General features: G+C 32.8%; 1 protein-coding gene across 5 annotated transcripts; it reads right to left on the bottom strand.

Moving 5' to 3' along the window:
• Window positions 1–34594: 34594 nt before the first annotated feature.
• On the bottom strand, window positions 34595–233343 carry LOC140452056 (centrosomin-like). Of its 5 annotated transcripts, none has more exons than XM_072546102.1 (19): window positions 233141–233343; window positions 162111–162166; window positions 108722–108912; window positions 105086–105256; window positions 100562–100684; window positions 82144–82453; window positions 81282–81457; window positions 81009–81215; window positions 75713–75937; window positions 61754–61840; window positions 58694–59205; window positions 57185–57582; window positions 54438–54732; window positions 51235–51487; window positions 50348–50677; window positions 48500–49011; window positions 42417–42734; window positions 38999–39228; window positions 34595–38292 (listed from the first exon to the last, which is right to left on the bottom strand). In XM_072546102.1, the coding sequence occupies exons 1-19, from the start codon at window positions 233197–233199 to the stop codon at window positions 38048–38050; spliced, it is 4698 nt and encodes a 1565-aa protein (XP_072402203.1). In that variant the 5' UTR covers window positions 233200–233343; the 3' UTR covers window positions 34595–38047. The 5 variants fall into 5 exon arrangements, with proteins under 5 accessions (XP_072402203.1, XP_072402195.1, XP_072402218.1 ...); XM_072546094.1 differs by lacking the exon at window positions 233141–233343 and adding an exon at window positions 218292–218611; XM_072546117.1 differs by lacking the exons at window positions 100562–100684; window positions 233141–233343 and adding an exon at window positions 218292–218611.
• Between the last annotated feature and the right edge of the window lie 20240 nt (window positions 233344–253583).

Genomic DNA, 253583 nt, shown 5'->3' with positions numbered 1-253583 from the left:
TTGCAAACCATTTGCCTCTTGCCAATATGCAAGACGAGGTTGAAACTCTTGCAAAACATTATTGAGGATATCAGTATTAATTGCTGAAATTTAAAATCGACCTGTCTGAGCTTTTTTGCCCAATGGCTAAATCAATCGTTTAACGAATTTATTCCATCCTTTACGTGGTCACTGTATATATATATATATATATATATATATATATATATATATATATATATATATGTATATATATATATATATATATGTGTGTGTGTGTGTGTGTGTGTGCGAAAACTTGTAAAAGATTTGAAGATCACTGTTAGGAATTATTTAAAAAGCAGTAGTTACCATGTACAAACAGTGGCCCTATACGTAAGTTAAATAGCAGGATTCATGTTCCCAGATTTATTCTGAATGTTTAAATTGAAAACCCAAATTCTCCAAATATTGTATGGTACTTTCGTTGGTCAAATAAATAAAGGCTATTAACCACACGAATAAAAATATACATTCTCTCTATCTCCTGATAATAGTAATAGTAATCTGGTTAACATTACTACAAAGTGTTGGGAAAAAAGATGAGATACAAAAACATTTTTAAAATATATCTTTGTTTGCAAAATATTAAATTGAATGCAGAATATCGCATTGTTTTTAAGCGCCTCAATCATTTGGTTTATCTTAAATATACTTATCTCATTATTATCAATTATTTCGTACCACATCCAGATATTTTCAAAAGGATTACAAATTTTGAGAAAGACTGATACCTTTAATAGAAAACTCAAGAAATAGTTTGTTGATTTAAATAATCCAGGGCTTTCTTTAAAATTCCTATACTGGATGTGCTACTTAAAAACTTACGTAAAATATCTTAGATGATATATTTTGCTGCGCTTTATGGCCTTAATAATTCTTAGATCAAAATATGTGTATAATACATTTCATTAGCCGAAGTCAAGACAAAAATATAAAATAGGTTTTATATGTACATATAAAATGAGAGAAACTGGTAGTAACAAAATTCAAAAGGGCTGTTTTTTACAAATTGATACCATTTCGACTCTATGGAATATATTTCAATAAATGAATACATTTTATTTGTATAGTATATATTTTAGCCTTTTCCCCAGTCTTCAGCTCGTTCGTTTTTAGTTCTTCACCTTCCGTGTATATCCACGGACTGTAAAGAGTTTTGTTATCTTTTTTCAGTTTTTTGTTGTCATTTTAATACATATTGTATCTGAAATTCTATGTAAACATTCTACACAGTCTTGCGACAATTTTTCTGTTTTTTTTTTTAATTCCAAAATGTTTATTCTTATACCCGACTCTTATGATGTTTTATATCTTAATTATTGTTCTTACTTAAATTAAATAATTCATTACATTTGCAAATGCGACAAAATATAATTCTTTTAGTTATATTTAAATCGATATTCTGTTTAACATTTTGATGTCATTACAGATAAAGTAATGATTTGCTCTATGATTGAATTAAGATTTTGGCTGTAAATCACTAGTACTGATAAAATATTTCATATTCAAGTGTGAATATTCATAAATAAGTATATTTGTCTACATTTTCAAATTCATTTTTTTATCTCCCGTTTTTAGCATATATACACCTACTAATATTAGTTTTTACATCAAACATATTTTAGATTGTATTTAAAGGGGCGATCTCCTTTGTGTACCAGTTTTTTGGTTTCCATTTGTTGTTAACTTTTTGTTTGTTTATTTTTGTAACGCAGAATCTATCTTGTATTAGTTGCTCGTTTTCTTAATGCATAAGATATTCATCGCTTTTTTCATTTTCTATTTGTAATTTCTATTTTTTTTTATCGCTTAAACTCCACAGTTCTTCAGGCGCCATTCCATTTTCCAGAATATTCTACACATAAAACGTAAACATTTGTTTATTAAAGATTTTATTCTAAAAAAAAGTGTTTGTGATATTTATATGATTCGGACCATACAGCAAAACTGATTTCGCTTTGATTTTGAAGAGAGACAGTTTTGTTCTCCTACTGATATTTTTCGGTGGTCAGATCTTCCGTCACGTCACAATATTTCTTTTTAACATGTATTAATTTAAGAAAAAAGCACAATAGTTAATAAATATTAATACACAATCCATAGAAGAATAATTTGCATATGTTTTGTTACTATCAGATCATTCTCTGTTTAATAACTGTCCCACAAATTTTTAACTGCATTGAGAGTAGTTTTAAGATAACTATAGTTATTAGTATAATTTCACATTTTGACATGAAGTGAAATGATTTTATTTTTGTGATAATTTTTTAGTTTATTTGTATAAAATGTGTGTGAATCTGTATGAATATGCAGAAGGTTGAATTGTGCCGCAAGAATTAGGAAAATGGAAAATATTTGTTTTTTCCAGCCGTAGATATGATATAACTTGGGGGGGAGGGGGGAGTCTAACATCTAGACGTCACATTGGGTAGGTGAAAATTTCTAAGTTCTTAAGATATATTTGTGACTGTAATATTAATTTTTGTAATATTTCATTTTTGTGTAGCGATATTATAAAGCACAGTTTTCTTGTTTGTTGATTTTAAAGAAATAAAAATTCATTTAGGTCAGTTTAGTTTAAAAAAGAAGTTTACTTTTTAATTAAACTTCAGTGGGCTGGCAGTCACTACGTTGAGCAACACGCTAGTCAAAAAACTATTTTAAGTCAGTAATTAAAATACAAAGTTCTGCGGCTTTGAATAATCATTTTATCAATGCTTGATTGATAAAATGCTTTTGATTTATTTATCAATAATTCATTTGTTGGTTCAGTTATAATATAATATAAATATAAATTAAATTATAAATCTTTATAGCGATCTTCTAAGTCCTCTAATACATAACGGAAAATAAAAAAATTTAATTTATCCTATGAACTTTTTTTGTGTTATTAGAAACCTTATTATTTATATTAGTAATATGTCAGGTGCAGAAACATAAGAAGAGTTCATGAGTACTAGTTCTTGCGGTATTTATTATAATTTGAGGTGAATCGTGACAACGATATGGTTTTAAGAAATGGCTAAATTTTTGAAACAAACTACACACAGTACCCAATGAACTACAGGATTTGTTTAAGTATTTATATTATATTATGCTCCATGCGAATTTGTTGTCTCTTGTTTCGTTTATTGAATACTTGGAATTTATTAATGTTATAAATTGACAAGAAGAACAGATTAGACAAAGCTGATTCTCAGAGCGTACCTACATCCAAATATTGCTTTTAACTTTATATATGATAAAAAATATATTTTCTATACTTAATTCAAAGTAGTATTGTATCAAAGGCAAAGAAATCTGAGCTGGTGTAGATCATTATACACCCAATAATTTTCCAATAATATGACATTCTGTGTTATTTATACAATTTTTATAGATTCTATGTTCCACATCTTACAAAAAGAAAGGCCTGAACGCTGTAAGGCCGTTTGAGAATGTTATTATCGTGTCTAATCGCAATACATTGGTTTTCATTTATATTTTATGGTCTGCATTATTTATCAGTCAGCGATTGACATCGCTGAACATCAGATAGTGGAGCGCCTGGGGGTTTTCACCTCGGATTAGAGTTACAGTGAATGAATTAATATGATCGATGTGGGATATTGTTTTTAAAACTATAAATTGCAATGTTTACCCAAAAATTTTTTGTTCACTCTATTTTTTTATTGTTTAAACAAATTATTATAAAAAATTAATGTTTGACATTATATTTTCACTTTAAACAGTATTTTTTTTATTTATATGTTAAATCTTACCTGAGTAGACATATAGGAAAATTTTTCAAAGATACCTGTATAAAAATAGCAGTAGGGATCTCGAACAGGTAGGAAAACCTGGAGGGGAGAGCGGAGCGACAGCTGCTATGTACAACGGAATTTCTCGGCCAGTTTATAGTTTAATTATAAATGAAACGTACTCTATTGTGTACATTTAAAAAAATAAGGTAATTAATTACGAATAATGAAAAGAAAAAAAAAATTATTAGTACAAAATCTGTTTATTTAAATATACAACATTGTTGTCTACATCAAATAATATTTTCTTCTACTTCATCTATCTGTATAATAGGTGAAGAGTTGGGACAACTATTTCCGCTGCACTGTAAACATGATACACTGCAGTATAAACCACTTTTCGGCATCCACACTCAGCTCCACATCCCTTTTTGCAATTACAAAATAACATTTGCAATAAATTATCCGGAGCTGGTAATTGATTCATTGTTATTGGGATGTACATGCTATTGGAATACTTCCATCCCCAATTTTCAATAACTACGTCATTTCCTAGCCATATCTGAATTTGTAGGTACACTCTTTTAAGGTGCTCAAACGCTGCATCAGTTGTTGGAGGCAGTGATGACAAAAGAAGACTCGTATTTTTGGCTGTTGCTTTTATAAAAGAATTGAACCTCAATGTATTTAAATCATGAGTTTTAAACGGAGCGCCATATAAACTCAGAATACATGCTACACCTGCTTGCAATATATTGTTTGCATATTACCAAAGTAATATGAAGTGGCGATAAAAAAGATCTTGGTCGTACAGCTGATATAATTGCATGAGCTATCGATTTACATTTCTTTTTATATCTCGGAATTGTTTCTGCATTATTTTTCTTATCTTTTAATATCATTTCAGATAGTAACAAATTTAAAGATGTTGGAATTGATTCATCAACATTTTGAAACATTTTGTCACTTGGCGTATAATTTTCATTATCGTACACTTGGACTCTTATATCTCTCCGAATAATTTCGCTCGCCGCTTTCAGAATATGAAATTCTTCTTCTTCTTCTTTACTAATATATTTTTGATTGTACCAATTTTCTGCTAATACATCATGGTTAATTTTTTTAAAGCATATAATGGTATTGGACCCAAATTTAGTTGAAATGATAATATCATCGTAAAATCGATCTATTAGTCGTTTTTTAATAGTTTTTTCATCCGGGATATGCTCTGTAGTGATGACGTTTTTCAACTCTTGCATGGTAAATTGGCAATCATCATTCTCTTCTATGTACTTGTATATTTGCTCCATTGCTGCATCTACCATCGAAATTTTTGGATTAATTTTCTTTTGAACATTACTGAGGTGAATTGAATTTTTCAGCAAATTATAACAATCCGAATGATATTTTGCTGCAAGTGTCTGTAAGTTGGTTATACCAGAAATCCTTTTATGGATATCTCGATAATAATCAGTTTTCTGGACGGCTATAAAATTCGTGAAGGATTCATTTAAAGTTGGAGTGTTGATGTATGAAATCTGCCTACGCCGAGCTTTATTTAATTTTGCTTCTTTTTTTTTATCAGCTTCTTGTCCGCAAATAAAACAATTTTTTTCCCAATTGAAGTTATTGAAATTCATGCTACTTCGAAGTTTTTTTTTTCGGATGCGTTAATGAGAGATTTTCACGGGCCTTATTTTTAGACACTCCAATATACTTTTTATTAATATATTTTTGTCGACAACTTGAATGAGCATAAACAAATTCAGTTTGTAGGTGAGGTAACAATCCATCTTGCCGTTCGGTTGAAGCAGCTTTTAAAGAGGTTACTCCTCATTTTTATAATTTCACCTAAATTTGAATATGTTTTGGAAGATGAACCCAGGTGTATACATATTATGCAGCTATTTTCATCAGCCATGCTGCTAGCCATTGGTTTATCCATTGTTCGAAATCTAAAAAAAAAATAACATCTAATTAATTGCATTTGATTCATGATTCATGATCATATATTTTTTTTTTTTATTGAAACTGATCTTTAATTTTCGATTTATTTATTATTTAATTAATTCAATAATGAACTGTAGTTATCAATCTAATCACTTACCAAATTAAGCAATACGAAATAATTTGTAATAGTTCAATATAAAAACGTCGTCTTCAATACACCTTCCAGTACAAAAATATACAAGAATTTTTCACTAAAAAACCAAATTTTCACTGTTATAAAAGCACAATATTCACAGAACACGTGTTACTTGCAACTAAACTAGCTGAGACATTCCATTGTACATAGCAGCTGTCGCTTCGCTCTCCCCTCCACGTTTTTCTATCTGTTCGACATCCCTACTGCTATTTTTATACACAGGTATCTTTGAAAAATATTCCTATATGTCTACTCAGGTAAGATTTAACACATAAATAAAAAAAATGTTTTAAGTGAAAATATATGGTCAAACATTTATTTTTTATAATAATTTGTTTTAACAATAAAAAAATAGAGTGCACAAAAAAATTTTGGGTAAACATTGCAATTTATAGTTTTAAAAACAATATCCAACATCGATTATATTAATTAGTTCACTGTAACTCTAATCCGAGGTTTTACTGTTTTGAATGCTCCAGGAACTCCACTAAGAAGATATAATTCCAGATAACAACTTGTCCCCAGAAACTAATGTATCATTGTAATACATCTTTAACTAATGTATCATTAAGTTATTCTTAATGCTATTATTGAACCAATATATAAAAGTAAAATCAATAAAAACAAGTTTATAAGTAATCACGATCACATATCTCAAAAATTTGCAATACATAATATACCTATGAGGATTGAGTTGGAACATAAAACAAATAAATTGATTGAAAAGTAAAGAATATAGTAATTCATCGCTACATAATATGTAATATACAAACTACATCCTTTTCTGGATTTTAGTTAAGTCTGGTCTGGTTAGGTATGCATGTAGATTAGGGCACTTCGGTCGATAACAAATATATTTCCGACCATACTACTTAAACAGTTGGAAATTGTTGACAGATGAATAACATAGTAGTGTTAATCAAAAAGGAAGTAAAATAATTCACAAACAGGTCGAGGCTCAGAGTGAGGTAAACCAATTGTAGAACCCCTTGAAGAAGAATGAAAAGTAATCGGACAGCAAGGCACGACAATGTAAACGATATATTAATAGTATCAGAAATGAAACAATAGTACATGTCGCACGAATGGCAAAATAGATAAAGCAGATTCATTAGACGTGTATGTATAAGAAAAAAAAGAAGGAGGTCAATATAATTGTTGAAAATTGTTCCCCAATTGAAAGATTCGACTCACAATGACATTTTGGGAAAGTTTCTCCCAGACTTTTCAAAATGATGAATTATGGCAATGAGATATTTTAAGTTAATAGATATTGTCATCAAATAGATGGCAGCCAGTATTTGTAAATAAATTACAACCTCAGCATAAATGCAATATAATGGAATTTCATAATTAGAACAAATGGAATAAATCTTACCAATACGGAGATCCATTTTTATTTATTTTTTTAACGCATGCATGCAATGATCAAGAAAGCTTTCGGATTACTTTTTACCAAATAAATAAAAAAAATAAGATACTATGCTATGCTCCAAATACAGCAGTAATAGAATAATACTAGAAGGGTCTACAGGACAACTATACACTAAAGTCGTCAACATAACATAGCAATATATACCGAAATTTTAATGATTGTCAACAATGATACAAACACCACAAACTTTTAAAATAAATATTAAATATTTGAGCAATTGTATAAATAAATTTACAATCGAGTTCCGAATGATTTATATAGGGCTAACAGATTGCTGCGATAACCCCCTAGTAATTATATTAGGCAAAATATGAAGAAGTGGAGTAAGAAACGAAGAAGTGGAAAAACAATGACATGTACAAATTTAATGTAATCTAATGGGAAATATTAAGATTATGTCATCAAATATTTCATATTTATTTTCGTTATATAAAGAGAAAAAGGTCCTGCCGGAACACCGTCCAAAAAATTAGGACAGCTGGATATGTACCTCTTAAAAAGTTCTGCGATGTTAGAATTGACAGATTAAAGAACTTCAATAAATAAAACGAGACGAAAAGGAAATAGAAATAGAAAAATTAAATAGTAGGAATCATGTTAGATACATACAAAGAACAAAGTTGGGTAAAATCTTGAATATTAATTTAAACTCTACTGCAACCTTGTAAAGTTCTTAAATTTTGTAATATAAGTACGTCTTTATATAACAACTGTAAGTCTTTTCTAGTCAAATAAAGTTTCATTTACAGGTTCTACGATGAAAATCGTCTGTTAGGGTAATATTATATATTTCTTGTCCTTGTATGATAATATACAGCTTATACAAAGCCTTATTCTAATAGAAGAATTTCTAACGAAACAATTATAATGGAGTTAATTTCAAAATATGTGATCTGAAAATGTACGTTGAATATTTTCTATACCATTGGGTAGCCATAACTCTATATTAAATAAAACCATAATGTCGACGTTTCATCGTGATTATCCCTTTATACACCGTGTACCTAAACAGATGTGTTAATTTTTGTTTTATAAAATTGTATAGGGTATGATATTTTCCACAGCAGAATGTGTTTGTATCGATATAATTTAATTTAGACTGTATTATCGAGATGTTCTACGAATTTTTTATAACAATGCCAAGTGCAATAATAAAAATTGAAAAACCGTAAACTATTTATTTTATTTTAACTTCCTTTTTACTCCTTCTTTTTCTTTCACCTTTTTAAACTTAGTGTATTTACACTGTCTAAAAGTCTGTGTCCTTAAAATGATCTGCTTTGCAGACGACGCAATGCTACTCTCTCAAAGTGAAGATGATTTACAACGTATGCTGCCTCAATTCAATATAACCGCCAGAAAATTTAAATGTTAATTTCTCCAAAAAAGACAAAATGCATGGTTATAACAGCAAATTTACTAAGATGTAAATTAGAGCTGGAAGGACAGATAATATAATCAGTGGTAGAATAAATATCTAGCTACGGAAAGCTCGGAACAGAAGTGGAAGATCAAGCGAATAAAGCAAACAGAGCCGCAGCTGGTCTGTATGAAACAATATAGATAAATAAAAATATCGGGAAAAAAATGAAAGACAGAATTTACAAAACAGTCATCAGAATGTTAGAAACAATTGGAGAGCATCAAGAACTGCTTAAGAAATAGAAGAGCAGAATATAAGCCGAATGACAACAAATAGATTAGTAAAGATGGTTCCCCAATAGGAAGACCACGAAAACGATGGAAAGACAACTTACTGGAGGCACAAAGAAAAACAGGTAGAGTCATGTCTACATAAAAAGAAGAAGAAAAATCTGTGTAGCAATTGATAACGAAGAACCGAAAATCGAACTCAATAATGGCTTGAAAACAAACATTTCTGGTATTCTGATGCCTATCAGGATGTAGAAATGGTCTGCACAAACATCAAAAAGGATTTTGATTGTTGAAAGCTGTTTAATGTGCAAGGGTGCACCGAGCATAAAAATGGTTGCAGGTTGTAAATACAGTGTCATAACCGAAACCAAGAAAAAATTACTTACTTACTTAGTCCTAAGCCTTTCTACCGTTAGGTGTAAGGCTGGTGGGGTTAAGATTTGCACTGTTGTCTCCATGCTATCCGGTCTTGTGTTAGATTTCGTGCACTTTCCCATGTCAATCCTTTCTTCTCAACTTCTTTTCTGATTTCGTCTACCCACCTAACTCTTGGTCTTCCTCGTTTATTTTTCCCTTGCATTCTCGTTTCAAACACTCGTTTTGTTAATCTTTCATTCGACATTCTACACACGTGCCCGAACCATCTTAGTTGCCCCTCTACTATTTTTTCGTTTATTGGTTCTAGTTTTAGGTTTTGTCTGATTGTTTCGTTTCGTATTTTGTCTGTCCTCTTTCTGTTTGCTATTTTCCTCAGGAACCTCATTTCCATAGCATTGACTCGAGATTTTTGTCTTCCTGTCAATGTCCATGACTCGCTATTATAGATGATTGTAGGTCTAACTACTGATTTAACGACTGCCGTTTTTACCTTCTCCGGTATTTCTTTTTTCCCCAAAAATGTTGTTTTCATAGTGTTAAATAAGCTTCCTGTTCGTCCATTCTCTCATTTATTTCCATGTCTTGTTTACCGTTTGATTCAATTATTGCTCCTAGGTATTTAAAATGTTCCACTTGTTCTAGTTGTTTTCCGTTTAATTGTATTGCGTGTGTCTTTCTCTTATTTGAAATTATCATTGTTTTTGTTTTCTCTGTATTTATTTTCATATTTATGTTTGTCAGTTCTTCTTCTAGGATTTCAAGGTTGTTCTGTAGGTCTTCTCTGTTTTCTGCTATCAAAACCATGTCGTCTGCAAATAGAAGCTCTGATAGTTGAGTCTGTTTCATTTGCCAGTATCCTAATGTTAGTTTTCTCATTCTTCTCTTGGCTTTCTTTATTGCTTCATCCAGTACCACTGAGAACAGCAGTGGGCTCAACACGCATCCCTGTTTGACGCCTTGACTTGTAGTAAATTCTTCGGATTCCTCGTTGTTGGTTCTCACCGTATTTGTATTATTATTGTACATATCCTTTATTACATCAATTGTTATCCTATCAACTCCTCTTTCCTTTAATGTCCTCCATACGTCCTTTCTTTGTATTCTGTCAAACGCCTTTTCCAGATCAATAAAGCATATATGAGGAGCAGACTTTCTATATGCATTTTGTCCATTTTTTGTAATTTTGGCAAATAGAGAAAAACTGCTATGCGTTTGGCAAGAAATTGAACGAAAAACTGATATACCTAAAATATGGATGAAAAATCATTCAAATATTATACCTATATGCTAAAAATCTAGTATTGATAATATCCCAAAAAACTTGAAAAAACTGTTGGACAAACTGCATTTAGATTGTCATCCTTGAACAAAACGCATTTTGATTGTCGACACCAAGCGGTATGACAGACTTTTGGTAGTAACGATGTAAAAAAACTCAAGTAGCTTCATAAAAATAGTATTTTATTTTTAAATACAAAATAATGTTTAAAAATGAATGGAACAATTAAGGCATTTTACATATCATAAAGGTCCCCATGGTCATCATCATTGCAATCACAGTACTCAGCTCCTTCGATAACGTTATCATCCTCAGTTTCACCAAGGTTAACTTGATTGTCATTTTGCTCACCAGTGTCAGAAAGAATTGGTTGTAACCATGTTAGCTCAGGATCGTTGACCCAATTCACCCCTGACAGTTCCACTAATAGTTTCAAGAGGCTCTGGAGTTTTTTTGGTTTAATTTCGTTTTGGAGTTCTACAGCAGGTAAGTGTAAAGTAGAAAGCTTCTTTCCACGTTTCAATAATGTTTGGAATTGTTTGGATGGATCATCATTTCTGTAGAACAGTTCGGTCTTAAGCAAAATATTGTTGTTGTTTTGTGATCTCTTAATAATAATTCGTTTGGCTGCACTGATTCCTTCAATTTTTTTTAAACAGGTTAACGCAGTTTTTATATCATAAACAGTCCAGTCTCTACCAAGTTGTTTAACTTCTCCCTTCTTGGAGTAAATGTCATAATATTGTGTAGGGGTTTTTATTGTACTGTAGGATCGTGTAACTTTTTCTATTTGCCCGAAAACACGGTCCGCTGGCAAATATGAATGTCCGCGTACCGGAAAAATAAGTACCACAGATTTAATATTTTGTGGGGCATCTCTGTATAACCATAGCATGAGCATATGCATCATGTGTGCATTTTTATTCTGCCCCGCACAACCATCTGCGAATAGTCTTAACTGTTTTATACCTGATTTAAATTCAGATTTATTAAGAAAATCACGTAGAGCAGAACTTGTTTCTGCAGATCCCCTTTTTGCTTGATGTTCCATCCAAGTGTAGAAAACTGGCTTTTTAATATCCACGTCGGTTACACAAAAACAATAAAAAGACAACTGCTGGGCGTAAAATGCATCTTGAATGGGCGCTTTCGGTAAGACTTGAACCTGCTGAAGGTCAAAACAGTAGGAAATAGTGTGTTCCGGTTTTTCCTTCATTAGTTTAAAAAATTGTTTGGCCCGTATTTTATGTACACGTAGAGAAGTTCTTAGTTTCTCTATTTCAGTTTTGTCTTTACAAAGGCTAATAGAAGTTTGGGTCCTGACACAAAAGCCACATACGTCAGTAGCAGGGCTTCCAAATGCAATATTAAAATGACTATTAAAGATCCTACTAAAATACTTGTAATTTACTTTCAAAGTCTCAGCATTACTTTGATTGTACAGATTCCATAAAATAGTACCTAATATTATTTTTAGATGATAGATAAATGCGCCGAGATTTAGCACGCCCGTAATGACTTTCATGTCCTTTTAAACTGGCTATAAATTTTTTAACAGCTTCAAATTTTTTAACATTTTTGAAAGACCGTTTGTCCCCTCCACGGTTCTCAACAATACCACTGCCAGATTGCATTTTTTGAGCAATAGTATTTACGCGTCTCTGACTGACACTAAATATGGATAAGAATAATTTCTGGCAAATGCAAATTTTTTTTCCATTCTTCCAAACCTAAAATAAAGAATATTACCTTCATATTGTGTTTTTCACCGTTTTTAAAATATCTAAACAAAACCTTTTAATACTAAATAAGATTTTATTGTAAGTAAAACTTACATGATATCTTATAAAGAAATTGTGGGATTTTCTTTCTATTTTTCGGTTTCTACTTCTATCTGGTTTTTCAACATCCATAAAATGCCCCAAATGATTATCCTGTACATTTTTGTTTATTGTTTCATAAAACATACTTCTAATTGTCCTAATATCGTCTTCAGATACATCATTACAGCAAAAATCTTTTCGATTAGGGTGATTACAGGAAAAATCAACAAAATGTTCCAAATTAGGATAATGATTTGAATGCCTTGAAAAGAGAATGATATTAAAATATTAACGACAACAACATAAAAACTTAAGATGATATTGTGTAAACAATACCAAAATACAAAAGTAACCTATAAATCATTAAAGCTTACCTAACATTGCTTTTACGCTCTTTAGAAGTTAGATGTCTTTTTCTGCTACCGCGGTCCGTATCACCAACTACATGATCTCCTGTCACAACGACATCCATTATTTTATATTGTTTTGTTGAAAATCGAAAAACCAAACGCACATAAAACAAACTTAACAGTATAGACGCCAAAACTATACAACGACAACGACCGCCAACGACAAACAAATCGCAATTAGTCCATATCGCACGGACAAACTTCGTTTAGTTCGTCTACCGTCAATGGACATACAGCACATAGAAAGTCCAAGGTATTTTTTTCATTTAATTTGCAGACAACAGAATGCATTTAGAACGTCTTTCGTTACACAAAATGGTGGCTATATACATATAGTTTACGATGCCATCTTTGGTTGAAAATTTGAAAAAATGGACAAAATGCATATAGAAAGTCTGCTCCTCATATGTATTTCTCTATTTTTATTGATTACTTTCTCACTTATTTGTCTTATTGTGAATATGTGGTCTTGCGTGCTTCTGTCCTTCCTGAATCCACATTGTGTATCTTCCATAGTTGGTTCTATTTGGGTTTTTATTCTTGTTTCTATTATTCTTGCGAATACCTTCCCAGGAATACTTGATATAGTAATACCTCGGTAATTATTACAGTTTCTCTTGTCGCCCTTTTTGTGTATTGGCAGTATAATGTCTTTCTTCCAGTCCTGTGGTATTTCTGCTCTCTTTATGATATCATTCATTAGTTCTTTCATGCTGTCCACTCCCTCTATTCCCATGAATTTTATCATTTCCGGGGTGATATCATCCTTGCCTGGTGCTTTGCCCAATTTAACTCTTTCAATTGCCTTTTCTAGTTCCTCTGTTGTTATGGGTTCTACTTTTTGTTCTTCATTAATTTCTTGTATCTCCACTATGTTGTCTACGTCTGTATGAGTTAGCTCTTTGACGTGTGAAAAGAAAAAATTAAAGTGAACAAAACGTTTAGATGATTTTATAATGATTTACAGCGGATTAGAATTAACAACAAGAGCTAGAAATGGAAGAACAAAGTTACATCAACGCAAGAGGATAGACACAAACTAGAGGGTACTTGACAATAATAGGCGTATACGCTCCTGAAGAAGAGAAAAAGGAAGAAACTAAAAAATTCTACGAACTGCTACTGAAACAAATAAATTATTTTGTAGTAAGACATTATTAAGACAGTTCGCTACATATAACAGACTAAAAATTACAAATAGATTTTATAGAAAAAAAGATATACATAAAAATACAAATATACATGGTGTGCAATAGGTCTCAGATCTATAATAAAATATGTCATTGTAAATAAAAAACTGAGCCCACTAGTGCAACATGCGGGAACTCACAGAGGGAACGATATTACCTCGGATCAGTTCTTAGTCATATTAAAAATAACCCTATTATCTAGATGGAAAAAGCAAACAAAAAATATGGCGAACCAAGTTACGAGGTATTTAAAGTATATCTCTTAAAGAAAGATAGCAAAGACATTTATACAGTGCTAGTAAAAAGTCCGCCCGATTACATAAAAACAATTTGTTTTAGAAGTACTTTTTCTCTCAAAGGAACTGTTAACACACACAATGTGAGGTATTGGAGTGACAAAAATCCTCACATCTTTCGTGAAACACATACTCATTTTCCAAAAAAAAAAAAAATGAGCAGGTATTTTGGGAAACCACATAGTTGTGCCTGTTTTTCTGAATACTAACTTAACCGGTGAAGTGTATCTGGAGATATTGCAAAATGCAATTGAGCCGTTAATACTTGAAATTCTGGAGGATAATCCAGATGAATTCGGCAACTTGGAAATAACGTTTCAACAAGATGCCTGTACACCATTATGGTGCAGTAAGACGTTACCTAGATGAGGAATATCGTGGTAGATGGATTTGACGACAAGGTACGATAGAATGGCCAGCTCGGTCACCGGACCTCATACCATTAGATTTTTTCTGTGGGGATACTTGAAATCTAAAGTTTACGCTACAGCACCCGACAATATTGACATTTTGAAACAACGAATTGTTGAAAAATGTAGGGCAATTTCCCCAGACACGTTTCAACGAGTACGGCAAGAGTTTAGAAATAGGATGCATTACTGTTAGAAAGTAGATAGGGCACATTTTGAACACTTACTATAAGAACTGGTTGTTAAATATTTATTAATTAAATAAGAAGCTACAATTTTAGTATTTATTTAATTTATTCATCAAAACTCAAACAAAATTATTATGACTGAATAGGTATTTTCAATACCTTTCAAACGAGGTTAAACTTGCCATAAGGTCCCATTTAAAATTATCTGTCACAGTGGCGCTGTAACGTCATGTCACTATTTAGTCACCTGTTATGACTAGTTGAGAAGCCTACGTCTGTTTATTACCTCCCTCCAAATTTCACTATTATAATAATAACGTTTAAAAGATATGAGGGGGAGGGGAACCAACTTTTGACTAGCACTGTGTAAACAAAGACTGCAACAACATCTTCAAAAATATATAAGTGAATATAAATTTAGAATGGTCCAACATAAAATAATGCATTAAAGAAGTAATAGGAAAGATAAGTGGTTTAATAATCTGGTATATGGAAATAGAAACTGCAGTATAAGAAAAACAACAGGCATATTTAAACTCTCTCCAAAACACACAAGAAACAAGACCAAAATATACAGAAAAGCACAATAAAGCCAAAGCTACCATAAGAAGAACACATCAAGAATCATGGGATAAGAAATAACAAATATTGAAAATGATACATATGGGAGGCAAGATGTAGCTTATAAAAGAAACAAGAAAGAGACACTCAACACCTACGATCCTCTTCCCGTATGAGTTGGCCCAACTTTATATTGAAAAGAAAATTAAATTTTTAAGAATAAAAACAAAAGTCCAGCATAAACTTTAAAAGTTTTAATGCATCGAACATTTTTAAATTTCTACAATTATAGAAAATACTTTTTACATTTATAAAAACATTTATTTAAACAGAATAAGGACAAATAAAAAAACGGATAGATATATAATAATAATGAAAAAGTGTGAAAGTTTACGACTGAGTGATATCCCCATTATTTTTAATTACATCCAAAATTCTTCGATGCATAGTTTTTACCAAGTTCTGACAAAATTCTAGTGTAAATTAATCTTGCAATCTAGCAGGATGTTTCGTCAATGCTTTTTTCATTTCGCGCCACAAAATTTCTCTCGGAGACAAGTCGGAACTTATAGAAACCCATTGCAAAAGTGGCATACCATGGTCTTCAATCCATTTTAAGCTCTTTTTAAAGTATGGCAACCTGCGCCGTCCTGTTGGAAGGCAAAATCTTCCGCTAATGTTAAACTTTGTTCCATAAACAGTAAAATAGATTATTCTAATATCTTTAAATATTTGTCCGTATTTGCAATCCCTTCCATAAAATGCAAGTTTCCCACACCTTTAGATGGCATGCTGCCCCAGATCGTGACAAACGCAGGAAATTTAGACAGTCGGGAATGAAATCTTTAATTTTTCCTGTGAATAACGCGACTCCTACTGTATCCAACACACACTTCAAATCTGGACTCATCACTCCATTGCATTTCATCCCATCGTGCTGTTTTTATGCTGTTTTGACCATTTTAACCTTTCTTTTGTTGTAATGTTAAAAGTGGGTTTTCCTCAGCCTGAAACAAAATTAAATTTTTCAAAAACAATTCCTACTGATTTTTTCACCTATATACTATATATTTTGTGAGTACCAAATTCTAATTTGTAGACCTCGCGGTGACAAATTGATCTAGAAACATATATTCCAAACGTCACTCCACAAAACACACTCCATATAAGTTGCACGGCGATTTTTCACTATAATGCGTCTTAATTCGATTTGCTTCAGTTATTTTACATTTTCGTACATTTCAAGGTTTTGTGAGGATCGAACTTATAGTTTTATATCTTGTGACTATATTTCTTACACTATGTCGTGACAATTACAACATATTGGCGATTTCCGAATTAGATTTTCCAGAATTAAAAATTCTAACGATGATTGAACAAATTTTCTCATCGATAACTTTACCTCGATCCATTTTAAAATCTACCAATGGCAAGAAAGCTTTACAATATTACAAAATACATTTAACATTTAAAGTAGTAGTTTTAAGCCACATTTTAGTGAAAATATTTTTTCTTATTGTGGAACATTAATAAAAAACCATGATGGTAATGTTTTTAATATATATTAATCAAAACGTCACATTAATAATTAATACGGGAACTTATAAAAGCATGTAGAGTAAGATTTGTTTATGGTACTCACCCACTGAGCCAACTAATACGGGAAAGGGCTCGTACACATATGTAATAGACGAAGATCCCTGGAAGGCACACTATCGTGAATTATGGACAGAACAAGAAGCAAGCGAAAAATACGAAAAGATAAACAAAGTTCAGTTATAACAACAGACTTAAATTATAGAGAAGGTTCCTACACAGGCGTTCTGATAACATTAAAAGAACTACAAGAGGCCCTAAAACAAATGAAAAACCAGAAGCTAGCGGGCTTCTGGTTTTTCATCTGGTATCAGATTCGATAATAAAATATGGGGGCTTAACACTAGATTTTAGAATCTTATAATTATTGAACAAATCTTGGAAACAGAAAAATGTACCAGATTAATGAAAAACTGCATTAGGTCATTTCTTTATTTAAAAACGAAACCACATGTCCAATAACTAGAGGGGCATCAGCTTATTAAACAATGCATATAAAATATATGCTCGAATCATAAATAATAGTTTAAAAACGCTGACATTTTGCTACTGGAAGAACATACAAATTAAACTATTTTGTTTTTTTACTTGGGAGACAGAGCTTACAGTAGGGATCATGGCCTGAACAGAAAAATTTAAGTGGATTAAGGGTAACACTGCATTTTGGTTGTATTGCTAGTGTGTTGGCTGGAACATAATGCTGATAGAAACGGCATCACCATCATCTGTGACCACTGACACCCCATGGAGGGCATGCTAGCCACAAGCATAACTCCTCAAAAAGTTCAACGTTTTATATCTAAAATCGCTACTTCCTAGTTTGACTTTTTTGAGATCATTTCAGTATTATGTATATTTTGCTTCCTTGGCTATAATTGACCATGTTTTTCTTTCCTTTGCTTGTATTTCCCATTCTCGTATTGGTAGTTCTTTTAAATCCTGGTTAATACTATCAATACATCTCTTTCTGGGCATATCTCTCGGTCTCTTCCCGTTTAATTCTTTCCTAAGAACTGTTTTTGTATTTCTTTTATTATCGTTTACTTCGTATTTCTTTTGTGATAGTCGCTCTATTAAATATTCTATTTATTTCGTGGTTCATTCTTATACGCCATTCCCCATTCTCATGAATATGTTTTTAGTAATGTCTTCTTTAATTGCTGTTTCCATTTTATTTTCTTTTTCTTGTTTCTCCATCCAACTTGCTTTCGTTACTTCCTAGCGGTGGGAGACAGGGCAATTCTTACAGTAGGGATCATGACATGAACAGAAAAATGTAAGTGGATTTGGGATAATACTGCATTTTGGTTGCAATGCTACTGGCTAGAACATAATGCTGATAGAAACGGCATGCAGACATCATATGTCGAAAATATTTTATATTAATAAAAAGACATCCAATATAAATAATAAGAATTATACTGAGTTGCATTAATCTTCTGAGGAAAACTGTTCCGAAATCCAACAGAGCATGCGTTCGGATTTCTGAGTGAGGACTATTTCAGGGTAAGAATGATTAGATTTAGTAGATTATTAAAAATTATAATATAGTCGAATATAAAGGAGGAAGGGTGAAAGACTAGGTCAAGGATGTAAACCGTGGTATGCAGGGAAAAGTAACACTAAAAATAGAGTTGATATCGCCCAAGGTACCGCAGTCTTTCAGATATAATAAGCCATTCTTTGTAAAGAGAATAAAGCCGACTTTAGTTAGTAATAAGGCAATTGCTCAACATGCACAATGTACAATGAGGCAATTGGCTGCAGTACGACCGGTTTATACCCAGTACAGTAAAAAAATAGAGTTGGTATAATTGCTGATGAAGAAGTGAAAGAACGTAGAAGTTATAAGAACGTGTGACAGAATAGCGTCAGTAAAATGTTTAATTGATAAAAAATGGTTGAAGTCTATCTTATATATTCCATCAGAAAAAATATTCAATCCAATAGAGCATATAAAGTGATACATGGAATAGAGGAATAGACTTTGGAACCAGAAATGAAATGACGCTGAAGATGAGATGTTGAAATTGGCAATAGAATTAGCTATGACGGTTCTTAACATCAAATTTTTTGAAAGGGAGAAAGTGAACTTATATATAAAAGTGGAGGACAGAATCATTGTTATGTAGACTATTTTATGACAAGAAAATGCTTTACATTTTATCCGGGCTTGGGACCGGCTGTGGTCACCGCAGAGCTAGTCGATCCACCAAACATTACCCCAGGCAGTGTTATGCCTTGAGTTCTCTATGGTTTAACCTGATCATGGATGAAATAATAAAAAAAGTAAGACCTACAGAAGGATACCAGATGTGAGAAAAACAACTTAATGCATGATTATTACAGCAAATCTACTAAGACGTAAATTAGAGCTGGAGGGTCAGATAATAGAACAAGTGATGCAGTTTTAATATCTACGCATCACACTCTATAGCTACGAAAAGCTCGAAACAGAAGTGGAAGATCAAGTGAATAGAGCAAACAGAGTCGCAGGCTGCCTAAATGAAACGATATGGAGAAATAAAAATTTTGGGAAAGAAATAAAAAAAACAGAATTTACAAATCAGTTATCGGACCAATAATGACATATGTGGCAGAAACAAGACCTGACACAGAGAGAACAAAAATAATTCCAGAGACAGTATGAAAACCTTTAGAAAAATCGATGCTAAGACACTATGGGATAGAGTTAGAACTACAGACATACGACGTAGATGCAAGGTGGAGAACATCAAGGACTGGATAAGAAATAGAAGAATAGAATGGAATGAATAGAAGCCGAATGACAACAAATAGAGTGCTAAAGACGGCGAGAGACGGTTCATTACATTAAATACGTGTAGGACTTTGAGGGTGTCCAAACTGAGGATGTTGCTTCTTGTCTGTCTTAAGTCGCTCTGTCGCTTAAACGGCTCTGCCTGGTTTTTGGGAGGTCTTTTTGGTTTTAGATGTATATGCGGCACTTTAAACACTAACGCCGTTGTCATTTATATGTTTTGCGACATAGGCAAATTTGTTTGAAAGGCGAAAAACTTTTATTCCCAAATAAAAATATTTTTTTATAGTTTTATGGGTTCGAATGGATTTATTTGATGGCTGAAAAGTCTTCAAATCTTTACTTGACGCCTATATAAGGTCCGGTTAATAAACAGGGTGTTTCTAAATTCATGCGACAAAATTCAGGAGATGATTGCTCGTATGAAATTAAGATGGGTCTTTATTATAACAAAATTTCCGCAGCTCACCCTTAAGAGTAATATCACCCTTAAAAGGTGATGACTAAAATTGAGACTTTTTTTTTAATTTAAGTAAGCTAGAAACTTGAAATTCTGTATTTTTCGTGCACTCGCAAAGGACTAGCTACGGGTATTTTTTTAATATTCCTGTTACATAATACGGGGGTGAAATAAGCAACTATTACTTGATTTAATATAAAAAAAAATTCGGGATAAAGTTGTAAATTTAACTTAAAATTCTTTTTTTTTAATGTATACAGACGCTGAAATGGCCGACATGAATTTTGTATATGGTATGACAAATGGTAATTCTCTACAAGCTAATTATAACTTTGTGTTTTGAAAGGGAGTTTTTAAAAATTATTTTATTTACAAATTTACAAAAATTAACAAACAAAAGTTATGAAACAAAAACTATGAAGCAAAAGTTAAGTAGCAAAAGTTTACTAGCAAAATATATGAAGCAAAAGTTTACCAGACAAAAGTTATATTAATTGAAAAGTCCCTCTATTTATAATATTGTATTGCGTCGTTTCTTTTCTCCTATAATGTGCAGATTCTGTGGAATCCAGTGGCGTAACTCCTCCTTCACTGAGTCCGAAAAATAACGGAGTTATTTTTGGGATGCTGGTTTGTGGAATCTTCTTCAATGCCGGAATCTTCTTGTAATTCTATATCATGCTCGTTCCGTTGCTTTGATCTTCTTTGTTTAACTCAGGAAGATAAAAGTCATTTGGATCAAACAATTGATCTGTAATTTCTTGATTTGTAACTGATAAATTTTCTATTTCTTTTTGTATTACATCATCTATATCATCAAGATTTACACACAAAGATTCAGATTCTAGTACATTTATTTCATTATCGGTGTCTATTCGTGAAAGACAATCCGCAACTTTATTAAGGGCTCCTTTTTGGTATTTAATTTTATAATCAAATTCTTCGAGTTGTAACCGCCATCTCACTAGTCGTGAATTAGGTTCTTTTAATGAAAACAACCATTGTAGTGGTTTATGATCTGTAAAAATTATAAATTCTCTTCCAAATAAGTATGGTCTAAAGTATTTGCAGCTCCATACTATAGCTAATAATTCTTTTTCTATAGTAGAATAGTTTATCTCTGCTGAATTTAGGGTCCTTGACGCATATGAAATAGGATGTCCATCCTGTGATAATACTGCCCCAATGGCATATTTGGATGCGTCTGTCATTATTTCAAATTTTTTGTTAAAATCTGGGTAGGCCAGAATTGGTTCTGATATTAACAAATTTTTGCAAGTATTAAAGCAATCGATAAATTCTTTTGTGTGTTCTATTTTATGGTCTTTCTTCAGGCAAACTGTTAACGGTTTTGTTATTTTAGCGAAGTTCTTTATAAATTTGCGATAATATCCTAAAAGACCTAGAAAAGATTTAATTTGTTTTTGTGTTCTTGGAATGGGAAAATTCTGTATAGCTAATATTTTGTTTTTATTGGGTTTAATTCCTTCTGGTGTAACAACGTGACCAAGAAATTCAACTTCTTTCTGTAGAAACTCACATTTATCTAGTTGAATTTTTAAACGTGCTTCTCGTAGTTTATGAAATACTAGTTTTAAATTTTGAATATGTTCTTGTAAGCTAGTACTAAATATAATTATATCATCCATGTGTGATGGGTAGCTCTTTCGGGGCAACAGACTCAGTAAAACACAGGTTTGAAATAAAAATAAATATATTAAGTATATATATACAATAAATAAAAACTAAAAAAAAGAATTCTACGTTGTATACTTATAAAACAAAAATAAAATGAATTCTACGTTTCCGTCTGGGTCCCGCGATGAATGAATTCCCCGGCAAACGTCTATAAAAGAAAAGAAATTAATTAGTACTACTAATATACTCGCTTTCGCTTCAATTCAGCGAAAGCTCCGAATATGCTCGCAAACAAAATATTTAGCTGTGCAGACCCGCGGCAATGTTCAATACACAATGCCGACGGGTTCCGCTTGGCTAAGGACAGAGTATGATCCTCAATACGGAAATCTCTGTCCCGGTTGGTTCTGTGCAGATCCACGGTAATGCTCAATACGCAATACCGATGGGTTCCGCTTGGTTAGGGACAGAGTACGATCCTCAATACGGAACTATCTCTGTCCAGAATGGCTCGCTGGTTCACTACACCGGCGAGTCAGGGAGCCTAGAGCGCTAGCTACAAGACTGTCTAATTCCGCTATTCACACGCCTTAAATAGCCGTTTGAATCCCACTACGCCTTCACGTTGTAGAAGTGGATGCGCAAATATTGACACTCCCACTTTTCGAACTGTTAAACGATCATAGCATCGTTACACCCCCTTCTCTTTGAAAAAAAAAAAAAAAGTAACATACCTTTTTTTTTGTGTATATGGTGTCTACAGCCTCGTGATGCCATCTATCCCTCTCGGTATCTTTATTATAATCTTCCTCCCATTGTTACAGCATATCCTGTATCTTTTGGCCCCCCTCTCGATTAGGTGTTTTGGGACGATCTCTATAAGATCGGCGTGTTTCCCGGGTTCCGGTTCTCCTGGAGTGGACGCGGATTGGGCTTCTTGTCCCGTTTTAGTATCAGGTACGCTCTTCTTCCTCGGTGGGGTTGGTGGTGTCCCAAAAAGTTCGTGGAACCTTTTCATGATCCTCTCCGCGTCTTTTCCTGGTGTCACGGGTAGTTCGGGTCTCTCTGGCGTTCCCAGAGGGGTCATCTCTTCCGGTATCTCTAATATGTCTTCCATGTTTGATGTTGATGAACTGAATTCTGCTTGCTAGCATTGCCACTTAAATACCGTTTGGCTGTGGTGGGGATTGGATTTCTGTAGTAACATTTCCCCCCTCCCATGGTTTTAAATCTTTTACATGCGCCGTCATCTGCTTGCGACTACTACTATCGGCCAATTTCAGTTTTACTATTACTGGTGATATTACTGACGTTACTATGTATGGTCCTGAGTACTTCGGCGCTAGTTTTCTGGTGAAAGCTGCACTAGCTGATGATAGATGGTGTTCCTTTTTCATGACTCGATCTCCTGGATGTGGCTGCCAGTCTCTTCGTCTTAGATCGTAATGTTTCTTTTGGTCCTCGAAAGCGTGTTCCATGTGCACTTTCGCTAGTTCTCTTAACGCTTCTAACTTGTTTAAGTTTTCTGCATACCCTTGTATATCTTGTCCATTTGTTGCCTCTGTTATGTCTAATTCCCTTCCGAAATTAAGAAGCGCTGGTGAAAATCCTGTTGAATCGTGTCTTGACGAATTTATGGCGTAGCAGAATTCTGGTATGAATTTGTCCCAGTCTTTATGGTTATCCTCCACGTAAGTAGCTATCATCGTTTTCAGTACTTTGTTCATTCGTTCTACTGGATTGCATTGAGGTGAGTACGGCGGTGTTAGAATGTGATTTATGTTATAGGACTTTAGGAACGCCTTAAAATTTCCGCTTGTAAATTGCGCGCCGTTGTCCGAGATGATTTTCTTCGGGATACCGAATTGCATGACTACTTTAGATCGTAGAGTGTCGATGATTGAGTTCGTAGATGCTGCTCTTATTGGCTGGGCGACGTCGCATTTGGTAAACCGGTCTTGCACGACTATTAAGAAAATGTTTCCTTTTGCAGATCTGAATGGGAATGGTCCCATTAAATCAACTGAGACAGTATGCCAAGGCTTTTCTACAGTGGACGGTTGCATTTTCCCGGCTGGTTGCATTTGAGACGGTTTATATTGGAGGCACTTCGTACAGGCTCTAACGTAGTCTGCAATTTGTTTAAACATCTTAGGCCAATAGTACTTTTGCGCTATTCGGCAAATTGTTTTTGCAATTCCTAAGTGGCCTGCTGTGGTCGAGTCATGATTTTCCTCCAAAATATCTTTCCTTTTATATCTTGGTACGCATAATTTCCATGGGTTATTAAACTCTGGGTCGGCTAAATTACGGCTGCTCCAAACGTGTTTATATAACTTCCCGTTTGATATTTGTAAATCCGGGAAATCGTCTGGGTTCTGGAGTACATTCCTATATAAATTATCGTACCAACTGCATGATTCCAGTTCTGATGCTAATAATTCCGACTCTGGTTCTTCGCTCTGGTTTTCTTGTGGTTGTCGTGACAAAGCATCTGCTACCTTGTTGAGGACTCCTTTTCTATATATTACCTAGAAATCGTACTGTTGCAGTTCTAAACTCCACCTGGCTAACCGACCTGACGGGTTTTTAAGGTTCTTCAGCCATTTGAGGGACTGATGGTCTGATATGACCTTAAAATTGTATCCTTCTATATACGGCCTCATTTGCTTTATCCCGTACACGATGGATAGACATTCTTTTTCCGTTGTGGAATATTTTGTCTCGACTGGTGTGAGGGTTCGACTAGCATATGCAATTACTTTATCCTGGCCGTCGTATTTCTGTGTTAGTGCAACTCCAAGTCCACAGTTCGACGCATCTGTTTGCAGGTAAAATGTTTTCGAAAAATCGGGGCATGCTAATACTGGGGCCGATGTAAGTTTTGATTTTAGCTCTTCAAACGCGTTTTCCTGCTTATTGGTCCATTTCCATCTTATCTTCTTCTTCAGAAGCATGTTTAGCGGTCCTGCTATTGTCGAATAGTTCTCTATGAATCGGCGGTACCATGATGTTATTCCTAGGAACCGGCGGAGTTGACGCACGTTTCTCGGTGCTGTAAGTCCGGTTATAGCGTTGGTTTTCTCCGGGTCAGTTTTTATTCCTTCTGCTCCAACCACATGTCCTAAGTATCTGAGTTCTGACTGGCAAAACGTGCATTTCTCGAAGTTCAGCTGTAATCTGGCTTCTTTCAGTCTCTAAAAAACTTCATGTAGGTGATTTAAATGCTCTTGGAGCGTTTTAGATATTACTACGATATCATCCAAGTAGGCAAACGCGAATTCCATATCGGGAGGTATTACCTTATCCAGTAGGCGTTGGAAAGTGGCTCCTGCGGAATGCAGTCCGAATGGGGTGGTTTTGAACTGAAAATGGCCTTTTCCGGGTACGCTGAATGCTGTCACTGGGCGGCTTGCTTCTTCTAGGGGTATTTGAAAATATCCCTGTTTCAAATCGAGGGTCGATATAAAATTTGCTTCCTTAAGTCTATCCAGAATTTCCGATATTCTGGGTAACGGATATGCGTCCTTATCTGATAGTTCGTTGACTTTTCTAAAGTCAATGCAAAATCTGTACGAGTTATCCTTTTTCCTAACTAGTACAATCGGTGAACTCCAACCACTTGTGGAGGGTTCGATGGTTCCTTCTTTTAACAACTTGTCCACTTCTTGGTTGATGATCTGTAGCATTGCGGGATTGTGCCGCCTGTAAGGCTGCTTGACTGGATCGCACTTTTTCTTCAATTTTATTTCGTGTCTTATTAAGTTGGTGGGTCCTGTTATGTTCTCAAACTCCCTTAGTTCTTTTCTTAGGAACCTTTCTAACTCCGTATTTTGAGTGGAGTCTTTTAAAGTGTTACAAGTCTCTTCTTGATGTTGTATGTATTGTTTGGTCGTATTTTTATCGAATTTAAGTTCGATAGAATGGTTCCTGAGGAATTCCACTCCTATTAATGCATCTTCCGTCAACCCTGGCATTACTATGAATGTTTGTCGGGTTTGTAACTTATCGATCTCGCATTCAATTGTCAACTTCTGGTTAAGCTCAATTGACGCTCCATTTGCTAGTCTTGTTCTCCCGCTGTAGCTATCTAGAGAGTCCTTGTATATCTGAGCTATTCTATCCCCGACGTAATTTTTAGTAGTTCCTGTGTCTATGAGCGCTCTGTATGTTCTTTGCCCTATTTTTAGTGATGCGAACAGTCGAATGTCATTGCTTGCTGGCTGTGTAACGGCGAAAACGAATGGAGTCGAATCTTGTTTTACAGACTGGGACGACTCCTTGTTTCTCCAATCTGTAATTCGTTTCCCTGACGCCTGAAACAGCAGTCGCTGCTGTAAACCCCTTCTCTGCCGCAACGCGAACAAAACTTTTTCCATGGGTTTTTGCAGTTTTTACGGCTGTGACCTGGCATCTTGCATCTAAAGCATGCCGTTTTCGCATCGTACTCTGCTTGCTCCGTGCGTCTCCAGTTTCTACGGCAAATCTGATTTGCTCGGGTCTTTTCGTCTTCTAGAGCTTCGTATTCTTGGGCTAAATCCTGTAATTCGGTTAAATTTCCGAAATCCCGGCGGCGAGCATAAAGCTTATATTCTGGTAACAAATTTTTGTATATCCTTTCGAGTTCTTGGTTTTTAGAAAAAGATCCTTCTCGTCTGATTAATGTTTGAATCTCCGTGATATATCTATCTACTGGTTCGTTCTGTCTCTGTTTTCTGTTTCGGATTTCCTCTTCTAGTTGTAGCAAATATCCCCTGGGATAGAAAGCTTTTTTAAAATCTTCGCTGAAATCTGTCCATGACTTCCAATTTTTGTTATTGTTTCTGTACCATAACAAGGCGTGGTCTCCTAATAATTCTGGTAATGCTCTTAGTAGATCTTGTTTATCGATCTCGTAGGCCAAGCTTAATTCGTCTATCCTCTCTAAGAATTCTATTGCATCCGAATGTTTCTTGTCGAAGTGTGTGTTCCACTTTCGTACTTGATTTAGCAATTCTGGTTGCCCCATTTGTTTCGTTATTGCTAATTCCTGTAATTGTCTTCGGATGCCCGAAATTTCCTGGGCCAGTGTGTCGGATTCTGTTCCCTTGGAAGTTTTTTCTTTTGGGATTGTTCCTGTAGCTTCCTCACGATTTTTAAAATAGGTTCTGAGTCGTTCTCTCAATTCGTCGACGGCTCCCTTGGGATCTAAGCCGTATTTTTCGGCCTCGCTCTGCAATTCCTCTTTGCAAAGTCGGTTTATCCACGACTTACCTGTTACTGAGTCTGTGTCTTTATTTGTCGGCATGTTATTAATTTTTGCTCGGGCGCCAGTTTGTGATGGGTAGCTCTTTCGGGGCAACAGACTCAGTAAAACACAGGTTTGAAATAAAAATAAATCTATTAAGTATATATATACAATAAATAAAAACTAAAAAAAAGAATTCTACGTTGTATACTTATAAAACAAAAATAAAATGAATTCTACGTTTCCGTCTGGGTCCCGCGATGAATGAATTCCCCGGCAAACGTCTATAAAAGAAAAGAAATTAATTAGTACTACTAATATACTCGCTTTCGCTTCAATTCAGCGAAAGCTCCGAATATGCTCGCAAACAAAATACTTAGCTGTGCAGACCCGCGGCAATGTTCAATACACAATGCCGACGGCGACGGGTTCCGCTTGGCTAAGGACAGAGTATGATCCTCAATACGGAAATCTCTGTCCCGGTTGGTTCTGTGCAGATCCACGGTAATGCTCAATACGCAATACCGATGGGTTCCGCTTGGTTAGGGACAGAGTATGATCCTCAATACGGAACTATCTCTGTCCAGAATGGCTCGCTGGTTCACTACACCGGCGAGTCAGGGAGCCTAGAGCGCTAGCTACAAGACTGTCTAATTCCGCTATTCACACGCCTTAAATAGCCGTTTGAATCCCACTACGCCTTCACGTTGTAGAAGTGGATGCGCAAATATTGACACTCCCACGGTTCGAACTGTTAAACGATCAGAGCATCGTTACACATGTATACCATGCATATTTTGTTTTGCAAATCTTTTAGTACTTCGTCCATTACCCGTTGGAATGTTGACGGCGAATTTTTGAGACCAAAAGGCATTCTTAGAAATTCATAATGACCGTTGTCTACGCTGAATGCTGTTTTCTCTACAGATTTTGGATCCATTTCGATTTGGTGAAATCCGCTGGCCAAATCTAATGTGCTAAAATATTGTGCTCTTCCTAATTTATCCAAAATTTCTGTAATATGTGGAATTGGATATATATCAGAAATTGTTTTTTCATTAAGCTTTCGATAATCTATGACTAGACGGTATTTTTTCTTGCCTGATGCATCTAATTTCTTATTCACTATCCATATGGGTGAACTCCAAGGAAAACATGATGACCTTATGATTCCTTTATCTAAAATTTCTTGAATTTGCCTTCGAACTTCTTCTTTGTGGCAGTAAGGATATCTATAAGATCTACAATGTATAGGAACTTCGTCTGTAGTTTTTATGATGTGTCTGACATTGGAAGTAAATGTCAAGGGATCTCCTGCTTTTAGGAATATATCTGAAAATTCTCTACATAGCTTAATTATATTTTCTCTTTCTTCTGAATTCATGTGGTCTGTCCTTATAAGGTTTCCTAAGTCTATTTTGTTTCTCTTATTACATTTCTCATTAGGTTTTTTGTTAAAATAATTGAAGTTGTATAATTCATAATTTGCGTTTTCAAAGGGGTATACGTCTATTGGTCTTAGTAAAGTTATCTTCAAAGGTTTGTCTGTTGTGTTTATTATTTCCATTATAGCATAGCCATTTTTTGCTACTGTTAATGTTTCAGGTACATAAACTTCTAAATATGTTTCTTCAATCATTATTTCTCCATTAGGTATACTGACAGGAAGAGGATAAAGCATTCTTTCCTGTGCACCTATAGTAAATTCAAATTTAATATCCATTGGTCCTCTAAATTTTATCGGTATCGTTACATTGTTATTATACAGTTGTTTATTAGTAAAATCTATAACTAAGTTCATTCTCATCATATCTTCTAATCCTAAGATTCCATCAAAATATTCGTGAAAATCATATAAGATATAATGAATATAAAAGTTACTTCTGAATTCTGGAAATGCTGGTATTTCAGCTTGATATTTAATAGTCTTAGTATAAAGAGCTGTTATAATATCTACATTTGACTGGTATATGCAATTAGGAAAATATTTTTCGGCGATACTTGGTCGTAGCAAAGACCTGGCACTACCGGTATCAATTAGCAATTTTATTTTTGAATTTCCTACTTCAATATATGGTAGGAGATTATTCGAATTTATTTCTATATTGACTGTTTCCTTTCCGAGGCATCTATCTGAAAATTTTGGTCACCTTGACCGTTTTGTGGTAAATCGTACTCCGAATTTCTAAAATAGCTATTTACTTGTTCATGTTGTGGTTCTCTTGGATTATTATTTTCGTTTTGATAATTATTTGTGTATAGCTCCTCAGCTATAGTATCAGGAATTCGTCTAGGGAAATAATTTCTCCGATAATTATTGTATTTATTGGGATTTGATGTAGCGTTTGAATTTAATGTATTTCTGGATGCTATTGACATAGGTTGTGGCTTAGGTAACCGATCATTAGGAATTCGGTTGGGTCTGAATACATTACTTTCTGGTCGGAAGTTTGTGGAGCGATTCTGAGATGTGAAATGATTCTGAGAATGTTGGGGTGCTAAAGAATTTTGGTTTTGATAACCTTGATTTCTATATAAAAAGTTAGAATTGAAAGGGTTTTGATTTTGATATCTAAAATTTGGATTTGTTTGATATTGATGTGTGGGATTAGAATTTTGGGGACGATAATGGTTGCTAGGTTGATTTGGCCTGTAAGATGGATTAAAGGAATTGTGTGACTTAAAATTATGATTGTTTTTTGGAAAATTATTACTAGAATGTCCATATAAATTTTCAAAATTATGAAACTCGTCGACATATGCAATGGCATCTTCAAGAGAACTCGGTTTCTTAAGGTGCATATTATTTTTAAGAACACCTGTACATCCTGCAATAAAAGTGTTCAGTGCGATTTTATCACAATTGTTAAGTTGGCATAGTTTATCTGCATGCTCTATACTAGTATCGTTACTTATTCTTTGGGCTACATTGCTTTTTAATAATTGTATTCTTGTTCCAAAATTATGGAGTGTTTCATTTTTAAATGGTTTAGTTCGTGTTAGTTCTTGCATTAAGCAGTCTAAATCACGTCTATCTGCGAAGCATTGTTCTAATGCTCTCTTTATACTACTCTATGTCGTTAGTTCCATACGATTTCCTACTAGTGCTTCTGCTTTTCCAACTAGTTTATCTTGTATGCACTCCAAAATGTGTTTATTTAAATCTGGATCATTATGTGTAGAATATGTTTGTATTAGTTCGTTGCATCTAAAGATAAATTTGTTGAGAGTATTGGAATCTCCGTTGTAGGGTTTAATATTTTTTAATTTTGATTTGAGAAAATCCCAGTTAAGGGGAGTTTGAGTTTGAGTTGCAGTAGCCATGTTTTCAGATAAAATTATTTGTCAAAATATCTCACAAAATTGTATAGAATTATGTATTATAAAAAAAAATATATATACGCAATATAAATATGTTTCAAAGATTTTAAATATTTCAAAAAATTATTCAATAAAAATAAATATTTTCAATAACATAAATATGGATTAAAATGGATAAAAAATATCAGTATTCTTATTCAAAAAATTCAAATTCGTATTCAAAAATTCAAAAATTAATCTATCTATCCTCACAAATGTATGAAAGGAAAGGCGAAAAGGAAAGGCACTTACAGTTATCTGGAGCACCTGCTTCTCTTCTCCGAACTTTTGCTTCCTCTGGAACTCTGCTTCTTCTCGTTGATACCACTGTAGGGTAGAGGTTCGATTTGGATACGCACTACGATGTTGAAACACCAAAAACCGAAAAAGTACTATCACTTGATGTGTAAAATGTTCTTTTCCGATCCGCACGTATCCTACTGACTGCGCCAATTATAACTTTGTGTTTTGAAAGGGAGTTTTTAAAAATTATTTTATTTACAAATTTACAAAAATTAACAAACAAAAGTTATGAAACAAAAACTATGAAGCAAAAGTTAAGTAGCAAAAGTTTACTAGCAAAATATATGAAGCAAAAGTTTACCAGACAAAAGTTATATTAATTGAAAAGTCCCTCTATTTATAATATTGTATTACGTCGTTTCTTTTCTCCTATAATGTGCAGATTCTGTGGAATCCAGTGGCGTAACTAGCTAGACGTTTTTATGCTGAAAAATATCCGCAACGAATGACGCCTCATCATTCCCGATTTGGAAGTATTCACAACCGCTTATCCGAAACTGGAATGTTAAAAAGAAATTCAAACAACACTGGTCGTTTCCGGACAGTTAGAAATGTAATGGTAGAACAAGCAATTTTAGATGAAATAGATATACCTACACCCCGAAACAAGCACTAGAAAAATTGCCAACAACCTAAATATCAGCCATTCATCTATTTGGCGAGTTTTAAAAAAGCATCAGTTATATTCTTACCACATTCAACCGGTTCAAGCTCTTTTACCTAGAGATTTTCCTCAATGAGCTAGATTTTGTGAATGGTTAACACACGAAATGCGACAAAATCCCCAATTTTTAAATAATGTATTGTTACAGACGAGGCACATTTTTCAAGAGTAGCTATCATAAATTTTCACAATAATTATCCCTTATATTATAAGTATGGGCAGACGAGAATCCCCATGAGCTTATTATTGGAATACCATTTTCAAAATACACTCGCGATCATAAAATCCGGGTCATCTTGAAAATCACCGTTATTTCATTTTTAACGAGCTTTATCGTAAATAATAATAACACAAATACACACTAATACATGTTTCTGAGAATTGTTGTCGCCTTAGTGGTTTCCTTTGTAACAAAGAATTCCAATAATTCCGATTTCGCGGAAAACTATACAGTTCCCAAAATGAACGGTACCTGTAACTGCCGCTTGTTTTAAATGTCTCAATCTCAATTGTGCTTCGACTTTCTGTTCAAACGCAACGAGCAAACGTTTATTATTGCCACCATTAGTGTGTATTAGTGCCATTATTGTTTATTTTTTGCCAAAAATGCCTTTGACTGTTGTTGAAACGGCACGCATTGTTGCGCTTGTGGAAGACAGTCATACTCAACGGCAAGTTGCAAGAACTGTTGGCGTAAGCCTTTCTACTGTTCAACGAGTGCTTCAACGCTTTCAGGAGACGGGTTTGCTAACCAGACGACCTGGATCTGGACGAAGAAGAACGACCACGGCACGAGATGACCGTTTCCTTATGTTTCAGGCTTTACGAAACCGGACCTCAACTGCGGTTATGCATCGAAATCGTCTACAGGAAGTACGAAATTGCAATGTTAGCGTTGCAATAGTCAGGAGAAGACTTTGTTCTTCTGGACTATCTTCTCGGGTAATGGCTACAGGACCGCCACTTCGCCGGGCGCGTGAGTTGCACGACTAGCTTTTGCTCGACAATACGCGCATTGGGGAATTAATGATTGGAGCAAAGTGTTATTCTCAGATGAATCACGTTTCTGCCTAACTGGATCCGATGGACGTATAAGAGTTTGGAGGAGAACCGGTGAACGATTTTCACAAGCTTGCATTGCTCCAAGAATGTGATTTGGTGGAGGCTCGGTGATGGCTTGGGGAGGTGTATCTTCCGACTTCCGCACAGAATTACCCTTCATCGAAAATGGGTCCTTAACTGCACGAAGGTACATTGCGGAGATTCTGGAAGAACATGTTGTGCCCACCATGGCAGGGCTTGGAGAAGACGCCGTTTTTATGCAGGACAAAGCGCGACCGCACGTTGCCAGGATCAGTATGCAATACTTAGACGAGGTTGGAATTACGAGGTTACCCCGGCCAGCTAGGTCTCCGGACCTGAACCCCATCCAACATGTCTGGGACGATTTGAAAAAACGTATTCAAACGCATACACCACCTCCTAACAACGCACAGGAGCTTAAGGATTTGTAAGTGAGAAAGTGGAATAACATACCACAACATGTAATCCGGAGAAAAATTGAGAGTATGCCCCGTCGTCTGCAAGAGGTTATTAGAGCAAGGGGAGGCAATACACGATATTAGTCATTGAAATTCCACTGTTTTACCACGTTCTGTATTTTTCATTTTTTTTTTTTTTTCGTATGTCTGTTTTATCAACAATTTGGTTTGTTTTCTGCTTTTTCAATAAAAACAATAAAAAAAACCGTTTTAAATACATTGGCCTAAAAAAAGGTTATTACTGCACCAGATGCAAAAATATTCAATAAACTTGAAATTGAAAGGTGACCCGGATTTTATGATCGCGAGTGTATTTTTTCAGTAAACGTATGGATTGGTATTGCAGGGGATAACTTAATTGGGCCACATTTAATGCCTCAACCATTAAATGGAATTTCTTTCACCAGATTTCTACAAAATAATCCCCCTGAACTACTTGAAAACATCACACTCAATATCAGACAAAATATCTGGTTCATGCACGATGGTGCACCAGTACTCTTCAGTCGGACTACTAGACAACATTTAGATGCAACATATCCCAACCGTTGGATTGGCCGAGGAGGGCCCCAACATTTTCATCCTCGATCACCAGAGTTAAATCCTTGAGATTTCTTTTTTTGGGGTTACCTTAAATCGTTAGCCTACACGACACCCATAGTTGATATCAACCATTTGAAGAATCGCATTCAAATAAGAAATACATGTCAAATCTTTGAACGTGTACGGTAATCCATGACACGAAGGTTACGTTCATGTATTTTGGCTAGAGGTGGTCATTTGCAGCATCTATTATGAATCGTATTACATTTTATATCTTTACAGTTTTCTACCCAATTTATTTAAAAAATTATAAATGTTTTTTTTTTCTCCGCAGCTATTGGTTTTGGGAAGAAAATTTAAGAATACAAAACAGTTTTAAATAAAACAATGATTTTAAGTTAAATTTTTTCATACAACTTCATCTCGTAAAAAAGTTTTGATATAAAATAAAGTAAAGATTGCTAATTTCACCTCCGTATAATGTAACAGGAATATTTAAAAAATACCCGCAGTTAGTCCTTTGCGAGTGCACGAAAATTACAGAATTTCAAGTTTCTAGCTTTACTGAAATTAAAAAAAAAATACTCAAGTTTCGTCACCACTTTTAAAGGGTAATATCACCACCCTTAAGGGGTGGGCTAAGAAAATTTTATAGGAAAAAGCCATGTCATACGAGCAATCACCTCCTGAATTTTGTCGCATAAATTTAGAAGCACCCTGTATATGTCCATTCCACCAAGAGTATTTGAAGTCGATGGAAGTTTAGTCTTGTTGCATGTTGCAGCGTGCCAGAAATTCCTGAGAAGAGCCAAACTATTGACATATAAAATGCTTTTTGTTCGAGTTCGGTTATTATAAGTTTACCTGCTGTTATTATATTTCAATGTCATCCCAATTTATCATCCAATATAATCGAAAGTATTAGGTACGGACAGGAGTGAATAAATACATTTATTACAAAAATCAAAAAGGATTTATTCAATAGTTGCGATATATACACAGTGTTTAAAAATATATACATATATAACAAAATACTGTTGATTTCTTTAACAACTAATGATTTAACTTCTACTTTTTACATTAAGTAACCTTAACAGACTACGTCCAAATAACGAACAAACATTGGCACAAAAATTCAGGAACTATCACATTGTAAACGTAGGTATATTTAAAAATATGTATATAATACAAAATACAAGTAATTCTACTATTAATACTTATAATTTAAAAGGAAAGGGTGGTACTATGTAAGTACCTAAATGGCAGGAATTTTCATTGTATGTTGAAATATGCCACAGATCCATTAATTTTATGTATTATTTCTTTCTGCAACATTTAATGCCTTTCTTTGATTTTTATTACAAAGGAAAATTAACAATGTACCAAAGATAAAAATTAAGTAGAATTTTATGCCATAAAGAGGTAATAACAAATATTTAAAACGTAAAGAAGTCCAATCGGAAATCAAAAGATAAAATTTTAATTTACAAACTTTACATGAGTGGTAATATAATTATTAAATGGCAAAACAAGAAGAATATTCCAAGTAGAAGAACAATGTAGACGCTAACTAGGTGTAGTACAAAAATCACGAAAAATAATGAACAGGAAATTTTCCAAAACTATGTAAATTATAATGTAGGCTTTTACGACCAGTGTTTTGTAGTCATGCCTTATTATGCGGGTTTATAGAGAATTATCAGGAATTATTTCTTACTGACGTTTCTTCTGTAACTACGGTGAGCATTATCAAAAGCGATGCTGAACTGTCTCAATTAATGGGAGGGCAGTTACGGCTGTCGCATAATAATTCTAGGCAACGTATAAATCCTGAACACGATATATTATAGAAATATAGTGTGCAAAATCTATAATCTATCTAAAGAATAAAACATGTAAAATGTGACCAATGTAAAAAATAAGCTCAGGGAAATGTAACTGACGAAATATGCTATCGCAGATGTTAGAAGTGGTATATTCGCATAGTAAAATATCCAGAAACGAATAATAGAACAGAATTTTAGAAACTAATGATAAATATATGATAGAAAACAATTATTATGGCAACACAAATTCGAATGTACTCATATTATTTATAAATGTAAGATATGAAAAAAATGAGCTCAACTTTAAAAGCCAAAGGATCAAAATTCATTTTAAAACTCACGGTAGGAGACGATAAAGAAAACAATGGTTCTAGCATAAAAGAAAAATAAAAAATCATAAAAATAATGTATATGAAAGAAAAGAGAATACATTAAATGGAAAAAAATTACAGGAAAAGACATTCTATTTCCTTCTTTCAAGAGATTAAAGATACTGAGAGAGAGAGAGAGAGCAGGATTAAAATAAACTTTAAGAATACTAAACTTATGACAAATCTCGTAATGAGCGGAAATATAACCATTGACAATAATACCATACAACAAACAGACACTTACAAATATCTGGGACATGAGATCAAAATACGCAGAGACAATCAAACACATGAAATACAGAGGCGAAAAGGCGTGAGATGCGCAGCATTTGGCAAACTAAGCCATACTCTAAAAAGTGCAATTCCCATGTGTCTCAAGCGAAAGGTTTATAACCAATGTGTTTTGCCCGTATAAGTTTGTGGAGCAGAGACTTTAACACTGAAGAAAAAATCCGCAAATAAACTCACGAGTTACACAACGAACCATGGAACGTGCAATGCTAGACGTGGGCCTTCGAGGATACATAATAAACCAACAAATCGGACAAAGAACAGGAGTTTAAGACGTCATCGAAAAAATCAAGACGCTTAAGTGGAACTGGGCTAGACACTTAGAACACAAGATGGACGGTGGATAAGACGAATCATGGAATGGAGGCCCAGAAACTGGCTACAAGTTACCCAGTGTAGAGAATATTAAAAAGAACTGAGGGAGGCCTATGTCCCAACAGTGGACGCGATTGACTGATTGATAATCGCTTTGTTGGATACCTGTTTTAAGATACTGTCAAGGATGCAAAGAGGGATATTAAATAAATTTGCGTGAGATAAGCTAGGTGAATTTAGATTTAATAGATCAGTTATTAATATATCAGATTTTTCCACTAAAAGAAATCGAGACCACCTACCACAAGCGTAAGATAATCCTCCACGCGTAGTTCGTAGATTTTAAACAAGCGTATAATAGAATCAAAAAGAATAAAACGTATAAGCCAATGAACTAATTGAACATATCCACTAAAAAGGTTATATAAGAATGACACTGCATAACACACGAAATCATGCAGTATTGAGATACTTCTCATCGGATGAATTTGAAGTGAACAGACAAGGAGCTTTTATCAGAAAAAGCAGATCAGAATCCTATTGTAGCCTAGATATTGTAACCTAGAAATAAACCAGCATAAATTGTGATACTCGGAAATACAGAGCAAAAAAGAAGATGCTCAGTTTATTTTCACATGCTAACGAAGCAAGAGAATATAAATTTGACATCGTGAACCACTTAAGTTATCTGTGAGTTATTATAGATGGAGAAGGACTTAAATAATTAGATCTAAAAACCAGATTGGCAAAGGAAAAAAAAATTAGGATTACTTTTGAAATCCAAATAGGTATCGAGAAAAACAACGATAAGAATATGGTCGACATATTATGGTCATGAAGTAGGGACAATGATATCATATGTGGAGAAATTACAAATATGGGAAAGAAAAATGCCCAAAGCTATATACGGAGGCAAAAATACGGTGGAAGATTGGGTACAACGAACAAATAAGGAGATAGAAGTACTGTTTGATGAGATGTGATGATAATGGATGACATGATGCTAAATATGATTCTAAAATGGTGTCCAATCACGAAAAGAAGGGACGTACAAGACAGACAGATGGTTTGATATCATCAACAGAAATAAATGGAGGTGAGTAGTACCAATTTGGTAGACAAGGAACATGATTAGACTAGAAGTTACCTAAATGGACATTGTGTGTATTTTTGAAATATGTAACGATGTATTTGTATTTTAGCCTAGACCTCTTAAGCCTCATAATCATTAAAAATAAATAAATAACATTTAGTTACTTGATAAGAGTTGATTATTTCAGATGACCGCACGACACTGTGAAGAAGAATAAATTAACATCACAAAACAGTGTCAAAAAGAAATTGCATGCTTCAATATTCAGATTTGGGACCAACTGATAAAAGTTTCAACTTCTCTTTTAAAAGTATCCCACTAAACTCAGACGCTTAGCCATCTATAGTTCAGATTGCGATAACATTTTTTAATAGACAAATGACATGGAATATAAAACTTTTCTTAGAAAGGCAACATGTTTTTCAAACAAGAGATACATACATTTCACTAATAACTTAACATCAACATTTTTGTGGCATAAACGTAACCACTGATGTAAAGTACTTTTCACATCCTCAAAAGATCACTTTCCGAACCGGAATCGAGATTAGCCTTTGCCTGTCGCAACACTTGACTTGTTTTATGGATCTGACTACAAATTGTTTTTTCCACTTGTCGCTTGCGTTGATTGGCTAAATGAAGTTGATTGGCCGTTTCTTCGAGTGCTTTTTTCATTCGAAACAGTTTACGTTTCAGATCGTTGTTCTCGTTGGCTATTTCGATAGTACGTTGGCAGCAATGCTGGCGGTCTTCTAAAAAAAAAATAAAATGTTACAATGCATAAACTTATTATATCATGCTAATTTCATCTCATGAAATCATCAACAATTAAAATAGTTTGGATATGTTATGAGAACAGACAAAGAAATAATGGAGAGACTTATTATCCAAGGAACGGTAGAAGGATGAAGATCACGAGAAAGATCCCCAACAAGATGGATTGATCAAATTACGGGAATATGCAAAAGACCTGTCAGGATTAGAGAGAGAGGAGAGAGAGGAGAGAGAGAGGAGAGAGAGGAGAGAGAGGAGAGAGAGGAGAGAGAGAGAGAGAGAGAGAGAGAGAGAGAGAGAGAGAGAGAGAGAGAGAGAGAGAGAGAGAGAGAGAGAGAGAGAGAGGAGAGAGAGAGGAGAGAGAGTGAGTGAGAGACAGAAGAGAGAAGAGAGAGAGGGGGGGAGAGGGAGAGAGGGATAGGAAGACTTCAAAGATTAGTTAATCGAGGGACTACACTTAAGGATAGATTAGAATGTTCACCCACACCCAGCATAATGCTTAAACATTAAACAACTTAAAAATTGTTTTCATCAAAACGTATGGATATTTTATGTCAATAAAAAATCATTTATTGGGTTTGTTTAATTTTACTTAATGTTTTATTTAAATTAGTTGCAATATTCTTTTGACGAGCAGTTGATTTTTATAGAAACATATTAATATTAAGAAAAACATTCCCTTACCGCAATTAGTTTTTTCAATTTGATTATTATCTCCATCCAGCAAATTGTTCATAGATTCTGTGAGCTCTATGGTCTGTAATAATGGTCTACTGATACTATTTTGGTGTATTTCTAAACTAGAGAACCTTCCTTGGTCACTTTCGATTCCTAAATCAGGAGATGCACTGGCTTCTTGTCTATCCATTTCTCCCGGTTGTCTATTTCTTGCTACAGAATTGTTCAAATTGTATCTGTAAGAAAGGAATATAAATCAGTTTAATTTTACTCAGTATTTAATGAATATGTATTATTAGAAGTATAAAAACCACCCGGTAGCGCAGGTCACTTTCAGAGCTTACGAGTTGATAGTGGTGACATTCTGATAAGGACAATCAAGCTGACTTTACTTAGTAATGACATTTACTCAACACACACCACATAGAATACAAAATAATTACACCAAAAAAGAAGTCCCCGTCGTGTAAAGAGGTTGTTAGGTAGCCTTACAGTATTTGCTACAACTTACTATTCACAATACATAAGTATAAAAAAGGTATTAGGTTTGGAAAAAGAAATTATATTGGAGATAATCTGGTAAGTTGGTTGTAACATTAGATATATTTGTTATCAAAAGATTGGAAGATGTAAGGACTACAAAGGAAGTGCTTTTAGATTAAAAGTAAAAAAAATTCAACAATTTTTAGAAAGAAATTTAAATACTAAAAAAAGACAAGATACAAATTTGGAGAACAACTAATGTAATATTCTTATTCTTATAGTGTCTATCAATTTCACATGTTGATGATCATAATTGACTTTATAGCCGCTCGAAACAGGCCGACGCTAGTCGCGTCGTATTGAATCAAGTTCTTAGGTTATGGAGCCAGAAAATACGTCGTCTCAAAGGGGGCCTCTCTTACCAAACATCAATAACCAACTTAAGTAAAAAATATTTCATATTATTTCTTATATGTGCAAAGTCGGTCTGGAAAACCTATTTCCAAACTCTATTAGGGATGCAAGAAAATGAAGAGCATATGGACATGCATCACATCACAGGGAGACACAGAAAATATAGAACTCCCGACGATGGAAGAGGTAAAACAAACAATATGAGCAAGAATAACAAGGCTCCAGGTATTGACAACGTCCCCTCTGAGCTATATAAATTAGGTGACGAACACCTAGTAAGACAAATGCATATGCTTATGAGGAGATTTGGAATGATGAAAAGATTCCTAGCGACTGTAAAACAGGGATTATAAAAAGGGAATAAACTGAAATGCGAAAATTATCGCATCAAAACCCTCTTGTGCACAGCGTACAAAGGTTTTACTTATATACTAAATAAATGACTCCAACCACTAGCTGAAAATATTGTCGGGGAATATCAAACCGGTTTCCGACAAGAAAGATCTACAACTAATCAGCTATTGATGATGAGCCACAGTGAAACAAATTCTAAACAAATCGTGGGAATACGACATTGACGTCCACAACATATTCATAGATTTCACAGGCCTACGACTCAATTAATAGACAAAAGTTATATCAAATACGGCATAGCTTTAACATGCTCCAAAAATACATCCGATTATTAAAAGCAACAATGGACTCGTCAGCAGCAACTGTCAGAGTACAAAATGAGCTCACTGAGAAATTTTCAATAGTCAAAGGATTAAAACAAGGAGACAGGCTGGCACCGACACTATTCAATGTCAGTCTTGAATATGTGATAAGACAGCTGAATATAGGAAGAGGTAAATCTCCTAACAAATAAATCAATACAGATTGCCGCCCATGCCGATGACATTAGCATTATGTCTCGCAGAACAGAAGAGGCGGCAGAAATATATTCACAATTGAAAACAGGGACCAAATAGACTGGACTAGAAATAAATATTGAAAAGACAAAAAAAAAATAACACAGGCAAGAGCTAGGGGAAACAGACGCACAGTTGAATTAGAGGACGATATTGAAACTGTAAAAAGTTTCACATATTTGGGAGTTACATTAAACACGGATGGAATAGAAGAACCAGAAATTCAAAGAAGAATAGTAAAGGGAAACAAAGCTTACTTTTAACTCACCCATATGTTAGCCTCCAAAAACACACACACTGATCGAAAATCAGGGTCTACAAGACTATTATCAGACCAATAGTATGTTATGGATGCGAGACACCGGTGATAACAGAAGACACAAAACGAAAGCTGGAAGTCTTTGAACGAAAAGTCCTAAAGAAGGTATTTGGGCCTATTAATGAAAACAGAGTATGGAGATCCAGGTAATACCTGGACTCTACCAACTGTTCAAAGAGGCACCAATCTCAGAATTCGTTAAACTTCAGAGACTTCGATGGGCTAGTCATGTAGTGAGAATGGAGACCGGAAGATTGCCAAAAAGAGCCCTAGATAGTAAAATGCAAGGCGCAAGACCAAAAGAAAGGACAAGGAGAAGGTGGGAGGATGAAGTGGCAGCGGACGCGCAAAATTTGCTAGACGTGAGAACCTAGAGAAGATCGGCGCGGGATCGGCAAGGTTGGAGGCATAGTTCGGAGGAGGCCAAGGCTCGATTTGGGCTGTAGCGCCATTGGAGAGAGAGAGATGTGCAAAGTACTCACATTTCCGACTTTTTTTATCGTGATGAGCACTTTACATTATTTTCTGATTCTACGGAGAATTCCAGAATTCGTTAGTCGATCAGCCAATGAGATTCGCAGTATTAGTCTGTACACTAATCTAAAAACCGTCCAGCTTCTTCACCGATGGCTCCGAAAGCTACAAGCTTTAACTCCGTATAGCAAATCCGGAATTATGTAGAATTTAAGTAGCAACATTTTTTTGGAAAAAATAGGTCTCGACTTTTGAATATTGGGTTTATCTTAATAAAATTTTAACCTGGCCTTTGCTATCTGTTGTTTACCTCTATAAGTAGTATAATAGCTCATAAATATAACTCACATGACTACTTATTGGTATTCACATGAAGTTCAATAAAAAATAAAAGAAAAATAATGACCATACCTGACCATTACCTTTAATCGAAGTAGAATGGGCTAAATTGAAAGATAATAAAACGAATGATGAACATGAAACACCTATGAAATATAAGTACAAAGCAAAGAAAGGAACACATTTTCAGGATTGAATGTACAGGACACACTGTAAGGTATTCGTGCATGAAGAGCACCTATAAAAAAACACCTGAAAATAAATCGTTTTTATGTGTCTTGTTACACAAAACAAAAGAAAAAAAAAGAAAGGAAGACAACGAGAAAGCCGTGGGGAAATTAGTAAAGTCGTGTTAGAGCAGAAAATTAACATTGATATATATTAAAATAAACACTACCTCCGAAGACATGCAATTTAAGAGGCTAGTTCTGCTTAGTAGACCAAAAAATAATGAATACGAATTATCTTTAAATAAATTACCTACCCTATACATTCTTCTATATTATCCTCCGAACTATAACTGGGATGCGAGAATTGCCTCTGAAATCCGCCACTTTGTTGATATCTCCCACCGACAGTACTTAAATTGGGCATTGTCGCTGAAAGTTCAACACGGTTGGTTCGTACAAATCGGTTGTGTAATTCTGCGTTGTTTGATTCCAAAACGCTTATTTTCACTTGTAGCTCTGATTTTTGTTTTTGTAGCGTAGAAATCTGAGCTTGGTAATTTTGTGATACACTCTCGAACTCCGAACGAATTTCTGCCAATTGTTTTTTGAGTTCCATGTCTCTTGCGCTGTATCTGAAACAAAGTAATATTAATATATGTTCTATATATGTATTAATATCTATATACATCTTATATACCTACTGTATACTGCTTAAATAGCTATTTTAAGAGCTAACAAATCTGATATTTTATCTTATATCGTAAATATACTATGTACTAGGTGGTCTGATAAGTAAGATCTTTTGAAATGAAAAACATATTTTTCAGAAAATTCTTTTATTTTATTCGATATCCTTTCGCCTTTTGTATTGAGCTAAAATCCTTTTAGCTCAATACAAAAATTCCAGCGATTTTCCAATTTCTTTATGTTATCCGAATAATACGAATCTGGATGGGCGTTTGTTTATCAATTGTTTCTTCGTTCGAGCTGATTTTTTTATTTACGAGCCATCTGTTAAGATTTATGAACACATAATAATCGGAGGGGTCAAATCAGGAGGATAAACTGGATGAGAAAGCAATTTCAAGCCAAACTCAAGAATTGTTGCCATTGTCTATTGGCTATTGATAGTTTTATCTTTTTCAAGATAATCAATTAAAATTATGCCTTTGTAATTCCAAAATACAGTGGCCATAACCTTTCCGACCGATGAGCCACTCTTGGCCGTTTCAGAGCACTTTTGCTGGCTTCAGTCCACTGCAAGTCCACTGCCGTTCATTCTATTCTCTGGTGTATAGTAGTCCATCCAGGTTTCATCAAATGTTACCAATCGACGCGAAAAGTCCAAATGATTACGCTTCTTATCATTACGAACCTTCACTTTACGATCAGCTAAAACCATTTCCTGCAGTTGCTTCACATTTTCAGCTGTAACCGCATCGGAGGGCCGTCTAGTACTTACGTGGTCCATCCAATGTAGACATACGGCCTCTACAAAATTCACGGAACCAAAATTTGACAGTGTAGTCTGAAAGATACTTCCATGATACTTTCTTCCTATTCTTCGCCGTTTTTCAAATAATAATGTTTAATGAGATATCTAAAATTATTTTTTTCCATATGCGCTATTTTTTCAAACACGTCAACTTTATGCAGCTGCCAAAAATATGCGTACCTAAAAAGGTTAAACTTTCTGGAACTAATATTTTTTTGATATCGCAGCGCCTTAATCGGCGAAGGATGTAATTTATCAGACCAGCAGATGGTTGAATTTAGTGTTGTGACAAAAGTAAACAAGGTTACGGTATATGGATAGACAATATTAACTAAAAAACAAACCTAGTGCGGTTATTTAATGGAACACTTTTGGAAGCTGTAATATATTTTTGTTTCAACAAATTCAAAAGAAATCTCCATTAACGTCCAGACATAATAAGTACCATTGTTTAACCAATCTATACATTTCTGCTGAACCAACTGAACTAACGCCAAATAGTGACAATTTAAATGAATCAAATACATAAAGTGGGTGTTCTAAAATATCCTACTTCACACGTACAACTAGATCTTGAACTATATGAATTGCATAAATTCCAACATTATTATGCAGACGGCTCATATAAGTTGTGAGATTAACAGCGCTACTGTTGAGACCAGGTTCTTTAAAAGTCAAGAGGAGGACACAATGGTATTAATAAAAAAAAATAAAATTGCCACTAAGTTTAGTAGTTCTGATCAGTAAACATTCGTGGTAACGCAGAGTAACAAATATGTGATAACTAAAACTATGAATTATGAAATAAACGGTTAATTCCCACGCTTATATTTAACAGTTTCATATGCATAATTTGCGAGTAAGTCAGTTTTCTCTTCCTTCTCTTCTTCGAAATTTTCTGACCACTCAACCATTGTCATATGATAATAACTTTAGTTATTCAAAGAATTACCGTACCGAAGTGGAAAATGATGCGTCACGCCAAAGACTAAGAAATAACACCCACATAGAACCTCCTTCAATATTCGAAGTGAGAGACGCAATCACACTCCTTAAAAATAATATGCCCCGGAAGTGGACTGCATCCTCGCAGAGCTCATAAAACATGGAGATAACAGCATTATACATCAAATTCACAGCGTATTAGTCAAAGTCTGGGACGAAGAATAAACGCCAGAGGTATGATCTGGCATATGAGATATGCCAGAGGAATCATACAATGTCCATTACACAAAAATTGAGATTGGGTTTGAACGTAAAAATTATAGGGGTATAACTCTGCTGAACCCAATATACAAAATATTCTTCAACACCCTGTACAGCCGTTTAAGTACGTACGTGGAAGAACTCCTTCTTCTTCTTTAGGTACCGTCTCCTCTAAGAAGGTTGGTAATCATCACAGCTATTTTCACCTTTGAGATTGCAGCTCTAAACAAGTCGACGGAACTGCAATTATACCACTTTCTCAGATTGTTGAGCCAGGAGATGCGTCTTCTTCCAATACTTCGTGTTCCCTGTATTTTTCCCTGCATTATGGAGACAATAACGGATCACAAGAAATAAACAACAGAAGAACTCCTTGGTGAATATTAAAGCTGTTTTTGGTACGTAGATCAATAATTGACCAGATTTTTGAGCTACGTCAAATCTTAGAAAAAAACCAATGAATTTAATATTGGTACGTTTATACGAAATACGAAATGAACAATATTAAACACTTGTTTTTTGGTTTTTCATTTAACAGTGTATTTATCGAGATATTAGAGACCATTTCCATAATTTTCCTATGGTATCAGCATAAATAGTTTTTCCGATTATAGCGCCATCTAACAATTCGAAAAAATGTCTCGAATAAAAGTTATTTATTTTTGCATAAAAAAGTTCAAAGCTGCAATAAAAAAAAAGAGGTTTTTTTATTTAGAATTTCAAAGTTGTCCCCAGTCCCATGCCTAGCGAGTAGGTCATGTTTGATGTTGTTCGATAGATTTTTAAAAAATATTGAACACTTGTATTTAAAAAAAAAATTGTTAAAATCCTCTATAAAAGGTATATAATAAAAAAACCCAATTAGGCTATGTCATGAAGACAAATCGTTTTCGAAATCCATATTCCAACATCAGTGTCCTAAAAAGTATATAGGTACTTAACCACTTTAATTAAAAAGATCGTGAAGTTTAAATTTTGACCAAGGTTAATACAAAATGTGGTTAATACTTTACTAGGAGTACATGTTTTGAGCCACTAAATATCTGGGTAAAAACCCGTTAAAAGGTATAGGTTACAATTTAGTTTACATTATTCAATCTTATATATTAGGATGTTAAAGTTACCAGTGGATTTGATAACATGGCAACGTACGACTCCACATGAAGTTGCTGGTCCTGAAACAAAGTGTCTACGAGGACTTGATGATAGCAACTGATTGTTGCAACACACTTTGACGTCACGGCGAAGCAACTTGAATGTAATATCACATAATATATATTGGTTTATGAGTTTAATTGGCCTAAAATAAGATAAAGAAAGCATTTAAATTATTAAGATTAATTAATATAATGTAATGCTAATTTAAATTGTATCAAGAGCTACATAAACATAATTCCACTAAACACATAATAAAAATGAATAAATAAAAGATTAATGACTAAACGCGAACTGAAAAGATGGTTTTCGTCTAAAGCAAATGTGATAATTTTTGAAAATATTTAGTTTATAATATGTTGTGAATAAAAAAAATAAAAACAAATGTGTATCATTATAAATTACAAACTCAACCAATATTACAGATATTAAAATTTTACAGGTTTTGTTTAAAAAATAGGGAAGTTACAATGAAAAACGCACAATGCATAATATTTGCCCATTTCAAACGGATTCTCGCCATGAATTTATTACTTACTTATAAATTATTTGATCTACAATAACTATTATGGCCAGTTCAATGAGTTGTAAAAAAAATAAATAAAGCTCAAGTTGATTGTGACTAACTGAATGTCCAAGCCAAGAGGAAAAAAAGGTTTTCTTTAGTTCGCACTTTAGGCCTGTCTACTGGCTTGTGAGTTACGCTTCCCAATGCTCTATAAACATCTACAACGTGACGAATATTCTGCAACAGACGTCATATGGAACCGCAACATTGGTAAATTCTTCAACAAAATCTTGAAAAGCATCTCGGTTGGTGTAAAACGTTAATTCTTTGGCTATTTCTAAAGTACATGACAACCATAAATGGCTTTTATTCATTCGTGAAAATCAGTTATATAATAATATAATATAACTTATTTCTTCAAATCTTGCAATTTGTAAATGTTGATATTTTTTTTCTAATTTTCTCTTGCAGTTTTCAAAGCTAATTTTTTGATTAAGATGTCTTAATCTAATATATGTACGTGTTTTGCTTAAACAATAGACTACTTCATACGGTATGGCATTATTATTTTCTTCTAATTTTGCCATGGTCCTAGCAGTTAAAGTTTTAAATAAATTGGTGTCATGTGATAATGAAGACCCATGCCTTGGATAAAATTCATGATCCAATATTTGTGCAGCAAAAAGTAAGTCGTCATTAGGATTTAATAAACCACCTCTTGAAATAAATTGTATCCAATCCGGCCTGCTAGTAATGCTTATGTTATCCGCTTTACATCCTAAGTTGGAATTTATAGGCAACGTATCCATCTATTATATTTCAAATCATATTGGTTAATTTTTTCTCCGCATTCAATAAGATTTACATAATTATCTCCTTACATGTTTAAGCGTTATTGAGAAATTATTTTGGTACAAACTTTTCCTCTTTATGCAAATTTTTACGCACTATTAATATAGACATTTATCATTTTTTAAATTTATTTTATCTTGTCGTATATCAGTCCCTTTTGTTTTTCTATTATAATTGCCACATACAAAAACGGCACACCCAGGCATAACTATAATTATTTAGTTTTATACCCAAACATTAATTTCAAATAAATCACCGGCGAATTAATATATCTAAACGTTAACAAAAGCTACGAATAGCTATCTAATGTGTTTCGCGCGTTATTCTTGCTTCGCCGTGACGTCACTGCGCCAAGCCGACGCGTTTAGGATTTTGATTTAGCATACCGGTGTAAGTGTATCGTGATTGAAATGACAATATTGACATGTTAGGACGGAAGTCCGAACAAAGCAGTCAGTGTAACTTAATGTCTGTGTCTAAATATGACAGAAGCCAGCAATATTTAAAAATTGAATAAGTTAAAATTAAAATAATATAACAGTAGCAACCATCAATGTTGTGGTTTTAAATTGTGAATTTGTCCCGAATTTATGTTAAGAAAGTGGAGAAAAGTGTTTTATTAATTAATGTATATGGAATGAATTATGGTGAAGAATTGTGTGGGTACTGATAGGCAACCAACTATACATAGGTCTAAATAAAGTGGTGTGAAATAAGGATTCTAATAAAAGGCCCTTTATGTTGTGCAACATTTGGTACCTGGAAAATGCAAAATAGACAAATGTGGAAAGTTGGATTCTTAAAACTTTATTATTGATGGGTGAAATAGGAAATAATATTTTTGAAAGTGCTATTAAGTTAATACAATAAAATACTTTTGTATTGTTTTTATTTAACATTTTGCGAAATATTTGACCGTCTCGCTTCTTTTGGTCCCTTAAACAGTGTTGGTTAAAGATACAAATTTGTCTGACTCCCTTTTTAATGGGTACTAGGTTTGATTTTTTTCTCCTATTCTTAGTAACGATTATTGATTCTAGTATAATTGTTTGATAAATTCTATACTTATATTGTCTATCTATAGAAGAAAATTTCTTCATTTAATGTAATAAAATTCGTGAATGATGCCATACATGTGTAAAGACCAGCACCGCATTGACCTATATTAATTTTAATATTACCTGCTGAGTTCTTGCTCTAACCATGTTTTTTCATTGGCTAACTTGGTTTTCTCCATAACGGCTTCGGAATATTGCAAAGTAGTGGAATCTAGTTCTTTCCTCAAACCAATAACTTTTTCTTGGCTTTCCGAGACCTTATTATTAAATTCTTGCTCTTTTGTTTTGTACGATTTAATGGTGGATTCATAGCCTGTAACAACATCATTAAGGTTGTCTAATTCGTGTATTAATCTGTCCACTTCGGCTAATTTTTCTTCGGCGTCTGATCTTCTGATATAATTTCTAGAATAATTATCTTGAACTTCTTTAATTTTTTGGAGGAATATTTGAGAAAACTCATTCTCAATTTTATTTATTTTCTCAGCTGCCTTGTCTTCAACCTCACTAAGTGACTTAGCCTGTTCTGTTTCTACTTTTTTCACAAACTCTTCCATTTCTTTCTTTAGCACTATTCTCAGTTCTTCACATTCTTTTTGTTTTGCTTCAACGTCTTCTTGGGTTTTTTCTATAATCTGAAAATAGACAAATAATATAAATAAACTAGAAAATAATAAAATTAATAAATAAAACTGACTTCACTCGTTACCGAAAATATATCGGATATATCAAATATGGTAAACCAGTGTAAAAGAAAAGGATGGCAAATACAATAAACAATCAAGTCTTACCGATAGTTATATCAATATGAGTTCAAAATTTAACAAAATGTAAAAACAAAATAATAATTTAAGCTTAGAAATGGCCTCAGTTTTGTATTTGTTGTGTAACATAGAAACGAAATAAAAAAAATGAAAACATCAAGTAATCGCGTTCTTTTACGGATGTCATCGAATACATACTTTTGTTTAGACCAGGAGTCAACGATGTGATTTTACATTTAGTAATAATAAATTACTTGTATACAATTTTCAGCGATCAGCTAATGGGTGGAGATACAGAATTTTCATTGCTCGCAGAAAATTAAGCACGTTTTAATCCACATAAAAGGTGCTAAAGTACAATTAATTTTCATATGTTATTATGAGGGTCTTTTATTAGTTAAGTTAAACAACCATATCTTTACTGCACCAAACTTTTACGAAAATTGACAAAATAGTTTCGTATTAAGTAGTGTAGGCTTTTGTAATGTTGCTGCAATATTGTAATAGGTGTTTAGGACACGCGCTGAAATTGTTTCTGTCTAATGTTTCGTCTATTATAGATGCAGACATTATCAAAGGAGGTGCGGAGGAAGACGTTACATTCTTTTGCTGCTGTCTCACTAACCAATGACAGGAGATTGTGCCCGTCAGCATCACCTTTGATGTGTTTGTAATAGAAACAATTCCCGACTACGACATAAACCCGATATCAACGCACATATTGACATCAATTATATTGCCATTATTTAGCCACTCCAAAACTTTTTAACGGATATGTTAATTCTTTAATTTATAAAACCTTAAAACTTTTCTTTTGTCATTCCTAAAAAGTTATTAGCCTTGCGTGGTTTTTATACTTTGGGAATCTTTTATGTATTAATTATTATACTATGAGTTACTTCCTAGTATTCTTAACAATCTATATTAAAAATTTTGATTTAGCACAATTTTAAACCAACGTATGACTTGATATGTGTTTAATGCCACAATAAACAAAAAGTCATTACTTAATGAAGCCTAGATGTTGAATATTTGGCTTTTAAGAATTATAAGAGCTGATGGTTAACCAAATAATCAGTTTAATAATAAGGTACTAAAAATGAAATTCCGTAGATAAAGAATTTATGATGTAAATTGATAGAAGAAAATACTTTAATGCATAGAATATTTCGTTGTTCTAAAATTTCTTAAGGATATTTTTACAAACCTTTTCTAAGTTATTAGCCATACGAAGCTTCTCCATTGTTTCAACTTCAAGAAGATTCATCAAGTTTTGTACTTCCTTATCTTTAATAACTGAATTTTCCTTCAATTCTTCCTTGGACTTCGTTAGTTCTTCTACTTGTTCTTTGAGATCAGTTACTTGGCTTTCCAATTCATTTTTGAGAGATTCGATTTGCAGTATCTTTCTCTCATTTTCTTCTAAACTGCTCGTTACTTGTTCGTATAATTCTCTAGCTACCATTTGTTTTAATTGTTCTGAACGCTGCTCACATTCAACCCGAAGCTCACTTACTTGCTGCTGAAGTTCAGCAACCTGTAAACAAATTATAAAGAGTTTAAATTGATATTTAATTAATTAACAATTATCAAAAAGTACCACAATTTGGTGTTGGCCAAAAAATTCCGTAATGTTCGTCCTAATTTCCATGACTACTAAAGAAACTATGACCAACAAATCTGATTAACTTTATGAATTGTTAAAATTATAAAAGGAGAATTATCAATGTCACGTATATTCAACACTAAAACTATTTGTTCACATTTTTCTGAAGAATATTTTAATTTCAACGTAAAAAACGATCAACTTAAATAATGTTCCTCTCCACATATAAACCTAATTTTTTTCGTAAGTCTAGTTGCCGTGTCTACTCAAATATAGTCTCTATAGTCTTCAATGTGTATCTTATTTTATGTGTGTATCTTTTTTGGTACTAATTTGATCTATTACTGTACGTATAAATAAGAATTCATCTCTGAACAATAGCAATTGGAGCAAGACGATAGATTTGTCAAGTTGTTAATAAAAAAAGCTAAATAGATATTATGAGGGTAGCCCAAGATGCATAATAAATATTGAGTATAATGTCTTACCTGTTGTTTTTCATAATACAACTTTAACTTTGGACTAACACTGCATGCAGAATCATCTTCAGTACTTTCACTCAGACGTGTCACTTTGGTAAAACTTGTATTTGGAAGCGACTGATTTAAACCCATTCGGGCCCTGGAAACTGTCCTGTCAGGCTCTGACCACCCTTCTGATTCCGAATGGCATTCACTTTGGTATTTCAACGTCGTTGATGTGGTATTACTTTTAGTTGGAGTAACGTATTTCGATAGTTCCCTACAAAAAAAAACATACAATTTTATACAGAGGGCAAAAAAATACTGATACCTAAGCTAAAAGATACAAGAAACAACGTCTTGCTTGTTTCTTGCGTCGACAAGTACTTAATGGTAAAACGTGGGTATGCGTTTTTAACAGGAGGAAGTGAGAACGGCATATTTAAAACGGCGTAGAATTATAAGGTCACCGAAACAACTTGTACAGTGGAACTAACTCCAGAGGAGAGGTTCAACATTGTTACCAAACTTATTGTGTCTATTTGACCTATTGTCTTTTTAGCATTTGAAAAAGTGCTAAGACAAGTGCTAATCAAATTTGGGCGAATTGATTTAAATAGCAGCTTACTATTTTTATTGAGCACAAGCCACAATTTTCCTTTAAAGTAAGTTGATTTTAAAGTTTTGGTTTGTCCTTCAAAAATCAGTTTCAACATACAAAACATTAATAAAAAATATTTATTAATGCTTTGTATTTTGAGAAATACTTTCTATTTAAATGGAAATCGAAAAGTAAAAAAAACTTATTTTAAAGTCAAATTGTGGCTTATTTTAAAATCAAATTGTGGTTTACTCCCAATAAAAATAGTAAGTTGTATTAAGATGCGACAAGAAAAATGGCATCGTCGCTGTAGAGATCACTTTGTAGGCGTGGCTAGGTTTTTAAAAGTAAATATTATTTGGCATTGTCCAAATAATATATATGAGATCATATTTTTGTTTAGCTTTTTAGAAGTAGAGGGTGTGAATATAAAATTAGTTCTATAAAAATTAATTCCAACACTACTGCTTAAATTAAAAATTATTCCAAACAATTAGAAATTCTAAACCAAATAAAATTCTTAGCTAATTGCATGTTCAAACAGACCACCACCTTCTGTCAAACAGAAACCAAATCTATTATACAACGCTTTTCTCATGGCATTGAGTTCATGTGCCTAGATGTTTTGGCTAAGTTTGATAATTTTTTATTTTGTCTCAGTTGCTCTAAGTCGGTGGCTCGCTCCAAGAGTAATTGGATTGGAAACAATCGGTTTTATCGTTCGGTGTAACGCTATGATCGGTGTTCATGTACAATGTGGAGGGGAGACTAGGGGGAAATACGATTGTGATCTTTGTCTATTAAGTGAGAACATAATTTGGGTCATCTTTGTAAGATATCTTGCTAATTTTGTAATACCCACCATAAATTTTTTCCGTAGCCGTATAATATATATATATATATATATATATATATATATATATATATATATATATATATATATATATATATATATATTATAAGGTATAATAAACTTATCGTTAACGAAGTATATTTCTTTTCATTTTACTCTGTCTAAAGCTTGCTTAAAGTCGATAAATAGGGCCTCTGTAGATTTGCTATATTCGTATCTTTGTTTGTACGTCGCGCAGCAGAAAAATTTGAATTACTACTATTTCAGCTATTACTTCATCCTTTCCTGGACTCTGATTTTTCTTTAGTTTCTTTTTTTTTTCTTTAGTTTTCTTTTTCTCTACAGTGTACAGGATTTCTTTGGTAACCTTTTTTCTCATTTTTCATCCCTTGATATCAAATTTCTCGATTTTTAAAGCTTTCTTCTATGCATTTCAATTTACTTCATTGTATTTTCTTTACTTTGATCTTATGATTCTTTTGTTCATTGTATTTTCTCTCTATTAATAATCACCTTACAGGAAACAAAACTTAGATAACAGAATGCTCAGAACAGATTTATTGGTTAGAAAAAGAATTAAACCGGCAATAATTGAATATAGATTAATAAAAAAGATAATGTGCACTTGTTTATGGAGTTCTTAAGTATGCAAATACAGTTTTTTCCCATATTCATTCTATAATCAAATAATCATTATTGTATATTACAAACACACATTATTTTTTTATGTTAAGGATAGACTTGGACAAGGCGGCCCGTTATAAAAAGTAACGGTATTTAACCTCGTTTTACAAAAAGTAATGAGAGATCCAGCTTAACATTTCCCAAAAGACTACAATGTCTACCTTATTTAGAAGATTTTGTTATAGTATTAAAAATTAAGAAAGAACCAGATCAAGTGGTTATACAGTTACCAAATATGGCACAAAAATATCGACTTACATGTTTCGAAAGAAAATTTGGATTCTAAGGAAAGCTGATATTAAAGCTTTAAAACAATTGGGAACAAAGAATAAACCATAAACTTGGAGAGCTGTACAAAGAAAATAGTATAACCGGGTTAGTAAAAACCCATAAGTGATAAGGATACCAGGTAAAAGAAAGCGGAAGCAGCAAACTTTAATAAGCAAAATTGGAGGAACAAAGAGGAAGAGAAATATCAAGAGATAGATGGAGAAATAAAGAAGTTAAATGTAGACAACTGGAAGAAGCAAAAGAACAAGTCAGAAAGCTATAAAAAGAAATTATTCAGTCTATATTAAGCCATTGTAAGTCTTACAATGTGATCATTGCATAAAATGTGACTTATCATAGCAAGACTGCAATTGAATGAGTTTAAAATAAATAGAGGTTGTGGTAGTGAATCAGTTTTGAATAAATTTATAGTCTCCAGTATAAGGTTACAAAATGCATATGATTGTGTAACAACAACAGATTGTTGACCCCAAATTGGTAGGGGTATGATAATACAAACTAGATAAACTAATAAAATATTACCATCCTAATAGCGGAATATATAAAATCCTAAAATAGTCCGGATTAGCCCTAAAAAAATCCGGAGTAAGATTAACAAACTAACTGATGAAAACTAATGAAAAAACTAACACAAAAAAAAACATAAATAATGTTAAACCCCTTTTTGCAGAATCAGCAGTAGAAAAATGGTAGAAAAAATTAAAAGCAGAACAAAACAGAATTCAAGGAACGAGAGAATTGAACATTAATTTAAAAACCAAAAATTATGTTAAAACGTAAACATTATCTTATGTGACTTACCTTACATATCCACTCAAATCTTTATTTCTTTGGTCTTCATCAGTGTCGGATATTTTACTACCGGCATTTAATCTATTCAACTCGTTATCTCTAAGTTGCAGCTCCGATTTTAAATTAATGATTTGTTCCCTTAATGCGGAAATCACTTCTTCACTGTTAGGCTCAGGCTTTTTGCTTTGCTTGTATAAATGGCTTTGGTACGTTAGTGTTATATTACCTGGAATTATACTCAACATTTCTGTGCTTTCCTCTTGTTCTTGTGTTTCACATAGAGATAATTCTTTAAAAACGGATCCTGGAAAGAACGGTAATATTAAAGAATGATAAATAACCAATTTTTTAGTAAGTACTACAGCAGTAGTAGTAATAATACACTACGCTCATAAAGTAAACAATAATATTAAAAATTCCCGGATTTTTATTTCAATTTACTGTTAATATAATAATCTAATATAGAAGCTGAACTACTGCCTTGTAATGAATTCATCACCAGTTTTCTAAAACTGAAAATCACATTTTTTTATCTTCAGATACTTATATATAATATATGGAATGTATCAGTATATTAAAATGTAATACAAAATTATAGATTACTGTTTTCTTATGAAATAATATAGTTAAGAATCGAATTTGTAGGCAGTAGATTCTCAGGAATATGAATGCGCTGAAGTGGAGTCAAAATATCGTTGCTAGTTTGTGCTGATAGTGATATTCTAGCAATTTATATTTTAATCATTCACATGCAGCAAAATTGTCATCGATTAATGATCGTTTTGTATTCCGTTAAGGTATCTAATAAAATATATTTAATACCATCAATATTTATGTGTATTATATTTACATATAATAGTTATAGAAAATATCTAAAAGTACGAGGTGATGTACAATTATGTTGTTTTCACGAGCCATTTCGTCGACAGCATATTTCTTGAAATCGGGTATATGTATCCTCGCGAGATTTAACAATTGTACTTTCAACATGTCGTCATCGAATGGTATATTTTTTTGGGGGAGAGCCAGTTGAGGTCACCTCTTTGCCACACAACTGTTGGTGTTGCCTCTAACAGTCGACTGTGGTATAACGCATTGTAGATAACAACGACAGAATTTGCTTTAAGGTTTGGTAGAATCTTTGAAAACCAACTTTTGAATCTTTGAGCGTCCATTTCCTCATGGAAATCGTTGGTTTTCTTGGATTCGAATAGTAACAAGCCTTTGTCCAAAAAAAAACAGAATCATTACCTATATGTGTTAATATGAGCCTCCGTCCTCTACCCACTGGTGTTTTTAAACCTGTTGAAAATCCTTCAATGAAGGCTTGTCGACGACTTTTAATTTCAAAGTCTTACCACATCTTTGAAATATTATGACCTTGATTCAGCCAAGTTTCATCTAAATAGTACATTTATAGCCCTTTACGACGATACTCTCGGATTTCTTGTAAGTAATGTCTCCGCCACAAGATAATTTAATCTTTTTCTATAAGAACACCATTCCTACTTCTTTTCATATATTTGATGTTCATCTGTCCGAATGTTCGCAATAAAACACGTCGTGTAATTTGGGCATTGAATCATCGGAATTTATTTCGACCTCAACTTTCTTTAAGGTTGGGATTTCGTTTCGAAAAAAGAAAGCATGGAACTTCCTTGGGATAGCATATTTGGTGTCATCTTCAAGCTGGATGCGTTTTCTACCTCTGGTTTTAATGTTTTCAATAGAGACATCATCTAATTTGTCCTTATTTTATTTAAAATTTTTTAGAATTCTGTATACAGTTCTCGTCGAAACTTTAGTCAAATCACTACACAGAGTAACTACATCGTTTACCAACATAATTTTATTCCTTTCACGAAGTCCACAATACACCTTGTACATCAGTTTTTTCTCTCATCGGAAAATTTTAGCATCGTTTAGTTTGACTGATTTTTATCTCATATCGAAATATACTAACCTAAAGTTATTTATTGTCATTAAACCAAATGTCAATAATAATCATATTCCTACATTAACGTGATACAAGAAATAGCTATTTCTTCAATGCAAGTAGCTTTTTCGTAACTTCTTATAAAAATTTTCGTACGCCGTTGGAAGACCTACAACAGCGCTAACGTCACTATTACCTCAAGAATTTGCTGTCTACAATTTTGATTCTCGATTATACACGAAGAATTTACGCAATAGACACCCTGTATATTTATACTTTTGTGTCGTAGTAGAGACGCTTTCGTGAAACCCAATTAATCTAAATGACCAACAACTTGTTTTTTAATACCTACAAGTGGGGGAGATGGACGAAACCAAGGTAGATCTAAAATAAAAAAAATATTCAAAAATGTTTAATTTGAAACCATTATTAAAAAGGTAAAATATTATTTATGTCCCGTACACAAATTGTTTGACCAAAGAACTGAATATTGAGAGTGTATGATGGATCAAAATAATAGCAATTACAATTTCATTGTAAAACACCTATTATCTTTTCACATATCGGTGGATAAGAAGGGGAATAGCGTTCGAAAAAACACCGAATTAGTAAATAAATCCAGAACATAACACTCACTATGATACAAAATGTTAGAGACAAATGTATTGGCCGGTTGAGTCATAAAGTGGACACAGTGTGACACAGCTAAAAGAATCGATATTAGCCGTTAGAATCAGTATATAGTATAGGAAGAAATTGTTCCCTTATAAGATTGAAAAACAAATACGATATATGAAATTAAATAAATTTAAAAATTTACCATTTAAAATCGATGTTATGTTTGAAAGTTGAGCTAGACTTTGATCTGGGTTAATACCCAAACTCATGTTGAATGATTTTGATAGATCAAGACTGCTATTAATGATCTCTCTTAACTTTCTTTCTTTCTGCATTCCTATGTAACCCAAAATGGACTTTTGTTTCAAAAGGGAATCTAAAAATACCGTTAGTTCTTCGAGTCGACAGTTCAGTAATGCACAAATCTTGTTAGATTCACGTTTCAGTTTTTCTGATTTCTCCAAGTCAGATTTAAGCGAAATTGTATGGCCCTTTAATTTTTCTATTATTTCAGGATAGTTGGCTCCTTCCAGTTCTTTAAGTTTTTCTTTGAAGTAGTCTCTTTCATCTTTACACGTCTTGAGTTCTTCATGAAGACTTCTGCAAAAGTAATAGAATATTAGAAATATAAAGATATTGAAATCGAAAATATTTTGATAATAAAAATTAAAAAGAATTATTTAAAGGGTGGTAGCAAAAAATATCGAAATTTGGTTTAAAAATGAATTTAAATAAAACAAAAATGATGACAAATCAAAATATCACAATAGACTATGATGGAAGTGAGATCGAAAGTGTCGAAGAGTATATATGCATACCTAGGACAGACGATCAAACTAGGCAAACAGAATCAAATGGCAGATATCACTAGAAGAAGCCGAATGATTTGGACAGCAGTAGGAAAACTCAGTGTTGTGTTGAAAAAAAACATGCCAATAAATCTAAAGAAAATTGTATTGTACCTACCAGTTATGACCTATGGAATGGAGACTGTGACACTTACAGAGTTATCAATAGATTAAAAACAAAGCAGAGGGGAATCGAACAAGCTATGTTAGGAGTTTCTTTGAGAGAACATATACGAAATGTGGATCGAAATGTGGAAACGAAAGATGGATCAGAAATATTATACATTCGAGACCACGCCAATATAGATGTAATCGAGGAACACTACAAAAACGGTGGATAGACAAAATCAAAGCAAAATGGACAGAAACTGACATTTGATAGCATAAAACAGAAAAGAGTAGAGAACTCATGGGGAGGCCTTTGTCCAGGACTGGATGCAAACAGGCCGAAGGAGAAGAGCACAAAATATTTTAGACCAAGATCTTCACAGTTTTAAAAATGTATTCAAAGTGGTAGGAGAATAGCTAAAGTGGAAGCTTATGAAAATATATAAGATAAATTTGACTTCAACAACTAGAGACAAAAGAAACATTTGATACACAACAAAAAACTACCAAAATATAGACCAAGAACACATATTTAAAAATATCCAGGTAAAAAATTAAAAGAAAAATACCTATGTACTCCACAAAAACAAAAGTTCGACAACGTCTGGAAAGAAAAAGTTGCCAAAATAACACAAAAAAGGAGAAAAACAACAGTCATATATTTTCAGCTGGCCTCGAATGTTTTATACGGAATGCATAACTTAAAACTGTATAACTAAAACTTAAGTGCAGTATTAAAATTAAATTAAACTTACTTGATATGTTGCATTTTTGACGAAGAAGCTAAGTCTTTCAACTCAGCATCACAGCTTATATTTAAATCTAAACCAAGTTCCGAAATTTTCTCCTTCAAAACTTTAAGTTGTTGTTCTTTTCCAGTCAGATCTTTTCTCAATCTTAATACCTCTGGCGAGTTAACCTGTCGGGTATGCAACTTTTCTATTTCTTTATTCTTATCCCACAATTCTTTATTAACGATTTCTTGCAAATAACACGAACATTTCTTCAATTCTCCGTTGAGTCGTTCTATTTCCTTGTCTTTTTCTTCTAGTTCTTGTTTGTAGAAACTACTACGTTTTTCTGAAGCTGTATCACCTTTTTCTTGGCTGGACCTATCCATTTTGGCGTCAGGATTTGCGGCAAGAAGTTCGAACTCAAGTTCTGTTATTCTGTTCTCTTTATCTTCCAAGCTGATAAGTAGTTCGTCATACTGTTCGCGGATTTTTTGAATGTGATTGTCTTTTTCTTTTAAAGTTGCCTCCAAAATCTGCAAGTTATGAATATTAGTTCGGCTTTCGGCGTTCGGCAGGGTTAGAAAAAATTTGTTTTTATTTCTGACTGAACCAAATTATATCAGATCGTACAAAATATTTAATATAGACTTCCAAATATATATTATAGGTACATGAAATTTGTTGAAATGAAATATGTTTGTATAGAATTAAACCGATATGTAAACTCACTACATAAACTACAACGCGGTAATCGATTCTAGGGTTAATATATTGCAAATAGTTCTGCTAAATAAAATGTGTCGTGCTGATCTAATTTAAACAATAAGAATTCTTCGTAGTTCTGAATATATTCCTCACAACTGACTTTAAAGCATTTTTGGAAATCTAACATGATTCATTAAACATGGCAATATGTTCCGAAAGAGCAGTAGAGATAAAAAACTTTAGAAGTGGTAAAAAGGACTACAAAATAAACATATCTAAAATTTCTAAGGAACGCAATGTTTTTTTCTCATATACATCAATTTTGATTGAATTTTAAAAAGTAACATACCGGTACAGTGCCAAATACGCAGCACCGAATTTACCTTAATTTCACTTTAATATGATTCCTCTATGATGAAATAATCAAACAAAAGTTAAGAAGTGCACTAATTTAAGGGGAATTGTTAACATAAAAGTCAAGGGGAATTGTTAACATAAAAGTCGATATAAAACATAAAAATCTAACAATAAATTTGTTTAATAGTCTGTGTTTCATCCAGCAGCATTAATTGTTAATTGCAGCTTGACACCGCCTTGGCATACAACTAAATTATCAATTTCGTATTGAGGCAATACGATCCATTCCTGTGTAAGATCTTGTGCAGATAAGGAGTAAACCGTCTCTAAAGCATATTTCATATATGCTCCATCGAATTAAGATCTGTCGATTGTGTTGGATACTATAAAAGTGTAATATTCTCATTATGAAACCAATCTCTTACTGTTGCTGCAGTATGTGGCTTTGCATTATCCTGCATGCAACGTAAATCAGGACCTGCAGTAGTGGCAAATGGAACAGGTTTCAAGGTACGTTTAATATATTGATATTGATTCACACATTAAAGTTCGTTCCACAAAAACGGGAAAAGTTCGATGATGAAAATTATCCTAGCCCACATCATAACTTGTAGACCACTATATGGACTAACACCCTGTACCTACATGCTTAAGTCTCTCTTGTCGACCAGGACCTTCCCAAATTTGCACTCTTCTTGAAAAATAGTAGAGACAAAACCTAGCTTCATCTGTGAACAACACTGAACTCTATTCTTGTAAGCTAAAATGCACATGTTGTGCCCACCTCAATCTGAGTTCACCATTTCCATGACGTAATATGGGAAGGCCAGCTTCATGTAAGCTATTACCCAAAGTTTGGTCACATACAATAATGTTGTGGGTATTTTCTAACGCCCCATAGAGTGCACGTGCAGTTATATGCATATCTCGACGACCTAATTCTACCACATACCGATCCTGTCGAAGAGTAGTTGCACGTTGGCGATCTCCATGTCATTCAGTTCAGCGACATTACCAAATTGTTCATATCGACGCCACAATCGCGAAATCACGCACCGAGACACGTCAAAATGACGTGTAACATCAGCTTGTGAAAGACTTCACTGCACTTACCATCTGAACATGTGTTAAATGCCAACGCTCCATATTTTAGTAAAATTTAAAGCTAATACCTTTAATATCTTTAAAATTTGCACTTTTTCTTTATAATTTGAAGAAATTAGTCGAGACGCTGTCACTTTTGCCTTAATAAAACAGTTCAATTGACAGATTAATTTTCTTAGCATACCCTCATTTGTAGAGTAGAAGTTTTCAAATCTAATGTTTTTATTGAAAAAAGTGAAATAATAGTGGTGTTTCTTAGACATTTTTGATGTGTGTGGTTTACAAAGTTATTATTTGCCATATAACCCCGTTTAAAATTATGTTACAAAAATAGAACTCGTGTGTCATGTTATCGCACAGACATCCTAAAAACTATCACTTTTATGGTTCAGAAAATATCATGCGGTAATTATTTAACTAATAATACTTGAATATTTTCAGTTTTTTTTTTTTACCGAAAACTCATAATTATGGTGGTATTAAAAATACTCAAACTAAACTTCCAAACGAGGTATTGTTTGTCAGATTTGCCAGACCGTTCCGATCTCCAGGTCATACTAATTAATTAATATTTAGTAACGAATGGGAAAATAATAAAATTGGAACTACTTTATTTGACGTTTCTTATTATTAAACGAAGTGTCAACTTATAAAGTCGTACCAGAAACGCATCTAAAAAAATATTGATATTTTAAACGATATGAAGTGTTAAATAAACAGTTCCATTTTTGTATTTATGGTTAATCCAAATGGCACAAAGAATTACATAGTTTTCATCAAAAGTAACAGTTTGAAGTAATTCGATAATAAAATTATGACAAATACTTATAAAAGTGATTGTAAACACAAGATAACTATTCATTGCTATCGACTTCTTTTGAGATACGATTTTGATATCTAAATATAAACACTTACCTCAATTTTAGCTTCTAGCTCGAAAGTAAGAGCCTTGTAAAGATCAGCTACCTCCATTTCTTCAGATTTCGATTCCTCCATTGATTTCTAATAAAATGGATTTTCAAATAATTTTTATAAAATCCTTTATATGACGAATATGTCAACTATTTTTAATATTTTTTATTACATTATCTAAATACAAGTGTATAAACATGCAAGTAAACGGTTGAATTAAAACAATGTTTTGTAAAAACAAATAAAAATATGAATATACTCAACATACTTCAATTCCGATGTCTATTTTACCATGTTACCTTAAACAGTTTGATTGTATATATTGTAAATTATTTAACTTGCGTTTTCTCGTGTGTGGCTTATGGCTTTTTAAAGCATTGGATTTGTTTATTTTGTGTGTTGAGAAATGTAAACCTGTTACTATGTAAACTAGTAGAAGTCGCTCATTATATCTGAATGATTGCGGTGCCTCGAAGGAGTGCCGACCCAAAGAACACGACAATTTCTTTAATATAAAAATTTAGTGACCAGCGGTTTTCGAACACAAGATCGTAAAAACTTTCGTTTCGAAGGTACTGCTGTCAACATCACTATCGGTCGATAACGGGTTAATATAGGAATAATAAAAATAGGACTTAAATGTTAAAAAAGGAACTAATAGGCAGCGTTGAATAATAAAGCAAATATTGGAATAACTGGGCATAGTTAAACATCAATTTACCAAGTCTTAGAACAAAAACACGTGGCACATTGAAAGCCAATGTAATTAAACCAATATTGCGATAAATGAAACAGAAACAGACATGTAATACTCAAAATAGGTAACGAAAACCAGACCGGAAAAAATTAAACATAAAAAAATATAAAGAGCCACATTCGAGAAGTTAAGATACAAATTAGGTTAGGTTAGGTTAGGTTCAATACGAGTGGCGCCATAGACACATATAATACAAATAAACTGAGTGCTGCAATACTGGCAGTGCGACAGAGAAAACTAACGCAAGGCAGTAACTGCATCTCTTTCTAATGGGCCGGGTTGATCGACCACGTGACCTTGCCATTGGTCATTTAGGTCAAGTGGTCGATAAACCCAGCCCATTAGAAAGATATAAAGGAACTGATTTGCGTCAGTTTTCTCTGTCTCATTGGGGGAATGGACCTGTATTGCAGCGCTCATTCTATCTTGTATTATATGTCTATGGTGGGCGCTTAACCAACCTTTCACTCGACCTAAGGCTCATCCCTAGGTTAAAATTGTTTCTTCAGCTCAGTCTATTTAACAAAGTCTACTATGGGCTTAGGTGCAATTACGTAGAACGTGTTCCGCCATCCCGTCATCAGCTTGACAGAATCTGCAATTCGCACTTCCTATCAGTCAGGTTGTATTCACGTGCCCTTTGAGGCGACAGTATCTTGCCAGGAGACCTATGATGATTCGTAGATCATTCCTATTCACATCTATTAAATAAGATTACAAATTATTAAATACTTTTATATCTAAATTTAAATATGTCATAATTTTTAAGATCTGAAGCACTATTATATTGATACCAATTAGTGTTTGTGCATCTTCATTTTACATGAAAAGTGTGTAAAATATGTCTAAAAATAGTTCCCACATAAGATTTAGTTTAAATGCATGTCTATACAAATCTAGAATTCATTAATATAAATCTTAGTTATGTAAAGTAGCACAAAAAATACAATTAAATAAAACTAAAGCTCAATAGTCATGCGTTTATTTTATGTTAATACAAAAAGCTATAAAAAATATTCTACAGTTACGCTTGAAGCTACATGGGGGTGTTAGTAACAATTTTTGTGTTCCATTTTTTTGTGTTTCGTTATTTAAATATATTTTTTGTATTTTCTGGCATTTGAGTACTTTGGATATAAACTGTTTATACGAGCATTTAGATAAAGACTTGCCCAGTCCTGGAAAAAAAAAAGATTTGATGTATTTACAAATCTAAATCTTACAATTCCCAAACGATAATTTTAACACATTTTGAGAGAATTTGATGGGATTAAGAATCGAAAAATATTAAAAATCGAATAGAATATACATACTAACCGCAGGTAACGTGAAGACAAGGCAAAAACTGATATTTACGCCCAAAGAAAAATCGATTTACCTTATAGTTCAGGAATTATAGAAATAAATAGGTGAACTTCAAAACCATATAAAAACCAACAAGAAAAATAAAAAACAATTTTCGATCCTTATAGGATAAAAAAGATTCTCCATTGTGGGATTAGATCAAAGATAGCAAATAACATGTTTTGCCAACAATCAAGTTACAGTTAAAGGAAATCATAAAAACATTGCAGACAAGAATACTACCTGCGTCGTAATGTATACTGAGTGAATGTTCGTTAATACCAATAGCCACTGGAGACATAATGGGAATTACTTATTTTAATATAAAATTAACTTTAAAAATTTAAATATATTAGCTTTGCTCGAATTATCGATACAAATTGTAATATTGATCATGAATATGATCAAATGCAAATAATTAATGTAAATAATTTTTCACAAATAAACAAATTAGAAGTATTGAAAACTACAGAACCTACGTCTTATTAAAAACATAAGAGACATCACACAGATTTTCACAAATTGTCCATAACGTGATAAGTTAGTGTATACATAATTACCAAACGTTAAGAAAGGAAATATCAAATAAAACTATGAGAGAAAATATTACAAGAAAAAGCTAGAGCTAAGGTGAACAGAATATTAAACGAGTGAAATCCTTGAGTAAAATTTTTACTAAACACCAAAAAACATTAAATCCAATATACGATTATAAGACGACACCTACGATGGTTACAGATGATATTCGACACTTTGACGCTTGAAAAAATAACTAAAAACAATAGTTGAAAGAAAAGAAATGGGTAAACAAATTAGTGCAAGAAAGAGTAACCACTGCCGAAAAAAACAAAATCTCACATGCAATACGAAATAATGTTGTTAGCATATTCGGGTTTATTATGCTTGATGTATATAAATTAGTGAATAAGAAGCAATAAATGAAAGTATGTGACTTCTTTGGCATTTGTATAAAATACTTTACTTAAATTAGGAATTTTCCAGATACGCCTAAGGAAAAAATCAAAATAAAATAAAGATGGTATGGATCATATTCAGAAAAACTAATATCTAGAGAGAAATTCGACAGGGATATATTTTGTCTCTCTTATTATTCAATATTTACATTTAACTATATATTTCGAAAAACGATGGCAGAAACGGAAGCCGAAATTTTAGTCAATTGGAATATTTATTATAATTTCACTGATGTTACAGTTCTACTTGAGAATAGTGTTTTATTTTGACTATTTACTGAGAATCCCATGGCTGAAAAATAAGACATTGGACTGCCAAAACAGCACTAGTACTGCTTAGGGCAGTTGTAAACAAACTCATAAAGTATTAGAAAGACCTCCAACGTCCAATAAGGATATGGTGCCACAAGAACATGAGTGGACCATTAACCATCGATTATGAAAATTTGTAAGTGAAATATACTATGACTATTGCTGTTCAATATAACCATGTTCAACCGAAAAGTAAGCGGTGCAAGTATATAGTTTCAGTCACACTATAATAGTTCAAATGAAAATAGCACAAATTTTATAAAGAAAACAATTGCAAAAAACTGAAAGAATATTAAAAATTAAGATCAACATTAATCAGCAAGAAATAAATAGCAAAATCCACAACACTAGACGTGAAAGACTGGTAGTATAGTAAGACCGCAATAAAGGTACATAAAATATTTCGTTTACATTTTTCAAAATACAATTACACTAAAAAATTTACTCTAAAAACTATAATTTAATTTGTGTAACAATAAAACACTGAAAACTTTGTTTTCAAACTTCCACAAAATTTATTTTAAATTCTAATCACTACAGCTGTTTCGGCTGATTGCCTTTCTCAAGTGATCTGTTTTTGGTATGGGTTTACACTTTATAGTCTCTAATGAAATAGGTTGAGGAGGGGAGAACTGTTTGTCTCAAGCTGGTCATTCAGAATTATATCTGTGTTTTTTAATTTGTTGATTTCCATAGATTCTAACAAAGATAGCTTAAGGCCTTTATTTTGAATATGGAGAATTTTAAATTCGTCATTAAAAGAATGATTATGATCTAGAAGGTGAAGTGCGTATGTAGAATCTGTTTTTCTATTATTGAAAGCCCTTTTATGTTCTGCTATTCGTTTATTGAAATTTCTACCTGTTTGACCAATGTAAGTTTTTGGACAGTCGCCACATTTAAGTTTGTATACACCACTGTGTAAGTGTTTTTTATGTTGGCTCTTATTGTTTTTAATATATTTGCCTAGGTTGTTATTTGTTCTGAAAGCTGGTGTTATTCCTTTCTTTTTTATGTGTTTGGCTATTTTTGTTGATATTTTTCCTGTATATGTAATCGAGCAGAAGGTACTGGGTTTTTTCTCTGGTGGTGGAAATACTAAGTTCAGGGCTTTCTTGTGTAGTTTTTGATTTAATATTTTATTAATCGTTTGTTCGTTGTATCCATTGTTTACTGCTATTTGCTTAATGATATTTAATTCTGTCTCAAAATTGTATTTTGACATAGGAATTGCTGTTAATCTATGTAACATACTATGATCTATGTCAAAATACAATTTTGAGACAGAATTAAATATCATTAAGCAAATAGCAGTAAACAATGGATACAACGAACAAACGATTAATAAAATATTAAATCAAAAACTACACAAGAAAGCCCTGAACTTAGTATTTCCACCACCAGAGAAAAAACCCAGTACCTTCTGCTCGATTACATATACAGGAAAAATATCAACAAAAATAGCCAAACACATAAAAAAGAAAGGAATAACACCAGCTTTCAGAACAAATAACAACCTAGGCAAATATATTAAAAACAATAAGAGCCAACATAAAAAACACTTACACAGTGGTGTATACAAACTTAAATGTGGCGACTGTCCAAAAACTTACATTGGTCAAACAGGTAGAAATTTCAATAAACGAATAGCAGAACATAAAAGGGCTTTCAATAATAGAAAAACAGATTCTACATACGCACTTCACCTTCTAGATCATAATCATTCTTTTAATGACGAATTTAAAATTCTCCATATTCAAAATAAAGGCCTTAAGCTATCTTTGTTAGAATCTATGGAAATCAACAAATTAAAAAACACAGATATAATTCTGAATGACCAGCTTGAGACAAACAGTTCTCCCCTCCTCAACCTATTTCATTAGAGACTATAAAGTGTAAACCCATACCAAAAACAGATCACTTGAGAAAGGCAATCAGCCGAAACAGCTGTAGTGATTAGAATTTAAAATAAATTTTGTGGAAGTTTGAAAACAAAGTTTTCAGTGTTTTATTGTTACATAAAATGAATTTCCATCAAGTAACGGTCGAATCCATCAATTATAATTTAATTTATAATTTGTTCCCAATAAGATAATACTACATAAAAAAATAAATAGCAAGATATAAATAAATAATAAATCAAGAATCAACGCCATTAAAATGCGATTTTAAAAAAATTTAAAGTGAAATTAAATGAACAACTAAAAATAGAACCGATTTGTCACAAAATGCAAATACAATTAAGATGGTTTAGACATATATAATGCAAAGCTTAAAACAAGGATTTTAAAAAGAAGACTTTAAAGAACATAGGAAAGAAAAAAATCTATCCGTGTTGCAAATATACCTATTAAATATATGTAAATCTAAAATTGGGAAACAAATGTGAATATCATATTTATTCCTTTTGGCTTTAAATTACTAAAATATAAAAAAATAATAACCGATACTTCAAATTTAAACGACCATAACAAACCGATTCGGTAAAAATAAACACAAAACAAAAAATTGTTACTAAACATGACCCCTTTGACCCCAACTTATACATAAATCTTAACAAGAAAATCAAACCTTGCACTAATAATAATTATTATTTGTAGACAACCAAAGACTAGAATAATTTTTCACAATAGGAACAAAAAGTCACTACGGACTGCAAAAGTCTCAAACATCGCGATATCTATACCACTGTACATAAAATGGCTCGTGCTGGAACTATAGCTAAATATAACCTCGCCAAGAATTCGGTATCCCGAACTGTTTTCAAATGAATAACGCGGCAATAGGCCGGTACGTCATTTACATTTAAAATTTAAATCTGACAAAAGTTTGTATGGCAATTGCTTCAATTAAAGGCTAGTTTTAATTTATATTGCATGCTCTTGTGCTCACTGTATGTAGCGAAAGAAAAAAAATAGAGGGAGGGAGAGTTGGAAAATGTTGATAATGTGAGATATTTAAAGGCAGTAGAATATCGGCAATCTATTTGCCGTAGAATATACAGGAACCCTTTAAATTAGGATGCACTTAAATAAATAATAAGGAGCATCGCCACATATGTTACTGTCTGGACGTTTAAATATTGTATTGACGTATTATTTGAATCATCGATCATAAATGTATTTTATTTTCCTAAATAATTTACAGGCCTATTTATTGCAGCAAGTTCACTGATTCTGGACACTTCGAGATAAAATTCTTCTAAATATCCGCATTTAAATATATCACAGAAGATCCTCCCGAGAGTCAGATTTTTAGTCGTTTTATTTTGTCGCGAGAGACGCCACATAGGCGTGGATATTGCTTTTCCGTGTTTTTATGGGTCCACTAACTGAGGAATTTTGTTTGTATGTTTATTGGACACAAAAATAAAATATATATAAGAAAGAATCTAGGGCGTTTTTCGATTTATTTCATTACGAAACATATGTGTCACACAGCTTCTGAAAACAGGAAATGAGAACCTGAAATTATCATAAAAATAGATTTTTAGTAGATATTGAAGTAAAATATAGGTAATAGATATTACCGTAGATGTAATTTACTTGTTTTAAAGTTATATTAGCTTATTTTCACAGAAAGGTAACAAAGCAACTCGGAAAACACTTTTGGCGGATGTATTAAATATAGAGACAAACACTGAATAGAAGTATCAAATAATTTTTTAAATATCACTTTTTGGAGCAATTTTATTTCTTAAAGCGTTTTATCGTTTTCTTTGTGAAAAAGGCACATCTTCATATACCACAAGTTAACATAAAAGGCAAACAAAAATTAAAATGTTTGAAAATGCCATGAGTCCTGGACTTATGTCCCTTTCTGATGAAACGGAATGGAAGTTTTAATTAATGGACTTGTGTCCTTTTCGAAATGACGGATTCAATTAAAATTTAAATATAGTAATACAATAAAGAATAAAAAATCGTAATTTGTTAATTTCGGCAATGAAATTTTTTAGCACTTTTGTACTGATTTTGTATCAAATTTCCACGAAACGGAGAACAATGCCGTCGTGATATTCATCTCAGTGACCCCAAAAACCCCAGAGTGGTAATATTGAACTAATTTCCGTCAAATTACATTCGAATTACAAATTTATTATATCTCATAACTTCGAAATGCACATCATCATTTTTGTTCACAAAATTTCCTGATACTCATATGAATCGAATGCAAAAAGTTTCATTAAGATCCATCCTATTGCAAAAATTTGGTAGGTTTATTGCTTCATTGCCTCGCCTATTAATGTGCCGACTCTACGAATTTCCTGGTTACTTTTTTTTAGCAAATAATGGCAAAAACGACTAAATATTTGGATCAAGAATGTGCAAAAAATGATCAAATAAATTTACAAAATTATTGCACCTAATAAAATCACTAATTTATCGATTGATCATTCACCTTTAATTAGAAGTTCAAGAAAAGGGAAAATCGGTAGCAAAAACTTTGGATTTATACAATATTTTAAAAAACCATTTTTAATATATGGGGGTGTCATTCCTCCAAAAGTAGTAGAAGTACCTCCATTAGTACTAGAAGAACAAACACTAATTATGATAATATGCGCGAATTGACGTATTTTTATTTCAAGTCAGCAGACCTCTTCCAGGCGAAACAGTCGGAAGTTTGGAATTCATTCAGTGGCGTAACTGCGAAGTGTTAGCTACTACCAAAAAATTGTTATTGACATCTGTTACTCAGATCCACTTACGTCTACCACTAATGCCGTTAAAATGGGGTGTTTTAATAGTTGTGCGACGAAAACCACAATTGGCATTTGTGGCATTAGAAAATTAGACAAGGAAGATATGAAAATCAATACAAACGGAGGGAGCTTTATGTTAATCATATAAATATTGTTCTTATCACAGGAACATATTTGATACAACGTCAACAGAAATAATACAAGCATCCGAAAACATAGGACTAAAAATAAATTTGAACAGAAGCAAACAACATAAATACAATGCCAAATCAAAATAGCGTGGCTAGATTTTGAAAAACTAGGGAGGATAATAAAAAGTAGTAAAATCTAAATATATTAGAAAAAGAAGTATTGACAGGAAGATCATTATTTGCATATATGATTAGGTATAATTCAGGTCTAGATATTGTGCTCTAACTATAAACAAACCTTACGGCATTGATCGGCATGTGCCGTGACCGTTGACTGGTAGCACTGTAAAAAGATTTTAAAATCAAAGCCATAAAAACTCTATATATTGACCAGCACTATACAAACTCTTGGATTCAGGAAATAATTAAAGTAATATGGATTTAAAATTATTAACAAATATAACAAAAAAAAAAAAAGATGCGATCCTCTCCATTCAAAATGCACCAATACAACCTGCTATAACAATTTCTGGACAATAGAAAAAATACATTCTACAAACACAGCGCAAGTAGTGCAAATGAAAAGACTTAAGATAGGCCTAATGTTGAATAAATAAGACATGAAAAAGTTAAAAATAAAGATGGGCATTGTACGTGAAAATAAATTTTAATAATATAAGATATAAAAGAAAATTAGCTTTACGACATTATAACGTGTTACATTATCGTATCTACCGTAATTTATACAGGGTTGCGATAAAATCCAACAACAAGCTATTTTCTGTGAAACTAATTATCTTAATGTGAACGGGAAGTGAAGTGATTGTGAAGAAGGATAAAAGCCTTCTTTTTTTTCTAAAATGTTATTAATATAATATATTATTAAATAATAAAAATCACATAAAACAGAACTAGATTAAACTCACGATATTTTTGTCGGACACTCAATCATCCTCTTGGGAGAGTGTGAGAAAGAAAGAGAGAGAGAAGGGTAGAGAGAGAGGGGGAGAGAGAGAGGGAGAGAGAGAGAGAGAGGGGGGAGAGAGAGGGAGAGGGGGAGAGGAAGAAAGAGAGGGAGGTTTAGTTTTGGTAAAACTAAATACCTAAGATTTAAAACTAAATATTTTATTTATCGAATAACTTAATGATAGCGAGGTTCTGAATATAAATGTAAGCTTCACGGCGGCTGTTTTGTAATTATATACTCACTGAGCCCGAGGTCTCGAATTATTCCTTTCTGGCAACTCCAGTAGACAATATGCAAGGCATGTGTTCCGCTAAATGAAGGTTCGAAAATATAAGTTATAGTACAGTTTGTGTTCACTGGCTCTGTCACTTAGTCTTAGTCTGCATCGGAATTTTAATTGCGCCTGAGAAGATACATACTTGAGATTCACATCCTGTTTAAATGCATTCTTTACGATTCAATTTGATCGGGTGTTTTTAGAGTTTTATGTTTGTTTTTTCGAAAACAAACAAAACTATGGATTTGTGTTTAAACAGTACATGGATCAAAATACAAAACCTATCCTCTGATAATTCCAATACCGATTCAGACCAACCAACCAACAGAGATCAGGGAGCGCACGAATGCTATAAATAGCGCACACAATCGGAAGACACCCGTAGTTACAGTTACGATCGTTGCCGCATCGCCTTTGATGTTTGCCGCAGTTGCAGGCCAAACACTAAGAAAAATAATTACAAATCGCTGCCTATAAATCCGGAAACGAGGGTATGATCGTTGATATTGTTGAGTATTAAGCGTAATTTCTATTTAAAAAGAATGCATTCAATGCTTTCTTTCTGCCTTTATTTATTCCTATCCACAGAACCTTCAACTATAAAATAAGTTCATTATCGAATATGGTATGGTTAATGAAAATTATTTGCATTAATTCTTTTGTTCTCCTAATTTTGTTCATCATGCACTAACTTTATTGATTAGTTTAAGAAAAAATATATTGCTGCCAGACTTTCTCCCAATCCTGTATATTATCACAAAGTTTATTAACTTATAGACCAGCTATATCAACTACCAGCTAAAAAGTATTTTTTGACCTATAGGAAAAAAATTTTATCAGAAATACGTTTTACATTAGATATGTGCATTAAAAATATATTTGTGTTAAACTTGCAAACCGACGTGATTAATAAATACTATTGTGTTACAGTCCAGTGTTTTATATTTTTCATTTAAATCACAGGAAGCAAAACTACAAAATTATATACAAACTTTACATCTAAATTAAAATAAATTAAGCACAACAAAATCTACATAACATTAATAAGCAATTTTACCTAAGCAGATCGTTTTGTTAATTAATACTGGAAAATACATTAATTGACAATAAGTAAAGAAAAAATGAATAACTAAATTAGATTTTACAAATTATAAAAAATATATAAACTGAAACAGGCACTTTCATTTATTCCTAAAAAAATTACGAATTGTTTTCGTTCAATCATGGGTAACCACTACATATATATTAATGTTACTTTAATTTTGAGCATGAGTACGTAAAAAATTACAGTGCACTACTACATTTTTAGACATATACTGTTTGGGCGTGCATAATAAAAGTATTAAGATGTCTACAGAAAAGTTGTGCAGTTACAATTGGAGTTAAAGTAAAAAAGTAATCAGATTTACAGAAATGGCAATGGAAAGACCTTGGCAACGATCATAGCAGAAGAAGGTACACAAACACAATCGAAGTGTAAACAGCCATTGTAACCTTATAACTCACTCTCTTCAACATAGTGGTAGAAGCAACAGTCAGGGTAAGCGATACCAAAGTAACTTAATTTTCAACATTGGCTAATGCCGATATAGTATTTATGGGAAGAGATAAAAGTCTGGAAAAAGTCTTAATAACAGTTAGAATTGCAACAAGGAAAAGCAGAATAGAAATTAATGAAAGAAAAACATACCTAATATATTCCAGAAAAATATATAAAATACCTAGTATATTCCAGAAAAGCATACACAACAAACAGAATTAAATCCGAAAATTACGTATGTGAGAAAATCCAGAATCGAGAGTAATAACGAAGAAGTGAGAGAAATGAGAAATAGCACAGCGAATATTAACAGGTAACAAAACGTATCGGATGCCCCACAGACTAATGAAAGATAGAAACTCAAGTAGAAATATACAACTGAAAATATACGAAGTATATTTCAGTATTAGCTAGTCACATATGCAGTCGAGACTATGTGTTTCACATTTAAAGATGAGAAAGATTGAGAATATTTGGGAGAAGAATTTTTTGCAGAGAATTATGGGTCCATTAAGAACGAAAAATGTAGAACTGAGAAGAAGAATGAAAGATGAGACAAGCGGCATGACAAGAGTCATCAAAACACAGAGACTGACGTGATGGAACACAGAATGAAAAGAACCTGACTCTCTGGTTAATACTTATTGGATGGAATCCAGAACAGAAACACAGAAAAAGGCCTAAATAGAGGCGAAAGGACTAGGTTATTAGGGACATTAAAATAATGAAAGTGAGAAACTGGAGGGATCTAATTTATTTTTGTGCATTTACTAAATATTGATATATGGATAACCCAATCTAAGCTAGATTGGGAGAGCTGTGTATATGCATTCAACTAATATATTTTCCAGTATTTCACCTTCTCTATATATTTTTAATATTAATAGATTACCTTGGTTAATGTAACTAATAGTATCAATTTTATAAACTACTATATATTATAATTCATTTTTTCTACTTGTGTAGCTTTATTATTGAATATATTTTTTAATTAATTTTTGGAACATTATAACCTACTATTTCTGAGAAAATTAAATGAAAACATTTGCTAAGTTATATGCTGTTGAAAATATATAAATAAAAAAAGAATAGTAATTTAAAGTGATTTTGGATAACTTAGTGACAACATAAGGAATATTTGCTAAACATATAATTTCTTAAGTGGCGCATAATTTGCGTGGTGATGCGTAATTTGGACAAAACAAATACAATTCATGGTTTAGGCAGTGCTGATTGAAAACATATAGGTAAATAATAATAGTTGCAACATTGTGCGGACCGTTATAATTGAATCAGTAGTCAGGAATTCTTTTTTGTTTGGGCGACGTATATTGCAATATTAAAATGAATAAAATTATTATTAGGATTCAAAAGGTGATGATATTCTCCCTGATCTTATTAGAAACAATAACTCCTTATATATTTCCAAATATAAGAAACATAAAAAGTCCACTTGGAGCAGCTGCAATAAACTTAAATAATTATCGTTATTATTGCACTGCAGTTCAAGAATTGTGGAATGACAACCTTCTCCTTTTCAATATCCTTGGGGGCATTGAATCAGTTTTTAAAAGTTAGAGATGTTGATGCCTTTATTTGATTTTTAAATATCTGACATCTCTTAAATATTGGTCCTTTGACGGTCAACACCCTCTTCCAAGCATATCAATAATATGCAAATAAGAGTTTCAACTTCATCAGTTTCCACAAACCCAAATGTTTCTGTATGTTGATAACTCCACGTAAAGACGGTCTAATAGTGATGACTTTATAGAGAAACAGGTTTTGGGAGATCCTATTTTAACATAACCTAAACTGTAGAATCTAAGAACGTGGCTTAACTGCAGTTCTACAGAACTGCCAACCTTCTGAAAGGAGACGGCACGTAAGGAAGGAGCTGTAGAATAAATAAAAACACACGTAATTTACTGATACCTTGAACACTTTTCAACCGAAAAGTATAATAATAGAAATGCTAAAGTAGATGAATTTTTTAGTGAATAGAACAATATTGTGATGAATAAAACAGCAGTCCATTAGAACATGAAAAAATTTCAGATGCAATACGTTGGGTAGATAAAATGAATTTACAGTAATGACAGCAATGCCATGATAGCATATTTTTGAAATGCAATAAAAAAAGAGGTAGCCATATTAGAGGAAATGACAGCATTAGGGTTATTGTAACATATAATAACATATAATAAAAAAAGTGAGAATTGCTGAGAATGCAATCATAACTTTGTCACCAGGGACGATAAAAAATTACCTAAAGATAACATTTTCATATCTGCTGTAAGTACTAAATCCGTTATATTTTTGTAAACTAGTAGTTTATAAGGGCCATTCGAAAACAAAAATATGGATTTTAATTAAAAAATTAGAAGACTGTAGTAATCTAAATGATATATGCAGAAAAAATAAATACCTAGATGACATTCCTTAGCTTAGAAAATTAATATCTAAAAGACATTATTATTTCAATTATTACTCTGACTTAGACGGATTCGAGATATATACGACCGACGCAATGATCATACAGGCCAAATAAGAAAATTAAAGCAAAAGCACAATATGCAATACGTTGTCGGGCGAAACACGAATAAGAAGGCAGTGGTACAGTAAAATAAGACACATAAGATAGAACACTTTCTTCCAGAAGATCGCCCAATAATAAGTAGATATCGATGTGTATATCTCTTTCAACATGTTTTATCATGGGATTGTCATATAAAAAGTTCTACAACAAGAGGAAAAGATGGAAAATTAAACTAATATAAATGATATTGTGGATGAGCTAGAATAATAGATTATGATTAGAATAGTATCAAAACGGTGTTAACTTTAAATTAAGCCTGGAAGACAAATTGTCACTGACACTAATAGTTAGCATTATGTGAACACAAATCAAAAATGAAACAAGCCAAACCTCTCTCGTCTTTTCTTTTTATCTACCTCATTATTTGTCCTGGTGACTCGTTTCGGCGGAACATCCCCGTCACTAGTTGGCTTAGACACGACGGATTCTAATTCTTTTTCTAAATTCTTAATTTGTACTTGGTATTGGGATATTTCTTCGTTGGCCTTATTTCTAGAATCTATCATATTTTTGATTATCTCGCAGGCTTTGAACTGCTCCGCTTTTAGCTTTAACAATTTCTGCTTTTGTGCGTCATAATCCTGTAATGAAATATTTTTATATATTAAATATGTACGAAATTGTATGTATACGTATTATAAGAAAATTGCGGTCGAAATCAGTTATTAGTACCTTCTGTAAGACATTTATTGTCTAATAAGATTATACTACAAATCTTATTTACTTTAGAAGTAATTATTTATTTAAGCATATGAGGGTTGCTACTTTTTGAAGGTAACGTTTTGAACATAAAAGTAAAAGCAAATACATATAAGTCGCAGAATATTTTTCTATTACAATAAAAATAAATACACATTCCCATCGCCGTCGAATCGATATTCGTCCGAGGTGCCGCATTCGTTCGGATATAATAAGCGACTCAATAAAGACGATGAGCCCGACTTTACTTAATAACAAAGTATTTACTCGATAAACACAAACACACTAAACAAAATGATTACTCTGCTAAGCAGTTTTTTATATTAGGTATATCTACAAACATTTAACAAATTTATTAAAAATAATAACTAAAAATATCAAATTAATGGTTTATTGAATATCCATTATTATGTATTACTTGCTGGTAACATCGTGACATTGAGGAAAATAATTTTTAAATTAAGTTTTCGGGAAGAATTCACCAGACTCGACCGATTTTATCTGTCGACGATCGTTTAGTTGGAAATATTTGTGTACAAATACAACATTCTACTTCTTCCTATAAATTTTAAATTGGGTTAAGATATAGTGCTTGTGCTGGCCACTCCAAAATTCTACCGTTATTTTCTTGAAACCACTCTTGAACAATTTGCCGTGTCATCATCACGGCACGAAATAATCAAACGCACTGACACTTCCTACTCTACATAAAGGAGCATAACATTTTGCATTCCACCTATCCCTATAATGAAGTCGAACCATGGATCATTTATGATTCAGGAAGTGAATAGGAATTACCCCTATAAAAAGAAATTCCACAAGAACACTGCCTTTACTATTTTTAACTGTCAGTTTTATGTATTTAGGATTGAAGCTGCTATTGGTCGTCGTATACTTTCAATCACTAAATAGTACTTTTTTAATTTGACTAAGTGCAAATTGCTACCCAAAAGTAGTAGCTTTTTAGGAGTATATGTTGTATAACTTTTCTTTTACTTGTTCAACCATAATATCTGAGATTTCAGAATTGTAGATGCGGATTTTTAAAGAATCATTTTACGATATTGTTGTCTTACATGCTCCTATTTGCGGTCCTGTGCTTTTTCGAAGCCAAGCATACTCTTTTCGCTCGAATGTTCTACGCACCGTTTCTATCGATGTTCTAGTCGCTGTAACTTTCTGAAATTTCGTGTCATCGCACAAAATTCAGCCTCCGTCCCTCCGCTGGCTATATCTAGAACACATAATCTGTTTATATAAGCACACCGGGTCGGCGTTAGATTATCATTATTAGCGAAGTGTTTTTATAAGCGATATCCGTGTGAATTGTAGAAGATAATTAATGTAATCAGAATTGACATTTGTAATTTATTGAGTTTTTGGAGTGATAAAGTTAGTTAAACCACGTTAGCTTCTTAATCTTAATCACTGAATCCACAGAAAAACGTAACAATATTCTTTTAATACGTTTGTCACTCTATGATGTTGTTTTTCGTGTCCTTTCTGATTTGGGAGGGTTTTAACAATGTCCCCTTTTATGATGGGATGGAATTAGTGTAGATACACTGTACTTGGATAATTGTCTTGACATTTCAGCATATTTTTTATCATCAATGAATGCATTCACAACTCTCGTTTTATGTAACATGCGTAAATACAGTGTGATGTTTGCTGTTATAACTCGTATACAAAAAGACAACCAAAATAGTGTAATCGATTTAATTGTTTTCTTGCCTATCGCAGTTCTGGCATAAAACTGTAGTTTATGGCTTGGAACATACATCACACTGATAATTTGTAGATTTCTTCTTCTTCATGTGCCATCTCCTCTAAGAAGGTTGGCAACCATCATGTCCCAGATATTGCAGTTTTCTGATTTTAATTGTATTTAGATTTACTTTTTCTAATTAGAGCAAAATGAGCATCTAGGTTTTCGCTGAGTACCAATTCATTTCTCGTTGACTCGTTCTGCTGGATTTTCACGACCAAGGACATTTTGAATTTTTTGCTTTAAGGGGATTCAAAATTTTGAATTCTAGCAGCGCTTTAGTAAACTGTTTTCTTGATGCTTACTATTATAATGGTTTATTCAGTTTTCATCTTATGTATAAAGTCCACCGGTCCTTTTTAAGGTTATAAAATGTAATAACAAGCTTATGTTATCACCAGTTTCGATCGATCGATTTCGTAGTTATCGTGGAATATAGATAACATCAAAAAGATCATTCGCTAGCGGTACCATTGTGAAGTAATTGTCAACGGTTACATTCCTCAAACGTTTACACTACAATGCCTGACAAAACATTTTACGATACTTGCCGTACAATAAGGTAACTGAAACTGGCCATTAGGTTGTTTTGCAGCGCATATCTCAAATTGTGATTGCTTCTATTGCCGCATATATTTTGGTACCACACTTCTCGGGTTCTTTGGAAATATATTTCCTGAAAGGGCAACGTTATAAACCCCTCTAGAATTTCGATTATGGTAATATATTCATATTCATTCAATAAAGCGTACACTTCTTTAAAGTTAGCCGGGGAACAATCTGTCCCACGTTGATATTTAGGCCTCATGAGATCAAGCTGTAGATTCATACATTCCACGATAAGGCCAATAATTTCATCTGGAAATAATTTTAAGTTATCCATATATTTTATTCATTTACTTCACATCACACCCTACTGCAGGCAAAAAATGTTTTTTCCAACTTTTCCAAATTATTCATTAGTTATTTATTTTTAGTTTATTTATTTAGTTATTTTTCAGACCCTGAAAACGCTCTTGTCACCGACGATAGTAGCCTTATTTAATGTTTGAAAACACAATGTATTTAAATGCGATACCATGCATTCTCGTCTAGTAAAGGCTAATAAATAGTAGCAAAGCCGTGGGATGATTAAACATCCTATTTAAGGCTAAAAATGTATCCAAGGCAACGAAAATCCAAACATATGAAACAATAATTCTTACCAAAAGTAATAGACCGTCGGATTTCCGATGTCTTTGAGAGTACTAAAAGATGAAATCAAGGAAAATAAAATATGTGAAAAATGTGTGGTTTTCTGGGGAAATTTTCGTGAAAATTGAAGTTTCTTTTGGAAAAAATTTTCTTTTGTAAAAAAACTTTCGCTCTTATGGTATTATACGAATCGATAGAGGATTCTATTTTGAAAAATTTTGGCACAAGAGTTACTGGTGCCATAAGGGTGTTAATTATCGTGATGGATTCGACCGTTAATTGACGGAAATTCATTTTATATAACAATAAAACACTGAAAACTTTTGTTTTCGAAACTTCCACAAAATTTATTATAATAACTTATCACTACAGCTGTTTTGACAGAGTGCCTTTCTCAAGTGATCTATTTTTGGTATATGTTTACACTTTATAGTCTTTAAATCAATAGGTTTGAGGGGAGCACTGTTTGACTCAAGTTGACACTGCATTTTTTAATCTATTTAATTTCGATAGATGCTAATAAAGATAGCTTAAGGCCTTTATTTTGGATGTGAAGAATTTGAAATCCGTCATTAAAAGAATGATTATGGTCTAGAAGGTGACGTGCGTACGTAGAATCTGTTTTTCTATTATTGAAAGCCTTTTTATGTTCTTATACGTTTGTTATAAGTTCTACCAGTTTGACCGATGTAAGTTTTAGAGCCGTCGCCACATTTAAGTTTGTATACACCACTGTGTAAGTGCTTTTTCTTTTGGCCCTTGTTGTTTTTAATATATTTTCCTAAGTTGTTGTTTGTTCTAAAAGCTGATTCTTTCTTTTTTATGTGTTTGGCTATTTTTGTTATCTTGCCTGTATATGTAATCGCGCAGAAGGTACTGAGTTTTTTTCTCTGGTGGTGAAAATACTAATTTCAGGACTTTCTTATGTAAATTTTGATTTAAAATTTTATTTATTGTTTGTTGGCTCAAAAACCATCCTAGAAAAGTGATGACGAGCTATCAAGTCGGTGAGCTGTCTGGAAAAGCATATGTAAGATGTGGTACAACTGAAATCGCTATAAATAGCTTCCGAAAGAATATTTTTCGAGAACACGACTTTACCAGTTACCATCAAACGAAAGGAGATTGAATTCCAGCATCAAATCCACGTGATACTGAGTAACAAAGGCATATGCCTTTCTCCTCCAAGGCATATGCCTCCTCCAAGAGATATTGACACAACCAAATACTTAAAAGCTTCATCTTGTAACAGACTTTCGAAATCGTTCGAGTCGTTTTTCAGAACAGAAAAGAAAGAGAAGTGTCTGAAAGATAATTTCGGCATTGGAAATGAACAATGTGCCTTCTAGAAAAACAAATAAGAAAAGAAAAGTTATTGTTCAGAAGAAATTAACAATCAGGGTTAACAAGAAGAGTGTCACGATTCTAGTAGCTCATCTAAAGATGAAGAACTTAGTCTTAGATGTCTTAGAACTGTCTTAGATGATGATTTTGAGATGGATTGTAACACTGGGGAAGAGTAAGCAGAATGAATGTTTTGTTCTGGACTCTTTCTTCGCCGAAGATAGGGCGGGTGAAAAATGGATTCAGTGTTCAAAACGTTTCAAATGGGCTCATACTGACTGCGCCAATATAGACAAAGACGCATATAACTTTTACTTTTTAAAAGTTAGCAATGATTTCCTTTTTTTAATATATGGTCTGTAAAGACTATCCTTTATTTTGCTATAAAAATGTAGTAAATTTAGTGAGAGACTGAATTTAATATTAGTGTTAATAAAAAAGTATCCCTTATTAGGACACTATTCTTAACTGTTATTATCTGGAAAGCCAAACAATTTACATTTTTGAATCAAATGATAGTATTTCCATTCAATATTTCAAACGTATATATAAATAAATCTTAAGAAGAATAGACAGAAAATAGGAAACCTTAAAAATACATACATATTTGGACAATAATCCAAATAATATTTTCGATTGATACTTACGTATTTTAGAGAAGTAAATATACTGATAATTTTGTCGCTTTTAGAGTTCCTAAGCAAATCTTCAAAATCAATGTTGTACTTTTCCGGTGTACCTACAGACGGCGATCCCAAGGACGTCAATGAAGAGGAAGACTTTGGCATTTCGGAAGGAGTTATTTGTAGATGTTTTGTGTTCTTTTCCGTAGCTCCTGAAGGTGTTGTTGGGTCCTGAACTAAAACAGAAATATAGTCAGTATTTAACATGTTTGAAGTCAAGGTTGGACTTTTAGACACCGCTATATTTTGGTTTTTCTTTATTTCTGTTAACGCCGCGTCCAACTTTGATTGCAATTCTCGAATTTTCGACTTGAATTTATCATTTTCTTCCTCTAATTCAAACATTTTCTTATCGTTTGCCGATTTCACTCTTTCAGATTGTTTATGTTCTCTTTCTAGTTCCGCTTTGGTACCTGTTTAATAAATGTGTATCAAACAGTTAATTAGAGCTAGATTTTAAGTGATATAGGCAGTAAAATGAGTTTATCATAAACTTAAGTAAGGCTAAACTACACAGTTGAACTTAAGAATGAAAGATTACGGATGAAAAGACTGGCGGAAATAACTGGCGGAGGTGCTTAGAACCGTTAGAGAAATATCATTTACATATATTAGGATATACAGTGTACGCCTTTTTATCTGCTCTTAACTATTTCCTGGACCATAAATCATGAATTGATAAACATTTGGGCCAATGAGTCAATTGAAAAGGCATATGGCAATTGAAACGTGATAATATTGATATTATCACGTTTTAGTCTTTAATAATTTAAAATAACAACAATATTGTAGGTACAATTATTTTAAATGTGATCATATGGCAATTAATATCTTGTCACTGAGTGCGTAACTATTTTTTTTACGATTCTGTCTAAACTTCACAAACTTTTTCTGTCAAAAAGAAAGCTAGTTTGGACGAAAACCCGGAAATATACAAAAACGTAGATGACCACAACCATTGAACTAACCTTTCTAATCACTTTAACAACGAAGAGATTTCTTTTTAGTTTATATTCTAATAAACTGCCGAATACACACAAAATAAAAAAACTATATAGAAGAGGTCTACGGGAAAACTTGCCAGATGAAATCTACTTACCAGAATATTTATTTTTAAGTTCCGAGTACTGGGATACCAGGTCATCGAATTTCTTGGCCTCAGTTGTAATCTTTTTAGATAATGCTTGGTTCTCTTTATAACTTGTCTCCAATTTATTTTGTATATCCTTCATTTGAATAGCGGTTGTTGAAATTCTAGTATTTAGAGATTCATTTTCAATTTGCAGAGTTTTTATGATTTCCTCTTTAGTCTGGAGTTCCTTTTGCATGTTTTGACAACGACCTTCTAAAGTTTCCGCTTGACAGATCACAAATTGCAATGATGCGTTGTTTTCTTTTTCCAGTTGGAGCTAAAAATATATATCATTAAAATTATTTTTAATGAAAATATTAATAAAAAAATAGTGTGCCTATTAAAAAATGAATATATATATATATATATATATATATATATATATATATATATATATATATATATATATATATATATATATATATATATTGTGGTTGGTGCCATGACAATGATAATAGGTAAAAAAAAATAACATTCTTATATATCACATTTGTCGACCATTCGACTATGAAAAAGCATTTCAATCCAAAAAGTAGTACAGATAATAGAGAATTAAGTAACTAGCAGAGAAATGAGATGTACATAAGTAAAACAATTATCTAGGAATATACTTTGTGATATTGTTTTTCATTTAAATGTCCAGATATAAACTTAGTCGCCTCTCCATATTTTATCGATTTTAGTAGTTTCGTTGATAAATGGTTCATAAAAGTTCGTCAAACGGTAGCTTTGTAAAAGAAAAATAGGACAAAAGTCAAACAAATATATCGTACAAGAATTATAAAACAATATTTATCCCAAAAGCTAAAGAAGGCTAACTGCAACATCAATGCAAAATTAAGAATACTATTATATCGAGTCTTAAAGATTTATTTGCATTAATTCAATGAAGTTATTGGAAAATAAGAACCAACATCAATAAAACCATGCCCCAAACGTCACCTGCCCGAGTGGTGACCATGTAGTCACCCGGTTCACCCTGCTAGATAACCAACGAGGCTCTGACGTAATACGGTATAACATTAGTATCATAAACATGAAGGAATTCCTGAGGCCAGTCTGAGGGCTAGAACTGGCGGTCCCGGTATCAGAATCGGGTGTGAGAGGCCCATCACATATCCGCCTTAAATTACCAGAGTTTCGAAGTTCCAGAGAGACTAACCGGACGTATCCTTTGATAACGCCCTTTGGCTTACGTAAACGGTCAAGAATTGTCTTGACCAAACTTGTAAACCAATTAAGGAATATAAATTTGATATATCAGGTCTCAGTGAGACACGGTGGAATCAAACGAGGAAGACGTCAATATGGAGTAGGAATTATGTTTAGTAAAGCAACTGAAAACTCTCCCATTGAATAGAAACCAATTTCTGCAAGGATTATGACTAAATTAACAAAGGTAACCCTGGTTCAGTGCTATACACCAGCAGAACAAGCAACTGAAGAAGAAAAAGGGGCTGTCTATGAATGTCTTGAAGCCACATTACAACAAATTAAAAGATCCGATATAAAAGTAGTGATGGAAGACTTCAATGCCAAGGTTGGCACTGACAACACCAACATAGGATACGTTATGTATCTTCATTGAACTGTGTGGTAACCATGATCTAATTATTGGAGGAACTTGTTCCCCTATTAAACAATATACAAAGTGTGGAAATCGCCAGATAACCTAACTTACAAATCAAATTGACAAAGTCGCAATAGGTAAGCAATGGAGAACATATCTATTAAATGTCTGTGATGACTGGCCCCATCTGCGATTATCCATGATCCAACTGATGATGGCCAAAATTAGATCCAACATAGGAATACGAAAATACCGAAGAAAACTATACGAAAGAAATACAACGTTGAGAAACTAATAAACAACGGGGCGCAAATAGAATTCGTACGAGACTTGCGAGCCAAAATAGACGAAAGACAGACAAAAATATTGCGAAATTATTAGTAATGTCCCTGTGACAACAAGTAAAAACATATTGGGCTTAAAGAAATAAGCAGAGAAAGAGTGGCTTTGTTGTGGACTTAAGGCGTTCGACATGATCACACATGAAAAAACTACAGGAAATGGGAATTCCAGAAAAATATTTACCATAATAATACCAGATAATGAATATCATTAAAGAACTCTACAGTGATACAGAAAGTCAAGTCCTATACAATGACATAATGTGTGATCCAATAGCTGTGCTAAACGGAGTAAAACAGGGCTGTGTTAAAGGTAAACTCTTAATAGAGGAATTTACTGAGGATTGACAAACAGACTAGACGTAGCACATACACAACAGGACATGCAACTCCTACAAGAAGAATCAAAGAAGGTTGGTCTAGAATTAAACATCAATAAAACCAAAAAAATGCTATAATAAGGAACTAGAAATAACCAACCTATTGTGACCAACAACCAGGAAATTTAGAGTGGTGGAAATTATATATCTGTTCAGCATAATTAACTTTAACGGTGGTACAGGGCGTAATAATCTACAGGAAATAATTAAGGAAATTATTAATAAGGTTCATAATGCCTACAATATGCATAATAACATATGGGAATCCAGCCAAAATGAATTAAAAATCTTCAACATAAATGTAAAAGCTGTGTTACTATATGGCTGTGAAACGTGGACGATATCAGCACCCATAGCAATTACAAGTTTTCATCCATAGAACGGCATGAAAAATTCTTCGTATATTTTGGACTAAATGAATCTCGAATGAAAATTTTTGGAATCAAACTAAATAAGAAAATGCTAAAAAGCAAATAAGGCGAAGAAAATCTAGATGGCTGAGCCATACACTCCGTAAACCCTTTGTTGGAATTGCCAGGATAGCGCTGGGTTGGAATCCTCACGACCGACTTATAGAAAACTTGGAAACTGACAAAGGGAACTGAAATGGAAAAATCCTAACTTGCAATCAAAGCACTAGCCATAAATATATATATATATATATATATATATATATATATATATGAAAACAAAATATCAGGTACATGCAGCTAATAGTAAACCACACATCGCAAAAAAATCTCAGTAAAGAGGAATATATTTAATGCAGAAATGCGTTTAATAAGAAAATAATTTTTGTACGAATTTACTAAGTGTACACTTGTGTTGTAAGATAAAAAGTTGAAAAATCGTGTAATTAAAAAAATCATAACTAAATAACCACTTCCCATGTATGTTTTTCAAACACTTTATAATTTTTGGTAACTAAAAATAGTCGAAAGTTTGAAGAATATAAATAAACAACAAAAAACACAATTATACTATAAATATTATACGTTCACCAAATCAATATGAAAACTAACTGAAGAATATTTAAATTATTCACAAAAAAATTCCTAATAGTAAAAATGAACAAAAAAGTGGAATACATTAATAAACGTACAAAGTGATTTTGTCATGTAGCTTTAACATCTATATTTAAAATAAATACGAGATTCAATGATAATAATTGTCATTTTATAGAGCATAAATAAAAAATTAATGTTTTCTAAAAGTTCACGAAATATATTAATATATTTAAAATAGATGTAGTGTATGAATGAATTAGGCATTGATTATGTACTTTAGAAAGGAACTACAACGTTTAGTGGTCAGTAGACTCTCAAATATGAAAACACCAAGACATTTAACAGTGCGTTTTTGAGAAAGGGTTCCATTAGTCCCTATTAGCCCAGACGTTATATCTGTTGTTGGATGTGAAGCATTAAACGCAGTTTTTTGCACAAAATCGCTCCAAAATATCATTACAAATGATAATTTCACTATGCGTGAGTTGTAAAATGTGGGCTTAACTTTTTAATAAACAAAATTCAAAAAATTCGATATATTTCCTCTTTTTTCGCATATATTTCAAGAACTATTGATTTTAGAATACTTTTGTATCTAACATAAAAGTTTTGTAATTAAATTTTACATAAGATAATCTTTACATACGTAATTTACATAAGTTTCAAATCTTAAGAATTATTATTTTTGAAAAAATACTACAAAACCCCAAAAAAGGAGTTAAACAAAAACAACTTGTTTATAGCTACTGTAAATTTGTATCCAATTAGTGCTTTGTATACTACATATTTTTATTTAAAAAACAGATCTTATAACCTTATACTATTGTTTCAAATCGCAGTCAACTTTGACCGATCATAACTCCAGAACTAATAAACCGATCATCTTATTTTTTCTTTACTTTTGAAACGTCTTTTGGCGGGCTTTTAATATCTGTTTCGAAAATTAAAATGGAGCAACAATTGATGAAGTTATTCAAATTGTTTATAAGCCTAAAATTTAAACAATTTTTTAAAAAAATTCCTAGGCTCTTCTAATCGACGGATTTTAATTTTTCAAAATGGGTTTGAAATCTTGAATGCTCTTCTATGTAAAAACATTTCAAGTATCTAGTAGAAGTTTTAGTTTTTGATCTACATACTTTTGAAAACTACTCAAAAAAAAAACTTTAGATTGCAAATTTATTTTGCAAAAACTATTAAATCGAATTTAATGAAATTTTGTGTGATGATTAAACATAGAGATTTATTTTTCAGAATATGAAGGTCCTAAGTTTGATTTTAGTATGGGAAATAAATTGGTAAAAAAAAACGTTGTTTTTGTTTAACTCTTTTTTTGTGTTTTGTAGTATTTTTTTAAATAATAATAATAATTCGTAAGATTTGGAACTAGCATTATCTTATGTAAAATTTAATTACAAATCTTTTATGTTCGATACAAAATTTATTCTAAAATCAATAGTTCTTGAGATATATGCGAAAAAACGAGGAAAAATATCGAATTTTGTTAATTTTTTTCCTACTTTGTTTAATAAAAAGTTAAGCCCACATTTTACAACTCCATATAGTGAAATTATCATTTGTAGTAATATTTTAAAGCGATTTATACAAAAAAACTGCGCTTATAAATGCTTCACACCTAAAAATCGTTATTTTAAACAGATATCACCTGGACTATATGCAGTAGGGTACATTTAGGTGAATTCTGTGCACTTTTCGTACATACGAGTGTACATCTACAGAAAAGGTGTTAAAAATGAAATTTCCTATCGAAATGTTACCTTTTATATTAAAAAATAATTTTTTTGGCAAAAATATATTAAAAAACCGAAGCAATAAAAACATGAAAGAATGCTATTTATCTTTGTTACTTCATAACTGTTTTCTAAATGGGTATAGATATAGCTATTGCCTCACAGAAAAGAAACTTCCATCCCTTCTTGTCACAATGTCGATGACATTTGGTAGAAGTCTTTAGGATTTAAGTTATCCGAGATACGATTTTTCAAAGTTCGCCACTCACACCATTTTTGGACCATTTTCTGTATTTTTTTTTCAAACATTCTTCAATACTTTTCCAATACTTTTCAATACTTGTTCAATACTTTTCCTACGCAGTTTTAGGTAAGTGCAATGGAATATTTCATAGAAAGAAAAATCAATTAACTTAAAAATGTTTTATTGTACATGTACATAGGACAATTGTACATAGGACATATTGTTCTAGGACCAATTTTAAGCAAGATATGGTTATTCAAAGTTTTCTTACTTTTACCATTTTTGCAGCTTTTTTTTTATTTCCCGTTTTAACTGCGTTCCTTCTACCAAACGTCATTTTAACGAGGAAGGATAGAAGTTTCTTTTCTATGAAGCAGTAGCTATATCTATACCCATGTGGAAAAAATTATGGGCAAAAAAGAAAAATCGCTTTCTTTCTTTTTTTGTTCCGTTTTTTGAATATATTTTTGTAAAAAAAAAATATTTTTGTCTTTAAAAGGTGACATTTCGGTAGGAAGTTTAATTTTTAATAACTTTCCTGTAGATGTATATCGTATACGAAAAAAAGCATAGAGTTCACCCAAATGCACCCTAGTGCATAGAGACTAATTCACCCCTTTCTCAAAAACGCACCCCTTTAAATGGTAGTACTCCGCGGTTTTTTCATATTTGGGAGTCCATTGACTATACAATAAATCCCTTTTAACGTTGTAGTTCCTTTTAGCCCTCTTTTTTGGACATAATAGCCTAGAAGTTCTTAATCAAGTTTACACCAGTTTATGAGTGGATAAACAAATTTATGAGCGAAGAATTGTTTGTTTCAAGCGATTATTCAAATTTATGTTAGATCATTAACAACCTTCGTTTAAGGCTCTCAATTTGTGTAGGTACATACAAATGCAAAAACTAATGTATATTTTCAAAAGAGTGAAGACAAATCTAAACTGTGTAATTGAAATCATTATTGTTTTCTTCGTTTGTACTTTTTAACAAGTAGTTGTTACTTTTAATCAGATGCAAATTTTCGGAAAATTTACACAACGTTTCTAATGGGTTATATATATATATATATATATATATATATATATATATATATATATATATATATATATATATATATTATACATTTAAAAAAATATTTTGCATAAAAATGATATATTTTATATGCCATATTTTAAAAAATTATATTTTTAATGTGAAAAAAATTAAGATATAAAAAATCTTTGCTAAAAAAGATAATCTTTTACTTCAAGCAACAAAAATGTTGTGAACCTCCGAAAAAAAGTTCCCTCCGGCTCAAATAGGCGCTGTGTGTTGACCGTGGTAACATAGACCCACGAAATGTGTTAGCGGTTGTTTTGTTGAAATAGAGGAGACAGACCATTATAAATTAGCAAACAAAAATGGTACCTTCAAGCAGCTTTTCACACGTAATCAGTTAGCAATTTGTAAAGAAAAACTACTTTCTATGGATGAGATTACAACTGATAAAATGTCGCTAAAAGAAGCAGCTTGTGCTGATTCGAAAAGTGGAGGACAGGGCTATACACGATGTAACTGCAAAAGAAAGTGTTCCACGGCTAAATGTAGTTGTAAAGGCAAGGGGCTTTTGTGCAATTCGAAGTGTCATGGTAGTTTAAGTTATTGAAAAAAAGTAAGATTATACATAATACATTTCCTTTGTTTTGTTTTTGTTTTTTTCATATTATATATCTGTACCATCTGTGAATAAGTCGATAAATCAAAAATATAAACTTTTCAGTATGGCCATTTTAAACATTTTAATAGTTTTGAAGAATAAAAAATTTAAGTTTAATTTCGTTTTCATAGAAATTGGTGGGTAATCATGCAATGAATGACGTACATAATTATGAGATGTGAGTATATCACTTACGCCTAAAAAAACTAACTTACCCACTTATTCACGCCAAATTTCGGTGTTCTTATTGAGTTACCGACTTATTGTACTTACTGTACATAAATTCCAGGACAAAAAATTAAACAGTTTTTTATACTTTATTTCTTTATAACACGCAACATCAACTTTAATTGGAAAAGGAAACTAAAAAACTACTGATTATCTGCATCAAACTCTTCCAAATCGAGGTCCAAGTCTTGCATATCTGTAGTGGGCAAATTTTGGTAAAAATTATGAAAAACTTCGTGGATCAGCGGCAAAAGATAGAATAGGTCTTTCTTTTTCGCCTTATTAATTGGCAGAAGCTTGTCTGTGATATGGGGCAATATGCTTGGTACAACGTGTTTTCCTCTTCTTCGGAAATTTACAGATTTAAAAGGATTGAAGACGTCTAAACTATGTTTACATTTTACTTTTTTACTTTTTTAACGATTAATGCTTTTTTTCCTGGACTGCTGAAATTCTTCTTGTTTAATTACCACTACTTTGAATGGTTTCTTCCTTTTGCAGGATCTTACCAGTTGATACCAGTCATTAGGGTGATTGATCTTAATGTGTGTTCTCTTCGTTTCTTTCTCTATAAGAGCATGATCCGTATCACACTCCATGTGAGTATGCTCACTGACCAAAAACTTGTGATTTATAACTTTGAGATTTGGTAGTTTTGTGAAAGCGGAAGGGAACATGAAAGCGACTTTCTGGTTATTATTTGGCTTCCGCAAGTATCTGAGTAGAAAGTTACCTCTTGCATATCATGATGTTCCGATAAAAGGCGGTAAATACAAGAAGCTATCTGATTGTCACCTCTTCCAGCAGTTGATTCGTCCCACATGAAACATGTAACTTCATTTGTTGCTAAATCGTGAACGGTAAGGTTAAACGTCCACATTTGTCGGTTATAAAGACAGTGTTCGCTGTTAAAAAGGGGTTTGGAAGGCACTGGTAAAGATCAAAAGTGTATGCTCTTTTTTTAGTGTCTGAAGACGCAACCTCTTTATCCACCAGTTTTGCCTTGTAAGCATCGTCTGCGAGCTGATGGTGTTTATCCTCCTCTTGCCTTAAATTCTATTTCTCCTCTCCTTCCTTAAGAACTTTTAATTTTCTTTCGAAAATATCAAATTTAGAACAAGTATCCTGTTTGGGTTTTTTAAATACAAATACCTAATAGTCGTTAAAATACCGGCTCGCATGTTAACTGCATAAACTTAAAACTAAAACTGACGGACTAGTCTTGAATATCTAGTTACTCCCTATTAAAATGTAAAACCCCCTACTATTTTGTTATGTTGATAAACAGGTAATTGAAGATACCAACAAAAATAAAGCAAAATGCAACGTGCCCAAGTGGGTATTTTTACATACCTAGTTATTCACTGACTGAATATTATGTACATGGTTGGTCAAGTCAAGATACATTATTTCAAACAAATATTTAAAACTCTTTAATATTAGACAAGTCGATATACCGGTTCTGATACCAAATAAATCGTCAAATCCAAATATTTACGGGCTCCTATCAAGTAAACTCTTGCAAATTTAAATTATTCATTTATGCACCTGACGAAATTGAAAGAGAATTATTTCAAGATTGAGATATCTTGTTTTTACGAAAATTTGACTTATCCACTTATTCACGGATGGTACAGATATCATAATTAAAAAAAATGTTTCACTGTTATGTTGATAATATTTTGGTTACCAATCGCTATTTGGGCTGTTTGTTTTAAATAGAATATATGTTTATTAAAACAATTTTCCCAAATAAAAAAACATATCCAATTAATTTTTTAATTTTTACTTGATAAAAAATATATGATTACATCATACATACATAAAAAATGTGAGATAAATGTCGACATTCACCGAAGAATGTTAGAAAATATGATATTTAACCAATAATTCGAACACATGCCAAGTGATTTAATGAATGTTGACATTCACTGGTGTATCTCGATATTCCCTGGATTTCAGGCTTTCACAATAACATATATATATATATATATATATATATATATATATATATATATATATATATATTGTTATGCTATTTAAATTGTATTATATTGCTTACTTAGGAAAAATCCTGTCTATATTTATTAAATGATCTAATCTCCAATTAATCACAATAAATCAGCATTAATTAATTACAATCTCAGGCTATTTAAATTTGTACTATTTACCTTTGATCGTGGATTCAAAATATTTTCCAATTGGCTTCCTAATCGGGATAGGTAATATGACCTGAATAAAATACATAGAATTTCAACTGAACTATATGTGAGATGTCCTTTATTTTAATGAAATTTTATATAACAATCAATCCTGTAATATTTGCAATATACTAACTTTAAATATATGAGAAGTTGTTTTCTATCATGGACCCAAATGTTATTTTACATTGATTTTTAATATGTGTTATAACTAAGCTCTTTTTATAATTCTTTTTTTTTTTTAAGTGATCGCAAAATTAACTGTCTCTATTATTTATTCAATTTATTTAATTAATAAATGAAAATCACACTCCGGCTCTAATGAAAATTGACTGACCTTTCCTTCTCTGCCGTTGCAATTCTATGGCCACGCCACAACAAAAAAATCCTTTCTCTGCTTCTGCTCCTATTGTGGTCCAGATGACGTACACCTTTCTCCTATCTGTCACTGTATCTGCAACCCAACAACTCGTGTTAGTCTATGCAGCCTCCTTTTGAGCCAATCTCCGCGCCTGTTTACAACTCCAAATGTTTCCGGCTTCGTCTGCTATTAATATTCTTATACCCTTTGGTTTTCTATCTCTCTGTACCCCGTTCCTCACACTGGTCAGCTTTTACACAGCAAATAAACACAGCCGGTAAATTACGTCTTCGGAACTTCAAACAAACACAAATCACAAAGTTCCTTCCTTCTTGGACGACTAAAACTGACTAACCAACCTTTTTTTCTCTCTCCTATCTCATAGCCAAAACCAACCTCCTTGCATTCAAAAATTGACCAATAAAAATCATCCACCTCTGTGACGTATATCGTTACCAACCAACTCTCTCTATAAAACGTCATTCGGGTAATTCCAGAAAACAACCTTCTTTAATTATTCTAACTAAATCTATCTGCTTTACAAATATTTCTTACTAATAGCTACAAACGATACCTGTTTCTCAATTCAATGTCTTTTGTTAATAAACTTTTACCGATATAATCTTTCGGGGAGAAAAACCACCGCAAATCCCGGTCTATTGTTTCAACACTTTCTATATACACTTTTATTCCGGGTAAATCCATTCCACAATAACCGACTTATTTAAATTTCTTATCGATAATATTTGAAAGTCTTGTCTCTGAGGCCTAATGAACAATTCTTCGCACAACTTAAAATACATATTTTGTCTTATACAGGATGTTTGAAAATTTATATGCCCGTGTCTTTATGAAATATCAATAATTTTAATTTTTATTTAAGTAATAAAATTTGTATATCGGTTTTTTATTGCTTATGGACATTCAAAAGTACAACAAATCCCCGCCTTTGTAATCGATAAAATTTATCAATTTATGCAACTAAATTTTCTCGAGGCAAACTAAACGCACTTCCTGTATGCTAGCTGTACTTATGCTACGTATTATCCTATCCTACTATCTACTTTATACAAATTTAAATCTTCATTCGTGATATTTATATACATCACGGATATTATAAATACCTCTGATCTTTTCAGAATCCATATGTTTCAACTCATAGCTGTTTACTCCATCTTCGTTGTTTACTATGTATGGCCCTTCGAAAACAGGCATCAATTTTGCGCAAATACCGGTCTGAAGATTTGACACTCTTAATGCTCTTACCATTACTTTGTCACCCTTTTAGAAAGTTACTGGTCTTCGTTTCCTATTATGACCCTGTCTCTGGATGTATTTCTCATTGCTTCTTCTTAATCTCCTCTGAACGGTTTCTATAACCTGTCGATACTCTCTTTGTTCTGGATCTTCCCACGGTCTTATCGGCATGACGCCTTTCATGATGTATTCTGGTGTTTCTTTCGTTACTGTACTTGGCATGGAATTTAGGTACATCTCTATTTCTCCCAATTTTCTGTCCCATCGCCGATGTTGACCATCCGTTGCAATGCGAAGAAATTTCGTTACCTCTTGTATAAATCGCTCAGAAGGATTACTTTGGGGATGCCTGATGCTTACAAAGTTCGTCTCGATTCCCCGTTCTCTAAGCTGTCCCTTGAAACGATCATTTCGGAAGTACGTTGCATTGTCTAGTAAAATTTTTCTTGGGGTTCCTACCGTAGCGATGAAATTGTCTATTTTTCTCAATATTTCTTCCCCTTTTGTGGTGCGGCAACTATATAATTTTACGTATTTTGAGAACACATCCACCATCACCAGAATATGCTTGTTCCTTTGCGTGGTCACAATTAGATCGCTTAACATGTCGATGGCTATAATGTCCAGGTTGTTCCGGGATACAATGCTCTTTGCAATATTTTCGTTTTTAAAATTCCTGCTCTTGTATTTCTGGCATACTTCGCATTTCTGTGTGATCTCTTTTGCAATGCGGTAATCTTGTCGACTGATGTAGTTTTCCCTAAATACAAGCCATACCTTTCTACTGCCAATATGTCCATTTTCCTCGTGTAGTTTCTTGATGATTCTTTCTGCCAATGTCGGTGTCACTAAATATAATTCCTTTCCGTCTATTCTCTTAAAAAATATCTCGTTTTCTAGCTCTGCTCTTCTCTTTTCTCTTTCTTCTAGGCCTTCCTGGTCGGTCCTTATCTCATTTAACGAAAATATCCCTTCGTCTTGTGTCAATATATTCAATCCCACATGTAATGTAATTGTCTCCTTTTTTCCTGTATCTTCGTCCCGTGTTAAAGCGTCAGCTATTATGTTGTCTTTCCCTTTGATGTATCGAAATTGGAAATCATACTCTTGTAAGAGCAGAATGCCTCTGTGTATTCTGTTATTTACCAATCGATTCTTCATGATGTGTATCAATGCTGCATGATCCGTTTCGATGGTGAATTTAGCTCCCAATAAGTAAAACCTTAATTTGTTTACGCAAAATAGTACACTGGCGAATTCCAACTCGGTGACACTGTATTTTCTCTCATGTGTTTTAGTCACTCGAGATATAAAACATATCGGAACCTCTTGGCCGTTTTGTATTTGCGACAACACTCCTGCAAATTTCTGTATCGACGCATCCGTACGGAGTATAAACGGCAAATTGTAAATAGGGTGATATATTTTTGTTCCTTTAGCAAATTCTTGTTTCAATATTTTGAAAGCTTCCTCCTGTTCTTCTTTCCAATTCCATTTTGTCCCTTTCTTTAACAATTTTATTAAAGGAATTTCTTTTTGGCTTAAATCGGGAAATAATTTCTTGAAATAATTTATCGTACCGAGAAACCCTCGCAATGTTTTTAGATTTGTTGGTCTTGGGTATTCGTCGATGAGCTTTACTCTGTCCTCGGCTAGACTTACAGTTTCGGTGTCAAGTTTGAAACCCAAATAAATCACTGCATATCTTGTGAAAAAATTAATAAATCGTCGATGTAATGGACGATGAACTCTTCATGGTGATTCAAAATGGTATGCAAAGCTCGTACAAGTGCTGCACAGGCGCTTTGTAATCCAAACGGAACTACCTTAAATCGGTATACTATACCATCAATTGAAAAGGCAGTGTAGTTTCTACACTTTTCAGCCAAAGGTATTAACCAAAAACTATGCTTTAGATCAATTTTTGAGAAAATATGTGATCCCGTGATTCTTCCAAAAATGGCCTCGATATTTAACGGTGATTCATATTGTGATACTGTGTGTTGGTTGATATTTCGGGCATCTAAACAGAGTCTTAACTCTCCACTGCTCTTCTTCACTATCACAATTGGGTTAATATAGGGTGAGTCACATCTCTCAATGATTTGATCTTCCAACATTTTTTTGATTTCTTGCTTTACTTCTTGCCGATACTTATAAGGAATTGGATAAGTCTTCGATCGAAAATTTCCCAAGTTTTTCACCTCAAATGAGTGCTCGTATTTTGTGGCCACTCGGTTTTCCTCATTTATCAGCGTTTCATAGTCTCTTAAAATTATACGCAAATCATTTTCTTTGCCTTCTCCACATATCAATTTTTTGTCTCTCCCATCAAATTTTTCGCACATATTCACCGTGTACTCCGTGTCTTCTTCAAACACCACTGTCTCCATTGTGTCCTCTTCATTTTCCTTTGTTTTTTTTTTGTTGGGCTCGTCTCTTCTTTTGAGGAATCCCAAGTTTTGCTTTCATTTCTTGTCAAAATTTTTCCATCTTCTTCTCCTGAGCTCGTCTCATCTTTTGAGGAATCCCAGGTTTTTTTTTCTTTGATCTTTTTCAGACCTTTTCCCCTCTTTCTTCCTTTTCCTTTCTTCGTCGCCAGTTTCATTTCCACCGTTTGTTCTTTCTCTGATTCGTCCTTAATTTGTTTCTCTTGTTCCTTATCCTGTTCTTCTTCTTTTTCCTTTGTTATTTTCATCGTATTGGTTTTGAAGTCGATCACTACATGTTTTTCCGTTAATTCGTCAACGCCTACAATCATGTCATGTGACATATTCGGCATTATTACACATTGAAGTGCATACATATTTTTTTCCAATCGTACCATTACTCGTATACCTTCATTTATTGTTGCCAATGTCCGTTTATTTGCGCCCACTAAATTCACCCTAGGTATTTTATAAATTAGACTTGTTAAATTTACTTCTTCGATTAATTTTCTGTTGACCAGTGTTATTTCAGAGCCTGTGTCTATCATAATTTTAATTGGTTTCTCATTTATAAATCCATCCACAAATTTTAAATTAACTCCATTTCTCTTTTCATTGTTTCCTGCCAGTTTAATAAATTCCTTGGGGTGACAAAAAATTCCTGTTTGTTTCTTCGTTTTTAGTGAGCGCCTTCTTGAAAACACGCCTGTTGTTCTTCTGTGTTTTCTCTCCCGTCATCTTCTCTCTCATATTCATTTTCTTCTCTTTGCATATTATTTATTTCTCTTCTGTTCTCTTTTGGTCTATCATTCCCGTATCGGTTACCGCGAGATTCCTGTTCATTCCGTGGGTTATTGTATCTGTTTCCTTGGTATGGGCGGTTATTTCTACTCTGATTTTCCCGATCCCTGTTTTCATTCCATCTCTGGGTTCTGGGTTCATAATTCTCTCTTCCGTTCGGTCTATTTTCATATCCCCGTCTAGGTATGAATTCTCGTCTTGTATAATCTCTTCTAAAATTTTGACCTCTATTTCTATATTCTTGGTTTTCTCTTTGTCTATAATTTTCTTGCGGTCTTTTTTCTCTTCTTTCATGCCTACGTGATTCTCTCATTTGCAAAAATTGACATAAGCTGTCAATGTCCTTGTAATTTTGGAGATTTATGTGGTCTTCCAAGGTATCTTCAAAATGTCGCGATATCAACTCTACCAATTGTTCTGATGAATAATTATATTGCAAATGTTTTGCATTATTATAGAGTTGTAATGCGTACATCTTTTCTGATACGCCCATCCTCTCATGGTATTTTCCATTTTGTAACTCTTTGTTTACTTGTAGTTGCTGGATTTTTCCCCAGAAATAATTTAAGAATCTTCTCTCAAAATCTTGCCAATTGTCCAATTCTTCTTCCTTGCTGACAAACCAAAGATTTGCCTCTTCTTTGAGATGGTTTCTGATGGTTTCCTTTGCTGTTGCAAACGGTCCTATGTATTTGACTTTTTCCTTTAAGTTATTTATAAAAGGCACTGGGTGTATTTTCCTTATATCCCCGCCAAATCGTACTTTTACGTCTTCTGTGCTATGTACGATGACTTCCTTTCTTTCTACTCCTCTTATCTCCATCTCTGCAATTTGTTTAAATCTCCTTTCCGTTTCTTTCCGGTCTTCTTGTAGCGCATTTTCAAATTTTATTTCTAATTCCTCCAAATTATCTTTAATTCTCATTTCTTGTTCTTTCATATTATTTTTAATTTCATTAATCTCTTCTATTTGTTGTATCAGTTCTTTCTTTATCCCCTCAACACATCCTTTAATTTCCTGTTCATAGTTTTCCAGACGCTGCTCTATATTGCTCATTGTTTGTTTTGTTTCCCGTTGGTTTTCTGCCATTGTTTGTTTTGTTTCATCCATTATGTGTTTTGTTTCCAGTTGATTTTTATCCATTTTTTGTGACGATTCTTGTATTTGTTGTGTCTGTATTTGCATCATAGCTAATAATTTTTCTAACATCCCTGTTTCTTTTCTTTCCTCCATTATTGTAGCATTTCCTTCATTATCCGATCCTTCATCAATAATTGTTTCCTCTTCTATCTTATCCTCTTTCCTTTCTTGCGTTTTGCTTTGACTCCTTGTGGTCGACATGTTCGTTAGATTATTTATCCCCGCCAAATATGAAACTTTGAAATTTGTGCAATAATATCCCCGCCAAATATAAAATTCTACTGGTCTGTTGCAACAAACGGGACTTTTCCTGTTCAAATGTAATAACTCTTGAGTACGAGTATCAAATTTCAATATCCCACAAATAAATCAAATTGTAAAATATCAAATGTCAAAATCAATCAAATAATTCAAGTATGGTAAAATTATCAAATGTAAATATCACACAAATAAATCAATTATGGTAACCTATAAATTGTCAATATCACGAATAAATCAATTATGGTAAATTGTATCTTAAAAAAAATATATAAATCTTTATGTCCTCAATTTTTACATAATATTTCACTTTATCCCCGGCATATAAACTTTCAAATATCTGCTCGTCTACTCCTATCCTTTCAAATTTGCCAACTAGAAATATTTTTCAAAGCTTTACACGTTGGGGGCCATTTTGTTATGCTATTTAAATTGTATTATATTGCTTACTTAGGAAAAATCCTGTCTATATTTATTAAATGATCTAATCTCCAATTAATCACAATAAATCAGCATTAATTAATTACAATCTCAGGCTATTTAAATTTGTACTATTTACCTTTGATCGTGGATTCAAAATATTTTCCAATTGACTTCCTAATCGGGATAGGTAATATGACCTGAATAAAATACATAGAATTTCAACTGAACTATATGTGAGATGTCCTTTATTTTAATGAAATTTTATATAACAATCAATCCTGTAATATTTGCAATATACTAACTTTAAATATATGAGAAGTTGTTTTCTATCATGGACCCAAATGTTATTTTACATTGATGTTTAATATGTGTTATAACTAAGCTCTTTTTATAATTCTTTTTTTTTTAAGTGATCGCAAAATTAACTGTCTCTATTATTTATTCAATTTATTTAATTAATAAATGAAAATCACACTCCGGCTCTAATGAAAATTGACTGACCTTTCCTTCTCTGCCGTTGTAATTCTATGGCCACGCCACAACAAAAAAATCCTTTCTCTGCTTCTGCTCCTATTGTGGTCCAGATGACGTACACCTTTCTCCTATCTGTCACTGTATCTGCAACCCAACAACTCGTGTTAGTCTATGCAGCCTCCTTTTGAGCCAATCTCCGCGCCTGTTTACAACTCCAAATGTTTCCGGCTTCGTCTGCTATTAATATTCTTATACCCTTTGGTTTTCTATCTCTCTGTACCCCGTTCCTCACACTGGTCAGCTTTTATACAGCAAATAAACACACCCGGTAAATTACGTCTTCGGAACTTCAAACAAACACAAATCACAAAGCTCCTTCCTTCTTGGACGACTAAAACTGACTAACCAACCTTTTTTTCCCTCTCCTATCTCATAGCCAAAACCAACCTCCTTGCATTCAAAAATTGACCAATAAAAATCATCCACCTCTGTGACGTATATCGTTACCAACCAACTCTCTCTATAAAACGTCATTCGGGTAATTCCAGAAAACAACCTTCTTTAATTATTCTAACTAAATCTATCTGCTTTACAAATATTTCTTACTAATAGCTACAAACGATACCTGTTTCTCAATTCAATGTCTTTTGTTAATAAACTTTTACCGATATAATCTTTCGGGGAGAAAAACCACCGCAAATCCCGGTCTATTGTTTCAACACTTTCTATATACACTTTTATTCCGGGTAAATCCATTCCACAATAACCGACTTATTTAAATTTCTTATCGATAATATTTGAAAGTCTTGTCTCTGAGGCCTAATGAACAATTCTTCGAACAACTTAAAATACATATTTTGTCTTATACAGGATGTTTGAAAATTTATATGCCCGTGTCTTTATGAAATATCAATAATTTTAATTTTTATTTAAGTAATAAAATTTGTATATCGGTTTTTTATTGCTTATGGACATTCAAAAGTACAACAAAATATATATATATATATATATATATATATATATATATATATATATATATATATATATACAATCCCTAAAATGTATTTATTATAAATTACACAAACAATCTCTAAAACATAGGCGTATGCTCAATTTGAAATAGTTTATTATCGTTTTCTAATTGTGTTTATTAAGACATTAATATTTGTAAACAAAGTTGAAATACTCGAAAAGGGCACATTGCTCTCAAAACAGTGCTTTTGATAAAATTTAAGAAACAGTAAGTTTGTAATGGTACGTACATCGTTTTCCAGGTTTGTAAGGCCTGCATTTAGGTCTTTCTGACGTTTTGTCTGCAATTGTGACAGCCACTATCAGAGACTTATCAATGAATCAAAAACAATTACAATAATTAATATCTCCTTTGTTGTCTGCCGCATTTTTAGACAAAACTTCAGAAAGAAATAATTCCTGACCACGGCCTATAAACCCCGACAAGTTTATAACCTCCTATTATTTGAATTTTTAATACTACTAATCAATTTGTACTTACTGAGATCTTTTTATATTTAATTGCCAATGAAAAAGGAATTTACGAACATTCTGGGAACCTAGTTCTGTCAGACCGTTATCGATATATTTTGGAATATTAACCAATTCTAATTTATTTACACTTCATTAATTATTCACGATCAAAAGTAGACTATGTAATTTGTTTGAACAAACACATTTACAGAATCTGCTGATTTGGTGTAAGATGTAATAGCAAAATCACTCTGTAACAACTTTAAGATGAGTGCGATAAAAATACGGAACAAAAAATAAACAAAAAGAATTATTAGACGGATTTATGTGAATACCTCTTGTTCCAGACTTTTAATTTTCTGTTGGAGTTCGTTCGTTGTATTACTTGAAGCTTTATTGCTAAATATTCCAGTAGTATCTGACCTCAGTGAAGCTCCTTCTGAGTCATATCTTATATCCTTAAAATATATACCAATAAAATATTATTGAATCCTAGTCATATTAATTATTTTTAAATGTGTTCTTAAAAATGAATAGCAATTTTGTTACAGATAAATTATTTTAACAAAAAGAAATCAAAAATCAGTTTCAGAACTTGTAATAAAATGGAAAAATTGTATTTAAAGTTGCAAAGAAGTTGCTAAGATACAGATCCAGATAAAGATAGCTATATCTTGTAATATAAACGCCACTTAATTGTGTAACATGGAAATAGCTACCACGGTTGGGCAGTGAAGAAGTGTGCCTAATGGTAGATGGCGAATGCTCTGATTCTTGACAACACGGTTACACAAATGATGGTTACAGTCTGGTAGAGGTGTCTTAGTCTGGGATCGACAGAGCTAGACTACAAGAGATTTGCGAGTGAGATCAACAAGAGAACACGAAAGAGAAGAAAAGTTTGGACACTACCTTATTTTGGAAAAATAGGTAAACCTAGTAAATCCGAAAACGAAAAGGAAATAAGACAAGAACGATAAAGGGAAAGATATAATGTGATTACTACACGGTAACAAAAGAATAGAGAGGAGTAATTATATCCAGCTGGATACACTAATAATACGACATATTTATACACAATATACATATTATAACTATAAATTAATAAAGTCAAACAGCAAAGTGTACCTGAAAAAGATAATATTAAACATAATATTTTAATAAACGTTCGTTTACAACTAATGTATTTCATGGCTTCAAACTAATTAAACACTGTGCAAAAGAAAACAAAAATTAATATCTGCCAAATGTCACAGCATAAATACGGTGTAGAAATACAAAAAAAATTATGTTCACGTATTTAAAATTAATTTTTTTTAGATATTTAGGCTAAAGATAATACGAAGGTTATTGTTCTCAAGAAAATGTAGAAAACTACATATATCTCGGAAGATGATTAAGTTAATGTTTATTAAAAATTATTCTGAAGTTTACTTAAAAATGAATAATTATGAAATCTTGAGAATACGTAATACAAGCTCAGTGATCACTATCTTGTTTAATGATTACTAATAATAAATGCGACAGATATATAAATTAAAACTAATAGATAAGTTCTGAGTGAAGTCAAGAAACAAACGGCAAGACAACGAGGCAAACAGAATGACAGCTATGTATGCCGTTGCTTCCGCTTGGCAGCGCTCGTGTAGTTCAACACATTTTGATAATTCTTTGAACTTTTATGGTATTTTTGTTGTAATTATTGCGATTTAATAACTTATGGCAAAGAATACGGATCTTGGACTATTTGCGACTTGAAAAAAGAATTAAGGAGATGAAATGCAAGAAATACTGGAAAAAAGGAAGACCTTATCGAAGGGTAAACTATATTAATCATGTTTTATTTATATTGAAATATTTATATTGGCCTGAGTTTTATAGTGATGTATTTATATTTGGGTTTGACCTAATACAATCATGTAACTAAACTGGTAATTTGACCTACCTACCATACATTGAATACAGTTTTGTGCTGCCTTAAAACAAAACTCATTATAAATCATTAATATATAATAATAGTCTCCCGATTTATACCGCTGTCGCGGCTTTGGGAGTATAGCAGAGTAGTCTGCTATATCTAGGGCCTACGGTATACAAGGAAGGTAACATGGCCAGTGATACGCTTCAACCGTCTATTATTACCCCTGGTTTTACCCAAGGTACTCATTTTTATTCAGGCTGAGTCGACCTGGGGCCTATAGACATTTTTAAAATGTCTAGATGTTCTTGCCGGCGGTGGGATTCGAACTCCGGACCACCGGCTTGCGAGGCAAACATCCTACCGCTTGCGCTACGCAGGCCCAATATTATAAATCATTACTTTTCATATATGTATGAAAGGTATTGTGTAGCTGCCAGAAGTTCATTGCTTTGCCTGCTCAGAAACTAATTAATTATTCTATATTATATTACAGGTTGGCTGCATATGGTCGAAATATTAATTTTCGACATGACATTGTGGACTGTTCTGTTGCGGAACCAATATCAAATACTTCATAGTCATTAATGTGGATTTCACTACTCTTCAGAAGTTCATCCAATCGACATCGACGACATAAATAACTATTTTCTATGTACATATTTATAAGTTAGCAGAAGGAATGAGCATGTGTGCCGCAGTCCAAAATAACTAATGCTATAATAACTATGCTAACAAAAAATAATTTTTTGTTAGCTATGATGGAATCAGAAACAGATCGGTAAGAATATCATTCTTACCGAGCGCAAGTCAACAGTGAAATGACCAAAGCACTTACAAACAATGTAAAACTGTATTACTGAAGCATTATTTGAATGTATTGCTGGCAAGGGATACAGAGCCTTGTGCAAACATGTTGCTGTTGCGATGCTTTACTAAACCTGAAAGATCATGGTAAATGATACATAAAAGATACCTGCACTGAATGAAAGCAAGTTTGGCATATGCCAAAAAAAAGTATACTGGAAGTATAGCCAAAGAAAGCCGAACAAATAAATTTTATAGTTCCAGTGTACAATGTGCAAAAAAAAGCAAAAGACAAACTAATGTTATGATATGATGAAAGACCACAACAACACAGAAATATGCCTAGTTTTAATGATAGTGTAAGAAATGCAATTATTGCAACACATTGAGTTAAAAAATGTGAGAAAATAGCAATTTCATTGAACTTTCCTTATTTATCTGCTTTTCCTGATGGATTTGTGGGATTACTAACTGTGTTAGAAGTTAAATGCTCCAATTCAATGATTAGTTCTGATAGTTTGCCATATTTAGAAATGAATGATGAATTATGTTTGAAATCTAATTCAAATTATTATTATTAAGTTCAAATTCAGATGTTAGTTACTGGTCGTGAATTCTGTGATTTTGTTATTTGGAGAACAAAAGATATGAGATGTATTTTTATAAGTAGAAATAATGATTTAATTTATAATGAAATAATTTCTCGAGCCAAAGAGTTTTTTTTAGTAGTATACGGTTCCAACATTGGCTGAAAACTACTATTTCTTACTAAAGTAGATAATCTTAATGTGTATAACAAAATAAAAGACAAATAAATAGTATTTATATTAGTTTTATTAATTTTTATCCATTATGTTGCTCTGAAAATTTGCTAACATAAAGCATACAAATATTATCCTTTATAAATATTTAGTTTATTGTAGATACGAGTAAATGCATTTCTGTTGGACATATTTATCTCTTCTTATTGCCACAATCCATTTTTTTCTCATCAGATTATCTTTGAGAAACCTGTGTCCTGATGTTCTCGATGAGCACAAAGGTACAGCACAGCACTAAGGCATCTTATCCCAAATTAAATCTACACAGCGAAATAAATGTAATATTTACTTAGAAATATACAGATTTGGACAGTTGACATGACCTCCAACTACACTAGCGCCATCTACGTTGAGCTTTCCAGATTAGCTGCCATTGAAATTAAATTCTATACGAGTAGATGACTTACCGGCAAGTTGACTGACTCATTCGGGCGCTGGTATACAAGTGAAGTATACTTTTAGTAAGTAAGATATTCGACATTTAGAGAAAGTACAGCAGTGTGTAACGTTAAAGCGGTTTAGAAAATGTGTGTTTCTTAAATTGACAAAAGGCAAAGAATTCATTGAATAAATTCTTGGAAGATAAGGGAACCATGAACACAATTCGATGTCACTTTCAGTAATTAAGAAATTGAGGCGTGACGGTCACTTGGGTTTCATGCTTCAATATAATGCTAGATAGACCTTCTCAATAACTGATGTGACCTGGCAGTCCAAGGTTTTCGAAGCATTCTTTTCCAACACCATTATTACGGTATTACTCAGGTATATAAAATTAGCTACCACTTGATAATCGGAAATATTTTGAGTGCCCATCAACCAACTATAGCAATAAATAATGTGTCTTATCCACGTGATATCTTTCATCTGGTTTTTCTAATTTCTTTTTTATTATTATTTCTTCGCAGTTTTAACTATATCTACCTTAATAAGATATTGGTTAGACGTTCTATTTTGTCTGACATTATTAATACAACGTGTTCATTTCTATTTTTGTCTTCAAAGTTCTATTAACCACATTTTCCCAAATACTTCACTTACAATCTCTCTTATAGTACTGCTGTTTTTATCTAAAGTTTTATGACTGTTTTTGATGTTTCAAATGGATATGTATATTATATGCTGCATGTTCACTACTTTCATCACAGATTTTATGATGTTAAATTTCTATAATATTATAAGTAGGATTTTTTATCAATATTGAAATAAATTTTAAAAGTTCTAATAAATCAAGGTTCAATTGTTAGATATGTACCTCTATTTCGGCATACAAAAAATATTAATCAGACAAAAAATATAATTTAAATGTTTACCTGCAATTGGGTCCTAAGATCTTCTATCTCTTGCTGAAACATGGCTATTTGGTCTTCTTTGTCGGCTACGTATTTTTTGTGCTCTTCGTCCTCCAGTTCTATTGCTTTCACAGCCTGGCAAAGAAGGTCTTGTTTTTCTTCAATTTCTTTTTTTAAATTAGCATAGTCCACCTGAAAGAGAACAACAATAAAGAATTTTAATTCACACCGTTATACATAAATACCACTGTGTTTTTGTCTAATAATATCTATTATATTCTTAATTTTTATCGCTTTATCCATATCTCAATGGTCATTCTTTACTGTTCAAAACAAAATAATACTGTACAACCATATTATTGCTGTTTTAATCGTTATTCTTGACTGAAGATGTCTTAAGAGTCATTTATCATGGTTTATACATATTTAAAAAAATATCTGTTGGACAGAAAAGATGTTCATTTTTTAAGTGTATTGCTATACAAATTACGTATGCATCGTTAACAATAGCATTTGGTCCTCTGCAAACATGAGGGAAAAAAGACATATCTCTTCTAATTTTATTTGCATTCCAGAGCATTTTGCAGACTGTTGGGTGAAAGTTTCTTGAATGAATATTTCCAAAAGTGTTAGTACTCTTTCTGTCTTTCTTTGTTTGAAACTCTTCGTTGTTTTTTGTATGATTTGATTTAGGTATATGAAAATATTGTATTTCTATGTAAATAGAATATCATATGAAATATAGAATATCATGTATGTAGCCTTGAAACATTTGGAAAATCAAAAAATGTACAGAAACATTTGGAGGATGAAAAAACAAAAAAACTGCGGACGATGAAGATGCTCTATGATAAGAAGATAAGAATACAACAGAAATGTAGCGGGTCTAATAATGTTTATGGCAAAATGTATTATATCGAATAGTATAATAATCGGAGGTTGGATATCATCATCACTATATTTACTCTATCTACTGCGGCTCTGAAGAGTTTTATAGAACTGCATTTAAACCAGTCCCTTAAAATGTGACTAAAAAAAGCAATAGTGAAAATAAAATCAGGGAAATAAAGAAATGTAGAGAAAGGATGAACCTTAAATGCTCTTCTCTAAAAGACAATCAGACGGGTAAAAAAGAACATGGGTACACTTTATTGTGAAGAAGTCTGGGACGTTACCAAAGCTAACAGAAACAAATTTACGAATACGAAGTTGACTATTTGAAAGGAAGCTGTGGTGGGTCTAACTTTGAGAGGGTAATAAACGAACATTAACGAAATGAAATGAAAATGGACCGGAATATATGTGACGAGGAAAAAAGTTACGTGGTTTGGCCGATGGTCCCGGAAGATATTGTAGTGGATTCCTCCTGAGAAAAGAAAGGTAGGACACACAGTTATTATGTCTTTCCAAAACCTACAACAAATTAAAGGGGAATTCTTAAAGTAAATGTTTTGTCGATAGTAGATCTTCTTCTTTAAGTGCCGTCTCAAAATCGGAGGTTGGATATCATCATCACTATCTTTACTCTATCTACTGCGGCTCTGAAGAGTTCTATAGAACTGCATTTAAACCAGTCCCTTAAATTCTTCAACCATGACACTCTCCTTCTTCCTATACTCCTTCCTCTTATCTTTCCCTGTATTATCAGCCTTCGCAGTTCATATCGCAGTCCACTCATTACGTGTCCCAGATATTGTAGCTTTCTTATTTTTATTGTGTTTATTATTTTGCATTCTTTGCCCATTTCTCGCAATACTTCCGTGTTAGTTTTCTTCTGGGTCCATGCTATTCCAAGCATCCTCCTGTAACACCACATTTCAAAGAACTGTAACTTATTTATGTGTTCTTGCTTTAATCTCCATCTTTCAAGTCCATATTGCAGTATCGAAAACACGTAGCATCTCAATGCTCTTACTCTCAGTTCTGATCTAAGGTCTTTGTTTCAGAGGATTGTTTTTATTTTTACAAACACATTTCTTGCTATTTTTATCCTGGCTCTTACTTCGGTTGTTTGATCATTATTGTGTGAAAGCCAGGTTCCTAGATATTTGTATTTATCAACCCTTTCTATCGGTACATTTTCCAAATGTATGTTTGTTGGTATATTTGTTTTCTTTGTTATTACCATGTATTTGGTCTTATTTATATTCATTTTAATCACGGTGTCATCTGCATATCTGATGTTGTTAATAGATCTTCCGTTAATTAATATTTCTTCACTTTGAGATAGTAATGCTTCCTCAAAAATGAATTCACTATATACAAACAAAGAGGTTCTGGGAAGGATGAACAAAGAAATGGAAATTTTAAATTCAATAAAAACAAGAAAATTAGAATATCTCGGACATATTACACGTGGAGAGAAATACACCTTGCTCCAACTGATTATGCAGGGAAAGATCCAAGGAAAGAGAAGAATAGGGAGGCGTAGAATGTCATGGCTGCGCAACCTGAGAGAGTGGTACGGATGTACATCAAATGAACTTTTCAGAGCAGCCGTCTCAAAAGTCCGAATAGCTATGATGATTGCCGACCTCCGCCGCGGAGATGGCACTTGAAGAAGAAGAAGATATACAATGAATAGTAATGGAGACATAATACATCCATGTCTAACTCCTCTCTTGATTTCAACTTGTACTGGGTTCGTTATAACTAGGTTATTCCAATTATTGCTCTTTGATTCCAGTAAAGGTTTGTTAGTATTCTTAAATGCCTTTTGACTATGTTTTTTTGTCTTTATAATTTAGACTAATTTTTCATCTCCTACTTTGTCAAATGCTTTTTCGAAATCAATGTAACAAACATGCACGTCCACATTCATATCCATGCATCTTTGAACTGTCATGGTGAATCTATTAGCCCGAAATCTGCTTTGCTCCTCTTGGATGATATATTTTATATGATATTATTTTTATTTTTAACTAGATTGTTTAACTTTCTAAGAGAACCATTTTCAGTTACAGTGGTATATTTGTAATTTAGAGTATCAGTGGCAGATTTCCGATATAACAGTTCTCTTGATTTTATTAAATCTAAGGCAGCCCCTGCTTATTTGACTTTCGCTGAGTTGTCGCCAAATAATGGCGGTGCCCCTAAGCCAGTCGTCCGGTGGATCGAGTTTATGGTGATGCACAGGCGAGTTACCGTAGAGTGCGAGGGTACGAAATCAACTAGGCCTATTGGAAAAGCATGTCCCCAAGGGGAATTCCTTTCCTTTGGAATATAGTGAATTCTCTCTTCGGGAAATAGAGGGAGGCATATGCGGACGATCTTACTATGTTTTTTAGGGAAGCGAATCTAAATAGATTGCATAACTTTGCACGAAGCACACTTCCGAGTTTTGGAAAAGTGAAGTCGGAACTTCTCATTGAGATTCAGTCCAACGAAGTCACGAGGTCGTACTCTTTACATGGAGGCGGAAATTCTACTTGGAACCGTTGGTACTAGAGGGTGATATTAGAGGAAACTGATAGGGCAAGGACAATGGGTCAAAACCTGCGTCCAGCCGCTAAAGTGCAGCCCTTAGCAAAAAAATGCCAGATAATCATGAATCTATAAGAAGTATATAATACTAAGGTATTAGGCTTCCACAAGGGCAGATTAACTTACGTAAAAAGAGAAGTTCTTGACTCTAGAGAATGCTAACGTTATACTTACTTGTAATTCTATATATTTCTTAACAACATTGTCCTTATCTAATGTAAAATTTGATCCCATTTTTTCTTCTAAAAAATATATCCTAAGCTTAAGATGAAAGTTTTCCTTTTTAAGGTTGTTAAGTTGTTCTTCGAACTCCTTGACGGACCTGCCGCGCATTGGTCCACTGGGAGAGCGAAGACCCATCGTATCTGAAACAAAAATCATTCATCAGTTCAAAACTTTGTTTTGTATACCGATAATTTCATTAAATGACAAAGAGCTTGTAAACCTAGTTTAGAAACACTTTGTTCTCACAGATGTGAGAATATACTTTTTCACATACTTTAATATATCAATTACAATTTCAATATGTGTATCATAAAGGGCTTCATTATGATACAGATTTTAACAAATGTTATCGCGATATGACGTTCTGTAACGAAGGGGGGCACATACGCAATGAGCAATGTCAAATCAAATCCATACACTTTGACAGTTCACAATACAAATTTCAAGATTAAATCTTTTTAAGAAATTTAAAACAAAATCAACCAGGGCAATAAAATTGTCGCCTCAAATTCATGTTAATAATTGTAATATTCATGTTAATATTCATGTTAAAGTACGTTTATTGACGTTTCAATTTCCACTTCGGAAATCGTTCTCAAAATAAAAACATTAGTAAATTAAACAAATTTTGTTTCTTTGTTAAAAAAAAGTTGAAGTTGTTGAAGTTTTGTCTCACTAATACACAATGCATCACACACACGTTTATGTACTGATTGAACTGATCGCAAAGGGCATCAATTAGCTTTTTCAGCAGTAAAATAAGCGTATAAATTAAATATTACTTGATTTATATCCAAAACACGTCTCGCCATCTTCGCGAAAATGAAAAAAAAAAACAAGTACAGACTATGAGGGATTCAATAAATATTTACGCTTATGTTAATTTCTCAGAGCCCACTAATTAGAACCACATTAAATTCTAAGTAATAACTAATCTGGTTGTAACAAAAGCTTTGCAGGTAAATATAGAATAAAAATGTTTCAAAAATTTTAATCTTTTCTTACCCTTTTAAATTAACATGAAACTGTGTTTAAACTAGGTAAGAAAGGTAAAACTGCTAGACAAACAAACATTTCCGCGTAAACTGTGCAGTCTACATGAATTATATCAAAAGGATTTAGTGTAAATAACTTACAGTACTACTCTACTACTACAGTTTCTACTGTAAAGTAGAGTAAACTACTGAAGTTGGCAATCATTATAGCCATTCTAACTTTTGAAGCAAATGCTAAGTTTTTTGAGTTTGTATTTTGTTTGTGCGTTTATAAAGTTTATTTGTATCACCGTATAAACGGATATCATACTGATGCAATACAATAAGTAAGATCAAAATCCCATTAGGTATTTTTATGATAGCTGTTTCAGGTAATAATCCTTTGGGATTGCTCTTCTTCTTCTTCTTTTTATATAGACATAACTCTGTCTGTTTTTCAATGTGCCTCCAGTAAGTTGGCGTTCCATCATTTTCGTGGTCTTCCTACTGATCGTCTTCCTATTGGGGAACCGTCTCTTGCCGTCTTTACTACTCTATTTGTTGTCATTCAGCTTATATGATCGTTCCATTCTACTTTTCTATTTCTTACCGAGTTCTTGATATTCTCCACCTTACATCTACGTCGTATATCTGTACTTATAGTTCTGCCCCATAGTGTCTTACCATCAATTTTTCTAAGTGTTTTCATCTCTGCTGTTTCTATCATCCTTTTTGTCCTCTCTGCGTAAGGTCTTGTTTCTGCCGCGTATGTCATTATTGGTTTGATGACTGTTTTGTAAATTCTGCCTTTCGTTTCTTTCCCGATATTTTTATTTCTCCATATTGTTTCATTTAGGCAGCCTGCGGCTCTGATTGCTCTATTCGCTTGATCTTCCACTTCAGTTTCGACTTTCCGTAGCTAGATAATGTGATGTCTAGATATTTAAACTCCATCACTTGTTCTATTATCTGACCTTCCAGCTCCAATTTACATCTTAGTAAATTTGATGTTGTAACCATGCATTTTGTCATTTTTGGGAAAATTAACATAGTAAATATTCTGGCGGTTATATTAAATTGATGCAGCATACGTTGTAAATCATCTTTACTTTAAGAGAGTAGTATTGCGTCGTCTGCATAGCAGATTATTTTAAGTTATTTTTGACCCATTTGGTATCCTTTTTTAGTTCTTACTTTTTTTAATATTTCATCCATAATCAGCTTGAACAATAGAGGACTCAAGTAATCTCCATGTTTTATCCCATTGCCAGCTTCAATAGGATCGGTTGGTTCTTCTTCTACTTTTACTACTTTTACTTTTATTGTGTTGTTTTGGTAGATATTTTCGATCTTTTTTATTATTCCTAGAAGTATCTCTCTTGCGTACAGTAAGTGGATAAAGTCTTTTAATTTGACCCGGTCAAATGCCTTCGTAAGGTCCACGATATGTCGAAACATAGATATGTCGGTTTGTTGTATTCTAATGATTTCTCTTGGACTTGCCTCATTATAAATATAGTTGTTCTTCTGCCAGTGTTATAATTTTATTCAGTTTATTTGTTATCACTTTGGTTGTTAATTTTAGTGTTGTGTTTAATAAATTAATTCCTCTGTAATTTTCCGGGTCCGATTTGTCTCCCTTTTAGAAGAGAGGTATTAGGATGCTTGATCTCTATTCTTAAGGAATTCTGTTTCGTTTTATTATTTTTTGGATTAGTTTTAATAGTTGTTTGGTCAGATCTGGTGCTCCGTACTTTAGGAGTTCGTTCGGTATTCTGTCCTCTCCTGGTAATTTTCTATTTTTTAATTTCCTTAATGCTTGCTTTACCTGTTCCTCCTCAATATTTATTTCTTCGTTTGTCACCTCTGGTGTTGGTAGTTCATTATCGTCACCTTTAGCAAATAGGGATCGAAAGTAGTCTACCCAAGTTTCCTTCTGAATGTGTTTCGTTTTTATTAGTTCGTTCATCTCTTTTCTTTGTCCTCTGATCATTCTCCATATTTCTTTTTGTGTTCCGTAGAAGTCGTGTTCCATATGTTTTGAGAAACTCCAGTGTTACTTTTTATTTGTCTAAATAAAGTATTCGTTTCATTTCTGATTCGTTTATAGTGGTTGTGTCGCCAATAGCTCAATTCCGGCTTTACGATTGGTCAAATTGCAGCCAATGGTATTGCCCGAAATTGAGCATTGGCTTTCGTGCAAGCTCCAATTGCAGAGCGCCTTGGAGACTTGACCTACTTAATTTCATATAAGTATAGGTGCACCACGCAATGAGTCGTCGCCAAAAATTCGTTCTGGTCAGGACAGGGCTCCGCAGAACCAGCCTTCTTGGCATTAGAGACCTTCTGGTTGATTTAGTTCCCAGAAACTCTGCTTTTTATTGCACTTGGCCGCTATCCTTTTATTTCAGGATTTTTTTAAGTTTTCTAGCGAGACTTAGTCTAATTTATATTTAAATTGTATTTATTTCAGCTTTTTCGACTTAGGATATTTCTCGTGAAATATTTTATTTCGAATTAAATCGTATTTTCGACTTAGAAGAAATTTTGGTAAGATATTTATTTCTGATTTAATTACTTAGGATAATTTGAATTATTTGGTTATTTCTTTCAGGATTTTTGAAGAAAATCAGGTCAGAAATATTTTCAGACCGAAAATAACAAGAATTTTACTAATATTTTATTTCTCTTTTAGGACTTTGAAATATTTTCAGTATTTTATTTTTCTTTATTGACTTTGAAATATTTTTGTTATAAAAATAAGAATATTTTTTTAACAATTTATTTACCTTTTGGACTTTGAAATATTTTGGTATAAAAAATAACTTCAATATTTTTCTACATTTTAGGTCTCATCGACTTAGGTCAATAACTTGCTTTGTGTTGATATTTTGTTACATGTGTTTTAAAAAGGTATTTCCCTCTAGCTTTGTGGGCATATACGGCCTATATGTCCACGGACCATGACCCTTACCTGCTCCGGTCCATTTCAGCTATGGATAGTGCGACTGGACCACCTTCCCTCATTCCTGAGGGTTCAGGCCAGCGACAGTTGTATACCTGTTTGTTGTGTTCTGTATTGTAAAAAGGCTTCCACTTCCTCTCTAAACCATGGTGTTTTCTTTTTTGATATGTTAGTGTTGGCTACTTTCCTCTCTCCAAGTGATTCTGTTGCTGCGTTAATTATGTTATTTTTGACTTTTTCCCAGCTTTTTCATTCCCAGCGATCTTCTTTGATATTCTCTTCCTGTATAAGTATTCCGTGGATTCCGTATTTAGTCCTTCGACTTTGATTTTTGTTTGTGTTGGCGCCGCTCTCTTGGGTGGGAAGTATTTCATGATGATTATTGTTTTACATAATACTAGGCTATGGTCACTACCTACATCTGCTGAGTTGAGGCAACTTACGTCGATTATTTTGGATTATTAATGGATGTATATCTCTGTTGGTTATAACATAATCTATCATAGATCTTTGTCCACGGGTGTTATTAAATGTATACTATGGGATTTCCTGAGGTAAAATTATCCGCAATCCTATTTTCTATAAAAATATACGTGTGCAATTGGTAAGAAAATTTTCCAGTGAGTAAAATGAAAAAAAAAGCTTTCAACTCCATTTTGAAAAATTAAAATTGGCAAATTTGTTAATCTTGAGGAATTATTTAAAATAATTGTTAATACCTATTGTTAATTATTAACAAATAGAATATCTGTTTTTCGTGTTTGCGTTTTCATTGTATATATTTATATTCTCATGCAGATAAACAGAAATTAATTATACCATTATTTTAAATAATAGAGAACAAACACATAGATAAATGTTGTGACAGTTCTAAAATAATTGGTACAGGAAAATATTTCATTAAACGTATGGCGAAGATATTGCTTTCTACTTGGCACACAAATTACATTTCAACGTTCAGTAAACATTTACGATCCAACTATTTAATTAGAACGCAAATACTGCAAATAAAATTATATTTCACAAGATGTCGAAGACGTTCCAATATTAGGACAAAAACAGTGTTTCGTGCCGAATTCCTTCTCTTTAATAAATCTTTTTGTTATGATTTAGGAATTACTTCAACGTTCTAAATATAATAATAATTATAAAGCATCAATAGATTTAGAGCAGAATAAATTATGTACAAACAGGCGAGTGGTTGAATTTTTACCGGCAATATTAAAATCAAACACAAATAAACTGACTTAAACTATCTGTAGCAGTACTTTATTATACTATATAGCATTTAGTACATTACTTGTTTGCCATCATTTGGTTTTTACTTCAGTACTTTGTATTCTCATATTTCCATATTCTCATGTACCCTCATGTTTATTGGATCAATTTTTCAATATATTTATTACATCAGCTTGTCCTTTATCAACATCCAGGGACAGGTAATCTAACGGTATCGCCAATTTTTGCAATCGGTAATAACTTGTTGGAATTTAATTTCATTTTTCTACTTGCTGCAGCAAAACATATTTTGCTTGAAATCTATTTTCGATTATTTTTATTTTTTGGTTAATTTCAGCACAACAGTCTGTATGAACAAACATGTTGCATTAGATACATACGCAACCGTTCAAACATTCAGACTCACATACACCACAAAAAAATTATGATGTTATTTGGCATAAAATTCTCATTTAAGGTTTCATTAAATACATTTGAATCTTCAAATGTTCCTTAAACTTCTGCGATAAATGGAGTAAGAAGATTTACAGAAAACCAGCAATTGTTGTTTTCTCTTGGTACTTCATATGTTTCATCGATTTCTGTCGTAAATGGGGGAATAATATGTACAGATGACGTGGAATTATTGGTTTCGTTTGGTACTTCATATGTTTCACCGACTTCTGTGATAACTGGAGGAATAACGTTTACAGAAGAGCTAAATTTGTCGTTTTCATTTGGTATGTTCAAACTGATTATAAAAGTTATACTTGAAATTATTAAAAAATCAAATAATAAATAACAATTATTATTTTTACTACCCATAGCTTTGCAATATACCCGTAAGTATTTCTCTTATCAGTGTTATAAGAGTCTGATGAACTTATTCCAACAACTTTGCTATTATTATTGCCATCTTCTGCACTATTTACTTCATCTAATAAATGTTGAAGATCTTCTTCCGTATCTATTTCATTAATACAGTCCTTTGGAAAGATAGAATCCGATAGACCAACTTTTATTTTCGACTCAAACATTGCTTCGTAGAGAGACTGTTTTATTCCTACATGAAAGGCCTGTTTTTAATTAATTTAATACATTTAGGGCCTTCAGACCAATAATACATTTAGTATTATTTGTTTGCATATATGTTATTAGCTTATCCTGAATGTCACGATTAGTCCTTTTGACGCTTCCTTGCGACTGACTATGGCGAGGCTCTCCATGAACAATTTCTAAATCCGGTTACATATTTTTCAGTTCTTTTATTACTGTGTTAACGAACTCACGGCCATTATCCGATTGGAGTATTGAAGGTGCTCAAAAAATGCAGGAAATTTCGACCAAATGTGTAGCTACTTCATCTGCCTTCTTTGAAGTTAAAGATCATAATTGCACGGATTTTGTGTGATCCTGATAAACAAAGATGTTTATCAAGATCCAGTTTCGGATTGCATGACGATCAAATCAACTTGACACCGACTATTCATTTAAGAAAATATCATGCCTTTTCTTTTTGAACTAAGTTTTTGCTAACAGGGTATGCAAAATTAAAAAAAAGTATTACTACTGTTACTGTGTTATTACTGTATGTCTTCTGTTATATTTTTGTATTTATCATTTAAAAAATCTAACATTCCTTCATGTCCAATACTTCTTAAATGTGCTTGATACAGAATATAAACTAATTCCTCTTTTTTTACGTAATATAAAAATTTCTCCTTACCTTCTTGCAAAGGAACAATATGCTTCAAATCATTTTCTACATCGTATTTGGCCTACGTCGTAGATGGATGTGCTGAATTACTTTTCAGTTATTCAGCATCTGAAGACCAGTAATGAATACACTTTTATTTCTGATTACTATCCGTTGCAAGATAATTCGGATGGAATTCCCCAGATTAAGAGACTGGACCGATAGCATTTTAGCAATTTAAATTTAATCAGTTAATTGCATTTGTACTTGAAATTCATAATTACAAATTTCTAGGTACGTAAAGCCAGTGATTATAAAAGATTAGAAAATTTCTTGGAATTTTATTCAGGTAAAAAGATAATTTTTAATTAATATCAAATTATCACTAAATGGGCTTCTATGAGAAGAAAGTTAGAAGAGAACTTCATTTTTATTTTGTCGTTAATTTAGAACAGAAGTCAGTGTAATAACTATAAATATGAGTGATATAGAAATGATTAGTGACGATGTCCTGTACATTCCTGCCACTTTTTCAGGAAGTGAAGACGAGTCTGAACCTGAAAAACGTTCTGGTTATATTTATCCTACACACGATGCAAAGCAAATCGTGCTTAACGTTTACAACGGTAAGTACTCGTTAAAAATACTCTTTAGTTAACCTTCCCGGTGAATTTTAAAACGACCAGTACCAGGTGGGGCGACTTCTCGCCCCAGTAGTTTGGTTCACTTTTAAGCGCAAGGATTCTATGTATCTCATTAATCTTCCATCTTTTTTAACTCTTTATTGTTACTTTGTTTAGTACTCTGTATACTTTGTTTAGTACCAATTCAACAAATTAAAAATCAAAGACAGAATACAGTCACATTCAGAAACTCCCCAAATAAACAGGTAATTTTAGCAGTTATCAGATATCAGACGTACGTAGGGCTAATTGCACTTTACAAATTCTTAGAGAGATAATCCCAACTAGAAAGTGATGCTTCGAAGAGTCTAGACAAACATATGCTAATAGGGGAATTATAAAAGTTCCCACTGTGTAATAGCAAGAATGGAATTTCAAAGAAAGGAAACACATTACAATCAACTGCTAATATGTAAAGAATGCAACTGCACATCATGGCAAGTAATTAGTACAGTCATTAGTAACCATTTTCAGATTTGTAGAACGTAAAAACACTAGATATCACGTGGGGCAAATTCTCGCCCCACATAAATTTCCGCGAAATCCGACGAGAATATTTAATTTTCTGTTGTCTTTAGGAGTGAAGGGAAGAACTTTTATTATTTGGATGAAACTTGGTTCGACACCCACGATATAGTTAAAAATGTTGGACCGATGGTAGTAAAAATTGCGTCACCAATGTTCCTCCCTCTAGAGAGAAGATAATATGTATTTTACATAGTGGGGGATAATCGGGATGGATAGAAGATGCTTTATTACTCTCTGCTAAGAGTGTAAGTGTAAGTGATTGTCGCTATCATCATCAAAATATGGACAGTACTTTGTTTGAAAAGTGGTTTGAGCAGCAATTACTACCTAAATTAAAAAGAAATAGCGTTATTATTTTGGATAAAACTCCGTATCATTGTAGACTAAAGAGTAAAATTCCAAACACTAATTCAAACAAAGCTGAAATTCAAGAATTTTTATCAAAACATGAAATATATTTTATGGATTCTTACACAAAAAAACAACTTGTAGAGCTATTAAAATTAGTTAAATGTGAAAAAAATTATGTTATCGACATGCTAGCTGAGAATTAAAGCCATAAAGTATTAGTAAGATTACCTCCTTACTACTGTGTACTGAATCTAATAGAATTGTTGTGGTCTCAATTAAAAAGTAATATAAGGAATAATAATAATTCTCCTAAATCATTTTCGACTGTTATAGATTTAATTAAGACCGAATGTAATAATATTACAGCAAATAATTGGAAAAAATGTATAGAGCATGTCAAAAAACTAAAAGAAAAACACTTACAGTTCCAAAACATTATAAATAGAGTAGTTATAGATTTAAACGATAGCGATGATAGTGATACCGATTTAAATGTAGACAATAGTTAAGTTTAAAAATTTTTTTTGTATTTGTTCACTAGGTTAATATATATTTTAATATAAAAGTATTACTTATATATATATTCTTCTTTTACTTTGTGGGATTGCCGTAATTTTGATAAAATGTATCAGTATATAAGGCCGACCCTGTATACAACTATACCTGGAAGATTATATCCAAAATATCTTGCAACGAACAGTACTACGGTTTAAATATTTATTTAATGTTATTAGACAACCGGTAGGTTTCCGAAAATTGGAAAATCAGAATGAATAGTAGAAAAAGTTTACTTTGGAAGTAAAGCTGTAATAGTACGAATATTTGGAGAATAAAAAGTAATACTTCACTAATCACAACAATCAATGTTCAGAAATCAAAAACTATGATTACAACAGCTCATCAGTGTTACTTAATTACAACATTGGATAAGCCACAGAATTTAAGTATGTACCTGGTAAAAATAAAAGACTCAAAAAAATGAAAAGAAAAATAAACGAATAAAACAATGAGAATTTATGATATGGTTTACGTACAGGCATCAGCAAAATAGTAGAAACTTAAATGTTAAATAAACTACAGCTTAATCAACCTAATAGTAATTTTGTTATCACCCTGTAATGACACCTGCAGTCAAAATATGCTATACATATATTAATACTTTGCTAATATATACATTCTATTAATTTATTATTAATAAAATAAAGTCTAATCAACCTTATTTCAAAGAAATATAAGATCTCTAATAATGGCGTAAGCAAAAGCAAAGAAAAAATTAAACGATTAAGTGGAATAAAAAAACTCCAAATTCAAATAGAAAAAATGGCCAAGGCATGAAAGGAAGTATTAAGGTATAATTGAGCTAGTCAGAAAAGATCATTATTTTAATATAACAGTAAATAAAAAAGAATAAACGCCATGTATAACTTACCGCTTGTGACATCTGTTTCAAAGTCTCCATCTCCACAGTCGGAAGATGTAGGAGAACTAAAAATCGATACTTTTGAATCTGAAGCTTCATTATTATCGACTAATTCCATATTGTTAGTTTATTAGATTGCAAAATTTCGATATGACATTCCGAACGTTCAATTTTGAATTTTTTGGTATTCCTAAGGGTTACCTGTTTTTAAGTATTCAATGCTTTTGCAATATACAAATGCTTGGTCTGCCCCAAATAAGGTTCACGTGTAATTTTATAAAGAAAGACTTTGTCGAAAATAATAAATACTGTCAAAATTGGCATATAATATTTAAATGCAGATAAGACATGAATATCAAAAATTGAATGTCATGTTTGACAAAACAGATCATAGTGTAAAATGATGTAGATATCATAGATCAGACGAAGTCATTATACAGATTAAATGTTAGTGGGTAACGTTAGTGAGTAATTTGTCTATGCATACCAAACAAATTCGTTTCGGAGATTGAAATAATTAGATTTTTGAAACTTAAACCATTTTTGTTTCCATGAGTGTTACTGTTTGTTTAATTCCCTTTTTTAGATTTGATCGACCATGATTTATGATAGTAATGACTGGAAAATCGGGTTGTTCTTGGAATACTGAAATACGAATAATTTTGTTCACGTCAGTCACCTCAAATCCAGTTTACCTAAAATCCATATTAGACCAGGGCGTTTATGTATTTAACACTTATAGAAACTGGCTTTAATTGCGGCAAAATACAAAAATTGCATACGAAAGCTGCACTCTTTACCTTAAAAACGCTTTCTGATTTTTGCCGATAGGGCACTCTGATCAAAAGATATCGAGTTTTTATCCTCGAATTAAGGGGTTGAAAAATATTGAACAAGAAAAGGCTTGTTTCCGGTTGCCTGTTGTTTAAATTTAAATATGGTTGTATAAATTAATCAATACATTTGTCCTCCCTGTATTCCTACGATCCCTATAAGTACCGCCATCGGGCTCGTGGAATGCGTCCCTTGAGAGAAGAGCACCAGTCGTTGAAAAGAAAAGACGCAACCCGGCACGTGAACCCATGCACGCATATATTGAATTGATTTCGTTCGTTGTTTTGTAGTGCAAACCCTGGTAATTAGACCCAGCGGTAAGTTTTACCTAGTTTTACCTAAACCTATAAATTGTTTTTGATTGTTTATTGCAACCATTTAAATTTTAATAATTATTTGCGCCAATGAGGAAAAGTCCATTTTTTCTCGCCAGAGTTATCGAAGGAATAGTTCTGTTAATTAAGTACTATTAATTTGTAATAGTACATTTGTTTGTTAATATCCCACATTGGCCTATCTAGCCGGATTTGAACTCATTTATTGAAAAAATATTTTTTGTTATATTTAAATTTGAATGGTTGGTTTCGTCTCGTCGTATTTTTTATCGTTTTGAGGGTTCTTATCTTAAGTTTGCGTCTCTTGTCGTGGCTCGAGAATAATTTATGACCTTTTTGTAAAGTCGACCATATGGGACTTTTTAGAAGGGAATTATCGTCGTTTTAATAAAGTATCGAATTACAAATCGGCAATTTCGGGGTTTTAGACCACATTTTTGTACACTTTCGTTTGTATAATATTATTGGAACTTGTTAAAAATTTAAAATGGAAAAACTTGAAGAAAAGAATAGGAAGCTCAAATTTTTAAGAAAAACTGCGTTAAATGATATTCAGTTAATTTTCGATTTAGGTTTTAAGTCCCTTTCAGACGTTTCTATTCGCTCTTTATTTAAAATTAGACTAGAGGATTTAGATTCGATTCGCGAAGAGTTCTTAAAACATCACACTAATATTATTAGTAATATTCTTTCTGTACCAGACGCGGATACGAGGGTTGAAGAAAATGTTCGGGAATTATTTTTGGAACAATTTTATAAAATAAAACTATTTAGTGCGGAATTATTTGAGCCACAATTTGAAACTCCAGAACCGTTTAGATCAGTAGTAGTTCCACAATCAAATATTCGCTTGCCTAAAATAGAGCTGCCTAAATTTAAGGGTGATTTTAAGGAGTTTAGTTCGTTTTTAGACTTATATAATTCGGTTGTACATAATAACGCAGGCCTAGCAGACGTAGAAAAGTTTAAGTATTTGAAAGGATGTTTAGAAGGGGCTCCACTTAGTTTGATTCGTAATTTGTCAATAAATAGCGATAATTATCAAATTGCTTACGATCTAATTGTTAAACGCTACACAAATGTTCGTCGTTGTGCGACCGCGCATTGGGATGCGATCTTGGGCGTACAGAAAATATCGGTAGTTAATTCGAAAAATCTGGCTAAATTAGTAGATACGTTTTTAGAAAATTTAGCCGCATTGAAAACATTAGGTCTTCCGACAGAACATTGGGATTTTATTATGTTTAATTTACTTTTGTCGAAATTAGACGCGGATTCAGTAAAGTTATTTGAGTTAGAAAATAAATCGAATAAAATCCCGTCATTTCAAAAATTGGTAGAGTTTATTGAAACTCAGTACATTGCTTACGATAATTTGAATAGTAGCTTAAGTGAATCTAAGAAATCGTCGAGGGCTCCAACTTATACGGAGCCAAAGTGTAATTATAAACATTCCAATGAGTCAAGGCATAATAGTAGTTCATCCTTTGTTACAAATTCGTCGTCAATATGTTGTGCTTTATGTAAACAAAGTCATTTTCTTAACCATTGCTCGTTGTTTTTGAAAAAATCTCCAAAAGAAAGATACCAATTTTGTAAAGAATCTTCCTCGTGTTTTAGGTGTCTTAATCAGGCTAATCATTCTGTCAAGTCGTGTCCAAAGGCCTTTAAATGTAGTAAATGTAATAGTTACCTTCATAATAGTTTGTTGCACTTTGATAGAAATCGTTCCAATAGTCAGTCGTCCACAGAAAATACTAATAATTCAGGGGCATCGGGAGTCGAACAAAATTCGCCTGAAATATCACATTGTGCTGCTAGTTTTGTAGGGAAGAAAAACAAAACAAAAAAGGAAATCTTGCTCGGTACTGTTTTAGTTCACGCGATTGATAGTAAGGGGTGTAAACAGCCCTTGAGATGTCTTCTAGATTCAGGTTCAATGAGTTCGTTCATTAGTCGCAAAGCTGCCAGTAGATTAGGCTGGCCTAAAACTCCTTGTTCATTTGAAGTTAACGGACTCAATTCGATGCAAACGAAACTGAATCAAGGTCAAATAAGTTTTTCTATCCAACCTCGTCATCAGGAGTCACCGGTGTTTCACTTGGAGGCTATTATTACAGATCGGGTTTGCTCGGATTTGCCGAGCACCAAAATTGACATATCGACGTGGAATTATATTAAAAATTTGAAGTTAGCCGATCCCGAATTTAACTGTAGTCAATCTATAGATTTGTTAATTGGTTGTAGCATATTTTCGAAGGTGTTGTTAGAAGGTAAAATTGAAGGTAAAGCGGGACAACCAGATGCCCTAAATACCGTTTTTGGTTATATTTTGTTAGGACCTACTAGCACACCTAACCTTTCGTCGACTTCGCTTGTTTGTCTTTTAAATATTGAAGACCCACTAAATTCTTCGTTAACGAAATTTTGGGAACTGGAAAACGTACCGGAAAAGCCAGTTTCAGAACCAGAAGACGTTCTGTGTGAGAACATTTATCTGGAAACGCATAATCGGGACGTCTCGGGTAAATATGTTGTATCTTTGCCTTTTCGTGAATCGCCGCCTTGTTTGCAAGATAGCTATGATATTGCTTTAAATAGATTGCTATCATTAGAACGACGCTTATCTCGTCAACCAAGTTTGAAAAAAGAATATTCTTTTCATATGCAGGAGTATCTTGATTTAGGTCATATGCAGTTAGTCTCTAATGCCGAAAAGAAAAGGGGAAAGTATTATATTCCACATCATTGCGTTGTGAAACCAGATAGTGTTTCAAGTAAAATTCGAGTTGTATATAATGCGTCTCAGAAAAGTCCCAGTCGCGGTAAATCTTTAAACGACTATTTACTGGTCGGTCCTAAGCTGCAACAGAACATAGTCTCGCTGTTGTTGAATTTTAGACTTAATCGTTTTGCGCTGTGTGCGGACATTCGTCAGATGTATCGTAATATTCTAGTCGCTCCTGAACACACGGATTATCAACGCGTGTTATGGAGATTTTCTAGCCCTGAGGAAATTCAGGAATATCGTTTATTAACTGTTACTTTTGGAATAGTATCTTCGCCGTATCTCGCTTTAAGAACTCTCCAACAATTAGCATTAGACGAAGGCTCTCGTTTTCCTAACGCCGTCTCGCTTATTCGTCACGCTTCGTATATTGATGATTTTGTTTTTGGTGCTTCGACTCTCGAAGAAGCACAAACTTTAGTTGACGAATTAGTCGCTTTGTTAAAGTTAGGAGGCTTTGAATTACGGAAATGGTGTTCGAATGAATCCAAATTGTTGTCGCAATTTCCTGAATCCCATATTAATCCTCACTCCATTAATTTTGATCCAGAAGCAAATGGTCCTTCATTAAAAATCCTTGGTTTGAAGTGGATTGCACAGTCCGACGTCTTTCAATTTTCAGTCAAATTGCAAGACGTCCCTCGTACTAAAAGATCGTTTTTGTCCGAATTAGCTCGAATTTATGATCCTTGTGGTTACTTAACACCTATTACCTTTTTTATTAAACATTTAATCCAACAACTTTGGGTTACCGGTCTTAAATGGGATGATCGTCCTCCTTCGGAAATAATTCGGGTATGGGAACAATATAAGAGCGAACTATCTCTTATTTCACAGTTCAAAATTCCTCGTTTTTTGAATATTTCCTCATGTCCCATCTTAGAGCTTCATGGATTTGCCGATGCTAGTGAAAAGGGATATGCTTGTGTCGTTTATATTCGTAGTATTGATACTCGTAACCTAGTTCAAGTTAATTTACTGTGTGCCAAATCGAAAGTAGCTCCTATAAAACAGATTACTATACCTCGATTAGAATTGTTAGCTGCTGTTCATTTGGTAAAACTTATGTCGTTTGTGTTAGAGTCGTGGAAGCATATAATATTTCAAAATGTGTATGCTTGGTTAGATTCTCAAATCGTATTGCACTGGATTAAAAGCTCCCACTCGAGATTCAAAACTTTCGTCGCAAATCGCATTTCGTATATCCAGTCCCATAGTCAAAATTATTCTTGGCATTATATCGAATCTCGAAATAATGCAGCTGATGCGCCTTCGCGAGGCATGCTACCGGCCGCTTTTCTATCAAAATTAGACTGGTTAACAGGTCCTTCGTTTTTGTATAATATTCCATTAATTTTTCCAGAGGTTCCTCCCTCATTGCAGGAAAAATCCTCTTTGGAAGAGATAAAGAAAGCTTTAGTGTTTGTTTCCACTCGTGAGGAACATTTTCTGTCTTGTTTGCTGAAAAATAAATCGTCTTTTACCTCGATCCAAAGAATTTTGGCTTTTATGTTGCGATTCGCGCACAACTCTCGTTATAAAAGGTCGAAACGGTCAGGACCCTTGACTTTCGTAGAATTAGAAGACTCGTTGATTATTCTTGTCAGATTTACACAAGAAAAGTATTTTGAAGAACATCTTCAATCAAATTCTTTTCCAAAACCATTTCGTAAGTTGGGAGTATTTTTAGATGATAGTACTCAGTGTTTAAGAGTAGGTGGTCGTCTATCTCAGTCTTCGTTATCGTATGAAGCAAAACACCCGTTTTTGTTACCAAAAAAATCTCGCCTTACTACTCTTCTAGTTCGTCATTATCATGAGAAGTATTTACATGCTGGATTTAAGAGTACTCAGTTTTTGGTTAGTCAAAGGTTTTGGATAATGTCTTCTAAACAAGCTGTTAATTCAGTATTGTCCAAATGTATTAGATGTTGGAAACAATCTCCTAAAAACTTACAACCCCCTATGGGTAATTTGCCTAAATTTCGTCTCGGTGCCATTAAACCCTTTTCGATTTGTGGGTTAGATTATGGTGGACCGTTTTCGATAACCATGTCTCGTTACAGGGGAGTTAGAACTCAAAAGCCCTATTTGTGTCTATTTGTATATTGCGCTACAAAGGCTTTAAATCTTGAATTAGCTAGTGATTTGACCGCGGAAGCTTTTTTGGCCGCTTTACAACGTTTTTATTAATTTTGTTTTGTTCGACTTTTGTCAATATAACCGCGACGAAACCACCATTTTAATTTTAATTTTTTTATTGTAGTTTAAGTTTTGAATATTTGTGTAAGATTTGTATAGGAATTGTTTGTATTAATTATCGTTTTAGTTGTTTAAGTAATTATAGTATTTGGAATTCGTTTTGTTTTTTAAAGACCTTATGGCCTTTAAAGGGGGGAGAATGTTTAAATTTAAATATGGTTGTATAAATTAATCAATACATTTGTCCTCCCTGTATTCCTACGATCCCTATAAGTACCGCCATCGGGCTCGTGGAATGCGTCCCTTGAGAGAAGAGCACCAGTCGTTGAAAAGAAAAGACGCAACCCGGCACGTGAACCCATGCACGCATATATTGAATTGATTTCGTTCGTTGTTTTGTAGTGCAAACCCTGGTAATTAGACCCAGCGGTAAGTTTTACCTAGTTTTACCTAAACCTATAAATTGTTTTTGATTGTTTATTGCAACCATTTAAATTTTAATAATTATTTGCGCCAATGAGGAAAAGTCCATTTTTTCTCGCCAGAGTTATCGAAGGAATAGTTCTGTTAATTAAGTACTATTAATTTGTAATAGTACATTTGTTTGTTAATATCCCACACCTGTTTTATGCCACATTTTGACAGCACTCTGTATAATGAAAAAGGCAACTTACACTGTAAAGCATAAATCTGGTTAATAAGTTCCTAAAGAATTTAAACTTTAAAATATTTATCTAATGTAATATATGTAATTTTCATATAAAAACCATTATAATTCGAAAACGGTTTACAATAGGTATAGGGAAGTTTTAACAAAAAACGTTCAGAATAACGTGAATGTTTCTAAAATTAAAAAATATAGAGGGAGTCCCATTAAAAAAAAACGAAGTTATAAGCAACTTCTGGTAAAACCGGAAGTAGCAAATAGATGAAAATATTTTCATTAAATAGTTCACTCTTCAAAACCCCTTCATCCAATTTTCATGATTCAGTTATCTTTAGTTCTCGAGATATTTCTAATTGGCCGTTTATCTACCGCACCCTATATTGTATAAAAACATTTTGGCTATCTATTTTATAACATTTTGGTTATTTATACTGTTTGTATACCACAGTTGTACAGGATGTCTAATATATTATCCACATATTAATTAAGCCACAATTATTGTTTGTAACGAAAATTACATATTTTAGAGCCACAAGAAATTAGTTTTAGAATCATCTAATCGTATCCTTCACTTCCGTTTTAAAACCACTATTAAAATAATCACATTTAGGAGGCAATATAAAAATATAACTACCTAAATTTTTTAATAATAAACAAACAGAAAAGAGTTTAGAATAGAAAAATGAAGGAAAGAGAAAATTTTTACCCAAAAGAATTGTGCATGTCATAAAAATATTATATTTCTATCTATGTATATTACCTTAATTCACCCAAATTTGACAAAAACCCCGCTTAATTTCTTACATTCTTCTCTGTTTCTTGATATATTCATCCCCTCCGGCTTTCCAAACTTTGAGATCGAGTGCCCATGGCATTTGTAGTCTTCCTTGTCCTCTTCTGTTTTCTCAAGGATTTCTACTATACGATTAGATTATTTCACCTTTCATCTTTATATTTAAGGTGTCTTGCAAATTCCAATATTGCTATTTGTGTTTGGGAATCTTTTAGTTTAGTTATCTTTTGTCCACTTATGTGTCTTTTTATCCTATATTTTTATATTTAGCATTTATAGCCTTTTAATCTTTTATTCCATAAACAGTTGTCAAGTTCATATTTGTATATGGTATACATATTGGTTAAAAACTTTTGATTTTTAGGTATGTGAATATGTTTTTTGGTTTTAAGGATATTCCTAATACATCGGTTCTACTTATTATGTGTTCGATTCTAATAGTAATGTTTTCCTGTGTATTTGTCATCGTCTTTGTTTCACTATAATTTTTAAAAGTTAAGTTTTACAGTTGAAGCTGATTTTCTAGTTATTCAATCAATTGATGTAATTGGTTCTGTTGGATACTACTACCAAACAATTCGCATATCTTAGGTGTTTTGTCCGTTGTCCACAAAGTGTTAATGCCTTTTTTCCTGGTTTGAACTTTTTAATATATCTTCTAAAGCCATATTAAAAAGTTGTTTGAGATATTTTGTCTCCCTGCTTGATCCCTCTATTGACACATATCTAATTTGTTCCTTGGTACATTTTGGGAAAAAAGTTCAAAACAAACTGTGGTCTATTACAATAACATTGTCAAAGCAATCCACGACTTGGACTCTGAATATCGTTCTCAAGCTATTTTAATGTGGCGTTTTTGTTATTTACTTTCTTTAATGGCAAATTAACCACAATTTTAGTTGAAAATACGTTTTATTTTGAAGCTTCGATTTTCACTTCGGAAATCGTTCTCAAGAATTTCCGATGGAGAAATCGAAACGTTAAAATAACACGTATTTTCAACTAAAATTGTGGTTAATTCCCATTAAAGATAGTAAATTGGATTCGAATTGAAGGAGTTAAAATTTACGTTAGAATTTTTCCCTAAAAGACCGTAATTACCAAAAGATAAGAAATTTCGTCAAAAATTGTCGTTTATAATAGGGTAAATAATACAAATGATACAAAACATATGGTAATTTATCGCTCCTTGTGGTCAAAACATTTCTGTTTTAAATTTATTGAAATTTATTGGTTCATTTTTTATATGTGCGATATGTAAGGACAACAGTATATGACTATTATCGAAGAAGATCAGCATATAAAACAAACCAGCTCAATAATAGCATGGCCGCAAGCGTAGTTAAGATGTTTAAACTTTATTAATTTTCAAACGAAAGTTATAAATGAAATAAATATAGACAAATATAGACAATAAGCAGAAGACAAATGTGTTTATAGAGCAGGACGACGTAACGTCAGGCTTATATGCAAATTAAGAACATACACTAAAAAACTAGAAGGAAAAATGTCGTGAAGATTTCTTCTTCTTCTTCAGGCTGTTTGCATCCACTCTTGGACAAAGGTCTCCCCATGAGTTCTTCACTCTTTTCTATTCTGTGCTGTGTGATGCCAGTTTCTTCCCACTTTTACTTTAATCTCGCCTAGCAAACGTTTTTGTAGTCTCTCTATTACGCTTGTGTTCTAGTAGTCTCCACTGTAAAAAGTTTCTCGTCAATACTTCGTCGTCTTATCGTGACAAATGAAGGATATATTCCTAAAGCTAAAAGAGGAATAACAAAAAAGCAGAAATGACAATGAATTACAACATTACAACAGAACAAAAGATCTGTTCATATGGGAAGGGACAAAGGATCTGAATTAATTAAATGTAAAAAATGTAATCTAAATAACGGGATTCACAAAGAATCTCGACGTTACCTGTCGTGAGCGTGAGTAACCTTCTCGGGTATGAATAAGTTCAGGCGTGAAAATAAGCGATGGAGAATGACCGTGACTCACGACAATTCGCGTTTGGTTCTTCGCCTGCTCATCTAACCTCACTAGTCCCTGTAACCTCACTAATCGAGCACGATCGCAGTATTACGCACATTTCGAATGAAATACCTTAGTCTTACCTCGTTTGTGAAATCATTGGCAATTGGTGACTGCTATAAAGCCATGATCAATAAATTTTGTATTCGTGAATAGAATCACTCTTTTATGGAGAAGTCGTGGTTTCAACAAGATCACGCAATTTGTCACACAGCGCTTGTCACAATTAATTTGAGAGAAATATTTGGTGACCGTATAATTTTACGTCTCGAGTAAATTGGTCTTAAAGTTCGTGCGATTTAAGATTGTTGGACTATTTTCTTTGGGAGTATTTGAAAGTCGATATGTTAGAGACGACTTACGACTTGGAATCAATATAATATATCCCATTGTAACATAATATTATTATCAGACTATGATATGCGCTTTGAAATGTCAATGCTAATAATTTAGTGATATTAATATCCAAATAAATCTAAAACCAATAGTGTCACGCAATAAAGAGTAAAACATTCTTCATATCTCCATAAAACTAACCCAAATATAAAATTAGCGGATTAATAACAAAAAGACAGTAGTAGTAAATATAACTACAAAGTTATTACACATTTATCTAACTTTGACTGCCTCTTAAATTCTATGAAAGAACAGCATAGAGTTTCATCAAAAAATTAATAGTGCGCATCTAAATAAAATATTTAAAATTAGAAAAATATGTTGCAATGACCACCGTGTTCGTTAATGAAACGATATTGTTGAAATAATGCCGAAAAATACTGCGTATTTTTGTCACGAAAGAATGTCCTTTGGCACGTAAACTTCTTGGCTTTTTTCCATCTCACAACTGTGCTTTTTTTCAACGGTCTACGAAACTGGACCAGTTCAAATGGCAAATACGAGGAGTGTTCTGAAATATTTTAGAAAAAATATAGCAAGTTACTTAAAAATCAATTATTTATTTTTTAAAAGTAATATCAGTGAACTTCTATATATTCATTTATTGTGAAAGTTCTTCATTTGGAAGCGAATTTCTCAGAATACACTAAGAAAGGTTTCAGTTAAAACATAACAACGATGAATATGCTATAGAAACATTCCAAAATATGTACTCCGAAAATATGTCGTGAAGAATATTAAACTTAGAATTTAAATTCTTAGAATATATAACAAACATGTCACATGTGAGTATAAGGTACTAAGAGATGTCCGTTGAAGCAGGGACTAGTGGCAAGTATCTACAATACTAATATATAGAAAATGGAATACAACGAGCTATTGTGAGATATTATATAAGATAATGATAATTAACATAATATTTACATGTTAGTTTTTATAATAGATTAACCTTGCTGTAAAGTTACCATGTAAATTTTAAGATTTGTTGAAGTTTGAGAAGTTTTGATTTGGTACAGCAAAGGCTTGGACACATATATCATGCAGCCTTCCGATACGACTACGATCATACAGCCAGACGACCATATGACAGGGCAATTGACTTTGCCTTGTGAATGCTACAGGCCATACATGTCCGTCGCGTGACCAATCCTACTCCCATTCGTGTCCGTTGTCGTCTCCGATCATACACCGACATTGCAGACTATTCGTATTCTTGCTGCAGAACGCTTGTCGTTTGAAGTTGTTTTGCGGGTGTTGTTTTCTTAAAACTTAGATTACGGTACTATGATAATAAATTCCTTTTTTCTTTTTAAAATTTTCTTTTTATTGAATAAACCTTAAATTTTTAAAATTGGTTTATTCAAATATAAAATTTTCATTCCTCATTCCTTTCCGATCCCGCACCGACCAGATTTTTGAAGCAATATCGAACAGGAGTATGGTGGAAGACTACATGACAGCGGACGATGGCCGATGGTTTGCTTCTCTGGCTCTCCATTATTCGGAGTAGACTTATAGTAAAGGTGACGTTTTAATGCTTTAATATTTCAATTTTGCCTTTTGTTCCAAGCCAGTCCTAGACCTGGAGTTTAGTTGGGAATCTGTTGAATTGGAAATTTTCTATAGGAGCCTATTTTTTTTTATGGAATCACCTCAGGATATACCTTGTAACAATGATCACGATATGCGCCAATCGCAAACCTTCTGCTTTATTTTTTATTTAAGGAAATCTAAAAAAAATATAAAATGTTTGCTTTTTGCGCCCATATTTTCACCTACAGCTCGAGAGATATTGCCCCTACAAAAAAATATCGAAAGTAAAAGCTTCATCAATTTTACATATTTGACTAGCTAGAAATTAAAAATTTAATGTTTGTTTAAAATATAGCAATAATTGGGAAAGAAGGTGCAAAAACTGAGTTTTTCGACCCCTTAAACATATCTACAGTCTATATATTCTGACTAGAACAACTTTATAATACGACTGAAACGAGTGCTAAATTTCGTTAGGATGGATTTAACAGTTTTTGCATAATAATTTTCCAATCCAGTATATAAAATACTATACAAAAAGTTCATGTTTTCAAAAAACACTTTGAATAATTTAAATCGGTCAACTAGGAGAGTATAAGGAATTTTTTAAGTTATAAACAATTTTTTGGCTTACAAATAAATAAAATAACTTTGTGAGTTTTAAACATCACTTTTTACATCTGTACACTTATAAAACTTTGAAAGACGCCTTAAAAAAACAATGCATTTAGTTTATTGGTTGCCGAGATATCGAAGCTTAAAGTTTTCATACATTGGCCGCTTTAACATAAGTGATAGAGGGCTCGTTTTTAAACAAAAACCCTTATCTTGTCAAGTACTTTTCATATAAATTTTTTTGGGTGATGCGCCTCGTGACAACATGCATAAAAGACAAAAAAAAACGTTTTCGGCTTCGCGTAAAAAGTCACTCGAAGTGCATGGAAGGTAGGGTGGGGAGACTCGGCACGACGAGAAAAAGTGAATTGGCGAGTTTACAATCCGATTTTGATGTTTTTTTAATCGATATCTCGGAAGACAAATTTTCAAATATGATATTTTTAAACAGCTGTTTTAATTGTAAAATGGGAAATTTGGAGTAAATAAATCGCATTTTCTTTCTATGCAGTTTTTGTTTCTGAACTTGTTACATTACATAATGAAGCTAATTTTTACTGTAAGTAAACATATATAATATATATATATATATATGTATATATATATATATATTAATAGAATCTTTTTATTTCCTGGGTTTGTCGGTCTGATGTAAATAAAACTATTTACATCAGACCGACAAACCCAGGAAATAAAAAAGTTTCTATTTAAACATTCACGGTCAGGAAATAACAATGTATATATATATATATATATATATATATATATATATATATATATATATTTGAAAAAAATTACAACTTTTTAAAATAATTATTAATTTATTTCAGCAGTTTCATAATAATTATTGATTTATTAAATTTGAAAATATGTTTTTATTTGAAAATGACGTATGATTTTAAAAAACATTGTTATAACTTAAAAAAACTACCTAGGCTCTCCTAGTTAACCGAACCGATTTAAATTTTTTGAAGTGCATTTGAAAGCTTTAACCTTTCTTTATATATGTAAAAAAAACTATTTACAGTAAGTAAAGTAAATTTCGACTATTTGAAGTGCTAATTTTGGTCCCAGCATAAGTAAATTTCGACTATTTGAAGTGCTAATTTTGGTCCCAGCATAATTTTGCAAAATGTCAATTTATTTACGGATCCGGACTGCAAAATTATTATGTAAAATCTATTAAACCCATCCTAACGAAATTTAGCACAGGTTTCAGGCGTATTATAAAGTTCAGGCGGAATATAAAGGCTAAGTTATTTTTGGGGTCAAAAAAAATTTAAAGGAAAAAGTCCATTTTTGCGCTTTTTCCCCAATTATTGCTATTTTTAAACAATAAACGTAAAATTTTCAAATTTTAACTAGTCAAATAGTATGTAGAATTGATAAATGAAACTTTTATCTTCTATAATTTTTTTTTTGTAAGAGCAATATCTCTTTGAGTTCTGGGCGAAAATATAGGCGCAAAAAGCAAAAATTTTCGATTTTTTTAAATGTTGTTAAATAAAAAATTAAGCAGAAGATTTTCGACTGGCACATATCGTGATTATTCATAAAAGGTACATCCTGAAGTGATTTCAGCAAAAAAATAGACTAGTATGGAAAATGTTCATTATGTCTTGTCAATATGTCTGCGTTTCGACAGATCCGCCAGGACTATTTACGTTAAAGTAGATCCATTTTATTGATAAATAAATTCATTTAGTTTACACTTTATATTATTAAGTTTAAATGTAAACAATTGTTAATATTCGATTTTAGTCCAGCGGGGTATCAACGGGAACTGAACGAGTTAAGTTCTGTGTGTGAAGTGCCGAAATTTTGTCAATATTTTCGGATATAAACAAAACTGTTATATCTAAAATTTGAACCATATAGTTGATGGAACACAGTGAATCGTGAAATGATGTTATAACTGACTCAAAGTGAGTTGTACATTAGTTAATTTACTTTATATTATCTTGAAAACATAACCAACAAAGACACTAGTTCTGTCAATTGTAATAAATATTGTTCTGTGATACTAGCATATCAGAATAGTCGCTAACTTCCTGGTTCGTATAGGCAACCAGTTTTACGGCATGCCATATTTAAAGTTGCCTATAGCAAACACAACCCACAAATATTAGCGACCAAGCTATTATCGCTTCTGTACAGGGGCGAGATGAAATCTAATATAAGTTCCCCAACGGCAAATAACAGTAATACAACTGAAAGTAATAGCCCTCCAGTTTCATATGTTGCTGCTGCCAGATCTATACCTAAAACTACATACCCAAAAAAAGAGCAGGCTATAGTGTTCCATATAACTGATAACAATCTTAAATCATTTGACTACGTCAAATCCATTGGAAATATTATTGGGCCGAAAAACATCAGCTTCGCTTCCAGAATCTCGAACAACCGATTGTGCATTTACCTAAACAATATAGAATGTGTGGACCTATTACTCACAAATAATCCTGTTGTTCGCGTAGGAGACGTAGACCATAATATTAGAAGACTAGTTACACCAGCTAAACGTCTAGTTTTATCAAATATATGTCCATCTATTCCACATGAGCTTATCAGGTCAGCACTCAAAGATTATGGCCTACAGATTGCTTCACCCATCTTGTTCCTAAGGACAGGAATTCCAGACGACGAATATAACTATATTCTTTCCTTCCGTAGACAAGTCTATATAGTCCCACCGAATGATAACTACGAGATCCAAACTTCATTGGTCATTTTATTTGAAGGTAATGCACATCGCATATTTTTGTCCACCGATAAAATGCTCTGTTTTCTATGCAAACAATCTGGACATGTAGCTAACAATTGCCCAAACACAAATGTCCCTTCAGTTTCTACAGAGAATCCATCAACAACTGAAGAAATACCATCCTCACCTGTCCCTGGAATGAAGAGAGCCTTTTCGAATTCAACAGATTCCAACGTAATCAACGTGTCAGAAACACAAGAAGAAATTTCACCTGCAATGCCAACTCCTTATCAAGATACAAACAGAAAACCAATGAAACAAGCTAGGAAGAAGTTAAAAAAAGATTCGTCTGATAGTTCCAAAATCACGGATGCCTCAAAAGAAGCAATAAAAGACTGTTTTAGTAAGTCATCACACTCTTTTTCGACTTCTGTAGACAATTTCATAAGTTTTCTTGAAAATAGTTACGGTAGTAGCAATCTATTATCTGAAGCCCAACAGTTTACACATGACATCAAATCATTACTCTCTGACATGTATAATGTTTATCCTTTTCTAACAGATAGGTCACTAAAATACAGATTTACACGAATATCAAAAAAACTTAAACAAGATTTTCAGTCTGACACAGCAGACACAATGAGCATAAATTCCCTGTCATCACTGGAACCTCCGGATGAGGAATATCTCTCAGATACCTCCCAACATTCCCAAAAATCCTCTTTTTAATAAATTTCAATTTAATTCAATGGAATTGTGATGGGTTTTACCCTAGACTTGAACACCTTCAAAAGTTAATCGTTGATACTACTGCCGACATAGTATGTTTACAAGAAACAAATTTCAAATCTGACCACAAAAGACTTCTAAATGATTTTGTAGAATATCATTTCTTGAGAACTGACTATCTTAGAGCTAGCGGTGGAACATCCATATTCGTATCCAATGATCTCTACTCCACACATCTTCCCATTTGCACAAACTTAGAAGCTATCACCATTAACATTTGGTGTCCAAACAAAATTTCAGTTTGTAGTATTTATATTCCTCCAAATTATAGTTTATCCGAAGCTGATTTAGTGGACCTCATATATCAACTTCCTTCACCTTTCCTTCTTGTTGGAGATTTTAATGCCACATTGTGGGGTTCTGAAAAAACCTTCGGCCGGGCAAAGACTGTCGAAAATGTATTAAATATTACCGATACTTGTATGATGAATAATCATTCTAAAACTCATTTTAATATTGCTACTGGTACATTCTCCTCAATAGATTTAAGTTTGTGCCACCCAAAAATATATCCTAACCTCACATGGAAACCAGCTGACTATCTTTATGACAGTAATCATTATCCTATTTTAATATCTGAAAAATCTGCAAAACATTTCGACCCCTTTAAAAAATGGAACATTTCTAATGACAACTGGGATGGCTTTCGATTATATACTGAAAGCAAATTAAATCAGCTGCAGTTATCAGAAGATGAAAATGAAAATATTGGCGCTTTCAATAACTGTATAATCTCCGCTGCTGAAGCAAATATCGGACAAATAGCAATTTCTTCGTCTCGTAAAACAACACCTTGGTGGAATGAAAGATGCTCTCTAGCTATACAACAAAGTAAGGCAACATTAAACAAATCCCGCAGAGACAGTACTAAAGAAAATTTAATTACCTTAAAAAAACTGAGAGCCAAATCTAAGTATGTAATTAAACATAGCAAAAAAGACTTTTGGAAAAAACACGTCTCATCCATAAATACTGATACTCCTTCTAGCAAAATTTGGAAAAAAATTAAACACATGACAGGAAAGAACACGTATTCAAAAATTTCTGCCATACTTACTCAAAACAGCACAGTCACTTGTAGTCAACAAATTGTTAACATCTTGGGTGAAACTTTTCATAAGAAAGCAACTAATAGACTTACTTCAAATTGGCAGCTTCCCATGTCTACTAATCTAAACTCCAGTTTATCTGATAGCAGAAAATCAGATCAAATTTCTCTAAATATGCCGTTTACATTACAAGAATTATCAGACACATTGTTCTGTTGCAAAAATTCAGCTGCAGGTCCAGATAACATTCCTTTTATCTTTATTAAAAATCTTTCAAGGACTAGCCTAGCTAAACTGCTGGAAATTTACAATTTAATATGGACCAAAAAATCATTTCCAAATTTGTGGCAAAAATCCATAATAATTCCTGTTAAAAAACAAGGCAAACCTTCAACTGATCTAAATTCCTACAGACCAATTTCTCTTACATGTACAATGTGCAAACTTATGGAGAAAATGATCAATAAAAGACTCCTGTGGTTTCTAGAAAAATATAAAATAATAAATTTGGCACAATCAGGTTTTAGATCACACCGAAGTACAGCAGACAATCTAGCAATCCTCCAAACATCAATCATTAACGCCTTTCAATGCAAACAAGACCTAATAGCTGTTTCGTTTGATATCGAAAAAGCATTCGATACTCTGTATAGGCCTCTTATTATAGCTAAACTCGAGGAGTACAGTATATCTGGAAAAATATCTTCATTTATTAATCAATTTCTAACAAATAGAACCTTTAACGAAAGAGAAAATGGCAAAATCTCTAGGACTTTCAAACAAACTGATGGCGTTCCCCAAGGGTCGGTATTGAGTCCTACACTCTTTATTCTTGTTTTAAACGATATATGTAATAAAATTGAGCTTCCGGTCAAGTTTGCACTCTACGCAGATGATTTAATAATTTTCTGCCGAGGCAAAGGCACTGTTGCCACTTGCAAACTACTTCAGAATGCTACTGACCAATTGCTTGAATGGACTTCAGTAAGTGGATTTAACTTTTCTGTTGAAAAGACAAAAATCATTAAGTTTTCTCGCAGGACAGCCAGTACTATAATTCCTAAAATTACCATAAATGGTACTTGTCTACCTACAGTAAAGAGTATGCGGATTTTAGGACTCACATTCGACAGTAAACTTACTTGGAAATGCCATTTAAAAGATCTCAAAACTAAGTGCATGACAAATCTTAACTTATTAAAAACTCTGTCTAATCATCATTGGGGTGCAGACGAAGACTCCTTGCTTCAGATTTATAGATGTCTTATTCGTTCTAAAATAGACTACTGCAGTTTCATTTATATGTCAGCTAGCCCATCAGATTTAAAACTTCTTAATTCTGTACACAACACTGCACTCCGAATATGCCTTGGAGCCTTTAGGTCGAGCAGATCGATAGCAGATTTTAATCTCTCGTTAACTAATTATGATAAGCATCAGACAAATCCACAATTTCTAAGGCAAACCTTTAAAGAATTAATTGCTAACAACAGATTTGACCAAATTTTATACACAGATGCTTCTAAGAGTCCTACAGCTGTTGGATGTGCTGTAACTTCAAACACCGATTTAATCACATCTTGTAATCTTCCGCTCTTCTGCTGCATACATACTGCTAAATTATTCTCTATTCTCCAAGCTACAAACTTATTATCTCCAAAATATAAAAAAGTAGCAATATATACAGACTCTTTAGCGTCTATCTATTCTCTGAAAAGTATGTACACGGTACATCCTTTGGTTCAAGCTATTCAAAACTCTTTCGATAGTTTAATCTCAATGGGAGTATCCATAACCATGATCTGGATTCCTTCTCATGTAGGAATCCCAGGTAATGAACTAGCCGACCTCTTTGCAAAACAAGCCTCGTCTTCTAATATGGAGACTGAAAACATACAACTTCATACAGATTTACAGTAGCATTTTAAAAATATCATCCAAATGTCTTGGCAAGATCACTGGAATAAAATCCCTTCCAAGCTTCGTGACATCCATCTCAGCGTTAAAAAGCTTGAGTTTCCTTCCATGACACGAAAAAACAAAATCTTAATTCGCCGACTTAGAATCGGCCATACAAGACTAACTCATAAACATTTAATGACTTCCCCAGATCCACCTTCATGCACACACTGTGGTAATATTCTATCTGTTAAACATATTCTCGTAGACTGTCCCCACTTTAACAACGAAAGAAAAAATAATCTTTTGAGTCAAAACCTACAAAATATTCTCAGTTCGCCAGATCAATTCCAAAACCTTACTAATTTCCTCTATGAAACCAAGCTTTACCAGGATATTTAGAAGAAGAAACGTAGTTTAGAATTTGATAATTAATAATTGTACCAATATTTAATGTATTTCATTATTAATTGTAATTTTACTGTATATTCTTGTAATGTAATGTAATAAAATTGTACCTGTGTCAGTGACCTACGCTGTCGAGACAGGAAAAGCTAAATAAATATAAAAAAAAAAATTGTTAATATTGTAATTCAGTTAAATCATCACTCTCGGCCAAATAAAGACGAAATAATATCTTGTATGCTTCCGTTCCTCATTTCTCAATAATACTGACTTTAACATCGTCTTTATTTTTAAGAATCTTTATAATGTGGTTTTTGTTTATTTTATTATGCTTATGGGTTATATGGGTGTTTGATGACATTTTATGATCTAGTTATTGTCATTGCTGTTAACATCTTCGTCTATTCCAATAGTGGCTGCTATGTTGATACTATGCGACTTAAATTGGTTTATTGTCCTTCATACCTAATATAACACTTCTTCTTCTTCCTCAGCTGTTCCCCTTTTAGGGGTCGCTGTTCCTTACTATTCGTCACTCATTTCTGTCAATCCGCTCTTCTTCACCTAAACCTTTCTCTCTCAAGACCTCTGCCGCACAGTCCTTTCATACAACTTCATAGCTGTGCAGAGGATCTTTCTTACATCTTACCTCACATATCATTTCTATCCCTTTTATTATACTATTGACCAGAAATTTAGAACGCACAGATTAAAGCAGAAATCTGAATTTAGTTTCGACAATTAGAAATCTTCGGATTTCGTTTTGTGATTTATCATCAGATGTCGCTATTGCGTCCATATCGAAGCCATTTTAGTGTTGCTTCTACTACGACAGGAAAGATTGTTTTCACGTTCAGAGCGTTTGTGAATAGCCGCTCCGAAGATTCCTTTTAGGATGAAATACGTATAAGCGAATACACAAACGCACTGTACGTGAAATCAAATCTTAAATGTCTTTCCTTTTATTTCGGTATACTCTTTATGAGTACTAGAAACCAATTCGCTAAGGATTTTTGCTACATTTGTACAAATTAGAAATACAGACGGAACTCATAGAAGCTACAAAAGCTCTATATAAAGAAAATAAAGTGTCCATTAAAATGGGAACAAGAATCATAGGAGACTTGACCACAACAAAAGGGCTCCTGCAGGGTTGTTCCACATCTCCAACCCTATTCAAAATATACTTAGAGAAAGCCTTGACTACATGGAAAAGAAAATGCGAAGACATGGGAGTACCGGTACGAAACGAATACCTATATACGTTAAGCTTTGTAGACGATCAAGTAGTAATTGCACAAGACCAAGAAGACCTTAGTTACATGATGAAGAAACTACAAGAAGAATATACCAAGGCTGGCCTAGATATTAACCTCGCGAAAACAGAGTAACTATGTACAAGTGAAGAACACATTGAAGATCTACAGATTGACGACAATGTAAAAATCAAAGGAAAGGATAAATTTAAATACTTGGGGTTTATAATCACGAAAAAGGCAACAACAGAGGAAGAAATTAAGCAAAGATTAAGTAAGATAGTAGTAACAGAGATGGAATCCCTGCGAAGATGCTGCATACTAACATGAATGGATAGGAGAAGTATTGACGAGACAGACATACTAACATATATAGAACAAAAAAGACTAAAGTGGTATGGGCATGTAAGCAGAAAGCGACAGCAGATGGATAAAGGGAATAACCGAACGGAGCCCCATAGGAAGGAGAAAAAGAGGACGACCTCGAAGATCCTGGAGGAACGAAGTAGACGACGCCATGAGTAAGAGAGGCCTAAACGATGGAGAATGGGTCAACAGAGAGAGATGGAATCGGTTTGAGCGAGGAAAGGCAGGAACCCCTGAATATATATATATATATATATATATATATATATATATATATATATATATACACATAAATTCCAACTGCGAACCGAACTATGTAAACAATATTAATATACAAGAATATGGGGTTAAACTATGATCTTAATTAATCTAGAAGGACGGATGAAGACAGCTTAATGGTATATCTCCAAAGACTCACATATGATAGAAACAAACAGTATCATCACATTTCTTAAAAAAAGAACACAAAGTCCACACCTCATCATACACGTCATTTTTTTCAAATTACATATCTATACATGTATTACAAAATACATTAACTCTTTGAATATGATTTCGAGAATGATAGAGACTAGATCTAGACCCAGGCCTTAATATTATATTTTCAAGTCAACAAAAATTTGCGTAAACTAAATTGACACCTCAAGTTGAAGATTTATCTCAAATTTTTAAGATAATATAACCTGGCGAATATAAAAGATCAAAAGGTATGCTTCAAAGTATAATAAATAAGAAACCACCGTCAACCATACTATCAACCCGAAGTTGCCAAGCAATATTTAGAATCATCTACACTAGAATATAAACTAGGTTAATTGGAACAAAGAAATATAATAAATTAAACCACACAAGCTCTTGAGATATAGTGAATAATTAATTGTATGCTATGATAAATTTTAATAATCGGCAACATATACCAACGTTCCATTGTTTCTATAATGATTTTTATGTCAAAGAAAAAAATCCAATTGTAGAAAATATTTTAAAATTAACTGATTTAATCAATCATCATTACTTATAATAACTTAAACAGGATTTAAATTAGCCAGTGTCACTTTTAATAAAAATGCATTGCTCTGGATGACCTTTAAACCACACAAGAAAAGCTCTTACATTTTAATCTAAGTGACGTCGGTCATTGATACGTAGTGAATGTCAAAAATAATTATTCGTAATGATATCTGTAATTTTTACACTATCAATGCGTTAAACACAGTGGCATTACTAAGTAAAATTACAAAAGGAAATCATTAATCAAAAGTAGAATGAAATATAAAACTTGGAGCATAAGGTACACATTTTAGGGAGACATTCAATTTAGATATGAAAAGCCGTAACATATAAGTGCAAGAGCATCAAGAAATAAAAGATTATCTAGAACAAATAAAAAAATAAGAATTATAAGTATATAATACACATTATAAGGAAAACATGTAACAAATAATGATAAAATGGATTACTCTAATTAAAACAAATAAACACGATAGAAAAATAAGGTATCTCTAGGAGTTCCTTCTTCTATTTGTTATTCTTTACCATGTTATATTAGATTTGTTATATCTATCAATGAAACAGTGATGATAGATATAACAAAAATAATCATTATTATCAACAGCTATTCCATCCATATCGTCGGATGTAAGCCTCCCTTTAGGTGTGTTCATTAATTTTTGTTTGTTGTTTTTTTTGCATCCATTCGTGGCTAGCCATTCGTTTGATGTCATCAGTCCATCTAGTTTGAGGTCTGCAGTTTGCAAGTTTGAGGATAAAACTAATATATCATGTTAAAAAATAACAAATAAAGATCTGTGGCTAACGGACCTGCTTTCAGCCATCTTCTCTCTCTCTCACACACACACTTATAGAAATAACGACCCCAATGTCTGATGCAAATAAAATGTTTATTCATGGCATAAACATGCATAACCTAACAGACAAAACCAGAAGACAATAACCATTTAGAAAAATTGTTTGCAAGTGTGCCTGATTAGCACATTCGCCAATAATTACCACTCAATTTATGGTGTCAAAAAGGTATCAAGCATATTTCTTCGTTGATCATATGTAGTCAGCGGTGACTAGACCATAGTTAAGTGTAATTTGTTTAAATGTTTACTTCTAATTTGTTACGTAAGTGTTCCTATATCATGGATATTTCAAATTCTCTATTTTTATATATCGACTCAAGTTTCGATCGATTTTACTTTTTCAATTTTATCTTATAAATATGATGGTGATATAACAGTAAGATGTTCTTGTTTGTGTTTATATGACTATGGACACTTAATCCATTCGAATTAGTCATTCTTTCGACATTATTACCTATCAATGGCACAATTTAAACCAATACTTTCCAACCAATACAATAATTTTGTATCACTGGATGGATATAAAAATTTAAAAGCATTTTGATTCTTTATATGTATGGATTCTTTACTGAGAAACTGATGATGGATTACGATTCAGAATTAAAAGATAATATAAGACTATTCTCAAATTTATATCTCCAACAAAAAGTAACAGGGCGATTCGAAAATGAACTGGCCGTGATCTTGACAGTCGGAAAAGGAGTAACACAGGGTTGCGTACTGTCACCAGCATTATTTAACATATACGCAGAAAACATCTTTAGAGAAGCTTTGGGACTAATCAGAAGATGGTATTGCAATAAACGGCCAACTTATATAAACAATGTTAGATATGCAGACGATACCTTATTGCTGGCAGATAGAGCGCAGAGGCTCCAAAGGATGATAATGTAAAAACTAAAACTAAATTGTAAGAAGACAAAAATAATGATCATTAGTAAGAACACCAACATAAACGATCAAATTACAATAAACGATACACCGTTAGAAAAAGTGGATAAAATATGCTATTTGGGCTGCAATATTTAGGATACCTGGGATCATAAAATACAAAATAAATAAAAGACGAAATAAAAACTCGTATTGAAAAAGCTAGGTTAGGAAGATTATCTGTAACTTTTCTCTAAGTATCAATATACGCATAAAAATTCTTAGATGTTACGTCTTTAGTGTCATCCTCTATGGGACAGAAAGCTAGAGTCTTACAGAATATGCCATAAAACGAATAGAGGCATTTAAAATGTGGTGCTACCGACGTACGTTAAGGGTGTCATATATACACCACACAACTAAAATAAATATTCTCCAGAGGTTAAGAAACACAAAGAAATTATTAACACATTAAAGAACAGCAAATCGGTTTACTTCAGCCATATTATGCGTAATAGTAATTAAACTTTTTAATGGAATATATAACAATGGAGTGATTCCCGCTGGCAGCTCAATGCTAGAAAATGCTCAGAATATAGATTAATTAGACTAATAAGCCACTCTCTTAAGATTTTCCTAAGAATACTCAACAACAGATTTAGACTCAAATGCGAAGATCTCGAAGATACCCAATTTGGTTTTAGAAATGCTATGGGAACTAGAGAGGTACTTTTTGTGCTAAATATCCTATTACAAAAATTCCGTAAAAAGGCATTTGATAAAGTACAGCATGTAAAATTAATGCAGATACTATAATAGATGACAAAGATATTCAAGTCATTAAAAATCTGCACTGAAATCAAACTGCTATCGTAAAAATTGAAGGCAATTACACCGACGAAACCTCCATACAACGAGGAGTCAGACAAGGTTGCATTTTGTCCCCACATTATTCAATGTTTACTCGGACAAAATTTCCAAAACCAAAATTCTGGTATTCCACAAAAACCCCCATAAACAAGTTACACCTAACATACAAATCAATGGTATCACCCTTCAGAGTTCCCAAAGCTTCATATACCTGGGCAGAGAACTAAATAGTCAACTAGACCACTCAAAAGAAATTAGAAGACGCATTAAAATAGCAAGATCTGGTTTCATGAATATGCGTAAAATGCTCTGTAACCCCAAGCTATCAGTCTCAATAAGATTGAGAACACTAAAGTGTTATGTGTGGTCTCTATTACTATATGGCTGTGAGACCTGGACATTAAAACAGTATCACGTCAACAAATTAAATTCATTTGAAATGTGGATGTACCGCCGAATGCTAAGAATAAGCTGGACCAGCAGAATTACGAATGAAGAAGTACTGAGAGCAATGAACACACGCCCTCATCTGGTCAATACTATCAAAATTAGAAAGACGTCATATCTAGGGCACATAATGCGCCATAGGGAATTTGAGCAGCTCCAGGTAATATTAGAATGCAAGATTGAAGGTAAAAGGGGCATAGGACGAAAGAAAAAATCTTGGCTACGAAACATCAGAGATATGACCCACACAAAAGGAAATGAATTAATTCATCAAGCCCAGAACAGAGTGAAATTTGCCATATTGATCGCCAACCTCAACAGAGAAGGCACTTAGGAGGAGGAGGAGGAGGACAAGCTATTTAAAAACGCACTTAAGAGACAGCCATTTGGAATCAAAATCAACGGGAACTACTTAATGTAATTAGATACGCGGACAGATAGTAACTATGACACAAAATAATAAAGGTCTTCAAATTATGCTTGATCGTATTCACGAAGTAGGAAAGGGAATGAGCATTAAAATAAACTCAATAAAACCAAATTTTTAGTCTTTAGTCGTAATCCACATCCAGATGCAGAGCTTCATTTAAATGGATTCTTTGCGATAATCATCTTAGTTTAGAACTAAGACAACGAATGGTTAAGTGCTATATTTGGTGTGTACTTTTGTATGGAGCAGAAGTGTGCACACTAAAAGTACCAAGTATGAACAGAACTGGAGCATTGGAAATGAGAATTCTTAGACGAATGTTGAAAAACTAATGAGGAAGTACTAAGGAGGGCCAACAAAGATAGATAATTGCTAAAGACTGTTAAACACCGAAAAATATCTTATCTGGGACATATAGTGACGTAGAGGTCACTAGTTAAAATAGAAGGTCGTAGAGGTGTAGGAAGAAAACAGGTTTCTTAGTTAAAAAACATTCGTGAATGGAGTGAGATATAAATTCAAGACAATTATCCCATGTGGCAGAAGATCGGGAAGCCTTCACAATGGTGATCGCCAACGTCGGATAACTCTGATATGGCATGTAAAGAAGAAGTAAATACCGACTTCTATAGTTGATTCTGGGCTTCTGGGATCCTACACGACTGAGGGCAAGAGAAGCTCTGGACGTAGACATATATCCTGGCTAACCTATCTTAGGAAATGGACTGGTCTAACGTCAACTGATCAATTTCGAGCTGCTGTGAATAGAATAAGATGGGTCAATGTGGTTGCCAACATCACTAGAAGACAGGCACATTTAGAAGGAGATTAAAAGATATACGAAGAAAAATTATGAAACCAGAAGTTTTTACTTTCGGTTCCGAGAAAACTAGAGAAATCATATTTACCCGTAAACTATGATAGAGAAATTTTGATTAACAACTACGTGTAAAAATGCGTGTAAATGATCCTAATCAATATAATATATCTGTTACTTCAAAGTTTGAAATTGGATATTTTATAGAATGTCCAGCCATTGGCGGCAATAATACCCGGCAATGTATTAGATGATTAATATTTCATACACTTCTCAAGCATTCTATAGAAGACCAAATATAATATACGGACAAAGTTGGAGCCCTATCTATAGTACATTCTGACAATGATAGATAATTTGCCAGTAATGTGGTGGCCAGCTTGAAGAGTTCTCACGACTGGATTCTAATGTGGGGCCAGTACTGAAGATCGTTCATGGGAAGCCTCACCATTATAACCAGGATAGTGTCGAAAACGCTAATCAAGATATTTGTACAAAAAATCTGAGAGCTGGAGTAAAAAACTGCGTTGCCTTTAATTCTTTAATTTATAAAATATGAGTTTATCATTCAGATATTAAAAGAACACTGTACGATATTCTTTTTGGAGACAAACCTAAAGTAGGGCTTACAACTAGTCTAGTCTAACATTATATGTTTTAAAAGACATAAATACAAAGAAGCTAGAAAAGCTAGGTAGAGTAGTAAGCTCTAGCAGCTAGAAAAACTAATAGAAACCGTCAAAACATTGCAAAAAGCTGAAACTAATAATTAGATTCTGCAACAAACAGCCATTATTAAAAAAAAAAAACATGGATTTATAGTCGATAGTTGATTAATCAAACATAACGAATACTATCAAAGATATTTCTATTTGTAATACTTTTTGTGAGTGTTAGGAATAGAGTGATGCATGCATGCAAAAAGTGTCGTCCAAAAATTGATACCTTCTGTGGTGATAATAGTAAAGATCATGAATTTAGTACATTCTTTGTATGCTGTTCACAAGGGACGAGATGATTCGTGAAACATATTGGCAGTTGTAATAAGTGTGACAGGATGATTTGTACCAACTTGGAAATTTCTGAAAGAGTTTTAAAGCAAGTGTATGCTAGATCACAATTCACTTTATGTCCTTAGAACTTGCTTAAGAATCAAGATCTTCCTGACCATGAGATTCGTCTCCGCTTCCGATTCCTGTTCAGTACAGGGGAAGCGGCCAAATATCCTTCAAATGTATGAGTAAACTATTTACATTTGACACAAAAGATACAAACCTTGAAATAGCTTTGCGTAGTAGCGGTAAATATAATGAAATATAATTCAAAATGACATAATTCAAGTCTAGTCAAGTTTTTTCGAGAAGTCAATATTTTTTGAGTTATTCGTGACACAATCATAGGTAAAAAAAAGCATGTTTTTAAATGGTTTTTGGGCTCCAAAAATTTAGATTTAACCGGAAAAAAAAAAGATATTCGTCTTCTATTATTACCGTAAACTTACAAAGTTATGGCGGTTCGAAAGTAGACTTATTCTTCGAATACAAAAATCCATACATATGATGTTGAATGAGCGGAGAACGGTAAGTTTTTTATGGAAAACTTATAAAAACTTTTTTAAAGATCTTACAAAAACTTTAAAATGGCCACTGGTAAAAGTGATTATCGTGAAAATTAAGGTAAGTTATAACTAAAATAAAGTCCTCTTATATTTTTTGTGACGCAGAAAGTAACAAACTCACCCACGCCAAAATTACCCTGGTTGAAACTATTCCTTGTTCATTTACAATTTACTTCATTTTTATACAAACATTATATTTTGGAAGTTTAACTGGTTTAGAAGGTTTAGGTTTGAAAAAATCTGAGTTTAAAGTGAAGATACTATTTTCAGAATTTCTCAAAAAATCCCCTTTTTTCAAAATAACTCAACTAAAAAAGATAAGAAAAAATTTTTAAATAAAAAAAGTTTTTTTTTACTGGAGATTTTGACTTTTTTATTTCTATAAACTAAAAATTAAACCAGATTTGATTGTTTAAAAGTTGTATTCGCATGCGGTTAGCACCATCTTCAAGCCGTTTACTGCAACCTTTTTGAAATGAAGGGCTTGAAAACAATTTAAATATACAACACTTTGTAGCTTTTAAAATAAACTACAAAGTAGTGTGTAATAATTTTTTTTCAAACCGTTCGTTTTAAAAAGGGTTGCCCTAGAAGGGCTTGAAGATGGTGCTAAGCGCATGCGAATACAACCTTTAAACAATCATATTATCTCGTTTAATTTTTAGTCTATAGAAATAAAAACAAAATCAAAATTTTCGGTAAAAACGCTGTTTTTTTTTATTTTAACATTTTTTCTATTCTGTATCTTTTTTGGTTGTTGAGTTATTTTGAAAAAAAAACGGCATTTTTTCAGAAATTCTGAAAAGTGTGAATGTGTTGCTTGTGTGAGTCCATTTCAAAAGGTAAAAGAAATAATAAGTTAGACTTACTCACAATCAATTTAATTTAACTAATCGGACGACCGGTTTCGCTTTCTATAATATGCAAAGCATCTTCAGGTCACGATACAAAGTTAAAATGCTGAAAATAATAATCCCATATTAGGGTGTTGTCTAATAAAGATAAAAACAAAGATAAAAACATAGGTAGGTGATATAAATTATATAAATTACAGCAATTATGCCAATATTACATGTCTGTGGTTTTATAAATGAATAAAATGTTTAAGCAGACAAGGTAAGACCCACAAATTGGTAACATAGTCTATTAAACTGTAATGAATTATAAATAAACCAATAAATAAACATTACTTACATGCCGGTACACTATTAATTGATGGTTGAAAGAACATGGTTCAAACTATCTTGGATTGTTGATTGGAGAACTCAGGTCAACTATTGTAATTATTTAACAGTGAACGGGGAAGTTCTTGAGGAGACAGATTGTATGATCTTCAATGGATGCACAGATTTGTGGGTGTGCAATTGTATAATCTTGTAGTTATCAAAATTTCTTTGATAAAGTTTTTGCAATATCTGGCAAATTATTGTAAAGTCCAAAAATTTTTATGTTAAAATTAAATTAAGACACTTTTACACACACAGAAACACACAGAAAACACTTAAAAAACGGGGGACGAAACAGACATTTAATTTAAAAGGAGAGGATTTCTAAAAGAACTACATTTCTTAATAGGAGACAATGAGTTTTTTATGTGCTGTATATCAGATTTTAGAGGTAAACTTGACAAATGTACCTACATGTACAATGTAGGTACATTTGTCAAGTTTACCTCTAAAATCTGATATACAGCACATAAAAAACTCATTGTCTCCTATTAAGAAATGTAGTTCTTTTAGAAATCCTCTCCTTTTAAATTAAATGTCTGTTTCGTCCCCCGTTTTTTAAGTGTTTTCTGTGTGTTTCTGTGTGTGTAAAAGTGTCTTAATTTAATTTTAACATAAAAATTTTTGGACTTTACAATAATTTGCCAGATATTGCAAAAACTTTATCAAAGAAATTTTGATAACTACAAGATTATACAATTGCACACCCACAAATCTGTGCATCCATTGAAGATCATACAATCTGTCTCCTCAAGAACTTCCCCGTTCACTGTTAAATAATTACAATAGTTGACCTGAGTTCTCCAATCAACAATCCAAGATAGTTTGAACCATGTTCTTTCAACCATCAATTAATAGTGTACCGGCATGTAAGTAATGTTTATTTATTGGTTTATTTATAATTCATTACAGTTTAATAGACTATGTTACCAATTTGTGGGTCTTACCTTGTCTGCTTAAACATTTTATTCATTTATAAAACCACAGACATGTAATATTGGCATAATTGCTGTAATTTATATAATTTATATCACCTACCTATGTTTTTATCTTTGTTTTTATCTTTATTAGACAACACCCTAATATGGGTTTATTATTTTCAGCATTTTAACTTTGTATCGTGACCTGAAGATGCTTTGCATATTATAGAAAGCGAAACCGGTCGTCCGATTAGTTAAATTAAATTGATTGTGAGTAAGTCTAACTTATTATTTCTTTTACCTTCTGAAAAGTGTCTTCAATTTAAACTCGGATTTTTTAAACCTCCAGAATGTAATAATTGTATATAATTGGAGTAAATATTGTAAATGAACAACGAATAGTTTCAACCAGGGTGGTTTTGGCGGGGATGAGTTTGTTTCGGCGTCACAAAAAATATAAGCTTTATTTTAGTTACAACTTACTTAAATTTTCATAAAAATCACTTTTATCAGTGGTCATTTTAAAGGTTTTTGTAAGATCTTGTTTGGATTTTTGTATTCGATGAATAAAAGTCTACTTTCGAGAAGCCATAAACTTTGTTAACATTAAGTTTACGGTAATCATAAAAAACAAATCTCTTTATTTTATAAGCGTCATTTTATATCGAAATAGTTTTCCCGACGAAATTTAAATTTTTTGAGTTATTCGCGAAAACCCGTGAAAAAACATACTTTTTTGACGTGTAATTCGTAAACTTTCAGTCACGAATAACAAAAATATTGAGTTTTCGAAAAAACACCGAAGAAGATTTTTGTCTTAGAATTCGCTATTATAACGACTTCCATGTTTTTTTTATAAACTTTTTCCACTCCCCGAGTTGAGGTGGTAACCATCCCCAGAGGAAATGCACATATTGGCATAAAGTAGATTTGAATCTTTAACCTATTGTATAGCTACTATCAAAATTTCAAGCAAATCCATGAATATAATAAGAATTTTGAGCAGGAAACCGTCATATTCTGGACTATAAACGGATATCTGAGATTTCGCGAAAACATAAATATACAGGGTATACTTACAAGGTTTAAAAAGTTTAAAAAGACCAGTAATGAAATTAGAATACAGCACTTTCAAAAATCAAAAAATTAACTAATAGTCTGTAAAATTAAGAAACATATTAATAACAGTAATTCTTTTAAAACTTGTTTTGATATTTATATTTTAATTGCATTGATGGAAAATTTTATATTGCTTAAAATAGTATCCAATCTCTGGTTCTTGAAGATAAGTACATTACTAAATATGTTGGGTTCATCGTTCAAAAATATCATTGCTGACAAATATGTACATTGTACAATCATTTCTTTCCAGGTCACAATTTAAATACACCTACCACCAATTGTCCAGTTTAATTTAAACAGAGGCGTGTGCTCTTGTTTCTGGTTTTTAACGTGGACCAAAAAGAAATATATATTTTTAATACCAAAAATCCCCAGTTACTATGTGTAATTCCCTAGAAAATTTATTTATTTCCTTCTTTAATTATTTAAATTAATGCATTTTCAAGCCTAAAAATTCTAAAAACACGACTTTTATCAAAATATAAATACATTGACGTAAAAATCTAACAGTAACAACTCGGAGTTGTAGCAAGTTATAATGAATGAGCGTCAGATAATCATTTATTGTTTATTTAAAGTGTGACGTATTACATTAAAATATAACCAATATTAAATCTTTTGGGTCGCCCATGTTTTCAAAATTTCAAAAACTAGAATTTCGGACTGATCCTTTTCCCCAAAGCAGGTAGTTATATGTGACGTCATCTGGCAATATCCCCTCCCCAAATAACCTAACCAAACAAAGTTGACAGCTGTCACTTTCTAACACGTTTTGGCTGCGTTTAGTTTTGAGATTTGATTACACTTTTTTATATGATTTGTGATTTCTTTATTTTTATAATTACAGTGTTTTTTGTAATAGCGGCAGTTATGAATATGCCAGAGGGAAGTAAATACTCGATATTGAGCCATTTTTTAAAACATTACTCTTCTAGAACTTCAATCAAAATCAATCCAATTTTTTGAATAATTTTCAATATAAACGAATGTTTTTAGTTACTCTTTACTCAATGATACTGCATACGAGTTCTTTCATAATAAAGATTAGACTATCTACTTTCATAAGCAGTTTTCAAAGTTTTCACAAAATTAAATACAAACGAAAATACTGTGAGTAGTACAAGCTAGTCTGGTCGCAACTATTGTACGGGGTAGAAACATGGACACTAAAAGCGCAAATAGTTAAAAAGATTGAAGCCTTTGAACTTTGGATATACCGGAGAATGTTGAGAATTCCATGGACTGCCAGGGTCACCAATGAGGAAGTGCTGAGAAGGATGGGTCGAGACAAAAAATTGTTGAGAACGATAAAAGTACGCAAGACTGCATATCTTGGACACATACTAAGAAATAATAAATATAGTCTTCTGCAGGTCATCATGCTGGGTACAGTCGATGGCAAAAAGAGAATAGGTAGAAAGTAGAAATCATGGCTGCGAAATATTCGAGACTGGACAAACATGACTGCAGACGAATTATTCCACGTTGCAAAAGACAGAGAAGCTTTTAAAAATGTGGTCGCCAACCTCCGTTAATGGGGACGGCATAGGAAGAAGTACAAGCTGATTTATGAATCCAAATATACAAAAATATTTGAAAACAATAGCATATGTTTTTTTGGCGTGCACTTTGCGTGAAGTACCTTAAACCTTCTAACTCTTCCGTTTATATAGAAAGTAGCCATTATATTGATAATTTAATGTTCTTCGATTGTTTTTTTATTTTTTACTGAAATTATTTTTTTATTATTTCTTGAACTCGCATTAATTCCTATATTTATAATTAAAGGGACGATATTTATATATGTATATATTGAATTAAAATTTTGTACCTGAATATCATTAAATATCTACCTCTTCCGCATGGTTTCAGTAATGAAACTTACTTCAATAATGTAATAATTAATATTCCAGGTAGATATTCAATGATTTTCAGGTACAAAATTTGAATTTAATATATTCATATATAAATGTTATGTCTTTAATTATAAAAATATAGGAATTAATGCGAATTTAAGGAATAATAAAAATGCAAAAAATAATTTCAATGAAAAATAAGAAAAAACAATTGAACAACGTTAAAATTAATCCATATAATGGTTACTTCTAGTATAAAAGTAAGTGATAGAAGGTTCAAGGTATTTCATATTCAAAATGCAAGTCAAAAAACACAAATGCTATTTTTTTTTAAATATTTTTGTACATTTTGATGCATTGTGTTTAATAACTTAGCTTGTATTACTCACAGTATTTTCATTTTTATTTAATTTTGTGAAAACTTTGAAAACTGTTTATGAAAGTAGATAGTCAAATCTTTATTACGATATAAATCTTATGCAGGATCGATGAGTAGAGAGAAACTAAAAGCATTCGTTTATATTGAAAATTATACAAAAAATTGGATTAATTTTGATTGAAGTTCTAGAAGGGTAATGTTTTAAATAATGGTTCAATATTGAGTACTTACTTTCGTCTGGCATATTCATAACTGCCGCTATATTATAATCACTTGAATTATAAAATGGTTTTGGCCAGCTTTTTTGTAAAATACTGCTCTGTGCGGTGTCTATAAAATTAATCTATATACTCATAGTGTTCATATAAACTCTAGATCGCTCGTTGCATATTTTATTAAAAAAAGAACTTATTTTGGAAAATGATTTAGATATTTTGGGTATAACTGAAACATGGTTGAAGGAATCAATATCCAGTAAAAACATTAACATACCTGGCTATAACTTTGAGCAAGTCGACAGGAATAAAAATTACACAGGTGGAGGTGTAGGTATTTACATAAAATGTAATATAAATTATGTGCTGATTGGTCATCAAATGAAATTGAACAGATATGGTTAAAACTCTCTCTTCGATATGCAACACTAGCTATTGGTGTTTTATATAATCCTTATGGAGCATTTTATAAAACTTTCTTTGGAGTTTTGGAAACAATTTTATCATCAGTACTGCCAAGTGTAGATCATTTACTCTGTTTGAGCGACTTTAATGTTGAAATGTTAAATACCAAATTATTCCACACAGTTCATTACAGATGTATTAGATGGTCTTGGACTAAAGCATATGGTAAATCAAGCAACTAGAATTACCCAGTTCACATCGACTCTGCTTGATTATGTAATCACATCTACTGAGGATAAAATTTTGTCTACTGAAGTAAAAAAACATATCCCAGAAATAAGCGATCATGAAATGGTTGTTTTAAAATTTGGTTGTGATGTCAAAACTAATACAAATAAATTTATTACTACTCGGAATTTCAAAAATTAAAATTACAGTCAATTTAAATCAGATCTGGAATTTATACCATGGAGAATAATATATGAATTGCCAGATATAGACAGTAAAGTCGATTTTCTCTCGAATATCATTACTTTTCTTGACATACATGTTCCATATCAGACTTTTAGAATCTCAAAGAAATATGCTCCATGGTTAACTAATACCATCAGGCAATTAATGTTAGATATGGATAAAGCACTTACTGCTTACAAAATTACTAAAAATATAAATCTATGGAATGACTACAAAGTATTGCGTAGCTTAGTAACAGCCATGACTATAAGGGAGAAAAAATCATATTTTAAAAACATACATGATCAATCTTCTAAAGATAATATGTGGAACAATTTAAAATATTTGGTAAATAATTGCAAAACCAAAAATAACTTCGAAATTAAAAACGTGTGGAATGCAAATGAGATAAATAAACACGTTATTGAAGTCATACCAAACATGAAAGCAGAAATTGATACACAAATATTCTATGAAAATAATTTTAAGTATTCCCTCAGTTCTTCTCTTACCTTTAAACCAATATTTGAAATTAATATTTTACATATTATTAATAATATTAAAAGTAAAGCTATTGTGATAATGGTATTAACATATTAACGCCGCAACTGTGTATTCCCTTTCTTCTACCATATATCACACATAATCATCAACTTTTGCTTAACAAATTCAATTTTTCCCACTAAATGGAAACGGACACATGTTATTTCTTTACCGAAGACTAAAATTACAGAAAGCATGAATGAATTAAGACCAATAAGTGTACTGCCTACATTATCTAAAATTTTGGAAAAGGTAATCGATATTCAGTTACAAACGCATTTAAAAAATAACAACATAATCCCAACGATGCAGTCCGATTAGCTGTCTTTCTGCTTTATTAAATATTATAGATGATATTTTTAGAGCCAATGACCAAAACAAAATATCAATTCTAATTCTTCTAGACTACTCAAAAGCTTTTGATACAATTAACCATAATTTGTTATTCTCTATTTTACAATATATTGGTCTAGAAGCGAGAGCAGTTGATCTAGTGAAATCCTATTTTTCTAATAGATGTCAAGCAGTAAAACTTAATCAAAATATTTCTTCATTTCTAGATCTTAATACTGATGTGCTTCAAGAATCTATATTAGGTCCAATTTGATTCTCTATATACACATCTAATTTTCCCTCTGTGTTTTTGTCCTGTTCATAACATTATTACACAGACGATACCCAACTATATATGTCATTTTATCCAAATGACTATGACCAAGCGTTAAATGCAATAAATCATGACCTTCTTTATCTGCAGATTTTTTCTCAAAATCTCCATAGGAAAATATTTTTAGAGAATTATGCCAATCGAATTATCTTAACTCTTATCGGGTTTGGTTCGACGAAGATTTAAGGTTTACATATCATGTAAGTATTTGTTTACAAAGAGCTTACGCCGTTTTAAAATTACTATATCAAAGCCGTAATTTATTAAGTAGGGTCACAAAGTCATTATTATGTAATGCTCTGGTATTATCAAAATTAAATTATTGCGACGTGCTTTACAATGCGTGTCTCACTGAATTTGATTCATGGAGAATACAGAAATTGCAAAATTTTTGTTTACGTTTGATTTTTGGCATCAGGAAATTTCAAGGATAAGTCATGTTTTCATGAGTAGTGGCTAAATATGAAAAATCGTCGGAAACTTCATGCTTTATGTTTTTACCATAAAATCATTTAAGAGAGAGTTCCACCATACCTGTACAATCGAATAACTTATAGGACTGACGTTCATAATCTTAATCTTAACAAGAATACCCTCACTTTACCTAAACATACAACATACTTTTTTAGACGTTAATTTTCATATTCAATTGCTTGCAATATTAACAGTTTGTCCTACAATATTAAAAATCTATTAAAAATTTTATGTTTCATTCCAAATACAATTTCATTATTTAGATATAGTCTAATCTATCCTATTTTCGGGGGGTTAGGTGGAAGAACAGTTGTATGCCGCTGTTACACAGTAGTATACAAACCGAATCTCGCCCTACTGATATAATATTTTATTGTAAAGGAAAATTAATTGTTAATAAAGACATTTATTATAATTATTATTATTATACCGATCCGAAACTTTGTGTATGAATGCCGTACTATATCGAATTGCCTAACGAAAATCAAAGATTGTCCTTGCTACTGGTACCAATATTTTTATACATTAGGTCGCAGGTCATTATTTTTGTATTACCTACCTGTACCAATATTTTTATACGACATTAGGTCGCAGGTCATTATTTGTTTATTACCTACCTAAGTTATAAATGCCGTACAAATATGTTTGGCCAAAAAGTTTCCCCCACCCCCTCACTTGAGTGGTAAGTTTATCTTATCTGTGACTCACCTGTACCGATAGAAATTGACGACCTAGTTTCTAAAGTTATTACATATTGTAGTATTGTTTTATTTGTGATTCATGCTCGGTCAAATGACCCCTTAAAAACCCCCCATGGGCTTATAGTCTATGTCTTACGAGGGCAGTCCTGTTTTATGTGACGTAGCCATAATCACAGGAAGCTGATGAAAGTTTACCCCATATTCCACAGATTGTTCTGATACGATTAAGAGCCGAGCAAATCGGTATGTTTTACGTGAGATGCACAATAAGCTATCTTCTTCTTTTATTAGGGCTTAAGTCTGTACTTAGATCTTAAGACTGTAGTCGTAATTGTGACGTTGAATGCCAGAGCTACCTCGTCATCTTTTGAATGGTCTTCCTAGTGGTCAGTTATCTGTCGGTCTTAAATATCTTACTGTTCGTGCTAGTCTTCCAGTCCCATTTTCTCTGTCTTCCCCAGCGCACAATATCCTGGATTTTACATAAATCTCTTATTTGGTCATTTCGTAGTCTGTCTCATTAATGTTTTACCAGTAATTGATCTTAAGGCTCTCATTTCTCATGCTTCAAGTATTCTGTTTGTTTCTGCTGTATCTGCTCTCGTTTCTATCTCATATGTTATTATTGGCCAGGAAGCTATGGTAGTATGAATTTTTTTTACTTTCCCAGTTGTTTTCGTCGGGTATTTACGTCAAAGTTGGTTTGATGGAGCGCTTGACCAGACTCAGAGAAGATAATCTGGAACGAAGTCGGTTTCCATGTATATCGACGCAGAGTATTCCGTTACTAGGTATATCAAGCCAAGAATGGAGGATCTTAAGGTTTATGTTACGGACACGCATATTGTAGCGCAGAGTTTTTAGTATTATGTTGTAGCGGTTTCTTAGATTTGCCCATGTTTTTATTAGTTCTCTGAATTTGAGCATTCTCTCCAAGGTATTCCGGGTTTTTATGCTGACTATTGTACTTTAATCATGATGCATTAACATTTTTATGCTTGTTACCCTGTTATTACTGCCCTCACAAATATTTGGAAAGTTTTACTGTTTTCAGTCTAGTTGTTCAGAGAACTTCTTCCAGTAAACTATTTAGTATTCCACCTACGGTGATGGTGTAATCTGGTTATTGAGATAGATATGCCGATGTTAATCAGCACATGGCGATGTTGATTGTACATAACGTCTGCAACAATTCTTATTAAAGCTTTTACTGGCCTATCTTTGATATCTTCGGAGATAAAGCATAAGTCTGTAAGTTATAATCCGTTCTCCATGTATCTGATAAAAATGTTTCTCGGTCTTTGTCATCAAAAAAGAGATGTGCTGTGCTCTTCGGACAACTAGTGCCTGCCCATTCTCATCATTTGTAGTATGTATATTTCCAAATTTAGTGATGGCTATTAAAGTGTCCGATACTAGGGTGTGGGTGGGTCTTTATCACCTCGGTGTGTCGTTAATTACTGGGGGCTTATAGATAAATACGGTAATCTCTGCGATTTTGGTGATCAATTCATGGATATTGTTTTCATTATTGGATGTATGTATTAAACAGGCCAGCGTTTTCTATATTGTTTCGAACATAGGTTACGAGTATGTAAAATTTATGTGGCTTCTAAAACATCGTTCTTCTATAGCTACAAGGTCAATGTAGTTATCGTGTAATATATTATTCAATTCTTAGCATTTTGCTTTATATAAGACATCGATATTAGGGTGACTCGGTCCTTTATTTGTTTCCATCATATAGTTTCGTATAAATTATGTTTGTAATCTATGATGTTGGCAGAATTTGTCTCATTTAGTCTGCTGCAAAATTTGGGCTGGAGTTGAGCTCGTACAAACGAAAAGAGTGTTTACTTGTCCGCTGAGCTACCGAGGCTACAGGCCGGAGCATTATTCTTCGAGATGGTTGAATAATTGAGACGAAGAACAACTTTACACATTATTAGTGGTAGAGTGTGTCTTGATACAACATGGGATAAGAAATATTTAATAAATTGTAAAGTGAAGCTGAACATATAGTCATAGCAACATAAATAATATTGGTATGGAACAAATAATTTTTGCAATCGGATCCTGGGCAGCCAAGACGTGGGTAATGAAAATCACTGACAAGAATTGAATTTAATGATTCATGATCATGATACTTTCAAGATGTGGTTGTATCATATATCAATCGAAAAAAAAAAATAGATCCTTGTGCTTAATAGTGTCTAAAAAACGCCCCAATTCGGCCACAATAGTTATTGCCTCTGGCAACCATGCTACACTAGAGACTCTAAAGTCTACAGGTTGAATCGGTAATAGCTTTGTAACATTTTTTTTTATAATTAAAATATTAAATAATTTTTAATACCTTTACCCCTGTTGCTGAGACGCCCATGGCCGTATTCGCAAATAGCTATGCGGGTGGGATCGTTTACCATTAGAAAATTTTATTGGGCCCTACCGAATTATCACGGAATTCTCAGAGTACGAAAGGTCCTACTTATAAAAAGACGCCGAAGTAATTTACTTTATGGTAGGGCTGGGTTAATTCTTTTCCGGTTTCAGGCGGTTTCTGTTTGATAAATTTAGTAAACATCGTCGTAAAGTATTTTATAGTATTTTTCTGTAAGAACCTAATCCAAAAGATTTTATATCTCCTCACGGTTCTTCTCGTTACTTCCTTTGTCCGTTAGAACCTTTTTATCTTCAGAAAAATAGAAACAGCCTGGCCTGTCATTTTTAAGTGGGGGTTATCCCACCTTTTTTTTGGGGAAGCTTGTGAAATTTTGAGAGGAAGAACATTACTTCTGAGTGGGCGATCTTTGAGTAAAGTCGTTTGCTTATCTTACCGTTCTTTGTGATTTTTTTCGTTAAGTGTGTATACACTTAAATATTTGAGTTTCTTAATCTAATACCATATTAGATTAAATATGGTTATAAAGTACCATTATTTTAATTAAATTCAGTGTCTGATACTAGTAAAGTATAATAAAGTTCAGTGAAGTAGTGTAGCAGCCATCGAGATTTCATTGTAAGTTATCGTAATCATATTACCTTCAATTATCTGGGCGAATAATATGGTATGTAATCATATTACCCAATTTTGGACGAATCTGCGTCAACCATTTCATCACCTGTAGTTAAGGTTAACTACCCATTTAGCAATTTAATTAAAAGAACATTTAATATTTTAATACGAACTTTCAATCAGCTATTAAGGACTCCTCACTAATAATTATTACGAACATTTAATTCTCAGTAAGAACAGTTAATCATTAAACAACAGTGCGAGACAAATAATTAACTTGAAACCAAGTGCGGGTTGGTTTAATTTTTATAATACAGAATTCTTGTAACTCGTTTGTATTTTTTTGAATTTAACTTTAATTAACTTTGTGTTATTTGTTATTTATTTTTTCTTATTTATTGTACCCGTTATCTCGAGATAAGCCCATAAACAGCGAAGAGAGAATTCTTTAACCAGCTTTAGTTGAATTTTCTTAAATATTATCAGATTCTCTTCGCTGATAATTTAATTTGTGCATGCTTTTATTATACTGTATCTGTAGAGGTATTTCCTAATCATAATACTGTTTATTTTTATATGTATATAACCATTCATTAATTGATGGTGCATTTTTTTTACTTGTTCACATACAGCCGCCTATATAATTAGGTTGTTGAATACATTGTTTTGTTTTATCAATGAATTTTATTTCTCGACTCCTAATAAGTTTCCTGATGAAATAATACCGCTGAACATTTTTGTTTATTATATTAAATTATTATTATACCTTCGACCAGAAGAAAGATCAGGCTGATTAAGTTTCGTAGGTAAGTAGGGGAACGGAGTCCACCTAATATATTTATTATTTGTTTATGTAGTGTGTTGACTAACTTTATTTAATAATTAACTGTTGATATCTTTCCTTGGATTTGGTTTCAGAACCTAGATATCTTTCCTTATCTCTTTTCGTTTCTAGGGTTTCTTAATTTTCCCCTTGAACCCCAAAAAGTTAAGTGGCGCCATTTTTCTATCTTATCTTTGGTAATTTTACCCATCTATCTTTTTGTTTATTTCTGTATCTTTTCTAATATATCTTATCCTGATCTATCTTTACTTATTTCGTCCGTTGGACCCATTCCTGGTTCCAAAAGCTAGTTTCGAACCCACGACTCGCTCTCCACCAACCATCTGGCTGCCGTCCGCATTGTCTCCATTGGTGACCTTTCTAGCACTATCCAAAAAAGGTTTCCGAACTTAGATCTTTAAGTAGTCCCTTAAGCAATTGGTGAGGTCCAAATATAGTAACGAGATTCTCGTAGATGCTATATACACAGTATTCTATTACATGGCACGGAAGTCTGGACGCTGACAACCAGCTCGTTACGACGCCTGGAAAACTTCGAGATGTGGTATTCCGTCGCATTCTAAATATTCCATGGACTGAGAATGTTAGAAATGAAGAAGTTTTAAGACATATGAGAATATGAGAATTTAAGACGATTAGATTAATCCTCTTTAATCTTCAAACCCAATGTTTTGTCCTGCAAATTGCATTTTTATTTTGCTATTTCCCTTCCGACATATCTTATTGTAGTTATTTCTCTAATCTACCTATTTGAGTTCTTCTATTTAGTTTTATATCTAGTACTTGCTATTCCATTGGTCTTTGCGTTTTAAGACCTACCATTCCTAATGTCTCATGTAATAGAATTCGGTAAAGCTTTCTGCTATTATACTATATATATATATATATATATATATATATATATATATATATATATATATATATATATCTGTCTACAAATTTTAGATGATTTAATCGTTGTAAGTAACTGTTAATGCCTTTTTCCTTCGAGTTTAATTTGTAAATATATCATGTAAAGCCACAATGAAAAGTTTTGGAGATATTGTAAATTTTTACAGACTAAATAAAGGCAATTTATTATTATTATTATTGTATCTCCCTGTTTAACCCCTCTGTTTATCGATATCTGTTCTGTTCCTTTTGCTCCTGTTCTCATCCTTCTGGTCCAACGGTTATTGCAGACAAAAGAACATTGTAAAAGGAATCCTACCACTGCAAAATCTGCAACCATAATTTTGCATATTCACTGCCCAATTACTTTTTAAAATACTAGTGAACAAAATAATTATTTATACATGTATCTAGTAAGAAAAATAAGTGATGAAATATATATTATGTGGTCCAAATTTATATTATCATTTATTAGGTTTACATATAGGGTGTATATATAACATTTTAATTTCGTTTCACATGTCAGGTTAAATTAAAAACAAATTACAATATATTACCAGTACATCCCTTTTAAGGTTTGGCATTTCTTCGGTTATTGAACACAATAAAAGAAAGCACCCAGCAGATCATTTAAGAAATTGATTGGGTGCGGACAAAGTTCCTATCACTATTATACCATTCCCTTGGCCTAAAAGACAGTAATTACGCCGAAGGATGAGGAGTGTCATTTTTGTCAAAAATTGCCGTTTATACTGGGGTAAATAATAAAAATGATATTAGCCAGTAGCTCACAAAATATATTTACTTCAATGCAAATGTTAAAAACAACTGGTAATTATATCACTCCTATTGATTAGAATATTTCTGTTGTAAATTATTGAAATACATAAAAATTTTATTTTAATAAATTTTTTGTGCCAAAGGTAAGACACTGTGCCAAGCATCATTCAAAATATAGATACAATATGCACTAAGAAACTGGAAGAAAAAATGTGGAATGGATATATTCCTCAAATAATACAGAGTGAATTTATACAAGAAGCGTGCATGATTAGATTATTTTGGTGCAGGATTAGAGAAAACATCGTGAAGAAGAAAAAAGTAGAGAAAAGAGACGCTAGATGTTGAAGACCCTCCCCTTCTTCGACGTATTTCAAGTTTACACTCTCTTTTTATTACTTATCTATCCATCAATGTAGGTCAACTTCTAGTATTGGCTTACTAATGCTCACAGGTCATGGCAGCTTCCGCAGTTACCTTTTCAGGTTTAGGACGGCACAGTCCGATCAGTGCTTTTACTGTGGTCTCTAAGATAGTGTGACACACACGATGTTATAGCGTGAGCGTTGGGCGGGTGAAAGAGAGAAGTTTGAAAGCGAGTGTAACTGCAGAATGTTTGATTCCGTGAGAGAAATGGTGGAGAAAATGATGAAGGATGAGTGGTGGTGGACACGGATCCACAAATTTATCAGGGAGCTGCTCTCTTCAAAAGAACGCGATGAGAGGGAACTCAGGGGCAGGGGGTTGAAGGTCTTTGGTCAAACATCAGGAGAGATGTTTTGTCTTAACCAGCCCCTCCATCCTGATCTTTGGAGTGACAGAGGAGAGGTTTTTAGTTGGACGCCGACCGTCTCGGAGTGGTGAGGGGACGAAGTGTTATACTCCCTCGGGCGTCTTGTCCTGGCACAACTTCGGGAATTAGGAATCCAACACTACCTGGGTAAGTCACAGGTATCTGTATGCAGATTTTCCTTCTTCTCTTTAAAGACGTAAAAAAAGTATTGGCTTACTAAGCATAGATATGCTTTCGTTAGTTTTCAATTCGGAGGCTTATTAAATATTCGAGTTATAGTCATCAAAAGTCAGGAGTTCTTGGTAGAGGTTAAAGAAAGAGCATAGTGTGATACTAACTTCTATTTATAACACACATAAAGAATTTATTCTTATCATTCGTATTTATTTAGTCATTCCGCGAAAAAAAGACATAAATGACTCTGCATATTAACTCAAATATTTCTAAAATACAAGCACTCATTTATAGATAATTTTGTTGTAATGCTAACTAAAATTTAGAATGTATTCGTTGGTATTTTGTATTTAACCTCCGCTCATTATTCACATGAATGAATCAGGAACGAAAAATCTTGTACAATTTTTTGAAAGCATTTAACTGAGGTACTTAAAACAATGCATAGTCAGTACTTACTTGAGAATGTTCCATCATGTTCTAAAGTAATTTCTTGCAGTTGGCTTGGACTAGTACTGAAACAATACCATTTTATTAGAAAAATATTTAAAAAAAAAACAATAAAAATTATTATATGCGACATATAATCAAAGTGAACATTATATTAATGTTCATTATGTAAATGATGTCACTTCGATTTCCCATAGAACATAGACATTTAGTCGAGTGCAGCTTATGATACAGTGTATTTATGACTTTAATACACTATATCATAAATGTTGTCAAACACTATATTTCAAGCTGAACTATAATACATTTTTAGTGTCAAATGTCAATTTAATAATTGGCAAACCTTATTTTAACGAAAAAATAGAAAAATACTTTTTATACATGCTTTTATTAAAAGTTTGACATTTATATTGTCAAACTAATTTTAATGTAAATAAATATAATGATATTTTTCTACTCTCATACTTTAATAGGTATATAAATTACAATTTCAATAGTCATACCATAATGGGATTCATTATGATACAGATATTTAACCAATAGACTCGCGCAATGGAATAAAAGATATTGATATCCAACAAGTAAGATGGTAGGACATGTTTAAAGAATGCCCAACGATCGACTTCCAAAACAAATCGTAACTGGCAACCTCATGGTAAAAGGAAAAGAGGAAGACCTCGCCTCAGTTGGAGAAAAGGTATAAATCGGGAAATGAGAGACATAGAAATAGAGGAAAAATGTCACCTTGCATCAAAGTATAATGTATCAACAAAATAATTAATTTAATGAAAAACCTAACTAATTAATTTATTTGTTTTACAAAATAGATAAATTTGAATATTTTTTTTTGTTGTGAATGATCGTAGAAAAAAATCATGTATACTACTCGCATTTAATTGCCATTATGATGCTCGTATTCTAGACGACATTCATGTCGTATCCCTCATACTCGCATCATAGTGACAATCATTAAATGCTCGTTGCATAATATACTACTATAAAACTGTCTAGTAAGTTTGTTATTTTTGTAATGTATCAAATAAATTGGAATTTCATCTACAAAATCCAACACCATTTAGTAGACGTTGGCAGAAGTTTGTATCTGCATTACTACAATAATTGAGGCCACTACACATGGCGGTTAGACAGACCTGTCGTGAAGACGATTATAATATTGGTATCACCCAAGATAGAAATATATGAAGAAATGTAATTATAGAAGCCGATCCCGCATTAAATAAAAACAGAGAATGATAATGACGATATATTAAATAAAAGCAAATGGACGTATGAACATTTCACACAAGACAAATTATGAAATTTGTTCATTCAAAAGGGTAGAAAATAGAACAGCGAAGAAAAACGTGAGTTAATCAAATAGAATATATAGAAAAAGAAACATTGAACAATGGATCAAGTGGGGACAGGAATTCTAATATTTGTAAGGTTGTTTGTTTGTTTGAACGTGAAGATAAATATTGTTCTGCAGCTATTTTTATTGGGAATTAACCATAATTTTAGTTTAAAATACGTTTATTTTGACGTTTCGATTTCCACTTCCGAAATACATGTCCAAAAGATTTCCAAAGTGGAAATTGAAACGTCAAAATAAACGTATTTTAAAATAAAATTGTAGTTAATCCCCAATAAACATAATAAATTAAGGATGAAAGAAGCATATTTCGTTTCACCATAAAAATTTTAGTATATTCAAAATGATTGACAAGCACATATGTTATGAAAATTTTTATAACCGGACGTTAAAGAAATATTACAATCCGTTATCAAACCGAAATTTCCACAAAACTCTTAAAAGCTGAACATCAAAAGAGTTGTTGAGGATATACTACAAAATAGACGATATCCAGAACAGCTATTTCTCTTAATTATCTTGAAAATTGTCACAGGAACTCGCGAGACGTACAGAATCGGCATTAAGTTCCTAAAATAAATAAAAATTAAATTATTATTTTATTGTATGATCTTGTTTTCTAGATTGTCCAGCCCTAAAACCTAAAATACTCCGATTTTCAGCTTTAAGAATAAGGTTTTCGTATGGTTCATTTTTTTTTATAACTTTTTCGCGTTTCTCGAGAACTTAGTGGAAATTTAGTTGGAACAACTTGCCTCTAAAGTAGGCAATTCTGAAATGGATTTAGAGTAAAGGCTGTAACTGTGGAGACAAATTCTTGAAGAGAAAGGTTTTTATGTTAAGCTTTCATGTTAATTATTAATGCTTTAGGAGAAAAGGTTTAATAAGATGATACCTTTGGATTGTGAAATTATTGTGAAAAATAATAGTTTACAGTATCTAAAACAGATGCATGCAGTATAGTTATATACTACAAGCCCATGGGACATTTTTAGGGGCCCATTTGACCAAACATGAATGGCATATGAATCAATACTACAATATATAATAACAACTTTAGAAACTATGCTGCCAATTCTTATCAGTACTCAAAGCATGGGAGATCAAATTAAGGGTTGCGCCTTAGATTTCTCACCCCCGTCCCAGCCGAAATGTACGGCATTGAAAAAAAAAAAATCTATTTTATGTACCGATCAGAAACTTTGTATATGAATGCAATTCTGTGTCAAATTGCCAAAAACGGGGAAAAAGTATTGCGAAAATAAAAGATTTATAATTATTAATAACCCTGAACCTACCATGTAACGCTAAATCACCACTAATTTAGGAAATTTTACGACCCCTTTCAGTCTTTGTGAAGAGAATCTTTTGCCGATCAAGAAAGTTTAGATTTTACCAAAATGAGCCTGGCTTGCTTTTGTTTTGCTCCTAACAGTGGCTTTTCCTTTGACTAGAAGAAAATATATTAAACTACGACTACATTTTTAAGTTGTTATCTGTAATTCAACCTTATAAAACTTTAATCCAACTTTATGTTTCCACTTGCGACAGCATTCCCTTGACAGATTGAATTAAGTTTGATTGAAACGTTTACTAATATTCTCGTATTCCTATCAGAAACTAGTTTTGGACAACCCGGGCTTTTACAATTTTATCTAATATACTTCATATTTCCTCATAATTCTTAATTATATTCCACAACGCAGTTTTAGGAATATTAATTTCATCTGCCATTCAAGGATTGTTTTATTGCGGGAATAATTGTTAATCAACAGCTCACAACTTTCTGAATTTATTTTGAATATATTTTCAATTTGAAAAAATTTATAAAATTAAATAAAAAAGGTTTGGTGCAGTAGAAATGCAAAAAAAATTAGTCGGTTTATACTCTGCTTATAGGGGTAAACCGCTCACCAATAAAAACAATAATAAATTAACAGTGGGACGCCTTAATTTGTTATATATTTTAATTTGTCCCATTATGTAGTTGTTAGGGTTCGTATATTAGCTCTTATTCCCATTACTGTGTAGGTTTAATACTATTATTTCTATATTATCTTGAAACGGTTTTCTACACTCTCCATGTTAACAATTTAAACTTTAATTGTTACTGTACGCTTGAAGGTAGCAAATCTACAAAAATCAAAGAAATTATTAACTGACTAAAAAAGTCAAGGGCGTTTGCGGATTTGGTAACCAGTTTTCAAAACATATTCGCTCATTTCAAAACTTTATTTTACTATATTTTACGAAAGCGTAGAATGTAGAATGAGGCTGAGCACCCAATATTATTATAGTATTAGTGTAGTAATAAAACACTTTTTATTGGAAGATCAACTAGGTTAGTTTATTTCTAATAGCCGGATGGTTGAAACGGTTAACAAATCTTAAACCAACATTATTATAATCAACATCAGTTGTACTACAGCCCTAGTTGAGATTGGATCCTGTTATTTTAATAACCGTGCAAATTTACACCGCCAATTCTCCTCGTGTTTCCGCCGTCCTCAATCCCAGTCTTGGCCCGCCTCTACCTTTTCTCGCAGGCAGTGACAATCTGGAGATATCCTATAGACTACAAGCCCACGGGACATTTTTAATAGGTCATTTGACCCAGCATGAATCACATATAAAACAATACTAAAACATGTAATAACAACTTTTAAAACTAAGCCGCCAATTCTTATTGGTACACAAAGCATGGGGGTTCAAATTAAGGGGTTGCGCCTTAGAGTTCTCACCCCTGTCCCAGCCAAAATATACGGCGTTGCAAACAAAAATTAATCTATATACCAATTCGAAACTTTGTGAATGAATGCCGTACTGTGTCAACTTAAAGCATGCTGGGAATGCTTGCTGGGCATATTTCCTTATTGACGGTATAGTTGTTATTAGATATTGTAGAATTGATTTATATGTGATACATGCTGGGTCAAAATGGCCCATTAAAAATCTACCATGGACTTGTAGACTACTAACCATATTACCCTACCTATTTTTATGAAGAATATTACATCTCCGCCATCTGCTATTTTTTTGTATTTCTTATAAATATCCACGATATTTATCCATGATATCGAATAAAAATCAAGTCATGAATCGCTACCTTTTGGTTGGGACGGAAAATAGAACAGTACGATAAATCATTATGGTTCAGTTAGATCTCAAATTATTTAATGTGTAAGTGTATGGTCGTCCTATGAAAAGTTCATCAAGCAGTTAGAAAGAATCTAATAAGTATTTCTATTTTCTCAAAAACACTTAAATTACAAATACCGACTTTTATCTTGACAGTATGAATACGGTCCTGAGTTTTGCGTAGGGGAAATGCTGCACTAAAATAAAGAGAAAAACTTATAGGTACGTTACCTAAATCAAAATAAGAGCAAGTGGGGCGCACGAGACAGTTTCATCTAAAATTAGACACACGTTGAAAACCGTTCTTCCTGTTGTGACGATAGAGAAAGAAGAACAGCAGTTGTTGTAAGTGATGAAAGGAGCGTCTTCTATACAATGTTTTACAAAAATACTATTTAATTTTGAGCTAACTAAAATGGAATAACTCATTTTTTATAATTATACAACTAGGAAAATACTTCTTTGGTATTTTAATCGCTGAAGTAATACTAGACCGAATTACTAAAATACAAAAGTATAAACATACAGAGGATACGATCATTTAGATTCTTATTTTTTCTCATAAGTTATTATTTATTTATAAGTCAATATTTTTTTATCTCCTTGGAACATTTTTTCATACTTTTTTTTTTATATTGCCTATATTTCATTTGCGAATTTATCTCTTATTCTTTTCAGGATAAGTCTTTTGTCATTCTCTTACGGATTTTTAGTTTATCCATTTGTGGTCAATGGGTGAAACATTAATCTGCATATTTTTCATGATCTGGTTTGCTTGTTTCTTCGTACGAATTTAATTTGTTATTGGTTGTACATTTCAACAAATCGATTATACCTTTACAGACTGCGATTGGAAATAACTTTTGTGTACACCCTACATATATTGTTCTGAATTTAAGACAACTTAATCAAGTCATGGCCACCGAAAGAAAAATCCTGAGGAGAATTATGGGCAAAAACCGTGACTATCCCTCAGCGTTAATCCATCAACTAGCAAACATAGACTCTATCCATGATAGGATACTCAGCCTAAGCAAGAAGTATGTTCTCTCCAGCATATATGGCTCGAAAAACAGAGCAAAGGATGTTTTAAAAAGACATGCCAGTGTAGAGGACAAGTACTCACCAGGAAAAGAAAAAAAAAACAAATTTTCGAAACAAAGCGGACAAAGAATTTCCTGATGAGTACTAGAATGGTAACCGCATGGAATAGACTAAACGGTAAATAGTAACTCAACCTTCAATAACAACTGTACAAAATCAAACATATCATAAGCTAATAACAGAAAATCACCCACCTGAGCAAGTACTGCGAGCTAACACATACCTAAAAACCTAACATCTTCCAGCCCAAAATTACGATACTCTTAACAAAAAAAGGGGGACACCTTTCCTTAAAGAGGCGAAAACCTATAATGAGGTCGTCATAACGTTTGTCATTCATTCATTCGCTATCAGATCCTTCCATAGTATATTATATCGGTCTATTGGAGTTCCTTCAGCTAACCCATTGTAAGCCTAATAATTGTACTCTTGTATTTTCTAGGGACACAACCTAACTAATTGTTTCCTTTTGTTTCTAGTAAAAAGTTTTGATTTGATTTGTTTAAAATATTGTTTATAATAAAAGTAAATCTCTTTTTCCACTATATTCTAAACGTAAAAAATAAGTAGCCAATAAAAATGAAACAATTTTGAAATTTCCAAATTATTTAATTTTCTTCTTGTTAACCACAATTAAAATGAAAACACTCGTTCAAAACATTGCAATAAACAATATTTTTTTTAATTACAATTTAGTACCTATATTCGATTATGTATAATGCTACTTGTCCAGCTTTTCTACTATAAAAAAAATAAATAATTTTTTTTTATAATTATTTAACTCTTACATAGGTACCTAAATAATTTCTCCACCAAAATGTCTCGATCGACTTTTCCCCGTCTTATTTGCTACCAGCCGTGACCTTAAACAAAAAAGCTAACTCCTTGGCATTTACCAGTCTAGATTAATGTGGCTTAAAACTATAAAAGTAAATTTCAGAGTGCGGAACAAAAGGCATCGTTGTCACATATTTTAGCTAAGGAAACAATAAAAACCTCCATAAAATATTCTTAGAAACTGAAGTTCCAAGCAGCTTTTTAATAAAATGGGCCATTTTTAATTCTACTCCCGATTATGTCAGATACTTAAAATATAAATCAAAGCATTTAGAATTTGACGATCATGTGGATCTGATAACCATGTCCTAGAAAATAGAAGACTGATTTTAAGTATTTTCCTTTTCTGCAAATCAGTTTAAAAATAAGAAGTTAGCCAAACAACATACATTGTCAACCTTTGTTTTTAAGACGTTAAGCGCCACCATGTTAAAAAAAATTCTAGGGGCCACTGTGTAAAAATCATAAATATGTATGAAAAATGCACTATTTAACTGTATCTTTTATTATTTATTTTCTCATAAAAACGAAATAGATACAGCGTCAACACCCGTCAATTTATGAACATGGACCACTTGTATCGATTTGGATCCAGCGTTAGAAGCACGTTTGCTCCTGTCTGATTTTTTTGGTTTTGAGTATTTTGCACGCAGCTACGAAGGGCTTGCGTTGTGTATGCATATTTTATTGTTATAAGAGTCTTATTAGTGAGTGAATATAATGTCATATAAAAAAGAACAAGAATGTTTGCAAGACATGTTGGATACAATAGACTTTTCGGGTGAGGAGGAACCTTTTAGTGCAAGTGAGTCAGAGTATAAAAAAAGAGTCAAAGAACGAGAATGTTAGTGATGGGGATATTCCTACCAAGAAAAAGAAGCTTACGAGGTTTAATAAAAACCAAAAAAGGAGATAAATATGAAAAATACCGATTTGAAAGTTTTTTACGGAAGTTCTCTAACCCTACTTTCTTCTTTTTATCTTTTTATTAGTAACTAAATAATATGCATTGTTTATCTTCCAATAAGTATATCGACGGCACAATAGAAGTTGAAAAACTTCTCAGTCAATCATGTAATGTGCTTTCTACCTACTTCTGGAAATATTGTCAATTAAGGAGAAGATGAACTATCGGACCAGGAATCTACTAATGGGAACTCAAGTTCTAGTACGTATTTTTCAGCTTCCAATGCACATATACCTAAATGAGACCATAGATAAGGTCAGGAAACCTAGACGATATGGAAAATACTGAGAGGGAAAACGAAAGCCACGGAATAAATGCACTTTCTTGGGATAAGTTTAGGCTAAAATATTTGATTTTTAGGACACAAATCCAGGCGTAACTGAAGATATATTCGCCAACTTCAAAGGAAAAAGAGAACTGGATTTTTATAAAAATTTTATAACTGATGACGTAATAAACTATATGGTAACTGAAACAAACTGATCCGCCTAGTCTATGAAGTCTCAGGCTAATACTTTATCTCATGCTCACATAAAAAGTTGGTATAATACCACTTATGATGAAATGAAACATTTTTTGTCAGTACTACTGTGGATGGGAATTGTCCGGTTACCTCAAGTCAGAGATTAATAGAGATTAGAGGTCAAAAAATAACATATACAAATAAGATAAACTCTGTTTTATCAAGATTTGATAGTAGATTTAAAATATTAGTAGGAACATGGCATTTTTGTGACAACTCCTATCCTCCAAAAGATGATCGGCTATATAAGATCACGCCCTTGATAAATATGTGGCTAGAACATTTTCAATACGCCTATGTACCAGAAGAAAATTATTGTATTGATGAGACACTAGTTCCCTTTTGTGGACGTCTAAGCTACAAGCAATATATTCCGAATAAACGGCAGAGATTTAGAATAAAATTGTACAAATTATGTCTTTAAGGCGGTTATACATATAACCTGAAAGTATATTGTGGCAAAGATAAACCTGGAGATAAAAATATTTCTGGGGCCACTAACACTGTTTTAGAGCTGTCAGAAAATTTACTTAAAGGGGTGGACTGTTTATACAGACAATTTTTATAGTATCGTATCTTTAGCCCACGAGCTTCAAAAGAGAAAAACACATTTAGTGCGGACTTTACGTTCAAACAGAAAAAAATATTCCTCCCGAAGTTGTGAAAGCAAAGTTACAGAAATAACCGTCTACGAGTTTACATAGCAACACAGGTTGTACTGTCTTGAAATGGAAGGACAAAAAAGATGTCTCGGTGATTTCAACAAAACACAGCAATGCAATGGCTCCTGTAAGAAGACGCGGCGAGGAAGTAGAAAAGCCGATAATAATTTTAGACTACACTATAAATGCAAAGCCTTTATAAATATTTCTGAACAGTTGAAGAATTCTACTAGTTTACGAAAATGGATCAAATGGTATCAAAAATTAGCAGTAGAATTGCTAACAGAAACTACGGTAATTTCGGGTGACTTTGGCCCGCCAGGGTGACTTTGGCTCATTTTGGGAAAAAGATATTGTAGTAACTAGTGCGTATGTACAATATATTATCATATAAATTTCATTATACCTCACCATCAGTACCATATTAACTTTAGCAAAATTTTAATAAATCACGGTAATACTGGTTATAATAAGAAAAAAATGAATTTTTAAAATATAGCCATTTTACGTAAGATTTCTTGACTGTAAAAATTGGTTGGCAACCAATAATACTTCCAAGAGTAAGATTAATTGCATAGCTGCACATTGAATATCTGTGAATTCTTACCCGCCTAGCGTCAGTATTTCAGTCTAAACGTAGATGCTAATAAGGTCGGTTGTTATTTGCAAAGTGGTACAGAATTTAACGGTTTTCGGGTGACTTTGGCCCAGTTTGTTGAATGTTGGATTTTGGTTATTCGTTGGTTCTATATTTAAATTGAAGTAAGTAAATGCTGATTTTTAATTTGAATTTAGCCTTGTAACAACTGCAGAGTTTGTTAACTGTATAGAACTAACGACTTTTTTTTAGATGCCCTCAAATTACAAACGTGTTGCTGGTAGTAGAAATTATGGAAATTACACTGCAGACACAGTAGAAAGAGCTCTAGAAGCTATCAGAAATGGAGTCCTATCTCAAAGAAAAGCTGCAATAGAATTCGGAGTGCCAATAAGTACTTTAAAACTTGGCAAAATTGAAGTTTGTGGCAATGGCCCGAAGTCAACGTAAGAAAATCCTACCACCTGGGTAATATTGATTTCACAGAGCCATTGGAACTTGGACATAACCGATATTTCTTTCCAGATTTAAAAACAAGCTTGTAAATTGTTTTATTGTTCATTTTTTGTTTAAAAATGATGTTCTTTGTAAACCGAGGGTCCTATGACTGACGAAGGTCAGAAAATTTACTTAAAGGGGTGGACTGTTTATACAGACAATTTTTATAGTATCGTATCTTTAGCCCACGAGCTTCAAAAGAGAAAAACACATTTAGTGCGGACTTTACGTTCAAACAGAAAAAAATATTCCTCCCGAAGTTGTGAAAGCAAAGTTACAGAAATAACCGTCTACGAGTTTACAAAGCAACACAGGTTGTACTGTCTTGAAATGGAAGGACAAAAAAGATGTCTCGGTGATTTCAACAAAACACAGCAATGCAATGGCTCCTGTAAGAAGACGCGGCGAGGAAGTAGAAAAGCCGATAATAATTTTAGACTACAATAAATGCAAAGCCTTTATAAATATTTCTGAACAGTTGAAGAATTCTACTAGTTTACGAAAAGGGATCAAATGGTATCAAAAATTAGCAGTAGAATTGCTAACAGAAACTAGGTACGCTAATAAATGTGTAATATTTACATCAGATGGTAACAAAGAAAAAAATGTCCATCATGAAATTCAAGGAACAAGTTGTCACTTAGCTTTTCGAAGAAAATTTTACAAGACCTCCTCCGGCTAATGAAATACACGAAAATCATGTTTCAGTTGATAATAAGAAAAGAAGAAAGACTAAAAACAACCATGATTGGAAATATTTCCAAGCTAAATCTTCGCCCACAAACTCGCCACAAATCCATTTATTATTTATTATTAATCCAATAATATTCAATAAAAGAGTTTGTTAATTTTTATTAGTAGGTAATAAGGTGAAATGTGTTATTTGATTCAAATTAATTATATTTTATTTTTAACAAAATGTGTTTAATTATCAGCTTATAAAAAAAAATCGTTGACAAACAACAAATTCTGATGATATAAATGGTGCTTAACGTGTTAAACTAGTTATAACCTTCAGAGCTGTCGGATGCAGTTCTTATTGCTATTTCTAATCTATTTTATATCTTCCCGTTCTTCCGGTCTTTCGACAATTATTTTATTATTGATGTTTGTCTTTTTCTCTCCCCATATTTATGAATTGGTCTATCAATTTTTTCCTCGGTCACCCTACTTTTACCAAAGCATTCTCTTTTTTTGCATTTGCTGTGCACAAAACAATTTTATTATGTCTCATATTTTGATAGGGACAGTTTTATAGCTCTATAATTTGTAACCTTAATAAAGTTTCTCTATTGTTTAAAATTCGTCATGAAAATATCGGTTGGTATCTTATTTTGGGGCACCATCCACTCTAGAAACACAAACGTAAGTTCAATCTATTTTCGAATTATCTGACGACATTTTCCTGTATACTAACTGAGAATTATAAATTGTAACAGTACAATGTAGCTATTTGTTAGTATAATAAATTAAACTAATATACTATTATCCTCAACCAGGAAGAAACAACAATGAATACGATAAAACAGCAAACAAATATGCGAAGCCACAGAGATAAATTAGAAAATTTGTCCTTTCTTCTCAATACGAATCTACAATGTTGTAATAAGTTTCGGAAGCTAAAACTACGTGCTTATTATTACAAAACTGTTCTGTTTTATAAACACACTTTAATAAATCTAATATTTATGATAGTCGACGTGTCTATATGACGCATTTCACGAGGTTTTCAGAGAGATGTTTTGCCAGAATAAACAAAATTATAGGATATTTTTGAATGTCAACGTGAATATTATACAAGGTGATTTTAATATGATTCCAACGGAAGGTCTATAAATCTAAGAAAAAACACAGAAATAAAGGTCATGTCACAAGGAACAAAAATAAAAAAGGAAAAAAACGAAAAATAGAAACAAAACTCCGTAATAAACCACGAATAAACCATAATAATTATGAATAAAGCTCTTTATTTCCAACTGAAATGAAATACTATTTATTCTTTTATTTAATTAATATTGTTTCGTTAGGTTGTAGTATATAAAAAAGAATATTTTACACAAGAGTCGAACATACATACAGAATTCTGAAGAACAAGGTTTGTACTGGATGCAAAAAACTGTATAAAGTTGTATTTTTCTTTATTTTTGCAGTCTAAAAACTTCTTCGTCGAAATCTTAAAAGTATAGAACACGGTATCAAGCTTAACGGAAAACGTTTATTTCTTCTTTCTTCATAATCTCTGGTGCCTCTTTTAAATGTCAGGTTTCGTGCTTTGTGTAATGTATGTATTAAATAAGTGCCTTGTTACTGCGTAAAGTCCGCATCGTTGGTTTTAAAAAGATTCCTAATTATATCGGCACCAGACACAATAATTTCTTTTAATAAAAAAATATCGAGTTTTGCTAACACATGACCGCCCAAACTTTCGTTAAGAGGGTAAGGGCTTATCCTACTTCGCTATAAAGAAGGATAAGAAAGTTTACATTTTTCTGTATCCGAAACCTAAATGTATATATATATATATATATATATATATATATATATATATATATATATATATATATATATATATATATATATATATATTCGATATCAAATCACAAAATGCTACAATAACTCTTCTCCCTTCTTTAGCAGATTCTTCTGATCCACTCCTAAGCATAGGCCGCCTCTTATGTTTTCCATGTTCACCTGATTTAAATTATCTCTGCCCGTTTCTCCCTTACTTTTCTTTATCTCTTCACTCTCACTTGCCATTTATGTCCTGTCCATTTCCACTTAGATTTTGCGATAGCTTCGATAACATCTTCTACTTTGGTTTTTCTTCTTAGATCTTCGTTTCTCATATGATTTCGTAAGCTTACATTTACCCTGATTCTTTCTCAATAGTTCTCTGAGTAATTCTCGTAAGTCTATTGAGAGTTTGGTTAGTAATTGTCATGGTCTCCATTCGATAAGTCATGATAGGTACGATACATGTGTCAAAAACCTTTCGTTTTACATTAATTGGGATTTTTATATCTTTTGTAATGAAGCTTAGTTTACCTAGTGCTACTAGTCTTTAGCTAACATTATTTAGTGTTCTTGGGTAGACCGAATAACAAATGTTGAGGTCCTCAGAAAGATGACAAAGGAAATGGAAATCATGAATACGATTAAGATAAAAAAGTTAAAATATCTCGGCCACGTTATGAGAGGGGATAAATATGTGTTGCTACAAACCATAATGCAGGGAAAAATACAGGGAAAACGAAGTATTGGGAGAAGACGCATCTCCTGGCTCAACAATCTGAGAAAGTGGTATAATTGCAGTTCCGTCGACTTATTCAGAGCTGCAATCTCAAAAGTGAAAATAGCTGTGATGATTACCAACCTCCTTAGAGGAGACGGTACCTAAAGAAGAAGATTTAGTGTTCTCAATGTTCATTTTCAGTCCTAATGTATCTGAGACTTGTTTTAATTACTCTATAATTCTAAATGAAAGAGTTCAATAATAAAATTAAACAAATTACATAAACTAAAGTCTGAAATGTAAATTTTTATAACCGGATACAAAAAATGTCATGGCGTCTGAAACCTGTATAATTAAGCCACAATTATTATTGGTTGTGATTGTGATGATAATCACATGTTTAAATAACTAATGTTTGACGTTTCGATTTCCACTCCGGAAATAGTTCTCAAAAAAGTGTTTATATAAATTATATAAATTAGTTTAGATAAACGTAGATGATGTGTTTTCCATTTAAAACTACGGACCAGAAGCATTGAATAAATTTCTCATGATCATAAACAATAAAGAAGAATCAAATTCACCATGGAACAATGAAAACAATAACTCACTTCCTTTTCTCGACGTTTTAATCACAAAAGAAGACACAGGGTATGAAACCAAAGTCTACAGAAAACCAACCCACACCAACCGATATTTAAATTACCACTCCAACCACAACGTAAACATCAAAAAAGGAATCATCAAATCCCTATATGATAAGAGCCTGAAACACCTGCTCTAATGAAACTTCATTTCAAGAAGAGAAAAACTTGCTAAAAAAGGTTTTGACTAAAAATAACTACCTATTGTCATTCATAAACAAGGAATTCCACAAGATTGAAGAAAGAGAACAACACAACACCACGAGCAATCCAGAAACACTCACAAGAAGGGACTGAAATATGATAACAATACCATATGTAATGGTGTTATCAGAAAAAGTGAAGAGGATAGGAAATAAGTACAACATTCAAAACAACTAACACGCTGTGGTCTATCCTGTAGAAAACCAAGCCAAAACACACAAGAAAGATAAAAAACTGCATCTATAAAATACTCTGTGAATGCAACAATTTCTACGTGGGAGAAACCGCAAGACCACTGAATGTCAGGATAAACGAGCATAAAACATACATCAAGAACAGAGACTTCGAAAAATCCCAGATATGCAAACATGCCTGGGACAACGAGTACAGACCACAATGGAAAGATGCTTCAATAATCATGAAGGAAACAGACATGAAAAAGAGAAAAATCAAAGAAGCAGCCATCATCCTACTCAACGAAGAAAAATGTGTAGCAAACCAATCAACACAATGTAGCAGGCTTTGGTTGCCAATACTAAAAGAAGAAGTCAACAACAAGAATATACCAACAATAGAAACATCATCTACATTCTTACACACAATTATGCAAAACACAATACACACAAAACAACAAATCAATTTTTGCTCAATTTATGTTACTCAACCACAACTAGGATACAATTTTTTTTCACACAAACATATAACACAGAATACACAACCAATAACAAGAAATTCAGAATTTGTATAAAAACTGTTTTGAGAACGATTTCCGGAGTGAAAATCGATACGTCAAACATTAGTTATTTAAAAATGTGATTATCTTTACAATCACAACCAATAATTGTGGCTGAATCCCATAAAAACATAATATTTAATTTAGATATGCCACAAGAGAGTAAAATAGTTTCAGAACCTTGACAGAATAATGCCTTTCGTCTATGTATTAATAATATAATGAATTTAAAAGGAAAAGCGGACCAAATAAACATAAGTAACTAGGTAAATGACCTTACACTTTATCATACTCGGTCATTAACTATTCTTCCCAGCTTGAGTACCTCTGCAAAATATAATTTAAAAGTAATTTTTACAAAAACATATAAGTATTATACTGTAGCAATTATTTTCAGACATTAGAGACGCATAATATATACTGTATCCAGAAATTTAGTGTCTCATTATAAAAGTTATTTTAATAACAGCTGTAAAACTGAATAATCCCTTGTAAATACTCTATTGTTGTATAATTATCACAGCTACCAAAGCTGCCAGGACCGGCATAATAGCCAAGCATAGCACGACTGTATATAGGTATATATAATCAGCTCAAATATTATCATTCAAGCATAATGTCAAAAAACTCTTTTTATAAACAATCAAATTTCCCATAATTATTGTTATTAATCATTATTTTAAGTCTCAACGAAGAAAATGTTTTGTGTGTGTTTTGTGTTTTATTGGCACTAGTTTTCACACTGGCCAGTCAATTTCATAATGATTTTTTTAGACTATAACTTATCACTAACTCAGGGGAGTACTGTGTAGTGTCTGTGTTAAGTAAATGTCTTGTTACTTTAGTAAAGTCGACTTCATTGTCTTTACAAAGAGGCGCTAATTGTATCTGAACGTCTGAGGTCCCTTCGGTGAGTACCAATTTACTCGTTTCAAAAGGTTCATATTTATTCATGTTGACTTGTTATGTTTAAGTTTTCCGTTTCATGTCTGAAAAAGTTGGCAAAAAATGGGAAATATTTTTTATTAATAATTTTACGAAAAAAAATTATTCTTCATTAAAGGTTATGCATCACATAGAAATCATTAACAGATAATCTTATAAAATATTAAGTGGTAGATAGGAAAAATCAAAATTATTAATTAATACTGAAGCGGAAAGCGATTTTAAATTTAGATATGCAAGAAAATGTAATTTTAAAATGTTTGTAGCTATTAAAAATTATGTGCAAGTTTAGATTCATGGCATTCTAATACTTAAATAATACATTTAAAGTAAAAAGTAAATAAAAAAATACTTTTGCATTTGTTGATTTTGTATATTGAATAAGGTAAATTAGAAATAAAATTAAAAATTAATGCACCTACTGATACATCATTAAAAGGCCATTGTTGCCAACTTTTTCAGACATACTTTATACCTTACTAACAATTAAAACACTTCTTTCCTTACATGAAGTATAAAATATAATCATATTTAGCTATATGTATATATCTACATTAATTCATTTTAATTTTCACTTCACCATTTTATTATTTCACTTGCAATTTTTTTAACAAAACAAAAATTGTTTATGACTTTCAAAATTTGGATATATTTAATAAAGAATCGAGACAGAAAATATAATAATTAATTAATTCTAATACTTCATCAGTTTATGTATTTTTTCCCTTAATTATCTAGATATTTATTTAAATTAAATATGTAATGTAAATGACAAATAAAATATAAAATTCGTTAAGCCGGCCCTTTTTACTATTTACCTGAAGAGGCAAATCCCTTTATGGCTTCGACTTTATCAGCGGGATACTTTTAAATTCTGCATAAGTCAGTTCTTATAATTTTGAATGAAGTATACCTGTATTAGGGCATCAAACTTTGACACCTTTGCTCAGTACTTTCCACCTTTGTATCGTGGATGACACTATCGTTTAGGTGCAAGGAAAACTAGAAAAGAGCAACCAACGTATCTCCAAACTCCGATACAGGACTAAGAGTTGGATAATCGCACTAAACAGAGCTCAATATATTCCTGATAAATTTAGGAGTAACAATACAAGATAATAATGCCAGTTAGACATAGTACCTAAATTAGCATATATGCAAATACGATAAAATAGCTATAAAACTGAGTGGCAAACTCTGCCGACAGATTTATTTTAAGAAGTAAATGGAAAAACTCATTCTTAGTCTTATAACTATAATCTGGCGATAAATATTACGACAAAAATGTATTATTTCTAAAGTTAACAAATATTTTTCAAGGAAAACACTAAAATAGCAATAAATTGTTAAGTTGAATTACAGCCTGCTATGCAGACAGATATAACATGCAAGTAACAAAATTTACAGATCTTATTTTTGAATGGTTTCTTGGCGCCAATGCAATAATTATGAAATTTTTCCTCTGTTCTACTAATGAGAGAAACCCTAAAGTACAGAAAATAAATTTTCCACATGTTAACTCAAGCAAAACTACAAAACGTTTTTCTCAAGAAGATTATAATATATATATATATATATATATATATATATATATATATATATATATATATATATATATATATATATATATATATATATATATATATATCTTTAAGGAATATGACCGTTTAATTTAATATAAAAAAATGTGCACTCGTAAGTGAATGGGATATTTTCGGTCAATTTGGAGATAAAAAAAGAAAAGAGTTGTGCTACTTTATCTTTTTATTGAATACGTATTTATATATAGCTATTATATAGCTAATATATAGCTATATATATTAGCTATTAAGCTTAATTCAGGTTGCCATGATTTGATCTGTCAAATCAACAATTATTATTTTTGACGTTTGGTATTAGACCAGTAATAATTATATTTGTTGTAATTGTGTATCTATATCATTTCAATATGCCTTATTTATTTTCGCCTGACGAGTACGTTGATATCATTCTGATTTATGGAGAATGCCTAAAAAATAGGAGAATTTCCCGACAATTATATCAAGAAAGGTTTCCAAATCGAAACATTCCAAGCGAAAAAACCTTTAAGAATTTGGAACGCTCACTTAGACAGGGACATTTTCCTAATAATAAAAGAGGTACAATTGAACGCACAGTAAGATGTAACCAAAACCTTATTAATGTACTAGCATATGTTAATTTTAATCCCAAGGTGTCTGTTAGAACCCTCGCCAGTGAATGTGGCATTCCAAAAAGTTCTGTGCATAGAATTCTCAAATATTTTAAGTACTATCCTTTTAAAGTGCACCTAGTTCAAGGATTACAGCCTGGTGATGACCAAAGACGTCCTGAGTTTATTGCAAAAATGATGTTAAAAATCAGTGATGATCCACTTTTTTAATCAAAAATATTGTGAAGTGATGAGGCTAGATTTCACAATAATGGTGTTGTCAACCATCACAATTCCAATTATTGGTCTCCCGTAAACCCACATTGGATGATAGAAACAAGATTTCAGAATATTTGGGTTATAAATATGTGGTGCGGTTTATTTAATGGCCGTATTATAGGTCCTTACTTTTTTAACGGCACTCTAACAGGTGTTCGATATTTAGACTTTTTAGAAAACATTCTACCCGATTTGCTAGAAGATATTCCTCTTCATGAGCGCCAAGAAATGTGGTGGCAACAAGACGGAGCTCTTCCACATAATGCGAGAATCGTTAGCAACCACCTACAAAACCGTTTTGATAACCACTGGAGAGCAAACAAGTCTCCAGAAATTATGTGGGCCGTACGTTCATGTGATTTGTCACTTCTTGACTCTTTCTTTTGGGGAGCGATAAAAGATATTGTTTGTCAATCAAAACCGCAAAATTTAAAGGAATTAAAAAAAAAATAAGACAAGCATGTCGCCAAATTACTCCAGAAATGATTCGAGCCACATGTACCAGAAATCTTCTGGAACGATTCGAAATGTGTGTTGCAGCAGGTGGGTTACAATTCGAACATTTAATGTAAATAATATTAGTTAGTTAAATTTTGAAAAATTAAAAATAACGTTTAAATAAAAAGACTGTGTACTGTAAGAAGTTATACTACGTAGTTAAAATAGTAAAATTTTCAATGATAATAAAGCATAATATTTCTTTTCTATTCTATTTTTTAAGGCTATCTTGATTATTTTAACAAAAATAAAAAATAAACTGATATTTTCTCGATACTTAACAAACCCATTTTATTTAAAAAAAAATCGATTGAATAGACGATAGAAGACCACATCCAAAACTATAAAAAATGTACAGGGTGCCATTAAAAAATTTAAGTTAGGGGTTGTAACTAAGAGATGAATATTTAGGGGATGATGTTTTCTTCGCCATATTTTAAAAAATCTCTATTTTGTTAATAAATATAGCCTGGATAAATTAATCTGGGACACTTCATTAACAAAAATAAAAAATAAATTGATTTCTTGATTATTTACAAACCGATTTTATTTTTAATAAATCTGTTGAATAGACGATAGAAGACCACATCCAAAACTATAAAAAAATATACAGGGTGCCATTAAAAAAATTAAAGTTAGGGGTTGTAACTAAGGGATTAATATTTAGGGGATGATTTTTTCTACGCCATATTTAAGTGTATTACAAGTAGAATAGACCACTTTTTGTCTCATTCGAAAATCTCTATTCGTTTAAGAGATATAGCGTGGGTAAATTAGTCTGGGACACCCTGTATATATATATATATATATATATATATATATATATATATATATATATATATAGCTATATTATTGTCGGTATATATATATATATATATATATATATATATATATATATATTATATAAGTATTCACAATTAATTAATGATAAAAATCATGGAGACTGATGTCGTTCAAAAGTTAATTATCTTGAATATCTCATAACAAATAAAGAAGGTGTAAGGACTTTAAGTACTTTTGAAGTGTATCAGTTTTAAGAGATTTAAAGTTGAAGTATACTAATGTTTCTTCTTCTTTATGTGCCTCAACCTTTAAGGACATTGGCGATCATCACGGCCCATTCACTCTGTCTGCAGAGTTCTGAAGAGTCCTATTGTTGTTTTTCCACTGTACTACTTTAAATTTTTCAACCAGGACGTGCGTCGTCTCTATGGTCCTCTATTTCCTACCACTTTCCCTTGTATAACCAATCGCATTAACTCATTTTCAGCGCTAACTAACGTTAAGCCTATTTTTAAATGCTATGTAAATAACAGTTCTCTACTCTACTTAAGCTTAAGGGAGAACATATCTAACCACTAAAGAGAAAATGATGCAGCATTTTGGGTGAGCATCTCCTTTGACGTTCATACAAGATTCAAATACCTATACGTCTTATATCTTGAAATGCGAATTATTGCCAGCAACATATCGCGTATATATAGAATGGCTACTTAACAATCATGACTAGACTTCGGCAAATATGCCTATTGCATATTTTGCATATTGTGCATATTTTATGCAAATATTTCATATTTTGGCATATTTGTATAAAAGTTTGCATAAAGTGCATAAAAGTTCAGATTTTTGTACTGTATTTGAAAATTTTTAAACATACCAATTTATTTCAATTCTTGTATAAAATTTTGTAGTCATTTTAATCAAGAAATGATCTAAGTACGTAATCTCTACAGGTACAAAACATTTACAATTTCAAAGAAGATCAATTTAAGTAGCCCTCAACATTCTTAGAAAGTCTCGGGTCACTGAGGCATTCAGTTATTGGATAATCGCTAAGGGTTCGCTCATTTGCATTTTATGATCTAATCCCCAAATCTATCTACAATTTATTGAATCTTAACAGCAGGTAAACGGCTAATAGTTTTGTTCCTAATTTAGGGATTTTCCAAAATCTCCCAGTTTATTGAATTAGGTACCTAAACATTTCTAATTTGATGCTCAGATTTGTAAATCATTTTTGTTTTGATATTCAAAGCGTAAACACTCGTTGTGCGTAACAAAAAGGAAGATTGTGATTTTATAATGCATAAAACAACCAGTGCTTCAACTTGGATTAAACCTTATAAAGAGCTGTCTATGGATATGGAAAAAATCTACTGTTCAGTCTGTGGCAAAATTGTAAGTATCTAATATTTTCTATTAAATATCTAATATTTCATACATACAGGGTGTTTCCAAATGACACTTACAACGTTTGACTGTAGATACTTCTCGAAAAATTGAACAAAACGATATAGTTAATGAGGGGTCAAACTTATTTACTTTTCGAGATACAGGGTGTTAAAATTAAAAAAAATTAAATTCTTTTAGTTAATAACAACAATAACTTTAAAACCAATAAACGTATTTACTTGAAATTTAGTACTCGTAGGTTGTTTTTAAATGAAAAATAGCTTCCTTTGGTGAGAAAAAATTGTCCATGGTACAATACAATGGTGTGTATTTAGAAAAATTTTTCACCTTTACTTTTTTTTATGAAGTCAGCTATTCTAAAACACAATTATTTTTATTGTAATTGAATTAACAAAAAAAAACTTTTGTTGAATTTTAAAATAAGTTATATGATGTACTAATGGTTAGTAACAAAAACTAATTTGTGGATTAATACTGCATTTAAAACACTTAGCGAGTGTTTTTTTTTTCCAAACCAGTTATTTGATTAACCAAAAACACCTTGTATATTTTTATATTTTAAAGGTTGGGTTAAAATAAAGGTTTTTATTTTTATTTATAGATAGCATGTGAGAAGAAATTTCAGATAGACCAACATGTGAGAACTGCTTCACACATTGCAAAAAAAGGAAAAATAGGAGGAAAACATCAAACTTCAATGGCTAAATGTTTCCAATCTACTTCAAAAAAATTAGATGAGCAAGAAACTTTTAATGAAGACTTGTGTCGCGCATTAGTGTCTGCAAACATACCGCTTTCAAAATTAGCAAATGTAAATTTTAGTTCGTTTCTAAAAAAATATTGCAAACTTAATGTTCCAAGTGATCGGTCTCTAAGAAGAAATAATGTGAACGGGCTATACTCGTCGGTGTTAATTAATATTAAGGAAGAAATTGCAGATAATTATTTTTATATATCTGTAGACGAAACGACTGATTCCTCAGAAAAGTATATTTCTCATTTATTGATTGGTGTTCTTAAAGAAGATACCTTACCAAAATCTCATCTTATTTCATGCCAGCAACTTGAGAAAACAAATGCTTTAACAATTTCGCGTTTTATACAAGAAACATTAGCAACTTTTTTTCTTCCGACAACTATTCCTTCTAATAAATTACTGCTTATTTTATCGGATGCTGCTCCTTATATGGTGAAAGCAGGACAAAATTTAAAATATTTTTCCCAGATTTAATACATGTTACTTGTGTAGCGCATGGATTAAACAGAGTTGCAGAGGAAATACGAAAAAAGTTTCCTCTTGTAACTACCATGATATCCAGTGTCAAAAAAGTATTTCTTAAATCTCCTATAAGAATTCAACTTTATAAAGAAATGCTACCTAACATTCCTCTTCCACCATAACCTATTTTAACGCGATGGGGAACGTGGTTAGAAGCAGCTAATTTTTATGCAGATCATTTTGTTAAAATAAAGAACATAATTGATACGTTAACAGATGAAAGTTCCCAATCTCTTTTGGATTCTAAACAAACTTTTCAGAGTAACTTGCTTCAACAAGAACTTTCATTTATAAAATCAAATTTTAGTTTTGTTCAAAAAACAATTACTCAGTTAGAATCACCAAAACTGTCATTGTTCGAAAGTACAGCATTAATAAAAGAATTTGCGTCATGTTGTCGGAACGTTAGAGGTAATATTGGAAAAGATATTTTAAAAAAAATTGAAGCTACTATGGAAAAAAATAAAGGTTACCATATTCTTTCTGAAGTAGTCAGTGTTCTAGCTGGAAATATTTCGGAAACAATTAATTTAGAACCAAATGTTTTGGTTAGTTTGAAAAATGCTCCCGTTACATCAGTTGATGTTGAACGAAGTTTTTCCATATATAAATATATGTACTCAGACAGAAGCCACAAGTTTTTGTTAGAAAATTTTGAACACCACTTGGTCATTTATTGTTACCATAATTCTAAATAAGTTTATTCATACTTAAAAATGATGTAGTTACTTAAAATAAATGTAAATCTTAATGAATAGTAGGAAATATTTAGTTATGTACACTTTTTTTTTAATAAAATTGTTACTATTTTACGATTTTTTTATTTATTTGTATGCATATTTTGTAAAATATTTGCATATTTTCGGGTAAACACGTGCATATTTATGCGCATATTTTCTACATTTTTATTTGCATATTTGCCGAAGTCTAATCATGACTTTAACATTATTGAGCATTTACGAAACTATTAGGAGAGACCCAGTAGTACATACAATAGTACATTCCGGTATACCAATGAAACAATTCCGCGTGTGAGCGGGTGAATTGATCAGCAAGCACCGTTGCTGGTTCCAAGCTCTTATAAAAAAAGGGGGATTTGATGTAGCGTTAGCAAACCTACCTTATACGTGGCGAAAGCTTAAAGAAAGTAAATCGGATTAGACGTAGTCAGCTCTCCAAGAAATCAGATACACACGAACGATTACGCTGGAAAAACGAAACCATAAAATTTAAAACGAAAGTAAAACAAAACAAATGTTTCGTGGGGTTTGTGGGGAAATCAAAACGTTTATTCAGCGAAATTACCTCCAATACACCTTAACTTTTAACAAAAACTTTATATAACAATCGTTTAGTCTGGAATATTTTCGTAACTTAAAGCTTCTAGAACCTTCTTACTGTTTCTCGATTTTGTGGTCTTGTCCGTTTCACGTTCCAGTTACCGCTGCCACAGAAATACCAAATATTTAAGATCTGTCATGAAATGTCACGATTTAGGTTGGTATGAAGATAATCATTCCACTGTCCACTGGCGTCCCTGCCAGTCTTCAGTCACTTCGATACGGGACCAACCGATGTAATGGACAATTTTCATTTTCAATCTTGCTCGTCTGATACTGCACACAACATCGTTGAATCGGGTTCACTTCTGTAGCTTTGGATATTTTCCCTTGTAGTCCTATATATCCTATATAACCCAACTAAAACTACTTCCTTAAAACCCTTGCATGTTATACGGCGCCTTCATCTGGTCGATTACCATTTTTAAATGTTCTCCGGCCTTCTTATGCGTACTATCAATTCTACCAACAATGTTTACATGTATCCATCGTTAAATTCTTCACGGGATTCATAGTTGTTCCAAACAATAAATCTGCAGCAAGCCGCAATTGCCTATCAAACAAAACTTTTGTTGGTGTTTCTCGACTCATGGATGGAACTTCGGTAAGCCAAAAGGAACAATGTATGCAGTCGTCCCAATTATCTTGACGTGCAATGAAAATGCTACGATTTTGCAGTAAGGTTCGGTTGAATTTCTATTTTGTTTGACTGCGGATGTGGCATCCCAAAACTACTAACGTTAGATGAATATACTTTAAACATAACGACTTTATATTATCTGTATTCGCTAGTCAACTCAAATATCAGTGAAGAGTTAGGAGAAGAATACATATTGCAAGTAATGCATTTAATGATTTTTAACTGCCTTGAACCACTTTAAAAATTATGAAAAAATTCTGGAACATAGTTTTGGTGATCATACATCATAATATGTATTTTTTCGAACTATCCATATTTTTTTTAAATGCGTTTAAAATTTTTAAACGCTCAATTCAATTTGAATTTCCCGTTAACTCTTATTTTTGTTTAAATATTTTTGTAGAACCCATGAAAACCTTTAATTAAAAAAAAAAGAAATCTATTTTGGTAAAAAATTAAGTGAGTTACGGCCAAAAACGATTTTTGACGTTTTACGGAATTTTAAGGTTGTGTCAATATTTTGGGCTAAAATTTGGTGAATCTTCATTTTTTGTGATGTCATACATTACCCAAAAATTTGGGGTCACTTTTCCGCTGGGGCAATATTGACATTCTTATCCGGCTATGCCCTTTAAAAAATTATAAGATTAGACATGTTTATTTTTCTCAGGAGCCTATATAAAGCAATACAATTGATCAAATAAAGCAAGGTTCATCAGAGACGGTCCTGGAGAAGAATATTTTGAATGAAAAATTACCGAACGGAAATCAAAACCACAGATTTATTTCGAATTGCAGATAACAGAAGAATAGATATGTCGATCGCCAACATGCAATGACAAAGAGTCACTACAAGAAAAAGCAGAAAAAACTGCAAGAATAAGACATTATTTATCGAATATGTAGATGACACTTATTAATAAAGAAATCTTAAGAAAGTAGAAATAATTAGAAGAATTATTTAAGAACAGCTTCCATAGTTATCTAACCTTAGGTCGGAAATTTTTCCATAAACTTAATTTTTTTCGGCTTTTTTTTAATTAGGAAAGATTATTAGCAGAAGACTATCTGCTTTTCGTCGACCGATTTACTCTATTAATAAAGTATTTTTGTTATTGTATTTGCCAGTGCATCTCCTGGGAAACATATTCCAAGCAGTGTCGTAAATATTTCGCTGTTTTCGTTAACTGACCCCATTCGAAAATTGCAAACAGATCCCCGCATATTATTATATCAGCATGTAGGTCAGTTTCGTAAGAAAATTTGTTAAATAAATTATATGCACACAAAACTTTCAAGACGCTTTCGAAAATAAATAGACAGACAAATAAATAACAGAAAGTTTTCCGCTGAGAGTTTGTAATATTTTATCGCTCGCCAAACATTTTGTGATTTCGTATGAAAAATCAAATTAGCCATGGAGTGAAACATTATCAAAATATACATAGATATTTGCAAATGATTTAAATTTAATAATGACAAAGTGCATCACGTTATCGGCTATTTTATTAAGTTTTCACACTTATGCTTAAAGTTCCATACAAGGCGTTAATTTTGGAGTACTGGTGAGTACTCTTCTATTTCATTGTGTTCATCATTTCTTCACAACCAGTGTTTTATTCCAATCTAAAGAAGCTCCCACAATGAGACGATCTGGTATTTAAAGCGGCTGCTGATGACAAAAAACCGAAGCCGAAAAAATATTTAAACCTTTCTTATACTGGTTTTGATCATGTTGATGTGATAACGTATGCTCAATTGGAAACGTTTCGCGTTTCCTAAATCTCTTTACTAACACATAAACAATGGTACACATGTTGAAGTACTTAAAAAAGGCGCGTTGCGCTCAAAACAGTGATCGTGAGCTTAAAAAATAGTATAATTTTAAGTTTTTAATGGAACATTGTTTTTGGGGTTTATAGGTCGGGCCTAAAATTAGTTCTTCCCGATGTTTGGTCTGTAACTGCGGCAGAAGCTATTAAAGGTTCGTCGCTGAATGAAAGAAGAAATTGTAGACAGCGGTTGATACTCCTACAATCATCATTTGCTTTGCATCTCTCTATGCTTGTCCTACATGGTTTACTACTTACAGTTTCCCATAAGTTTGTCTTTTGGGTCATAGCATTATTAATTCTCTTCAAATCATGTTTTGTTTAACAGTCTCTCACAATGTCCTTCTTGGCCTTCCTATACCAGTACTTCCAAGAACTGGAAACTCAGTTCATGTTGGGAGATGATGGTGATTTTGTGTTGGATGTGCCGACATTGGACATTTCAGGATTGTTTCATGAGTTTTTCCCGATTTCTGATCCTGATCAGGCCACTGTCGTTTATTATCTTTATCTAGTGATTAAAAATAAATAATACCGGATATAATAAATAAAATAAAGAAAGGAAAGACAATAACACGACAATTATTACACTCGAATATTTGGAGCGACGATATTAAAAACAAAACAAATCACCAAATCTTTGAAACAATATGGAAAGCTGCTCACTTTATGACTCAGAGAACGGTTTAAGAAATATAAGAGTGGAAAACAGAATAAATGCAATGAAAATGATATTATGGAGAAGCTGCAGATTCAAACTAATGAGCAAGGGTCGAAATGAACGAATTAGGGAACTAATGAATATGAAGGATAAATAACGAAATAGAAAAACGAAACTTACTCTGGTATGAACATATACGAAGGATGGACGAGACAAGAATACCACTGAGAACTTGGAATTGAAAACCAAAAGAAGGAGGTAAAAAGACGTCATAGAATACAGTGGAACGGAAAATAAAAACAGCAATGGAAGTGAAATTCGCCATAATAGAGGGTGGACACAAAGACCCGTTTCGAATAGACTCGGTGGCTTCTCAGTCAGGGTGAAATCGTATCCAATAAAACTAGCGTGTAAACAGCAAAACGTACGTCTGGCCGAATCGAAATGAAATCCAAGGTCAGATTGAAGAACTGGAGAAGCATCATTTTTTAAAAAGTGAGGATAAAACGAAACGTGTAGACTTATGTTCAGACAAGATGTCCGATCTTGTCACGACTAGCTCAGCTTCAGTTTAATGTCATACTTGTGGTAATGCACCCACAATTTTCTCAGGACATTCTTTTGATTGATTTCTCTGCCCAGATATTTAAAAGTATCCACACGTTTGATGGTATAGTTTTCTATTACTATATTATTTTCGTTGTCAAGTGTTCTTTTGGCGGTCATGCACTTATTTTTTAAGCCCTCTTTTTTTGCCTCATGATCAATTTCCTTGAACGCTTCCATTAGTCTTTGCTTGCTCTTACTAATGATAGCTTCTTTTATCTTGGACTTATTGAAATTTTTTAAATGATCAAGATATACCAAGAATGCCACGAGAAACTATAAACGATGACGAGGAGTCTCATCTGAGAGTCTCATCTGAGAGTCTCATCTGAGAGTCTCATCTGAGAGTCTCATCTGAGGAGAAGATACCTGAGAGTTGCTGTGAATCTTTCAGGGGCTGTAATGGCTTTTTTCATACAGATATCTTGTTGCAGTATGTATGGTGTTACCAACGCTAGCAATTGACAATAAGCTGAGGTGTCCATTCGCAAATAATTGCTCCAATCATCAGGTTCGCCTCTCAGTTTTTTCAGTAACGAGACGTGGGAATACTGGATTCTTTTCAGAAGCCTCTCCCTTGACCTTTTTTTCTGCTTGTGCCCTTCTCGATTATCATGCGTTGGCTATCAAATTGGCTATACCAATTTTGTTAACGGCAGCTCAGAAAAGAGATGCAGTGGATCTGATAAACTATTCACTTCCTTGACCATCTTGTCTTTTCCCTCTCCGTCTTTTTCCCCTCAGTCGTTGATTCGTTATAGTAGAAAAATAAAAGAAAGAAACCTTATTTCCTTCATAATCAAAAAAATGTCGAAAAGATTCACTAAACAAACTTCAAACTCAAGACTCTGAATTGGAAATGAGGTACAAAGAGGAAGAGAAAGGTAGTGTATATATACTGGACAAAACGTACATTTTGTCGTACGTTCTGTATGCGAGACAAAACGTAGCGTAAAAACCGGCCTTTACAGATGTCGTCCGACCTCATGTCATTTTCTCCATAGGCGTAGCATAAAAAATATTTGATGAAATAATCATGATTTCAATTGAACATGCTTCAAGTTATAGAACGGAGCTAAGGAACAGTCAGATGGATTTTGTTCTCTTATTTGTGATTCGTAGAGTTGGTATGCATAACTCCATTTCCTTTCCTTCTGCATTGATGACAGTTAGTAATATCTATTTATTGTAAAATAAATCAACATTTTTCCAAATATTTTTTGAGAAAAACTCAAAAATTATAAAATGAACGTTTTAAATTTGTAGTATTTCTTATTTATTTCCCAAATATATTTAATAACTTGATTCGTCACAAACAAACAATTTTCTGGGAATTTTCATAAATTTTTTATAATATATCCTATTCACTTTTCCCAAATATTATAATTTCATACAAAAACATTTACTAAGATCAAAGAATATAATATAAGAGACCTACGCTTAGCCTAATTTTTTATGTAAATGGATATTAACCTTACGATAGAATTGCGAGAACCTCCAACGTACAATATTGTCGACGTGTTACTTAATGAAATTCCATTTAAGTAAAATAAAATGGATTATGTAATGAGTTTATGGATTCTATAAAAGCAGATAATGTTAATAATGACATTCTTTGTGACAAAACAAAACTTTGTGAATCTAATGAAAACTAGACAGTTTACAAAACGAAAGAGCTTACGTACTACAGATCATGGAGACTAGAGCAAAAACCATAAGGTAAATCTATGTAAATATTAGAAGTAAAAAAATAGTATAGGTACATATAGTATTAAGAAACTGGGGGAATATTTTTTACTTGCCTAGTTATAGACATATCATATATTTACAGACACATCTAAACTAGACAATATAATAGGTATGTTTATTTTTTTTTTTCAATGAATTTAGTATCAATCAGACACAACTAAGAATAAAAAAATCTTCTCCAAACATATTGATTGGTTATTGAAAAAAAAAAACCTGTGCTTTGATATCCTCGTGACAACCAGTACTCCAGTCGTCGGAGACGAAAATGTCACTTAACCTCTAAAAATCATACGAACAAGCTGAATTTTGCCGAGAATACTAATTTTGGAGCCCCAAAAAAGATGCAAAAAAGTTTACCACTTTAACCCCCGGGCTTCCCCCTAAAACCCATCTCATAGGGGGGTACGCCGTAGAAAAAAAAATTTAAATAAAAAATGTACCCGGGATAATTTTGAATGAACCGTTCTCTTAGAGACAGCACAGCGTTTGAAATGACCGTCGATTTTGAATGTGTCACGTGCGCGAAATCAATGTTCAATAAAATTTGGATCATCTCGACGGTAAAAATTCGTTATCTTTTGATCCAACTGTCCTATCGACAAAAATCAAGATGCGTTTTAAAGGTAAAGAGTGCAGCTTTCGTATGCCGTTTTTGTGTTTTGCCGCGAATATCTCAGTTTTTATAAAAGTGTTAAATAAATAAACGTGGCGCGATTTTTGCCATTTTTTATGATTCTCGAATTTCTGGTTTCAGATTTAGATCTTCAGTAATCCAAACTTCTAAGAACTTCATTTTGTCCGCTTGTTCAATATCTTTATTTTTTATCTGGATCCCTGTTATGACTTTACCCCTCTTACTATAACCATGGTTTTTGTTTTCTTTATTTTTATTAATAAACCAAACTGTTCCCCAGTGTCAAAGAGTGTTAGTAGCCTCTGCAGGTCTTTCTCACTTTCAGCGATAATGACAGTATCGTCGGCATAACGAATGTTATTTATATTTTCACCATTTATATTGATCTTTTCTGTACAGTCGTCTTCTACAGAAAGTACACAGCCTTGTCTCACAATTCTACTTATCTGTTGCGCGTCCGTGCTATTTCCATCTAATGTTACCACATCCTGTCGGTTCCAATAGAGATTTCTCACTACGTTAATATCATTTTTGTTGAGTCCTTTTCGCTTTAGACATTCCATGAGAATGTTTTGTTTAACTTTGTCTAAAGCTTTCTCATAGTGTATAAATGCGACGAATAGATCTTTTTCTTTGATGATATGGATTGATAGATCTTTGTTTTATGTATGTCACAAGAAAATAGTTGCAAAAATTTAATCCAGTAAAAAAGTTACTAATAATATATATTCATTTAGATATAAATGAAAATGCAAAATATAATAAATATTTTAATTTGTTCTGAAACTGTTTTCTTGAGGCATGTTAGATATAAGTATATAAATTAATCATTATTATATATGGGATTAAACTACAATAATGGATTGTAATTAGAATTATTCATGTTACATTTGTTTTGACGTTTCGATTTCCAATGCGGAAATCGTTTTCAAAAAAAAATTGGCAGTAAGGAATTATTAGATTGAACCTGTACATTGTGTACATGGTAATGATATTTAGCGATATTCAGAAAACATACAAACTATACACAACATTAAAAACTTGTGGCAAATATTAAATAAAAAATTTCAGCTGAGTATGTAGGAGAGAATTAGTCGACAAAATTATGTATGATTTGAGCTACCACTTAACAAATCATTGTCTAATAAAAAAGTTTATAAATCAAAACCAAATGTAAAATTTGACTATTGCCCTTGAATTAATATGTTACGCTTTTACAGGAATACTACACAATCTCTAATGGACGGTTTAAATTGAGTTTTGCAAAATATTTAAAAATAGCATGAATCGGTTCATATGATGCAAATGTTTAACGACATTGACTTTACTGACATGTCTATTTGTAGACAAATAGCTCCTTGTAATCATAGACATTCATTATCATTAAGTAAACAATGACCCAAATCGATTAACGAGGGAAACTACAAAATGATTTTATTCATAATAAAAGACGACCATATTTTACTACACAGAGTGTAAATAAAACGATTTATAAAGAAAACAAACTATTCAAATCAGGTATTGTCCATTAGTATTTATGGATATTTAAAATCAATTGAATAATTATAAAAAATGCTTATCAAAACGGGACAAAGTTTTCCTTTAAATTATGTAAAGGGTGTTCCAAAATTCACCTAACATTTAAATTTGGTGCCACTTGCATAGAAAAATTTTAAAATATTTTAAAAATAAAAAAGATTTGGCGGCTGCGGTTTGTAATATTTTTAAAATTCAGGATCAATTAGATCTTATCCATATTAAAGTTCTCGTTGTATATCCTTACAAAACAGGAACAAAACCATTAGTGGTTGTTAAGAAACAAATGAATCCACAACGTCCGGATATGAACGATATACGTTGTTGAACGATATATTTCTTGTGTGAATGTTGTTGTAAAGTATCTGTAAATTAATTGATATCAAAGACTTCATGATTACAGTAAAAATCTTTTATATTCAATGGGCGTTCAATAAGTAACCTTCAGAAAGTTACAATTTTTACATGAAATTCAAAAAGTTTACACCCGTCAAAAATCATTATTCATAGGAGATTATCAATCCACTAAAAGATGTCTAAATGACTCTAAATTATTAAAAACGTTGTTGAAGACTTGCTGCTGCTTTTAAATTAAAATTTTGGAACCGAGGAAATCAACTGTTGCATCAATTAAATAGCAAGTACAATGGGATACTATCGAGCTCATTGGTCACAGTATCGTGTATAATTTTATTATAAAAAACTAAAAAGCATTATATGATTTATACTTTTAAAATTTCCAACAAATCTCTTCCATTTTAAAGATTTTATAACGATATACAGTCGTGCAAATATAAATCTAAACCATTGATGACGTACAAGGAATATAGTACGAAAAATCCTACACTTCGTCTAGTCACTGTACAAACAAATTAATAAGAGGAAATTAATAATGTATCAATTGATAAAAAAGCGATGTTCAATTTCGTGTTTCAAAACAGTATGTGGTCATTAGAACCTATTAGTCATATTTTTTTTCTCCCTATATCAATAATCTGCGTAACTGGCTTAACCAATATGCCCTTGTGTCTGTATTAGTAATTGTTAGGTCACAAATATATGAAAATAGTCGAGATAACAGGATTACCCGTTTTGACTCATTTTTAATATCTATTTTACGCCTGACTTTTTATTTAAACATGAGTAATGAAAAATACAAAATATTGTACTTGATGCATGAAATAAAACTTGACAGAAATATTCAACATTTGGAGAGAAACTGGAACAAAACCATGAAGTGGAGATATCCGGGGGGCCATGTTTAGACGCCCCCATTTTTAGTTTTTATTAATTAGCGAAGTTAACGGTCTATTGCATTTACCTTTGTAAATTCCATGAGGATTGTTTTTGTTACTGATGTCCTTCCAGTGTTTTTCTGTGGCCAAACAATGTTTTTTAACAACTTTTTATTAAACTGATGATGGAATGATTCAATTCCGAAAAGATCTTCTATAAAATAAAAGTTTTAAGCTTTTAATAAGCATTTTTTATACCTTGATACACACGAACACCACATGCTTTGTATTCAACATTTGCATCATATTATACGAGAGTATGTACAGAAATTTCTTACTAAATTTGACACTATCATTTCGAATATCAAATTCATATTATTTGAATAGTGTTGGGCTGAAGTGTTACTTAGTTTAAAAAAAAAAGCACTGGGCCGAAGAATATTTTTTACATTATGAAAATCTAACGACAAAAAAACAGAAATAAAAAACTTTCAAATAAATAAATATAATTCAAAATTTTTTTATCAAATGTACAGAAATTAGACATTTTGGATCAAAGCAAGAAATGATTTCCGCCACAGGTACTTGTATTATTATTTTCAATAAATCGTCCTATGAAGGGATGTAAAAATGGAAATCGTTGGAAGTATTTTCGTACTCTTAACAAATTTGTAAAGGCAAATACTAGATACCTATAAACTTTAAAATTCGTTGCTTTCATTTTAATTTCCCGATCAAAACTAAACACATCAAAAATGTCTAAGGAATATAAAGTTTTTTTTTTATATATACATCAATTTTGATTGGTTTTTAAAAAGTGACAAACCGTTAGACTGCCTGATAAGTCAGCAATAAATTCAGCTTAATTTTAGTGTACTATGATTTCTTTATGATAAAATAATCAAAGAATAGTTGAAGTGAACTAATTTAATGTAAATTTTTATAATATAATAATTTATGAATTAAACTATCAATTTCGTTTTGAGGTAATATGATCCATTCCAGTTGAAGATCTTGAAGACCTTGTCTAGTATAAACTATAAACATTGTGCATATGAGGAACAATCTGTTTCTGAAGCATATCCCATACATGCTTGGCGGGATTAAGATCTGGCGATTGTCCTGGCCACGGTAAAAATGTAATATCTTCATTATGAAACCAATCTCTTACTGTTGCTGCAGTATGTGGCCTTGCATTACCCTGCATGTGACGCAAATCAGGACCTGCAGCAGTGGCAAAAAGAAGAACAGGTTCTAAGATACGATCAATATGAGATTGATTCAAAGTGCCTTCTACAAAAACAGGAATAAAATTTAAATCTAAATAAAACTGTACTTGCCTGAGTCTCCCTTTTCGACCAGGTCCTCTCCTAACTCTCACTTTCTTTAATCAGGGTAGAGACAAAACCTAGCTTCACCTGTGAATAAGCCCCACTGCACATGTTCTTATGTTCACCTTAATCTAAGTCCATGATTTACATGACGTAACATGGGAACATCAATGGACGTCTGGCGTGCAGGTCAGTTTTATATAATCTATTCCTCAAAGTTTGGTCACATACAGTAATATTGTGGGTATTTTCTAAGCCCCCTAAGAGTTTACGTGCAGTTATATGAACATTTCGACGAGCTAATCCTACCACATATCGATCCTGTCAAGGAGTAGTTTCTTTCAGCGACATTACCAAATTGTTCATATGGAAGCCACAATCGCGAAATCACACCTCTGAGACACGTCAAAATTACGTACATCAGCTTGTGATAGACCAGCCTGAATCACATTCACAGCACTTACCATTTGAACATGTGTTAACATGTTTTAGTAAAATTTTTAAGTAAATAAAGACTATCTTTAAAATACTTCTTCTTTAAAAAATACAACTTCCTACGACTTATAATGGAAGGGAAAGTGGAAGGAAGAAAATGACCTTAAGACCAATAGTAGTTAGTATATGCTGCAGAGACATTTACATTAACAGCAAGAGAAGAAGAGCAACTGAAAGTTTTTGAGAGGAAGATTATCAGAAAAATACTAGAACCAAAGAGGATGTAAGACAATGGATAAATCATGAAATACAAGAATGGATGAGCCAAGAGAACATAGTTAGAGCAATAAAAGCAGAAATAATTAGATGGTATGGACACATAATGAGAAGAGAGAAAAGCAATCCGTTGAGATTTATAACTGAATGGATACCACCAGGTAAAAGAACCAGAGGCAAACCTAAACTGAGATGGAAACAAGTGGACGAAGACTTGAGGAGTACGGAAATTAGAAATATAGAAACAACAATCAAAATGAGAGAAGAATGGAGAAAAATAGTGGAAACAGTGAAGTCACATCAGAAACTGTAAAACCAAACCCAGAATGGGATGATCCCCCACACAAAAAGGATCTTCAAGTGAAAACAGCTTCAGCTTTTGCGGGAGCGTATAGTGATTAGATATATACTTCTTTACAATTTGAAGCAATTAATCGTACGAATTTGAGGCGCTGTCACTTTTACCTTAATAAAACATTGCAATTGACAGATTAATTTACATGGCATACCTTGATTTATAGAGAACAAGTTTTCAAATCGAATGGTATGTATTAATAAAAAAGTTTTTATTGAAAAAAGTGGAATAATAATGGTGTTCCTTTGACATTTTTGATGTGTGTACATATAGATTATATAGCGGCGTGGAAAAAGTATGGACTAATCTTAATAATTTTTTAGTCTTAAACTTTTATTTGAATCATGTGCCGATCCATTTTCCTGGAAACATGAGATATCAAGATATTTCCGAACTTCTTTTACATTTTATATTGGCCGGCATTGAGATATCAAATTTCTTTTTAGACCATGAATTTTAAAAAGTCTAGACCAAGAAACTTGGTGCATGAAATTGAATGCATGAAAGGGCTGAAATTGAATGATACACCCTTAGGATGGTATTACGGTGATTGATAATTTGTTGTTATATACCGTTTCTAGTTCGAAAGCCTAGTTCTCCATGTAACGCATCATATCCTTTCTTGGATCGACTGGCATGTACATTAAAATCCCATCCTATTGAAAATTTTTATTTAAATGTATCTTCCATGTAAACCGAATGGGACCAGATAGATTAGCGAACATCTGTAAAAACAACAAGCCGTATAGCAGAAGACCCGTTGGAAGGCCGCCAAAAAGGTGGAAAGATAATGTACAGTCAACAACGACTGAAACAGAATAAGAGGCAGACAAACAGGAGTAATCCTAGTCGCGCGAAGAAGAAGAAGATGTATCTTCCACAAGTTAATGGTATCTTTATGAACCGGAATATTTAACTAACCTTGCCTAGTGAACTAAATTTTTTATCCAACATATATTTAGTTAATCCTAAATTGAAATAATTTTGAAACACAATTATAAAAAGAATTGATAAAATTCAATATTCATTATCTTTTGAATTATAATCACCTTTACTCGTTATAGAAGGTGATTGTAATTCAAAAGATACTAAATATAATGTAAGAACAACAATTATGGTAGACATATCATCGTCTAAATTATGAAACATTCACAAGAAACCCAACTTACTGGTCAGTATTTAAATAATATTCCTGGTCTAATTAACTTCTTTATTTATCATATATAATACATATACATGATTGCGTTTTTACTAATGACTGGAAACGCATGTAAACGAATCTGAGTAGGAATGATCTTTCTGTAGGCTAGGTTGCAATACCGTGCAATATTTTAATTTTTTCAAAACATTTTAGTCGACCCACACAGTTTTACAGCTACAATCTTACTAATTCATGCTAATCAAAAATAGATATAAAGGATATTCTGGCTCTAAATAAGGAATATTACACAAAGGCAATATGATTTTAGCCATTTTATCATGATATAATGTATTTCCAGAACTTTAATAATAATGAAGCAGTGATGAACCTGACACTTTGGCTGCGTTAAAACGTTACAAAGTTTAAAAATCCCTTATTAAGCAGTAACTACCACGTATTTAATTAAAATAAAAAAATGTTTTCGAATCGCTTGAAAATGCACACAAATTTAGGGTATATGAATATGTGGTTTAACTAGTTATGTCAATTATAAAACTAGAGCAACTTGCTGATCATTACAGTCTGTGTCAATAACTTCTACACAACTTTAAAAGTTCAACACCATAGATGAACTTTGCCATGCAGCATGCAATGAATTCTCCTCTACGATTTACACTGCTTCATATCTGTAAATCAACACCACTCATTAGCATGCTAACTTTAATGCTCCACAACAATTATGCCGAATGAAGATTATTGGTCTATTATTATAATGCTATATCTGCTATGAATTATTATTATATAATATAATATTATTATTGTCTTCTGAAATTACAGCTTGAAAGTTGTTTCTATTAAGCTGAAATTACAGGATTATTATTGCTTGTGTAACTTGTGCTTTATCTTTGTTAATATCTCATATCTGCTGTCTAAATTTTTAGTTTTAGTTTTGTATATTATAAGAAATGTTCTGACTGGTACTTGAACAAGAAAAGATCCACTAGTTGTCTTTCTTTTCTTTCTTCAAGCCTTGTTTGATGTTTTTGCGTCTTTTGTTTATTTTTTCGTTTATTATTATCAATACTTTCTTTTATGAATGCCTCAATGACTAAAGGTATAAACAAAAAAGTACGGATCATATGCAATAATTTTATTTTAGAAAATTAGTTTGTATAAGTATGAATTCATGTATTCTGAATGGATTTTAAAAAGAAAACTTAAAGCGGATTTTTAGATATAAAAAAAAACAAAATTAGACTCACAAATTTGGAACAACTATGAGTATAAAAGACATAATATGGAATTAGGACAATTTTATCAAAACAAAATAATTTACAATTCAAATCGATGCCTCTCAATGCACGTAAAGGTCGTTGGTCTCTTATTTCCAATAATCGACTGTCTCTCTCTACTCCTTTCAGAGTTTCATCGGAACATTCGGAACTAAGAAATCTCATTTAAAATTCAAATTAATTTACATTAATACATTTTTTAAATGATATTATATAAACAGCATGTGGTAAATATGAATTTACGATTTAGTGCTTTTCGCGAGTCTATCACGAGTTTGTACTTTGGCTCGTAATGTAGACATATGAAGTCTAAAAGAAAATTAAAACATTGTACACTTATACGAAAGATACAAAAAATAAACAAATTGTTTTCACAATAGCCTAATACCCGGTAGATCAAATATTACCCCAGAAACAAAATAAATAATTTAACAACCGAAAAAACTGACAAAATATAATGTCAGTCAAATTCAAAGCCTTTAAGCGGGGTCCCAACTTATATAGTGGTTCACTATATACGGATCAATGAAATTTAAAAGGTTTCGTTGGCTTTCAAAATCCAAATCCATCCTTGTACAAAAAATAAAATATGTGAATTACTAACATAAAATTATACATTTGGTGAAATGACACTTCCCTTAACTGTGGCCAACATTGTCGCAGGTCCAGTTCTCTGCGTTTGATTTTTCATTTACATCAATTACATAAGAATTACAGGTAAAGCAGTAAAGGTGACAAGGTTAAAAAGGTTAAAAGTAAACAAAATAACACAAGTAATAACAAAAGATAACTCATTCAACAAAACTCAAATACGTTCAACAGTTGCTTACTCTCATTTGGGTGAGAACTGATGTGAAGATACAGAATATTATAAAAATAACCAACCTACTTTAATTGTAGAATAGCACGATATACCTATGGAAGAAATCTAAATTTTTGAAATAGTATTTCAGTAACTTTTTCAGGTTACTGCAATAATTCTAGATTCTGTATATAAGGATAATTATACAGTAAAACTTATTTCTACCTTAGGAGTTTCTAATTTAGCTTATCTCCAAACCCTCGCACTTAGTGAATACTTTCACAAGAAAAAATTATTACTAAATTTATTAGACAGTTTGGACTGGTATCAGCGAACTAAGTATACAAACGCATTTTACCGAAACACTCGACCAAACCTCACCTAACCTAACGTGGTACACTGGAGTATTAGTGTAAGTAGGTAGATTACACATTATATTCATGAAATGAACAAACTGTTAACTTTATGAATATAATTTGTAATTTACCCACTTACACCAATAATCCAGTGTACCACGGTTTTTAACTCCGAATTCCATCAACATGCATCGATTTTCTTGAAATTTTAACAGAGTTTAAGGTAAGTAGGGAATAACTTAGCAAGTAAAATCTAGCCTATGCCGAAAGGTGCTTTTACCCTGGGGATGGAATTTCTATATAAAAAAATCAATACTTTTAGACTTTCGTGACTTTCGAGAAAAATTTCAATTTTTCTTAAGTTTTTAATTGTTTTTCATGAATAACTCAATAAATGCTGTAAATGGATGTGTTTATGTAATATGACCAAACTCAATAAGTAAATTAAGTTAAAATAAAGTAAATTAAATACTCGAACGACTTTTTTAATTCAAATATTAAATCAAATTGAAACAAAAACATAAAATGAAGCAAAAAATAAAACTATTTAACTGGAAGTGACCACTCGGGGGGATAAGTGTGCCAGGCGTCGTGTACCTGACATCTATAACAATCAAAAGGAGTAAGTATGTTTCTTTTGTGCTGATAGTAATTTATGAGTTATGCTAATTGATTTTTTCTTTATAATCATATACATTTCATTTTTTACGGCTTTAATTAATTAACCAGCTAAATTTTTTATTTCCTATATATATATATATATATATATATATATATATATATATATATATATATATATTGCGTGATTGCATGTATGTTTGATTTCGTGTCTTTGGGTAAGTCGAAACCGAAGCAAAGAATTTGCGCTCGGTGCGTAAAATTGGAACTAGTATTTTACCATATCCACTAACACTGTTCGACGATATAGGGATGAGCAAAACTGCTAATAAGGGTAAAAATAAATTTTTTGAACTTAGGTAACTGTTAGAAAATTAGGTAACTACTGTTCGACCTTTCTAATTCTCCAGTTACAATTTTTTTACATTTTTTCCTATGAGGGGTTTTTGGGGGATGAAAATGTTTAAAATACAAATATAAATTTCTATAAATGATATAGGTAGATAGATTTTGAAGTTAAGGGTAAATAGAGATTAATTACAAAATTTTCCAAGATTAATTCCAAAAATTGTGTTGATGGAAAATGGGAGGTTATAAGATATTTTAACTTAATACACTTGACTAAATAGATTCTTTGATAAAACTTTTTACCGAAACATCTGTCAACCAAACTGTAAACTTCATGAATATAATTTGTAATTTACCTACTTACACTAAATAAACAAACCGATTAAAACATGCCCAACATAAACATTTCAGTGAGGTGTAGAAAAAGATAGATTTCCCATAATATTAATCAACCCGTGTTACCATCACGTCGTTTGGTTGTTATCACATTGTTTATTTATAGCTTTTTTCTTATTCTACATTAGCATTATATACTTGAGTTCCCATACATAGATCTGGGAGGTGTGTTTGTCGTTTCGTTGCATAATAACAACAAACACTATTTGTAGAATAACAATAACAATAATTACTTATACAATCAATCCTCCCTTTGTATGTTTATAAATGTCTCTGTACAAAAAAAAGTAGAATCCTTTACACATGTGCGATTCGAATTGAAGCAAATTAAAATTATAATTAATCATAATTACTCAGACGAGGCGGAGAAGTGGGTGCACTTCATACAGAAAAAAAAACGAAAATTACTTAAATAAACGATGTGCCACTAATCAATACCTCTAAAAAACGGATTAATATTACACAAGTCAGATTGGTAATAACATATTTCTTTTTCTGTTGATTTTTAATAAAATCATTGATCAATGAAAAGTTATAATTTACCAAAATAAATTGATAATTCCAACCGAAACTGTAATATTCATTAACATTCACATTTGTACATACATTTTATAGCTCTTGATTATTTTGCAGTAAACGTATACTCCAACGTCTTACCTTTTTGTTTCATATCTTAACGTTTTTTTTATTTCTACCGTATAGGACGTTTTAGGTTACGAATCCACAAATGAGCGCCACCGAGTCAAATATCCTGTCTTTCATCGTAGTATTATGCTTCGGTCGACTCAATTTATCGGCAAATTCAAACTTAAGGCTGCAGATATAATTAATAAGAAATAAATACTTAGTGCTTCTACCGCTTCATAAGCGAACAATTTGCCTATCAGCCAGGTAAATCCAACGTAGACTATTTTCTCTTCTTACTAACCTTTACAAGGCCATCTCGTCAAAATAAGTGACATTATAGTTCTATTAGTTATATATAGTTCTATAGTTATAGTGTCATAAAGTTCCTAGATATAGAGGGAGCATTAGTCTTCATTGGAATCTATTAACACTGTCGCAACAGGTAAACATATACCACCCTCTATCATCAAATAGATTCAATCCATGATAACTACTAGGAACATAACATACCTCAGAGATCAGTCAACCATTATAATAGCAGTAAAATTTTGTTCTCAAGGAGAAGCCTTATTATCTATACTGTGGTTGATAGTGGTTGACCATCTTTAAGCTCATAAGAGAGGGATTTCGTACTCTGGGCTATGCAGATAATCTATAGTGATTAGAGGTAAACATGACACTATTATTGCTGATATAATGCAATATGTCTTAAACTACAACTGATCGTCCAAGGGAAAATAGACAGCAGAAGGGGTCCAGGGAGGAGAAGACACTCGTGGCTCCAAAACTTGCGGCAATGGTTCGGATTGTCATCTGCTGAACTATTCAGATCTGCCGCAAACAAAGTCAGAATAGCCATGTTGATTGCCAACGTTCGGAACGGACAAGGCACATGAAGAAGAGAAGTCTTAAACTCGGTAATCACCTGTGTTCAAAAGGACTTTCGGAATCATCATAAACAGATTAATTACTATTTATATGGGAATAAGCAACAATTAAAGGTTAAAGTACGTTTATTGACGTTTCAATTTCCACTTCGGAAATCGTTCTCAAAATACTAACGTTAGTAAATAAACAGATATATGAGTTAACTCTAAACGATATCTCTGACATAGCAAGAAATGCTTCACTTGTTATAGTAATTAGTTAAAAACCCAGAAATGAGTAGGAAGAAAGGTTACTGGACATATCACCACCCTTGGGAATAATTTTAAAATATTTCAAGCAGAACTGCTAGAAATACATTTGTGTGCTAAAGAATGCCCAAAAAACGTCTCGACTGGGCTAAAATATTTATTACCTCTAATAAACAAGCTGTACTGAAGTATATATCAAAGATGATAAAAGATAAAGGAGAATGTTAGAAAATGTAAAAAGAAATTTAGTGCCGCCTAATGGCAAAATATTCAAAGCCAAACGCAAGCAAAAGGGTTTCAGAAAACTGAGCAGATATGCTTTCGGGTGTCTATGTGAAAAGATCTATAAGGCTAAACAACTCACTTGAAATCTACAGTCTACATCCAAAAATAGATGTTCTAATTATATATATAGATATTAAAAATAGATATAGATCAATAGATCACATATTAAGAAGTAAAATTGTCACTGAACAAACTTGTTGCCAAACATATAAGAACTATCGGTTTCCGCATTTTTTCATTAAAACACCGCCTCACCTATGTATACACTGCACACAAAACTTTCATAATATCCATCAGCGCATTTTTTATCTTTTCTCATCTCGTTCCGAAAATAACTTGCTAAGAAAAACCTAACATGTGTTAGGAGTGCTTTTCGTTCAAGACGCAACACCTTCATCCTACGTTCGACACACATAAAATAATACTTTATGGCCTACATTAACGACGAAGGCGATAACACCCATTAAAATGCATTCTATAAAAAGAAGAATAGACGATTTAAGATTTAGAAGTACCCATACTTCAAACTTATTGAAAGATTGGGTAATTTATCGGCGGTATTACAAGAACTATTAATAAAGAGTATACGTACATCTGACAAAGAGTGCTACACCGAGTATCTATTAACTATAATTTATTAAATTAATGTTTATCCTCTTAAGTGATAACAAACCATTACAGAAAATACGAATCAAAACTGGCATAGAAAATAATTAAATGGCATACATTAGAGATTCCATATATTCGAGTAGTCCAATAAAAATGCCATGTACCCACAAAAAGAGTTTAGATGTGTCTACAAAAAGCGTCAGATATTCAAAATTGGTTTATTAAAGGAAAAACTCGAACAACCCGATTTTCATTTTTAAATTGCTATTAGAGCGTGTGATTTTCCACCCCACTCATTTCCTCAGGTCAACAAAGCAAAGAAGATAATTACAAAGAAATGTAATGTACAAAAACTGTGACATGCAACACTTGCCGAACAGTACTCTAAAACTATTATCAATAGACTAACGAAATAACATTTAAAAAAAAGGCCAGAAACAAATGGACTCCCTACTGGACCAGAATAAAACAAGTTATTGTAGAAGCAGATGATAATAGGAATAGAAACGTATACCCGGAAAAATCATTGGATGCTGATTGAAAGGATGCAACCAGATAAAAAGATTACACTTACAGAAAAATGCTTATCCGACGAACTAGAACCACTCTAAAGAATTACGAAATAAAGAGAAGAGAATAAGAGAGGATACAGAAAAAAAAACAAAAGTAAACATAAATATATAGATAACCTTATATAGAGAAATAATTCCAAAATATTCTAAAGAAAGTTTACATTTTTTTAATCATCGTTATTATTTTTAGGTTGCTGAAAACTTTAAATAATCTATTAACAGGAAACATGTACTACTCACGATTCAAAAGTAAGGTCAAAATGTCGAAAATTAGAATATAATGTACATATACACATATCAAAGGGAAGCGGTACGAATACCACAACTTCCTAAATTTTTATCCAAAATATTTTTAAAAACCCAGAATATTTGACAACAAAGATACCGAAACATACCGATTTAAAAATAGAAAATAATCTATATATATATATATATATATATATATATATATATATATATATATATATATATATATATATATATATATATATATAATGTAATGGCATGTCTCACAAAACAGGAAAAAAAAAACAAAATAGGAATATCGATGGAAGGCAACCGTATATAAGTATTTCTGACTATTGGTCGTCTTCAGTACGGTGCAGCCAAGTTAGGAAAGGAGCATGTTAACTTGGAAAAGGATCACTACAGTGATTCTAGTGTTAGATAGTATTATATAGTATTTTCTTGATTTCCTATTTTTAATTAATTTTTTAAAATATTCACACAAAATGCGAACGCCAGCACGTACAATTTTCTTCTTTGCAGCCATTTTTAAAAGTGAAACTTTGTAGACCGAATTAAAGAATTCTATATTCAGGTGCATAGAATCAGCACTATATATAAACATATTCTAGCAGGAGATCCACAAATATTTTTGGGGAGAATGTATCTCTGTCTTACCCCTCTGTCTATGTTGAATTTGTTTGTGTATTGATTGTTTGGCATTTTAATATTTGATATTGCGTTCTTAAGTATATTTGATTGTAGCTAATTACCTACGGTCCATTTAGTTAAGAAATTTAAGTATATATGATAAAATGGATAGTCTATTCAAATTATTATAATTTTTATTACTTGAACATATAATGGATTTCACGTTACTACAAACATCTCTTATATTTTGGTGATGTGGTGTTATCTTCTTCAACTAGTTTTCCAGAAATCCCTTCTATTTTGTTAAACATGAATATTTTGTATGCTCATGCCGTGCTTGTTTCCTACCATGTTTTTTTTTTGGTCTCACTCATTCCTAATTGTGCTTTTTACACAATTTTAATATGTATGTGCATTTTTTTTAAAGTATTTGTATCCAATTTTTACAAGGGTACATAATCTCTCTATATTCAAGAATACGGTTGTGGTACCAACGCCCATATAGAATATGATTCAAATATAGCAAATGAACTCAATTCTTTGTTGGCAAAAATAAAATAACCAGAAAGAGCAAATGAGGTTAAAATTAGATAAAACGAAACCACACAAACAGACTAAATAGATAAGAAATTACAATTACAGGACAGGATTGTGGTATCAACACCTATATAGAATGCGATCAAAATATAACAAATTTTTGTTGATAAAGATCAAACAGTAAAAAAGTGCCAAGGAGGTTAAAATTAGCTAAAATTAAACCACAAAAGATAAAATAAACAAGAAATTATACTTGCGATAAAGCTGATGGTTTCTTAGATACTAACATCAAAATGCAATATGCGCGAACAGACCACACCACTTTAGAAAAATGCTAGTTTTTAGTCCGAATGAAGTGTGGACAGTCAAATTTTTCAATGTTTAAAAACGAAGACTATAATCGTCGTGTGAATGAGGCCTTTAAAAAAAATTAAAATCATTAAAATTTTTATAGTTTACACGACTAAACATTATTAAATAGAAGACTTGCATGATGTCATGGATTCGTACAATGGTTTATCAATAAGTAAATAATTACTATTTGATAATGCAATCTAAATATCTAGTTACATCCGTTTTTATTTATAATTGAATAATAGGTGTATTTAGATCTCATAATTTTTAAACAGTTAGTGATATCTTATTTCCAAATATAATGATATACCTCAAACTAATTTTATTTACATAATGCCACTAAAATAAAATGTCAACTCCTTACAAACATTATCAAAAGAGATAATAATACAAGGAATTTGAAACAAAAACAATTACATGGCTATCATACACAAACAGTTTTGTACAATAACATGAACGTCTTACTAATGTGTTCTTCAACGTATTCACAAAAATAGGAATAATACACAACTTTTGATAAGCTATATACAGTATTATCTAGTATATTTAATGGGAATAAACCACAATTATAACTAAAAATATTTTATATTTGACGTTTCGATTTCCACTTTGGAAATTTGTATTTTGAGATCGATTGTAGTGGTGGAAATCTTAACGTCAGATACAAAATATTGTTAATTATAATTATGGTTTATTGATCTAAAATGTAGTAAATACTTGTTATAAAAATCCCAAGACAGTAGTTACAGAACGGTATACGATTACACTATTATAGTTAAAGAGGTAATTGCATCATAGGGATAAAAACTAGCAAAATTAAAAAGAAAATAAGAATAAAATGATATTAGATTTAATACCATTATTGCTTTGTAGTTACTATAGAATGTAAATTACACCAATTATTATGAAACTTGTAATGTGGCAAAATTCCAGTTATAACTGGCAAAATATATATGTTGCCCAATTTTCGATTTTAATAAATTTTATAAAATCGCCCTGTACATGATGACGTCATCGGTTCTTTTTTTTAAATGTAACACCCTATATTTTATGACATTTTGAGATCGATAAAAATGAGCTGATTCCAAAAAAGTATAATACTCGGGGTCTAATGGATTTGCAAGATATGCGCTTAGAAAATAAATTAATTATTATCAATTGCAAAAAAGTAACCTACTAGTAGTTTCTAGTGAAATAAAATTATTTTTAATAATTCGTGAATGTTCTGTATTATTGCTTAGAATTAATTTGAAGTAGAAATGAATTTGAGTGTAAAGCAAAGAATTGAAATACTCATGATGCTTGGGTATGGAGACAAATCGCCAACTCGATGGAAGTGTGTAATTTATTTAATGATAAATATCCAGAAAGAGCCATAACGCAGTCAACAGTAAGATTGAAAAGAAATTTCAAGAAACTGATAAGTTAAAAATACACGCAAATCAGCAAATCAGGTCGTACCTCTGTAAATTATGATACAGCATTAGATGTTCTACTTGCTTTTGAAGAAAATGCGCACACTTCTGTTCGTAATGTTAGTCGTGATCTCGATGTTAGCAAATCAACAGTACACAAAGTAATAAAACTTGAAAAATGGCACCACTTTTGATGCACACTTGTACAGGAATTAAACGAGGATGATCCAGGTAAAAGAATACAATTTTGCGAAACAATGGTGGATAACTGCCACCGAAACCTTCTCTTGGTTCAAAATATTATTTTTTCTGATGAGGCTACATTCACATTCAATGGCGAGGTCAACCGTCAGAATTGTAGATACTTTACAAAAGAAAATCCCGACTGGATGCAGGAACATCATACACAGTACCCGCAAAAGGTAAACGTATGAGCAGGCATTGTAAGAAATATGAGTCAGCGGACTTTTTCGAAGGTAATTTAAACGGGCCAGCATACCTTCAGGTTTTAAGGGCAAGCATACCTACTTTAGTTGATTTATTCCCCAGTAGAATTAACCCTGGAGGTTTTGATGAAAGTTTATGGTTTCAACAGAATGGTGAGCCTCTGCATTATTTCTGAATTTTTTCCGAATAGGTGGATTGGAAGACGTGGACATATTGAATGGCCAGCAAGGTCTCCAGACCTCAATCCTTCGGATTATTTTATGTGGGGTCATTTGAAGAATGTTGTTTATGAAACGAAACCTGCAAATATTGAAGACTTAAAAACAAGAATTCGTAAAGAAATAAACAATATTTCTCAAGAAACCATAAACAAGGTTCTACAAGAATTTCTACAACGTTTGGGTTACTGTCAAATACAACAAGGGTTACAATTCGAACATTTAAGATAAAGTCATGTATTAATTACTGGATTACTGTCAAGTTATTTATGATAATTTATTTATAATTTATTAATATGGGAAATCAATAAAAATTCATTTTCTAAGCGCATATCTTTCAATTTATATCCGTTCCCCAGTATTATACTTTTTTGGAATCAGCTCATTTTTATCGATCTAGAAATGTCCTAAAATACAGGGTGTTACGTTTAAAAAAAGAGCCGATGACGTCATCACCTTAATGTGTATCACCTTGTAGAGTGAAATTTTATTGTAAAATGTAGAACATTAAACTTAAAAATCGCCGTGTTGTTCATTTAGGAAATATCGAATTTATTCCATACTTTACGGACACGCTGTATATATATATATATATATATATATATATATATATATATATATATATATATATATATATATATATATATATATATATGTATATATATAATATGTATTTATATTATGTATAAAAAAAGTTGAACCAATTTAATGCTTTCTGATTAACAATATTCTTTTATTTTTTTTGCGTTGCATAAATATACAACGATGACGGTTTTCCGATAATTGTCCATGCACGAAACATGGAAACAAGTTACTTATTTCCGCAAACTTTCAACGGTTGGCTTTGAGATTTGTTTATTGTTATTGCAAAAAGCAAACGGAAAATTGTAAACGTTCCAAATCAAATGGTACGTTCGTTGGAATCATCCGTATACGTGGGATCAAGACAGAGAAAAATACATCTCCTTTGTATTTTTCCTTGATGATCGTTGCCTCAATAACATTATTAATTAGCCTTTTCACAGTCAATGTCGTTCCATTGCACTTCGAGGTTGATTAATGTTACGCAGCATAATGACAACTAATCCTACTTTTAATTGTAAATTGTCAGGTGAAAGTCCAGGCAATTCCATTTAATTCAAAAACTCTACAGTGGCCTAGTTGACTACGTCATCCTGATTTATATCTGTGTCAACTGATTTGAACGAAAACAACTTTCCTGGAAGAAAATTCAGAATGGTCGCATTCAGAGTCATCGATATCTGTATTTTTTGCCGCCAATATTGCTCGTCCAATATTGTTTGTCCAATTATGGTTTTTGAACTGGTGAGCTATGTATTAAAAAACACGCTGAATGAGCTAGGCCCAAGGAAATTAATAATAAATTTAATTGAGAATTACACTGAGAAGACAAAATGATAATTAATTGTAAACGTTACTAGGTAATACGCTCGATGCATAAACTATAGTAATGGCCGAAAACTGCCTAGAGTTTTCGGAGTGAGAGAAGGTTTATTGTGTGAGAGAGACAGGAGACCGGCTTTGTTCTTATCCCTATTCCGTGCTGTTTACTGGGTGAAAGTGGAACTGATGGACGCCTGGTATGGATAACTGATCTAGTGATCATTGATCAGTTATCGACCAAGGTTAAAGTGGTTAAATTACTAATATGGCTATTAAAACATAGGGGTTAGTGATAGGAGAGTGAAAATTAAGAGTTATATTGCGTAACGCCACATCATAAAAAATTTTTAAAAATGTTTGGGGTAGACCACCTTTACCACTTAGGGGTATGAAAAACAGATTACGGCCGATTCTAAGACCCACCGAATATAAATAAAATTTCATAAAAATTAGTTTTGGAGGAGTATGGTAACTAACACTGTGATACGAGAATTATATATATATATAAAGAATGTAAAACAAAATGCTTAATAAATACTACTTTTTAACAAATTAACCATTTTAACAATTATATTAAATATTATATTATAATTCTATTATTACTATCAATGAAACTTTCTACATTTTAAAACCATAAGCATGCAACGAATAAAAACTGATATGAAAACCACAGTAACGAAAAGATTTCTAACACTATCACTTATTTCTGTCCATACTAGATCCTCAGCATATTAACCATAAAAGGTAAAAACAAATAAAAAATGAGTATTGCTATAATAGTGAATGCATCTTTGTCCTTATAGGAAACACACATTGTTCATATACAGGCGGTTGTAAATTTTTATCTTCCACACATGTGTGAACGAAAGTATTTTTTGCCTACAATACTGACGTATATCAAGGGAAGTGATGATACAGGGCGATTATAACAGTTAAATAATTTTAGTAAAACACATCATAACTATGTCTAGTGTCTTATGTAAGCATTATAGTATGCCCAGAACTATTCAATGGATAACATTATAGAAAAATAATTTATTTTACGACTTTTTTCTGAATTGTGAATACATAATAAAGTATCTTAAAAATTTAAATGAAAAAGTTTCACACTGGGCTGCAGCTCACAATGTATTATATAATTATGTGCTCACTAGAAATGGTTATCAGATACATAATGTTTTATTGAAATTGTATAATATAACGTAGACATATGATACTAATACAATGATTGTTGCCATACACTCATACAGACTCATTCCCCCAGTGCGACAGAGAAAACTGACGCAAAGCAGGCCCTGCATATCTTTCTAATCGGCCGGGTTTATCGACCACATGATCTAAATGACCAATACAACAGGAAACGAAGCCGACAAAGCATTTGAAAAATCGAAAAATTACTGGGCCCTATTTTTCAACTGGAATATCTGGGAGAAGTCAATAGAAAAGGCGTATCATCTCGTGAGTCTCGAAATTTTACTGCGTCATGGATTTTATTACATATCAGCAAAAAAGCGACTTTTTTCATTCATTTCAATATTGTAAATAAACTACGCATTCTAGATGAAAACGTTCAACAGACCACTTTCTTCAAAATTCTTGCAGTTTAAAATGAGATTTTCAAAATTAAAAAAGAGTTATTGTAAATTAAACCCCCAAGTAAGCATTTTTTTCAATTGTTTATAATTATTAAAATAAACAATAAAAACATTTAAAACACATTTCACAATGTGAGTAAAAACCAAATAAGTTCTAACATATTTTCAACTCTATAAAACCACCACCAACCTGTAAAAAATTATTGTTTTATCTTATTTTTTGAAATTTTTTGATTTTTTTACTATTTTTATTAATAAAATTTTCTTTATATTATTTTGAAAGAATACAATGTTTGAAACCCAATGAAAAACCAATTTTATTTGTAAAAAACTTCTTTTCTTCTTCGGATTTTTTCTCATTATGAGTTCGCCGTTTTCGTCCTCTACAGGTAAGTAGGTGTCCTAACTGTAGTAGTATTTACTAGTAGTAGTATCAAAATTGGATATAACGAAAGTTTTTCTTATCTTCATATGGGGTTCTTCCCCTGTGCTGACATTGCTGACAAACAGTGCCATGCTCATTCACTTGTCAGTTGTCAGCACTCATGCAGTTTTATTGTCTGGCCCAGTAGCCGGTCCTTACCATCCCGTCTTCCTACCGATAAGAAAGTATGTATTTTCATTTTTCGTTAACATCTGGATGCCTACCTGTTTCTTTGACTTTCGCATATGGACGTCCTCAGGCCAACAACCTTTTAAAGTGAGTGTAAATTTTTAAATAGACTATTCCTTTTTTACAGTCAATTAGAGACATATTTGCATAATCCATTAAAGTATTAAATTTGTGCTCATTTTAATTATTAGGTGGTGACGTTTTTTTTTGAGAATTTTTATGTATTTAAATTAAAATGATACATTTCATATTATCGAAAGTTACATTTTTTTATTAATTATATGTTATGTGTCCTTGTTTTAGGATATAATACAATGAAAGACATGTAATTCATTTTATAATTAAATCTGTCATTAATTTGTTTACTACGAAGTTAAACTTTTACTAAAATCAGATTAGATCAGATCAGAATCACAGAGTCGTTTTTTACTAAAATAATAAATACTTTTATTAACAAAATGAAGCTATTGAGCAATGAATTAAAAAAAACGTACTTTAAAAAGTTTTGAAATCAAGAGTGAGTTCTCACTCAAATGATGATTATTTCGAGACACGGCTGAGAAACCTTCGAAGTGAGTGTTAAGGATGCTTCTCTGTGCTATTGAAATATGAAACGCTTTCAGTATGGAGATCATTTCTGTCAACATGAAGTATTACAGATAATTTCAGATATACAAATACATCTCAAAGCCAGAACATCTGATACCAAATTTTGGATTTTATTATCCACGTTTAATACAAAAAGTTCTTCAGTTAAGAAGAATATTCGGATCAACATACTTGTGCGAGTCTGCATTTTCAGAAACTAAGATAAATAGATCAAAATATCGCAATCGGCTAACAGACAAACATCTCACATCGTGCTTGCGGTTGGCACTCGGATGATAAGAACTGCCATGCTTCAGCATCGAAAGGAAATTAATGATTTAAGAAAATTATTAGTTTACAACTATTAGTATTAGATGCCTTAATTATAATATGCATTTATAAGCATTTACAATAAAAGCATTTTCTGAGCATCCCTGAAGATATCTTACCAACAATTAAACCTTCATTATTACACTTTTATACGTTCTTATTCTCCAAATTAGGATAGTTTGACTTATGGCACTTTTGAAGTGAAGGTGCGATGTATTAAACAAAATAAATAAAAACTATGAATGCGGGCATGATCCGTTTGTTTTAGAAATCGTTAAAACAATTATTCATTATAAAACAGTAAGAATAATTTCGTTATCAAAGCTGACAATAATACATATGCAGGTGGGACTGAAAGAATATGTTGTATATCTTACCAAAAAAATTATTGTAATGAAACCTTTCACGTGTAAGTCAAAGTTCGCAAAGTTCAAGAAGTTTTATAAAATCAATGAAATTTCAAAATGAGTTATAAGAATCATATTAAGCAAAGTTACAAGAAGTTCACAAGTGTTCCTGATGAGGAGTTGAATAACTCGAAACACGTATAGAATAATGGTGGAATTTCAATGTTACTCAGTTGGTTTAGGTTTATTATATTTCCTGTATTTGAGACATGTTGTGCAAGGGACGACGTTTTCTTCTTGAACATAAATTCTTCGATTTGTCTGTCCAATATATTATTCAACGTGGAGTCAAACTCGGAAAAGCACTGAAAGCACATATAGCACCCGCGGAAATTTCAAGTGTAATATATATATATATATATATATATATATATATATATATATATATATATAAGTAAATGAAATAATTATTCAAAATACGTAAACCTTTTTGGATACTGTATAAGTATTTACCTACATATTAAAGCCTGCATAACGAGTTCCATAAAAACGCGGTTGACAGAATGGTTTGTCGTTACTTACTCTCAATTGCCTAAGATTTCATGTCAAAATAAAATAATAAATAAATTTGTTATCACGTTTTTTTTTTTTTTAATTTTATACTAATTAAATTCTACAGATACCTTTATGTCTTATTCAGAATTATTTGTCAAAACTGTAATAAAGAAAAGATAATGAAGTGCAAGACAGTTAAAGTAGTGTTCAAAATAAGCTTGAAAAAAATATTTATCCAGGCACAATTATTTAAACCTATATAGAGACCAGGAGCTGGAGCTGGGTAAGACACGTGACACGACAAGACAACGAAAGATAGACGACAAACTTTGTATACTGGAGACAACGTGAATACAGTCCTAGTACAGGTCCTAGCACAAAACAGGGAAGAGTGTAGACCTCTTTCTCCAGGGAGGCTTTTGTCCAGAAGTGGATGTAAATAGGCTGAAAAAGAAACAAGGATGGAAATATAGTAGCTAGTAAGGAAAACATTAAGGGATGGGGAGAAAGTGTCAAGGATATACTACGCACTAATTATGATAACGTTGACTCGACCCTGCAAGTAAACCCTGATGAACAACAAAGCACCAGGAACTGACGAAATCCCGGCAGAACTCACAAGTATGTGGATGAGCACCTATCCAAGAAAGTTCACAAGATTATAGCAAGAGTATGGGAAGAAGAGCAAATGCCTGAGGAATGGAAAATCGGTTCGTTGTGCCCACTACACAATAAAGACGGCCACCTTGAATGTGACAATTACAGAGGGATAAAACTTTTGAACACAGTCTATAAGATACACTCTAACATAATTTACACACGTCTGAGCTCATACTCTGAGGGAATTATTGGCGGATATCAAAGTGAATTCAGACCTGGACGGTCAATAGTAGACCAGATTTTCGTATTAAGGCCGATCTTTGAAAAAACAGAGAATTTGAAATCGACACCTTTCACCTATTTGAAGATTTCAAAGCAGCATAGGATTGTGTTGTTGAAGCAAGGTATATGAAGCAATGCAACACTTTGGAACTCCTGTCAAACTGATAAGATTGGTAACGATAATAAAAAATTCAGTGTAAATAGAGGGCTGAGACTGCAAGCCTCTTTCTGATGATTTCTGCTAGGACGAAATACGTATAAGCGAATAAGCAGAGGCACTATGCGTGAAATTATATCTTAACTGTCTTTCTTTATCTTTATTCTCTTTATGAGTATAAGAAACTAGTTCACGAAAGAGTTCATGTCGGTAGATTCACCGTTTGTTTTGTCTTGTAAATTGTAGAAGGCACGAAAAATTATCATTTTAAAACAAAACTTCTTAAAACCGACTTGTGAATCATCTCTGTCTGTACATAAAGAAATCTTTATTATCCTCCTTCATTTTGATAATTGGTAATTTATCACGACAAATTAAGTTATCCTTTTTTCCTTTATTCTATCAATATGTAAATAGACTTGGGTTTGTGATTTAATACCATATATCAAGGATAGGCTTCTATGTAAACACATTTTAATACATAGGCCCTGTATATTTCTTCACGCGGTTTTGTAATATACTGATACCATTTTGGTGCAGTTGTTTCCTTGGTGTTGACGTTAGCTGGCGTATTTTCTTTTCACTGGTTATTTATACTGCTGTATGTCTGTGATAAAGATGCAGCCGGTCTTCACAAACTCGCAAGATAAGTTTATTGACACCGTTTTGTTTTTATACGTTTCCTTTATCAAGCAATTTGATATAAAAAGAAAAAATAAGTATAAGTTTGTTTTAATAATTATATAGATATTACTGTATATATTCTAAACATAAATATCAAAGAAAAATGGCCATTATTTTTTATAAAAATATTAATTGAACTATATAACTGATGCTATAGATGAGCGGGTAGATGAAACGTCCTGTTAATAACAATTATAATATAAACCATCCAAATCGAGAAATAAAATGAAAAAATTAAAGCCCTCGATGAGTGTCAGCAGAACGAGTAAAAAAAAATTAGCAGGTACATTTCTATAAAGACGGAAAAAAGACCTAGAATAGGATGGACAAAAAAAGGGAGGACGTTAAAAGCCTATTTCCTTCATACATATCTAATTTCTTTCTAATACACTTAATTTGCCTTATTATCCTTTTATTTTATATTTGGCTTTTGCCTTTCCATGAGCTTTTATGTTTTCTTTATTACATGAATAATTACCTTTATAAAATTCCAGACTTATGGCATAAGTATTTTTTGTTCTTAAGGATTATAACCCAATTAAGCCATCGTCAATTTTGCTTAGTTGCACTAAATAGATCCACTAAAATATTTATGGCAGCTGTGTAACCTAGAATGCATACAATGAAATCGGGTAGTGACCAATATTCCATGAGTACACAGGCGAGTGAAATGGAAACAACGTGCCGTACATATGTGGATAAAAAAGAAAAAAATTGGTGGTTATCTGTGAGATAAAAACAAATTATCAAGTCGGTGTATGAGGGATTCTATGTAGAAGAAATATAGAAATAAATCCGGAAACTAATTGTCGAAACCAAATTCAGATTTCTGCTTTAATCTGTGCCTTCTAAGAATTGCAAGGTACAACAGACGTTGTTGTAATTAGAGTAGGGGAATCTAAAATTGCATTCCACAACATATCTCCTCAACAAAGCAAAAATCCTTAGCGAATTGGTTTCTAGTACACATAAAGAGTATACTGAAATAAAAGGAAAGACAGTTAAGATTTGATTTTACGTATAGTGCGTCTGTATATCCGCTTATACGTATTTCATCCTAAAAGGAATCTTCGGAGCGGCTATTTACAAAAGGAATACAAAAGATTTTATAAAGGTGTTAAAAAAATAAACGAGGTGCAATTTTTCCATTTTTTATGATTCTCGCGAGATCAATATAATCTACCCCTTTCATTGCCTGGCCACTATGAAGTTTCGACTACTAGAGCCTAACTTTCAAGACCTATAGCATGAAATTTTAGATTTGAATTTTGGCAATAAATGTGAGGTATTTAAAATATGCTTAAAAAACACTAGTACGTTTTTCCTTCTACTATAAACTTCACCCAAAACCGTCTTGGTGGAGGCATTTTCCGTGACGTGCGATTGTTTGTAATGTAAATCATTAAATTCTGCGTTTTTTATTCATATTTCAAATGCCTCATATTTGTTGCCACAAACCAAAATCGAAATTTCATGCCATAAGTTTTAAAGATTGATCTATAGAAATGGAAATTTTACTACGACTGGTCATTGAAAGTGATGAATTCTATTGATCCCATGAGAATCGTAAAAAATGGCAAAAAAAGCGCTACGTTTATTTATTTAACACCTTTTAAAAAACTGGGTTTGTTCGCGGCGAAATACAAAAGCTGCATACGAAAGCTGCACTATTTACCTTTAAAACACAACTTCCGTCGAAAATGCATTTTTTACCGTCGATCTGATACAAATTTTATTGAACATTGATTTCGCGCACGTAACTGACATTACAAGTGTTGTTTCTGAGAGAACGGTTCATTCTGCACAAAAAGTGCTAATTACCATTTTTGTTTCAATATCTCAGCTATATTTTTTTATTTGAAACATTTTTTTCTACGGCTTACAGATTCTAGGTAAATCGATTTTTTGCGTTTTTATCCCTCTACGAGGGGAATTTTAGGGGGAGACCAGGGGGTAAAAGTGGTAAACTTTTTTGCATCTTTTTGGGGTCCCAAAATTAATATTCTCGGCAAAATTCAGCTACCGTGAGAAATAAAAACGCACTCACTCACTGTTTATGTATAATAAGTTTTAATTAAATTACTCACTCACAGATATAATAATAATTAGTCAAATTATTCAGTCAAATTCTTTGGAGCCTGTGAGTTTCATTATTGTAACAAGATAATTCGACAAATAGACTCTATATATTGCTAAACTATATTATAGAGTGAATTATGTAGAGTAATCTGTATTATAGATAATATAAAAATAGTTAATAGTTTAAAACAAATATAAATAATTTCAAAATTTCGTCTTAACATATTTTTTATAAATGTTTTTGTACAACGATCCAAAATGAGCCTAACGATCTACATCCTCTTCAGCATTATCAAAATAAAAGAATTAGTAAATTAATGATGTAACAGACGGATCTGAGAGAGGCGCACATTTTGTTGCTCTCCCTGTGTATGTATTTTTAAATATCCGGATCCCAAGTTGATAATTAAAAGAAACTTACCAAAAGGGAATGACTGGAGGGCTCGCGGCACTAGATGGTCTCTTTGGGGTACCCGAATGTTCCCCAAAATGAAAAAAAGACATCGTGAACGCAAATACAAGGTAAACTAAACTTGCCAGTGTCTTTGAAAAGTAAAAAAATTCACACCTTAATTCATTGTCTAACGAAAAACTACACGATAGTCATAACGAAAAAACCGAACAAACAGTAACCAAATAATTGTTTATCATATTGACGGATAACAACGCGGTAAGTAAACAAAAACTTAACGTCACGCGCTCCTCACTCCAACACTAACAACGATCAACTCTAGACTGAGAGAGAAGAGAATCCCTACCTAGACGGGCGCACGCACGATGCTTCAATTCGAAAATATAACAGACTCTCTGGCTCATGGACCAGCCGAGCTGCGCCGGGATTCGCCATGTTTCTTCCAAAGATCGATCAGTTAAGAAAGGAAGGAAAAAAGTTACGTAAGTCGTCGATAGGACAAATTGTGGAAAGATGAATATTGATTTCTAGGGGTAGTAAGAGCCACGTGTATTTTGATTTCCGGGCAAAAGAGTGACAAATATCACTAATATATCACTATGAAATATATAAATATCACTATGATGTGTATTTTATTAATTTTATTATTGTCAATATATGTACAATATGTAGGTAATACAAAAGTAATAATTGTCATAAAAATGTCGAAATAGAGTATCCAGTAAATTTTAAAGCGGCGGATCCTCTATTCACTACAAACAGCAGACAATCTAGAAATAAGTAGCATTTGGTAAATTATTGTTCTACCTTCTGTCGAAATTATGAAAATATACCTCAAAATATATTATGGGAAGCTCTATAAGCAGCAAATATTAAAACTAAAAGCGGCATAAGTTTAAAAAAGTCTTCGTGCATATTTTCTACTTGTCCATACCAACGTAATGCGATTTTTTATATTTCTAGTAATAAAAATTACTTTATATCCATTTCTCGTCATATTCTTTCTACATTCTATCAAATTGGCGTATTTGCAAGCGCCATATGTCGTCTTATAAAATCAAGTCTTAAGTCCACCGTACGGATTTTATTTGGTATTGTTTCTGTAAGTGGATATGCCTCACTTCCGTGAAGCTTTCTGCCATACTAGGAAATATTAGTTTCTTTGTCTTTTTCTTAATGTACTTTCATTCCATAATACTCCATATAGCGATCTAGTTGTTAATTTTCAGATCTTATTCTATTTTATATGTCATGTTGTCATTTATAGATTTTCAAAAAGCACATGGAGTATGGTAAGTGATACTGTGTGATTGGCGATGAACAATGTAGGGGTAGCAAGTGAGATTGATTTAACTAAAATATGCATCGAGAATTCAATGATCAAGGTCAGAGTCGGGAAATATGGCCTTTAAATAAGCCAACATAGAGTTTTAAGTATTCCCAGGCTAGGACCCTAATGAGTTTGAACACAGATCACAAATACACTGCAGGAATTAGTGCCACCAAAGCAAACGAAATATTTGCACATTAACCGTAGACCAAAGATTGTAAAATAACTCCATTATCTGGGGACTTATATAACTCACGAAATAGGGACACGAATACCAAAAGTTAACAGGGGCTTCTAGATTTACTGAAATAAAAGATGCTGTCGAAATCGTCGAAGGTCCGAATATACAGAATAGTAATAAGGCTAGTCATCATATACGGCTCAGTAACCTGGACCATCACGAAACACAACGAACTACTTACTAAAGGCGTTTTGAACGCAACATGCTGAGAAAAATGTATAGACCTATATTTGATAGGATAACTAGGCACTATCGAATGAAAACAAATTAAGAATTGGAAAGCATGTACAACCAACCAAGCTTAATCTACGAGATAAAAACCCAGATGCTTAGGTGGGCAGATATGCAGCCCATAATGAACGTTAATCAAACGGATATGAGAGAAGGATTCAATTGGCAAGAATCCTTTAGGTCTTAAGTCAAATAGAGTGATATATTAAATTATTTAAATACCATGAGAATACAAGATTGGAGAAAAACTATGATGGACCGAAGTAGATGGAGGCAAAACGTATAGGCAGAAAAGACTGCCTATACCTCGTTATTATTACTTATATGTATTTAAGTTTTATATGTTGTTTAATTTTGTTGATGTTGATTTTCAAACTCAAATTTTCTTTAGAATAAAGCATAACCAAAGATCAGTGAAAGGGTTTATACCATCGAGCAAAAAGACAAAAGAGGGAATCTAATCGTTATGAAAAGGCGACCAAAAAAGTGGCCTCTGATGGCGGACATATCCGGAAATGCGAATGCGCCAAATTTAAATTTTCCGACACTTATTAACAGTAGCTATAAAATAGTTTTCAGAATGTGTCTTAGACGAGAAAAATTTAATTAAATATTAACGATAACAGTCTAAAATGTGAAACAATTGTTAAAAAACTTCAATATAAATAAGATTTCATGTGACAGTTGGGACAAATAATAACATAACCCAACTAAATTTGATTTCTTAAACAAGGAAAGACTCTCTTTCCTTGTTTAATTTGGCCTCTCAAGATGGCACTTCCTGTCTAACAATATTTTTGCCCCCACTACCTTTACATTCCCTCTTTTGTCTTTTTGCTCGATGGTTTATACCGATAACAAACAGAATTCTACTTATGAAATTAAAAGGAAAGGAAAAGATGGAAAGTAGTAGGCAAATATGGACTAGGAACACGTAATGCGAGAGGAGAGAGGCTAGTTCAGTTATGCAAGGAAAACGAAGTCATTATCAACAATACATGGTACAAACTACCAGTCCGAAGAATATACACCTGGAAAGCCCCTAGAGATGACGGTGAGAACATAGTAAGAAAACAGATTGATTACATCATTATAAACTAAAGATTCCGATAAGTAAGTATCGACTATAGCTTATCCAGGGGCAGATAGTAAGTGACCACAACCTTGTTTTAGCAGACATCAAACTGAAAGTAAAGAAAATAAAAATAGCCACCAAAACACCTAGAATAAATCTAAGAATACTAAAAAAGCTGATCTCCGGCAACATATCAAAAAAAAAATACAAAACGAAGTCCAGAAAGTTGAAAGACAAGGACAACTTAACGCTACAGAAAAATGAAGAGAGCTAGAGAAGATCCCGAGAAACACTATACAACAACACCTGGAGGCCGATACAATCCCTAAAAGCAAACAATGGATAACACAAGAAATAAAGTCATTGATAAAGGAAAGGAGTAAATACAAGAATAAACAAGAACAACAATACGAGTAAATAAAACAATCAAACAGAAAATCAAAGAAACGAGGGAATTGTGGCTATCAGAAAAATGTGCAGAAATAGAAATATTAGAAAAACAACATGACAGCTTTAACATATACAGAAAAATTAAAGAAACAGCTGGCATATACATAAAAAGAAATATTGGAAACATAATGGATAAAAACAACGAACTAATAATTGAAAGCGCAGAGAAAATAAATAAATAAGAAGAATATATAAAAGAGCTATTTGAAAACGACGAAAGAATGGAGACAATAGAACCAAGACGTAGAAATGGACCTGCAATTATCAGAGAGGAAATTAAAAAAGCACTAAAAGGTATAAAAAATGATAGAGCCATGGGACCGGTTGAAATAACTACAGAAATCTTAAGACTACTAACAGAGAACCACATTGATATCCTAGTAGAATTATTCAATGAAATTTACTATACCCGAGAAATTCAGAAGGAATGGCTAATATCTGAGTTCATCCCATTACCCAAAAAAACTCAATACAATGAAAGGTGAAGAATATAGAACGATCAGCTCGATGAACCATGTTTTCTTGCGAGTGATACATGAACGTGTCTACAAAAAACTAGACGATAGAATAACAGGAAACCAACTGGGATTTAGAAAAGGCTTTGGCACTAGAGAGGCATTATTTATTATACAAACACTCATAGAACGATGTCAAGATGTCAATTGTAACGTATTCATATGCCCAGTTGACTTTGAGAAACCCTTCGACAAAATATAACACAGCAAGCTGTAAAACATACATATTTATTGTAAAACATGTTGGTAAGAGCAAGATTGAAGACAAAACAAAGTACCCAGATATAATTACTTGGGATGTGAATTAAATGAGCAATGGGACAGCAGCCTTGAAATAAAGCGACGCATTGTGAAAAATATCATGGACACAACACGTAACAAACACGGAAATATTAAAAGGATGAAAAAAAAAGAAATACTCAACACTATAAACGAAAGAAAAATGAGCTACTTTGGTCACATACTAAAAAATTAAAAATATGGGTTAATGCGATTGGTTATACAAGGGAAAGTGGAAAAGTGGACCAGGTAGACAACGCACATCTTACTTGAAACATTTAAAGCAGTGGAGTGAAAAACCGACGTAAAACCGTCGGTTCTAGTTACGTAACTAGTCGTTATTACTAAAGCTTTAGCCAGAAGGTTACAGGAATGGAAGGTGTACAATAAGTCAATTGGTCAACAATAAACGGCTTCCGAAAAAAGGCAGCTTCGGCAGCACATATTGTTGCTATGAAAAAGTTCGGTGTAGTGTTGATACAAGAGTTTACAAGAACCAAAGAGGAGGTTTGTCAGACACTAGTGGCGAGGTTATAATAGCCGATCTGTCGAACTCCCGAGGACCTGTATCAATTTCAAACGACATATTAAAACACTGTCATGATGAATTTCCATTCTAGTGATTTAACGACGGTAAATATGAAGATCACAGAGGAAGGGAGTATAAAGAAGATAATTCTTAGATCACCATACCTTTTATACGATCCCAAACAACCACCATCAAATTTGTAGTTGGAATAGGTAGTGAGAGACTGCTGGATAAATGAACTGCATTTATTGATCACCGACTGTAATGCGAATGCGCACCATCTGACTTGGGGTAGTACACACACCCATGAAAGAGATGAGTCATTACTACAGTTTGTTAGGGAACATAATTTCGACATAATACTAGGAAACAAACTAACTTTCGTAAATTCACAAAGAAAGAAGGTAGTTAACAGTGGCCACTACCCACGATGGCTAAAACTGTTCAAAACTAGCATGAGTCAGATCAGATGTCTTGTTCGTTCAGACCATCGACACATCTATTTTGAAATAACAGGTAATGAGCCTATCCCCTCGTAAAATAGACTGAGAATCCTAGCAATCAGACCTGGAGATGCTGAGATATGCCAACAGGAAAGTATCCTGGTGGAATGAAAACCTTGGAAATCAAAGGACAGAAAGCAGGTGAAAATTTAATTTCGCCAAAAGATCAGATAAGTATTTTCTCACTTCAAAAGGAGTCAGATGAATATGCTCAGAATTTTTCACAGTACATTTTTCTGAGTTCAAAATAAAATTGATATCACTAGACACATGGCAGCAGACTGTTCTGGAGATCATAAATTATGGTTCTAGGAAAAACGAGCATGTGGCAAAAGAAGTGTATATAAACTCATTTATTATATATAAATATAAATGCATGCAAGAATATGTATACAATTTTAAATGTTAAAGTTCTAGAGATGTTCTTCTCCTTTGTGAGTTTTATGAAGTCCCCTTGAAAGTGGCGATTAACATGGCGAAACCCAGTGTGTCTTGAGCTGTTCTAACAGTCGTTGAAATGTTCTAAAGATATAGACAGAATATTCAGTTGATCACAGCATAAAATGAACTTAGACGATCTTAACAAAAAATATTCTTAGAAATGTTTAACGTTTAAAAAGCAGATTAGCATTTTTCTACAGACGGATTGGTTATTTCCTCTCATTATTGGATGTTCATTTTGGTGAAATGCCATCGATTTAACTGCAGGTTTAAGAGAAGATTTTGGTTTCATTCAATAAACCGTGACGCAGATTATATCAAAACATTTGAAAGATTCTACGAAAAGTTAAGAAAGATGAGAATCAGCTATTTCCATAGTTTCATGTTTCCCCCCACGGACTTTTGTTCTACTCAAAAATTAATAACTCGTGGTTTATTGTTTCTCGGAACAAGGATACAATACTAGACTATTTCTCGGTTGCTATCCGATAAAAAAATGTGCGATTTCATAACGTTATGTACTTTGCAATACATTTATATTAAATTTGTTTAGTATAGACTTAATATTGACATAATTAATACTTTACCAACCTATAACAATTGTATCATTCTCTTTTTCCTATTTTTTAGTGGTTAAGTAACTCGTTGACATTGGACCTGATGATGGGCTGAATTTATAGAGCCAGAAACTGCTCGTCTAAGTTACAATAAAATCCATTGTAACTCTTTTTCTTTTTTACCTTTTTTTAAGAAACAGTTAAAAAGTTAAACAATGCAGAAAATGCGTTAACAGCATACTCTGGTAATAATATCTAAGAATGTAATGAAAAGTTGTGAGTAAAGTTAGGAGATATAAACAAAATAGGTGTAACAGTTATATATAATCTTTTTAGAACAAAAAAAAACAAGTGAAACATTAGAAGCAAAACAGACTGAAAGTTGTTGAATGACAATGACTACCAAAAACACCATATAGGACCAATAAGGTTTAATCAGTTAATATGATAGAATTGTTAACAGGAACCCAAGCAGTTAGATAGACAAGAGTATGGTTAAAATTTTGTGTATAGAATTAGTGTAGAACCATTGATAAAAGCACTAATTGGAGTAGCATTTGAAAATTAAATATCTTGCATAGCCACTTCTGTAGAATGATATTCTAATAGAAACCAAATAGCTTCAGAATCATATTTTAAATATGGCATTGAAGCTGAATATTGTTTTTGTGACAATATTTTTAAAGCTTTCAATAAAAAAATTATATCCGAAAATGGTGTAAAAAAACACACGAAAAAACAAAAACTCAACACTTTTCGAATGCTTGTTCCGTCGAGGCAGTATTTAATTCCAGAACGTCTGGCTGATTTTCGAGAAGAACATCCTGAATTAGTTTTAACGATTTTTACAGTGTTTAGCCAAACTACTGAAAATATTGAAGCTGTTCAGGATATTATTGATCATAATTCAAAATATCAATGGCTGTAATGCAGAGTGGAGTTAATTAGACTTAAACAAATCATTTAAATTCCACAGGCCATTGTAACTACCAATCTTCTCGGTAGTATTCATTAAAAATCAGTGCAAATTTAATAAATGTTAAGATTAATAAATCACATGATATTAACAAATTATTTTGAGATATGTAGTAATAATTGCATAGAAAAATGAACGCTGCTCCCGAAACCCACGAGATACGCTAGTGAATGTCTTTATCTAAAAAGGGATGCTACTTTATTAAAACATGTGTAGGCATAAAAGGAAAAAGAAAGGACAGGAAGACATGTATTGTTCTTAAGAGCGCCTCATTGAATCGAACGAAATACATAATGGGAAATTGATATAGATCAACTAATTACCAGGAAAAAAAGTACTTCGTTTAAATTTGGTACTCTGATAAAAAATATAATTAAAGATTAAATATAAAACTGGAGAATCCGACATAAGTGGTAAAGTCGGTCTGTGATACCGACCAGTAGCGCACCTAGAATTTTCCTCTGGGGGGGGGGGGTTGGTTGGGCACCGACTTTTTTTTATGCCACCTCCATTATTTTGAGTCCTTAAAATTTGTCAGAATAGTGCCCTGGGGGGGGGGGTTAACCCCCAAAACCCCCCTTGGGTGCGCCACTTATACCGACGTTAAATATAATATAAATACCATAAAAAGATAATTGATTATAGAAAAAAATCTGTGCTTTGTTTAATGAAGTTAAAAAGTCCGATGTATCAACTTAATCGATGTATAATTATTATTTAAATTTTTCCCACAATTTATTTTATAAATTATTTAAAAAAAAATTAAGCAGGCAAGCAAGGAGTGATCTATACCTACTGGAAGCTACATTTAACAGCAAAGGAATAGAAATAAAAACACAGAAGACAAAGATAATAAATACAAGAAAATAATTAAAATACATAAACTAAAAGAACAACAAAAAATCAGATATAAGGAGGAGATAGAGAAGAAAATAGACAAAGAAGGAGAAGTAATTACTATTTAAATGGGAATAAGCCACAATTAAAGGTTAAAGTAAGTTTATTGACGTTTCAATTTTCACTTCGGAAATCGTTCCCAAAATACAAACATTAGTTTAGTAATGTTTGTATTTAGTACTTAAAGAAAGCATTTAATAGAATAAGACATATAATATGTAATACATAATATGCAATACATCTTTTGTATAATAGAGAGATTCCGCTAGATATTACAAAAACAATTGAAAACAACAAGATGGAAGTCGAAATATATAGACAACTTACGAAACCTATAGATACAGGCAATGGATAGTCATAAAGAGCGTCAACAAAGAAAGAGGATACAGAGTGGAGAACAATGAAATTAAAATTCTCTGTAACGCAGATGATATGAAGATAACCTTCAAAGAGTAGTTCACACATTTAACATGGAGCAAAATAATTTAACATGACGATTTCAACTTAGAAAACTAGAACAATAGTATTTAGTAAAGAACCAATAATATGTTAACTGGAAGTCGATGGAGTTAGCATTGAACAAATAATGGGAATAAAATATCTGGAGATTATACTGTCCAGCTATGGAGACGTTAAAAAAGAAATAAGAGATCAATTGCAAAGAGCAAATAGATTAGCAGGATGCCCAAATAATACTATATGGCGTAACCGACATATTAATATTAAGATGAAATCAAGAATATATAAGCCAGTATAAGACAATAATGACGTACGCATCAGAAACAAAACCCGACACAGCCAAAACACAGTGGATGCTGGAAACAGCAGAAATGAGAATACTCGGAAAAGTTACAGGAGACACGCTGAGAGACTGAATAAGGAGTGACGACATCAGACCAAATTTAATGTAAGGTGTAGTTGCTAAACTTGAACCTTGAGATAATTCTTAAGCTCTTGCTGTGAGAATGGTTACGAAAATTTGAAGTGAAAGTATTTTTTTTTTCAGATAAATAACAGCGTTGGTACTGACATAGTACAAAAATCGCAGTAAGTAAAATAATACATGTTTTAACATGAAAATCGGGCTGATATAAGAAGCATTAATAGAGCAAGTTATTGGAATATTATAAGGCTATATAAACGGAAAGTAGTTTGAATGCATAGATTCCAGTTACCCGATATAATTATATTGTAACTAATCAGTTACCGTTTATCTTTTGTTTTATCCTACTAAAAATGAAACATACAAGTACATAAAAGTAATAAGATTTAACTTTTCAAGACAATGGTGCGTAATTACCAGCGTTGACGTCGTACTTAACGTCATCAGATGGTGAAAAATATTCCCGAGAATCTCTTATCCATGCTGGTGAGGACATTAAAAATGGTAATACATAAATCCATGTAAGCCGCAGCCAAATTTTATAATGTTTCTAAGTAACCTTACGGCATTATGTTAAAGGTACAAGAGGAACTGATATTTTGGCTAAAGCTGGACACGGAGGTGGAGGAAAAAATGCTTTAACTAAGAAATCGGAAGAGCAACTAGCTTGTACATTAAATACTATGCAGATGTGGGAATATGGGCTCTCACGCGAAGACGAAAGAGTAGAAATTAAAAACAAAATTCAAAAATAATCGCCCTGGAAAACAAGAAATACAAATGGCTAGAAAAAAGCAAGAAAACCCTTGGACAATTTACGGTTTCTTTGATCTTCTGGAAGAAACTTTTGTAAGCCTGAAGTTACAGAATCGACCTGAATAAATATTTAACTACCATGAAACATCCTTCCCTAGTGCCCCTTCAAAAACAAAAATTATTGGATAACTGAATTAGTATATTGCTCAGCATTAGGCCAAAAATTGCCCTTGTTAACAATTGTTAAGAGAAAAAATGCCACTTCGGATAAGGGATGGATGACGACCTCAATATTTGCGAATCTGTTCAGAAAATGTTCTTTGCTGCACATACCAAATGAACGCTGCATCCTTTTAATTGTAGATGGGAATACAACCAATATTTCATGTGACATAATCCAGGAAGCTCTTTCTTGATAATGATATATTCATTATTTTAAAATTACCACCACACAAGGTCAGACAAAAAAGAGGAGAACTACTACACAACTAGAATGAAAGAGCACAGACAACAAGAAGATGTTTAAAGATGTAACAAGAGAATCGAAAATTCATAATCATAGGTGACGTTAAAAAGGATGTGAGACCAGCATTCAAATGTGATATTACTTACCATATGATTTCATTTAAAATTATTTTATAAAATAGCGCTAGTTCAGCATTTGTTATGACTTTTGACAAGCACTAAAAAGCCAGAAATTAATTAAGAATTAATTACCCTCACCATTCCTTGACTCATATATATATATATATATATATATATATATATATATATATATATATATATATATATATATATATATATATATATATATATTATATATATATATATTATATATATATATATATATATATATATATATAATACATATATATATATATATATATATATATATATATATATATATATAATACATCTTCTTCAGCCTTCATTCATCCATTGTTGGACATAGGCCTCCTCCAATTGTTTCCACGCTTCCCTATCTTTTGCAATTCTCATCCATTGTTTTCCAGCTACAGCTGTTATATCGTCTATCCATCTCTTTTTGGGTCTTCCCACGCTTCTTTTTGTTTCTCGAGGTCTCCAGAATGTCACTTTATGAGACCATCTGTTGGTGTCTTGTCTTGCTACATGTGCTACCCATTGCCATCTCAATGTCGCTATTTTTTCCATGATGTCGGTTACTTTAGTTCTTCGACATATTTCGGTGTTAGGAATTTTGTCTCTGAGGCTTATATTTAACATGGCCCTCTCCATGGCCCGTTGAGTTACTCTTAATTGTTCTGCCATTTTTCTTGTTATTGCCATAGTTTCCAATCCATAAGTTGCAACTGGTAGTATACAAGTGTCATAGGTTTTTCGTTTTAAGTGTATTGGGATTTTTCTGTCTTTTAAAATGAAGCTCAACTTCCCAAAAGCAGCCCATGATAATTGTGTCCTTCTTTTATCTATATATATATATATATATATATATATATATATATATATATATATATATATATATATATATATTAAACTTATTATTTAGTTATGAAAACATGCTACCCTCCTTAAGGGAATAATTATTGCTTTTTTTTCTTCCTAGTAAATTCCTGTTAAACTTAATATGCGAACCTCACAATACTTCTAGTTTGCTCATTGGAAATTAAATTTTGCTTTCTAAAACAATCAGTTTCTATCATTTTGAGTAAATCTATTTGTTTTACTTTTTTGTCGTATATGCAAAATTTCAAAATATGCTCCACTAAGGTTGCAATTCATTGATTAGAGTATAGGTTTTACTTAAATATCTTTGCCTGTTTTTAAGCATAAGTTTTCAGCATAAAGTTAGCATTCAGCTAACTTTAAATGATTTGTAGATTCCATATTTTTGTTTCAAATGTATTCATTTTTATGACAGTTATTTATAATATTGTTGCTGTTTATTGTTTGATATAGTTTACGATTCTTTATATTTAAATTTGAAACTGAATTGTAAAAATGAGTTCTCCTATTAATAAATAAAAACAATAATAATAAATAAAAATTAAATAAAAAATAAAAAGAAATTGCAAATATTTGTTTAATTTGCATAATAAGAATCACATGATTTTAAGTAAAATCTTATTCAGTGAAAAAACTATTCACTTGCTGGGGTTTATATTAGTTGAAACATAGCAAACAAATGAAAATCCACCCTTCCAAAGAAAGAATCATATCCAAACAAAATGTTCTATTAATGTTTGGGTTGGAATTATTGGCAACTAATCTTCCAAGACTGAATTTTAATAGTGCCGAATTCCTCAATTTTGATAATCACATGCAGGTATTATTTGGGGATATTCTTTTAAACTTATGTCATAACTTTTAGTTTATGCATGATAGTACACTAGCACATTATACATTGAAATTTTAAAATCACTTAAATTTACGCATTTCCACATTATATCCTTGTAGACACAAGGAAACCAAATAACTCCCAATTTTTAGTTAAAAGGAGATTTTACTGCCATCTATTAGCAATCGCCTATTCTAGAGATCCATTTATACTAGAAAAGCAGGTATCTCCCTGTTAAAAAATTTTACATGGTTTTCCATAGGATATTTATCATTTTTTTTTTATTCTATAGGTACAAAATGAATAGTGAGAATCTTTTAAGGGGAATGTTTATGGTAGAACTAGCAAAAAATAAACAAGAAAAATAATGTTCTGAACCTAAATTTCATTGAAAATATGCTACCATGCTTCAAAGATGTTACTGTGGTGCCAGTAGACTATACCTAGGATGAAAATGAGTTATCTGTTTTGAATTATACGCCAGAATTCATACCTTTCAATAATTCCAAGAAACTAGAAAATGATACATATATTGCAGAGGTTCGAAAAGAGACCACAATATTACACTTTTGGTTCTATTATTTTACTTTTTAATAGTTGTCATAAATTCGGATTACCTCATACAAGCCATTAAGGAAATCAGTTCAGCTGATGATTATTCAAGTGCAGTGACTGGTCATTATTGTTTTCAGGTCTTAAAGTCATAGACTCAAATTATTTTTTTATAAGCTGCCACAAATTCGAAGAAAACTGAATATGATAATAATGAAATTAGTTCAGCTGATAATAATTATGAACCAAGTGAATTCAGTGACGAAACTGAAGTGGGTGAGATTGAGCCCAATATTTTAACAACAAGGATGCATGTTACAGCAGATAGTGAAAACCCACAATTATTACCATTAGTTGATTAGAGTGGCAACAGATTAAAAACGCTGAAAAAGAGGAAGAGGGGTTCAGAAGAATGGCAAGCTAGTAGGCAAAAACTGAAAAGGGAGAAAGGTGAGAATTACTTAGAAGGAAAGAACATGGAGAGTGGAAATATGATGTGAAGAAACAAGGCTGATCTCTTAAACCACGTTTCTGTATACCTTCTAATAAATATCAGCAACTGAAATGTTCAACCATAACAGATAATCAAAGGGAACATGTTTTTAATAAGTTCTGGACCAGGGCATGGGCAGAAAAAAGAGTAGAAAGTATATCAAAAGTTGTTAGTATTTGAAGCACTAAAATGGAAGATGGAAAAAAAATGAAGATGTATCACAGAGGTCTAAGACAGTAAAATATTTTTGAAAATTGGAGAAGATAAACGAAGGGTATACAAAAAAATGTTTTTGTAAACTCTGAACCTTAAGGATTGGTTTGTTATAAATTGCAAACAAAAGATGATTCTGCTGTTACAGAAAATTTGGATAATGAACCACTACAAGCACTTAAAGGACTTCACCACAAGAAGGAGTTAGACAATATTTATTGTTTTTTAGATAGCCTATCAACAGCCTAAATGTGGTTCGCTACCTCGATACCATGTAGAAGTCTATTTTAAATCAAATAATCAAGTATCTCAACTTTATAAACTTACTAACTTTTATAAGTTAGAAGAAAGTTATAAGTTAAACATTTATAAGTTTTAGAAATACATGTGTACATTTAGTAATACAATAATAAAGGGCATACTATTATATTTTCAAGACAATACTTTTCTCAACTACTAATCATTAATAATTTCTAAATTATTATCAACAACCATTTAATAATCTAATTTACTAATACAGACTCCACAATATCACTATGAAAGAGGAACAAAAACTAAAAACGTAAGAGTGAATGTTCATAAGAATTATTGTTAAATTGCTTGCAGAAAAAAGTATTCCAATGCATTAATTTTAATTAAACTTTAAAAACACTACTATAGGACACATAACACAATGAGACAGAATATAGAACAAAGAAAAATTGCTATTTCATAAATGTACTCAAATTGAAGAATGTAGACTATACAATAGGAAAAGATCATTAAACAATACTGAAATACTAAGAGATGTAAGCTATGTTTCCCCATACAGATAAATAAGGAGAAAACAACATAAAAGTAGAGAACATAACTGCTTGCATGTGAAATATTTTCACTGGTTAATAAAGAAAAAATCACATTCCCCTTGGGTAGCAATGAACCTACAAAACCAATATGAACTTGTGGAATGTAACTTTAAGATGTACAAAGTAAACATTTCCAGAGCCCATAGTAAAATATAATATCCCCATACTAATCCCCAAGGCTCCAACAAAGATATGCCAGAAGAATATTAGCCAATTAAATTCTTCAATGCAGAAGTACCTATAAGCGACTAAAAAGCATAAAATCAAATTCAAATAATCCATGTATTATTATTTAAACTGTCAAACAACAAAAAATTTCAACAATTATTGACCACATAAACATACCACCAAAGAATATAGACGCTTATAAGCGTCTATATTCTTTGATACCACTTCAAAACTGATTTGGGTTATTAAATATTTTGTTTTTCAGACTGCTAATCAATATGACGATGCTAACTAATCATGTCTAAAAATTCGTTAAAAAATATATTTCAGTAAATATTATACAATTGTCGAGCTTCTTCAACGTGTAATCAAGTGTAATATAAGAAATACTGAAAAAAACAGTATGTCATTTAAAGATAGGTCGGTATGCCTAAAAACAACTTGATTCTATTTACTGAGAAAGTCAAAAAACAAACAAGATCAACTCTAAAATTAAATATAAACGGCTAATTACATTACACAGTTAATTCAAGAAGGTGCAAACATTCTGCAACGTTTTTTATGATGTCTGGAATTCCTCAAGGTAAAATAAAAGGATTAAACTTACGTCTCATCAGCCAAACTCACTGAACACTCCGTCTCCGTAGGTGGTGCACTTTCCGACATTTTTATATAATAGTCAGTCCTCTAAAAATCTGAAAACCCGACGTTAAAAAACTAAATTGAGGGCAAAACCAGAACGTTAGACAATTAACAACAAATGAAACCGTTGGTTAATCAATTTTGAAAATTTGACATGTTGTTTTGATTGGCCCGAAAATGGTTGTTATGGTAATAATATCAAAGTACCAACTCAATGAGAACAGTAGCGCCAACAGCAAGAGAAAGTTTATTCTCCTCTACTGGTTAGGTAATTAGTAATACAAAAAATTGTTTGACATTAAATAGGTGAAAATAGAGAATTTTCATTAAACATTAATTAATGAAAATCATAACCTAGTTAGAATAAATTTGGGTTGAGCTTTTAAAATTGAAATGTACCACTAGAAACCATTAATATACTTATTGCTCCAAAAACTTTGTTGTAAAAAATCATATTAACATTAACCGATCCGAGAGAAAAGCCCTGAAAGAACTTCAGTCAAATCCAAATCTAGTCATTTCTCCCATCCGATAAAGGAAATGCCACCGTCATCCTAAACACTTCTTCTTACGTTAAACTCTTAAACCTCATTAATATTCCAGACTACAGACCAACTCCTAATAATCCAATAACCTTTCTAGAGAAAACAACAAAAGCCATTAATCAATATAACCTCTCTTCCTGTTAAAATAAATCAATATCTAATTCCTCGTGAAAATTCTTCCAGAACATCTCGAATATATGGCCTACCCAAAATTCACCAACCGAATATTCCTCTACTAGACCAGAGAAATTAGCAAATAAAAAGCCTTTTTCGTGACATTCGTTGATACAGGTATCTAACAACTGCATTTGATTAATTTTGTGATAACAATACATAATAAACAAAATATACATAAGATTTTAATCTTTTCATTTCAATCTAGTCATTTTTTACTCATAAAAATTATTTAAACAATGTAAGATTGCTATTTCATTTTAAATATTAAAGATAAAAACCGAAAATTTATATGGAAAAGTGACACAATTTTACCGAGAAAGCATAAATAATCCTTTAAAATGAGAATTTGTAAAGTTATTTTTCTGCAGCCTTCCCGAAGATAAAACTTTCGGTATAATTCATTAAATCGAAAGTACCATTTTACACAACTCGTACCGAAAGTAGCTACTTTCGGGAATAATTTTTTCACTTTCGGGACGATTTTGGGTAGCTAGGTAACGGCTTTGACAATAACATCAACCTTAACCTTGTATTTTATTATGACAACGCTTGTCATATCTCAAAAAATAGTGTTACGTAAAAATATGAGTCATATTAAAAACCTGTAAACATGTTTATTCACTAATATGTTGTAGATTCTACGAGACCCTTCGATCAGCTGGCAGAAATCTACCTGAAACGGAAGCTTCCAGAAACCGGTCGAAACGATGACCCGGATTTACTTCTAGTATAATCAGAGGGATTCACCTGAATTCTCGACCGGTTGTATTTTTATATATAATAACAAAGCTTTCATTGAAGGGAACAGTTAATTTTGAAGACTCGCGCTCGCGATTTAATTGTAACGTTCGTCTAGATAAATTATGTATTATTAGTCAAATAAATTGTTGTACAGTGGTTAAATAAATTGATATAAATTATCGTGCTTTTTAATAAATTAAAATAAGAACAATATAATTGAACAAATCCTCTTCATTGGCTCAGTGAAGATGTTCGTTCAGTTGTAATGGAAACACCAAATAATAGTAGCAGAGTTTATTGTTGAGACGTACACTATGGGTGTTGACCCGGGATTACTTTGAGTAGAGACTGATGAAGTTGATCGTTGAAGACTATCAAGTTCGTTGAGTGAATATTGATTGAATGCTCCTCTAGGCAAGAGATATTAGTTTTATATAAACTTTAATTGGGTCAATATTTTCGCGGACCTCGCGTGACATGTGTATTTAATTTATGTAAATTGTTTAACTTTGTCAGCACTTTTGACTGATGTCCAAATTACATTATTGATAATTGACCAAATGTGTATGTAACCTAATTAACTACGTGTGTGTATTTAATAACAAATAGATTCATTCGGTCTACTGGGTGATAAAATTATACTGTCCAATTTCGGATATGAATTCTAAAGATTTGATATTGGACATACTGCGGAATCGGGCAATCTGGCCCAAGTGTCAATACTCAAAGTTTACATATAAGTATTACATAACATAGTAAAATTCAAACATGATAAATTATAAATAGTTTAAGAATAATCAATAATCTTCCAACCGTACCCTAGCTATCAATGTCCGACTCTATCTCTAGATTAAAATTAGGGCAATTGGATGAAAATGTGGAAAGTGGGATGTCAACTTGGGAAGTCGACGGTACATTGTTGTGCCGATTACTAACTAATACAGGCACTTCCTGTTCGTTAGTCTGAGTTTGTGGATTCCCTGAACTACATAGTCGTGCAACAGGACGGTACTTCCATAACGTGAGTATCCCAATTATTACCATTATAGTAATGATCCTGGTGGCCACAAAATAATGCCAATTAGATTCGTGAATCGATCGCCACTGCGTATGCGTCATTTCTTGTTCCAGACTCTCCTCCTCAAGTAACACATGACGTAGCTCTCCTCCTGGTATGTCAAGGTAGGTGTTTAGAGGCGTGTTAAACTTGCGGGGTGTCCTCGCCACCAGTTGGGCCACGGGAGTGATTGGCGACTTCAGGTAACTCGTCACTGCTCTGTCCACCCCACTGCTAGTGGGGAGTAATGTAATATTTTTCGTTTGGGCGATACATTTGGGTGAAAGCTTCAGGAATGTGACTCGTTCCAGTACTCTTTCGCTCCGATTTCCATCGCAAATAATGGATATGTGTATCGTGACTGGCGTGATAACTATCCAGAGGTTGGGAGTACCCATCTTACTCCATTGAGCTGTCTGTATTGTCCTGGCTACCACTGGACATGTGCTATTCTTAGATCGCTCATAAATTTCTTCAAGTATGCAGTTTGGTTGGGTATCCATGTTTCTTATAGCCGTTGGTGAGCACGCTATCTGCGCCTTTGTCAACAGTAAGCATCTTTCTCTATCTTCCGCGGTCAATTCGAAGTAGTGCAGTGTGTTATAATCTACGACCAGTAGATTCCTTGGGGCGGCAAATGTGCGCAACACCGACCCCTCAACGTAAAGTGGTATGGCCGTGACTTTGAGCATGCTGTACTTATTTTTCCCTGTCACTATGAAGTAGCCGATGACTGTTATATATCTGTCGTCATGACTGACTTCTGTTTCTATAATGGGTTGTCGTCGTATTTCGACCCCTTGAGGCAGTATCTGCCCTGCTTTCCCTATTAATTTGGTTATTTCACCCGGTTTCACTATATCAATGAAGTGTCCGTGGTTATAGTGAAGGTTTAATATTCCCTCGTAAAATTGAGTATATTCGTTTATGAAGTCCATAACTTGTAATGCTATCGTTTGTATTCGTAACGTGCTGTATTCGGTTTCTAGTTTTTGTGCTTTGTCATCTACTTCGTTAAGTCCTTTAGATATTTCTTGTAGACCTGTGATTAGTGCTTTGTTAAACTTGTTCATTTGCTCGTTTATCCTGTCCTCTGTGTGATTGATTGATGTTATTGTTTCTAACATTATCTTCGCCTGGTGCTGTGATCCCTTTATTAGCTCCTTTTGGTTATTATCTAATACTTCAATGTTACTGTAGGCTTCGTCATTGACTCCAAATACTGAGGTTAATATTGTTCCTAATATTCCTCTTCTCTCCCTTCCTTTTATTTCTACTGTCAACCCCTCGCTTACTGACTCCGCCTTTCTTTGTCCTTCCTCTAACTTCTCTATTCTATCCTTACAATTCACGATTTTTGTCTCATGACACAGTTCTCGTACGCCTTGTATCATATTTCCTATTAGTTGGTGCTCTGTTCGAATTCTTCCTTTTTTCGAGTAAAACCTTTATTCGAAATGTTCCCCGGTCTATGACGACCTCTCCAAGGTCTTCTGTGAAAAATCCTGGTACCGGATTATATATTTTATACGGTTCTGCCTTTATGGGTTTTAACATCGTTAAAAACATTATAGCTACTAGTATTTTCTTCCATCTTAGTGCTGCTGCCTTCTTCGGCTTTTCCTGTTTCTCTTCTTCCAGTCGTATTAGCTTATGTATGGGTCTTTTAGTCAGTTTCCCGTTTGCCTTTCTCACTGTTACTACTCTGGTTAATCCCTCCGCTCCAGGGTGTGTCTCTGTTACCCTCGCTAATGGCCATCTGCCTGGAGGTGTATCCTCTTCTTTAATTATAACTATTTCTTGTTCTTTTATGTTAGGGTGCGCCTTATGATATCTATTTCTCTGTTGTAATTGGTGCAGGTATTCCTGTTTCCAAATTTTCCAGAAGTCTCTTTTTATTTTCTCCAATAATCTCCACCTCGTCGGCATCTTCAAATAAGTCGTAAGGTCTTCTTCCCGATTTGGTGATATAATTTCTCTCCCTATAAGGAAGTGAGCTGGTGTCAGGGCTATTTTCCCTTCAGGGTCTTCTGATGACCCACATAATGGTCTCGAGTTCATACATGCTTCTATTTGTGCCAGCACCGTACTCAATTCTTCATATGTTAGAACTGTTTCCCCGATGATTCTTTTCAAGTGATATTTCATTATTCGCACTGCGCCCTCCCATAATCCTCCGAAATGTGGTGCATATGCAGGTATGACATGCCACTGGGTACTTAGTGCCAGTAATCCTTGTTTTATCTCGTCATCTATTTTTTGATTTTCTTTTTTCAACAAATTTGCTATTCCTACGAATGTGGTTCCGTTATCGCTGTATACGTTGTTGCACTGTCCTCTGCGTGCCGTAAATCTCTTGAACGCTGAGATGAATGCATCCGTAGACATATCGCTTACTACCTCAAGGTGTACTGCCTTCGTTGACAGACACACAAATACTGAGATGTAGCCCTTATAGCTCCTCTGTCCTCTGCCTCTCGTGGTACTTATTTTTATTGGCCCGGCATAATCTATCCCTGTGTTAGTAAAGGGATGACTCGGGTTCACTCTGTCTTTCGGTAGATCTCCCATTAAGTGTTGTGCTGCTTGGCTTTTATACCTCCTGCACCTTAAACATTTTGCTAGATGATCTTTCACGGTTCTTCTGCCGTTGATTATCCAGTATTTCCTTTTTATGTACTGTAGTATTTGTTGTAATCCGCTATGTAGATTTCTTGCGTGACTATCTGTTATAAGTAACTTTGTTAATGCACTATCCTTTGGCAAAATTATCGGATGTTTTTCTCCGTACTTTAGATTCGTGTGTCTCAGTCTTCCGGTGACTCTTAGAATTCCTTGTCTATCCAGGAATGGTACCAATGACGCTAATTTATTTTTCTTGTCTAATTGCTGTTTCTTCTTCAGCTTATTTATTTCTTGTTTGAAGTAGGCGTGCTGTGTGTGCTTTATCACCTTTAATAGCGTTTCCTCTAATTCTTGGACTGTAAGCTGACTTTGTCCATTGTCCTTCTTTTTTCTGCATTTGTCTGCAAATCTCCTACAATATGAAAGTACTCTTCTCATTCTTTCTAAATTTGAGAATCTCTCGCATATGTCCTCCTTTATCGTTGTCGTGTGCACCGTTATTTTCGTTTTGACTTCCTCCTCATTTGTCTCTGGTATTTCTTCTGATTCCTGCGTTAAAGTTTTGTTACTAGTCAGCCAAGTTGGTCCCTTCCACCATAGCTCTGCTTCTAATAATTCTGATGCGGTACTTCCACGTGAGAGGATGTCCGCTGGATTTTCCTTTGTATCTACCTTATGCCAATTTTTCGGTCCTATAACGCGTCTTATTTCCTCTACTCTGTTGGCGACGAACATTTTCCACCTTTTTGATGATCCCCTTATCCAAGCCAGGGTTATCGTTGAGTCCGACCATGCATATACCTCAATGTTTTCCCTGTTCAATGCTTGTAGGGTTTTCTTCATTAAATTTGCTAGTAGTACCGCGGCACACAGCTCGAGCCTCGGTAACGTCGTTTTCCCTTTCAATGGTGCGACTTTCGATTTTGCTATCATTAGATTCGTTTTAATTTCTGGGCCTAATACCCTTGAGTAGATTACCGCTCCATATCCTTTCATAGACGCATCTGCAAATCCATGTAGTTCTACTCTGTTTATCTTGCTTAAGTTGTTCCACCTGGGCAATGTTATTTTCTCCAGATTTACTAATTGCGCCTGGTATGTATTCCACCTGCTTTGTTGGTTGCTAGTTAATTCTTTATCCCAACTGGTCTTTTGCTCCCATAATTCCTGTATGAACATTTTCGCCTGAATTACTACAGGTGCTATCCATCCCAGTGGATCGTATAGTTTTGCTACTTCTGACAGTACGTGTCTTTTCGTTATTTTCTTTGCCGTCGTTATCCTTATTTTGAATGTGATTATATCCTCTTTAGGTGACCAGTGTATTCCTAACGTTTTCCGTACTTCTTCTTGTTTGAATGCCTTGGAGTCTACGTTCCTCATATCCTCCGGTACGTTCTCCATTATTTTTTCTTCGTTGCTCAACCATTTTCTAAGAATGAAACCTCCTTTTCTGAACAGTTGTATTAATTCCTTTTGGGCTGTTTCTGCTTCCTGCACTGTCTCAGCTCCTCCTAGTATATCGTCTACATACATGTTTTCTTTTACAATTTTCGATGCCAACGGGAACCTCGCTCCTTCGTCTTCTTGTAATTGTTGTATTGTTCTTAACGCTAAAAGGGGTGCTGCGGCCGTGCCGTATGTCACCGTCGTTAAGTTATACTCTTGTATGTGGTCCCTTGTGTCCTTTCTCCACAAAATTTTTTGATATTTTTGGTCTTCTTCTGCCATTCTGATTTGTCTAAACATTTTTTCCAGATCCGCTGAGTATGCTACCTTATTGGATCTCCATCGTAATAGTATATTTGTCAAATCTTGTTGTAACTTCGGCCCTGTGTGCATAATATCATTCAGGCTTACTGCCGATGAGCTTTTGCTTGATGCATCAAACACGGCTCTTATTTTCGTTGTAGTACTGTCCTCTTTTCTCACTGGATGATGAGGTAAGTAGTACCCATCTCCCTGGTTTTCTGCTATTACCATATAACCTTGGTTTTTATAATCTTCCATGAATTGTCTGTAATTCGCTTCTAACTGTTTGTCTTTTGCAAACTTCCTTTCTAGTTGCATCAATCTGGCGAATGCTTGCTGTTTAGATTCTCCTAACTTTGCGACGTCTTCCCTAAACGGAATTTTTACTTCGTATCTCCCTTCTTCATTCCTTTTTACAGTCTGTCGATACAGTTCTTCACATTCTTGTTTTTCCACTGAGAAACTTGTGTCCTGATTTACTTCTTCTAGTTCCCAGAAGTTCTTTATTTGTACGTCCATTTCTTGTCTTGATATCATACAGCATACTTCTGCTTTTATATTCTCCCTTTCTCGTGCTATTCCCGAAACTATCCATCCTAGTTTGGTGTTTTGACTCAGGAGTCCATTACTTATTCTGTGCATCCCTTCTGTCAATATGTAACTGTATTCTTTTACTCCTAGTAGTAAGTCTATCTTCCCTACCTTGTAATATCTTGGATCTGCCAGTATTGCATTTTTCTCGTTATAGTCCGGTAGAATTATATCCTGTTCCGGTAAATTCCTTGTTATCTTCGGTAGTACTAGTGCTTCTATTTCCATCTCGAAGTCACTTTCGTAATGAGTTTCGATTATAAGTTTCATACTCCAGTTGGCTGTTTTTTCTCCTGACGAGCCTATCCCGGATATGGTCGCCTGTATGGGCTTCCTTGTTGTTCCTAGCGTCGTCGCAGCTTGTTCCGTTATAAATGCGCATTGTGACCCTTGGTCGATTAGTGCTCTCATTATGTGTGGATCTCCTTTCGCATCTCTTATGCGTACCACAGCTGTCGCTAGTAATGCTTCACCTTCCTTATGGCTTGCACAGTTTACTGAATTCTGCCCTCTTTGTTGGTCGTTGCTATTCCTAGGCCCATTGGTATCTTGTGTATTTTCTCGCCTTCCGTTATTTTGTTCTCTGGCGTTGTATGGATTATTATTTCCTCCTCTGTACCTATCAGCTTGGTACCCGTTTCTTCTATTGTTTGAATCTCTTCCATTTCTTTCTTGTGTTTGTTCTCCTTTCGTTCCATTGGAGTTTCTTTTGTTGCTTGTGTTTCCTTTTTCATAATGCAACATATGGTGGTGGTCTCCGCCACAGTGTCTGCACCTATATTGTGAATAACATTGTTTTTCTTTTTTATGTGCTAGGCAGTTTGTACACAATCCTTTTTCTTTTATCATCCTGTTCCGGTCTCTTACATTGAGTTCCTGAAATTCTCTGCAGTTCGGTACTCCGTGATCTCCGTTGCATATTACGCAATGTGTTCTTGGTTTCCTAAGAGATCCTCCTTGCTTCTCTTGTCTTTTTTCTGACTCCAGCAGTTCCAGTGTCTGAAATCTTCGCTGTAAGAATGTTTGTGTCGATTTGTACGTCGGTATCTCTCTACTGTCTCCAATGTGGTTTTCGTACAGCCTCCTAGTTTCATTGTCCCATTTCGTTATGATAATTCGGGCTATCAATGGGCTTCACGCTTCCGTGTCTGTTCCTAACCCTCCTATGGCTTCCAGACTTTCGTGGAAGGTGTCATGTAGTGATTTCAATGCTCTAGCAGAAGATTCCTTTACTTCCTGCGCTAGTAGCATCCTGTCTATTAATTTAAACAATATCATCCTTGGGTTCTCATACCTATCTTTTAGCATGTTCCAGGCCACTTCGTAGTTGGCCTCGGATATGTTTAAGTGTTGTATCATTCTGTTGGCTTCCCCTCTTACTTGAGTTTTTAGGTACTGCATTTTTTCTGCGTTTGATAACTGGTCGTTTTCATGTATTACTTTAGTAAACAGATCGTGGAAAGTTCTCCATGTTTCATATCTGCCTTCATACACAGGGATTTTTACCTGCGGCAGTGTCACACCGTCCCTCCCCTGTGTGCTTTCTGGCCGTTGCATTCCTGGCCTTATTTTCTTTAAAACTTCCCTGACTTTCCTCTTTAGATGATTTATTCTCTCTACTTCTCCATTATCTGTAGCGTCTAGTTCCTCATTTACTGCTGCTTCAATCATTAGTGTATTCACCTTTTCCATGTATTCTCTTAACTCTGACTGCAATTCTTCATCCTCCTGCAAGTCTTGTTCATTTTCTGGCCGTAATAATTCCTCGATTCTTTGTTTTCTTATCTGTATCTCCTTTACTTTCGGTGCTTTTCCTCTTTTCAGCACCCTTCCATATTCTTCCAACAGTGTTTTCCCCTCAATGTATATCTTAAATACCTGATCATAGTATTTTGTTTCAAAATATTTTTCTTTCGTTATACCCCCTTCTAGCAGCTTTTCGTGGTTATTTAAAAATTTTGCCCAATATTCTTCTAATTTTTCCTGTCTATCCCGGATGTATTGTTGATTTTTCCGAGATTGGGAATCCTTTTTTGTATTTGAAACGAGTTTCGTTATTTCTGTTCCTATTTCCGCTTGCTTAACGTATATACTTTCCATGATTATTTTTATAAATTTTTACATTCAGCGGTAAATATATTAGACAATACGAAATGTACGTTATTTATTAAATAAGTATACCTGTACTATAACACTTTCTTTTCTATCGGAATGTGCAATTTAGCGAAATATGAGTTTGACCTTGCCTGCTATGCTATTCTTTGTACTGAGGTAGGTCAAGATGTAAACGACACACTCTCACAATGATATATATCAAAATAAATGAAATTATTTGCTACGTAATTATTTTAATTTTTCGAAATAAAGTATTTAATTGAAATTAAAAGCAAGCTATATGTATGAACGTTTCTTTTTTCAAATTGTCATACAAAATTACTGTTTAGTAAATTATAGTTGTGAATGACGTTTATTTTTTGTTTTATCAATTCTCTGTATTATTTAAATGGTATACATTCTAAAGTACATTATTATACGATTGCTAGAGTGGAGATTGTTGTTCTAAATTGTTAAATTGTAATAAAAAAAAACTTGTTAAATTGTAAGATTGTAAAAGTTGCAAGATTTTGTAATTATTCAAAAACTTACGGTTTTTTGTGTTCTTAGACGTTGAGGATCCCTCGCTTCTGGTGGGTTCTGCAATCGGTCCTGTCCTTTGGCTGCTCTGCGGCTCTAGTATGGCTCTCGGCTTTGGTACTTCTCTCGGCTCTAATATGGCTCTCGGCTTTGGTACTGCTCTCGGCTCTAGTATGGCTCTCGGCTTTGGTACTGCTCTCGGCTCTAGTGTGGCTCTCGGCTATGGTACTGCTCTCGGCTCTAGTGTGGCTCTCGGCTTTGGTACTGCTCTCGGCTCTAGTATGGCTCTCGGCTTTGGTACTGCTCTCGGCTCTAGTGTGGCTCTCGGCTTTGGTACTGCTCTCGGCTCTAGTATGGCTCTCGGCTTTGGTACTGCTCTCGGCTCTAGTATGGCTCTCGGCTTTGGTACTGCTCTCGGCTCTAGTATGGCTCTCGGCTTTGGTACTGCTCTCGGCTCTAGTATGGCTCTCGGCTTTGGTACTGCTCTCGGCTCTAGTACTGCTCTCGTTCTCCCGGGTCTAGTGGTCTCTCTCTGCTACTGAGGGTGTTGCTGGCGTGGACTGTATAGGCTCTCTCAAACTTCCTTGAAGTATTCTGTTTCTCGATAGGACCATGAACAAATCCCCTTCGTTGGCTCAGTGAAGATGTTCGTTCAGTTGTAATGGAAACACCAAATAATAGTAGCTGAGTTTATTGTTGAGACGTACACTATGGGTGTTGACCCGGGATTACTTTGAGTAGAGACTGATGAAGTTGATCGTTGAAGACTATCAAGTTCGTTGAGTGAATATTGATTGAATGCTCCTCTAGGCAAGAGATATTAGTTTTATATAAACTTTAATTGGGTCAATATTTTCGCGGACCTCGCGTGACATGTGTATTTAATTTATGTAAATTGTTTAACTTTGTCAGCACTTTTGACTGATGTCCAAATTATATTATTGATAATTGACCAAATGTGTATGTAACCTAATTAACTACGTGTGTGTATTTAATAACAAATAGATTCATTCGGTCTACTGGGTGATAAAATTATACTGTCCAATTTCGGATATGAATTCTAAAGATTTGATATTGGACAATAATAAATTAGAACTTATAATAATCATAACAAATGGTGTCAGAATAGTGGAATACATAAAATAAATTGCGAAAATGACTACGATTTATGAACTCACAGTGACGAATTTAAGAAGACATCTCGAGGATAGAGAATTAGCTTCTACCGGAAAAAAGAGCTGAGTTAGTCCAACGACTAAAGAATGCTTTACAGGAAGAAGGACTGGACCCAGAGACTTATATATTTGAAGATGCTGTCCTCTCGTCGATTTCGAAAGTTTCTGGTGATGTAGCCAAAGTTTCTGGTGATGTAGCCAAAGTTTCTGGTGATGTAGCCAAAGTTTCTGGTGACATCGCATCATTAGAGAACAAAGTTTCTGGCGATATTTCGAAAGTTTCTGGCGATATTTCGAAAGTTTCTGGTGACATCGCATCATTAGAGAACAAAGTTTCCGGCGACATCGCTTCTTTGGAAGACAAAGTTTCTAACGAGATTTCTTCGCTGGAAAGCAAAGTCTCTGCTAACATCTCTTTGGAAATCTCTAAAGTAACTTCTGAGATGTCTGCCCTCGACGATAGAATATCTTCGTTAAAAAACCAAGTTGCTGCCAATATGTCGTCCTTCGAAGAAAAGATTAAAGAGATGGAAAGGAAGATGGAGGAAACAGGGACAGCAGAGAGAGGAAACAATCCAATTACAGTGGAGACAAAAGAAGAAGAGACGACATGTAAATTGGAAACACGGCCGAAATTTGAAGGAAGTGGAGGTTCTGTTCATGTGAAAGTCCCAACTTTCGACGGAAAATCATCATGGAACAACTACATGAAACAGTTCGAATCAGCCGCAAGAGCAAATGGATGGTCTGAAAAAGAAAAGGCTGTAAACCTGACTATCGCTCTTCAAGGAGATGCCTTAGATGTGCTTCAGACCATAGCCGTAGAGGAGACGGATGATTTCGAACAACTTAAGAAGAGTTTAAATATGCGATATGGCCACGAACATTTGGAGCATGCATATCAATCGCAGCTTAAAAATCGAAGACAAAAGAAAGATGAGGCTCTTCAAGAATATGAGGTAGATATTGCCAGATTAGTACGATATGCTTATCCAACAGCTCCCGAAGACATGATGGAAAAGCTGGCCGTTCAAACGTTTATTGATGGTCTTCGTGATCATGAAATGCAGAGAACACTGCGATTAGCTCGTCACAAGACGCTGGTTGATGTCTTATCCGCCGCCCTCGAATACGAGTCAGCTACGCAGGCCTCTGGCGGATACAGTAAAGTTAGGACTGTAAAAGAGGAAGGAGATGAAGATAAACTTGACCAGCTCGTTAATATGATGAAAAGTATTACATGCAAGAAAACGAAGACCATAAAATCAAGAAACTCACCATCAGGAAAACTAAAACGAGTCAGCCTTAGGGGGGCAGCTTCGACCCGGAACTTTTCCAAAGACCCTCTCATACCAATAGCTTTTTTGAAATGTCGTGAAGATAGTGTATATGTAGATGGAGAAATAAATGGTAGAAGGCATACGTTGTTGGTGGATACCGGAGCGACCAGAACCATTATAGGCCCGACAGTTATAAACAGCCTCAAGAAACTGTCACCAAAGAGGTTGCGACTTCAGACCGCTACAGGTAAAAATGCCAACATTCATGGAGAAATCCAGGTACAATTAGGAATTGGAGCAGAAAAGTTCGTCCATACTGTTATAGTTGCTGACATCGAAGAGGATGTTATATTAGGAGTGGACGTAATGAATATGCATGGATTTCAAATGGATTTTAAGAATAAGGTAATCAAAGTTGGCAACAAGGTGGTATTTCTTTATCCACATGATGACAACTCTGTGCAAGCAGCCATTAAAGAAGATACAGTCGTGCCTGCGGGAAGCGAAACGATCATAGTAGCGCGGCGCTACAGGGAATTGTGGACGAAGGGAGACCTGTTATGATGGAGCCTTGGAACCATGACGACGAGGTTGGCCGTGGAATCATAATTGGAAAGGAATTAGTGACTTCGGCTAAAGAAATTCCTGTGAGACTTATCAATGTCAATGACTACCCAGTGACCATCAAAAAAGAGACAAAAGTAGGAACTTGTGTACCTGTGACATCCATAATCCGTCAGGCGACAACATCTGATAATTTCAACGACAAATTCGACCAAATGGTTGCATGCTGGACAGTCTCTAAATCAGATGGAGAAAAGGAAGTTAAGGGAATTTCCTTTTCTCCATCGGGAAGGAGGAAAGACGGGAAGAACTACCTTTGTTAAGCATAAAATTGATACTGGTAATGCTAAGCCAATTCGTCAAACAGCTCGACGATTACCACAGGCGAAAAGAGAGGAAGCTGAAACAATTGTTCAGGAAATGAAGAAAGACGGGCTGATAGAACCTTCTACGAGCCCATGGGTCTCTTCGGTGGTCCTGGTTAAGAAGAAAGACGGAACGACGAGGGTCTGTGTGGATTACCGTTTGCTGAACAACGTTACCAAGAAAGATAGTTATCCTCTGCCTCGGACCGACGACACGTTGGACACATTGGCTGGAAGTAAATTGTTTTCTACTTTGGATTTAAAGTCTGGATACTGGCAGGTAGAAATGGACCCAGTAGATAAAGAGAAGACAGCCTTGACAACAGGATCTGGATTGTGGCAATTCAACGTTATGCCATTTGGACTCTGTAATGCTCCTGCGATATTTGAGAGACTTATGGAAAATGTGTTGAGAAGATTATCTTGGAAAACATGCCTGGTTTATCTAGATTACATAATCGTCTTGGGGGAGACATTTGAAGATCATCTGAAGAATTTAGAAGACGTTTTTAATCGACTTAAAGCTGCCCAATTGATGTTAAACCCCAAGAAGTGCCAGCTATTTCAAGGTAAAGTCAATTATCTGGGTCATATAGTTAGTAAAGAAGGAGTGGCCGTGGATAAGGGAAAAATCGATTCCATTAAGGAATGGCCAGTACCAACGGACAAACATCAAGTGAGAAGTTTTCTTGGACTATGTACTTACTACCGGAGGTTTATTAAGAAGTTTGCAGATATCGCTAAGCCATTAACTAGACTTACAGAGGAAGCAAGAGACTACCGCAGGGATACAGGCTGCCAAAATGCATTTGAGACAATAAAAAAGCATTTTATCATAGCACCAATTTTAGGGCATCAACTGCCAGAAGGAGAGTTCATCTTAGATACAGATGCAAGTAATGTGGGAATTGGAGGAGTGCTGTCTCAGATTCAAGGAGGACAGGAACGAGTTCTTGGATATTTTAGGAAAGTTATTTCAAAACCTGAGCGGAATTATTGCGTCACGAGAAGAGAATTTCTAGCAGTAGTGAAATCAGTAGAGCACTTTTATCAATACCTCTAAGGAAGGAAGTTTTTAATCTGAACCGACCATGCCGCCCTTAAGTGGTTGGTGCAGTTTAAGAATCCAGAGGGTCAGATAGCCAGATGAATCGAACGACTCCAAAAATACGATTTCAAGATTGAACACCGGGCGGAGTTAGCCACAGAAACGCTGATTCTCTTTCCAGAAGGCCATGCCCAGCAGAGTGTTCCCACTGCAACAAAACGGAATCCAAGGAAGCAGCAGTGCTAAGAACAACGATGGTCAACGACGACTGGACGCCTACTAAGATTAGGGAAGAACAAGAAAGAGATCCAGTTATACAGAAAATTCGAAAATGGAAAGAGGAAAACCGTCGACCACCTTGGCAAGAAATATCAAACCTATGCTCAGTAGTTAAGACGTATTGGACCCAGTGGGACTCATTTATCATGGAAGATAGCTTGCTCAAACGAGTCCTGAAAAATGATGACGGTTCAGAGAATAGAACAGACAGGAGAGCTCCTATGAGACAATATAATGTTGGAAGTCCGTTTGAAAGAATAGCTTTGGACAGTTCTGGGCCATTTCCAGAAAGTGAAAATGAAGGCAAGTACATGTTGGTAGTAATGGATTACTTCACTAAGTGGGTCGAGATTTACGCACTTCCAGACCAGAAGGCCGCCACCATTGCAGATAAATTGATCCAAGAATATATCAGCCGATTTGGAGTGCCTTTAGAGATCCATAGTGACAAAGGCAGGAACCTCGAAAGCGATCTATTCCAAGGAATATGTGATAGACTAGGCATGAAGAAAACAAGAACTACAGCATATCATCCGCAATCGGATGGTATGGTAGAACGGATGAATAGGACAGTTGGCAAGTATTTGACAAAGATGGTGTCCGATCATCAGCGAGACTGGGACCAATATCTTCCGTTCTTCACAATGGCCTACAGATCTGCTGTTAACGAATCAACAGACCAGACACCAGCCAGAGTCCTATTCGGACGCGAGATGCGACTACCTTGTGATCTAGAGTTTGGGTGTCGACCTGGAGAAGATGTAGCAGGTGAAGATTATGTGATCGAACTACGAAGAAGAATGGACGATGTACACGACTTGGTCCGTTCCCACCTTCAGATCGCTAGCGACCGAATGAAGAAACGGTACGATACACAATCCGAAAAGGGTTGCTTTAAGAAGAACGACAAAGTCTGGCTCTATAACTCCAAAAAGCGAAAAGGTTGTTCTCCCAAGTTGCAGCAGTTTTGGGAAGGTCCGTACCTCATTAGGGAGAAGATCAACGATGTCATCTACCGAATAAGCAAGATTCCGAGGGGAAAGCCGATGATAGTACACCATAAACGGCTGGCGTCTTTCGAAGGTGACCACGACGTAGATGAAGAAGTGGAAGTAAACCAAGTCCAAGATGTATCTGACCTCAAGTTTGAGGAATTCATGGGTGCCTATGGAGTTACCGGTAAAGCAAGACATGGTGTCACCACTGAAGAAAGTCAAGATTTACTCGAGCTTCCAGATGACTACTCACTGGCCCTTACCATCCCGGCCAGTATCAAAGACGCACCAGGGTTGGCATCCGTCTTTCGAAGGAAGTTCGGTCGAGTTGCAGAACTTCAATGCCAAGTACCAGCTCCCGGGAAAGCCTCGAAACTCCAAGATGCATCACGTTACCTTTTCTATCTTGTAACAAAAGACACTGCCCGTGACCAACCTACCTACCGAGATGTATGGGAAGCCTTACTTCAATTGAGAGAGCACGTACTAGAGTCCGACGTGCAAAAGTTAGCCATGCCAAAGTTGGAGTGCCGACAATTAGATTGGAGGGTTATCCGAAATATGGTGGAGGAGATCTATAAAGACACCGAAGTCCAGGTGTTAGTCTGTTGCAATCCGCATAGTTACTGGTGCGGAAAGAAGACCGTCCCTTGTCATTTTTATACAACTGGAAGTTGTAAAAGGGGGTCATAAAGGGTTATGAGTCATAAAACTGTAAAGATATTATTTCTAATTCTATTATATTCTAGTAAGTTCGCCGCTCAGCTGGAAAACCCGTTTGCCTTCCATCCTTTTCGATGTGGGTCGCCGTCCGAATTCGAAGGCTTTTTCGATTAACGGCATTTTATATTTTGTTGCGGACAGTTAGTTTTTGAACATCGCGTCGAGTTTTGTAGCGCACGTATTGTAATAAATGTAAATAAATTATATAATTATTAGTGTGAAATAAATTAGTTATATTGTACAAATAAAGACTTTAAATAAACTTGTAAGTGTTATCAGTGTAGAACCTTTGATAATAAATAAAGATAATAAATTAGATTAATAAAAATACTACAATATGCTTACCAGTTTGTTTTACGAGGGTTACGATAAGATTCCTTGATAGCCTCATTACCTGTTTAAAACAGATGTGGCGATGGTCTGAACAAGACACTTCATTTATCACGTGCCATTTTTAACCGTTCTAGCCATGTGAGTAGTGGCCACTATTATATGAATTACCTTCTTTCGTTATGAATTTACGAAAGTTGGTTTTCTTCATACTTAGTTAGTACTTATGTCCAAATCATGCTCCATAACAAACTGTAGTAATGACTCACATCTCTCATTGGTGTTTGTACTACCATAAATCAGATGATACGCTAACTAACTCCATTGATAATGGTTTTTCGGGATCATCATTTGGGAGGTATTCTGATCCGAGAATTATCTCCTTCATACTTCCTCCCTCTATATCGCCATTAAACCACTGGAATAAAGATTGATCAATGATAGTATTTTGATATGTCGTTTCACTATCATACAGGTACTCGGGACTTCGGTAGATCCGCTATATATAAACTCTTCATCTATGCCTGATAGACCTCTAATATTGCCCTTGTAAACCACCTCCAGCCTGCATGCTGGAGGTTCGCCTGCAGGACTCTGATTGGATCCACCGATGCTGGTGATTTTGAAGGATACCTTTTAGTCTGTATTCCGCCTTGAAATAAGCAGCCCTCAATGCTTTGTAGGAGACCTCATCGATCGTGTAGACTAGAATTTATTTGAGCGTCCGAACTTCCGATTTTTCAACAACCAGTCTTTTGTATTAAGGTCGTGATATAATTTCCTTAGACGGGTCCTGATAATTGCTTCATCAGCTTTTTTCTCGGAGACACGGGTAAGTATCTAGTCTGCCTTAGAGTGTCTTGGTTTTTAAGCGACTCTTTGTTACTGGGGTGGGGGATGGTAATGGTTGTCTCCCGAGGTTTCATTTTTACCCTCGGATAGACCTGTGATCCATGTTTCAGAAGTCATTTATGCCCCTTTCTTCATCCTCTTTTATTGAGTTCCAGAGAGTGGTTTTTTGGCATCTGGCTCAAAGTCTGTTTCTATCGGAACATCTTCTGGCTAAATATTTGGGGCGGAGACAGAATCCGCGACTGGAGTCGAATTTCTGATCTCGCCCGTTATTATTAATTCACACACTATCATAATTTGGTAAAACTTCAACTTAATTTTATCAACACAAAAAATTATTAGTACGTATTTATGCGTAATACTTAACCAATCTAATGGTAAGTTTTATCTCGACGTTGCTTTCTGAAAACCCGTATAATCACCTTAACTGCGTGTCTGTAGAGCGATGGGCTTCGAAAATATAGGGTGTCCCAAAATTTACGCAAGATTTGAATTGAATAGAAAATACTCTTTTTTTAGATTGTAATTTTTGTATTGAATCATAAAGTACATAGGATAGCCGTGTGTGTGTGTGTGTGTGTGTGTGTGTGTGTGTGTGTGTGTGTGTGTGTGTGTGTGTGTGTGTGTGTGTGTGTGTGTGTGTTCAGAAAGAGGGGATGGCATTAGGTAACCTTTTTGCCACAAATATATCATAGGGATCATCAGGATAGGCTTATGTATGAAATAGCACATCAGGCAAAAGACCTCCACTGGTTTGTTGGCATGCGCACCCTTTTGTCGAAGTTTTCCATGACCATTTTGCATACATGTAGCTGAATTTCGTTAATGCAGCGTTGAATTTCCTCCTTCAATACACAGATGGTTGTAAGTTTATTGGCATAGACCTTTGACTTCAAATAACCGCATAAAAAGAAATCCAATGGTGTTGGACCTATCAGGAAATATCGTCCAATTTAGGCAGAAAGAACTCTGCCATCATGTTACGATATTGACCACACCTAACATTCATTGCTTGACCAGTCTCATTTTCATAGAAGTATGGTTCAATAATGCCTCCAGCCCAATATCCGCACCAAAAGTGACACGTTATGGATGCATTTTTTTTTTTCGACAGTCGCATATGCGGCCATTTTGATGTTTAACGAGGCCATAAAGGTAAAAATGTGCTTCATTGCTTGGGATGATTATGCTCTAAAAATCAACATCCACTTGTTAATGTTCAATAATCCATTCAACGAACTCTTTTCGCTGTGTATGGTCATTAGGCTTCAGTTCTTGTGTCAATTGAACTTTGTGAGTATGGAGATACAGATCTTAAGTGAGTACTCTATAGAGAGCATTTTGAATTTTGCAATTCTTCTCCACGACGCCGAATTGATGTTTCCGGACTTTCACAAACACTCTCACGCACTGCTTCGATATTGACATTTGAGCGGCTTGCTTTTGGACGACCAGTGTAGTTAGCATCAATAATTGATCCAATCTCTTTGAATTTTTCAATTACTCCCTTCACACTTGACGAAGTTAACTTAATATTCCGACCATATTTTGTTTGAAATTTTTATAAACTGTCGGATGTAAAATCGTTTATTTTTTGGACTAACACATCAGCGATGGGCTAAACTGTGATTCTGCAATCACAGGTATAACTGTGATCGTCATTTTTATTCATTGTGATTTTTACCTGTGATTGTGATTTAACAGAGCAAAGAAATAGTCATATGCGTATATTAAACTCCGAATAAAAAGTGTTTCCATTATGGACCATCTTAAATTTTACACCTGTTATTATTTTGTCTAGGTTACGATTATAAAATTGGGTTTGCTAGAATGCGTAAAAAGCGTTAAAATAATTTTGTATTAATAAATAATTTGTTTTTTTTTAATTACTTTTATTTTATAAAAATAAAAGTAATATACAATATAAAGTTGTAAAGATAAAATAAATTTGTTGAAAAAACTATTTTTGTTTGAAATTATAAATCTAGCGTAATTAATTATTATAGTATACATAAAACAAAACAATTTTATAATACGTTTAAAAAATACATTTTTTTATAATATATATTATAATTAAAGGAAAATATAATTAATTATTCTTTGAAACCTTTAAACCTTATTAGAAAGAGATTTCACAATACCGCCGATTACCTCTATCTCGTTCGTTGTTATCCTGTTACACGTATCTCATTTCACAATTTTGCGACTGAGACGGGAACGTGATATATCACGTTTTAGCGACCAAGAACTACAGATATAGAATAAGAGCGAAATCACAGTCACAGTATTATTTTGTTGTTATTCACAGGTCGTGATTGTTATTTTCTAATCAAAGCTGTTAAGTCACAGGGTAGTGGTATTTAGCTCACCTCTATAACACATAACTCCATAAATGGCGGCAAATTCAAATCTTGCACAAATTTTGGGGCAACCATTATTTTATTTACTGCATCTCGTTTGCAAGGTACCGCATGCCTTTATCGGCTGTTATGAAATCATCCCCGTATATAGTGTGGACGCTTGAAACAAATGTAATTATTGTAAAATTTTCGTGTGTAATATTTTCTAGGGAGGGCGGAGCCACTTAGCCCTCCCTCACCAGCCGCCTCTTCTAAATACATATATCATGAAGCAATAGAATTATTGGACCTTTGATATTGGAGTAAGAATTAAAT

The sequence above is a fragment of the Diabrotica undecimpunctata genome, chromosome 1 (genome assembly GCF_040954645.1).
Source record: "Diabrotica undecimpunctata isolate CICGRU chromosome 1, icDiaUnde3, whole genome shotgun sequence".
In the NCBI taxonomy this organism is placed as follows: domain Eukaryota; kingdom Metazoa; phylum Arthropoda; class Insecta; order Coleoptera; family Chrysomelidae; genus Diabrotica; species Diabrotica undecimpunctata.
The sequence above is the reverse complement of the archived record's forward strand: the minus strand, read 5'-3'. Positions and strand labels throughout refer to the sequence as shown.

Bases quoted from the DNA above. Each gene is read 5' to 3' on its own strand.
- LOC140452056 (XM_072546094.1), bottom strand. From the start codon at position 218,374: ATGTCTTTTTTTCATTTTGGGGAACATTCGGGTACCCCAAAGAGACCA. The intron at 59,206-61,753 runs GTAAGTGTTTAT...CATAACTTGCAG, and splicing joins AGCTAGAAGCTAAAATTGAG to ATTTTGGAGGCAACTTTAAA. The intron at 39,229-42,416 runs GTAGGTAATTTA...CCTTTCTTACAG, and splicing joins AATATAGAAGAATGTATAGG to ATACAATTTGAACAATTCTG.